This window comes from Pelodiscus sinensis, chromosome 16 (assembly GCF_052426305.1).
Source record: "Pelodiscus sinensis isolate ZL-2025 chromosome 16, ASM5242630v1, whole genome shotgun sequence".
In the NCBI taxonomy this organism is placed as follows: Eukaryota; Metazoa; Chordata; order Testudines; family Trionychidae; genus Pelodiscus; species Pelodiscus sinensis.
This window is the reverse complement of record NC_143067.1, coordinates 1,523,896-1,792,427: the sequence shown is the minus strand read 5'-3', so window position 1 is coordinate 1,792,427 and position 268,532 is coordinate 1,523,896. Positions and strand designations below refer to the sequence as shown.

At 66.3% G+C, this 268,532-nt stretch overlaps 13 protein-coding genes across 37 annotated transcripts; 7 read left to right on the top strand and 6 right to left on the bottom strand.

Moving 5' to 3' along the window:
* The first annotated feature begins 72 nt into the window (after positions 1-72).
* Positions 73-14,459, top strand: HRH2 (histamine receptor H2). Of its 5 annotated transcripts, none has more exons than XM_075900672.2 (4): positions 77-311; positions 7,448-8,989; positions 11,288-11,459; positions 12,375-12,511. In XM_075900672.2, exons 2-3 carry the CDS (start codon positions 7,952-7,954, stop codon positions 11,426-11,428), a joined length of 1,179 nt encoding a protein of 392 aa, XP_075756787.2. In that variant the 5' UTR covers positions 77-311; positions 7,448-7,951; the 3' UTR covers positions 11,429-11,459; positions 12,375-12,511. The 5 variants fall into 5 exon arrangements, with proteins under 5 accessions (XP_075756782.2, XP_075756787.2, XP_075756786.2 ...); XM_075900671.2 differs by having other exon boundaries at positions 79-311; positions 12,378-12,514; XM_075900667.2 differs by lacking the exon at positions 11,288-11,459 and having other exon boundaries at positions 73-311; positions 7,448-9,039; positions 12,375-14,459.
* Positions 14,460-44,850: 30,391 nt separating this feature from the next.
* On the top strand, positions 44,851-84,082 carry CPLX2 (complexin 2). 4 transcript variants are annotated; one of them, XM_075900676.2, is made up of 6 exons: positions 44,851-45,069; positions 51,974-52,037; positions 57,592-57,633; positions 78,223-78,336; positions 79,370-79,545; positions 80,903-84,082. In XM_075900676.2, exons 4-6 carry the CDS (start codon positions 78,306-78,308, stop codon positions 81,098-81,100), a joined length of 405 nt encoding a protein of 134 aa, XP_075756791.1. In that variant the 5' UTR covers positions 44,851-45,069; positions 51,974-52,037; positions 57,592-57,633; positions 78,223-78,305; the 3' UTR covers positions 81,101-84,082. The 4 variants fall into 4 exon arrangements, with proteins under 4 accessions (XP_075756791.1, XP_075756789.1, XP_089625561.1 ...); XM_075900674.2 differs by lacking the exon at positions 51,974-52,037; XM_089769435.1 differs by lacking the exons at positions 44,851-45,069; positions 51,974-52,037; positions 57,592-57,633 and adding an exon at positions 66,089-66,256.
* A 6,152-nt stretch (positions 84,083-90,234) lies between these two features.
* On the bottom strand, positions 90,235-96,481 carry THOC3 (THO complex subunit 3). 2 transcript variants are annotated; one of them, XM_075900680.2, is made up of 6 exons: positions 96,209-96,481; positions 95,289-95,445; positions 93,723-93,927; positions 91,598-91,759; positions 91,419-91,519; positions 90,235-90,927 (listed from the first exon to the last, which is right to left on the bottom strand). In XM_075900680.2, the coding sequence occupies exons 1-6, from the start codon at positions 96,428-96,430 to the stop codon at positions 90,764-90,766; spliced, it is 1,011 nt and encodes a 336-aa protein (XP_075756795.1). In that variant the 5' UTR covers positions 96,431-96,481; the 3' UTR covers positions 90,235-90,763. The 2 variants fall into 2 exon arrangements, with proteins under 2 accessions (XP_075756795.1, XP_075756796.1); XM_075900681.2 differs by having other exon boundaries at positions 96,248-96,477.
* A 15-nt stretch (positions 96,482-96,496) lies between these two features.
* On the top strand, positions 96,497-112,230 carry SIMC1 (SUMO interacting motifs containing 1). Its single transcript, XM_075900679.2, has 10 exons — positions 96,497-96,689; positions 99,079-99,726; positions 100,824-101,053; positions 101,638-101,707; positions 102,333-102,481; positions 102,761-102,961; positions 104,054-104,182; positions 104,804-104,960; positions 107,038-107,122; positions 107,905-112,230. The coding sequence occupies exons 1-10, from the start codon at positions 96,636-96,638 to the stop codon at positions 108,120-108,122; spliced, it is 1,941 nt and encodes a 646-aa protein (XP_075756794.2). The 5' UTR covers positions 96,497-96,635; the 3' UTR covers positions 108,123-112,230.
* A 1,015-nt stretch (positions 112,231-113,245) lies between these two features.
* On the bottom strand, positions 113,246-126,125 carry KIAA1191 (KIAA1191 ortholog). 2 transcript variants are annotated; one of them, XM_075900682.2, is made up of 8 exons: positions 125,969-126,125; positions 125,203-125,283; positions 122,731-122,921; positions 120,548-120,674; positions 118,319-118,443; positions 116,710-116,816; positions 116,180-116,319; positions 113,246-115,516 (listed from the first exon to the last, which is right to left on the bottom strand). In XM_075900682.2, the coding sequence occupies exons 2-8, from the start codon at positions 125,228-125,230 to the stop codon at positions 115,308-115,310; spliced, it is 927 nt and encodes a 308-aa protein (XP_075756797.1). In that variant the 5' UTR covers positions 125,231-125,283; positions 125,969-126,125; the 3' UTR covers positions 113,246-115,307. The 2 variants fall into 2 exon arrangements, with proteins under 2 accessions (XP_075756797.1, XP_075756798.1); XM_075900683.2 differs by lacking the exon at positions 125,203-125,283 and having other exon boundaries at positions 125,969-126,100.
* A 97-nt stretch (positions 126,126-126,222) lies between these two features.
* ARL10 (ARF like GTPase 10) lies at positions 126,223-130,226 on the top strand. Its single transcript, XM_075900691.2, has 4 exons — positions 126,223-126,487; positions 127,982-128,150; positions 128,489-128,664; positions 129,036-130,226. The coding sequence occupies exons 1-4, from the start codon at positions 126,284-126,286 to the stop codon at positions 129,210-129,212; spliced, it is 726 nt and encodes a 241-aa protein (XP_075756806.2). The 5' UTR covers positions 126,223-126,283; the 3' UTR covers positions 129,213-130,226.
* Positions 130,227-131,605: 1,379 nt separating this feature from the next.
* Positions 131,606-135,231, bottom strand: NOP16 (NOP16 nucleolar protein). Its single transcript, XM_075900692.2, has 5 exons — positions 135,098-135,231; positions 134,151-134,265; positions 133,393-133,462; positions 132,367-132,473; positions 131,606-132,022 (listed from the first exon to the last, which is right to left on the bottom strand). The coding sequence occupies exons 1-5, from the start codon at positions 135,202-135,204 to the stop codon at positions 131,879-131,881; spliced, it is 543 nt and encodes a 180-aa protein (XP_075756807.1). The 5' UTR covers positions 135,205-135,231; the 3' UTR covers positions 131,606-131,878.
* Positions 135,232-135,372: 141 nt separating this feature from the next.
* On the top strand, positions 135,373-137,220 carry HIGD2A (HIG1 hypoxia inducible domain family member 2A). The gene is made up of 2 exons (XM_075900693.2): positions 135,373-135,523; positions 136,869-137,220. Exons 1-2 carry the CDS (start codon positions 135,385-135,387, stop codon positions 137,033-137,035), a joined length of 306 nt encoding a protein of 101 aa, XP_075756808.2. The 5' UTR covers positions 135,373-135,384; the 3' UTR covers positions 137,036-137,220.
* A 2,024-nt stretch (positions 137,221-139,244) lies between these two features.
* On the bottom strand, positions 139,245-152,006 carry CLTB (clathrin light chain B). Of its 6 annotated transcripts, none has more exons than XM_075900686.2 (6): positions 151,316-152,001; positions 144,564-144,610; positions 143,209-143,326; positions 142,548-142,659; positions 142,065-142,118; positions 139,245-141,358 (listed from the first exon to the last, which is right to left on the bottom strand). In XM_075900686.2, exons 1-6 carry the CDS (start codon positions 151,530-151,532, stop codon positions 141,187-141,189), a joined length of 720 nt encoding a protein of 239 aa, XP_075756801.1. In that variant the 5' UTR covers positions 151,533-152,001; the 3' UTR covers positions 139,245-141,186. The 6 variants fall into 6 exon arrangements, with proteins under 6 accessions (XP_075756801.1, XP_075756803.1, XP_075756804.1 ...); XM_075900688.2 differs by having other exon boundaries at positions 151,343-151,998; XM_075900689.2 differs by having other exon boundaries at positions 151,370-151,998.
* A 1,003-nt stretch (positions 152,007-153,009) lies between these two features.
* FAF2 (Fas associated factor family member 2) lies at positions 153,010-177,438 on the top strand. Of its 4 annotated transcripts, none has more exons than XM_075900694.2 (11): positions 153,010-153,496; positions 165,931-165,999; positions 168,334-168,468; positions 169,766-169,842; positions 172,505-172,643; positions 174,118-174,203; positions 174,286-174,377; positions 175,093-175,270; positions 175,823-175,994; positions 176,139-176,282; positions 176,721-177,438. In XM_075900694.2, exons 1-11 carry the CDS (start codon positions 153,434-153,436, stop codon positions 176,901-176,903), a joined length of 1,338 nt encoding a protein of 445 aa, XP_075756809.2. In that variant the 5' UTR covers positions 153,010-153,433; the 3' UTR covers positions 176,904-177,438. The 4 variants fall into 4 exon arrangements, with proteins under 4 accessions (XP_075756809.2, XP_075756810.2, XP_075756812.2 ...); XM_075900695.2 differs by having other exon boundaries at positions 153,329-153,496; positions 168,334-168,411; XM_075900697.2 differs by lacking the exon at positions 153,010-153,496 and adding an exon at positions 165,073-165,632.
* Positions 177,439-182,030: 4,592 nt separating this feature from the next.
* On the bottom strand, positions 182,031-207,327 carry RNF44 (ring finger protein 44). 7 transcript variants are annotated; one of them, XM_075900699.2, is made up of 11 exons: positions 207,168-207,327; positions 189,839-190,003; positions 188,166-188,382; positions 187,372-187,536; positions 187,123-187,290; positions 186,763-186,924; positions 186,483-186,598; positions 185,250-185,337; positions 185,008-185,129; positions 184,840-184,939; positions 182,031-184,455 (listed from the first exon to the last, which is right to left on the bottom strand). In XM_075900699.2, the coding sequence occupies exons 2-11, from the start codon at positions 189,928-189,930 to the stop codon at positions 184,393-184,395; spliced, it is 1,293 nt and encodes a 430-aa protein (XP_075756814.1). In that variant the 5' UTR covers positions 189,931-190,003; positions 207,168-207,327; the 3' UTR covers positions 182,031-184,392. The 7 variants fall into 7 exon arrangements, with proteins under 7 accessions (XP_075756814.1, XP_075756815.1, XP_075756816.1 ...); XM_075900700.2 differs by lacking the exon at positions 207,168-207,327 and adding an exon at positions 195,398-195,556; XM_075900701.2 differs by lacking the exon at positions 207,168-207,327 and adding an exon at positions 193,315-194,068.
* Positions 207,328-211,957: 4,630 nt separating this feature from the next.
* CDHR2 (cadherin related family member 2) lies at positions 211,958-240,081 on the top strand. 2 transcript variants are annotated; one of them, XM_075900708.2, is made up of 32 exons: positions 211,958-212,080; positions 213,000-213,069; positions 213,302-213,367; positions 214,087-214,226; positions 215,263-215,316; positions 216,084-216,173; positions 216,913-217,002; positions 217,814-217,939; positions 218,019-218,162; positions 218,528-218,603; positions 219,171-219,277; positions 219,976-220,203; positions 220,398-220,553; positions 221,863-222,027; positions 222,128-222,189; positions 222,314-222,554; positions 222,838-223,077; positions 224,145-224,214; positions 224,897-225,508; positions 228,958-229,029; positions 229,447-229,496; positions 230,271-230,422; positions 231,255-231,357; positions 231,454-231,542; positions 232,887-232,961; positions 233,179-233,256; positions 235,611-235,671; positions 237,372-237,496; positions 237,576-237,689; positions 239,166-239,240; positions 239,384-239,453; positions 239,827-240,081. In XM_075900708.2, the coding sequence occupies exons 1-32, from the start codon at positions 211,973-211,975 to the stop codon at positions 239,983-239,985; spliced, it is 4,068 nt and encodes a 1,355-aa protein (XP_075756823.2). In that variant the 5' UTR covers positions 211,958-211,972; the 3' UTR covers positions 239,986-240,081. The 2 variants fall into 2 exon arrangements, with proteins under 2 accessions (XP_075756823.2, XP_075756822.2); XM_075900707.2 differs by having other exon boundaries at positions 232,887-232,970.
* A 139-nt stretch (positions 240,082-240,220) lies between these two features.
* On the bottom strand, positions 240,221-259,284 carry GPRIN1 (G protein regulated inducer of neurite outgrowth 1). Its single transcript, XM_075900709.2, has 2 exons — positions 258,999-259,284; positions 240,221-247,301 (listed from the first exon to the last, which is right to left on the bottom strand). The coding sequence occupies exon 2, from the start codon at positions 247,255-247,257 to the stop codon at positions 245,461-245,463; it is 1,797 nt and encodes a 598-aa protein (XP_075756824.2). The 5' UTR covers positions 247,258-247,301; positions 258,999-259,284; the 3' UTR covers positions 240,221-245,460.
* Between the last annotated feature and the right edge of the window lie 9,248 nt (positions 259,285-268,532).

Here is a 268,532-nt window from a genome sequence, read left to right as displayed (position 1 = left end):
CCCGCTCCCAGCAGTAGCAGGCTAGTATCCACGGGGGAAAGGGGGGGGCAGGGCCACGCCCCACGAGCCCAGCCCCCCAGCCCTGGGGAGGAGCGGCTCCCGCTCCCAGCAGTAGCAGGCTCGTATCCCCGGAGGGCGCACGGCCGGGCCGGGAGGGGCGGCTCGCCGCGGCGCTCGGAGCGCGACTGCCCGCCCCGGCCGGCCCCTCTCCCCCCACGTGGGCGGGGCAGGCGCCCGGCCCCCCGCGGCTCGCTGCGCTCACTCCCGGCCCGCGGCGCAGCAACCAGGCGGGCGGCTCCGCGCCTGGCCAGGTAGGGTCCGCGCGCGGCGGCTCGGGGCCCCGGCGGCTCATCCGCGCCCGGCAGCGGGAGCGGGGAGCGGGGAGCCGGGAGGAGGCGGCAGCTCGCCCGCCCGCCCGCGCTGCTGCCGCCGCCGCCTCCAGCCAACTTCTGGCCCGGGGCGGGGGCGCTGGGGCCGGCCGGGCTGCGCCCCGGGCACCGCTCTAGGGCAGCGCCGGCGACCGGAGACGGGCACCGCGGCCGGGGGGGGGTGAGACCCCGGCCCCGTCCCGCCCCCGCCCAAGCGCTGCCCAAGCGGCCGGGGGGGGGGGTGAGACCCCGGCCCCGTCCCGCCCCCGCCCAAGCGCTGCCCAAACGGCCGGGGGGGGGTTACGGGTCTGAGATTCCCCCCCCCCCCCGCGACACCCCCTTGGAGCTGGGGCTCCCCAGGGCACGGCCCGTGCAGCGCAGCCTGGGAGCTTTGCCCTTTTCATCCCAACTCTTTGGGCTCCGAGGGGGCCCCGGCCCCCCCTTCCAACTGGGCCCCGCAGCCCTGGAGCTTGGCGCCCACGCGCCCTGCCAGGCACCCGGCGAAGGGGACCCGCTGGGGGCTGGCACCGCCCCTCCCCTCCCCTCCCAGAAAACAGGGCAGAGTTTTGTTTCTGCTTTTCTGTGCGGGGCTGTGATTAGGAGCCCCCGCCCCGCCCTGGTCCTGGCTCCCTGGGGCGCAGGGGCTGCGCGTGGGCTCTCCCGGAGACGCGGCCCTTCGGGGCGGGGGCAGGGCCGGACCCAGACCCGCTGAGGCCCTGGGCCGGGGGGAGTAAGAGGCCGGAGCAGGAGCAGAACATGAAATGTAGAAATAGTTTCTATTTCGAGCCCTCCCCCCTCCCCCCATCTGAGACCCTAAAGTGCAGCTCGCGTAGCTGGGGTGTAAACCCAGCCGGGCACAGAAGTGATGGGAGGGGGCCGAGCAGGGCCATGTGGCGGGGGGGGGGGGCTGTGAGGGGTGGATTGCAGCTGTGCAGGTGCTCTGGGCAGGGGAGGGGTTCCAGATCCCCCCAACTCTCCTCCTCCTCTGTAATCTCCCCACCCACCACTGCTGACCAGCACGGGAGGGGGAGGGGCCAGTGGCAGGGGCGGGGCAGAAGGGAGCAGGGGCGGGGCTGGCCCATTGCGTGGGGGGCAGAAAGCTGCCGGGCGTCGTGCTGGCGAGACGTGGGCCGGCCACGGAAGGGAGGGGAGCTGGCGGATTTCTGCTCGTGGGGCAGGTGAGAGTGGAGCCTGGCTCGGACCGGCGGTGGCCCTGCGCCACGGGGCGGCAGCTGGAGGTGCGGTTTCTAGATCGGGCGCTTTCCCGGCATCCCGCCCTGGGCGTTGGCCCGTTCCAGCCTTGCTCGTGTCCGGCGGGTTTCCCAGGAAGCAGGGAGCATCGTGGCCAAAGGGTCCCTCAGTTCAGAAACCAAGAAACCCAGGCTCAGCCCCACTCCCCTCCCGGCACACAGCCCCCTGCCTTCGTGTGGGCCCGGGGGTGGGAAGCCAGGCCCGGCTGGCAGCCTCATGGCATTCGACTCTCAGCGACCCCCCTCCCAACGCCGCCTGTGTGCAGGGGTCAGCGAGCGTGTCGCGGGAGAGCTCGTGGGGCCAAGGGGGGCCGGGACAGCCCCGGGGTGATCACAGCAGGAGAAGAGACCCTCTGGCTTCCTCTCTGGGACGCACAGCTCCAACCGCCCCCCCCCCATGCCCTTGGAGCCGGCGCCACTGCCTGGCCTGTGCTGGGCCCTTTGATCGGAGGCGGTGACGGCCTGGCGCCAGCAGGGCAGCTTCCCGGGGCAAGCCCAGAGAGCAGTGGGGTTCTGCAGGGGTGCCGAGGAGGTTGAGAAGAGCGGGGCCAAACTCAGCCCAGACCCCCTGCTTCCTGGGCCACCAGCTGAGTTCCTGGGTCTCTCTTTGCTTGTCGCTGGCTCTGTGTTTCCCCGCAGGGTGGGGGTGGGAAATAGCCGAGCCCTGCCCGAGTGGAGACTCGCCTCGTTCTGAGCAGAGCCGCTGGCCGGGCGGGAGAGGCTCAGACACGCTGCAGGCCCCCTGTGCACAGCCCGGGGCTCCTGCCAGCGAGCGACGGGAGCTTGGCGGTGCACGAGGACCAGAGTCCGGAGAGCAGCACAGCTGCCCCTGCGCTCCGTGTGCACCGGCCCCAGCAGCTGTGCCTGGGAGAGGCGCTTCCCCCCCGGGTGCCCTGACGTGTTGCATGCTCCGTGGACACGCTGGCCCTTCGCTGCTCCCCCGTAGCACAGGGGCACTGGCTCCCCCGTAGCACAGGGGCACTGGCTCCCTCAAGGTGGAAGAGCCCCTGCCTGGCCAGGCTGCCAATGGGGCGTGCTGAGCCCAGCCCATCTAGTCTGCAGCCCCGGCTTAATGAGCAGAGCAGCCCCAGAAATGACCGTGGGGAGAGAGGCTCACGGCCAGGACGGTCGGAAGCTCCCCGGGGTCGGGTGGCTTGGAATGTGCGGGGTGGCAGGCCGGAGCGTGGCAGCGCCCGGCTCTCGCCGTGTGGTGTGCCGTCATCACGCCGCTCCCACCGGCCCCGCCTTAGGTGTGTGCGCCGTTAGCACCGGCAGGGAGACCGGCCCAGAGCCCAGCAGGATCCGGCAGCCCTGCGGGGGGCGCTCGCGGAGCGACTCGTGTCCGCCGGCCGCCCTCCCCGACCTGCGTCCCTGCGGCTGTGGCTGGCGGGTGGGTGGAGCTGACCCACAGCGGGGAAGGCGGAGGTGGCTCCATGCCAGCCTGCTCCAGGCTCCCCACACCGGGCTGAATTAGCCACGGTGCAGGCTCTTGGATGTTGCTGTTCCCTGTCGATTGTCTCCCTGGCACCGAGGCAGCGATGGCCTTGGCACAGGCCATCGGCAGGGCTTGGACCAGCCCCTCACACCCCGCCCGCTCCTGCTGGAGCTCAGGGAGTAACTCCCAGCTGCTGGTAGTAGTAGGGCGTTAACCTGCAGTGGGGCAGCTCCCAGCAGGCGGGGTGGTGCAGTCGGGCGTTACCCTGCAGTGGGGCAGCTCCCAGCAGGCGGGGTGGTGCAGTCGGGGGTCACCCTGCAGTGGGGCAGTTCCCAGCAGGCGGGGTGGTGCAGTCGGGCGTTACCCTGCAGTGGGGCAGCTCCCAGCAGGCGGGGTGGTGCAGTCGGGGGTTACCCTGCAGTGGGGCAGCTCCCAGCAGGCGGGGTGGTGCAGTCGGGCGTTACTCTGCAGTGGGGCGGCTCCCAGCAGGCGGGGTGGTGCAGTCGGGCGTTACTCTGCAGTGGGGCAGCTCCCAGCAGGCGGGGTGGTGCAGTCGGGCGTTACCCTGCAGTGGGGCGGCTCCCAGCAGGCGGGGTGGTGCAGTCGGGGGTCACCCTGCAGTGGGGCAGCTCCCAGCAGGCGGGGTGGTGCAGTCGGGGGTCACCCTGCAGTGGGGCAGCTCCCAGCAGGCGGGGTGGTGCAGTCGGGGGTTACCCTGCAGTGGGGCAGCTCCCAGCAGGCGGGGTGGTGCAGTCGGGGGTTACCCTGCAGTGGGGCAGCTCCCAGCAGGCGGGGTGGTGCAGTCGGGCGTTACCCTGCAGTGGGGCAGCTCCCAGCAGGCGGGGTGGTGCAGTCGGGCGTTACTCTGCAGTGGGGCGGCTCCCAGCAGGCGGGGTGGTGCAGTCGGGGGTCACCCTGCAGTGGGGCGGCTCCCAGCAGGCGGGGTGGTGCAGTCGGGGGTCACCCTGCAGTGGGGCAGCTCCCAGCCGGCGGGGTGGTGCTCACAGGCTGTGGCAGTGTGTTACACTGACTTGGCAGGCGGAAAAACAAGCCTTCCCCTTGGAAGCCCCTTTCTGTACGAACACGCTGCCCCTCCTCCCGCCGGGCAGCAGGTAGCTTGTTATATTCGTTCCTTGCTTCCTGCCTGAAACACATGGCCCCCGTTCCTATGTGCTGGTTCCCACCCAGAGAAGGCCGCTTTTGGGGGGCAAGAGAGGTAGTCGCCCTGTGCGTAGCAACAGCCTCAGGGGACCCCACAGATTGGCCGGGGCCCTGGGCAGGGCAGGGCCGGCTCCGCGCTCCCGGAAGGGGCAGGCTGGGCAGCCTACACCCAGCACTGCCCACCGCGGGCTCTGCAGCACAGGGCCCAGGGCCCGGTCGTCACCTTCGTGAACTTCTGCAGAATCTTCCGTTCCCATCTGCCCACAGCCAGCAAGGTCCCCGGGGTCCTGGGCCTGCGTCTGCCCCCGCCCCAAGCCCAGCGCTTCGGCTGCCTGTTTCCCATCACTCAGCACCAGGAAATCTGTGGATTATTTATTCATCTTCTCTCTGAGCCCGCTTGAGCCTGCCCCGGTCTGTCTGGCCGCGTGCCAGTGCTGTGAAGCATTGGCTCTGCAAGGGGCCCGTTTTCATCCCAGCCGGCTTGTGTTTTCCTGGCAGCGAGAGCGGATTCGAGCATAAAAACTGACTTTGCCCGTCTCCCTCCTCTGGTGCAAGAAACACCTGGAGCCTCTTCCCAAGGCTTCCCGGCAGCTGGAGGAGCAGGGGGCGCCTGGAGCCAGGTCTCTGTTCTCTCCGTGTGTGCACGAGCCTCTTCCCAGTGAAACTCGGTGGCTTCAGAGGAGTTCGGCAGACTGCTCAGCGGGCCCTCAGGCCGGCATCTCTCCGGGCCCCTGCTTGTTCCCAATAGGGATGTGAAGAGTTAACCAGCTACCTGGGAAGCATCACCCTTACCGGCGTGCTTACCAGGGGAGCGAGTTAACCGGCGGCCTGGCCAGGCCCCGCCCCCAGGATCCCAGCGAACCGGTTACGCGCTGTTTGACACCCTAGTTTCCGTATGGAGCGTGCCCGTGCCGGGGGAGAAGGAAGGAGGATGTATCCTCTGCAAAGCCATCAGGACAGGGGTCACTGGTCAGTGTGTTACATCCCAAGTTCGGGTACGCCCAGTTCTCTCGTGGGGTATGTCGGCGATTTGCCCAGCTCTCTCCGGCGTGGTGGTACCCCTGGACAGCGCTGCCCTGGTGCCGCACTGTTTCTACTCCGGTCCGTTTGGCTTGTTTTCCTGTGGTCGGCAGCGTTCCCGGGATTTCTGTGTCTCGCTCTGAGCAAGTCGTTTTGAAGGGAGGTGGAACCGGGGGGCACAGGCAGGACAGACCAGACTCCTCTAGTCTGGAAAATCGGCACGCCCCTGTCTGAACGCGTCAGCTCCAAAGAGTTTCCTGGCAGGGAGGTGAGCCCTAGTGCTGGGCTGCCGGAGGCCCTGAGTTCTAATCCTGCTTCGGACTCCCTGCGTGGCCTGGCCCACAGGGAAGCTGCTTTCTTGGGGCCTCTGTTTCCCCCTCGGGCCCAGGCTTATGGGTTACCTGTGTAAGCGGTTATCCCACTACGTCCGTTTCCTTTCCCTGGGACCGATGTCCCCGAGCTCCAGCAGGACACGTGAGGGGTTATTAATAAACCCTCTGCGCACCCGCGGAAACGCTCGCTCGCCCGCTGCTGCTCTGCCGTTTGCGTTTGAATCACAAAGGGAGACTCAACTCATTTTCCGGGCAGGATTTCACTAGCCCGCAGCACACGGTCACGTGACTCTTCTCGCCCGCCTCGAACGGCGTGCGGCTGCTGCGGCACGCACACGACGTGCAGGGGCTGGGGGAGGCCCCGGGGTAACTGCAGTGGAGTTGTTCCCTCTTTCCGCCCGGGGGACCTGGGGCAGACGCCAGCCTGCAGGGGGGCTGTCACTCTTGCCTGCCAGCCTAGGGCAGGGGGGAACGGGGTGCTTCGCCTTCGCTCAGGAGCCCCCCGAGCCAGCAGGCCAGGGGCACGTGCAGCCACCCCCGACAGCCCCGGCGGCTGGAATCGGGGATGGGGGAGCTGCGGCTTGCATTGCTGCCTGGCCGCTTCCTGCCCTGTGGCCTTGCAGCAAAGCCTGAAGACGTCACCCCTGCAGGCAGGAGGCCAGTAACAAGCCCCCCTGCCCTCCGCCCCAACTTCGCATTTTTAAGCCAACTTCAGGATTTTGGAGGATTCGCTTCTGATTGCCGGATGCTAGGCGCTGTCCGGGCTCGCCGGGGCCGGGGCCTGCGTGGGGCCCGGCTCTGCCTTTCCCGCTTCCCGCCTGCCACTGAGAAGCCAGCCCCTGGGTTCCCCGGCCCGTAATGGGAACAAGGGCAGCCTGTGCATGCAGCCGGGAGCCACCTGGGCACCCCGGGTCCCTTTGCTCAGGTTGAGTCCCCAGGGGGGAGCGTGTGGGGCCAGGCAGTGGGACTGGGGGTGGAGTTCAGACGGCCTGGGCCCTGCGGGGCAGGGACGGCTCGTTTCTCCCGTTAGAAGGGGCCCGGGCGGGGGAGCTGGCGCGGCCCAGGGAAGAGGCAAAGGGGCCGGACGCCGACGGGCCCGCGGAGGGAGGAGGGGCGCCGGAGGCTCGGCGGGGAGCAGCGGGGGGAGGGAGCGCCCCGCACAAATCGGCTGCCAGGGCATCCCGTGCGGGCCGAAGGGAGACTCGTGCCCAGTTCCAGAGGGCGGCTGGGCCGGGCGCGCTGGGGGGCCAGCTCGGGGCTGGGAGGAGAGTGGGCAGCCGGTGGGGGCTGATGGCCGCTGGGCGTGGTGAGGAGGAACGTCCCCGCCAGAGCAAGGAGCGGCCCACGGCAGCTAGCGCCCTGTAGGGGCGGGCTCCCGCTGGGGGCCTGGCTGTCCCCTGCCTTCGCCGAGTTGACCCAGTGGAGCTCCCTTGGCTTCCGAGCTCGACAGGTTTGATCCCAGCTGGCAGCCGCGCCGGCGCGGGCTCCGGGCCCCTCTCCCCAGGCGCCGGCGCGGGCTCCGGGCCCCTCTCCCCAGGCGCCGGCGCGGGCTCCGGGCCCCTCTCCCCAGGCGCCGGCGCGGGCTCCGGGCCCCTCTCCCCAGGCGCCGGCGCGGGCTCCGGGCCCCTCTCCCCAGGCGCCGGCGCGGGCTCCGGGCCCCTCTCCCCAGGCGCCGGCGCGGGCTCCGGGCCCCTCTCCCCAGGCGCCGGCGGCAGGGCGCAGGGCAGGCAGGTCTGGTTTCTGGCAGCCCCGCCTGCTCTAAGGGGCTGGGAACCTGGGCCGGGTCGGCTGCAGGGGCCGCCCATGGCTCAGCCAGTGATGATCCTGCAGTGGCTGTTCCCGCCCGGCCCCCCTGCCTGATCCCTGCCCTTGTCCTTCCAGGTTCCCAGCGGCGAGTGGAGGCTGCAGCCCGGCCAGGAGGGAGGATGTAGCAGGATCTCCTCCCCACCCCCCAGTCTGACCATGTGGGCGGAGCCAGGCACGCTTGAGACCCCGCGGGACTCCGCCCCTCTTAGCTCCTCCAAGGGGAAGAGGCGAAGAGCCAGGAAGCGGGAGCGACTGAGGCCCATGCGGCTGCCGGAGTGAGGCCGGGCGGCTGAGGAGCTGATCCCGGCGGGGGCTGAGACGCGGGAGGGGCCGGTGGGCGCGCCGGCGTAGAGCCCGCGCCCTCCCGTAGCCTTGCTCGCAGAGCCCCCGTCTGGCTCCTGGCCCTTTGCGGAGCCAAGCGAGCGCACAGACCTGTATGCCCGGCGTGCGGGGCCGGTGGGAGAAGGGCTCCGGGGACTTTCCTTGCGGGCTCCGGCAGGACCTTTTCCCCGCGGGCGCAGGAGCCAGGCCGTCATGGTGGCCCGGGCGGGGCAGGACTGATCGCCCGCGGCCCTGGGCATGGAGCCGTGCGTGAACAGCACGGCGGCTCCGGGCAGCCTGGCCTCCACCCTGAAAGTGGTGCTGGTGGGGACCCTGCTCACCGCGCTCATCGTGGTCACCATCTGTGGCAACGTGGTGGTGTGCTTGGCCGTCTCCTGCAGCCGCCGGCTCCGCAGCCTGACCAACTGCTTCATCGTCTCGCTGGCCCTCACCGACCTGCTGCTGGGCCTGCTGGTCCTCCCCTTCTCCGCCATCTATGAGCTCACCCAGGAGTGGCACTTCGGGTCCACCCTGTGCAACATCTACATCAGCCTGGACGTCATGCTGTGCACGGCCTCCATCCTCAACCTCTTCACCATCAGCCTGGACCGCTACTTCGCCATCACCACCCCGCTGCGCTACAGCCAGCGGGTCACCCCTCCCCGCGTGGCCGTGGCCATGTTCCTCATCTGGGCCGTCTCGCTCACCGTCTCCTTCCTGCCCATCCACCTGGGCTGGAACACCAACGACACCAGCGTGCAGAACACGGACCCGGCCCGGAGCACCCGCTGCAAGCTGGAGGTCAACTGCGCCTACGGGCTGGTGGACGCGCTGCTCACCTTCTACCTGCCCCTCGTGGCCATGTGCATCACCTACTACCGGGTCTTCCGCATCGCCCGCGAGCAGGCCCGGAGGATAAACCACGCCGCCTACTGCAAGGCCGCCCGCGCCGCGCTGCCCGCCGTGCGGGAGCACAAGGCCACCGTCACGCTGGCTGCCGTGCTGGGGGCCTTCGTCGTCTGCTGGTTCCCTTACTTCACGGTGTTCACCTACCGCGGGATGCAGGGGAAGGAGAAAGTGGTGGATGACACGACCCAGTCCATCGTCCTGTGGCTGGGCTACGCCAACTCGGCCCTCAACCCCATCCTGTACGCGGCTCTGAACAGGGACTTCCGGACAGCCTACCAGCGCCTGCTGCGCTGCCGGAGGGGCACGGCCCTCGCCCTTCCCCTCCCCAGGCGCAGAGCCTGCCGGCCAGCCCTGAACGCACAGGAAGGGAAGCCCCTGAGGATGCAGGTGAGGAACGGGAAGGAGAGCACGCCCAGTGGAGGAGCAGCCGCGGAAAGGTAACGTTGCTCCTTCGCGCTGGGGGGGCAGGGACGCCGCATGGCTTTGGCTGTGGGTCCAGATCCTCAGGGCCCACAGCAGGGCAAGAACTCCCTTCCCCTCGCTCTGCCAAGGGGACAGCCCCTCTGGCGAGTGCAGTATAGGGCCCTGGACACACTCACCAGGGGCAGTGCGGGTAGCCAGCCTGTTACACGAGCAAATGGGAAATTGTCCCTCCCCCCCGCCCCTTCAGCAGGCCAGGCCTGCCGGCAGGGGAGGGGACACAGGGAGCTGGCCCGGCTGGGTAATTCAAAGGACCTGGTGCACTGAGCCCTGTAGATCTCCGCCGGAGCCCCACGTGGTATGCTCCGGGGGCAGGGGCATGGTGCGCTCCTGGCAGCACTGAGGGCGGCAGGGATGTGCCACGCCGTGGTCTGGGTGGTGGGGAGGGCCGGCTGCCCCCAGCCCCGCCCCCCTTTGCCCAGGGCCCAAGTGCCGCTGCCTGTGTGCTGCCGGACTGGGGCCAGCCCGACCCCGCTGTGCCTGCCAGCGGCGCCAGGGAATCCCCCCGTCCGTGGGCAGGTTGGAACGCTCTGCCGGCCGCGCCAGGGAATCCCCCCGTCCGTGGGCAGGTTGGAACGCTCTGCCGGCGGCGCCAGGGAATCCCCCCGTCCGTGGCAGGTTGGAACGCTCTGCCGGCGGCGCCAGGGAATCCCCCTGTCCGTGGCAGGTTGGAACGCTCTGCCGGCGGCCCAGGGCCGGACCCTCACAGCCAGTGCCCCCTCCGATTTTTCCATCGGCGTGCGCAGTAAATGCGAGGTGCACCGAGGCAGGAGCGCGCGCGCACCACCCATAGACACACCTGCACCAGCCCTGGCTCCGTGGCCTGGGACCCGCACAGCGCCGAGCCGGCACCCCCTGCCGACGCAGTGCCCCAGCGCTCCGGGAGCCTGCAGCGGCTGCACACACCAGAATCAGGCGGCAGTGGCTTTCGTGGGCCGCTTGGCCTTGGCTGTGAGCCGCCACACCCCAGCACGTGCCCGGAGCCCGAACTGGCACCAGTGGTCTGAGCCAATGTCGCCAACAGCTTCCTGGCGCACCCCTGCCCCATGATGGACTCTGCCCGGGGGGGCGCGGGCAGGGCCAGGCAGGAGCTGAGTGGGACTCCCCTCCCCTCCCCGCTCCTGGCAGAGGCTGGCTCTGCTGCCCTCCTCCCCGGTGCACCCCCCAGAGTGGGGACATGAGTCGAACCAGCTGCCCCTCGGCTGGGTTCAGAGGCGCCGCGGGGGCTGCCGAGGGCACAGTGCGCAAATGGGCCGCTCTGACCTGAGGGGCGGCTGGTCTGCGCTCGGTTAGTGCCCCTCACCCCAGTCTCCCGCTGTCTGCTGGACTCAGCCGAGCGCTGGCCCAAGAGACCCCCAGCTGAGACCCTCTGTTAACCTCGGCCCCGCCCTCGATGGGCAGAGCAGCTTCGCCCCAGGGGCCGGCATCCCCACGCCTCCCCGTCGGCCCCTAACTCAGAGGCAGCGTCTCAGCGGAGCTGCCTGGCGCTGGGGGACTTGGAGGCTCGTGTGATCAGCCCGGGCCGAGGGGGATCCGAGCGCTCTGGACAGTCCGGCGCGGTTGGGCAGAGATGGAGAAGGGGACCCCGGCACAAACTTGCTGCTCCGTCCGCACACTGGGAGACGGGGTCGGGTCGCTAGCGCCCCGGAGAGGTTCCCCTGGGCGTGGCTAGTAGGGATGGACGGGTAACTGGTTAACCAGCTACCCGGTAGGCACTGCCTGACCGCCACGTGTCCCGCGGTGACCGGTAACGGCCGCGCTGCCCCCCCACTGCCCTCGGGACACCCCGCAATGAGAGGGAGCGAGCTGGAAAGGCTCGGAGGGACCCGGGTTTCTTTGGCAGGGCCCATCCCTCGCTGGAGCGCAGGGCGGCGGGGCCCTGCGGCTTGGCCGCTTCTCTAGCGCGTGGGGGCGTCCCCCGGGATCTGCGGAAGGGCACCCGGAGGCCAGCGGGCTAGGCCATGCACCGCCAGAGCCAGGCTCCTCCCTGCGGCAGGGCCGGCCGCGTGCTCCGGGAGACGGCAGCTCCCAGGGCCCGGGCCGGAGCCGCGTTGCCGGCCGCGGGTGAAGCTAGCGTCCCGGCCTGCTCCCTGGTCTCCTGCAGCCCGGAGAGGCAAAGCAGCCGCCGGGCCCCGTGCAGCGGAGAGCGCCCAGGCGCCCCAGACCGGCTGCCCCAGGGCCTGAGGGTCGGTGTCTTGTCTCTAGTTTAACCCCCTCCAGCTCGGGAGTGTCCCCTTGAGGCTTGGTCCTCCCGCCGCTGGCTCCGCGCTGGGATGCGCCCACAGCCTCTGGGTCCTGGCTGCCCCTCCAAGCTGGCGAGGACGCGCCTGGGACCGTCGCGGTTAGCGCTGCCTGAGGCTGCGGCGGGGGCTGCAGGGTGAGTACCGTGGGAGCTCGCCATTCGCCCCCGCCCTGCGTCTCGCCCGCTCCCTGCCGGGCACACGAGAGCCGGAGAGCGAGTCCCACTGGAGAGGGAGGAGCCAAGGTGGCTTGAGACTGGGGTGAGGGGCTCTGCTGCCTGCGGGGGAGCCTGAGGCCCTTCCTCGGGGAGTTCTGTCCCCGGCCCGGCGTGCTGTCCGGCAGCGGAGGGCGATCTCTTTGCAAGGGCACGGCTGCCGCTCGGCAAGTCCCAGCAGGGGGTTACTTTGCAGCCAGGCGAGTGCGCCTCAGCCGATGCCGCGAGCGGGCGCCCTCCACCCCAGAGGTGGCTGCATTCGACATGGTTTGGCTGCCTTGTCTGAGCCGGTGGCAGCTCCTAGGACCCGCCCCACGTGGGCACTGCTGGCCCTGCTCCCCGCTGCGGGGCTTGCGGCCGGCTCTGCGCCGCCGTGCCGTGGTGCGCCGGCCCGAGGCTGCAGCAGGAGACTTTCCCGCCAGGGCTCCGGTCGCAGTCACCTCTGCCGATAAGGACTGAGCCGGCGCAAACAGTGGGGTCACCTCTGCCGAGCCAGCATGCAGCCGGGCTGGTCCCGCGCCGGGCCCGGTCACCTTGGCGACAGCGCGCCCGGCCTCGGCCCAGACTCGCTCCCTGCGCGAGCGACGCTGGAAAGGGGCGAACCCGGCGGCTCTCGCCCAGGAGGGGGGACCCGTCCCCGGGGAACGCCCTGGCGCGCTCGGCTGGAGCAGCTTCCCGCCGGGGAGCTTGCTCCTAACCTCGGGCAGGCGGCAGAAGCAGCCCCCGGGAGGCCCGTTGCCACGCCACCCCCACAGCAGGGTCCCCCGAACCCTCCCTCCCTGCCCGGGATCTGAGCAGCCTGCAGGCCCCTGAGCACCACCCTTGTTCCCTCCCCAGCAGTCCTGCCCCGCCAGCTGGCTCGTCCTCCCGCATCACCGGCCCGGCCTGCTGGAGAGACCTCTGGCTCCGACTGGCGACCTTCCCCCGAGTGGCCCGTGGATCCCGGCGCGCGAGGAGCCGGCGACGGAGCAGCAGACGGTGCAGCGCCCTGCAGGCTGGCCTCCTGAGCCCGGCTGGGGTGCTGGCTGCCAGCCATACGGGCAAGGCCCGCTCTGGGCCCAGAGACACTGCTGAGACCTTGCCGGAGCGCGGGAGCCATGGGTCTGTAACATGAGCACCATACTGTGTCAGCATGGCTCTGGGGGTGCCCACACGTGTGTGCCCTGCGTGTGCGGGCATGGGCAAGCCTGTGCCCACCGGGGGGCATATGTTTGTAGTGCCACAGTGTGTGCGCACACAGGTCTGTGTGCGTGTTTGTGTATATGTGTACCCCTGTGTGGGCACAGGTGTGTGTGTGCGCGCGCACACGCGCACATAGATATTTGTGTGCACCCTGCGAGGGCACGGTTGTGTGTGTTCATGCACATGGGTATATGTATGTGGGCACAGCAGTGGGTGTGCATTCACAGGATGTGTGTGCATGGGCACGGCGGTGGGTGTGCATTCACTGGACGTGTGTATATGTGCATGATGTGGGCACGGCGGTGGGTGTGCATTCACGGGATGTATGCACGGCATGGGCATGGCAGTGGGTGTGCATTCATGGGATGTGTGTACGTGGGCACGGCGGTGGGTGTGCATTCACTGGACGTGTGTATGTGTGCATAGTGTGGGCACGGCGGTGGGTGTGCATTCATGGGATGTATGCACGGCGTGGACACGACAGTGGGTGTGCATTCACGGGATGTGTGTACGTGGGCACGGCGGTGGGTGTGCATTCACGGGATGTGTGTGTGTGTGCACGGCAGTGGGTGTGCATTCACGGGAGGTGGGCACGGCGTGGGCACGGCGGTGAGTGCGCACACACGTGCATGGCCGTGTGCTCACGTACAGCCCCTGGGCATTAGGGTGCAGGCGGAAGGAAGGACTCATGCCTGCTCCTCCCTGTGCAGCCTGGCTCTGACTGCTCGCTGTGTCTGGCTCCCACCCCAGTGTGGGGCAGAGTGGCGGGGGAGACCCAACCCCCTGAGCAGGCTCCGGGGGCTGGCCCAGGCTGCCCCGCCTGCCCCAGCGCTCTGCCCCCGTCACCCCGCCCCTCTGTAATCCCTTGTCTAATGTGAAGGTCCCGCGTTCCCACGCCCCCCTCCCCACGGCCTGGCCAGCTTCACCCCCCTCCCGGGGCCGGGCCGGGCTCCCGGCGGAGCAGGAGCGAGAGGCTCAGGGCGGGGGACCGGACAACGCGCTCTGCCCGTGGCTGGAAGCGTCGTGGGAACATTGGCCGAGGTGTCAGCTGGTGCTGACTGGGCCGGGCCCACTGGCCCTTTGCTCCCGGGCTGTCCCTGGCTCCGTTTCTGGCTCTGCCCCCCGTGGCCTGTGCGCAGGGAGCCGCCTCCTGGATTGGCTGTTAGCCACGCCCCCAGCCAGCTGTGCACAGAGCCCCGCGCTGTCACAGCGCCATCCTGTCATGGCGTGCCCCCCCAATCCAAACCCATCGCACGGGCCAGCCGGCGCCCCCAAGCCAGGCCCAGCGGAGACAACCCTGGTCTGACTCCGGCGGGGCTGGAGGAGGAAAGGCCTGGGGGGGGGCTTGTCCAGCTGCTTAGAAGGCGGGGAAGGGCGGGGCTCAGGGGGCTGGAGGAATGATTGACAGCTGTCACTGTGAAATAAATGAAATAAACAGAGGGAGAGAAAAATTCCCTTATTTACACCTGGGGAAACAGCCCACTTCCCAGAACCCCCCCCCCCACACACACACACACACGCTGTCAGTGTCCCCCGCCCCCGCACCGCGGCCAGGGCGGCTGGGAGCTGGCTGGGGCAGAGGCCGGGGGGCGCAGTGCGGGTGGTGCTGTGAGCTAGGAGAGCCGGGAGCAGCCGGGCGCTTGGGGCTGCCAGCTGGGCCGGACACCGTGTGCAGCAAGGCCGGCTGGGGGCAGCCCCGGGAGGGGTGTTTGAGCCTGGGCCCTGTGTCCCGTTGTCTAAGCGCCCCGGGGTCAGGCGCCCCCTTCCCTCGGCTCTGTGCCGGGGGTCCTGAGCATGGTTCCCTTGAGCCCTGGGGTCTGGGCGGCACCGTGGGCTCCAGCACCCCCGCCGAGGGCTTTCCAGCTCAGCCCCAGGGCGAGGGTGCCCTGAGGGGCTGCTAGTGCGGAGCCCGGTGGAGGGGGGGCCCCGCCCCTTGGTCTCCAGGGAGAAGGGTGACAGGCAGCCCCCTTCCTGCTCCCCACACGCGCCGGCCCCGGGGGCTGAGAGCTCTGCTTTGTGCCTGTGGCAGGCGGGGAGGCTGTTCCGCGGGCGGGCGCTACGGGCTGGGCCTGCAGGCCAGAGAGAGGCTGCCCAGGCTACCTGCAGTGAGGGCCCGTGTCCCATCCGTCCCCTGCTGTGGCCGGGGTCACCCCCGTGCTCAGGCACCCCAGGCCGGTGGGGTGTTGGGGGGTGCAGCCCAGGCCACGCAGGGCTCCCCGACTGGCGGGAGCGTCAGCCGTTCCCAGCCCGGGTCCCTGCCTCTCAGCCGCCTGTTTTCCTGCAAGGCCTGTGGGCGCCGGAGAAACGGGCTCAGGGCGCCTGGCAGTAGCTGGGTGCTCTCGCCGGGGGAGAAAGGGAGCCGTGGGCCCGTGGTGGAGCGGGGTGTCTGCGGGCTCCGGGCCGGGGGCCTGGGCACCACCCCGCACAAGTACACGCGCTCGCCCGGCGCTGCTGGAGGTGAGCAGGAGCCTCCCGGCAGCCCCTCCCCCTGCGTTCCCGGCCCGCGAGGGGCCTGTTCGGAAAGGCAGCTGCGCGCCAGGCGGGGCCCGTCGGCCGCGGGCCGGGGAGCGTCTCTCCCGGGGGGGCCGACACGGGCCCCTGGGCCGGCACCAGCGACTTGTCTCCGTGCGGGGCTCCCTGGAGGCTGGTTTCGGGAAGGCCCCGGCCCCAGCTGGCTCCTGTGGGGCAGAGGGGCTGAAGGTTCCCCAGGCAGAAGGGAATCTCTGGGTAGCAGGACGCTGGGGGGGGGATGCTGAACCCTGAGACCCCTGGGCCGATCTCCCTTCCCCCGCTGCCCAGACGTGCCACCTCGGGGGACCCGCTGATCCGCCCCCAGGCCCATTTCCAGCTGAACCTCACTGGGGTGCCTGACAGCTGCCCCCCCCCCCACGGCACCGGCCGCTGAAAGTGCTTAGCAAGGCAGAGCTGGTGGGGGGGTCCGGGCCCCACCTCGCACAGCGCCATCCCCAGTTCAGCGGGGCCCAGACACGGCCCCCAGGGGGCTGAGCGCGGGGGGCGGGCCCAGCCCGACAGTGAATGGGTAACCACGCAGCACCCCAGGGGTTTTCTAGTGGGGGGGGCGTCGCCCCATCTCTGGGCAACCCCAAAGAGAAGGGAACTGATGGCAAAGCTGCTGCCCAGCCCAGCGGAGAGGGAGCCGTGTAGCTGGGGTGCTGCCTCGGCTCCCCAGCAAAAGCTAGTCGTCCCCCCCCCACAGGCCCCGAAGGCAGAGGCTGATGCGAGAGTGCCACCTGCCTGCTGCCAGGAGACGGGCGTGCCAGGCCTCTGCCCCCCGGCTTGTCTGCCAGACCCACAGCTCCTGACCCTGCCCTCCTTCCATCCACCCCAGTGACCCCCCAAAACCCCTCCCCCACCCCCGGCTTGTCTGCCAGACCCACAGCTCCTGACCCTGCCCTCCTTCCATCCGCCCCAGTGACCCCCCAAAACCCCTCCCCCACCCCCGGCTTGTCTGCCAGACCCACAGCTCCTGACCCTGCCCTCCTTCCATCCACCCCAGTGACCCCCCAAAACCCCTCCCCCACCCCCGGCTTGTCTGCCAGACCCACAGCTCCTGACCCTGCCCTCCTTCCATCCACCCCAGTGACCCCAAAACCCCTCCCCCACCCCCGGCCTGTCTGCCAGACCCACAGCTCCTGACCCTGCCCTCCTTCCATCCGCCCCAGTGACCCCAAAACCCCACCCCCCGGCTTGTCTGCCAGACCCACAGCTCCTGACCCTGCCCTCCTTCCATCCGCCCCAGTGACCCCAAAACCCCTCCCCCACCCCCGGCTTGTCTGCCAGACCCACAGCTCCTGACCCTGCCCTCCTTCCATCCGCCCCAGTGACCCCAAAACCCCTCCCCCACGCCCGGCCTGTCTGCCAGACCCACAGCTCCTGACCCTGCCCTCCTTCCATCCGCCCCAGTGACCCCAAAACCCCTCCCCCACCCCCGGCCTGTCTGCCAGACCCACAGCTCCTGACCCTGCCCTCCTTCCATCCGCCCCAGTGACCCCAAAACCCCACCCCCCGGCTTGTCTGCCAGACCCACAGCTCCTGACCCTGCCCTCCTTCCATCCGCCCCAGTGACCCCCAAAACCCCTCCCCCACCCCCGGCTTATCTGCCAGACCCCGGCTCCTGACCCTGCCCTCCTTCCATCCCCCCCAGTGACCCCCAAAACCCCTCCCCCACCCCCGGCTTGTCTGCCAGACCCACAGCTCCTGACCCTGCCCTCCTTCCATCCGCCCCAGTGACCCCAAAACCCCTCCCCCACCCCCGGCTTGTCTGCCAGACCCCGGCTCCTGACCCTGCCCTCCTTCCATCCGCCCCAGTGACCCCCAAAACCCCTCCCCCACCCCCGGCTTGTCTGCCAGACCCACAGCTCCTGACCCTGCCCTCCTTCCATCCGCCCCAGTGACCCCCAAAACCCCTCCCCCACCCCCGGCTTGTCTGCCAGACCCACAGCTCCTGACCCTGCCCTCCTTCCATCCGCCCCAGTGACCCCAAAACCCCTCCCCCACCCCCGGCTTGTCTGCCAGACCCCGGCTCCTGACCCTGCCCTCCTTCCATCCGCCCCAGTGACCCCCAAAACCCCTCCCCCACCCCCGGCTTGTCTGCCAGACCCACAGCTCCTGACCCTGCCCTCCTTCCATCCGCCCCAGTGACCCCAAAAACCCCTCCCCCACCCCCGGCTTGTCTGCCAGACCCACAGCTCCTGACCCTGCCCTCCTTCCATCCGCCCCAGTGACCCCAAAACCCCTCCCCCACCCCCGGCCTGTCTGCCAGACCCACAGCTCCTGACCCTACCCTCCTTCCATCCGCCCCAGTGACCCCAAAACCCCTCCCCCACCCCCGGCTTGTCTGCCAGACCCACAGCTCCTGACCCTGCCCTCCTTGCACCGGCCCCAGTGACCCCAAAACCCCTCCCCCACCCCCGGCTTGTCTGCCAGACCCACAGCTCCTGACCCTGCCCTCCTTCCATCCGCCCCAGTGACCCCAAAACCCCTCCCCCACCCCCGGCTTGTCTGCCAGACCCACAGCTCCTGACCCTGCCCTCCTTCCATCCGCCCCAGTGACCCCAAAACCCCTCCCCCACCCCCGGCTTGTCTGCCAGACCCACAGCTCCTGACCCTGCCCTCCTTCCATCCACCCCAGTGACCCCAAAAACCCCTCCCCCACCCCTGGCTTGTCTGCCAGACCCACAGCTCCTGACCCTGCCCTCCTTCCATCCGCCCCAGTGACCCCAAAAACCCCTCCCCCACCCCTGGCTTGCTCAGAGTTCAGCGCTAAGCAGGCACCTTTCAGTTCTCAGCCAGGGCCTGGCAGCTTCCGAGAGCGCGTCCCCGAGGAAACGCGGAGACTCCCCGACCCACCCCAGGCCCAGCCGGCCCAAAGCCCCGCACACGCCGGAGCGAGCGCGCTGGGGAAAGCCCGGCCGGGTCGCGCTGGAGCTTTGTCTCCGCTTCGTTTCGGCTGGGGGCTTTGGGTTCACAAGAAGTCGCTTCCATCGCTAAGCCCCGGTTGGGTGGAGACCTCGCCCCCTCCCCCATTTTTCACTTCAGCCGTTTCCACCCATCTGCCCCCAAATGTTCCCCCTGGGAAACGTGTCGGAACCGACCATTCGGGCGCTGACAGAAGGGACTGCAAGGAATTTATCCCACAACCCCGAGCCGCTCTCCTGCCCTGTGGCCTGGCTCCGGGCCTGTGGCTCGCCCCCGGGCCCGTGATCCGCCTGGTGACTGGGGCCCGAGCACTGTGCTCCCCGCGAGGGGGAAGGGCACACGAGACGCACTGCCGGTGCAGGGGCCCAAAGTCGTGAAGCAGCCGGGCTCCCCCCAGACTCAGCCGCACTGGCAGTGCAAGCCGCCCGGCACGGTCTGAGTGCTGCAGCGCACCGGCCCCTTGTCCTCGCCCACCGGCCATTCCCACTCTGTGCTGGCCTGTCCAGACCAATGCAAGGGCCCGTCCCTGCCCCAGGGGCCTGGCCAGCAGGCGGAAGGGGCAGGGGCACGTTTGCCACACGTGGGAAGGGAGCTGGTGGTTACACCAGACGCCGCTGGCCCGAACCCTTTACCTGCCCAGGCGTTCGGCCTGGAGAGACGCGGGGGGCTCGGTGGGCACCGGGGGGAGACGTGATGGAAAAGCCACTGGGGCCCCAGCTGGGGTTTTGCTTCGTGCCGGGGGGGGAGGGCAGCTCGGGGCCATGCCAGGCTTGGGGGGGGCACCAGGCCAGGCTGGGAAGCCCAGTCTCTGGAGTGAACGCCCCCCTCCAGCCCTCTACACCCCCAGGAACGGGAGCCCCGGGCGGCGGCTGGTCTCTCCCGCACCCGGCGTGCAAACCCTGGGCCCTGGGCCAGCGGCACTGAACCACCAAGAGCTGCAAGTCCCCAAGAGCCGGCTCCCTGCCCCGGCACCGCCCTGGGACTGGGCCCCCGAGGAGCCAGAGCCCCAGTGTTTGAGCGGGTCTCCGCTCTCTGGGCGGGACCGGGCAGCCAGCCTGACTGCGGCCCTTGGAGACGAGCTCGCTGGTTCCAGTGCTAGGCAGGAGCTCAGCTGAGGCCATTGCTTGGCTCCGGCTCCGGCTCCGGCTCCGGCCTAGAACCCAGAACCCAAGCTCTGCTGGCCAGGCGTTTGTTGGCGTTGCTGACCCTCTGGCTGCTCTGGCAAAGCCCCCGTGAGCGCCGGTGCGCAGCCGAGCCAGAGCCGGCCACTGGGGGGCAGAGGTGTGCAAGAAACAGCCCTCGCACCATTCCTCCCCCCAGCCCGGGGACCCGGGGAGACCCCCCATGCTGATGTCTCCGGCGTGAGGCGCCTGCAGTGGGTTTCCCGCACGTGGCCCTGCGCTTATCATGGGCCCCACTTCCCCGAAGGGCCCGCCCTCCCTGAGGCACGGCCCAAAGCTGCAGCTGGGCATGGCGGCAGCACCCCCCAACCGGCGTGGGCCCAGCCGCGGGGGCAGAGGAGTAGGCTGCTGGTGGGGAGGACGCCCCAGCTGCCCCCCTGCTGTCAGCTGGGAAACTCTTCATGCCACCGGGGGAGCGGCCGCCACAGCCCCCCATGGGCAGAGCCACCACACGCTGGGCCCCTGGAATCAACCCGCCAGCCCTGACTCGGCACCGGACAGGCAGGGCAAAGGGGTCCCTACCCAGCGCTGCCCCGAGCCAGGGGAGCTGCCAGCCGGCGCCGTGGCTCTGCCCAGCCACAGGTGCACCGCGGCGGTACCACCGGGCAGCTCTGAGCATGGCACAACGCCGCCGTTCGGAGCCAAGCAGCTGCCCCACGCCACACCGCGCCGCGCACAGCCGGACTGCAGCTTGGCCCAGCAGCGCGGCTCCTGGCAGCACAGGGCACAGAGACAGGCCCAGCAGTGCAGCTTCCTGCACCTGCCTCTTGGCAGGGTATTGGCGATGGGCCAGGTGCCTGTGACCCTGCCCTCCACGGGCACGGCCGCCCACCTGTCCTTGCACGGGCAGCAGGGCGGGGGCTGGGAGGCGATTCCAGCGCTGTGCACGGTCAGCTAGAGAGGAGACTTGATTGCAGTGCGCTGGGCCCCTCCTGGCAGACCCCGAAGAGCCCCTGATCTGAGCAGGAAAAGGCGGCACAAGAACCGGGCGCTGGAAGAGGAAGCCAAACCAATTCCGCTCAGAAATGAGGCAGACGGTTTTCAGGGGGGGACAGACCTTAACTCTCCCTGGCACAGCAAGATCCGAAGTGCCGGGCTCTGAGCGCCAGGCCCAGGGGTGCCAGGACATGAACTGGCCAGCCCACAGGTGCCGGGGCCGGGCCAGGCAAATCCTGGCACAAATTAAGCCCTGGCCAGTTGCAGGGAAGTCCCAGGGCCGTGGTGGGTGCTCCGTGTCTGGCTGCCCGGCTGGGAGATGTCCCCGTCACACCAGGTCCTTTCGCGCCCCCTTCCCGCCCCGACTCTGCAGTCCTCCCGACCGCTGCCAGGCGCACTGCAGCCAGCGGTCCGGCCCGGGCCTTCCTCTCGCAGACCTGGGCCTGGGGGAACAGCTCCAAACCTCCACTTTGAAAAGCCCCTGTCCTGGCCGGGAACTTCACAGGCCTCCGTGGTGACGAGCGGGTGCCACAGGTGGCTTGTGCCACTTAGCAGGTGCACTGGGCTCTCCTGGGCGCCCGGCGCTCACACGCCAGGGGGCTGCATCCGGTATGGTGAGGCAAGTGGGACAGTCGAGTGGCGGGAAGCCGGCCCCAGCCTGGGCCCTGAGCTGATCCAGTCCCTGGCAGGGGGCTCCGAGCGGCTCCCTGCCAGCAAAGCCCCTTCCCCGTGTGACGGGCCGGGCCAAGTCTGGGCACCTCTCAGGGCGTCTGCTCAAAACCAGGGCTCCGTACAGCCCCAGTCTGGAGACCTTCCAAATAGGCCACACGCCAGTCCCGCCGAGCGCCCCAGCTGCCCATCCGGCCAGCGGGAACCTCACGAGCAAAACCCCTCAGACACCCCAGCTCTCCCTGCGCCCCAGTCAGCCCCGGGCCTAACACCTACCCCCAACGGGTCCTCCCGGTCCCAAAGAACCAGCCACAGATCCCTGGTCAATTTACACTCTGGATCTTCCCCACAAGAGCACGCTGGGCCAGTCCTTTCGAATCTAAACTCTACGGCTGTGTCTACACTGGCATGATTTTGCGCAAAGACTTTTAACGGAAACGTTTTTCCATTAAAAGTATTTGCGCAAGACAGCGTCTACACTGGCATGTGCCTTTGCGCAAGAGATGTGCTTTTGCACAAAAGTATCCGTGCCAGTGTAGACGCTGTCTTGCGCAAGAAAGCTCCGCCGGCCATTTTAGCCATCAAGCTTTCTGGCGCAAGAAATTAACGTGGCTGTCTACACTGGCCTCTTGCGCGGGAGGGCTTATCCCTGAGCGGGAGCGTCAGAGTTTGCAAGAAGCACAGATTTTGTACGTTACACAGTCAGTGTTCTTGTGCAAATACTCGTGGCCAGTGTAGACAGGGGGCAAGATTTTGTGCACAAGTGGCCACTTTTGCACAAAATCATGACAGTCTGGACGCAGCCTACAGGTTTATTAATGAAAGAAAGCAAAGGCTGAGAGTGAGGCTGTTAAGGGGAAGACGTTACATGCATCAGATCAAGTGCTTGCTGCAGGCTCTCAGCAGAGATGTTCCAAACTGCGAGCTTAGTCTCTGGTGTCCATCCTATGTCGGGCCGGGTCAGCCTCCTCCCCGGCTCGCTGACCCTCGCAAGGCTGCATCTGGGATCAGTAGCACAATTGAAGACCAGCTGGAATCCACCTCGTGGCACTTCTCTACCTCTCCTGGCCTCCCCGACCCAGAGCAGGTCGCATGGTGGAGTGACCTGTTTGTGTCACATGCCGGCAGCCATTCTGCCCTGGCTGGTTTGCAGGCCCCGTGAGAGCCAGTGTCCTTGGTGCGCTGCTAATTAGCATAGCCATTGACTGGACTGTCCTTCCTTGCAGCAGGCAGCGCAGAGCCCGTATCCGTCACTCCACACACAGACCTCGCACGGGCACACGGGTAGCACACACGGAATCAGTAGGGCACCAGCTTTCGTATGACCCCTCGCATGGCCCCCTTTGTACAGACTTCGGGGCAAACACCCCCCCCCCCCGTGGATTCAGCAATGATCGGGCTGCTCCCCTTAAATTCCAATAACGTGACGCCCGGCGGCGGCAGTGCTGTTGTCTCCGGCGGAGTGGCAGTCGCTCCAGGGCGACCGAGTGACGGGCTTCTCCAGTCAGGGACTTGCCACGTGCCAACCCAGAACCGGTGACGGTAGCGCTGCGGCACAGCCGCCTCCGGGCCCTCCCCGTGCTAACTGGCAAACATGCGGCAGCTCAGGCGCCTTCTCCCCCTGTACCGGGGTGGGGAGGGGAGGTGCCCCAGCCCAGGGCCACACAGCGAGTCGATGGCACAGCCAGGTTCACAACTCAGCCCCGGGCCTGCCCACCAGGGTCCACCCTGAAAGTGCAATGCAGCACGACACACTGAGCCTGTGGGACTCCCTGCCACTGGACGGCCCTGTGGCCAAGAACCCAGCCAGGCTCAAAGAAGGGCTGGCCCCGTGCATGGCTGACAAGGACATGAAGAGCTTCCGCTTGCTGCCAGGCTGAGGCGCAGGGGCTAGTGGGATGTGCCCCGGGAGCCCTAGCCGCACGTAGGGGGCTGGGGGGGTGCCCTGCACTGGCCCTTTAAGGGTTAAATGCAGCCCTGGAAGAGTCTGGAGCAGCAGAGCCCGCAGCTGGGGCAGATACAGCCAATTAGGGCCAGCTGGGGCTATGAATAAGGGCTCGGGGAGGGCGGGGAACAGACACGCTGGCTCTGGCTGGGGAGCAGGAGGGAGCTGGGTGCCGGGGGGGGGGGTGGCTTGCAGGGTGGGACCCAGGCAGGGGAGCTCCCAGGCTGCAGGGCCTGAGGCAAGGCTTGAGGGCCCTAAGGGACACAGCCCAGGCAGAAGGAGGCGGGTCCCCACCCCCTTGCTGATGCTGAGTAGCCATGACAGATGCAGGCTGCCCCAGGTGACACCTGGCCAGGGGTCACTGAGGCAAGGTGCGTCTAGAGCAGAGGTCGCCAAGCTGAGCCCGAGAAGGAGCCGGATTTATCAGTGTCCATAGCCCCCCCCCAGTAACAGTCGGCAGCCCCGTGGCAGGCAGGCGGCTCTGTGGGGGAAGGGGCAAGGGCATGCAGTCCCCTGTGCCAGAGCAAGGCTATCACTGATGATGCAGAGCACACCAGGAGGGATTATGGGAATCATGACAGGTGTGGAGAAAGTGAGTAAGGAAAAGTTATTTGCTTGGTCCCATAACACAGGAATTAGGGGTCACCAAATGAAATTAATAGGTAGCAGGTTTAAAACAAACAGAAGGAAATTTTTCTTCATGCAGCGCATAGTTAATCTGTGGAACTCCTTGCCAGAGGATGTTGTGAACACTGGGACTTTAACAGAGTACATAAAAAACTAGATAAATTCATGGAGGTTAGGCCCATCAATGGCTATTAGCCAGGATGGATAAGAAAGGTGGCCCTAGCCTCTGTGTGCCAGATGCTGGGAAGGGGTGACGGGAGGAATCAGGACGAATTGCTCAAAACCAGGGCTTCTTACAGCCCCGGACTGGAGACCTTCCCAAACAGGCCACACGCCAGTTATACCGAGCGCTTCAGCTGCCAGTCCGGCCAGCAGGAAGCCTCAGGAGCAAAACCCCTCAGACACCCCAGCTCTCCCTGCGCCCCAGTCAGCCCCGGGCCTAACACAGGTGAGGGGTGTTAGAACCTGATTTCACCTACCCCCAACGGGTCCTCCGGGTCCCAAAGAACCAGCCACAGATCTCTGGTCAATTTACCCTCTGGATCTTCCCCACAAGATCACGCTGGGCCCGTCCTTTCGAATCTACCGTCTAAAGGTTTATTAACAGAAGAGAAAAGGTGGAGAGTGAGGTTGCTGTGGCGAATACATCACATGCACCAACCACCTAGTTCTTGCTGCGGGTTCTCAGCAGAGATGTTACAGCTGCTGGCTTAGCAGTCTCTGGTGTGCATCTATGTCGGGACGGGTCAGCCTCCTTCCTGGCGCGCTGTCCCTCGCAAGGCTGCATCTGGGATCAGGACCACGACTGAAGACCAGATGGATTCCGTCTCCTGGTGCTGCTCTATCCCTGGGGCTGGTCACACATGGCAGTGAGCCATGAGATACTGACGGGTCTGCAGGTTTCCAGACGCATCCCTCAGGTGTGTGTGGGCCACCTGGAGAGCCGCTGTCCTTGGGGCCCTGCTAATTAGCACAGCCACTGACCGAACAACCCTTTACAGCAGGCGGCCCAGCGCCCGGCTCACTGCTCACCACTCACACAGACCTCGCACGGGCACACGGCTCTGTCTCGGGCAGAGAACGTCCCCAGCGCCAGCCCAGCGCCCGGCTCACCACTCACACAGACCTCGCACTGGCCCACGGCTCTGTCTCGGGCAGAGAACGTCCCCAGCGCCAGCCCAGCGCCCAGCTCACCACTCACACAGACCTCGCACGGGCACACGGCTCTGTCTCGGGCAGAGAACGTCCCCAGCGCCCGGCTCACCACTCACACAGACCTCGCACGGGCACACGCGTAGCACACACGGAATCAGCTTTCAGGTGCCCCCTCGCATGGCCCCCGTGTGCAGACTTTGTGGGCGCCGCAGTGAGCTGCTCCCCTTAAACTCCGGTGAGGTGACACTGGGCTAGGTGGCCCTTTGGCCTGGCCACTCCTGTGCTCTCCAGCCCCCAGAGGTTGCCGCTGCGTGAAAACTCTCCCCTGGGAAGGGAAGGTGGGAAGGGGGGACATTGGGGCGCCCCCCAACCTAGCCAGCACTCAGCTGAGGGAAGCCAACGCCTGCTCTCCCTTCCCCCGCCACGGGAGGCGGTAGATTGTCCCCTTTGCCTGAGGCGCCCCCCAGGACAGCCCCAAGCTGCACCCACAGGCGGAGCTGCACCTGGGCCATCGGGAGCTCAGGGCAGGAGTCTGCAACGGGAGCCCTACAGCCCGTCGGCCGCATTCCTGCCCTGCGAGGGGCCTCAGGGATGGTGCCCCCCCCCCCCGCAGGGCACACATGCAGCGTCAGGGCAGGGCAAACCGAGCCAGGTGAATGCGCCGCCCCGGCAGAAATCCTGCCTGGCAAGGGGCCAGGGCAGCTCCTTAGCCGCGAGGGAGCCTGCCGCCCTTGGCGAGGGGCTGGGGCAGGGAAGGAGAGGAGGGGGACACGGCAACTCCTCGTGTTTCCCAGGGGGGTAGCTAAGCAGCTGGCAGCTGCCTCCTCTCTGAGCCGGAGCGGGAAGCCCCCCTGTCCCCTCCCCCCGCCAAGAGAGCGGATTTTCTGGGCCGCGGCTCTGAGAAAGCGCCTGATGTATCCCAGCTGCCAGCCACCTCCGCTTCTCTCGGCCAGCGATCTGAGCCCCCAGCCCGCTGGGCACCCCCGGCCTGGCTCTCACGCTGCGGCCGCAGCCGAGGAAGGGTCCCCACAGCTGGGCAGGGAGGGGCCGGCGGCAGGGAGAGCTGCTCCCACGCACAGGCTGGGGGCAGGCTCCGGATGGGGCTACACTTGGAAGGGCTGAACCTCCACAGCTGCCCCCCGCGACGTCTCCTGCCGGGGGGAACGGACACCTGGCACCGTGCAGCCAGCGATCCTGGGGGTCTGGCTCCCTTCCCCGCCCCCCAGCGCCCGCTGCCGGGAAGGAGGGCCCCTGGCTTCTGCTTGGGAGAGGCAAGAGAAGAGACTGTTCCGCTGGGAGACGAGGGTTGCCAGATACGTTCACAACAAATCCCAAACTTAGCGGGGCGGCGGGGGGGGTGGGGGGGGACCAAAATTGTTCAGCAACAAAACAAAAAAACGGGAGACCAAACTTGTTGAGCAAAAGGAAATTTGTCCCTGCCGGCCTCCCGTCTGAGAAAAACGGAAAATAGACGGGCTACACATCCGGCGTTTTCTGGGGTTTCTCACTGGACAGGGGCCACGAATACCAGACTGTCCAGGCAAAAACCTGGCAACCCTGTGTGGGACAGACGGCCCTGGGCTAGTGGGACAGATGGCACCGGGCCTGCTGGACAGACGGCCCTGAGCTAGTGGGACAGACGGCTCCAGGCTTGCGGGACAGACGGCCCTGAGCTAGTGGGACAGGCGGCTCCAGGCTTGCGGGACAGACGGCCCTGAGCTAGTGGGACAGACGGCTCCAGGCTTGCGGGACAGACGGCCCTGGGCTAGTGGGACAGATGGCACCGGGCCTGCTGGACAGACGGCCCTGGGCTAGTGGGACAGATGGCTCCAGGCTTGCGGGACAGACGGCCCTGGAGCTAGTGGGACAGACGGCCCTGGAGCTTGTGGGACAGACGGCTCCAGGCTTGTGGGACAGACGGCCCTGAGCTAGTGGGACAGGTGGCTCCAGGCTTGCGGGACAGACGGCCCTGGAGCCTGTGGGACAGACGGGTCCAGGCTTGCGGGACAGACGGCCCTGGAGCCTGTGGGACAGACGGGTCCAGGCTTGCGGGACAGACGGCCCTGGAGCCTGTGGGACAGACGGCTCCAGGCTTGCGGGACAGACGGCCCTGGAGCTAGTGGGACAGACGGCCCTGGAGCTAGTGGGACAGACGGCTCCAGGCTTGCGGGACAGACGGCCCTGGAGCCTGTGGGACAGACGGCTCCAGGCTTGCGGGACAGACGGCCCTGGAGCTAGTGGGACAGACGGCCTTCGCCTGTGCCCTCTGTGCACAGCTCTGGTGCATAGTGGCTGCCCCACACTGTGGCTCATACACTCTGACTCTACTGAGAGCCAGTTATACCGTCCATTGTCACAGGGTCTGTCTCCGTCGGCCCGCCCCCTCCCCGCCGTGCTCCGTGGAGACCCCCGTTCCCTCCACCGGGCTCCCAAGGGCAGCTGGCTGATGCTGACTGTCCTTCGCGCCAGGGCTGCCTTTGAACAAGAGAGCCTCCGCAGGCAGCGCGCTGGTAGCGCCCTGAGCAGCCTGTCCCCGCACGGCTTCCATCGCTGCCCCCAGCCTGCCTGCGCGCGGCATGGGCGCCGGGGCTGGGCGGCTCCGAGGGAAGGCTCCAAGGGGCTTGTGCCAAAGGGGGTTTGTGCTGGAGTCTGCGGAGCCGGTCCAGAGGCCCCGGGGAGCGTCTATCCGTCTCTCTAGCGCCTGCGCATCAGAGCCCTGAGCCGTCCTGGAGCCGGCAGCCTTGCGCCCTGGCCCCCCCGCAGCACTGACCTGCTGGCTGAGCAGTGAGCCAGCCCAGAGGGCGGGGAGATAGTCTCCAGGGCCACGGAGCAGCCAGGATGCTCCCGGCCAACGTGCCACAGGCCGCAAGTTCCATGGTCCATGCGACCAGCCAATGCCCCATCCCTGTCCCTCTTCTTCCCTGCCTCCTTCCACCCCCACCCCTGAGCATAACCTGTCCCCTCTGCTCCCCTTGCGCCAGAGCCTCCTGCTGCAGGAGGGGTGGATCAGTGGGGCCTGCAGCCCCACTCACGGCTTGCAGACCCCTTGAGCCGGACATGGCTTGCAGACCCCCTGCCCCAGCCGCATGAATCCCAGGTGCTCAGTCTGCCAGGTGCAGACGGGCCGCTGGCCAGGAGGGGAAAGGGCCCGGGGAGCACACGCGCCCCCTTTCACTCGCGTGTAGCTGCAGTCGCAGGAAGCCAGGAGCAGTGCGGCTGCGGCGAGGGTGGCAGTGCCAGGCGGCCGGTCCCCAAAGGGAAGCAAGAGGGTGGGATCGCGCCTCGGCAGCGGGAGAAAGCCCCGCGAGCTGCAGTTCATGTGTCGAGAGGGCACAGTCAGAGCCCCAGCGGGCAGCCGGCCGGCAGAGAACGGGAGCATTCATGCCGTGTTACCACCCGCCCCGACTGCCCTGTGCCCGTCCAGGGCCCAGAAATGCTGCACCTCCCCCCGCGCCCCTGGCCTGCCCGTGCGCTGCCCCACCCCGAGGCCCCCGCCGTGCTGTGGCTATTATTAGCCTGGCCGCTGGTTGCCGGGCGCGGGGACCCTGGGGCAGGGATGGGGGGCAGCGTCTCCCTGCCGCTGGCCGGTGGATTTCGCATGCCAAGCACGCGGGCCGAGCGCTCCTGGAGCCTGCCCAATGGGGGGGATTTGCAGTGTCAATCACACCGCTCCAAATGTCACCCGGTTTGATCCGCTAAGCTGAATAAATGGAATTGATCAGGGTCACGGGGCCTCGCGGCTAAGCGCTAGCCTGGGTGTGTTGCACCAGGATCAGCCGGGAGGTGAGTAAACACCCGGTGCCCTTCTGCCGCTCGCCGGGCGCCCTGGCGGGCGGGGCAGGTGGCTGGGGCTCCGAGCGGAGGGATTAGGGCTTCCATGATTTCCAGGGTTTGTGCTGGGGGTGGGCCGGGAAGCTGGGGGCGGGGCCTGCAGCCTGCGGGGGGGTTAGTGCTTCAAACAGCGAGAAGGAGCAACCAGGCCGCGCTCGACGCCCGGCGGAGGAATCCCGGGTCATTACCAATGCAAGGGGAGAGGAACTCGCAGCATCAAACCCCCTAACAGTCTCAGCGGGGGCAGGGCGGCCCTGCCAGCCCCCAGAGGAGCCCGTGCCAAAGGGGATTCACACTCGCATGGTGGCGTTCCCCACGCCCATCCGAAATGCACACGCGCGTGCAGAGAACACCAGGGCCGGCCTTAGGACGTCTGGGGCCCTCCCTAGTGCTAGTAAACTGGTGCCCCAAAGCCCAACGGCAGCCGGGGGGAGGGGGGGCACTGCTCTTCAGAGCTGTGATTTTACCATCTGCAGCAGCGCGCCACTGACGTCGTTTTCAAACCAGTTTGAAACTCTGGACCTGCGAGTCCACAGGGCCTGCAGATTGTGAAATCACAGCTCTATTCGGAGACGGACAGTCTGCACTGGGCTGGGCCAGTGCCCGGTACACGGCTTCATTGCCCCCCGGGTGGCTCTGTCCCGGGGTCAGTGCGGCCTTGTCACTTGCCGGGTCTCTAGCTCCTCTCCGGAGGCGGCAGAGCCACAGAACTGGGGTAGGGAGAGGCGGGTGGGTGGCCATTATGCCCCAGATGTTCCGGGTGCCCTGCACAACTGATAATTCTGCATATGAGTAAGGTCGGCTCCGGAAAACCTTTGCCTACCTGGCCCTTGCCGTGTGCCGGTTGTGACGGCGCGTTGGGGTTTTCCCGTCTCCTGCACCCTTGTAGTGGCACAGACAGACTCCACCAGCCGGTAGAACAGAGGGAGTTTATTGCCTCTCCAGGATACAGCACAGCACAGATGGAATCTGGTTCCAGGGCAGGCCTAGGATGCCTCAGCCCCCTTGAGATGGGGGAGCCTGGGCCCCTAAGTCCCAGCCCGTTGCCTAGGCTGCTTCCTCCATGATACCAGCCAGAAACCTCCCTCCCTCACTTCCAGCCCTGCCCCCAGCCAGGGCTCCCCTCCCCTTCTTCCCATTGTTCCGCTCCCTGGGAGATCACTGGTCAGACAGGTTCGAAGCCCCCTTGCATAATGACTCATCCCCTGCCCTGCTGGGCCATGCTGCAGCCAGCAGCCAGCAGCCAGCAGCCAGCAGCCAGGGGGGGTCACTCACAGCTCACTGCCCAGCCTAGCAACCAGCAAGGTACCCCCACTACGTCACACCGGTGAAGACCAATGAAACCTGTCTCTAATGACGTGCCCGTGGCCAGCAATTCCCAGCCCGGCAGAATATTTGTCTCAGTTCATCCACTTGCGTGTGTTTGGTTTTTACTGGGGGAGGGGGAGTGCTGACTTGTGGCACAAATAACGAACCCCAGTCTCTGCAGAGCCGCCTCCGTGACTCTGGGACAAATGCTGTTTTGCTGTGAGCCGTGCCGTTCCGGATTCTGCCCCCCAAAAAAATCCTGTGAGGAGGTAGGGACTGTGTTCCTGCTTGTAGTCCCTGCGGTCACTCGGCTGGCTTTGCTGCACTGTGCGTGATTCTACTGGCCTGTGCTGTTCTGGAGTAGCTCTGTGTGTGTGCCTCAGTTTCCCTGGGCACTGCAGCACTATCTGGGTGAGGGCGGGAGGCTGGGCATGGCTCACTGGGGAAGTATAAAAACCCAACCAATGGTCCGGTAGCACTTTATAGACCAGGGGTGTCCAAACTTTTTTCAAAGAGGGCCAGATTTGAAGAAGTGAACATGCGTGAGGGCCGTCCCCGCACTCTCAGCCCCAAGGCGGAGGGCCTGTAGGGTCGGAGGCGGGCGGAGAGCGCAGGGCACGCTGGCCTCACGGCAGCCCGGGGGCAGGGCAAACCCGCAGCCGAGCGGGGGAGCGGGGCTGCGGACGTGCCCTACAGGGCAGGTTCTAGGACCGCGGAGGCCATGGGCGGCGGCGGCGCGGCCGGAAGCGGTGCGCTGGGCGCGCCAGTTCAAAAGAGCGCCGGGGAGCCAGGAGAGGGGGAGGAAGCGGGGGCCGTATTAAACCGGAACACGGGCCGCAATTGGCCCGCGGGCCGGACTTTGGACATGCCTGGTCTAGACCAACAAGACTTGTCGCTGGGATCCCCAGTGCTATTTACCAGAGGCCTCCTTTGGCTGGATGTGCAGCGGAGGGAGCTGTGTGAATCACACCTTTGTTCTGCTGGAGGGCTGGGGGGCTCGTGCCCGCAGGCGGCCGTCAGTCGAGTCTCAGCTGTCAGGCAGACAGGGGGTGCTTGCAGCATCAACCCATTCAAAGTGAGCTGCAGCTGGCTGTGCTCGGCATGGGGTGGCGCGCAGGACTCACCGGGCTCTGAGGCCAGTCGAGCCCTCTGGGCTACAAACGGGTTTCCTGTTGGGGAAAGTAACTCGGCTTTTTCCTCGCCCTCAGCCTGGGGCTGGTGCATTTCCAGGTGCAGGTCTGCTCCGACTGCCGGGCATCACCGGCTGGCCAGCGCCGAGACAGGCCTTGTGCACTGGGGGGGCCAAACGTGCAAACTCAGCTTCCCCCATGAGCACCCCTCCCGCTGCGGGTGGGCCCGACAGCAGGGAGCAATCGCCGGCCCGTGTGGGCTGATCGGAGCCACAAAAAGCTGGAGTGGGCGTCTCAGTTTGGCATCCAAGATGGAGAGCCGGGCCCACGGTCGAAGGCGGGAGTTCCAAGAGTGTGAGAAGCAGCCTCGGCAGTGCAGCTGTACATCTGTGCCAGAGCAATGAGTTAGAGTTGCCATGGAAATCTTAACTTTTGAGGCTCCAACTTTCCGAGAGAATGATTTGCAGGCACGATTCCTGGGCGGGCACGAGGAATCCCTGGGACTGCACGTGCACACAGGCAGCTGGGCGTGCAACTGACTGTTTGCACGTGCCATTGTGACTGCACACGTGACCTTGGGCAGCCTCATAAGAACATAAGAACGGCCGTCCTGGGTCAGACCAAAGGTCCATCTAGCCCAGTGTCCTGTCTGCCGACAGCAGCCAATGCCAGGTGCCCCAGAGGGGGTGGACTGAAGACAATGATCAAGCGATTTGTCTCCTGCCATCCATCGCCAACCTCTGACAAACAGAGGCCAGGGGCACCATTCCTACCCTCTGGCTAATAGCCTTTTATGGGCCTAACCTCCATGAAATTATCTAGCTTCTCTTTAAACTCTGTTCTAGTTCTAGCCTTCACAGCCTCCTGCAGCAAGGAGTTCCACAGGTTGACTAAGTACTGTGTGAAGAAGAACTTTTGCTTATTAGTTTTAAACCTGCTACCCATTAATTTCATTTGGTGTCCTCTAGTCCTTATACTGTGGGAACTATGATATCATGCTGCACGCACGGTTTTTGCACGCACAGCTCAGACGTTTCGGCCCTGCCCGTCATGCGTGTGTGACCGACCGGCCACGAGGCCGCGCTCTAGGGGAACCCGCAAAAGGCACCGCTAGTAACCGCAGGGCATGCACAGAGCCGTGGCTACACGTGCAGGGGCCTGATCTGACCCAGCGTTCCTGTCGGCCGGCTCAGCGGTGGGTTTTCTGGGAGCAAGACACACAGGTGCACCTGGCATCTGACCGGCAGCATGGCTCCTCGCATGGGCTGGGCCTGACGAGCCGGCAAAGTCCCCCTGGGGAAGCCTGAGCACAGGCGCATTCCTGCTGTGCAAAGGGGGCTGCGACCTTCTGGAGCAGAAATAATCCCTCGTGCAACGCACTGAGCTGCAGACACAATTAGCATCGTCCCTCGCCCATCTGCTCCGCTCGCCTGCTGGGAATATGAATCTGTTCCCTGCTCCCCGGCTCTTGAGCGCTCAGTGCTGAGACGGCGCCGCTGTGCCGACGGGAGAGCTTTGCCCAGCTGTCTGTGCCCGGGGCGAGGGGGCTCATTCCCCGGGCATGGCCGGCAGTGGGCAGGGCAGCCCTGGCCTTGGCTCCTGGAGGCCTTGCCGCAGGGCCAGTAGCGGAGCTTCGGGGCCTGCCATGGGACGGCGGGATGCTCCGGAGGGCCGCGGGAGTAAGGTGTGAGCAGCAGCCTTCCTGCTCCAGCTGTCCCCAGAGGCTGGCTGAGCCGGCCTGCCCCGTCGCCTTCCCTGCAGGGGAGGAGGATGCTTCGTCTGGCAGGCAGGCACCTGCTGGCGCGGCCGAAGGAGCCCAGGGGAAGGCAGGGGGGCGCAATGCAGGGTGCCGGTCTGGCGGGGTTACCGGGAGCCGTGGGCAGAGGAAGTGGCCGAAGGGGACCTGGCCGGACTGCGCCACGGCAGGGGGGGAGTAGCGCAGCCCAGCTCTGCTCGGGCAGCCCCCCACTGCCACCTGGGATACCCCCTTGCCTGCCCTGAGCCCCGGGGCCACCTCCCTGTCAGCCCAGCACTAATCAGTAGGCTTACCCGGCGACCAGCCGGGTCCAGCCTGCCACCCCTTGCCCCATCCCCGACACGCGCCCCCGGTCGCAGCAAGGGAGGAGCACGGCCGGGGCTGCCTGCCCCCGTGAAGGGGGGGGTTTAACGGCGGGGCAGGTTCCTCTGGCCTGGCCTTGCACAGGGGGGTAGGGGAAGGGCTGGGCCTGCCCAGGGCAGGGTCCCAGGGAATCGCTCTCTGGCTAGTGCCTGGGGCTGGGAGTCCTGGCCTGCAGGGATCTGTCCCGCACAGACGCTGCTAACAGCCACGGAGCCAGCCGGTCCCCTCCTGGCCTCGGCACTCGGCTTCCCTGCGATTGGAGACTCCTGCCCGGCCGCGGTTGGGCCCCCGTGTGCTGCCTGCGGACGGTACCAGTTCAACGGAGACAAAGAGCCTGGGACCTCAGCCGGCCGTCTGGAGCTCGGTGCAGGCTCGGGGCGGGGGCTCGGCACTGACGTGAACCCGGAGCCCGTCCGAGGGAGCCACGTGCCCGCGTTGATCTAGGGTGCCCGGTGCCCGGTTTTCAACCGGACAGTCCAGGATTTGAGCTTCCTGAACGGGAACCACATTGAGAAACTAGACCTGCCCGGCGTTCTCTAGCTCGGGGGGATGGCGACGGTGATGTCATGGCAAGTGTGTCCGGACTTTGGTTCATTCCGCCTGGCAGCCCTGCGCTGATCTGCACGGCTAACACACGACGTGTGTGGGAGGCACGAGCTCCCCGTCTGCGCCACGGCCCGGCGCGGAGCTGGCTGGCGTCCTGCAGCCGAGAGCGGAGGAGGAGGCGGGCCCAGCGCGGCAGGGGCCGGGCTCTGCAGTGTGGAGGCAGCTGCTGGCGCGGTGTTAGCGGGGGGAGCGTTGGGGCGGACTGAGGCCCGGTGGACCCGGCGGGGACAGCAGGATGGGCAGGGCGAGAGGGGGGCGGCCAGACTTTAGAGTCTCCCTGAGACCAGCCCGGAATCCGGCTTCGCTCGGCACCTCCTTGCGCTCGCTGTTCAGTCTAAGCTTGGCACAGGCGCCTGAGGGACCCGAGCAGGCCGGAGCCGGAGCCGGAGCCGGAGCCGGAGGAGGGAGCTCCCAGGGGGCTAATTGCAGTGATGAGGGCGGGTGCATTCCCCCTGCGCTGACAGCACCGGGGCTCAGGAGAGCTGGGTTGAATGCGGCCCCTCCACAGAGGCCTTGTGGTCCTGGAGCCTCCGCTGCCCGGCGGGACACTGCTGACGCGGGCGACCCCGGCTCTGTCCCAGGGAAGCGACGTGCCCGCGGCGCAGCCTGCGAAGCCCCGCTCGGGGCCTCAGCGCCGCTGGCAGGAGCTCAGGAAGGGGCTTCCGGCAGGGCTGGCCGGCGTCGCCGCGGTAGGGCTGGGACACAGGAAAGCGCTGACTCCCCAGCGGACTCTCGGCTGGTGTGAGGTGGTGTCAGCACCTTGCCGGTCACTGTGCGTGGGCTGGGGGTGACCCCTACTGGCCGGTGTCCGGAGCACTGCCCGGCAGGTGGGCTGCCTAAGACCCAACCGGTCTGACCGGTTGAGGGCAGCAGGGGAGCTAGGAAGTGAGTGTTGGGGGAAGGGCAGTCTGGGGCTGGATTCATGAAGGAACCAGTCTAAGGAGGGGGCTGGAATCGAGGGGCCCAGGGACCCATCTCAAGGGGGCTGAGGCATCCTGGCCCTGACTCCTGTAGCCACGTCCCGTCTGTGCTGGGCTGTGTCCTGGAGCAGCAATAACCCCCCGTTCTACCGGCTGGTGGGGTCTGTTCTTGCTGCTACGGGGTGAGGGTCGGAGGGACCCCGGGACGCTCCGGGTTTGCCTTCTCAGCAGCGAAGGGAAGGGTTTCTAGCGGAGGCTGGAACATGCAGCCAGCGCTGCCAGTGGAACACCCGCCCCCCTAGCAGCTGTTCATCCGGCCGGGGAGGGGTTCCTGGGCGCTGCTGACTGCGCCGCAGGATTCGAAGGGCCGGGCGATGCCTTGGGGCTGGGAAATCCACAGAGAGCCGTGTTCCTCTGGGGGGAAGGGCTCACGGGCCCTGAGCCCCCCTTCCCTGCTCTCAGTCTGCTCTCCTCACCCTGCCAGCCACTGATCCCTCAGTCCCCCGGCGGCCCTGCCCCTCACCTGTCCAGATTCCCCACCTAGCCCAGGGGTCAGGCGGCTGGGCCAGGGACCATCCCCCGCTGGGCCCTGCACAGACGCACACAGAGTCACTGCAGACCAGCATAGGGCTGTAGGATTTACACACAACACAACAGGCAACCAGTGAATGCAAAAGCAGAGTGGATCCAGGGCCACAAGAGTGGACAGGCCTCCCCCCCACCCCACTAGGTCACGCCTGGTTAAAGTCCCGGCCTTCAGCACATCCTCTGGCAAGGAGTTCCACAGGTCAACTGTGCACTGTGAAAAAAATACTCCCTGTGGGTTTTTTGGACCGGTTGCCTATGAATGTCATTGGGTGACCCCCTAGTTCTTCTGTTATGGGAGCAAGTAGAGACTTGGAGCTCAGTCTGGGGGTGCTTGGGTGCAATTACTGGCCCGTGAACCCATGGGGCCAGACCCAGAGGTAACTCTAATTGTCCCTTCTGGCCTTCACCACCACACAATGTACACAACCGTGCATGGGAGCTCTGGGTGTGTGTTGTGCCCACGTGAGAACCCGGCTGCACAGCCAACAAACCGCAGCCGAGCGTGAGCACCAGCGCCGGCTCCCCTGGGGAGGTTACCTGGCCCTGGGGGCACCGCGGCAGGTCCCAGCTCCGGCACCGGGAAGAGACACGGGAGAGATTGGAGCGCTGGGCAGCAGACTCGGGAGCTCTGCCTGTGAGGCTGAGCAAGGGAAGGCCGTGGGTGTCTCTGTGGGGAGCCTGGCGGGGGCCCTTCTCTCTGGCACAGCGCGATCCGCTGCCTGGACGGACGTGAGGCACACAGGGCACAGAGCTATAGCCCTGACTTGCAGCCACCCCCGACCAGCCGGCATGGCAGAGTCTCCCACGCCACCGGCTCCGGCCCACGCAGGACTTCCTTTGGGCCCCAGCCTTGCCGCAGGCCCACCAGGCCGACCCCCACGGCCGTCTGGCCTTAGAAGCCAGGAATCTGCAGGCTTGTCCTGTGCGGGAGGGGGTGCAGCCCCCATTCCCCTTCACCGCCTAGGGGCGAGGGACCCCCTGCGGGAACCTGCACACGCCCCTCCCCTCCCGTGTCTGCGCAGACAATACGTGGGCGGGCGCAGGGTCTGTCTCTTCAGTCTTGGCACCGTGTCCAGCACAAAGGGCTCTGGAGACACGACTCTGATACTAACAGCTGGGAACAGAGCCGTTCTCAGTCCAGGCTCAGGGCTGGCGAGGAGCCGGGCTCTCGATGCCGGGAATGGAGCCATTCTCAGCCCCGGCTCAGGGCTGGCAGGGAGCCGGGTTCTCCATGCTGGGAAAGGAGCCGTTCTCAGCCCCAGCTCAGGGCTGGCGGGGAGCCGGGTTCTCCATGCTGGGAAGGGAGCCGTTCTCAGCCCCGGCTCAGGGCTGGCGGGGAGCCGGGTTCTCCATGCTGGGAAGGGAGCCGTTCTCAGCCCCGGCTCAGGGCTGGCGGGGAGCCGGGTTCTCCATGCTGGGAAGGGAGCCGTTCTCAGCCCTGGCTCAGGGCTGGCAGGGAGCCGGGTTCTCCACGCTGGGAAGGGAGCCGTTCTCAGTCCCAGCTCAGGGCTGGCAAGGAGCCGGGTTCTCCATGCCGGGAAGGGAGCCGTTCTCAGCCCTGGCTCAGGGCTGGCGGGGAGCCGGGTTCTCCATGCCGGGAAGGGAGCCGTTCTCAGCCCCGGGTCAGGGCTGGCGGGGAGCCGGGTTCTCCATGCCGGGAAGGGAGCCGTTCTCAGCCCCGGGTCAGGGCTGGCGGGGAGCCGGGTTCTCCATGCCGGGAATGGAGCCGTTCTCAGCCCCGGCTCAGGGCTGGCGGGGAGCCGGGTTCTCCATGCTGGGAAGGGAGCTGTTCTCAGCCCCGGCTCAGGGCTGGCGGGGAGCCGGGTTCTCCATGCTGGGAATGGAGCCGTTCTCAGCCCCGGCTCAGGGGACTCAGCACTGAGCCCCTTTCTCAGCAACAGGGCAGGTGTGTAGCGGGGGTGGGTAGGGGCTCGTCTGCCCGGCCACAGAGACGGCTCCGGTTCCAGGCCTGGGCCTGGCGCTCAGATGCAGCCTGTGAATTGCTTCTGAGCCAAAGGGGGGGCTGCCTGAGACCAGGCCGGGGCGGGGGGCGAGGAAGTTTCATACCAGCGGTTCCGCCGGGGCGCAGGCGGGGGCCCTGGGCAGAGCTGTGCCTGGCACGGCCCCAGGCTCGTCAGGATAAGTGACTAATCGCCTCCCTTCCCCTTCATCCCATTACGGGATCGCAAAGCCGGGGGACTGGGAGGGATTATCGGGGATCACCAGCTCAGCCGCCGGGGCAGACCCGGCTGCGCACTCCCAGCCACGCTCCCCTGGGGCACCTCCCCGTGTGCAGACAGCGGGGGGCAGGTACTTGTCCCAGTCCTGAGGGTGCCGGAGCATAAAGGTCTCCAGCATCTGCTTCAGGGTCCCCTGGAACCTCCCCACCAGCCCGCTGGGCCGGGCGCCCTACGCTGGGGCCCAGGTGAGCCGGGCCCCGTGCGTCTCCCACAAGCACCGGAGCGGGGCCGACGTGAAGTGGATCCCTGGTCCGTGAGGACTCCTGGGGGACCCCCCCCTGCTGAAAAGGGCCAGCAGTGGGTCTGCCCCCGTGTCTGCTCGCTAGAGGGCAGGGCCAGGGCCCCGGGGCAGTGGGGAGCCGTATCCACGGCTACCAGGGTGTATTTGCTCCCCATTTGGGTGGCCCGGCCGACAGGCCCCGCTATCTCTAATGCTGCCTTCCAGAACCGCTCCTCTACGATGGGCCGGTGCCTCAAGGCAGCTTCCCCCATCTCGGGCTTCCCCCCCCCCCGGCAGGAGTCGCAGGCCCGGCCGTCCCACTGCACGGCCACAAATATCCCCGGCCAGTACGAGCCCTGAAGCAGCCTCAGCCGGGTGCTCCGGATCCCCTGGTGCCCCACGAAGGGGACGTCGTGGGCCAGATACAGCAGCCTGGGGCGATGCTTTTGGGGGACCACCAGCTGCTGCTGGACCCCCCATGCCCTCCCCTTCCCGGGGGAAGCCATTCCCGGAACAGGAATCCCCTCCCCCATGGGAATCTCTCCTGGCCACCCCCCCCCAGGGCTGAGCTGCACCGAGGCCAGTCCAGTCCCTCAGCCTCTGCCAGGAGGGATCCGCCTGCACCTCAGCCTGGAATTCAGCCGCTGGGGCAGGGATCGGGACCTGTTCCCCCCCCGCCTGGGGCCGGGGCTCTAGCCCTGCTGGGCCCCGTGTCTGCTGGGATGGGGCCCTGAGCCCCCAGCAGGGAGCCCTCCCCTGGGTCAGGGCCGCCAGCCCCTCGCTGCCTCTGGCTACGGGTGGTGACCAGGGCCCTGTGGGATCCATCTGGCCATTCCTCTAGTCACCCCCCATCAGCACCTCTGTGGGCAAGTGCCGGTGACCCCCACTTCCCTGGGGCCTCCTTGGCCCCCCATTCAGATGCATCCAGGCTACAGGCACCTTAAACAGGGTCCCGTCTGTGCCCCTCAGGGTCAGCTGAGTGTTAGGTACCATGTGGTCTGGGGCTACGACCTCGGGCCGGGCCAGCGTCACCTCCGCCCCCGTGTCCTAGTGGCCCATCACCTCCCTGCCATCCACCCCATCGGCCAGGTCGGGGCGACGGCCCCAGGCCCCGATGCTCCCTCTGATGTTTCCATCCGCGCAGAATGCAGCCAGTTCTGCCCACCAAGGGTGCACCACCCATAGACACACAGGCTGCTGGCTGTCCGCTCTGCCAAACCCAGTGCCCAGCTCACGGCCAGTGGAACCGGGGCTTACGGGGGCCTGGTGAGGGGTGGCAGGAGGAGGTGCCACCCCCGCACTCACCTCAGTGGGAGTCAGCGCAGCCCTGCAGCCTGCCCCCCCCCCCCCGCCACCCTCCCCTCTACAGTAGATTTTGAATCTCTTCTTCCTGGCGGTGCGTGTGACGGGGTGTCTGCCCTGCTCTGGCCCTTTAAGGGTTAAACCCAGCCCTGGGGGCGGGCTGAGAGAGCGGAGCCCACAGCTGGGGCAGATACAGCCAATGAGGGCCCTGCTGGGGCTGTATAAATAAGGGCTCTGGGGGGAAGGGAACAGACACGCTGGCTGGGGAGCAGGAGGGACCTGGCTGCCACAGGGGCTGAGGGCAGGGCAAGGCAAGGCAAGGCAGGGCAGGGCAGGGCAGGGCAGCTCTGACCTTACTCCCCGGTTGCAGGGCCTAAGGCGAGGCCTGAGAGTCCTAAGGGACACAGCCCGGGCAGGAGAAGGTGGCAGGTCCCACCCTCTTGCGGATGCTGAGTGGCCGTGGCAGATACAGGTTGCCCCTGGAACAGGGGCTAGGTGATGCCTGGCCTGGGTCACTGAGGCAAGGGGGTACAGGGGAGTTCCCTGGGAGGGGCAGACCCCAGAGTGCAGGGGCACCGACCTAGGGCAGTACTAGGAGCAAAGGCTGTCTGCACTGCATGCACGTTTTTGTGCAAGTAAAGCATCGGAACAGAGGGCTTCTTGTGCAAGAGTTATTCCTCTCCCCTTGTGCAAGAGGGCAGTGTGGATGGGTGTGACGTAGTGGGGGTACTTGCTGGGCTGTGGTGACCCCTGCTGTCTGGAGCAAGACCCAGCAGGGAAAACCTCGCTAGGCAGAGGTAAGGCCAAACTGGTTGAACCAGTGGCCAGACACCCCCCATGGAGAGGAACAAAGGAAGGTGGATGCGGCCCTGACTGGGGGGGGCAGGGCTGCAAAGGAAATTTAGTTAGTTACTGTCTGGGAGCATGGAGGAGAGCCTAGGAGAAGGGGCTGGAGTTTAGGGGCCCAGTCTCCCCCATCTCAAGGGGGCCTGAGGCATCCTAGCCCAGCTCTGGGACCAGACTACATCTGTGCTGTGCTGTATCCTGGAGAGGCAATAAACTTCCTCTATTCCACCAGCTGGTGAAGTCTGTTTGTGCCATTTCGGGGTGCAGGAGACGGGGAACCTCCAACGCGCCGTCACAATGGGCAACGGGGGTTTCTTGTGCAAGAAACCCCTATGGCTAAAATGGCCAGCAGAGCTTTCTTGCCCAAGAGAACGTCCACACCGCCATGGACGCTCTTGCACGAAAGCACATGGCCGTGTGGACGTGCTCTTGCACAAGAATTTTTGCACAGAAACTCTTGCGCAAAACAGTTCTTGCACAAGAAGCCTGCAGTGTAGATGTAGCCAAAGGGCACTGAGGCCAGCACCAGGGGCAGGATACGGGCCAGCAGAGGGCGCTCTGGGCCAGGGGGCTGATGCCCGGAGGGACCAGCAGGAGGCGCCGGGGTGAGTGCCCATCCCGTGGCAGTGCGCCGTTTGCAGGCCTGGCACGTCAGGGCCCCTCTGAAATGAGGGCGGCTGCGCTTCCTTCCTCCCGCCTTTGGCCTGTCTTGGCTGCTTAACTGTGAGCCTGCCCAGGCCAGGCCTGGCTCCCTGGGGCGTGGGCAGCACCTTGCCAGGGGGCTCGGAGCTGGGCCCTGTAACAGACCCTCGCAGCCAGGGGCAGGGCGAGTGCTGAGCCCACACAGCAGAGCCCCGGTCTGGCTCCGGCGCCGCCCCGGCTGGTCCGACCGAGGCCCTCGGTTTCCATGGTTAGAACGTTGGTCCCCAGGGCCGGCCTGGAGCAGCCCTCGGGGGCGCTGTGGTCACCAGCAGCCTAAGTGGCTCCTCTTCGCGCATGGCCGCTCTGCTCAGCCTGGGCTGGCAAGTGCCGCACTCTCCCTCCTGCGCTGCGCCGGGGCAGTGAGCAGCCGCTGGCCTGGGGCGTGCGAGCTGACGGCACCTTAGTCACTGATGCTGTGATGGGAACTGGCTGCGACATGAGCGGGACCACAGCCCGGAGCCAGGGAACCGCTGCCCTGCCACCACGGGCACGGACGGGAGGGTCTGGGCTCCGAGTGCTCCTCGCCAGAGCTCCGTCTGTCGGCGCGCTGGGTCGGACTCCGCCGCCCCTGGAGCTGGGCCTGGCTCCTGGAGCCGCCCCCGCCCTGCCAGGGGCTGTCACCGAGCACAGACCCCTCTGCAGGAGGCAGGCTGGCAGCAGCCGGGTTTTGGCAAAGCTTGGCAGCTCCCCTTGCCAGGCAGCTCAGAACCCAGCACTTCCAGTCAGAGTCTCTCCCCGCCCCCCCCTTCGCCACAGTGACCCTCTGAAGTCTTGTCCAAGGGGTCTCCGCTGGTTGCCAGGTGTCTGCTACCCTTGCTTACGCGGTGTCAGCATGGCCGGTCCCTCGCCGGTCCCTCCCACGCCCCGGGGAGCGGTGTCAGCACGGCCGGTCCCTCGCCGGTCCCTCCCACACCCCGGGGAGCGGTGTCAGCACGGCCGGTCCCTCGCCGGTCCCTCCCACGCCCCGGGGAGCGGTGTCAGCATGGCCGGTCCCTCGCCGGTCCCTCCCACACCCCGGGGAGCGGTGTCAGCACGGCCGGTCCCTCCCACGCCCCGGGGAGCGGTGTCAGCACGGCCAGTCCCTCGCCGGTCCCTCCCACACCCTGGGGAGCGGTGTCAGCACGGTCGGTCCCTCGCCGGTCCCTCCCACGCCCCGGGGAGCGGTGTCAGCACGGCCGGTCCCTCCCATGCCCCAGGGAGCGGTGTCAGCACGGCCGGTCCCTCGCCGGTCCCTCCCACGCCCCGGGGAGCGGTGTCAGCACGGCCGGTCCCTCCCACGCCCCGGGGAGCGGTGTCAGCACGGCCGGTCCCTCGCCGGTCCCTCCCACGCCCCGGGGAGCGGTGTCAGCACGGCCGGTCCCTCCCACGCCCCGGGGAGCGGTGTCAGCACGGCCGGGCCCTCGCCGGTCCCTCCCACACCCCGGGGAGCGGTGTCAGCACAGCCGGTCCCTCGCCGGTCCCTCCCACGCCCCGGGGAGCGGTGTCAGCATGGCCGGTCCCTCGCCGGTCCCTCCCACACCCCGGGGAGCGGTGTCAGCACGGCCAGTCCCTCGCCGGTCCCTCCCACACCCCGGGGAGCAGTGTCAGCACGGCCGGTCCCTCGCCGGTCCCTCCCACACCCCGGGGAGCGGTGTCAGCATGGCCGGTCCCTTGCCGGTCCCTCCCACGCCCCGGGGAGCGGTGTCAGCATGGACGGTCCCTCGCCGGTCCCTCCCACGCCCCGGGGAGCGGTGTCAGCATGGACGGTCCCTCGCCGGTCCCTCCCACACCCCGGGGAGCGGTGTCAGCACGGCCGGTCCCTCGCCGGTCCCTCCCACACCCCGGGGAGCGGTGTCAGCACGGCCGGTCCCTCGCCGGTCCCTCCCACGCCCCGGGGAGCGGTGTCAGCATGGCCGGTCCCTCGCCGGTCCCTCCCACACCCCGGGGAGCGGTGTCAGCATGGCCGGTCCCTTGCCGGTCCCTCCCACGCCCCGGGGAGCAGTGTCAGCACGGCCGGTCCCTCGCCGGTCCCTCCCACACCCCAGGGAGCGGTGTCAGCACGGCCGGTCCCTCCCACGCCCCGGGGAGTGGTGTCAGCATGGCCGGTCCCTCGCCAGTCCCTCCCATGCCCCGGAGAGCAGTGTCAGCACGGCCGGTCCCTCGCCGGTCCCTCCCACGCCCCAGGGAGCAGTGTCAGCACGGCCGGTCCCTCGCTGGTCCCTCCCACACCCCGGGGAGTGGTGTCAGCATGGACGGTCCCTTGCTGGTCCCTCCCACACCCCGGGGAGCGGTGTCAGCATGGCCGGTCCCTCGCCGGTCCCTCCCACACCCCGGGGAGCGGTGTCAGCATGGACGGTCCCTCGCCGGTCCCTCCCACATCCCGGGGAGCGGTGTCAGCATGGCCGGTCCCTCGCCGGTCCCTCCCACACCCCGGGGAGCAGTGTCAGCACGGCCGGTCCCTCCCACGCCCCAGGGAGCAGTGTCAGCATGGCCGGTCCCTCGCCGGTCCCTCCCACGCCCCGGGGAGCAGTGTCAGCATGGCCGGTCCCTCGCCGGTCCCTCCCACACCCCGGGGAGCAGTGTCAGCATGGCCGGTCCCTCGCCGCTCCCTCCCACGCCCCAGGGAGCAGTGTCAGCATGGCCGGTCCCTCGCCGCTCCCTCCCACGCCCCGGGGAGCAGTGTCAGTGTCCCACGCAGAGGACCCGAACTTCCCTAGGTCACGAGCGGAGTGACCCTGCTCAGTTCGCTCTCGGAGGGGGGAGAACTGTGACGTAGTGGGGGTACCTGGCTGGTTTCTATGCTGCTGGCTCTGGGGTAACCCCCACTGGCTGCCGTGGGTACCACGACCCAGCAAAACAGGATGAGTCACTATGCAAACCAGTATGGCCAGACACCCCCCATGGGGAGGGACAAAGGAAGGTGGATGCTGCCCTGGCTGGGGGGCAGGGCTGGAAGAGAGTTAGTTGGTTGCTGGCTGGGAGCAGGGAGGAGACAGCCTAGGGAAAGGGGCTGGAGTTTAGGGGCCCAGTCTCCCCCCATCTCAAGGGGGCCTGAGGCATCCTAGCCCAGCTCTGTGACCAGATTCCATCTGTGCTGTGCTGAATCCTGGAAGTTTAGGCAATAAACTTCCTCTATTCCACCGGCTGGTGCAGTCTGTTTGTGCCATTTCGGGATGCAGGAGACGGGGGACCCCCAACGCGCCGTCACACCTTCCAACAGCAGCTGGCCCGCCTTGCCCTGGGCCACACAGGGACCCATTATTTAAAGTAGGCCCCAGGCAACCCAGCCTCCCTGGTGTGCTCTGGGCTCCCTTCCGGGGCATGGGAGGGACCGGCCGTGCTGACACCGCTCCCCGGGGCGTGGGAGAGACTGGCGAGGAACCAGCCGTGCTGACACCGCTCCCCGGGGTGTGGGAGGGACCGGCGAGGGACCGGCCGTGCTGACACCGCTCCCCGGGGCGTGGGAGGGACCAGCGAGGGACCGGCCATGCTGACACCGCTCCCCGGGGCGTGGGAGGGACCGGCGAGGGACCGGCCGTGCTGACACCGCTCCCCGGGGCGTGGGAGGGACCGGCGAGGGACCGGCCGTGCTGACACCGCTCCCCGGGGCGTGGGAGGGACCTCTGGGCATGGCTGCCAGCCAAGCATCACCCCTGGCCAACGGCCCAGCCAGCCGGTACCCGGTACACCACCCCCTCTAGGCACGGCTGCCAGCCAAGCATCACCCCCCGGCCAACGGCCCAGCCAGCCGGTACCCGGTACACCACGCTCTCTGGGCACGGCTGCCAGCCAAGCATCACCCCCGGCCAATGGCCCAGCCAGCCGGTACCCGGTACACCACCCTCTCTGGGCACGGCTGCCAGCCAAGCATCGCCAACAGCAAAGGGGCAGGAATTAACCACCGGAGCCACTCCCAGGGCAGGGTGTAGTCGCCAGAGGGGATCCTTTGCACCCAGCTCTGCCCAGGCCAGGACTGGGGGCAGGTGCTGCCCAGGGGTCCCTGCTCTTCCCAGCTCCTCCCGGCTGCCGCCATCACCCTCCCTTCCCGAGTCTGCCCGCAGCTTCCTCCTTCCCTCGGGAGGAATGGGCCTGGCTGAGGCCTGGCTCCCAGCTTGCAGCCCAGCAACGCTCCCCCAGCCCCCAGCCCCCTCCCTACTCCGGCCGTGCCAGGGGAGCCGTGGAGAGGCTCCGTGCTCCCCAGCGCTTGGCCTGATCCGCCCGGGCAGGGAAGTGACCCCCCCTTCTCCCGCCAGCTGGCAGAGGGGGCGGGCTTTGGTGACGTGGGGGGCAGGAAAGACCCTGGGCAGAGCCCCCCCCCCCCCCGGCCGCCCGCTGTGGAAGGGAGGGGGCGGGTCTCGGCGCCCTGCCTGGCGGGGCCCAAACTTGAGCCAAGCGCAGCGCGCCCCGCCCTCGGGGCTGCCCCGCCCGCGCCGCTCCCGCCGCCTCTGCCTCCGCCCCCGCGCCGGGGAGCTGCCCCGCGGCCGCCCATGCCCCGCTGAGGGCGATTTCCACCGCCCCCCCTTGCCGGGCGGGGCGCGGGTGGCACCGACGCCGGCAGCGCGCAGGAGTCGCGGCCCGGCGCAGCCAGCGCAGCCTCCGGCGACCAGGTTGGTAGCGCTTTGTCCGCCCGCCTCGCCCCCCACCCCGGGCCCGGCCCCGCCGCCTTCAGCACCGCGGGCGCGGACAGCTCCCTGCGCCCTGGGCGCGCCGGCCTCCCAGCGGCGGGGCCGGGCCTGTGCGCTCGGCGGGCCCCGCTCCCCTCCCCTTGCCCGGCCGCCCTCCCACGGCAGCGAGACGCGGCAGCGCGCTGCAGGGCGTCCCCGGGCCGCTCCGCTCCTCTGCAGCCGGGCCCCGGGCCGCTGGGAGCCGCGCAGCCCGGGGGGAACCCGCCTCCCGCTCCCCGCAAAGGGGCCCGGGGCGATGGCGAGCTGCCAGGGAGGGTCCCGGGATCCCCACCCCCAGGCCGGGAGGGGCGGCTCCCTGCAGCAGAGCCGGGGGGAAGGGCCCAGGCGGGCCTGGCTCTGGCCTGTGGCTCGGGGGAAGCAGCTGCCGGGCCTGTTCCGGTGGGAGGGCGGCTGGCGAAGGCCCGTGAGAAGGGCTAGAGGGAGGCTGCTTCCACGCCACAGCCCGTGGCCTCGGGCGACTCCGGCCGCCCTCGCTGTGGTTGGCATTGGGCCCTTCCACGCTGGGCTGCCTGCACCCCGAGTCCCCAGAGCCAGGGCCCTCCTGGGCAGGAGACACAGGGCCGCCAGCCTGCCCCGTCTGCACGTGTTCTTAGCCCTAAGCCGGGCGCCTAGTTCCTGGGCCCAGCGCTGGTGGACCCCTGGCTCTGACCCTGGGAGATGGCTCCATGGCCCTTGATCCCAGGCAGTTCCCTGCTCTGCTGTTCCTCAGTTCACCCAGTTTCTCTAACGCCACCTCCCTGACCCCCCCCCCCCGAATTCCTCTCCCCCTCCTTTACCAGCCTCCGTGTCTCCGCCAGCCCCTCCACTCGCCGCCCGGCTGAGCTACGCCTCGGGAGCCGGTTACGCTTTGGAGCCTTATGCACCAGTCCATCCCCCCCAGCCGTTCCCAGGGCACGTCCCCAGGCCCCTGGGGAGCAGGGAGTGGGGCGGAGCTGGGGGAAGAGGGAGCCAAGCTCTGGTCTCAGAGGCGGGTAGTGTGACTGCAGATTGCCCCTCCATCGCCCCAGGCCGCCCTGTGGGACTTGGCTCTGGGTTCCCAATGGGTGGCGGGGATACTGGCTTGTCAGAGCCGCGTGCTGGGCGTAAGTGGCAGGGAGCAGGTAAAAGCAGCCAGCTGCCCAGTCCAGGAGAGGTGCCAGGGAGCAGGGTGCCTGCCGGCAGGGCTCAGCCCAGCTCCCCCTGCAGAGCCATGTGGGTCTGCCCCCTAGAAATCAGCCCCGTGCCATACGCCAGCAATGGAGCAGCGGCCTCGGAGCTAAGCGCTGGGCCAGGCCTGCCCCTGGGTGTGCTGAGAGCTTGCTCACAGGGGGCGTGCACTCACCTTCTTGTTGGGCCAGGGCTGGACTCAGGGCCATGGAGCCAGGGCAGGGGCACTTACCGGTCTGTCTCCAAACCCTCCTTGGTCCCAGCAGCGCTAGCCGTGAAATGGTCCCCCAGACACTGCTCTTAACACCTGCAGGTCACGCCCCGCTGGCTCCTGGTGCTGAGTGCGAGCCCTTGGCAGCTGCGCGACTGAGCCGAGCCAAAGCTCTTTGTCCGGGCTCTTGCCATGGGGAAGGAAAAGTTGTCCCAACTCCCAGCCACCAGACGCCTCCGCGGAGAGCAGGCTCCATGAGTTAGGGGCGGGCTGCAAAGCCAGACGGGCCAAAGTTCGCCGTTTAAATCGACAAAGGCAGGCGACAAATGGAGGTGAAGGGACGTGCCCAAGGCACGCAGCAGGGCAGTGGCAGGAGTAGAGGCCAGGCCCTCTGCTGCTCAGACTAGTACCTAACCACTAGGCAAGACTGCCTGCAGGGAAGTCTCTGTTCTTTAGAAAGGAGCAAAAAGTTCAGGGGGAGCCAAGCCCCTTGATTTCCCATAGGGAGTATCAGGTTGTGTTGCCGCCATGAACACCTTAAGTGTGTCCACCTTGACCTTGGTGCCGCACCCAGCGCGTCCAGCCCTCGGCTCCGCGGAATCAGAGGAAGGGGCAACTCAGGACGCGTAGCGGCCAAGATCACTTGGATAACACAAACCTCTGCAAGGCAGAAAGAGACCCCTGAGCTGGGCCTGGGGAGAGGAGCTGTCCGCACGGGTGGGGAGCCGGGCAAATGGAAGGCCAGCGCCCGGAAGCAGCCTGGGGACAGGAGCAGGGAGCGGCCAGGGTGTTGGTCTCCGCTGCGTTTGCACCACTCTTTTCTTGGTTTTCCAGAAGTGCGCCCTGCCCCCCCCCCCCCCAACTCTGCTCCCGTTGAACTCTGTGGCGCGGCACTGCCGTGGCAAGGCCCAGCCGGGCGGCGAGGCGACTCACGGCGCGGCCCCAGAGGTGGCTGCATTTGAGCGGTGCTGAGTGAGCCATGTTTAGATTGTGCTGTGCCGGGGCTGGCGCAATGGGACAGCGTGCAGGACCTGACGCGAGCCTCCCCCTAAGACCCGTCTGACACGCTCCGGCCTGCCCCGTTTCGTTCCTTGACACCAGTGCCCGGCCGTCCATGGAGGCGCGTTCCGGCCCAGAGGGACTGGCTGAGGGCGGGCGGGCGGGGTGTCTTCGTTGGAAGCTGTTTTACCTGCTCCGTGGCCCCCTTTCCCCACCCAAACTCTCCGGCTCCTGCAGAACGGGCGGCTGCTACCCCCGCGCAGGGAGCGCTCCCTTCTCCCCGGGGCCGCGTTCTGCGGAGCTGCGTGGCTGGAAAGGCCCCGTGCTCAGCTTTCCCGTCAGCGCGGCTCGCTCGCCTCCCTTCCGCCCTCACAGCTGCCTGAGCTGAAGTGGTTCTAAGCGCAGGGATCGTAAGAGGCCAACCCGCCCGGCTTGATGGAGCGCTTGCCCCGGGGGCGGGCGGAGGCGGCAGGTCCCCGGGGACAGTGAAAGGAGCCTGGGAGCGAGGTAGCATCTGCCGTGGCATGCGCAGGAACCGACCTGCGGATGGAAGCGGGGGGACTGCGGTGGAGTTCCTCAGCACCCACAGCCTGGCTGTGCCTGGTGTCGCCTGCCCGGGGCACCCGGCCTCTCCCTCCTCCCCACGGCAGCCAGCGCTCCGCCCCAGCAGCTTCAGGCGCCTTTCCCGCCGCACCCCCGGGCCACTGCTTCGCTGCCGTTTGCTGCCTCTCCCGTGGGGCGAGCACACTGGGTCCGTGCTGCAGGGGAATATTTCACTGCACGGGCCTGGCTAAGCCTGTGGAGACAGCGGCCTGCCCACCCACGCTGGTACTGCCCTTTTCATGGCCTCCTTCGGCCACGCTGCGTGGCTAAAAGCCAGCGTTGTGCCCTGGGAGAGCCCTCCGTGGCAGTCAGGGAACTAGCTGGCGGTGATGTCACAGTGCGTTGCCGCGGTAATGGCCGTGATGTTGCTAGGACACAGTGATGATGCAACAAAATGAAGGAAGAGAGGAGCCAGCTCCGGCTTGGTCCCGGAGTTCCCCAAACTCCTCCCCTTTTCCTTAAATATGACTGTAGTCCTGGCTGAAGGTGCCAGGTTTGCTTCTCCCCAGGTGCGTGCACACACACACGTACACACACAGAGACAGACACACGTACACACACACAGACACACACAGCCACGCACACACGTACACACACAGAGACACACACAGCCACGCACACACGTACACACACAGAGACAGACACACAGCCACGCACACACGTACACACACAGAGACAGACACTCAGCCACGCACACACACAGAGACAGACACACAGCCACGCACACACGTACACACACAGAGACAGACACTCAGCCACGCACACACACAGAGACAGACACACAGCCACGCACACACGTACACACACAGAGACAGACACACAGCCACGCACACATGTACACACACACACACAAACATACACATACACACACACCCCAGGAATCCCCTTGACTCTGCCCTGCGGAGACAGGTAATGGGGGTCTCCCTGACCCACTCGGTTCTTGGCATCTTGGCTGCCCGAGGGGAGCCAGCCAGTGGCCCCTGGAAACGCCACTTCTGTCCTGGGGTCCCCATCCGAGCCCCCCTCCCTCGTCCCATTCAGGGCTCCCTTCCCGGCCCAGGCCTCCCCCTGTGGTTCTCCCTGTCAGCCCTCCCCCACGCACCCCGCCCCTCCGGCCACAGCCTCGGTTCTCCTCGGGGAGTCCATTCCATTCCCAGCAGCCCCTGCTGTCCTGCCCCTCCCGCCCGAGACCCACCAGGAGATGCTCCCTCCTCGTAAGAGGCTGAGCGACCCTATCGGTGCCCCCAGCCCTGCCCCACCCCCGGGGCGTGTGAAAGCGACAGCCTCGGCCCCTTGGCGCCAAAACCCTTCCCCCGGGAGCTGCAGCCCTGCTGCTGTGAAGACCCCTACCACTGCGCTGGTGCTACACAGCCCGTCGGCTCCAGCAGGCGTGGACTCCGGCTCCGGCTCCGGCTCCAGCTCCAGCACTGGGCCGAGCAAAGGCTGCAGTGAGCCCGCAGCTCCCAGGGCCAAGCCGCTGCGCTGCCACTCAGCTCCCCCGCTCTGGGCCACCTGCACGCCAGCACCCGCTGCCCCATCCCTCCGTGGTAGGGCTGCACCACCCAGGGGTCAGAGCCTCAGACAGTGCTGAGCATCTGCCGTTGGGAAGCCAAGCCCCCGGAGTCTCACGTTGGAGCTGACCAGTGGAGCCCCCTGAAATCACGAGCCATTTGTGACTGCGTAGGCCGGGGCTCCTAGCACCATCCGCCATGCCTGGCTCAGCAGACGGCTCCTGTGGTGTCCTGCCCCACGCCAGGCCCCCCCTCGGCAGCCTCCCTGCGGAGAGCCCGGCCTTGCTGCTTAGCCTCAGCTCACAACAAACAGACACCAGATGTCTGCGCCTCTGAGCACTCCCGTTCCTGCTCGGAGCGGCTGCGGCTGTGCCAGCGGGAGGCCTTGCCAACAGGCTGAGATAGTCCATATGCCCCAGCCAGGATCTGTCTTCCTGCCCCGCATCCCTGCTAATTTTTTCCACCCCCATGTGCAGAATCCATTTTGTGTTGTGCACCAAGGCATGTGCAGATGTGCACCACAGTAGAAACACCTGGCACTGGCGGTGGGCAGCTGGGCGGCACCTGAACCTCTTTTGGGCGGCCGCCAGGTGCTCAGCTTACAGGGAAGCCTGTCGGCAGCCCAGAGAAATGACAGTGAAGACTCGTCCGTCTGGCCAACCCGCCCGCCACGCTGCCACGGACCCCCCTTCCCCCGGCAGACCATGGTGGGAGCAGTCCAGCCTCTTCCAAAACCTCCCTCTGCTCCCCTCCCCTCCCCTCCCCTCCCCTCCCCTCTGGAGGGGTGTGGACACTCCGGCCTCGCCTGTTGGTTGCCGGGCAGCGCCTTGCAGGTTTTCATTGTTCTTGGATTTTCCATTGTGCTGGGTGGGACTCAGCCAGTCCTGTAATGACCCTCCCGGACAATTAGTCATGCCCCTCCCCCGCCCGTCTCTTGCTCTCCCCTCCAGCAAACTCACAGCAGGGCTATCCGCAAAAGTTTGGTCCACCCAGCTCGGTTGCTGGGGTGTGAACCGCTGGTCGGTTTTGTTGATCTAAACGGTGCCACGTCAGCAGAGGTGGCGTGTTTCCACCCACAGGAGAGGGCTCGCTGGTGGACGTACCGGAGACTTACCCGGGAGACACACAGGAGAGCCCCAACGTTCCCACTGTGCCGCACCTGTCTCCCACGGCTTGTCACAGACACCGAAAGCCCTAAGGACATTCCCCACAAAAAGCTTCCTGCAATTGGCAGGAGAGTGGGAAGGACGTAGCGGTGACATACAGGGGGGTGGGGGGTTAAAAAAAGAACGATACATTCTTGGAATTAAAAAAAAAACTGACAAGAATGTGACATTGAAAACCTGCAATTAGACAGCCAGGAAAGTCAGGCTGATGTAAAACTTCCAAGAAAGTCAAGTGCTTGAAAGTCTGTAAACACCTGGTGAAGGCGCCCTCGGGGTGTGTCTCCACTGCGCCCCCATCTCGAAACACGCCCGGCGGTGGGAGCGCCGCAAGGCGTGCAGCTTCCTTCGGGTTCACTGCGAAATGGCGTATTGCCAAGCGGAGCGCTCTCCCAAAACGCCCCTCTCCTCCCGGAGCCAGGGCTCCCGGGCCGGCGGAACGGCGATTCGGAAAGAGCGGGATCGCGTCGGGCGACCGGACGTATCCCGAAATGGCGCCCAAAGCGGTTTAACCCTGCCCCGGGGAGCTCCCAAAACGGGGAGAGCCAAAGATCATTGCACCTCGTCGCGGGCGGTGCTGGATCCTTCCAAAGCCTGGCTCGGCCGCGTGGCCACCCGGAGCCGTACCCGCGCGTCCCCCACGCGATCGAACCTGAACTGGTAGTGACACAAACGCAGCTGGCGGCCCCGGCCCTGCAGAGAGCGTCCCCCGCAGGAGCAGAGCCGGCGCGGTGGTGCGGCGCCCCTTCTAGTGCTGGCCGGGGGGGGCGTCTGGGGTTGGGGAGAGCCCCGTTTGGGGCAGGCTGCCATGGGAGACGGGCAGCGGCCCTGGCCTGAAACTGGCCAAACGAATCCCAGGCGAAGCTGGGCACGCAGGAGCCTTCCTGGGCGGGGGTCCGTGTCTGGACGGGGGGCCCCTTCTCAGCACCCCACTTGCACGCTGCACCTTCCGCCCCCTGCTGGCCCGTGTGGCTCTCCAGGCTGTCGCTGGGCTGCACCGACAGGCCTTCTCCAGGCCCCCCCGTCTTCCCATGGGGCCTGGAGGGAGGCAGTGCTGGGGGGGCCCTCTGCACCCTGCAGCCTTCTGCTGCCGCCTTGCCCACAGGGCTCCGGCCCGGGGCTCCCTCTGAGCTGGGCGCAGGGAGACGGTGCAGAGCTCCCCTCAGCCTGTGCTCCCCTTCTCTCCTCTCCAGGGCGCCCGCGGCCCCTGACATGCTCTGCCCCGGGCAGACGCACGCTGGCTGGAGAGACGCAAAGGTAGGCCCGGCAGCTTCCCCAGGCCCCCCTGCGCTGCGCGTCCCTTGCGGCCCGGCACTGGCGCCTCACTCGCGCACCCTCAGGCGGAGGGACCAGCCAGCCCCGAGCCACCCTCCCTGGGAACAAGCCAGCAAGAGCAGCGCCGGGAGGCGCGGGGCCAGCGCAGTGCCCGGGGCGACTGGGACCCATGGAGGGGTTGCCTGCCCCCAGCGCTCAGCAGGACAAAGCAGGCGCCAGGCCAACATCAGTGCTGAGCCCCGGGCTCCTAGGGAACCGTGGCCCCGTCTCCGCTCCTGGCGCGGGGCAGCGGGTCTGGAGCGTCCCCCACGGCTGGAGAGCAGAACAAGGGTCTAGGCACACAGCACGGGGGCGGGGCGGGGGGCCCCCCCGAACTGTTTGGATTTTTAATGGAAAACCCCCAAACTGAAATATTCGGGGCCCAAAATAGCAGAAAACCAAAAACCAAACCGGGGGGGGGGGGAGTTTTCTGACAGGAACAGTCCGTGATTTTCAAGGCAAGGGACCCGTGGGGGAGGGGGGATGAGCCGTGTGCTTGGGCCCGGTTACCCAAGACCACGCGGCGGGGAGCAGGGAGCGATGGAGGGGTGGCTGGGCTGGGTCGGAGCCGGGCGTGTCGGCCTGGCAGCCCCCCAGCGCCTAGCCCAGCTACGACACCCGCCCAGCCCCTGGGGACGCCCTGCTCCCGCGTAAGGCTGCCGGCGAGCGGGTCGCTGCGAGACGCGCGCTGTTGTGCATTACGATGCTGGAGCAACAGGCAACCCCCTGGACCTTCCCGGCCCCCAGGAGCTTGGCGTGTACCTGCCTGCCCCTCCCCTCGTCCGGGGTGCCCCTTCTGCTCGGTATCTTGCTGGGCCCATCACCGGAGAGTCTGACCATCCTTCACTTGCCCCGCTAGTGCCTTTGGGAACGATATGTCCCCCCCGCCGCTGGTACACAGCCAGCCCCGTTCCCACGTGTCCGAGGGCGCGACCCGCAGCGTGTCCCTGGCCCCTCTTGTGCCCGATGGCACAGGCGCCAGGGTGAGACTGCGAACGTGCACTCGGGCATCCCCGCCAGCGCGGTGGCACCAGCCTCTGAGCGCCGGGTGCCCGTCCTCGGGGTGGAGCCGTACTGGGGACGTTCCCTGCAAGACGTGGCGCCTGGGGGCGTCAGAGCCAAAGGGAGCCCCGCCCCGAGGCCCAGCTGCCAGCATGTGGCTCAGCCACGCGGCTCCAGGGGCCCGGCTGGGGCTGGGGTGAGACGAGGGGGCCGGGCACTGACCACTCCTGGCAATTGGCTTCCTGCACCCGGCGCCTGGCTTACCGGTGCCTGCAGGTTCCCGCGGGGGGAGGCGGACGCTGGCCAGGGCAGGGCTCAAGGCATCTGGCATCCACCCCCAGCGTGGCCAGTCCTAGCCAGTCACCAGCAGCGTCCCTCCAATTCCCGGCCCCGTGTGGACTCACTTTTGCTGGGCGCACCGGGGCGGGGGCGGGGGCGTCGGACTCTCCAGGGTGGCGCCGCGCTCTCGGGGCAGGGAGCGCCGGGTGAGGAACAGCTCACAGCCTGCGGAGAGCCGCGCGTCCCAAGCAAGGCACAGACCCCACGAGGGCTGCGGAGCAGACAGCCCAGCGCTTCATCCCCGGCCCCTGGCGCCTGCCGATCTCAAAGCCTGGCTCCTGAGCTGGGCGGTGTGGGGAGGTCTCGGGGCCGGAGGGGTGGGCTGGGTGGCGGGAGAGGGGCCCTTGCTCGGACGCCGGGAGAGAACCAAGTGGCTGCTGGTATTCGGCTCACAGCTCCTTCCCCGGCGCTCCGCAGTGCACTGTGCCGCGTGCCTGCCATGCATACTGATGGGCCGGCCGCAGGGCACCGGTGCACTTCGCTCCCGCGGTAGCGATGGGAAAGCCACAGGGCCCTGCTGGGCGGGAGAGGCCCGGAGAAGCTGGGGCCCTGCTGAGAAGCCTGGGGCTGGCGCTGCCTGGGAATTGGAAAGCCATGGGGAGGGGGTCAGGAAGAGCCCTGGATGTTCAGAAACTCATTAAGAGCCTCCCCCGGCCCTGCGCGAGCCCAGCTGCACAGCCGGAGCGTGGCAGGGAGAGGAGAGAGACCTGGCTGCTCAAAGAGCTCGCTTCCTGCGCAGCAGAACCCCGGCAGGGAGGCGTGGAGGGGCTGCAGCAGCTGTTTAATAATGCATGGCGCAACCCGGCCAGGCGCACGCCGCTCTGCAGGAGCCCCGCTCGGCCTTCCAGAGAGTCGCTGGGACCCATGAAAGCAGCTTCCCCCAGCGGTTCTCGGTGCCGCCCCCCGCCCGGGGCAGGGCGAGAGCCGAGTGATGAACTGTGGCCCCCCCGGGGGCGGGATGCTGCCCCCCCCATTCCCTTGAGATGCTCGGGGCATCCTGCTGCCCACCAAGCGGTGACTCCCCAAAGGGCAGCCCTGGAGCATCCCCCTCTGGTCCCACCCGCAGCCTGGAAGTGGAGCCCAGCAGGAAATCACACAGCCCAGGCGGGGGGGCCAGGCCTGGGCAGAAGGGGCCCTGGCAGCTCCGGTCAGCGCCGCGCCGGGCCATTAACGGGTCGGTCAGTGGGGCTGCCGGGGCCAGTCAGTGGGGCTGCCGGGGCCGGTCAGTGGGGCTGTCGGGGCCGGTCAGTGGGGCTGCCGGGGCCGATCAGTGGGGCTGCCGGGGCCAGTCAGTGGGGCTGCTGGGGCCAGTCAGTGGGGCAGCTGGGCACGGGCAAGATCCCTGCCTGCCCTGGGTCTGGGTGGCTCCCGGGATGTGGCCGGCAGGGCCCTGCGGCGCCTGGGCACACGGGGGGAGAGGAGGTTCCATGCGCTGCCCCCGCCCTGAGCACTGGCTCCCCAGCTCCCATTGGCCAGGAAATGCAACCAATGGGAGTTGTGGGGGCGGGGCCTGTGCACACAGGCAGCGAGCGAAGCCTCCCTGATCCTCCGTGTGCCTTGAGCCCAGGGACCTGCTGGCCGCTTCCCAGGAGCCACCTGGACCCCGAACCCTTCCCGCACCCCACCCCCATCCCAACCCCCTTCCCGCACCCCACCCCCATCCCAACCCCCTTCCCGCACCCCACCCCCGTCCCAACCCCGCCGCCTTTCCGCACCCCACCCCCGAACCCTTCCCGCACCCCACCCCCATCCCAACCCCCTTCCCGCACCCCACCCCCGTCCCAACCCCGCCGCCTTTCCGCACCCCACCCCCGAACCCTTCCCGCACCCCACCCCCATCCCAACCCCCTTCCCGCACCCCACCCCCGTCCCAACCCCGCCGCCTTTCCGCACCCCACCCCTGAACCCTTCCCGCACCCCACCCCCATCCCAACCCCCTTCCCGCACCCCACCCCCATCCCAACCCCGCCGCCTTTCCGCACCCCACCCCCGAACCCTTCCCGCACCCCACCCCCATCCCAACCCCCTTCCCGCACCCCACCCCCGTCCCAACCCCGCCGCCTTTCCGCACCCCACCCCCGAACCCTTCCCGCACCCCACCCCCATCCCAACCCCGCCGCCTTTCCGCACCCCACCCCCGAACCCTTCCCGCACCCCACCCCCATCCCAACCCCCTTCCCGCACCCCACCCCCATCCCAACCCCGCCGCCTTTCCGCACCCCACCCCCGAACCCTTCCCGCACCCCACCCCCATCCCAACCCCCTTCCCGCACCCCACCCCCATCCCAACCCCGCCGCCTTTCCGCACCCCACCCCCGAACCCTTCCCGCACCCCACCCCCATCCCAACCCCCTTCCCGCACCCCACCCCCGTCCCAACCCCGCCGCCTTTCCGCACCCCACCCCTGAACCCTTCCCACACCCCACCCCGTCCCAACCCCGCCGCCTTCCCACACCCCACCCCCGAACCCTTTCCGCACCCCACCCCCATCACAACCCCCTTCCCGCACCCCACCCCCGTCCCAACTCCGCCGCCTTTCCGCACCCCACCCCCGTCCCAACCCCGCCGCCTTTCCACACCCCACCCCCGTCCCAACTCCGCCGCCTTTCCGCACCCCACCCCCGTCCCAACCCCGCCGCCTTTCCGCACCCCACCCCCATCCCAACCCCGCCGCCTTTCCACACCCCACCCTCGTCCCAACCCCGCCGCCTTCCCGCACCCCACCCCCAAACCCTTCCCTCACCCCACCCCCATCCCATCCCCCTTCCCACACCCCACCCCCGAACCCTTCCCGCACCCCACCCCCATCACAACCCCCTTCCCGCACCCCACCCCCGTCCCAAACCCGCCGCCTTCCCGCACCCCACCCCCGTCCCAACCCCGCCGCCTTTCCACACCCCACCCCCATCCCAACCCCGCCGCCTTTCCACACCCCACCCCCGTCCCAACCCCCTTCCCGCACCCCACCCCCTGACACACCTGTCGGGATGATCTGGAGGGTGCTGGGTCCTGCCGCAAGGGCAGGGGACTGGACTGGATGGCTCTCGAGGCCCCTCCCAGTCCTACGGGTCTGGGGTGAGATTCCTGGGTGCCCTGCTCTGCCCAGGGCTCACGTGGACTGGCCCAAGGCCCGGGGACATGGTGAGGGGCTCCAGGCGGGCGCGGGGGGGCAAGAGGCCTGGGCTGCTTGGATCGCCGGTTCCCGCCCTCGCAGCGGCTTTGCTAACCCTTCCCCACCCCGGCTCCAGGGCGGGGTCATGCTCCGGCACTGCGGGGGTTGCTGTGTGCTGCGGGGAGTGAACACTCGGAACGGGGCCCCGGGCAGCCGACTAGAAAGGGCCCATCTGCAGGAGCCAGTGGTGGCTGCCGGACGGGCTGCCCAGCGGCAGAGCTGCCTGGAGGGGGAACGCTCCTGCCTCCGCACAGCATGGGGCTACCCACGGGCGCAGCAGCCAGAGGCACCCGGGGCAGTGGGAACTTGTGGGACTCCTGCCTTTAAGCTCCCATGGACCCTGCGCAGCTGCTGCCGCTAAGCCAGTCCCTGGGGACCCCGCCAGGCACCCCCAGAGCAGAGGGGCGGGTGGAACAGGGGCCAGTGTGGCTCAGCAGGCCCCCTGTGCTGGGTGCAGCCCCCACCTCCCGGGGCCAGGGCGGGGGAGGGTAAAAGGCTCAGGGACTCTGGCGAAGGGCAGGGCTGGGCCCCTCCCGGGCTGTGCCAGGGGCTCCCCTCCTGCTGGCCTGGGGGGCTCACAGCTCAGGGCAGGCCACGCCCATGTGGAAGTGGGGGCTGGGGTCTCCCACTTTGCTCCGCCCTGTGCTGGACAGTGAAGGAGGAAGCTCATGAATATGCATTAGAGAGGTGACATCATTTTGCTCTTCCAGCCTGCCCTGCATCAGGCCCATCCCCCGGGTATCTGACCCCTCCCTCGTCCAGCCACTTTCCCTGCACTCGCCGGCTGGTGTGACGTCAGCTGAGAGCCAATTCCTAACCCGTGGGGAGTGGGAGGGGGCTTTGTGGGGGCTGATCCCCCCTTCCCCTGCAGCTCCCAGCCGGGCTCAGCCAGGCAGCCCTGTGGCCCGTGATCCCAACCCTCCTAGGAGCCCCAGAGCACAGAGCTCACCTTTGGATTTTCACTGGTTCCTGTTCTCTCCCCAGGGCCTGACTGCCTCCCGCTGCTACCCCAGGGTGGAGAGCAAGGTAAGCGCCACACTCCCCTTCTTGCTCGCCAGCGCCCGGGAGCAACCATCCCATGACGGCCCGTATCCCACCGCCAGCCAGTAGCCCCCAGCGAAAGAGACGGGCCTGCCTATCTCCTGTCACTGGCAGTGGTCCCTCTACTGGGCAGAATAAGTTTTGTTCTGTGCACTGAGGCATGTGCACCACCAGTAGCAACACATGCTGCCGCTGCGGGCTCTCGGCCAGTCGGCTGGGTGCCACCTGGTGTCCCCTGGGTGGCCGCCCAAGCGCTCAGCTTCCAGGGACCACTGATCACCAGGAATAATGCCAGTGTGCAGTGGCTGCTTGGGCCGAGTCCTGTCCCCCTGTGGCCAGCCCCTGCCCCCCAGGGACTCCCTGTGGTAGCTTCCCACCCTGCCCTGCGCTCTCCGCAGCCTGGTCCATCCTATGACCCGAAATCCGGTGGGTGGCCCTGCCGTGGCGAGAGCGTTTCGGGTCTGGGCAGAGCCCAGGAGGCAGAAGGGGAAGTGTCGCTGTTTGGTGGGGGCAGAGGCCGGGACGTGTCAAGCATAAAAGTGGCAAAGCAGCGATGACGGTGTTGCACCTGCTGGGCCTAGCAGGGGGCTGGGTGGAAGCAGAAATAAGTCGATCAACCAGCCTTTCCCTGGGAGCAGCCCAGGTCGGTCTGGCACAAGGCACGCATCGCCGTGGCGAGGGGGGCTGCTCAGCGTGGCGCGACGTCCGGCTCACGTGGCGGCAGCAGGGAGGCGCTGGGGCCTTGCTCGGCCGTGGCTCTATTGGCGGGCGTCGCCGTGGCGAGGGGGGCTGCTCAGCATGGCGTGACGTCCGGCTCACGTGGCGGCAGCAGGGAGGTGCTGGGGCCTTGTTCTGCCGTGGCTCTATTGGCGGGCGTGGCCGTGGCGGGGGGGCTGCTCGGCGTGGCGCGACGTCCGGCTCATGTGGCAGCAGCAGGGAGGCGCTGGGGCCTTGCTCGGCTGTGGCTCTATTGGCGGGCGTGGCCGTGGCGGGGGGGCTGCTCGGCGTGGCGTGACATCCAGCTGACGTGGCAGCAGCAGGGAGGCGCTGGGGCCTTGCTCGGCCGTGGCTCCATTGGCGGGCGTGGCCGTGGCGGGGGGGGCTGCTTGGCGTGGTGCGACATCCGGCTTATGTGGCGGCAGCAGGGAGGCGCTGGGGCCTTGCTCGGCCGTGGCTCCATTGGCGGGCGTGGCCGTGGTCACTGGCACTTTGCCAAAGGGGGGAGCTGGGGCTCAGCATGTCCCCTCTGCCCCAGCTCTTGTGCCACGTGCAGAATTTCACACCTGGAGCAGCCAGCGTGCGGGGAGACCCCCTCAGACGAGGGCCCCCCCGGGATGTGGGTCTGTACCCAGAATCCCCCACAACATGCTGCAAACCCTGAGCAGACTGGCTGGGGCGGCACTTCGCCCCCCTGCGGAAGGGAGGGAGCACGCCCGCCAGCGGGCAGCGAGGAAGCCGGGCAGCAGCCGTGACGGGCCTGTGCGGGGGGATCCGGGCTCAGTTCCTAACGCACCCGCCGTCTCCGGGCACTTTGGGCTCCCCAGACGGGGGCGCGTCCCGGGCACCGTGGGAACCCAGCTCCCGCCCAGAGTGCCGGGGCCTGAGGGGTGCTCACCAGCCAGCTGCACGCAGCATGTGGGGTGGAGCTGGCCAGCCCCAGTGGGATCAGACTGGGGAGACGGTCCAATGGCTCCTTGTGTAGACTCCTGTGTTAGCAACCTCCCCTCCCCCATTGACTTGGATCCTTATCTGCTTCATTTTAACTGGCCAGTCTTCTTGCCCACGACCCTTCTGCCTTCCTGGTTTTCCCTTTGGTTTTTTCATAACCTCTGCTCCTTGTTTCCTGCCCCCCCCCCTTTTTTTCTTCCCCCTTCTAGTCAGGCCTCAGCTGGAGTACTGTGTCCAGTTCTGGGCGCCACATTTCAAGAAAGATGTGGAGAAATTGGAAAGGGTCCAGAGAAGAGCGACAAGAATGATTAAAGGTTTAGAGAACATGACCTATGAAGCCAGGCTTCATGAACTGGGCTTGTTTAGTTTGGAAAAAAGAAGATTAAGGGGGGACATGATAGCGGTTTTCAAATATCTAAAAGGGTGTCACAAGGAGGAAGGAGAAAATTTGTTCCTCTTGGTTACTGAGGACAGGACAAGGAGCAATGGGCTTAAAGTGCAGCAGGGGAGGTTTAGATTGGACATTAGGAAAAAATTCCTAACTGTCAGGGTGGTCAAATATTGGAATAAATTGCCAAGGGAGGTGGTGGAATCTCCCTCTCTGGAGATATTTAAGAACAGGTTAGATAGACATCTGTCAGGGATGGTGTAGACGGAGCTTGGTCCTGCCTTGAGGGCGGGGGGCTGGACTCGATGACTCTCGAGGTCCCTTCCAGTCCTAGGATTCTAGGATTCTATGATTCTCCCCTATATATTTTGGGTCTGCTCACCCTAAACTCAGAACTCCGCTCAGCTGAAGCAGAGCCCGGTGCCCACGGAAGCTCTCGGTCCCAGCGACGTTTCGTTAGTCTGTAAAGTGCTACCAGACCGGTTTGGGTTTTTTAAGTTCAGCCTAATACAATAGGGGGGATCCAAAGAGGCTGGCGAGAGGCTGTTCTCAGTGGGGGCAGAACAAGGAGCAATGGGCTCAAGTTGTGGTGGGAGAGGTCCAGGTTGGATATTAGGACAAACTCTTTCCCTAGGAGGGTGGGGAAGCCCTGGGCTGGGTTACCTAGGGAAGTGGTGGAGTTTCCATCCCTACGGGTGTTTAAGTCTCGGCGTGACCAAGCCCTGGCCGGGTCGATTTAGTTGGGTTGGTCCTGCCTTGGGCAGGGGGCTGGACTTGATGCCTCCTGAGGTCTCTTCTAGCTCTGTGGTTCTAGGATTCTGTGAATAGGCAGCCATGTCTCCCCCACCGCCCGGCTGCTGCGGGATCCAGGCCTCAGCGCCAGGCCTCTGCACAGAGAGACTCGGTCGCACCGCCGTGGCCCCTCCAACCGCACGGCCGGGGGCTGGGAGAGCCGGGGGGCGGGGAGCCGGCGGCGGGGGTGATCCGCACCTTGGTCTGAGGCGACTGTGGAGGGCAGTGACGGTGCTGGGGGCCGGGAGGACCCAGGCCGGAGACAGGAGACGGGACTAGCCCAGCCTGGAGCGAGTGCCGGACCCCGGGCGCCCCCTCGGTTGCTTCCCACCATCCCAGGCAATGGCGGCAGGACTGGGGCCAAACTGGGCTGCAGCAGAGCCTGTCGCAGGGCAGCCCTGGCCCGGCAAGCCGTGGCGTTCGGCAGGGAAAGGAGAGGAGGGCTGGGGCCCAGCCAGGACAGACGAGAGCCATTTCCGGGGGCCTGACCTAGGCCCAGCCTGCCTGGGAGAGAGGGGCTTGTCCTTGGAGTGGTGGGTCCCCTTGCAACTGGCCAGGGGGAAATTCCCTTCTTCCCGTGTGTGACGGCGCGTTGGGGTTCCCCTGCCTCCTGCACCCCCGTAATGGCACGGACAGACTCCGCCAGCCGGTAGAACAGAGGGAGGTTATTGCTTCTCCAGGATACAGCCCAGCACAGATGGAATCTGGTTCCAGGGCAGGCCTAGGAGGCCTCAGCCCCCTTGAGATGGGGAGACTGGGCCCCGAAATCCCAGCCCCTTCCCTAGGCTGCTTCCTCCATGCTCCCAGACAGAAACTAACAAACCGTCCCTTCCAGCCCTGCCCCCCAGCCAGGCTCTGGTCTCCGCCTCCCTCCCTTTGTCTCTCCCTGGGCGCTGAGCCTGGGCGTCTGGGTTAATCCACGTTTGGGAGAGTCAGTGAGAATCCCCCCTCCCAGCGCAGGGCCCCGGTCACAGAGCAGACACCCCCCCCGCACCACACCGTGCTGCCCACGCGCTTGGCATTGGGGATTCCCTGCACAGGGCACTGCCCCCCCCCATGGCCGCAGCCCCTTTGCGTGAGGGGCAGTGGCTGCTCTGCTCTGGCACGTGGGCTGTGGCTGCTCTCTGCCCCCGCATGGCCACATGGCCAATCCCCACGTGGGCTGTGGCTGCTCTCTGCCCCCGCATGGCCACATGGCCGCTCCCCACATGGGCTGTGGCTGCTCTCTGCCCCCGCACGGCCACGTGGCCGCTCCCCACGTGGGCTGTGGCTGCTCTCTGCCCCTGCATGGCCACATGGCCACTCCCCACGTGGGCTGTGGCTGCTCTCTGCTCCTGCACGGCCACGTGGCCACTCCCCACGTGGGCTGTGGCTGCTCTCTGCCCCTGCACAGCCACGTGGCCACTCCCCACGTGGGCTGTGGCTGCTCTCTGCTCCCGCACGGCCACGTGGCCACTCCCCACGTGGGCTGTGGGTGCTCTCTGCCCCCGCATGGCCACATGGCCACTCCCCACGTGGGCTGTGGCTGCTCTCTGCCCCCGCATGGCCACATGGCCGCTCCCCACGTGGGCTGTGGCTGCTCTCTGCTCCCGCACAGCCACATGGCCGCTCACCACATGGGCTGTGGCTGCTCTCTGCCCCCGCACGGCCACGTGGCCACTCCCCACGTGGGCTGTGGCTGCTCTCTGGCCTGCATGGCCATGTGGCCGCTCCCCACATGGGCTGTGGCTGCTCTCTGCCCCCGCACGGCCACATGGCCGCTCCCCACGTGGGCTGTGGCTGCTCTCTGCCCCCGCACGGCCATGTGGCCGCTCCCCACGTGGGCTGTGGCTGCTCTCTGCCCCCGCACGGCCACATGGCCGCTCCCCACATGGGCTGTGGCTGCTCTCCCCGCGTGGCCTATAGTGGGATTCACTTCCCCCGGGGACTGTACTGGAAAGAGCGAACCCGTTCAAACAGATTCCTGGGAGGCGGCCGCCAGGTGCGTTTCCTGGTCGCAGGAGGGAGGTGCCACGTGAGCCGTGGGGGAGGGGAGAGGAGGGCGAACCCGTGGTGCCCTGCACCTGGCTGCCTCTTGGCAAGGAGCCACTCAGCCACCACGCAGGCTGCGCTGTCGCTGGGGGGGGCGATTTCACCGTGGGCTGCAGCCGGCACTAAGCAAGTGGCCGTCGGGCAGGCACGAGCCGCTCCCCCCGGGCCTTTGCGTGGCAACGCCTGAGCGCCAGGAGGCCGGGGCGGCTGCGTGCCCTGAGCCTCGCTCACCCTGGCTGCTCCTCTGCCTGCGTTTCCCCTGCACCTCTCCGGTCAGCCCGGCTGGGCTCTGGGGGGGTCCAGTCCCTGCCCCCCCGGCCCCGTCGGCCCCTTCCCTGCGAGGCAGAGCACGAGCTGGCCCCTCCGCGCCTCTCTCTTGCCAGGGATGCCCCCGGCCTGCCACCTCCAGCGCAGGTTACAGGCTGCTGCTAATCGCGCCCGTCTCCTCCGCCGTGTTCGCCCGGCTCTGCTGACACTGGCCGTCCATCACCCGGACACAAGCCTGGAAATCTCCAGGTGCCGTGGCCCAGGGCCTGCGAGACACACGGTGTGTGTCAGCCACAGTGTCATACACGCCCCCCCCCCCCGTCCCAGGCCCCCTCCCAGCCTCCCCAGAGACCTGCCCCCCCTCGTCCCAGGGACCTGCCCCACCTCGTCCCAGGCCCCCTCCCAGCCTCCCCAGAGACCTGCCCCCCCCTCGTCCCAGGCCCCTTCCCAGCCTCCCCAGAGACCTGCCCCCCCCTCGTCCCAGGCCCCCTCCCAGCCTCCCCAGAGACCTGCCCCCCCCTCGTCCCAGGCCCCCTCCCCGGGGACCTGCCCCCTCCTCGTCCCAGGCCCCCTCCCCAGGGACCTGCCCCCCCCTCGTCCCAGGCCCCCTCCCAACCTCCCCGGGGACCTGCCCCCCCCCGTCCCAGGCACCCTCCCAGCCTCCCCAGAGACCTGCCCCCCCTCGTCCCAGGCCCCCTCCCACCCTCCCCGGGGACCTGCCCCCTCCTCGTCCCAGGCCCCCTCCCAGCCTCCCCAGGGACCTGCCCCCCCTCGTCCCAGGCCCCCTCACAGCCTCCCCAGAGACCTGCCCCCCCCTCATCCCAGGCCCCCTCCCAACCTCCCTGGGGACCTGCCCCCCCCCGTCCCAGGCCCCCTCCCAGCCTCCCCAGGGACCTGCCCCCCCCGTCCCAGGCCCCCTCCCAGCCTCCCCAGAGACCTGCCCCTTCGTCCCAGGCCCCCTCCCAGAGACCTGCCCCCCCCTCGTCCCAGGCCTCCTCCCAGCCTCCCCAGAGACCTGCCCCCCCCTCATCCCAGGCTCCTCCCAACCTCCCCGGGGACCTGCCCCCCCCTTCCAGGCCCCTCCCACCTTCCCCGGGGACCTGCCCCCCCCCCCCGTTCCAGGCCCCCTCCCAGCCTCCCCGGGGACCTGCCCCCTCCTCGTCCCAGGCCCCCCCCCCCCCAGGGACCTGCCCCCCCTCGTCCCAGGCCCCCTCCCAACCTCCCCAGGGACCTGCCCCCCCCTCGTCCCAGGTCCCCTCCCCAGGGACCTGCCCCCCCCTCGTCCCAGGCCCCCTCCCAACCTCCCCGGGGACCTGCCCCCCCGTCCCAGGCCCCCTCCCAGCCTCCCCGGGGACCTGCCCCCTCCTCGTCCCAGGCCCCCCCCCCCAGGGACCTGCCCCCCCCTCGTCCCAGGCCCCCTCCCAACCTCCCCAGGGACCTGCCCCCCCCTCGTCCCAGGTCCCCTCCCCAGGGACCTGCCCCCCCTCGTCCCAGGCCCCCTCCCAACCTCCCCGGGGACCTGCCCCCCCCCGTCCCAGGCCCCCTCCCAGCCTCCCCGGGGACCTGCCCCCTCCTCGTCCCAGGCCCCCTCCCAGCCTCTCTGGGGACCTGCCCCCTCCTCGTCCCAGGCCCCCTCCCAGCCTCTCTGGGGACCTGCCCCCTCCTCGTCCCAGGCCCCCTCCCAGCCTCTCTGGGGACCTGCCCCCTCCTCGTCCCAGGCCCCCTCGCACTGTGTGCCTGGCCTGGGCGGAGACGGGGTCACAGCACCCATCCTGCGCCTGGCGGGGGGGCTCACTGGGCCAGCGAGGGGACTAGGTTCAGCGCCCCTTGCCAATGCCCCAACCCTGCACAGCACCGCCCGTTCCCCGGGCCCCGAGCCCAGCCCGGCAGACCCAGGTCTCACACCGGCCTGGGCCGTGCGGCTGGGAATGCAGCTGGCGCCTGCGCCGGGGGTCAGGCAGGACTGTGGGGGGCGGGGGGCAGGCTCCGCCCCGGCCGATGCTGCCCAGGTGCTGTACAGAGCGGGCCCCGGGAGTCGTCCCCTCGCACTGATCCCCTGGAGGCAGCAGGGTGCCCTGCGGGGGGTCCCCAAGCCTCAGGGCCTGCAGATCCAGGCTGCACAGCTCAAAATGGCACACGGGCACGGTGCTGGGGGGCCAGGAAGGGGCCGGCAGGTGGGGGAGGGGCAGCTGGCAGGCAGGTGTAGGGCAGGCGGGGGAGGAGGGGTTGGCCAGCAGGTGTACAGCAGGTGGGGGAGGGGTGGCTGGCCGGCAGGTGGGGGAGCAGGAAGGTGCTGGCAGGCAGGTACGCAGCAGGCGGGGGAGGGATGACTCGCAGGCAGGTGTAGGGCAGGTGGGGGAGGGGTGTCTGGCAGGTAGGCATAGGGCAGGTGAGGGGCAGGAAGGGGCTAGCAGACAGATGGGGGCAGGCTGGGGGGCAGGAAGGGGATAGCAGACAGGTGGGGGGCAGGAAGGGGTTGGCAGGCAGGTGGGGGCAGGCGAGGGGCAGGAAGGGGCTAGCAGACAGGTGGGGGGCAGGAAGGGGCTGGCAGGCAGGTGGGGGCTGGCAGGCAGGTGGGGGCAGGTGGGGGCAGGAAGGGGCTAGCAGACAGGTGGGGGCAGGTGGGGGCTGGCAGACAGGTGGGGGCTGGCAGGCAGGTGGGGGCAGGTGGGGGATGGCAGACAGGTGGGGGCAGGTGGGGGCAGGCAGGTGGGGGCAGGTGGGGGCTGGCAGGCAGGTGGGGGCAGGAAGAGTCTAGCAGACAGGTGGGGGCAGGTGGGGGCTGGCAGACAGGTGGGGGCTGGCAGGCAGGTGGGGGCAGGTGGGGGCTGGCAGGCAGGTGTACAGCAGGAGCCCTGCCTGCCAGGCCTTCCCCCTCACCCTCTGCGCTCCCCCCTGGTTCCCGTCTCTGCCTTCTGAGTCCGTACGTGCAGCACCAGGAGAGGGACGTGCAGGTCCCAGCCCAGACAGGCAGGGTGCGCAGCGGGGCGCCAGGCGTGCCCGGGAGGGGTGTCCAGGGGCAGGAGGCTCTGCGAGCAAGGGGGTGGGAGTGCATGGGGCATGGGGGGCTGCAGTGGGGTGAGTGGCTCAGGGGGGCAGCTGAAGGCCGGGCCGTGACTTCCCTGGCCTGGCTGGCCCCTGAGGGGCTCCGGAGCACGGCCTGTCCCTCCTCAGGGTCATTGGCCCTGCGGCCTGGGCCCGCCGTGCCCCTGGGCTCCGTGCGGATGAAGCCCTCGGGGGAGGCTCCGGCAGGGGCCATGTGGGGCAGGCCTGTGCCTCCGTCCCACTGCTAATGGTCCGTGCAGGGAACGGGGAGCAGCACGCGGGGCCCCCAGGGCCTGGGCATGGAGCCGTCTCTGGCGAGGTAGCTGGCGCTGGGCCGTGAGGAAGGCGGAGGATGGGACACACCTCGACTGTACCAAGGCTTTTGCTACGGCCTCCCCCAGGGTTCGTGCCAGCGAGGTAAGGGCGCTGTGCCGTGGCGGGGGCCGTCTGCCTTGTAATGCGGGTCCCTGGCTGCGCTGGGCTGTGCGATTCCCAGTCACTCACCCCATGTGAGTGGCCCAGACACCTCCTCCCAGCCTGAGCAGATAAGGCTGTTCCCAGAGGGAGGGGGGGGGGGGACGGCCACAGGCTGGAGGGGAGGGCCTGGGAGCTGGGACAGGCTCGGCTAGGCTGGGAGTGAGAAGGTTTTAGCCAAGGAAGGGGGTGAAGCCCCTCCCCCCAGGAGGACTCAGGCTCTGCCCTGGCCCCTGCGCTGCCGTGTCCCTGAGAAGCAGTAAACCCGTCCTCCAGTGGCCGGCGGGGAGCCGCGTCCGGCTGTGGCCGGGGTGCAGGGCCGGGGTCCCCGACGCGCCGGCGCAGGTGTCTCTGGCGGCCAAAGGGACTGTCGGGACAGAAAGCTGCCGGGCCCAGCGGCTCCATGTCTGGCTGCCGGTCGATGGCGAGTGGGGTCGGTTCTAGGGCCGGTTTTATCCAACATCGGCACTAATGCCCTGGAGGAGGCACCGCCAACCGGGCCCAGCAGCGGCCTGGCTCCACCGAGCGAGCTCGCAGCAGGTCCCGGGCGTCTGCGCCGCGGACTCGCTTCCCCGCTCCCTGCCTGGTTGTTCCCAGCCTCCGCTCTCGGCCTGGCCTGGACAGAGGGCCCCCGCTGGCCAGGGCAGGGGACTGGGATCAGACTCACTGTACAGTTGAGAAAAATTCCCTTCTTCGTGCCTCAGTTTCCTCCCTTGTCCAATCGGGGCAGTGACATCTACTGGCCCAGGGGGGTGCCTGGCCTCTCTGCCCATCACTGGGGCTCCGGGGGCAGCAAAGCAGAGGCAGCCTGGCAGGCTGGAGGGCCTGTGCCATATGGGCCCTGTCCTGCACCCTGGGGTGTCCCTGCCCTCCCCCGGCTGTGCGGGAGGGAGCTGAGCCGGACAAGGAGAGGCCGCGTGGGGAGAACAGGAATGATCAGAGTCAGCGCGCCTGGCCGGGGGCACCCTTGCTGGGGAGAGGGGCTGCCTGCCCCTTGCCCTGGGACAAGGCGGGCGGGGGGCAGCCCGAGGCCCCTCCGCGCAGAGGAAGGTGCTGGCATCCCCGAGGGGGGGTGGGAATAACGGGGCGGGAAGGGGGTCACGCCCTGAGCCAGAGTCCAGGGTCCGCAGGGGGATGGTGGCTGGGCCTGGTGTCCCCAGACAGGAGAGCCCCCCCCCGCCCTGCACCTGGGGCCGGGCCTCAGCCTGGTGCGGGGAAGGAGGCGCAGCCCAGGTGTTGGACTCTGGCTGAAGACGGAAGGTGCGCTAGGGCCGGGGGGGCACCGCCAGCAGGCCGCAGGGCACAGGGCACAGCCCCTCTCGTGGGCTCTGACCCAGCTACTCCATGCAGCCGGGCCTGGGCCGCACGGGCGAGCGCCGGGCCGGGTTCTCGGGCTGCGCTGGGCCGTAGCAGCCGCACCCACCCCTCACGCCTTGTCCCTGTCAGGCAGGAGCAAATTCCTGCTCACATGCAGTTGGGACATGTGACAATAGCCAGGGAATGTGGCTGCCTGATTGGCACAGCCGCTGGCCTGTGCTCCCCCCTGGGCCGGGCTGGCACAGCCGCTGGCCTGTCACCCCTCCCCCCCGTCCCGCTCATCCCCTGGGCACACCCCAGCCCGTGCGGGATGCAAAGCGCATCCACAGACTCTCCTGGCTCCTGCCCTGCCCACCCAGTGCCGGTGTCCTGGCCAGCAGCCGTCCGCTTCTCACCCCCGGGCCAGCGACACAGGGCAGGGGCTGGGGCGGGGGGGACAGTTTTCACCGGTTCTGGGCCTGAGCCAGCCCGCAGACTGGTCGTGCCAAGCCCCTGGCCCTGCCCCCGGCTTCTCTGCGGACACAGGCCCAGGCCCTCGGCCAGTCAGAGGCTACAGCTGCCAGCGCCTTGTTCTAAGCCTGCCTCCCGGAGTCTCCTCCAGGCTCCTGCGCAGCGGGACCCGGAGCGACTGAGCCTAGTCCAGCCTGTTGTTCCCGGGGTGCTCGGGCAGCCACGCGCCCCCAGGGAGACATCCCCCCCCCCGGCGGTGACCACAAGCAGCCTAGTCCCCCTGGCAGGGGGGTGCAGCTCTCCCCTCCCCAGCCCCACCCCTCCTGCCTGCACGATGCCAGCGCCCTGCCCCTCGGCTGGGGATGCGAGAGTGGAGGCGACTGACGGAGAAGCAAACGCCCATCGGTTAATGCGATAGACGACACGCATCCCCCCTCCCCCGCCAGTGCCTGCTTTAGCCGGCTGGCCAGCAATGGGCCCGGGCCCCACCCCGCTGCGGCTCTGCATTCAAAGCGCATTAGGAGCCGGGTGGGCAGGCAGCTCGTGCCGGGTCTGGGAGCTCAGAACCTCCCCGGACGGGGGCTGCTGCCGCCCTTCGCTGCTGCCTCTGGATCAGGGCGACGGGCAGCCGGAGGGCGAGGGGGCTGGTTTATAAACCGGCTCCCCTCGCGGACCAGCCCCCGCCTGGCGCCCCACGCAGGGGGGCATGGGACTCCCCGGGGGTGGGGCCAGAGCGCATCCCGCCAGCCTGCGCCCGGGCACTGCCAGCCCCAGCGCGCATCCCGCCAGCCCCAGCGCGCATCCCGCCAGCCCCAGAGCGCATCCCGCCAGCCCCAGAGCACATCCCGCCAGCCCCAGAGCGCATCCCGCCAGCCCCAGAGCACATCCCGCCAGCCCCAGCGCGCATCCCACCAGCCCCAGCGCGCATCCCACCAGCCCCAGAGCGCATCCCGCCAGCCCCAGAGCGCATCCCGCCAGCCCCAGAGCGCATCCCGCCAGCCCCAGCGCGCATCCCGCCAGCCCCAGAGCGCATCCCGCCAGCCCCAGCGCGCATCCCGCCAGCTCCCGGGGCCCGGCCTGTGGCGCAGCAAGTGGGCAAAGCGGCAGCCCAGGCACTGCAGCGAGGCCGGGCCGCTCCCCGGGGGGCAGCAACCTGGCGATTGGGCCCCCCCCCGTCGCCCGCGTGGCACAGGGCCGGGGGCAGGTGCTGCTTGGGCTGCTCCACTCCCCTGCCAGGGCTGCCAGGCTGGCCTTGAGAAACGCTTGTGAGTTCTTACAGTCTGGGGAATGCACAGGCACACACACTCACGCCTACACACACACACACACTCACACCTACACACACACACTCACGCCTACACACACACACACACTCACGCCTACACCTACACACACACTCACGCCTACACACACACACTCACGCACACCTACACACACACACACACACTCACGCCTACACACACACACTCACGCCTACACACACACTCACGCCTACACACACACACACTCACGCCTACACACACACACACACACTCACGCCTACACACACACTCACGCCTACACACACACACTCACGCACACCTACACACACACACACACTCACGCCTACACACACACACACACACTCACGCCTACACACACACACTCACACCTACACACACACACACACACTCACGCCTACACACACACACACACTCACGCCTACACACACACTCACACCTACACACACACACACACACGCCTACGCACACACTCACGCCTACACACACACTCACGCCTACACACACACACACACACTCACGCCTACACACACACTCACGCCTACACACACACACGCACGCCTACACACACACGCACGCCTACACACACACACACTCTCACTCACACTCCCGTACGCACACACTCACACACACACACACACTCACTCACACCCCCTGCACACACACACGCACACACACACACTCACTCACACCCCTGCACACACACACACACACCCTGAGCGCACACACACACACTCTCACACACACCCGTACGCACACATACATCCGCACACGCGCACACTCACTCACACCCCCTGCACACACACACACGCACACACACACACACCCTGAGCGCGCACACACACACTCACCCTGCACACACACACACTCACACCCCTGCACACATGCACACACCCTGCCCGCACCCACACACACTCACCCACACCCCCTGCACACACACACACACTCACACCCCCTGCACACACACACACACCCTGCACGCACGCACCCACACACACTCACCCACACCCCTTGCACGCACACACACACACACCCTGTGCGCACGCGCACCCCCTGCACACACACACACACCCTGCACACTCACTCACACCCCCTGCACACACACACACACACCCTGCACACTCACTCACACCCCCTGCACACACACACACACACCCTGCACATACACACACACTCACACCCCTGCACACACACACACTCACCCACACCCCCTGCACACACACACACTATGTGCACACACACACACTCACTCACACCCCCTGCACACACACACACACACACACACACCCTGCACATACACACACACCCTGCTCGCACCCACACACACTCACCCACACCCCCTGCACACACACACACTATGTGCACACACACACACTCACTCACACCCCCTGCACACACACACACACACCCTGCACATACACACACACCCTGCTCGCACCCACACACACTCACCCACACCCCCTGCACACACACACCCTGAGCGCACACACACTCTCACTCACACCCCGTACGCACACATACATCCGCACACGCGCACACTCACACCCCCTGCACACACACACCCGCACGCACACACACACTCACTCACACCCCCTGCACACACACACACTCTGTGCGCGCACACACACTCACTCACACCCCCTGCGCACGCGCACACACACACACACACTCACACTCCGCACACAGGCACATCGAGGAATCCGCTCAGGTGCGCACATACTCAGGAAGACGAGCATTGTAGCCATGTGCACTGGTGCTCACAAATAGCAAACAGAGAGAGAGACACGTGCCTCGTTACTCTGCGCACCCCCCTTCCTGCCCCCGCTGGCAGAGCCCCCCCCCCCCACAGGCACCACCCGCAGACCCAGGCACACACTCCCCCCCCACACACACACACACACGCCAGACCTGCCCCGGGAGCCCGGCTGCTCCCCTCTGGCCTCCTTTGGAAGCCCCGCCCGGCTGCAGGCCGGACGCCTTTGCGCCGCGGGGGGGCGTGCAGAGGAACCGGCCGGAGGAAGCGGCAGCGAGCGGCTGGGCCTTGCCCCGGCCCGCGGGCCGGTCACTAGTCACCGCACGTGGCAGGCGGGGGCTCTGCGGGGCCGGCTCCGGGCGGGTCCCGAGTAAAATGCCCGGCTCCCCGCAGGGGGGAGTCCCAGGGCGGGGCGGTCGCTGGCTCCGGTCCATTCGTGGCGGGGGCACTTTGCGCGCGGGGCGATCCGGAGCAGGACGCGCCCGGCCCGGGGGCAGGAGAAACAGACTCGCTCCCCTCCCCGGCCTGTTTCCAGGGCAGCCGGGCCCCTCCTGCCCTGGCCGGTCAGTGCGGTGCCGCCCACCCCCGGGGGCGCGGGGGCCGGGGAGGGGGCGCTGGCCAGGGTGCTGAGCTGCGGGCGGGCGCGGAGGAGGGCGCGGGCCCGGGGCCTGCCCACTCGCTTGGGGAGGGGCGGGGAGCGTCAGGCTGGGGGAGGCACCGGCAGGCTGCGGAGCGGAGGGGCGGGCTCTGCGCTCAGGCTGGGGCGCGCTCACTCCCCGCCGGCCACGGGCTGCTGGAGCGTCCCGGGTGAGTGGGGCCCGCGGGGAGCGGGGGGGCGGCCTGCTGGGAGACCGGGCTGCAGGGGGGCCGGCGCGTCCCGCAGCTCCCCGCCCCTGGGCGCTGCTGGCCGGAGACGGAACTTTTGCGCAGAGACCTCGCGGGTTCGCGTCCCGGCGCGGGGGCAAATCCAGGCGCGCAAAGCGCAAGGCTGCCCCGGCAGCCCGGTCTCGGGCTGGTCCGAGCGGCCGGGGCGGGTGGCGCGGCGCGGCGGGGGCGGGGTGCCGGGGTCCTTGCCTGTCCTCGGGGTGTGCACGGCGCTGGGCGCTGCCTTCCAGCGCAGGGACCCGGCGGCAGCCGCGGCAGCGAAGCGGCCCGGGATCCCACGGACCTCCCCGCCGCACCCGGGGCCACGCTGCGCTGGTGCAGTCCCCGCCTGCCTCCCAGCGGCTCAGCTCCGGCGCCGGCCCCTCACCGTCTCCTCGCGTCTGCGGCCGGCAGCCCCTCGGCAGCCGGGACGCATGCGAGGCGCGGGTCGAGCCGGGCCGCAGAGCTGGGGGGAGCCCTGGGCTGGCGGGGCCCCCCTCCCGCCCCCGCTGCAGCGGTCAGCGCGCCGGCCGCAATGCCAGGTAGACCGGGGGGATTGTCCCGCTAGCTCCGTCCGTGCCTCCCCCTCCCTCCCCCCCCCCCCCCCCCGGCGGCGGGAGCTGCAGAGCCGCTGGCCCCGGACCGCAGCCCGTCTCCTCCCTGCACAAGGCTGAATCAACGCGGCGGGGGGGGGGCTGCGCTGCGGGACTCGCCCACCCCCTTGCCCGGCTCCGTCTGGGGCACCCCCTCCGCTCTGCTCCCAGGCCAAAGTAGAGCCCCTGCACCCCACATCTCACCGGCAACCCATCCTCAGGGGCAGCAGCCCCCAATCGCACCTCCCATCCCATGGGGGGGGACACCCTGACCCAGCAAACACCCACCCACCCCCTCACCCATCCCGGGACCAGCTTGTACACCCCAGGCACGTTGTACATACCACCTCACACTGTACACCCCACTGCACATTGTACACCCCTGGTACATTGTGCATCCCAGGCACGCTGTACACCCCACATCTTGTATACCCCATGGCACCTTGTACTCTCATGTTTCTACACCCCTCTGCACATTGTACACCCCATGGTTTGTACACCCCATGCACACTGTACACCTCGTGGCACAGCACCTGCACACTGCCACCCATTGCACACCCTGGGCATCCCGAGGTTGTGGCATGTACACCCATGGCACATCGTGCACACCCTTGTGCAGCCATGGCACACGCCCCGTGGCAGACTGGACTCACCCCGCACCTCGTGCGCCACAGACCCCATGCCGTGACAGCCACATCCCCGCACTCTCGGTCCCCACATCCCACGCCCTGGGGACTGAGCTGCGCACTCACACACCAGTGTGTACACGCTGACCCACCAGCTGGACGCCGGGAGCCTGTTCTCAGGGCAGCCCTCAGGGGCCGAGCCGTGTGTCCATCCTGGTGGGGTCCCAGCTCCTCACCCCCAGCATCTGACAGTGACGGGCTCCTCTGGGCTAGGGGGAGGGGGGCTATGAGCCCAGCATGACCCTGTAACACTGGGGGGAGGGCTGTCTCTCATGGCTCAGCCCCCACCCCTGCACCTGGACCCGGCTCCCCATCCCTGCAGCCCCTCCTGCCAGGCACTGGCCGCAGGGAGAGCATGGCCATGCCGAACCCCTCGGGCCGGCGCAATGAGGCCGTGGCTGGCCACACTGGGCAGGGTCCCTGGTGACTTTTTGCTGGGGGTTGCATGGGGGCGGGGCTGGAGGGGGCAGCCCCATGGCTCTGGGCCCCCCTGCAATCCAGGGTCTGTCCCCATCCCAGGCCCCTTGGGATCCACTGAGGCCCCAGGCCCAGCCTGGGGGTGCGCATGGCAGCCCTGATCACACCCAGGGCGCCTGCAGCAGACGGGGAAGGGGTGTAACTTTCCTAGCCACAGGAACCACTCCCCAAGCGTCCTGGCCCCTCCCTGCCCAGCCGGGATGTTTCTAACAGCTCTGCGCTGGGCGTGGCGTGGGGCTGCCCCATACAGGTCGGACGGGCCAGGGCATGGGTGAGGCTGGCAGCCTGTCACCCAGCCTGCAGCGCTGCGGCGTGACCGGGCGGCTTAGGGTGCAAGAGTTCCTGCTGGGAGCGTGTCTCAGACCTTTCCCCCGGGCCGGCCCCAAGGGGCGCGGTGAGGCAGGGCGCCAGGTGAGATCTCCCGGCCCTGGGGAATCCCGTTCCTGTCCCCTCCCCAGCGCGGGCGCGGAGGGCGCTGTAGCTTGGCCGTGCTGGGAGGCAACAGAACCGTGTCCTGGGCGGAAGGCCTGGAGCCTGGGCCTTGGGCGCCTTGGGCGCCCTGCTCCAGCCTGCACTGGCAGAGAGGCTGCCTGGCGATGTCACGGCTCTCCCCATCCCCAGCAGCTGGGGCTCTGGGCTTCTCTGCCTCACGTGTCCAGCCCTCCGAACCGCCGGCTCCGAGAACGGCCCTCCCCAGCACCAGGCCCCCCAATCACGCCACTTGGGGGTCTGCTCCCTGGTCCCAGCTCCAAGGCCGGTTCACCGTGGGCGGGGGCGCCTGGCCCAGTGGTGGCTCCGTATCAACCACAGCTCCATCTTCCCGGAGCCTTCCGGAGCAGAGCATGAAATCAAAGATGAGGGGAGGATGCAACCTGACTGCAAATGCGGGGCCTGCGGGGGGTGGGAGGGGCTGAGAGCGAGCCGAGCGCCTGCTTGCATCCGGCTAGCAAGCCCTTATCGGCCCGGCCTCGGCCTGGAACTCCCTTATCAGGAAGGGACAGAGGCTCGTTCACAGGAGGCAGGGCCGGTCAGGCCGGGGGAGGCTGCCTGCTTCCCGGGAGCACGGCCCAGGGCCGGCAGGGCTTTGGGTCGCTGTGCTGGCTTTGAAGCAATGTGGGGCACGAGCCGCCCCTTGCGCCTGGCAGCCACAGGCCAGGGACCTGGGACGTGTGTGTCTCACTCGTGGCTGAGGATCCGGGGATGCAATGCGGCTGCAGGGAGCCAGCTCCCACCTCCACCCAGGCTGCGTCCCCTGGGAGCTGGCTGCAACTGAATGGGTTTAAGCCATCCCGAGGCAGTGCATCCATTTCCTTACCATCCCACCGGCTCCACGTGGCTCCCGGGAGCAGGGCCCGCTGGGTACCATCCCACTGGCTCCGCGTGGCTCCCGGGAGCAGGGCCCGCTGGGTACCAGCCCCACCAGCTCCGCGTGGCTCCCGGGAGCAGGGCCCGCTGGGTACCATCCCACCGGCTCCGCGTGGCTCCCGGGAGCAGGGCCCGCTGGGTACCATCCCACCGGCTCCGCGTGGCTCCCGGGAGCAGGGCCCGCTGGGTACCAGCCCCACCAGCTCCGCGTGGCTCCCGGGAGCAGGGCCCGCTGGGTACCATCCCACCGGCTCCGCGTGGCTCCCGGGAGCAGGGCCCGCTGGGTACCATCCCACTGGCTCCGCGTGGCTCCCGGGAGCAGGGCCCACTGGGTACCAGCCCCACCAGCTCCGCGTGGCTCCCGGGAGCAGGGCCCGCTGGGTACCATCCCACCGGCTCCGCGTGGCTCCCGGGAGCAGGGCCCGCTGGGTACCATCCCACCGGCTCCGCGTGGCTCCCGGGAGCAGGGCCCGCTGGGTACCATCCCACCGGCTCCGCGTGGCTCCCGGGAGCAGGGCCCGCTGGGTACCATCCCACCGGCTCCGCGTGGCTCCCGGGAGCAGGGCCCGCTGGGTACCATCCCACCGGCTCCGCGTGGCTCCCGGGAGCAGGGCCCGCTGGGTACCATCCCACCGGCTCCGCGTGGCTCCCGGGAGCAGGGCCCGCTGGGTACCATCCCACCGGCTCCGCGTGGCTCCCGGGAGCAGGGCCCGCTGGCAGACCATGTGGTAGCGGAGGGAGGGCGCAAGGAATGGTTTCCACTCTCAATTGCCAAGCGCGCTGCGAGGCCGGCAGGTGCCGTCCCGGGGCCAGGCCCCGAGGCCCCAGGCGCCAGGCCCCAGGCTAACATGCGAGTGCACAAACCTGTGGGAAGCCCCACCAGAGACAAACCTGCTTGCGTCCTCCCAAAGCTGCAGGCTTCACTGCCGCCTCAGGTGGTCTGGAGAACAGATTTGGGGTGGAAACGCCCCACCCAAAGCAGCCGGGCTCGTGAGCCGCCCTGCTAGCCCACCGCTGCAGCAGCAAGGGGTGGGTATGAGTCCGGGAAGGAGCCCCCTGCTCCCCGCAGGTGCTGGCCAGGGCCCGAGGAGCGCTCTGCCAGGCGAGCCGGAAGCACACGCCCGGCTAGACGGAGCCGCGCACGGAGAGGTCTCTGCCGGCAGGCGAGCGGGATGCACCAGCACACACCAAACAGGCCTAAGGATGCTCCTGTGGAAATAGCTTGAAGCACAGGATGGCCCCTTCTGGCTGTTTCCCAGCAGGGGTCTGAGAGGAGGGTGGCCTAGTGGTCAGGGCCCTGGCCAGCAACCTGGGCTCAATTCCCTGCCCTGCCACAGACTCCCCAAGTGACCTGGGGCAAGTCCCCTGGTGCCTCAGATCCTCGCCCATAGCAGGGCCCCGAGGGCACAGCCCTCCCTCACTGGGGCATGAGAGGCTCAGGTAGGGCCTGGGTCACAGCGCCCCAGCCAGCCAGAGGCAGACAGGTGGGAAGCTGCGGCTTTGCTAAGTGCTCGCTGAGCCTGTTGCATCTTCCCTGGCATCTCGGGACCCTGGACTAGGCCCGTTCTGCTCCGCCCTGCCCAGCCCCACCCAGTCCTGCCCCGCCCGCTGGCACAGAAACCACGGCAGCCACACACCGGCTGCTCCAGCCTCCTCATGCACCCTGAGGTGGCTAACGAGCCGCACTTCACCGGCCTTCGCCGCCACCTGGCGAGAGCTCAGCTCCACTGCGTACGGGGGGGGGGGGGCTTTTCTAGCATGCGTGGCCAGGAGCCAAGTGCCGGGCATCTGCTCCAGCCAGGGCAGGGCAAGCTGCCAAGAGGCTTTGTCCCCTCTGCGTGACAGGCAGGAGCCCTGGATCCATCTAGCAGATCAGAATCAGGATGCTTGTACGTCTGTCTGATGCTGCTGTGATGTAGAGTGCGTGTGTGCACGAGTCTGTGTGCGTGCGATCGCACAACGAGTGTGGCAGAGGCAGACAAGGTGTGACGGAGGTGCACGAGTCTGTGTGCGTACGCTCGCACAGCGCGTGTGGGAGAGGCAGACGAGATGTGCAGGAGGTGCACGAGTCTGTGTGCGTGCGATCGCACGGCGAGTGTGGCAGAGGCAGACAAGGTGTGACGGAGGTGCACGAGTCTGTGTGCGTACGCTCGCACAGCGCGTGTGGGAGAGGCAGACGAGATGTGCAGGAGGTGCACGAGTCTGTGTGCGTGCGATCGCACGGCGAGTGTGGCAGAGGCAGACAAGGTGTGACGGAGGTGCACGAGTCTGTGTGCGTACGCTTGCACAGCGCGTGTGGGAGAGGCAGACGAGATGTGCAGGAGGTGCACGAGTCTGTGTGCGTGCGATCACACGGCGAGTGTGGCAGAGGCAGACAAGGTGTGACAGAGGTGCACGAGTCTGTGTGCGTACGCTCGCACGGCGCGTGTGGGAAAGGCAGACGAGATGTGCAGAAGGTGCACGAGTCTGTGTGCGTGCGATCGCACGGCGAGTATGGCAGAGGCAGACAAGGTGTGACGGAGGTGCACGCGTCTGTGTGCGTACGCTCGCACGGCGAGTGTGGCAGAGACAGACAAGGTGTGATGGAGGTGCACGAGTCTGTGTGCGTGCGCTCGCACGGCGAGTGTGGCAGAGGCAGACGAGATGTGCAGGAGGTGCACGAGAGACAGAACGAGCTGCCTTGTATTATTACTGCCCTGAGTGGAGCAAAGGCAGCTGGGGAGCAGGGCCAGGAACCCCGCCCTGGGCTCCCACCTTGGTTCTGTGCGTGTTGGCCTGGCTCCACCTGGGTCACACTGGCGCCCCCCGAGCAGCCCCGGCCTCCGGCCCCCATCCCGACAGCCGTCTCCTGCCAGCCCCTCAGTGCGCCCCAGGCTGCGGCGGGGCCTGGCCGGGAGGTCATGGGCCCAATCCTGATTTATGCCACCGTGAGTGAGAGCAGCGTCTGGGCCAGGAGCCGCAGCTCACTAACGGCTTGCCCAGCCCGGCCGCTGGCGGCAGCGTGGTCCCTCCGGGCCCGGGCGTGCGGCCTCTGCAGGGCTGGGCCGGCTCTGGCTCCTGGCCCTGGGCTCACTGGCTTCTGGCTGACCCTCTGCCCGTCTCGCTCTCCCTCCTTCCCATGCAGGTGGCACCGGATCCCAGGCTCCCCGCCCCGGCACTGGATGAGACTTCGGCTGCCGCCTGGCGCGCACGGAGCAGGCCGGCACCATGGACTTTGTAATGAAGCAGGCGCTGGGGGGTACGTCTCTGCGTTCGCTCCATCGCCCCCCGCCGGCCCCCGCCCGGTGTCGGAGGAGCAGCCCCGCCGGGGCCAGGCCCTCCCTCCTGCACACGGCCTCCCCTGGGGGCCCTGCGGGCATCCCTGGCCAGGCGCCGAGGCTCCCTCGGTGACCGGCCCCCAACCAAACAGGCCACGCGTGGGGTTCCTCTGCCATCGGCTCCCCCGCTCCACTCCACCAAGGGCAGACCAGCGGGGGGGCTGGGAAGGGTCAGCCCCAGCCCCCCACCTTCACACAGCCCCCCCCCGCCCTCACATAGCTCCTCCCCTGCCCTCACACAGCCCCTCCACCTTCACACAGCCCCCCCGCCCTCACACAGCCCCCCTGCCCTCACATAGCTCCTCCCCTGGCCTTACATAGCTCCTCCCCCCCACATAGCTCCTCCTCCGCCCTTACATAGCTCCTCCCCCCTCACATAGCTCCTCCCCTGCCCTCACACAGCCCCTCCACCTTCACACAGCCCCCCCGCCCTCACACAGCCCCCCCCCCCGCCCTTACATAGCTCCTCCCCCCTCACATAGCTCCTCCCCCACCCTCACATAGCCCCCCCGCCCTCATATAGCCCAGCCCCCCTGCCTTCACACAGCCCCCCCGCCCTCACATAGCCCCTCCACCTTCACACAGCCCCTCCGCCCTCACATAGCTCCTCCCCCCTCACATAGCTCCTCCCCCACCTTCACACAGCCCCCCTGCCCTCACACAGCCGGGCATGCCGCCGCCGCGCGCCAGTCGCACGTGGCTCCGGGGACGATGGGTGCTGGGTGGCAGGCGCAGCGCGCCCGGGCACAATGAGCAAGCCTCGGTCCTGGCAGCCCCGCTGCGGGATGGGCACCGCGAGGCCGGCGAACCCATGGGAACGGCGGCCCAGGTGGGCGGGTGGGGACAAGGCGCCTCCAGGCCTCCGGGTGCATCTCCGTCCTCCACCGCGTCCCTGCCTCGCCCGTCTCTCTTGCGGGAGCCCCGGCTGAGCCTGGTGCCCTGTGTCCCGTGCAGGGGCCACCAAAGACATGGGCAAGATGCTGGGGGGGGAGGAGGAGAAGGACCCCGACGCGCAGAAGAAGGAGGAGGAGCGGCAGGAGGCCCTGCGCCAGCAGGAGGAGGAGCGGAAGGCCAAGCACGCCAGGATGGAGGCCGAGCGGGAGAAGGTCCGGCAACAGATCCGGGATAAGGTGGGCGAGGCGCTGGCGCAGGCGGGGGCAGGCGGGGAGCCCGGGGGGAGCCAGCTGGGCTGGGTTGTGCCCCGACAGGACGCCCTGCGCTGCCCATCCATACCCGCGGCTGCAGGTCGTCCCGGAGCTGGCTCAGCACCAGCCACCCCGCAGTGGTTCCCCCGGTGGGCAGGGAGCGTTATTCCTGCGGGTGGCCCATGTGTGTGGTGAGCGTGGTGGGTCTCAGCCTGGTACTTAGCCGGCCAGGGGTCCCTCATCCACGCTGGCTCTTCGCAGCAGCAGGAGCGGGCCGGGGGAGGGCAGACGGGGCCAGGCCTCGTGCCCTGGCTCCTCGTGCTCGGGGCCTTGCTCGCGGCGGCGGGCGCGTGCTGACCCCTCGCTTCGGGGCGAGGCAGAGCTGGGCGCCGGCAGCCCCAGGCGTGGCAGCCCTGCCCCCTCTGCGCTGGGGAGCCCCTGTTCCAGCCCCCGCAGAGGCGCCCCATGGCATGCCCCGTGTGCTCCCTCGCAGAGCAGCACAATGATCCCCCCCGGACCAGCAATGCCCGGACCATGCAACCCATCCTGCCAAGAGGGCCAGGCTCCCTCTGCGGCGCACACACAACCTGCCCGCCCCCAGCCCCGGCCCCGGCCCGCCCCTGGAGCACGGGCTGCCTTCCTTCTGCATTTGGACCCAACCGCTCCCACTGGCAGCAAGGCCTCGCTGGGGAGCAGCCGCCCGGAGATTTCTCCCCCTTTGCAGCATCTCTGCCCCCTCCCCCCGCTCTCCTCCTGCCGCACAGCCGGGATTAGCTGGGAAGGGGGCTGGGGGCGTCCTTATCTCCCCGCCTGCTGCAGGAGGCCGCCGGCAGCCTGGCGCTGCCTCTCCCTATCTGCCATCTTTAATAACCCGCCGAGCAGCCGATAGCGCGGCCGCGCCAGGCGCGGGGGGGCCTGGCTCTAATCACCGGCGCGCCAATATCCTGCCAGCCGAGCGCGATGGGAACAGGAGATTCCGGGGCCCAGGCAGGCGGGGCTCCCCGGCCGTGTCCTTGGGTCCAGGGCAGCGGGTGCCGGTGCGGGGGAGCCTGGCCCTCTTGGCGGGATGGGTTGCACAGTCCGGGCATTGCTGCTCACGGTAGCACCTGGATGCCCAGGTGAGGGGCACAGGAAACATGGGAGACCAAAGCCCAGCCCCCACCGGCCCTGGGCAGTTGCAGGGGAGAAAGACTGTGGCCCTGGCTGTGCCACCCCCAGTGCAGGGCTGTTTCTGCCGCGGGGCGGGGGCCAGTGCGCAGACCCACAGAGGGGCGGGCGTGGGACCCCAGTCTGTGCCATGGCGGCGCCAGCACTCGGAGCCCTGCCCATCTCCTCCCCACAGTACGGCCTGAAGAAGAAGGAGGAGAAGGAGGCGGAGGAGAAGGCGGCGATGGAGCAGCCGTGCGAGGGCAGCCTGACGCGCCCCAAGAAAGCCATCCCGGCGGGCTGCGGGGACGCGGAGGAGGAGGAGGAGGAGAGCATCCTGGACACGGTGCTCAAGTACCTGCCCGGGCCCCTCCAGGACATCTTCAAGAAGTAACCGCCCCCCCCCCCCGCCCCCGGGCCCGTTTCAGTTCTTTGGCCGCGTTGGAGTCGTGTTCCGTTCCGAAGGGAGGATCGCAGACGTGTCCCGGGGCCCTCGCTGCGCTGGGGGCGGACAGGGTGCCCGGACCAACCCCCCCGAGCTCCCGGGCCGGGGGCCAACTGGGACCAAATTCACTGCAGTAACCTCCCGGCCCGCGAAGGGTGGGGGGAGGGCGGCAGAGAAAAGCAGCCCCCGCCAGCCCCTTCGCTCACTTCAGACATTCCTCAGCCCCACACTGCCTGCTGCTGTGGGGCGGGGGCTGTGCCCGTGGCCTGCCAGAGCCGGGCCACTGCCGGGGGAGCCCCCGTCGGCCAGGCGGGCCAGTATCCTGCCTCCCCTCCCGGCCAGGGTTCAACCCCCGCCCCGTGGCAGCAGCGCCGGCAGCCTCAGCGCCCCCCAAACGCACCTTGCCCTGAGGGGCAGGCCCCCCGGCATGGCCGATGGGGGAGGGGCAGACCTGTGGGCTCTGCCCGCCAGCCTCTCGTAGGCCTTCTCCCGGGGTGCCTGCTGGGCCGGCTGGCCAGGCCTTGCTGACAGCGGGCAGCGCCTGCTGGGTGAGGCCCCAGGGGGCTGGCGCGGGGGGTCCCAGTGACGCTGCCCCACGGGCCCCCCCTCCCGCTGCCCAGTTCTGTCGTTTTTGGCCCGGGGTGGGAGGCTCTTGGGTCCAGCCCATCCCCTGGGCCGGGCAGCCCCGTGCGGAGGGAGGCGCTGCTTCCCCAGGGAACCCTGCCGGCCGGGGGCAGTGGGAAGGAAAGACAAAGCCCCAGCCCCTCCACACAGCCCAGGCCGGCGGGGGGGGGGGGGCTCGTCTCCACACAAAGCAAGCCCAGCGCCCCTCGGCCACATTCACGCTCCTGCCCGTCGGGGGGGTGGATTTATAAAAACCCAAGAGCCAGCCCTGGCCAAGCACCTGGGACCCCCCCCCCCCGCACTGCGGAGGGGGCGGCTCTGGGGGCCATCTGCTCCCCTTCTGCAGGGCTGCCAGCACCTGTCCCTCCCTGGTCTCCTGCCCAGCCCGTCCGCATTCCTGCCGGGGCCCATCACTGTGGTATCTGGGACCAGAGCTCCAGCACTGCCACCCTCCCGCACCCATGCCCATCGGGAGGAACTCGTCCTTAGGCAGCACTCGGCCCTGCTGCTGTCTGCCCCAGGGCCACCCCAACACCCAGGGTAGCCCCCTGCCTCTTCCCTGCCGACGGCAGCAGCAGCAGCGCCCAGCCCCGGGCTGCGAGCCAGCAAACTGCAGGGTGCTCTCTGCCAGCCGCGGCGGTGCCCAGCCAGGCAGCATGAGAGGGCTGAGAGCGGCCTGCCCCGAGTCCCTCCACCCTCCAGTGCTGGCTCCCTTCCAGCCCTGCTCCCAAGGGGTCCTGACGGCATCCCAGGTTCCCCATTTTCCAGGGGTTTTGCTTTTGGATTGAGTCTGAGAGAAGCCACGAAGTCCCCCTCCGCGTCTGTGTCCTTCTCCGATAGTTAAAGCCATATCAGTTAGACTGCAATACGTCCGCGCGGCCCCGTGCGCCGCGCCCGTGTAAAGGGGCTGAACCGGGCGGGACCGCCCGCCCGCCCCTCGTCCACGTCTCACGCCACCCGTTGGCCCGTGTGTGTCCGCATCCGTGTCCGTGTAACAGGGTAAACTCAGCGCGCCCCGTCCATCCTGTCTGCTAGTCACTGCACCAGATGGTCACCGCATGGTCCAAGGCCGCCCCGGGCTGGGCAGGCAAGGAGGGTGGCAGGGGCCCTGGCCCGGGAGGGGAGGAGATGGGAGGGCGCTGGGCCTGCGCGGCAGGGCGTAGCTGGCAGCACCTGGGGCCCTGCTGGCAAAGCGGCTGCTCAGGCGCGGGGCTGGCTGGCAGCTCACAGGTCTGTGAGCCAAAGGCCGCATCCCTGCTTCTCGGGTGGGTGGGGACACGCCCCCCCCCATGGCTGCACCACACGGGCTTTTCAACGGGGCTCCCGTCTCGCCATGCGCCTTCCCGCCCACGCTGGAACCGATGTGCACGAGGCGCCTGGCGGCCGGGTGTGTGGGACAGCGCGCGTGCCCGTGTGGGGGGAGTGTGCAGATACAGCTGTCTTGGCGCAGTGCTGCACGCCAGCCACTCCGTGCCAGCAAGCGGGCGCCCCCTAAACAGCTGCTGTTTGCACAGGAGCACGGGGACAGTTGGCATGTGCGCCTGCGAGATTACACGCCTGTGCACACAGCTGCATGTGTGAAAGTGCGTGACTGCACGCCCATGTGTGTGTGGGGTGCATGACTGCGTGCACGTCTGAGGTGCATGACCGCACGCCTGCGTGTGTGTAGCTGCACGAGTGAGGGGCGCGTGACCGCCTGCTTGCACACGCCGTGTGTTCCCGGCTGTTCGCCAGGTACCGGGCATGCCGGGGGAGCAGCGCCGCGCCGGAGCCCCCAGACACACCAGCTGGCCACGTGGCCCCCCAGGAGCTGCCTGTGGCCGTGGCTCTCACCTGCTGGCACCACTAGAAGGCCTGTGGCTGCTCCCTTCTCACCCGCTCTGCATGGGAAATTCCCAGCCCTGCACGTTAATCCATCAGCCTGCTCGCCCCCCTTCCCCGTCAGGCCACAGCTCACCCCTGCCCTGGGGCTGGCCTGCGACGGCGCAGGGGTCAGGCCCCCCAGTGGGGGAGGGCTCTGGGCCGGGGAAGGGCTTCTGCTGATGGCTGCTCGGGGAACCCAGCCATGGGCCTGGCCTGCAGCCCGGCAGTGACCCCCGGCCAAGGGAAGCTCCCTCCACGCCTGCCCCCGGCTCCAGCATCTCCGCAGAGCCCCAGCCCTCCCCTGCCCTGAGCTCACGGCGCTCGCGCCTGCCGGGACATCCCTGGGCCGGATGAGGCCAGGCCGGGCCCTTGCCAGCCATGCGGTGACCATCCCCCTCCAACTAGTCTTTGAAGAACTAATAAAATAAAGGAATTTGTACTTGGCCTGTGTCTGCTCCGAACATGCTGCAGCCCCCACCTGCGACAGCCCCCAGGCGGCCTGGCCCAGCCAGCACAGCCCCAGCCGGGGTACCAGGGCCCCCCGGCCCACAGGGAGCTGCCTGCCTGAGGCGGGGTGTGAAGCAGAGCTGGGGAGGGGCAGAGGCACTGCAACCTGAGGCCTGGCACACTCCTCACAAGGATGGGGACGGACATCCAGCCGGAGGCGGGTGGGCGGGCGTTGCAAAGGTTTCCCTGTTAACACAACCTGCTGTGTGGGAGCCATGGGGGTGTGGGTCCTGCAGGCCAGGGCTGATGACAGGCGCAGGCATCTCCTTTAACCTGCTGCCGTTGGAGCTGGGGGCTGCTGGCCACACCAGGGCAGGCAGCCAGCGACTCCGGAGCTCTGTGATCACCTCCCCCGTCACTCTGGGCAAGGCCCCGGGGGCCTGTCTGGCGCCGGCAGTGCCGCAGAGCGAGTCCAGGGTGCAGCCAACGGCCCACAGGACACCAAGCGCCAGGCTGGCGAGGGGTCAGAGCCCTGGCAGTGCAGGCCGAGCGCTGGCCCCAAGCTGGGCGGGCGAGCCCAGACCACGCGCCTGCCTGCACATGCAAACTGCCGCCTTCTCGGGAGCTGCAAATGCACCTCGGCACGCTGCCACTGGCTGCCGGGCAGGGTTTCAAAGCCGGGGGCCCATCCTTCGGACACCAGAACTGCTCCCGGCCCAGCCACACGCCCTCTCGGGCTGACCCAGCTGGTGGGACAGCTGCACTGGGACCAAAGCCTCGTGGCTCGGCTGCAGCTGGCCCGCGGCTGAACATTGCTGTGGACACTGGCGGGACCTGGGGTGCCCTGCTGCAGCACCTGGGAGGCGTGGGCAGGCTCAGGAGTGCCGTGGCACTCCCCTCACGGCAGCGCCGCCCCAGCATCACGCAGTTACCGGGTGTGACGGCGCGTCGGGGCCCCCTTTCCTGCACCCCCGTAGCAGCAAGAACAGGCTCCGCCAGCCAGTAGAACGGGGGGTTATTGCTGCTCCAGGACACAGCGCAGCACAGACGGGACGTGGCTACAGGAGTCAGGGCCAGGCTGCCTCAGCCCCCTTGCCATGGGCCCCTGGATTCCAGCCCAAGACTGGCCCTTCCCCCAACCCCAGTTCCTTTGTCCAGCCTCTTCCCTTAACTTGTGGAACTGGTTTTAGCCACCGCCCTGGAGCGGCAGGGCGCCCCCTGCTGGGCCGTGCTACAGACAGCTGCCGGGGGGGTCCCCCACAGCCCACGCATAGCGACCAGCAAGGAACGTCCAGCACGCCGCACCGGGCCCGCTAAGGAGCCAGCGAAGCGAGTGCTGCCTGTGAGCAGGTGCTGAGCGTGGCACCGCCCCAGGCCATCCGCCAGCTGTGCACCCAGGGGCCGGAGCTCCTCCTTTCTCTGTGGAGAGCACAAGGATCCGCCCTGGCCCCTCCTGTTCATGTAACCGCCACCTGGGACCTCTGGAGCTTAGTGTAGGAGCCTCTACAGCAGGGGAAGGAGGCTCCTTTGGGTCAAGGGCCACTGACCCACAGAAAAATCTGCCAGGGGTGCACAAAACTGAGAAGCAGAAACCCCCTCAGTGTGGCCCCCGAATGAGGAGAAAGACCCCCCCACACACATTCCCCTGCACAGCAGAGATGGGGGAGGGGGCGACAGCCTAGTAGATTGTCCACAGGGGAGCAGTGGGGCAACTAGAGCACCAGCACTGGCTCCCCAATGTTGGGGGGCTGGATCCAGCCCCCGAGCCTGAGGCTCCCCACCCCCGCTCTGCAGCTTAAGAACAAGGGCGCGCCAGGCCGTCTCGCGGGGAGCGGGCTCAGCGCTGCTCTGGGGGGCAGCGACCCACGAAGGCGCGGGGGCAGGGAGGGTGCAAACGGAGGCAGGCCAGCCTGGGGTGGCACACGGCCGGGAGCAGGTAGCGGTGGCAGAGGACGCGCCGCGTTGACAAAGTAAGGGCGCTGGCGAGCAGAACCCGGCCGTCCCTGAGGGAGGAGCTCTCCGTGTGCAGGTGGGAACCTCAGGAAGGGCTGGAGAACAAGGCCACGTAAGCCCAGGGGCGCCCGCTGCCTGCAGGTCCCCGTGCCCCACGGACAGGAAAAGCGGCCTGGAAGGGTGGGGCCACACAGCTTCGGCCAGAGGAGGGTTGGGGCTGCCCGGGCAGCAGAGCGCGCGGCAGGGCTGGAGGAAGTGGCATCTCCCCCTTCCCCAAGGCCCTGGGCTCAGGCAGGGAAGCACAGGCAGCCGGCAGCCCGGGGAAGTTGTTCTGCACACGCTGCCTGGCCAGCCTGGAACTCCTCGCTGGGCAGGATGGTGGGAGGCCCAGGGCTCACAGGGGAGCGGTCAGTGCCCAGGGCCGTCGGTGGCCACTGGCTGGGGCCACACCCCGCGCCCCAGGCTCCCCCACGCGCCGGCCCGCAGCCAGGAAAGGGATCACTTGGATTGCCCCATTCTGCTCATCCCGCAGGAGCGCCTGGCCTGGCCAGTCGGCCGACAGGACCTGGGACACCCAGCGCGGTTGTTCTCACGCTGTCGCCAGCGCACTCCGGCCTGCACTGCCAGACGGCGCACAGCCCCAGCAGGGGTGTCCGGACACCGCTCCGCCTGCAGCGCACTGCTCGGGGGGCGCTTACCCGGCCCCGTCACAGCCCAGCCTAGCCAGGGAAAACCTGGAGCCAACACTGGCAGGGAACAGGTGCCACTGGGGCCAGGTCTGGAGCCAGCAAGTGCACCTCCCTGTGTCCTCCCACGGGCAGGCCCTTTGCTCCGGAGTCCCGAGGCGCCAGCCAGAGCCAATGGCTGCTGATTGTTACAGCGAGGAGCCCAAGGTGGCAATTAGACGAGGTGGGGATAGCAGCTCTCCAGGCTGGGGGGCTTGGGCCTTTGCCGAATGAAATTAACATCATAGCCAGGATCAACAGCAGCAAACCCGCCTGGAGCCCAGGAGCTGGACCACAGCCCCTCTGGGAACTCCCTCCCCTCAGGGCCCTGGCCGAGTGTTGCTCTGTGGCAGCCCCCTAACCCCGCCCGTCTCAGCCCCTCCCTCTGCACTCTGCCATGTTACACATGAGCTGCATCCCCCTGCACTCTGCCATGTTACACACGAGCCGCATCCCCCCAGACTTGGCTGCATTTCAGAGGCAGGCAAAGGGCTGGCTCCCTGCTTGGACAGGGCTGGGGCCAGGCTGGCACTTCACCATACCCCTCCCTGCCATGCACCACCGGCTTGCAGTGCTTTGGGAGCATGGTCGGCTCAGGCAGGCTCAGCGCAGAGGGGCCAGGGCGGATGAGAAGTCCTAGCTGGCCACGGTTGCTCTGGTGGGCTGGGAGAGGTTTGCCTGCAAGCTGGGCACTGGTGCGGCTGTTCAGCAGAGCCCACAGGCAGGAACGTGTTTCGACTGGTGGTGCCCGTCAGCACAGGCCTCGGGGCACATAAACATTTACTCCGCACCAGAAACAGCCCCCTGTGGCCGGAGCAAAGGAGGGGACATCAGAGGGGAGGGAAAGAGAGATCACAGCAGTGCACCCCTGGGGCGACAGGAAGGCGAGACCAGCCTGGAGCTGGAGAAGGGGAGCTAGCCATGGCCTCTGCTGCAGGGCAGGGTGGGCCTAGCACCCAGCGCTTTGGCCTGACTGTTCCCCACCAGCCCTGGGACGGGGCCAACATGCTCGGCTGCCTCTGCCCTGCTGAGAGGTGCTGGGCTGGGGAGCCCGGGGGAGCCCACGCACAAGGGCTGGTGTGGGTTCCAGGAGGGCAGCGTGTTCGTGGTAGGCTGCAGGCGGGGGGGGCGGGGCGCCTGTCTGGCCTGTCCCTGGTGGGGGAGACCGCACACAGCTCTCCTCCCAAGGGAAGGAGGGGGTGAGGGAGACGTGGGGTACACCCCCAAACCTACCCGATCTTGGGGCACCGGGCAGAGCCCCCTTTCCAGGAGCCCCCATGGTGCGGGAAGGCAGGGGAGCATGTTCCCCACCCCGAAGAGCTGTCACTTTTACAGGGATTGGAGGCACCCTCAGCTTCCAGCCTCCAATGGGCTTCTCTGCCCAGCTGGCCTGACCGCGCCCTCAGCCCAGACCCAGCACCCCGGGCTGTTGACTTCCACAGGAAGCACCCAGGACTTAATGCTGTTCCCTGCTCCCTCACCAGCCCACAGTCCCTACCCCAAGCCCCCATCACCGCCTCCTGCCCCCCACCTCGGCCAGACGGGCTCACCTGCCCCCTTCTTTGCACCCCCTGATCCAGCACCCAGCCCTGCAGACAGCCTGGCCCTTCCCCCACCAAACAGCCTGAGGGGGAGGCCTGGCGCCCTGCTGGGTTCGTGCACTTGGCCCATCACCATGGTGTCTGGTCCCAGCACTCTCCAGACGAGCCCCTGCCTCTGGCCCTGGGCAAGTAGCTGCCTGGCCCTGCACCAATGCAGAGGGGGCAGTCCAGGGAACAGCAGAGGAAGGGTTCGCCCATTCCCATTGGACACGAGGCCCGGGACGGTCCCTAGCTGTTGGGCCAGGCTAGAATCCAAGACAGTTTCACCCAGCAGGGGGTGCTGTGGGGAGCAGGGCAGGAGAGCTGGTGGGACAGGGGCTCAGCCCCTCATTTCCCACTTGACTGGGGGGCAGCTGCTGCAAACGGTGCCTGCCAGGTCCTGGGGAGAAGGGCCCCCCAGCCAAGCTCACCGTTGGGGTGGAGGGCCAGAGACGAGCGGCTCCTGGGGAGCCATGGCAAGCAGACAGTGCTTGCTGCAAGACCCCGGGCGGGGTGGGCAGCGCAGTGTAGCTGGCAGCAGGTGCCTGCTGCTAGAGGGCAGTGTGGGGGGGCGGAGGAAGGCTGCTGGGCTCAGGGCCCGGGCCATTAGCACTTCGAGAGGTGCAGCTGCTGCCATGCCCGGCTTGGGCTGCGGCTCCACTGGCTAGGAGCGGCCACAGCCCCACTGGCTCTAGCTACAGGGGCCCCTGGGGCATCTAACCCCCAAGGCAGAGCAGTAGCGCCCTGCTCGTGGAAAGGGCTAGGGCACCCAGTGGGCTGCTGGGAGCTGGCCAGTGTCTGGGAATCCCCGGCACCCCCCACCAGCGCTCACCTGTTCACTGCAGTGGCCAGGGCTCCGGGGGGGGGGCAGGGCTAGGGCACCCAGTGGGCTGCTGGGAGCTGGCCAGTGTCTGGGAATCCCCGGCACCCCCCACCAGCGCTCAAGTGGGCCGGGGCTCCGGGGGGGCAGCAGGGAGCTGGAGGAACAGACCTACATGGCCCTAGAGCTGCTGTTTGCTGGGCCCTGGGGCAGCCGCCCTGCAGCTTGCGGCACAGGCAGCCAGAGGCTGGTGTCTGGCCCACCCGTCCAGGGCAGCCCCAGGCCCTCGGCGGGGGAGGGGGAAGAGGCCTGACCGGAGCCACCAGGCAGCCTGATCTGCTCCGGAAGCCCGGCTAGCAGCGCAGGACACAGCCACTTCTCCTCCCAGCTCTGCCACCAGCTCCAGCCGGTTAGGGTGTGAGCAGCCACCAGCCAGCCAGGCCCAAGTGGCAGCTCGGCTGCGGGCACACCGCCCTCTGGTGGAGACACTGCCCCCTCACAGGCCTGTGCCCAGCGCCAGCAAGCAGGCAGCCGGGTGCGAGCTCTTTGGGGAGGGGGCCCAGCCAAGGTGCTGGCAGCCAGCACCAGACCCAGACGCCGCAGGAAGGGACCTGCGAGCCAGGCTCCACACCCAGCCCGGGACAGGCCCTGGCCTCTCTCAATAGACGGGAGAACGTTGGCCTGGAGTCATGGCCACGCTGGAGCGCACCCCCGCCTGAGGGGCTCAGCCCCTCTGACCCGCAGGCCCCTGCTGTCCGTGAAGTGCTCAGAGACCCCCTGGGAGGCCACCTCACACACTTGCGGGGTCTCTGAAGAGCCACCCGGGCACTGTTTCCCGCACGCACAGGCAGGCTGCTTGCCCACGTGAGAAGGCGTGTGCAGGGCCGGAGGGCACTCGGCTCAGGAGGGGACGGCCCCTCCACTCTGAGGCCCGGGCTGGCAAGGAGCCAGGCTCGCCCCAGGTGCCGGAGTGCAGGACCCCACCTCTGCAGCCACGTCCCTGGGCAGAGGGCAGTCGCCCTGCACCCCGCCGGCTGACAGCAGCCTGCACACCATGCGCTACAGACTCCCTTGGCCAGGCCTCGCTTCTTTACTGAGCAGGACTTTGCACAGGTACAAAGAGCCCCACAAGTCACACCCCCTCCTGCCCCCACAGGCAGCAATGGGGCAAATAGCCACCAGCCTCTCCCAAAGGAGGGACGAGCCACAGCCTCCCGGGGATTCCCAGCCCGCAGAGAGTGGGGGCAGGGGAAGGAAGGGGAATGATCGGTCGTAGCAGCTGGGGGTTCAACAGTCACGGCTAGTTCAGTCCCACTGGGCTGGGCTCCTTCCCCCCAGAGAGGCCGAGCGTGGGCCTGCCCCAGACTGCTGAGCCGTGATGGCTCTGTGGCAGCCCGTGTTCTTGCTAGGCGGCTGCTGTGAACAAAGGTCCAGAGGGCAGGGCACCGGCGGCTGCACTGAGGGCCACAGCCATGCCAGGAGCCAGGCAGCCAAGCCCAGGGAGAAGCCGGCCTATCCCGAGGCAGAGGTCATGGCAGCGCAGAGCGGGGCTGGGGAGCAGCCCCACCTCTCTGCCCCTCCCAGGCCTGCTGGGTGCCCATCACGCGTCGTTGGGGAGGCCGAAGAGCTTGACGGTGCCGGCCTCCCGGCTGCTGTCGTACTTGCCGTCTTTGTCGTCACAGGCGAAGGCCAGCAAAGGCCTCTTGGGGTGCCAGGCCACTGTGAAGGTGGGGGATTCACACTGCACCTCCCACAGCTTCTCCCCTGCAGCGAGAAACAGCAGGGCGTGAGCCAGGAGCAGAGCCTGCCCCTCACCGGGGGAGGGAGAACCGCGCCCTCGTGCGCCTTGTCTTCAGCGAGACCAGGCGAGAGTCGCAATCGACACAACCCTCTCCGGCGACCTGCCCTGCCACTGCCCTGCCATGCAAACTCTCCGGTCGCCCGCCCCACATTCCCCCGCCACTGCCCTGCAAACCCTCCGATCGCCTGCCCTGCATTCCCCCGCCACTGCCCCATCGCTCCTGCCCCACCACTGCCCTGCTGTGCAAACCCACCGGTCGCCTGCCCCGCCGCTCCCACCCCGCCACTGCCCTGCAAACCCACCGGTCGCCTGCCCCGCCGCTCCCACCCCGCCACTGCCCTGCACACCCACCGGTCGCCTGACCCGCCGCTCCCGCCCCATCACTGCTGCCCCGCCACCGCCCTGCTGTGCAAACCCACCAGTCCTCAGAGACACCGGCCGCCTGCGCCGTTACCTGTCTCCACCTCGGCAATGTCGATGAAGTGATCCTCCGACGCCGACGCCAGCATCTTCCCATCGTGGCTAAAACTCAACGTTCTCACGGGCCAGTCCAGCCTGCAGCACAGGGTGGGTCAGAGGGATTTCCCCAGCACCAGGGGCGGAGGAGGAAAGACAACAGGCAGGGTCACCTACCTGGAGAAGCATCTCACGCACACCAGCTCATCCACATCCCACAGGCTGACCAGAGCATCTGCACTTCCCGTGGCAAAGTACTTCCCCATGGGGTCAAACTTGATGCAGATGCAGTTTGATGGGTGAGCGTTGATTGACTGGATGGGCTTCAGCTCTGGGTAGCTGTAGGTGCACAGGAGAGAGCAGAGTGAAATGAAAGAGCCCATCCCCAACACTGCAGGGCCCAAGTGCCCTCCACAGCAGGGCGCTGCGTGCCCGGCCCAACACCCAGGAAGCTGGGCTGCAGACCAAGCCAGAACCTCTCGCCCAGGAACCTGCCTTCCAACAGTGGCCAATGCCAGGTGCTTCAGAAGGATTAGCAAGTGACCCATCCCACTGGCCGCTCCCAGCTTCAGGCGCTCAATGGTTAGGGACACCAGAACACGGGTTTGCATCCCCGAGCAGCTTATCCACAGCCATTGGTGGACCGAGCTCCAGGGCCTTATCCGAGCTTTTTAACTCAGTTCTCATTTTGGCCGACTGTACTTCCTTTGGTTGTTTTAAACCTGCTGCCTGTTACTTTCATTCAATGACCCCTGGTTCTTGCGAACAGGTAAGTAACACTTCCTTATTCACCATCTCCGCTCCAGTCACGATCTTACAGTCTTCCATCATATCCCCCAAGCCATCTCTTTTGTAAGATTAGTCCCAGTCTTTCCCATCTCTGCTCACCCGGAAGCTGTTCCTTGCCTCAGATCATTTGTTGCCCTTCTCTGTACCTTTTCTTAGTCAAAAAAATGTTTTTGAGATGGGGCACCAGAGCCGCACCCAATATTCAAGATGTGGGCATACCACGGGTTTCTATAGCGACATCATGGTCTTTTCGGTCTTAACTCTGACAGCTCTTCGTTTCAAAATCCCCTACCACCTTTTCACGTTACAGTCCAGTGCCATTTTGGTTTAGGTGGAGCCCAGCCTTCCTGTATAGGTTCCTTTCCCAAAAGGTTGCCTAAATCTCTCCGGCCAACCCCATCATTTCACCCATGCATTGAAACCCTGAAGTTCTGCCTGTCTTCCCGGCTCTGTGCATGGAACTCGGAACATTTCAGAGAACACTACCATGGAGGTGCTAGACTTACTGAGCAGCCTAAATGGGACCTCCAGGTCCTCTGCCCCATGTCACTGGTACCTACCTGACCACTGGCTACTCCCCAGCACTGTGTCTATGTCTTGAGAGATCTGCAACCTTCACACCTGGCAGGCAATTCACCCAGCAGTTTTCCTGGTAATCACACACTGACTAGCTATATTTCTAATGACCAAATCCCCCATTACTGTTTACCTGTCTCTTAGTAAGTGGGCCCCAGAGGAGCACCATGACATCATCTGGAAGGGAGGTCCCAATTATGGGATTGCTCGAGCTTGATGTTATTCAAGACTTTCCTTCCCCTCAACAGCACAGAGGCTGTCAGATGGGGGGGGGGGGGGGGAGAGGGAAGGAGGGGGGACTGCTCTACTGTGACCCTGGAAGTCTCTGCAGTGTACCTCCCTCTCTTTTAGCTCCTCCAGTTCAGCCACCCTGGTCTCAAGAGCCCATACTTGGAATCTGAGGGCCATGAGTTGCCCACACCTGGTGCACCTAGCATAGAGGTGCAGGACCCTGAGGTTTTCTGGGGGTAGACCCAGTCCTTGCGCTGGGTCAGAGATGGGTGCAGCCTCATCGCTGAATCTGTGTCGCAGGGGATAACTTCACAGCGATCTCCCACCTCTGTGCACCCGGTGTCCTGTGCTTCCCAGTCTCGTGCTGGAGCCGTTACTAGGTACATCTGCCTCGCAAAACTCCCATTTCTTTTAACACCCTGTTCCCCTGAGATAGGCCCACCCCCTAAGGCCCACCCCCAGCAAGGAACCCTAAAGGGTTAGCGATCAAAGGACAGCAGACTAGAGCCCCATTGGGAACCTCTCAGCCTCGTCTACCAGCCAGCTTATGACAGCACACGCCCCCCAACCACACCACACTGTAGCCCTCAGCTATTGCCAAGGCAATCAGTCTACACAAGAGCCATGAGAAGGAAAGACAGCCCGAGGGAGCAGGGCAGGAGATGTAAGAGGGGGGCCCCGCACTAGAGACCATGCCGGGAAGTACCTGAGGATGTTGATGCAGCCGTTTCCGTTGGTGAGGAAGAACATGTTGTTATCATTGTTCCAGGAAATCTCATTCACCTCAAACTTAAACTGCTCCTCAGCCTTGGAGCGATGTGTTTTGGCATCAATGAAGGTGACCACATCATCCTTATTTCCCACAGCAATGGTCTGGCCATCGGGGCTCCAGCAGATATTAATGTTCTCTCCTGGAATGGAAGAGAGTGGGCAGGTCCTCCCGCACCACTAATGGGGGCAAGAGCCACTCATGTGTCATAGACAGACTCTTGTACGTTTAACCCAGGTCTGCCCCACAAACCTTCTGCCTTGAGTGGCAAAATGCAGACAGCACCAAGCTTAACATGTAACAGCCTAGCTTTGCCTGACTAGCTGCTCCACAACTACGAAAGCTTTAAGGGAAATTAACTGAACAGAACTGTGGCCTCAAAACAGAGAATCACGATTACTCCTGTTGCATGTCTCTTCCCTGTCTAAATCTCTCTGCACAGCCACTAAAATAAATTGCCAGGCTAAATAAATTGTGCAACAAATCTCTCATCTCAGAGGAGTAGCCACGTGAGTCTGTATCTATGGAAACGAGGTGCCCTGTGGCACCTTAAAGTCTACCAGATATATTTGGGCATTAGCTTTCGTGGGTAAAAACCATACATCTGACAAAGTGCTTTTTACCCCCGAAAGCTTATGCCCACATATGTCCGTTAATCTTTAAGGCGCCAGAGGACTCCTCCTTGTTTTTGAACAATTTTTTGACATAGTAGTGACTCAGGGGTGTTGGAACAATTTGCAGGGGTGCTGCTAATCCCAGCTGAGTTAGGGAGAGCAGGATTCACCTGCATAGCACCCTAGCACACATTTCCCGCACCTATATACCACCTATATACTGACTGGAATGAATATGTAACGAAACCTTGGAAGAAAAGGTGCTTAAAAAATAGAAATGGGAGGACTCAACGTTTTTTTCTAACTTCTAGCTATCCCTTCTCCCTAGAGCCACACACCAGAGAGATTTTGAGACAGTCTAACATCAGTGCACCTCCACCAATCCTAGCGCTAATGTAAACAGGTTCAGGTGTTTAACACTGTGTCAGAACATGGCTAATGCTGGGTACACACACAAATTCTCCCTGGAGATAGTGTAATGCAGGGGTTCCCAACCTGGGGAACAAGAAGCTTGTCAAGGAGGTACGGGAGCCAAAAAAGGTTGGGAACCCCTGGTGTAATGTATAGTTATAATTTGCTACTAAGAGCCAGAAAGATGCAATTGCCACACAATCATCATATACAGAGCTTGACAAATGGCAGTGAAAGCTGCTCGCCAGCCCCGCACTGAGCATGCGCATGCCACCGGTAAATGGGGTGTGCAGCTGAAATCTACTCGCCACGGGTGAGTAGATTCTATAGTTTGTCAAGCCCTGATCATATAGAGCTCTCAGGTTTCCTGAATTTACTGGCATCCATGTTGGGAGCAGGATGCATTTGCAAAAGAAGCAGTGTTTGTAGCTGTACTGAGATGTGCGGGTCCCTCTAACCTCCTCACATCAGCACCCACCTTTGGTGTTCACGGTAGCGATGCACTTCGTGGTGCGGACGTCCCAAATACGGATGGTTTTGTCTCCAGAGGCGGTAACAAAGAGGTCGGGGTTACTGGGGTGCCAGCACAGCTGATCCACACTATCCCCGTGGCCACGATAATTGTTCTCCTTCACCTACAGGAAGAGAATTGTTCTCCTTCACCCCCCGCCCCCGCCAGCCTCGAGCCCCTCGCCCTGCCCCACTGAGAAGAGCCTCTGGCCTCCCCGGGAGCCGCAGGCTGCTCTCAACCCCGCCCCCCCCCCCCCGCTCTTCTGTGGACTGAACGATCCCCAACCCCCCAAACACGTCGCGGGCTGCGGGCTCCAGCCCCCCCAGCCCCTCCCGCCCCGGCCGGAGCCCCCTAGCCCCGCCCCGCCCCCACAGCACCTCCCGCCCCGGCCAGAGCCCCCTACCCCCGCCCCGCCCCCACAGCACCTCCCGCCCCGGCCAGAGCCCCCTACCCCCGCCCCGCCCCCCCAGCACCTCCCACCCCAGGCTAAGCCCCCAGCCCCGCCCCCTAGCACCTCCCCCTCCCACCACCAGCCCCGCCCCCTAGCACCTCCCACCCCAGGCCAAGCCCCCCAGCCCCGCCCCCTAGCACCTCCCATCCCAGGCCAAGCCCCCCAGCCCCGCCCCCTCCCACCCCAGCCCCGCCCCCTAGCACCTCCCATCCCAGGCCAAGCCCCCCAGCCCCGCCCCCTAGCACCTCCCATCCCAGGCCAAGCCCCCCAGCCCCGCCCCCTCCCACCCCAGCCCCGCCCCCTAGCACCTCCCACCCCAGGCCAAGCCCCCCAGCCCCGCCCCCTCCCACCACCAGCCCCGCCCCCTAGCACCTCCCACCCCAGGCCAAGCCCCCCAGCCCCGCCCCCTCCCACCACCAGCCCCGCCCCCTAGCACCTCCCGCCCCGCCCGGAGCCCCGCCCCGGGGGGGCGCACCAGCCGGTCCTTCTCCAGCACGAAGACGCTGGCGGTCTTGTCGAAGGAGCCCGAGGCGAGGCGGCGGCCGCAGCAGCTCCAGGCCACCGAGTGCACCTTGGCGCCGTGCGCCGGGAACTCGCGGCTGCGCGTGTTGGCCCGGAACAGCTCCTGCATGGCCTGCACGTACGGCGAGAGCGCCATGGCAACCGCCGCCCGCGCTTCCGCTTCCGCTTCCGGCGCCAGGGGCGGGACGTCGCCCCTCCCCCCGCGCTGCAGCGCCCCCGCGCGGCCGGCCCGTGCACGGGTCACAGGCCCCGCCTGCAGCCGCGCGCGGACCCCTCGGGCCGCTCCCAGCCGCCTGCCCCCCCGGCCCCCGTGAGCGCCCCCGCGCGGCGCGGGGCGGGGCATGGCCGAGGGCGCCGCGCGCACCCGCCACTCGGGCTCGGAGCGGGGCCACGCGGTGAGTCCCGGCCCCGCCCCCCCGCGCCCCCAGTGCTGCCCCCACCCCCCATGTCCCTCTGGGCCCCCCCGCCCCGGCACCCGACTCCCGCCCCCCCACAGCCCCGTGCCCCCCCGCGCCCCCAGTGCTGCCCCCACCCCCCATGTCCCTCTGGGCCCCCCCCGCCCCGGCACCCGACTCCCGCCCCCCCACAGCCCCGTGCCCCCCCGCGCCCCTAGTGCTGCCCCCCACAGCTTCGCGCCACCCTGCACCTGCCTGGGCCCCCCCCACACACCCGCACCCCTCTGGGCCCCCCGCCCCGGCACCAGACTCCCGCCGCTTCCGCCCCCCACAGCCCCGTGCCCCCCCGCGCCCCCAGTGCTGCCCCCACCCCCCATGTCCCTCTGGGCCCCCCACTGTTCCCCCTGCACCGCTGGGCCCCCCAGTGCTGCCCCCACAGCTTCGCGCCACCCTGCACCTGCCTGGGCCCCCCCCACACACCCGCACCCCTCTGGGCCCCCCCGCGCCCCCAGTGCTGCCCCCACCCCCCATGTCCCTCTGGGCCCCCCCGCGCCCCCAGTGCTGCCCCCCCACAGCTTCGCGCCACCCTGCACCTGCCTGGGCCCCCCAGTGCTGCCCCCCACACACACCCGAACCCCTCTGGGCCCCCCGCCCCGGCACCAGACTCCCGCCCCGGCACCAGACTCCCGCCCCCCCCCCACAGCCCCGTGCCCCCCCGCGCCCGATGCCCCTCTGGGCCCCCCAGTTCTACCCGCACACACCCCCCATGTCCCTCTGGGCCCCCCACTGTTCCCCCTGCACCGCTGGGCCCCCCAGTGCTGCCCCCCATGCAGGGGCAGGTGCCCCTTTTGCGGGGCTCAGGGCAGTCCAATTTCGCGGGGCCCCCCTTTGCCACGGCGCATGCGCGGGGCCCAGGGCAGTCGCCCCTCTCGCCCTGCCCTATATCTGCCCCTGCCCCCATACTCCTCTGGGCCCCCCACTGTTCCCCTGCACCACTGGGCCCCCCCGCTGCCCCTCACACATACCTTGCGCTCCTCTGGGCCCCCCAGCGCTATGCCCCCCCACAACCCCTTGCACCCCTCTTGGCCCCCTGGTGCTGCCTCCCCATGCCCCTCTTGGCCCCCCGGTGCTGCCCCCACACACCGCCCCGTGCTGCTCCCCTGCATCCCCCTCGCTGCCCAACCCCAAAACCAAACTCTCATGCCCCACTGCTTTAGCCCCTGTGCACCACCATCCCTGGCTTCCCGCCGGGCGCCCCCCTGTGTGCACATGCACGCACTCACTATGCCTAACCAGACCTCCATGGGCCAGGCCTGATCCTCAGAGCCAGTCAGCTGGTGTGGCTGGCAGGGGTACCAGCACTTTGGCTGGCTCGGGGGCCAGACATGGCTCAGGTTTGCAGTGGCTGCCAATGCTTATCCTGTTGGCTGAGGCCCTGCGAGTTGAGAGGGGCTGTTCTCAGTCCAGTTCCTCGTGCCCCGGCAGCGGGGTGGAAGTGGGTGGGTACGGCGTGCCGGAGAGAAGTGGCTGCCCCTACCGTCCTGGGCACAGCCCATGAGGGGGTGAGCAAAAGTGGCAGCTGCCCCAGGGCCTGGTGGTTTAAAGGCCCTGGTTTGAAAGGCCGGCTGGGGGAAGCTGACCTCCACCCCTTCCCACTGGGGCCCCGGGAGCTGGGCTCCTGTACCAGCATGCTTTGTAAATTACTTTCACCATGACTAGTTGCCGTATTTCGACCTCTCGGCACTCTGGGTCAGCACTGGCTTGCATAAACCCCTCCGTGATTCTAAGGCTAGAAGAGGGCCGCTGTGCTCGCATCTGAGCAGCAGAACCGAAGGCGGCTCTGAATTTCTGGGCCAAATCCCGAGGCGCTGGCTGCGAAGAGCAGAGCATTTAGAAAAAACATCTGCTCTTTATTTCAGAATTGCCAGGGCTGGAGAATCCGCCCCGGCCCTTGGTAGGCTGGCCCGGGGCTAATTACCGTCACTCTTCCACATTGGCCTTATTTCTAGTCTAAATTAGTCTAGTTTCTGCTTCTGGCCATTGGATCGTGAGTCCTTGATACGTCGAAGCCCCACGTAGCTACACCCAGACTGTGCCCAAGTCTCCCCTTAGCCATCTCTTTGTCAAGCGAAATAGCTTGAGCTCCGGGGGTCTCTGACGTTTGTTCTTGAGTCTTTTAACCCTTCCTGTGACTCTGCCGGGAGCCCGCTCCCATCTTTCAACCCTCTTTCTTCACGGGTGAGCGTGGGGTCCCGGCAGGGCCTTCTGGGTGCTGATGCTGCCCGTGAGGAAGACTTTCATGTGGGCTGTTGAAGCTGAGCTCCGTCCTGGGGCCCCAAGGCTTGGGGGCGCCCCTGCCGGCAGCACTGACGGCTCTCTCTCCCCCCAGGAGGTCATTGATCTGACGGGCGAGGACTTGGCGGTGATTGACCTGACCGAGGGGGAGGGCTCCCCCGAGGTCGGCGCGGAGTGTGCGCTCCCTCCCCACGGCCCCCTGCTCCCCGCCGTAAAGCAGGAAAGCAAAGAGGAGGCCGAGCAAGGCTGCGGGGCCCCCTGGGACAGAGCCCACGCGGAGACAAAGGGCACCCACGGGGGAGGCTGTTTCTCCTCCGACTCCAGCAGCAGCAGCACCACCATTAACAGTGACCTGGGCTCCCTAGCCAGCCTCCAGCTGGACTCCGACGTGTTCTCCTTCTCCTCGGCCAGCAGCTGGAGGGCAGGCTCGGACTGCTCCGTCCCCGAACCTCTCAGTAGCTGCCAGCCAAGGGACGACCCGGACTGCGGGCCCCTGCCCCCGGCTCAGAGACTCTCTCCCGACCGCTCCAGCTGCCCCCCTGCAAGCGGCCGCGGGTCTCCAGAGCGGCCTTTGCTGGAGACTAGTCGCTGGGTGCTGGGTGCAGCGAAGCAGGAACCCCCCGAGCCAGGCAGGCGGAGGCTGGTCAACAAGGCCTGGCTGCATAAGCTGCGCTACTTCAGGAGGATGCCGGTGCACCACTTGTTCCTCCAGGGAGTGGTACAGGACGAGGAAACCCGCCAGGTAAGCACGTGGGGCCCCTGCCTCCCTCCCGGGGCCAGGTGGCGCCTCTCATATGGGGGGGCGATGCTTGGGCTGCGCCCCTGGCCTTTCCCGTCAGCCGGGCTCTGTGGCTCAACATCCCAGCCTGCAGCCAGCGCACTGCAAATTCGGGGGGGGGGGGGTTACCAATGACTTGGGGTTTGGCCACCTCCTCTGCAATGCGCCCGTCCTGGCCTCTGGCTGCCTTGTGCCCGCTCAGTACCGAGCAGCGCCCCAGCAAGGCAGAGCTCGAACAGCGGGTCGCGCCTGGTAAGGTCCCGCGGAGGGCAGGGGACAGCAGGTCTCCGCTTGCGTGCGCCAAGGGGAAAGGTGCGGTCTCTGCGCAGATGAGCCTGTGCCGATCCCCTCTGGGCAGCACTGCGCAGAGCTTACGTCACTGCTGGGCCGGCCTGTGAGCTCTGCCGTCCTGCTGGGGTTTGGTGCTGGGGAAATGCCCCGTTAGCAAAGGGCCCGGCGAGCCGGGAACCCGGCGGTGTCAGCATGGGCCAGCAACGGTCCATTGAGATGGGCTCCTGTGCTGGAGGCAGGCAAGCCCGCAGGCCAATCCGTGAGTGCCTGCACTGCCCGGGGCCTAGATGCATCTTCTCAGCTCCTAGAGGCGGATGCAGGGCGTTCTTGCTTCCTGGAGAGGGCCGGCCGGGTGACAGCACAGCTGCCTTTGGGTGACTGAGCCATCGCTCAAAGCCCCCCCGCGGGGCATGACACCCCCCAGCTGCACCAGTCGGTAGTCATGGTGCTGCACCTGGGGCTGGGTAGCCGTCCAAGCTAGCCCCACCTGGGTGACCGCAGCACGGCCCCCGGCTGCGTACCCTTCCCTTTCTCCTGCCCCAGGAGAGTTCCTGGGAAAGAGACCCCTTTTCCAGCCAGGGCTCTAGGCAGTGCCCAAATCGGCGAAAAGGGAGCTAAGGCACGTTTCCGTGCTGGGGCATTCCACCCCCGCCAGCCCCAGGGACGAAGCACAGCCAGGCAGGGGGTGAAACTGTGGTTAGTCCTGGCAGGCTGCACGGCGCCCCGTGTGACACGGCGCCTCGCACGGCTGACGCCTCACTGTCTGACAGAACGCCCGCCGGAAGGCCCAGCCCATCCCCAGCACAAAGCTGAGCATGGTGGTCACCACCATGGAGGAGAACTTCCCCCGGGGGACCCTGCAGTTCCTCACGGACTTCGTGTCCTGCCAGCATTACCCCCCGAAGGAGATCGTGTCCCACGTGACCAGGAACATCCTGCTGAGCTCGGAGGCCGGGCCTCTGCTGAAGGACGCCTACATGCTGCTGATGAAAATCCAAATGTAGGTGCTCTCTGCCCCGGCTCCGTGCTGCCTGGCCGGGAGCTTGCTCCCCGTATGGCGCTGGCCGCCAAACACTCCGGCAGGGAGGCCCCTTCCCAGCACGGTGGGTCCGAGGGCCTGGTGGAGGCTGGTGCCCGGCCGGGGTGGCACACACAGGTGGCCCGGCTGCAGCGGCCTGCGGGGGACTGGCTCTGCCTGCTAACAAGCCAGAGTTCCGGGGGTGCGGCCAGCCGTAGCGGGGGTGAAATGGGCTTTGGGGAAGCGGCCCCTTGGACGCTGGCTGGTCTGACGCGGGGCGGGCTTCGGCCCTGCTCACGGTGGAGAGGACCATGCAGGCCCTTCCCCCGAGCGCCGTGAGCGTGCCTTGCTCTGGAGCAGCCCTGCGAGGTCCTGAGCCTGTAGAATCTGCACCCGCCACGGGCAGGAGGCCGCGGTGCCGGGGTGAAACCCTGGGAGACGGGCTTCCGGCAAGTGACGGCTGCAGGGCTGCTGGTTCTCGGGGTTGCTTTGCCTGTCGCTCAGGCTCCTCGTCCCGACAATGGGGGAGCAGTTCTGGGGGCTCCTGCAAATCTCTCTTGTTTCAGGCTTCACCCAGCTACCACGGCTGTGCTGGGCTGGGACTGGGACCTGCTGCGGTACGTCCTGGAGGAGCAGGTACAGGCGATGGTTCTGGGGGGGAGGGGGTAGTTGCCCTGTATTTCCCTGTGCAGAAGGGGGTGAGCTGCTGGACAGCCTGTGGCGCTCAGCCCGACAGCAAGGCCTGTCGGAGAGACCAGGCCTCCGCCAGCCCCGCAGGAAGTCTAGCAGGAGGCTGGTGCACAGGGAGCCCCACGAGCCCTACCAACGCCACGCTGGCAGGGCTGCTCAGAGCTTGCCTTCAGTCACAGCGGAAGCCCAGTGCTCGGCCGCCTTCACTCCTTCATCGAGGCCCAGCCCCGCCCACTGGGGGTCCTGGCAAGGCTTCATACCCCCCCCCCCCCCACACCTGCTGCGGGCGCCTGCGCTCTGACGACCCACGGACCGGGCCTGGAGCAGTGCCGGAGCCCAGCCTCGCAGCGCCTCGGCTCAGCTCCGCCAGGCCCTCAGCAGTGGTGCGTGGGGAGCCCCAGCGAGGTGATGGACCCCAGGGAGCTGCCCCCTCAGCCAGCCAGGCAAGGCACTTCCTCCCCTGGCTGCCTTGCTGGAGCGTGTGCCATTGCCCCGTCCGTCTCCCCGCTGGCCTCTGCCCTCTCACCTCCGAGGGGCCTCGGGCTCCACCTTCCCACGCTCTGCCCCGCAGGAAGAGAAGCTCCCGGGCCGTGTCCTGTTCCTGCAGTACGTGGTGCAGACCCTGGAGGACGATTTCCAGCTGAACCTCCGGCTGCGCTGCCTGCAGAAATCCATCGCCAAGAAGGTGCTGTCCTGCGACCGGTGCTTCAGCAACGTCAAGTAAGGAGCCCTCCCCGGGGGCAGGGCACTGAGAACCCGGAGCCCTCGAGGCAGGGCCGCGGTGCGCAGTGCAGCTCTGTCCTTCCAGGAGGCTGGCGGCAGGAAATGCCTCGCGGTCAGAGCAGCCGGGGGGCCAGACGGCACGAGACCAGGAGGGCTGTGTGGCACCGCGCGTGGCTCTCCGCAGCCCCTCCCCCAGTGCGTGGCCCGGGACGTGGGTCCGAACGCGCCGCTGGAAGCCAGGCATCAGCCTGATTAACATTCACGTTCCCCTGCCAGGGAGGTGATCGAGTGGCTGGTCGCTGCGGTTACCGGACTTCGATTTTCCCCGCTCCAAGAGCAGCAGCACGAAGCATCCTGTCCCTCGCCGGACAGCTCCAGAGCCGGCAGCCACGCCCCCTTCCCCGGGCCAGACTCGGCAGAGGATGGCGATGAAGCTGGGGGATCAGAGGCTGCTCTCCCCGCTTCCCTGGCCCAGAAGTAAGGCCCGTGGCAAGAGGCTGTCCAGTAGGATGGAGATGTAGCCAGCCAGGGTCTCTAGTAGAGAAAGCCAAGCGGTGCCTGCAGCATGGTGCCTGCTTGCCAGAAGCCCAGCCTGGCCAGGGCAGATCCTGTTCTCTGACCAGAAGGGAGTGAGTGCCACAGGGAGCCTCTGACAGCCCCGCCCGGGGCTGGAGCACACAGGATGGCGTGAGCAGTGGCTGATGCCCTGGGCTGGAGCACACGGGGTGGCGTGAGCAGTGGCTGATGCCCGGGGCTGGAGCACACGGGATGGCGTGAGGAGTGGCTGATGCCCGGGGCTGGAGCACACGGGATGGCGTGAGGAGTGGCTGATGCCTGGGGCTGGAGCACACGGGATGGCGTGAGGAGTGGCTGATGCCTGGGGCTGGAGCACACGGGATGGCGTGAGGAGTGGCTGATGCCCGGGGCTGAAGCACACGGGATGGCGTGAGCAGTGGCTGATGCCCGGGGCTGGAGCACACGGGGTGGCGTGAGGAGTGGCTGATGCCCGGGGCTGGAGCACACGGGATGGCGTGAGCAGTGGCTGATGCCCGGGGCTGGAGCACACGGGGTGGCGTGAGCAGTGGCTGATGCCCTGGGCTGGAGCACACGGGGTGGCGTGAGCAGTGGCTGATGCCCGGGGCTGGAGCACACGGGGTGGCGTGAGCAGTGGCTGATGCCCTGGGCTGGAGCACACGGGGTGGCGTGAGCAGTGGCTGATGCCCGGGGCTGGAGCACACGGGGTGGCGTGAGCAGTGGCTGATGCCCGGGGCTGGAGCACACGGGATGGCGTGAGCAGTGGCTGATGCCCGGGGCTGGAGCACACGGGGTGGCGTGAGCAGTGGCTGATGCCCGGGGCTGGAGCACACGGGATGGCGTGAGCAGTGGCTGATGCCACGCGCCTCTCACCTGCCTGCAGGCCAGGCACTAGTCCGGGCGGTGCTTTTGTGCGAGGTAACCGCTGTCCCCTAGAAACTGGGCCGAGCCTTCCTCCTCGTGCCAGCTGGCAGGGCAGTTCTGAAGCAGGGTCCCAGGCAGCGCCGGCCGCCCCTAACGCTTGTTCCGGCCTAGGGAGGTGCTGCTCCTCCAGAGGATGCTGGCCGTGGCGGTGGAGGTGGACATGTCTCCCAACTGCAGCACCAACAAGATGGCTGAAGTGGTGTTTCCGTACGTGGTGAACATTCCTCTGCGGAGCCAAAGGTGAGACCCCCCCAGCGTGGCCCTTCTTGCTGGGAATGGCTTGAGCCCTCTGCTTACGCCCACCCGCAGCTCGGCTGTTGAGCAGCTAACGCGCCCTGCAGGGAGGGGAACAGCGCCCTCACGGGTGAGGCAGTGGGCCACAGGGGCCCTTGGGAAGTCTGAGAGCTGGCTTGGATGGTCACACCAAGGCTCTGATACATCCCCCCCGACGGGGGCCCTTCATCAGCAAGAGGCCCGAGCAGCAGCGGGGCTCAGGGCCAGGTCCCTGGGCAGTGGCAAGTAGGGGTGAGGCTGCCAGAAGTCACCAGGGCGGTGTCCCGACAGGAGTCTCGCTCTGATGCTGTGCACAAGTAGCCATGCAGCAGACGTCCCGGGCCCCAGGCCCGCTCTCTTGTAAACGCAGCCCAGGGGAGCTTCCCTGCGTCAGAGGCCCCCCGGTCGGCTAAGAGCGTGGGCCTGTGACAAGGGACTCGGCTCAGTCACTGACAGGCGTGCGCCAAGGCCTTGGGTAGGGAGGTCGGAGTGTTTGTGCCAACTTCTGGGAGCAGGGCAGCCGGACAGTTGCTCGTGGCACAGGGCTGCTGAGCGGTGCCTCCAGCTCAGCCCTGCCCCTTCTTCCAGGGAGGCCTTCTTAAACAGCATGGAGAGCCCCCTCCTGCGCTGTAAGGTGCTGGAGCTCCTGTTCCACCACAGCTGTGATGTGCCAGCCGCCCTGCAGTTGTCTCTGCCCAAGACCCTGTACTTCCTGGGCCACTCCTCCCTGCTGCTGCAGTACCAGGTATCCCGCCCCGCCCCTCGCGCCCAGAGCCGCCTGTACTTCCTGGGCCACTCCTCCCTGCTGCTGCAGTACCAGGTATCCCGCCCCGCCCCGCCCCTCGCGCCCAGAGCCGCCTGTACTTCCTGGGCCACTCCTCCCTGCTGCTGCAGTACCAGGTATCCCGCCCCGCCCCGCCCCTCGCGCCCAGAGCCGCCTGTACTTCCTGGGCCACTCCTCCCTGCTGCTGCAGTACCAGGTATCCTGCCCCGCCCCGCCCCTCGCGCCCAGAGCCGCCTGTACTTCCTGGGCCACTCCTCCCTGCTGCTGCAGTACCAGGTATCCCGCCCCGCCCCGCCCCTCGCGCCCAGAGCCGCCTGTACTTCCTGGGCCACTCCTCCCTGCTGCTGCAGTACCAGGTATCCCGCCCCGCCCCGCCCCTCGCGCCCAGAGCCGCCTGTACTTCCTGGGCCACTCCTCCCTGCTGCTGCAGTACCAGGTATCCCACCCCCGCCCCGCCCCGCCCCTCGCGCCCAGAGCCGCCTGTACTTCCTGGGCCACTCCTCCCTGCTGCTGCAGTACCAGGTATCCCGCCCCGCCCCGCCCCTCGCGCCCAGAGCCGCCTGTACTTCCTGGGTCACTCCTCCCTGCTGCTGCAGTACCAGGTATCCTGCCCCGCCCCGCCCCTCGCGCCCAGAGCCGCCTGTACTTCCTGGGTCACTCCTCCCTGCTGCTGCAGTACCAGGTATCCCGCCCCGCCCCGCCCCTCGCGCCCAGAGCCGCCTGTACTTCCTGGGTCACTCCTCCCTGCTGCTGCAGTACCAGGTATCCCGCCCCGCCCCGCCCTTCGCGCCCAGAGCCGCCTGTACTTCCTGGGCCACTCCTCCCTGCTGCTGCAGTACCAGGTATCCCGCCCCGCCCCGCCCCTCGCGCCCAGAGCCGCCTGTACTTCCTGGGCCACTCCTCCCTGCTGCTGCAGTACCAGGTATCCCGCCCCGCCCCGCCCCTCGCGCCCAGAGCCGCCTGTACTTCCTGGGCCACTCCTCCCTGCTGCTGCAGTACCAGGTATCCTGCCCCGCCCCGCCCCTCGCGCCCAGAGCCGCCTGTACTTCCTGGGCCACTCCTCCCTGCTGCTGCAGTACCAGGTATCCCGCCCCGCCCCGCCCCTCGCGCCCAGAGCCGCCTGTACTTCCTGGGCCACTCCTCCCTGCTGCTGCAGTACCAGGTATCCCGCCCCGCCCCGCCCTTCGCGCCCAGAGCCGCCTGTACTTCCTGGGCCACTCCTCCCTGCTGCTGCAGTACCAGGTATCCCGCCCCGCCCCGCCCCTCGCGCCCAGAGCCGCCTGTACTTCCTGGGCCACTCCTCCCTGCTGCTGCAGTACCAGGTATCCCGCCCCGCCCCGCCCCTCGCGCCCAGAGCCGCCTGTACTTCCTGGGCCACTCCTCCCTGCTGCTGCAGTACCAGGTATCCTGCCCCGCCCCGCCCCTCGCGCCCAGAGCCGCCTGTACTTCCTGGGCCACTCCTCCCTGCTGCTGCAGTACCAGGTATCCCGCCCCGCCCCGCCCCTCGCGCCCAGAGCCGCCTGTACTTCCTGGGCCACTCCTCCCTGCTGCTGCAGTACCAGGTATCCCGCCCCTCCCCCGCCCCGCCCCTCGCGCCCAGAGCCGCCTGTGCTTCCTGGGCCACTCCTCCCTGCTGCTGCAGTACCAGGTATCCCGCCCCGCCCCGCCCCTCGCGCCCAGAGCCGCCTGTACTTCCTGGGCCACTCCTCCCTGCTGCTGCAGTACCAGGTATCCCGCCCCGCCCCTCGCGCCCAGAGCCGCCTGTACTTCCTGGGCCACTCCTCCCTGCTGCTGCAGTACCAGGTATCCCGCCCCGCCCCGCCCCTCGCGCCCAGAGCCGCCTGTACTTCCTGGGCCACTCCTCCCTGCTGCTGCAGTACCAGGTATCCCACCCCCGCCCCGCCCCTCGCGCCCAGAGCCGCCTGTACTTCCTGGGCCACTCCTCCCTGCTGCTGCAGTACCAGGTATCCCACCCCCGCCCCGCCCCGCCCCTCGCACCCAGAGCCGCCTGCTCACCCCACCTCTGCTCTTGGCCTAGGACGAGGAAGTGACGTGGCAGCGCTGGGAGGAGATGCTTCAGCACTTGAATTTACTGCTGCTGAGTTATCACCACGTAGTGCTGGGTAAGCAGCCCCACCCGCGAGCTGGCTCAGCCTGTCGGAGCAAGCAAGAATCCGTCGGCCAGACCACCCAGGGCCCCTCACAGCCAGGCAGCTGGGTTCTCACCGTTCAGTCCAGAAAGCTGCTGGGAGCGGCTGTACATACAGGAGAACCTACACAGGGACAATCCTGCCCACGCCACCAGACTTCAGCCCCCAGGAATTAGCCTGTTCCCTAAAGCTGCATCTAGACTGGCAAGATTTTGCGCAAAAGCAAACGTTTTTAGGTAAAATCTTGCCCGTCTCCACTGGCCGCGAGTATTTGCGCAAGAACACTGACGTTGTAATGTACAAAATCAGGGCTTCTTGCGCAAATAGTCTGATGCTCCCGCTCAGGGATAAGCCCTCCTGCGCAAGTGTTCTTGTGCAAGAGGCCAGTGTAGACAGCAACATTAATTTCTTGCGCAAGAGAGCGTCCACACTGGCACGGATGCTTGTGTGCAAAAGAAGTCTTTTACGCAAAAGCATCCGTGCCAGTGTAGACGCTCTCTTGCGCAAATACTTTTAATGGATTTTCCATTAAAAGTATTTGCGCAAAATCTTGCCAGTCTAGACGCAGCCTAAGGGTTTGTGGTCCACTGTGCTGCTTGTTCCCTCGCTCAGCCGACAGCCTGGCCCGCTGGGGCCTTCCAGCTGCAGTTTGGTCGAGTGAAGTTGAAAATCAGCTCCCCCGCTGCAGTCATGGAAGGGGGGGGGTGCCTAGCTGCGCAGCCAACAGCCCCTCTCACCCCCATTTCCTCTGGCAGGGCACTTAAGAAGTTCTCTCAGCGAGCGGATGGATTTAATCATCGCCAATGCCAAACCCAAGGTGCAGGAGAGCGACAGGCTCATGCCCACGGATGTCGAGATGCACATCCAGGACTTCAGCAGCCGGCTGCAGCAGGTCCTGGGGCAGCCCCTCCCGCCGCAGCTCAAGGACAAGGTGTGCGTACTGCGGGAGCTGCTGCTCGCCACCACCGCCTGACAGAGCCTTCCAGCACGGGGGTAGGGCCAGCTTGGGGCCCGGTGGCTGCCTGCTCACAGCAGATGGCCGCGGTTTTGTTAAAAGCCAGGTGCCAGGCTGCCTGAGAAGCCACCTGAAACTGTGTGTACAGATCCTATTAAATTATTTTCCTGCTGGACCTGTCCTGCAGCTCCCAGTAACCTAACCTGGGCACGCGGAGGATGGTGCCACCGGAGAACGTGGGGGCTGGCCAGAGGGGAAGCCCTCGGGCAGTTTGTTAGCTGCTGGCCAGGCCAGGATAGAACTAGCATGAGACAGGTCGAAGTTGGCATGGGCTCTAGCCACGCGCTCAGGCAGTGCGTTCCCGGAGAGGAAGTGCTCCTACCCAGTCACATGCTGCCGTGGCCCTGGCTCGTGGCTGCACGTGACAGAGCAGCATCTCCCTAGCCAAGCTTTGCCTGTTAACCCAGCTCCTCTGGGCCACAGCAGGGCTCCCTGGGCCCCAGGCAGAGGAGCAAGCAGCTGGCCTCGAGGAACCTGGCTGTGGGCTGCAGGGCTCTGAACGAGAGCTGGCTGGTCTCCCTGCCCGAGGCTGAGCCTAGGGGTGTGGGGGCAGGCAGAGCGGAGGATGAAAGCGTCGGGTACAGCCCCTTGGCCGCTGCGCCCGCCTCTCGCTAAGCTCTGCTAGGAAGTGACGCTGCCACGGGAGAGCCCCCCGGTAGCCATGCTCCTTGCTCTGCTGCCACTGGGCCGGCCCGGGCCAGATCCGTGTTTCAGAACAATGCGGGCACCCCTCATGCGTATATGGCCCCGCTGGGACAGAAGGGGCCCAAGGGCAGTGCTGAGCCCTGCTGCAGATGCTTGGGGAAGGGGGGGCGGGGTGCAGAAGAATGCTGAGCCTAGCTGGGGGTGACAGTTTTCTTTCCTGTGACCAGGAGCAGAGGGGGTGGTAGGAAGCGACCCAGGGAAAGTACCAGAGGGTCCACTCCTCCCCCCGCCCTAGGATCATAGGGCAGAGATCAGTGACTGAGTGGGCCCAGGCTCCCTATCCCTAGCTAAGTGGACACTAACCACTAGGCCCCCGCCCCACCCCCCAGCCCGCCATGGACCTTATTGCAACTCCTGATGCCGTTTGCTTTTTAGGCTGCTGTCACAGACAGCATGAAGCCGTTGGAGGCTCTGTCACCCCCCCCCCCCCCCCGCCCACACACACTGGGTTTTACACACAGCTGTTCAGAGCTGTGGAAACAGCCCCGCCCAGAGACACTTGAGTGTGTCAGCACTAGAAGGTATTGGGGGGGGGGGAAGGAGGGGGTGCATTGCAGGATAATGTACTGAACAGCAGAAAGAGCCACAATAAGCACACACCTGCCCCTTCTCCAGAACTGGAAGCTGGCCCAGAGGGGAGCAGAGATGGCTCATCTTGTGAACAGGTGATTGCAGAGGGAGGACTCTTGAGGGAAGCGGGTGTGTGTTGTGTTTGGGGCTTTTTTGCTGTGTGCTGAGTTTGTGTTTGAGTGTGGGGTGGGGTTTTCTTCCCCCCCCCCTTTCCTTCTCCCCCCCCCCCCCCCCAACAAATGGAGCGTGTGCTGTGACTGGCAGCTGGAAACTGTTGGCTACTAATTAAAGTTTGAAATCTAGAAGCCTCTGCTGATTGGTAAATCTAGTGAGGAGGGCTTTAAACTAGGTTCATTGGGGGACAGTGACCAAAACCTTGAGGGGAGTGGAGAAGTCAGACACTGGGAAGAAATGCAAAGAGGAACAAGCAACAAAGGTGGACCCCTGATTCAAATGCAGAGGGTAGGAAGATCAACTGGTTATCTAAGGTGTTTGTACACCAATGCAAGAAGCCTGGGTAACAATCCGGAAGAATTCGAAGCCCTGGCCCAATCCAAGAACTACGATTTGATTGGGATAACACAGACGTGGTGAGATGACTCGCATGACTGGAGCGCTGTCATGGAAGGGTATAGACTGTTCAGGAAGAACAGGCAGGGGAGAAAAGGAGGAGGAGTTGCACTGTATATAAGAGAGCACTATGATTGCTCAGAACTCCAGTATATAGAGGGAGAAAAGCCCATTGAGAATCTATGGGTTAAGTTTAGAGGTGGAAGCAACAGAGGTGATGTTGCAGTTGGTGTCTGCTACCGGCTGCTGAATCAGGTGGGTGAGGTAGATGAGACTTTCTTCGGACAACTGAGAGAAGTTTCCAGATGGCAGGCCCTGGTTCTTGTGGGGGACTTTAATCACCCTGACATCTGTCGAGACACCAATACGGCAGTACACAGACAATCCAGGAAGTTTTTGGAGAATGTTGCGGATAACTTCCTGGGACACGTGCTGAAGGATCTGACCAGGGGCCGTGTGCAACTTGTCCTGCTGCACACAAACACGGAGGAACTAAAAGGGGAAGTAGAGGTGGGTGATAAGTGACAAGAAGCAGTGATCATGAGATGGTAGATTTCAGGATCCTGACCAAAGGAAGAAAAGTAGTAAACGCAACTTGGACTTCAGAAAAGCAGACTTCAACTCCCTCAGAGACCTGATGGGCAGAATCCCCTGGGATTCTAACATGAAGGGGGAAAGGAGTCCAGGACAGCTGGCAGTATTTTAAAGAAGCCTTACTGAAGGCACAGAAAGAAACCATCCCTATGCATAGCAAGAGAAGCAAACATGGTAGGAGACCGGACTGGCTTACAGGGGAAATCCCTGGTGAACTTAAGCACAAAAAGGGAGTTTACAGAAAGTGGAAACTTGGACAGATGACCAAGGAGAGCTATAAATATATAGCTCGAGAATGCAGGGGAGTTATCAGGAAGGCGAAAGTGCAATTGGAATTGTGACTCGCAAGGGATGTGAAGGATAACAAGAAAGGTTTCTACAGGCATGTTAGCAAGAAGGTGGTGATCAGAGAGGGGGTTGGCCCCTGCTGGATGAAGGAGGTAACCTAGTGACAGATGATGTGGGAAAAGCTGAAGTACTCAATGCTTTCTTTGCCTCTGTCTTCACGGACAAGGTCAGCTCCCAGACTAATGTGCTAAGTGACGCAAGATGGGATGAAGATGGACAACCCTTGGTGGGTAAAGAACAGGTTAGGAACTATTTTAAAAAGCTAAATGTACATAAATCCATAGGTCCAGACTTAATACATCCGAGGGTTCTGAGGGAGTTGGCAAATGTCACTGAGGAGCCTTTGGCCATTATCTCTGGAAAGTCGTGGAGATCAGGCAAGATCCCGGATGATTGCAAAAAAGCAAATGTAGTGCCCATCTTTAAGAAAGGGAAAAAGGATGATCCAGGGAACTATAGGCCGGTCAGTCTTACCTCAGTCCCTGAAAAAATCATGGAGGGGATCCTCAAGAAGTCCATTGTGAAGCACTTGGAAGAGGGGAAGGTGATCAGGAATAGTCAGCATGGATTCATGAAGGGCAAGTCATGCCTGACCAACCTGATTAGTTTCTATGCTGAGGTAACTGGCTCTGTGGATATGGGAAAGTCAGTGGATGTGATAGACCTTGACTTTAGCAAGGCTTTTGATACGCTCTCCCACAATATTCTTGCCAGCAAGTTAAGGGAATGTGGATTGGATAAATGGACAGTAAGATGGATAGAAAGCTGGCTGGAAGGTCGGGCCCAGCGGATAGCGATCAACAGCTCGATGTCAGGATGGCGGTCGGTTTCTAGCAGAGTGGCCCAAGGTTCAGTTCTGGGACCGGTTTTGTTCAATATCTTCATTAATGACCCGGATGAGGGGATGGATTACACCCTCAGCAAGTTTGCGGATGACACTAAGCTAGAGGGAGAGGTAGATATGCTCGATGGCAGGGATAGAGTCCAGAGTGACTTAGACAAATTGGAGGATTGAGCCACATGAAATCAGATGAGGTTCAACAAGGACAAGTGCAGAGTCCTGCCCTTGGGATGGAAGAAGCCCAAGCATTGTTAGACTAGGGACCAACTGGCTAAGCAGCAGTTCTGCAGAAAAGGACCTGGCAATTACAGTGGATGAGAAGATGGATAGGAGTCAACAGTGTGCCTTAGAGCTAAGAAGGCTAATGGCATATTATGGTGCATTAAGGGTACATCTAGACTACATGCCTCTGTCACCAGACACATGTAGATTAGGCTACCAGACATAGTAAAATGAAGTGGTGATTTAAATAATCGCAGCTTCATTTAAATTTACATGGCTGCCACGCTGAGCCGACAAACAGCTGATCAGCTGTTTGTCAGCTCAGCGCGATAGTCTGGACGCGCGGGTGTCGACATCAAAGGTATTTGTCGACCACCCAGGTAAACCTCATCCCAGCAGGCTTACCTGGGTGGTCGACAAATACCTTTGATGTCGACACCCGCGCGTCCAGACTATTGCGCTGAGCCAACAAATAGCTGTCGGCTCAGCGTGGCAGCCATGTAAATTTAAATGAAGCTGCGATTATTTAAATCACCACTTCATTTTACTATGTCTGATAGCCTAATCTACATGTGTCTGGCGACAGAGGCATGTAGTCTAGACGTACCCTAAGAGGAGCATTGACAGTAGATCCAGAGATGTGATTTTTCCCCTTTATTCGGCTCTGGTGAGGCCACATCTGCACCAGTTCTGGGGCCCCAATTACAGGAAGGATGTGGACGCATTGGAGAGGGTCCAGCAGAGGGTGATCAGAATGATTAGGGGGCTGGAGCATGAGACCTATGAGGAGAGGCTGAAGGAGCGCAGGGTCTATTTAGTCTACAGACGAGTGAGGGGGGTGTTGAGAGCAGCCTTCAACTTCCTGAAGGGAGGTTCCAAGCAGGCTGCAGAGAGGCTGTTCTCAACAGTGACAGGTGGCAGAACAAGGAGCAATGGTCTCAAGTTGTGGTGGGAGAGGTCCAGGTTGGATATTAGGAAAAACTATTTCACTAGGAGGGTGGGGAAGCACTGGGCTGGGTTCCCTAGGGAAGTGGTGGAGTTTCCATCCCTAGAGGGGTTTAAGCCTCAGCTTGACAAAACTCTGGCTGGGTTGATTTAATTGGGATTGGTCCTGCCTTGGGCAGGGGGCTGGACTTGATGGCTTTCTGAGGTCTCTTCCAGCTCTATGATCTCTTTGAGCATGACACAGCAGGAAGAAACCACTTTCTCTGCTCCCAAAGCTGGCTTGGGAATCCAGCAGCCATGCTACTGGGAGCAGAGTTCACCTGCGCAGGGGGAGTGAGCTATGGCAAAGGCTCTGCTGGAAGCCGGGCTGAGTTCATCTAGTTCTAGCACTTCAGTTACGTGCTGGAGAAGTGCAGCACTAAGGGGGCTCTGCACGCAGCCAGCTCCCCCTGCCGGGCAGGACAGGGCCCACACTCCAGCCCTGCCATTCCTTCGGAGCAGAAAAAGCACCCAGTCAAAGCTACAGCAGAGCATGAGGCCCCTAGCGTACCCCTCCCTGCTGCCCCACAAGCTGCGTTCCCATCTAGCACAGGGCATTCTGCATCTGCAGTCACTGGCCCACAGAGAAATCAGTCGGGGGCCACACACGAGTGACAAGCAAAGCCAAACAAGCTAGGGCTGCATCTGGCCCCAGGTCATAGGTTCCCCCCCTGCTCTAGTGTATTTCCCAGTAGGGCCCAGGAGCTGTGAGGGCCACGTTATTCTGCATGTCATGTCTCACCTGGCAGCTGCACATCTCAGTGCAGCGAGGGAGCAAACCCCCCCCAACTTTCCCCTGAACTCTAGCAGAATGGACACATCTGGTCGTTCAATCTGCTGCCGCACAGCCACCCTGGCAGCTAGCCCGAGTGCCGCTCTCCCTGTGCAGCGCGCCGGGCGGGGCATGCAAGGCCAAGCCCTGCTATGAGCGAATGCGTGCTCGCAGGCCACGGGCGCCAAGAGGCCTGTGGAGCTCAGGTTCAGCTCTGTCCCCTTCGGGCACTTCCCCAGCTGTGCTGCTGCAGAACCCACCACACGTTCCCATCCACGGGGGCTTTTATTCTCTTGGACCAAACAGTCAGGCTTGTCGGAAAGCAAAGACGGGAGCACAAAACCGCACAAATAAATAAAGTGAAGTCCGATGGCCACTGAGCAGTCCCGCTGCCAATCCATTGCTGGGGTGGGAGGCCGTGGTGCTAGCCATGCCACACGTGGGACGGGGGCTGGCCTTAGCAAGGAAGCGGTGCTGCAAGCCAGGCTTCTGCAAAGGGGCACATCACCTAGCCGCTGCAGGGACCGAGAGACTATTCCCACGGGCTGCCGCCCTGCCATCTGGCTGGCCAGTGACCACTGAGGAAAGGGAAGTCCTGTTCTCCATGGCAATGTATAAGTCTAGGCTAGGAGACATTAAGCCTTATGAGAGCACAGAAGGAATGTACGACTCAGTTCTCCCTTTGGTTCCCTCTACGCCCTACACGAGGGACCGGTCACATCTAGTTCTAGCTTTCTCTAATGGCTACCTCCCCCCACACCTGCACTTCCACTCAGCTCCCTGGTGAAGGCAGCAGAAGGGTGTCGCCATGCCAAGATGAGAGAAGAGAAGAGAAGAAAGGGGTTAGCCCAAGCTACACTAGTGCCCCTCCTCTCCACCGCTGGGCTCAGCAGGAAATGAAACCCGTTGGCAGGAGAAGGGAAGGTCCCGCCCATACAGGATTTAACACTAAGGACTGATGTGTAGAGCAGCCACTGCCCCCAGACCACACACCACATGTGAACTACTAGGAGCTGACAGTGCAGAGCCAGGGAGCTAGATGGTTATTCAAAGCAGTCTCGCGAGAACGTCAGTGAAGGCTCCAGTGTCTGACAGGCTTGGCTGGAGGGCTTTGGTCTCTGCTTCTCTCTCCAGGACAGACATCAGCATGGTGTCCTGGTCCCTTGGCCGGGCACTGAGCAGAAAGCCTGGGACGCAGGTGGGCAGGACAGCCAGCTGCCCGGGAAGAGGTCTCCCCACTAGGCAGGGCTTTCGGGTGCTAGAGGGGTGCGCACTCCCAGTGGAGCAGGACTACTGCTGATCCAGGAGGATGGACGTGGTGCTATTCCGGGAGCTTTCTATAAAAAGCGGGCGGTTCAGGCTTTGCTGCAGAAGCAGCGATGGCTGTTTTCCAGACTTCTTTCTAGCTCCTCGGTGCTCTGGCGTGAGAAAGCCTTTCCCAGGTGACTGCAGAGACAGGGATGGGGACGTGACCCGAAGCACCCTTTACTCCATTCCGAATACACCAAGGCCAGCCGGCCTCGGACGCAGCATCTTCCTAGAAGCCCGTGGGAGTGAGCACGTTTAGGTCCCGGGGTTGGAGGTTATGGGACCGTGCCGACTGCTTCTTCCCCTCCATAGCGGGAATGTCCATCCTGGGCGGTCTGAACGTGGCTGGGTCCTCTGCCATCCTGGTGGCCTGGGCACGGATCAGCTCCATTGGGGATGGCTTCTGGGCACCCTTGTAGGGCTGGATGGTAAAGGCCCCTAAGGGAAAATGTTGACAGCACATAAGGAGGGAGTCCGGTACCCAGTTTGCAGAGCAGGCACACTAGCAAGGCCTGCACCATAAGGAAGCTGCTCTTCGAGCTGAAGGGCTGAACGCTTGCCTTGACATGTGCAAAGGCACACAGATCTCACGCAGTTCTCCCCGCAGCGCCCCGGGGGTTGCTAGTGGCCTGCAGTGCCTGGCCCCACAGACCCCTGCAGAAGAGCTCCAAGCTGGGAAAGCAGCACAGGCAGGCAGGCAGCCGGACACGGCTCTCCCTGTTATGCAAGCGACCGAGACGGGATCGGTGCAGAGCTAGCCACTGACAGGCGAGAGGCCATATGTTTGGCAGGCTACTTCCACACGAAGGCTGGGAAGTGTCACTCCTGTTACCAAAGAGACCAGTGGCAGTGCCGGTGTTCTGTCTCCACCAGCAGGCCACAAGATGCTCTAGTTCGACACGGAGAAAAGCCTGGGCACCACAAGAGGCCGCTACAAACAGCGGCTGGAACAACACGGCCAAGTTCCTGTGAAATCTACTTGTGGCCACTGTGTGCTGCCTCTCACTGACCACTTAGACTGGGTGCACCCTCCCAAGTCAGCCCCTCCCGCTGCCTCGGCCAGCTTTTGAGAAGGCGTCTCCTCCTCCAGCAGGCACGTACCTGGGTCATTCGCAGATTTCTGGACAGCTTTGGGTCCAAACAGGCTCCATTTTTCAGAGGCTATTCTGTCTCTGTCCCCCCCATCGGAGTCCAGGTCTGGGCCAGTGATAGAAGTGGAGGATCCCTGACTAAACCAGCCCCTGGAAGAGAAGAATCATGTTGGAGCATTACCAACGGAAGGGAGAAGTGACAGTTTCGTCTGTGCCCCCATGGGCCCACCAGAAGCAGCCAGTCCCAAACAAGCAGTAATCGGCCTTTTGCTCTAAGGCCACGTCGCTTCATCCGCCACCCGATCCCAGAAGCGAGAACGTGCACCCCACAGAGTTCTAGGAGCTCTCACAGGACTCTAGTCCCTCTGAACAGCCAATGCTGACTCCTACAGAAACCCCTGGGAGGCGCTGAACCCCACCCACCAGTAGACCGCCGAGCTCTCGGGTACTGGGCAGGGAGGCTGTTGCACCTCTGGCTCTAGGGCCTGAAGGAAGCCAGGTCCCCCGGGAGGCATAGGGCTGTCCTGCGTGGGACTGTACCTGTGTTTCTGTTTGGGAGAGGAGTGAGGGGTGCTGCTTGGAGTGGACTGAGTGGAAGACGCCGGTTTGTCTTCTCTGGCCATCTCGCCACTTTGCATCTTTAACTTCTGTTAGAAGGGCAAGAGGAAAACAAAAGCAGCATGAGCACTGGGAGTAAGCGAGTGGGCTGCAGCTGTGTGTCACAAGGGCTGCGTGCCGGGTGCCTGTTCATCACACGTAGGGCGCCACGTCTCAGACGGCGTGTAGCTCCCAGAGCATTTCAGGAAGAAGGTCGAGTTACTCCGGCCTAAGGGAGCAGTTCACGCCGCGCTCTCGTTAGAGCCACACCGCCCTCTGCCAGGGTCTCAGTAGGATCCCCACTGCAGGGAAGCGAGTTTATCTGGCTCCTTGCTGTACTCGTCAATAGCACTGCCCTGGCTAGGTGCCACGTGGCCCACCGGCCTCTTGCTTCTAACTCAGCTGTCTAGCGACTGCCTCGCAAGGGAGCACCGCTGTACTATTTGGAAGCCATGCCCAGCATCAGGGCTCTCAAGGCTTTCCTGCCTCTGCAAACAGGACATCGGACAGGGACCTACTCCACGCCAACCCGGTCATTTCAAACCCTTCCTGATGGCACAATGCTAACGTCAATGGGAGTCATGGTCTGAAGAGGGACTCGGGAACTTCTCCCTCATCTGCTTCAGTGACAGCTTGCATGCCACAGACACACCGCTGCTGCTTTACTCTTATGAGCACCGCAGAGTAGGGATGTTGGCAAACATCTAGTTTTGTGAACATGTAACCTCGGAATTTCTCAGCGGTTACACGTTTACACACGGGGGGCAGGCGGGAGCCAGTGCTCACAGAGAGCCAGCCCTCATGCCAGCTCCCTGAGAGCACTGGCTCCTGCCGATACAGAAGCTGGTACATGCAGGGAGCCAGCTGCTTAGGGGAGAGGAGCCCACTGGCTTCTTTCCTGGAGGGGACGGGACGCAAGCACGCCGAGTGGTTAGGGCAGCTGCATTACCGCAGAGTGAGCGTGGCCCTGAGTTACTGGCCTCTTACATGCCCCAGAGAGCAGCAGCAATGAAAAATCTGTACAAAGGCTGGAGGCAGAACAGTTATTCAGGAAGGCCAGATGCTTTATTTGTGTATTTTAAGAACTATTAACACCCTTTGCAACGCATGCTGGGCCACGACAGGATGGCACGTCCAGCCTCAGACAGGTCCACGGGCCAGATTCACAATTTAAAGGGTAATTATCTTCAGGGTGGATCCCGCCCCCACTGACGGTGGCTGACTGTTTCCAGCAATACTGAAAGACTGAAAGTTACATGCCGAAGACTCGCCTACTAGAATCTGAGTGTTACATTTCGGGGAAGCACAGAGTGATCCTAGTCACAGCACAGCTAGTGAGGTGCAGGACTATGAAACAAAGGCACAACAGGCTATTTACACTGGCACTGTTACCAGCCGAGTTCTGCCGAGAGCTACAAACAGGAGGAGTAATCCCCAAACCAGTTCCATGAACCCTGGCTGCTCAAGGGCCAGTCAAGTGCCCGAGAAGCCGAGGTAAAGCAGCACACGAGCCACAAGGAAACCAAAGCAGAGTACAAGACGAGGGTCTTACATGGAGTGCCTCAGCCACACGGTGGTACTTTGTCTCCTCCGCGGTGAGGCCCTTGTGGGGAGTGTAGCCAGCATCCCTCAGCCCTGCCTGCCGTTCAAAGCGCTGAATGCTCTCCTGAGTCTGCTCTAGAATGGACGAGATGACACATTCATACAAGCAAAGGGAAAACGCAGGCAGCACGAGAAACAGGGCGTCCCTTCTCCAGGGGTTTGCAGCATGGGGAGTCAGCCCAGACAGAACGTGACAGACAGCTCAGAAAGGCCCGGGACTCAGGGGCTCTAAGGAAACTGACCAGCTTGGAACTGCGCAGGAAGGCGGCGCTCACATGCCCATCTCGGCCAGAGGGGGAAGCTCGTGTTGCTCCTGAATTAGAATGTTTCTAAGGCGCCAGGCAGTTAAAATAACCACTCAATCATCAGAATCTGGCCAAGCTCCAACACGCAAGGGATGGCCAGCGCTTTCCACCAGACTCGGGTGTGGTGAACGGCTAGAGCAGCAGCCTCTCAAACGTGTCACAATTGGTAGCTGCTTTTGAAGGTTTTCATTCTTACGTAAAAGCGGCGAGGAGTCCTGTGGCACCTAACAGTCTAAACGAAGTGTTGGAGCAAAGACCCACTTCATCAGATCACATGCATTTGACGAAGTGGGTCTTTGCCCACAAAAGCTTGTGCTCCAGCACTTCGGTTAGTCTATAAGGTGCCATAGGACTCCTCGCTGCTTTTGCAGATTCAGACTAACACGGCGACCCCTCTGATACTTAATTCTTATGTAGAACTCCTGGTAAAGTCTAGAGCAGTGTTTCACAACCACTGGCACAAGTACCCATAGGGGTACTCGAAATAAATCTGGGGGGTACGTCAACAACTGAAATTTGGAGAAAACCGAATTGAAGTTTTACAGCACTGTATTACTGGTGTACGTTTTACACCCAAAAATGTCACAGCCCGCCCAGCTACGATTAAGTTAGTTAAACAAATGTGTTGCAATGGCAGAAAAAAAAAGTGTGTGTGTGTCTGAAAACTGTAGGTCCTGGGGGTACTTATTTTTATTTTTTTAAGGGGTACTTTTTTTGTAAATAAAGGTTGAGAAACACTGGTCTAGAGTGATGCAAAACCTGCCTCGTTCAGGGACAGAGCTGGAAGCATCAGCATCTCAAACTTAAGGTCTCTGATTTTCGCTATTACAGCGAGAGACTGTCCTTAATGCTGCTCCCTTCCATTGTGTTACCAGCAGGGGGTTGTACGCTCCTGCCAGGGCTTTTCATTAGTGGACTGGCTATGGAATCTCAATGTCCAAGAAATTCGGGAGCTCGTGGGTCTATTACGAAGCAATGACATGGACACGCCAATGGGCTTGAAAACAGTTTCTGTAAGCTGGGGAAAAGCTAGGTCCAGGATTGCTTGGATTAGTGCTCTTTACACCAAGAGAACGTTTCCAGTGCAGGGCAGCTCTCCAGGGGACTTATGGCTTAGCATGCTGTAGGGAACCATCTTTGTGAGCTTCCCGGACATGGAGCTAAGAACCCAACTGGGCTGGAATTATTGCCTGAATATTAAGGTCTGAGCTTTAGATAGTCAGGCAGCAACAAAGTAAGAACTGGGGACCAAGTTACGCCCTAGTGGTTAGCATCTACCCTAAGGAGTGAGCAGATCTTGCAGCACTGCAAATCCAATCACATTGTAAAGCGTCCCTGTTACCACCCCGGCTAGACTGCTGACGAGGAACACACGAGTGCCAGGGAGTGACACTTAAGCACTCTGTATCAGCCTGATGGGTCAATCTTCCCTTTGCTCTGCTCCAATTGGAAATCATGCTTACTAGTTAAACAGAACAGCGAATAAGCAAACAAGTAACAGCTGGCAGCACCTGCTCTCATTATTCTTGTAACAAAAATAAGACTATTAATAAGTCGCTGCAGCAGACATGAATCATAGACGCCAATTTCTGCCCAGCCTCTCACCAACTCCGTTCCAAGGGAGAAAACGCTTGCAGAGTTCAGATGTAGTCATCCAGCACTCGATTGAAGGCAGAGTTTCCTGCACAGTTCCATTAGTGAATCTGCAAAGCTTGCGAGCCCCTGCTTTTTCCTACACACGTTCCATAGTTAGGTAGCTGAAAGAGCAGGCTAGGAAGTCTGGTTGCATGGACAACAGAGCTTTGGACGTGATCTCGGCACACACCCCATTCCTGGCACTATTAAGCAGCCTATGACAAAGACAGAGTCCTTACTTGTAATGAGCGAATTCATGATGATATGGGTGGCCTTGGCCTTCACCACTGGGACCTTGTTCACACTTTCAGTGGAAGATGAGGGGGTTATGACAGATGGATACACGCTAGCCTCCCCTTCCTCAACCTGTGCAGGGGAAGTGGGGTAGAGTTGAAGACAGAGGGGAGAAAGTTACCGTGTGAACATCACACACCTTCCCTGAAGTCTCATCACAAGAGACTTCACACACCCGGTGAAGCAAAAGTCAACTTGTGTCGCAGAGTCACAGCGGTATCGCCATGTCCCTAAGCAAATGGACGTTTGAGTCCTTCCAGGACAGGATGCTCCTGTTCTCCACTGACAGAACTCGTTCTCACATGGATTTGGAAAGCGCTGGGCTCAGCCAGCAGGGTGTTAGTCTGAGTGGCAAAGGTCACTAGGGAAGGAGATTAGAACCAGCCCCTTTCTCCTTCCACTCAGCCCAATCGGCCCAAAACACAGCAGGTCTTTCCCCACAAGAGAAGACGCTCTGGTAGCTGGCACTACAGTTGCTAGCCAGCATCCTGGTTAGAGAGAGTAGACCCACATATAAGCCAGGGCACTCCAAGCGTAACGGTGTTAGTCTAGGCCAGGGGTGGGCAAAATGTGGCCCAAATCCGGCCCACTGCCAACAGGAACCTCAGGCAAACTTCCTGCTTTCTACACCCACGCACACAGCTCGATGCAGCCAGCTGTTGGGGCCCTGTGCTCTGGGCACCTTGAGCCCCTGGGGTGGGCAGGCTTTGTGCACCCCAACCCCAGCAATTCTCGCACAACCACACGGACGTCAACCAATGGGAGCTGCCAGGGCTGTGTTTGCAGCACAGGTAGTGCATGATGCTCCCCTGCCCCTAGGCTCACAGTGCACAAAGCACATGGCCTCTGCAGCCAGCTACCTGGAGTAGTGGGCGGGGCATAGAAGGCAGGGAGTCGTCTCCCACCTGAACCTGGCACCCCACCCTCCCCTTTCTCCACCCCAGCCTTCTGCTTCCCCTCCTGCACCCTTACCCCATGTCACAACTCCAAGCCCCCTGCATCCCATCCCCGCCCCCATACTCCCTCCCAGACCCTGCACCCCCTTCTACATCCCTCCTCCAGATCAGAATCCTCTCCTGCGCCCATATCCACATCCCCTCCTGGCCTCTGCACCCCCGGTCACAACCCTCCGATCACCCATCCTCCCTCCCAGACCTTGTACCTCCTCTAGTAATATCGTGGAAGAGTGCGGCCCTCGAGCACTTACCAAATTCTTAGAGTGGCCATCAAAAGTTACTGCCCACCCCAGTACTTCATATTGGTGTAAAGCCATTCTAAGCTCAGTCAAGTAGCTCATACCCAAAGGTTTGCCACTCTTAACTAGACTCTGGGGATTGCCTGCTGGACTCGGAAGCGAGCGCCCCTTTCAAAGCGCTGCTCTAGTTGCAAGAGTTACTCCTCTTCTCACAGCTGGGCACTGGCTCTTTGACCATGCTCCAATCTAAGGCTCAGCGCCACAAGACGTTCTAGTGGTAGAATAAAAACCAGTTGGAGTGGACACAGTCCAAAAGACTGCATGGGCACATGGCTCAGTAGAGGGGGGACTTGCTTTAGTTGAACTAACCTGCCCTCGGAGCACTCTATGCTCACCAGACACTGCGTTTAAGTGACAAAATCACAAAGGACATACGCGTACTCTTCAAAGGTACCTTGAAAAATGTTTAACTGAACAATTAAACAACCGGAGTTATTCCTGTTTCTTTATGGTGAAAGAACCCCTGGAAAGTTCTTTCACTCCTGCCCAAAGGAAAGGGGAGGGGGCAGCAGGAATGTCTGGCTTTGGTCTTAGAAGTTTAAGGGGTAGGCTTTTCACAATTGGTAGTTTGAGGGTGGAGGTCTGGGTTAGTCCTTAGTGCTAAGTCAGTGTTGGCCAAGATTCGGTGTAGCTCTCTCACTAAAAGCCTCAGTTGTTTGGCTTCCACTTGCTACTCCTCCAGGCAGACTCAGGAGATACATTCCTAACGTTTAAGTCAATCAGGAAATTGTCCTTGATGAGAACACTCTCCGTTTTCATCTGCCTCTGCAGGACACCTTAAAGTACTAGTCACTTGCTGAGTCCAGAAAAGTTGCTGGTTTTCATCCCATTAGAATCCATCAGACATCTCCTCCCCCATTCTAGAGTGCCTACCTTTGAAAGTTCCTGGTACTTGCGCTCTGGGATGACTGGCTGTTTCCACAGGACATTGGAGTGCATATCTGAAGGGGGAGGGGTCATCGGCGCTGTATCCTCCAGGGCATCATCATAGCTGAATGCCCGACGATGCATTCCAATTGGCAGGGACATCTTTCCTAGAAGCCCTCCAGAGCCATGCTCAATAGCTAAGAACAAAGATGGCAGCTTTCACAGTGGGACCCAAACTGGATTATCTCTGTACTAATTAAGAGCACCAATTCTTGTTCTAGTTGCTTCAGGGACATAGTACAGATCACGCCACTAAAGCCTACTTTCAAAATGAGACAGGTAATTCCATAAGGAAGCAAGTGCTATGAAGCTTATCTCAGGGCTTGTCTCCATTATGCCGGGGACTGATGCTACAGCAATCGATCCACCAGCCGTCGATTTAGCACATCCGCTTAGATGCGATAAATCAATCTCCATGTGCTCTCCTGTCGATGCTGGTACGCCACCAGGATGAGAAGTGTATCGGGCATCAACCTTGCCACATGCAAGATGCCACAGTAAGTACATTGACTTCAGCTATGCTATTTGAGTAGCTGAAGCGACATAGATTAGGTTGACAGCAGAGGTTATTGGAGACAAGGCCTTAAGCAGCTTCCTAAAGGACCAGTAAAGTCTGGGCCTTTCTACAGGCAGTTACCGTGGGGATATTTTGATGTGGTTGCTAAAGAAGTTCACCCTTCGTACCAGTTTAACTGTTTTGAAAGAACAGGTTTCTACATGCAAAATTCTAGGAGCTTTTTTTTTTTTTTTTTTTTTTAAATGTTTTGCTAGCCTCACTCCAAACTATCAGATTAGATGGGACAAGTGAATCACAAACAAGTTATCCTATAACTACTGCTTCAAATCTGTCACAGTTAAAAGCAGTACTTCACGAAACACACCCTGAGTAGCAATCTATTATGCAACTGCACATATTGTGGGCTAAAACACCAAGTTCACCAACAACTAAATAAAATCTATGTGGTAAGGCTGCACTGAACAGGAGCACTAAGCCTGCTTTGGGAGAAAAAGCAGTGCTATTAACCTTAACCTTATACAGTATATGGCTGCTTTAGCCATAGTTCTGACATGATTCCACAGTTGGGAGTTTATCTGTACAATGCAAAAGCACTACGGAAATATAGGTTCTGATTTCATTTACATATTTGGAAGCTTGTTCTACCAAAACATTGCCTGCTACTAGCATGCATTCTTACAAGATCTATTTATGAGATCAGGTATTCCTATAATTTAGTGCCTAACAATCAAGCAGCTATTTTCAGACCCTTGGGTGAAGAGAAACATGCAAAACTTTGTCAAGTCTCAACAAATCTAATCACAAGTTTTCCCTAGTTAAACAGTGATGGGGAGAGGGCAGAACACAAACTTCAGTCTCTGGACAGCTTTAAGGGATAGGGCTGCTAGCATGGTCTAGGGAAAGCACTAGATACAAGTCCAATCAGCTGTGGGGTGAGAAGGAGGCTGCCTCAGACCCAGGTGCCCCAGCTTGGAAAGCCCAAAAGACACATGCTGTGGAGAGCCACACTTCTGAACACCTCCCACTTCTGCTATTCTGAAGAAGGTATGAAAAATGGAGTCTGGCCAATTTTCTAGATTCTGCTAATTGCCTTGTCAAATTAACAGCAGCCTACTTGACAAAAGCAGTCATGTGACTATCAGTAGTGTAATGACTGAGGCAACCACTAACAAGAACATGTTCAATCGATGGTTCTGAACCCACAGCTGCGACCATGTGACAGTCTCAAGCGCCCACTGGGTTAGATTCTAAGGTCTTCAGGATACAGTCTTTGCGTTGCAATATATTTGTACTGCACTCAGCATAGCGGGAGCGTGATACAACAAATTATTCACTGACAGGTATGGATACAATAGCACTATTAAAAGCTGCCACAGTAGCCTCAATTGCATACCAAAAGCCCTAACAAGGCTATAGCCCTGATCCAGACTAGGGATGTAATAGTGTAACCGATTAACTGATAAGCAAAATCTTATAGGTTAATGCTACAAGACTACACGCATTTCCCTCCCCTGCCCTCCCTTGAACAGGGGCTGCTGCCATCCTGTGCTGCTGCCTCTGTATCAGAGGCAGCAGCACCGGGCAACAGGCAGCAGAACCATGAAGGGAGCTGGTTTTAAAACTGGTTCTCCTCACAGACCAGCTCCTACCAGCCACCCTGCACAGAGTGGCAGGGGACTCCTTGGGGTATGGCCAGAGCACACTGGCTGCCAGCCCCGCACCCAGGAACTATAGAATAGTCGACTAACCGATAAGAATTCATGAGATTATTCAACTACTCAAATAACCCATATGTAACATCCCTAATCCAGACTTCAGGGCCCAAATAAAACCATGTCTTCCTACAATTTACAGTCACAGACGGGATTAGACTAATATTTACTGGAAAGAATTAGTTTTACCAGGAATATCTGGTTGCCTTGAAGCCATGATTGGAATCCAGATGTTTCGCTATCTGGAAATCCAGACCTGATTCCCGTTACCTGATAAAACAGAGAATGTGTTTTATCTGCAAGAGGCACTAAGGCTACAGTAAATAAAGACCTTGGGTCCATGAGCCGAGCCAGCCTTCGGGAGCAGGAGCTCCACGCGCCTGTGTAGCGGGCAGGGCGGCAAATGATCCGCCTAGACAGCTGCAAGGTGGCCCCCCCGGTGAGACTCGTGCCCAGCACTGCGCCTGCAGCCCTCCCCCCTTCGAAGCCACGGGAGCCCCCAGGCCCGGGCAGCGTCTCGCCGCAGCCGCGCAGGGCCCCGGGGCGCATCGCCCAGAGGCGGGAGCCAGCGGCGCCCCGGGAGCCTCCCCAAGGCCAGCGCGAGCCGCGGCCCCGTTCTGCGCGCGCCACCGGGAGCCCCCCCGCCCCGGCCCCCCCCCCGCCGGGAGCTCCCCCACACCGGCCCCCCCCGCCGGGAGCCCCCCCCCCGGCCCCTCCCCCGCCGGGAACCCCCGCCCCACACCGCCCCCCCCCCGCCGGGAGCTCCCCCACACCGGCCCCCCCCGCCGGGAGCCCCCCCACACCGCCGGGAGCCCCTCCCCCGCCGCGAACACCCCCCACACCGCCCCCCCGCCGGGAACCCCCCCCCACACCGGCCCCCGCCGGGAGCCCCCCTCCTCCTCTCCCCAGCCCGGCCCGGCCCCAACCGACCCCCTCTCTCCCCTGCGGCCCGTACCTGGCTCCGCCGCTAGCAGGCCGGAGGGGGCCGCCCGCGACGGGGCTCGAGTCCGGGCCGCTCGCAGGCGCCATGACGCGGGCCCGGCCCAGTCCCCTCGGCCCGGCCTTAGCAACGACAGCGGCTGGGCAGATCTCGCGATACGTGGTGACGCAGGGCACGCCGGGAAGTGTAGTCCGCCGCGCCGTGGCCGGAGAGCATGCGCAGCGAGTCCCGAGGCCGGCCCCGCTGGCTGAGGCGGGCGGAGCGACGCTCACCCCACCCCACGTGACCCCCCGCCCCGCACACACCCACTCACGCCACGGCGCGGGAGCCATGGCAACGCCCCCCCCCCAGCCGGTCGCGGCGCCGCACTCCCGGGAGCCGAGCGCCATGGCCCCCCCCGGCGCGCTGGGCCGCCTGAGCCTGGCGCTGGGCGCCGCCGTGGCCGCGCTGGGCTCGCTGCTCCTCGTCGCCTGGAGAGCCTGCAGCCCGAGCGCCGGCCGCTGGGGGGCGCGCTGGGACCCGCCCGCGGGGCAGGTAGGGGCCCGATCCGGGGCAGGTAGGGGCGGGGCCCGATCCGGGGGGCAGGTAGGGGCGGGGCCCGATCCGGGGCAGGTAGGGGCGGGGCCCGATCCGGGGGCAGGTAGGGGCCTGGGCCCGATCCGGGGGAGGTAGGGGCGGGGCCCGATCCGGGGGCAGGTAGGGGGCCTGGGCCCGATCCGGGGGCAGGTAGGGGCGGGGCCCGATCCGGGGCAGGTAGGGGCGGGGCCCGATCCGGGGGCAGGTAGGGCCTGGGCCCGATCCGGGGGCAGGTAGGGGGCCTGGTCCCGGGGGTCGCGCACGTGGCTGGAGACAGCCCCCTCCCCTCCGCCCGTTCCTTGCCGGGGCAGAGCGATGCTGGGGTGCCAGGGCCGGGGGGGGGGCCTCCCTTCTCCCCCAATGAGCCAGCAATGGGGCCCCCCAAACAGTTGCACTGCGGCATGGGGGGCCCCCACGAGCCACTTTATGGAGCCTAGTGGGCGCTGCATGTAGCTCCCTTCCCCCGGCAGGGCTGAGGCTGGGCAAGCCTGCAGCATAGTGGTGCCCCTGCCAGTTTCTGTCTGAATGGCACAGGGGCCCTGCCCGGCATTCCTTCTCAGCTGCACGCTTGGGCCGCCACCCAGGAGAGATTCCCATGCTGCCCAGCTGATTGGCAGAGCGCCCAGCAGCACGTGTTCCTACTGGTGGTGCCCATCTGCCCATGCCTTGTGCACACAACAAAGTTTATTCTGCACGTGGATGGGAAAAGTTAGAGGGAACATTGGTCAATTTTTTATTCGTTCCTCAATCCCACCAGGCTGGGTGGCGCCCTAAGGTGAGTCAGTGTGAAGGTGGCAGTCCCGCCCTCAGCCCTTTGCATGTCATCTCTGTTTCCACCCTGTTTTTTTGTCCCTGCTATGGCGCCGCATCCTGGTCCCGGCCCTGCCATTCAGAGCAGCTGGGGATAGCTCCCCTGCTGGAGGGCTGGGACTACTTCCTGGATGTTGTTCTAGATTGGCATCAGCCCCCCTCTGCCCTTGCCGTTGTGGAAACAGCAGAGCACCCCCGGTTGTGCCAGGTCAGGGTGAACCCACAATGCACGTACCAGGGCAGGGAGAGGACGGCACCTAATCTGGAGACGGGAGTTTGAAATTGCAGGATATCCCCCTTCACCATCCACCTCCAGTGAGGGGGCTGTGCCAGGAAGCCCCTTGCTAGACCACGGGCGTACAAGCAGCTTGTCCTGCCTCTGCCATAGCCTGAGATGGCCCAAGAGTCCTACCGTGCAGGGCTCCAACAGGCCAGTGGGCACCCCAGGCCCTGCATGGGGAGATGGGGTTTGGTGTGAACTGCAGTTCCTGCAGGGAACACAGGGCACCACGTGCTCACTTGCTTTGCTTGTGCTGGGCCCAGGCCTGCAGACTTCGTGGGAGACAGGCCCATCTCCTTGCCAGGCCCCTTGCATCAGCCCTTCGCTGCTCCCACTAATCCCAGCGCCTTGTGCTCCTGCAGCTGGATTTCTCCATGCGGCAGGTCCTGGTGCTGGGCCTGGATGGGGCTGGCAAGAGCAGCGTTCTCCACTACATGGCCAGCGAGGCCGCCAAGGACCGCACAGCGCCCACCGAGGGCTTCAACTCCGTCCAGCTGGACGCAGGCGGCTTCCAGATCGACCTGCTGGAGCGTAAGTGGCCCTGGCCTCCGTGGGGAACTTGTCAGCTTGCTCGCAGGGTTGGCCAGAGAATGCCAGCGCCGGGCTGCCGGCGGATGATCTGCCCGCACTTCAGGCCCATTGTGTGAGGGCTGCCTAGTGTGACTGGGGGTGCCGAGGCCCCTGGGCACCACTTCTCCCTGTGGCAGGAGCGAGTTCCGTCCCTTCCGCTGCCATTTCACGAAGCACCACGGCCCCCTCCCTTCCCCAGGTTAAGCCTGGGATGCAGGGCCCCAGAGGGAACCACCAGCCCCTCCGGTCCCTGTTGCTGGGCTGGCTGAGGACCTGACTTCTGGCTCTTTGTGTGTCAGTCGGCGGCAGCCAGAACCTGCGATTTTACTGGAACCAGTACCTGAGCCAGGCCCACGTGCTGGTGTTTGTAGTGGACTCTGCGGATGGGCCACGCCTCCCCACCGCTTGCCAGGAGCTGCACTGCCTGCTGGCTGAGGATCAGCGCTTGCCCTTGGTCGTCCTGGCCAATAAACAGGTGAGAAACTCAGCAGCTGGTCCTGCTGGGACCCGGTGAGGCTCCGGCTGCAAAGGCTTTTTAAAGCCCCAAGGCAGGGCTGCTTTGGCACAAAGAGGGGGGTGACGAGCAGCCTAAGAACCTGCCCAGACCGGAGTTTAGTTGAAGCAGAGAGTGAGACCTTGAGCTTTGCAGAAACGCAGTGGTAAGCGACATGAGAGAGCTGCAAGGACCGTGCCGGAGATGCCAGCAGCTGCATGCGTGCGTGGCCCCAGCTGAGCCAGGCCGCCTGTGGAAAGGGAGTGGCCCGGGTTAAGGTCCACAGTGACTTGGCAGGTAGGCTCAGGGCGGGGTGACACTGTTCAAACCCAGCCGGTGCTGGTTCCTCCTAGGACAAGAGCGACGCGCTGAGCGTGGCCGAGCTGCACCAGGAGCTGGCCCTGCACACGCTGAACGGTCAGAGGGAGTTCTTCCTGCTGCCCACGAGCGCCACCCACGCTGCGCTGGCCACCGCCACCGGGATCTGGCGCGTCAAGTCTCTGCTGGTGGAACTGCTCTCCCAGCTCTGACGTGCTCGTCGCGCCCGAGACGGGCCGGCTGGACGGACCCTGCTGCGCTCGTGTTTGCCTGGCCCAGAGGCGCTGGGCTGCAGACGGCTGGCTTTCTGCTGTCGGGCCAGAGCTGCTCTGCCTCCATCCCCTATCGGGAGATGCTGTGAAGTGGCACCCCCTTGGGCTCAGGCAGGCTGCCCTCAGCACCCAGAGGGCTGGCCCAGCCACGGACCTCAGGGAGATGGAAGAACAGCAGGGGCAGGTGGGCAGCACCCAGCATGGGGCACGGGATGCACCAGGCCCTACAGCGCCCCAGCCCAAACAGGCAGCTGCGCCGGTGGCTGGTGGCCTCTTGTGACACTGGGCTGGCCCCGTGGCCTGCAGACAGGCCACTCTCTGCATCTGGCACAGGGAGGGCAGGAGATGGAGCCATAGGGACATCTGCAGCGAGGCTCTAGGCAGGAATTGTCTGTCCTTGGCGTGAAGGGCTCCTTCCCTGGGGTTAATGGGCTGCTGCCTGCTTGCCGGTGCAGACACGACCGGCCGCCCTTTGCAGGGCTGCTGGGAACCGGCGTCAGGCGCTTTCAGTACCGACAAGGAGGCCAGCGGCACTTCAAAGACTAACCAGTTCAGCAGGGCATAAGCGATTAGTCTTTAGTCCACTGGCCGCCTTGCTGTTGCTGGGAACAGGCCCCTCAAGCCAATCTGGCCACACGGAGCCCATGTTCCAGGGTGGGAACAGCCCCTCTGCTGCCAGCACTGCCTGGGGGAGGAGGCATCTTGTCTCTCCTTGGAGCTGGATCGCCAGGGCAACTTCAGCCCATGGAGGGATGGGGAGGGGGAGCCCCTTTGGACAGCTTTTCCCTCCCCCCTCACAGGGACTCTTCACGTCCCCTAAAAGGCTTTGCAGGCAGGTGACTCCCCTGGCTGTGACAGGCACCCACAGGAGGGGCGGGTGCTACTGAGCCTGAGGAGAGGGACCGCCCCAGGCCTCTTTGGAGCATGCGATAATAAACCAGTGATTGAATGGTTTACCAGTCTGGTATTAACCACTCAGGACGCTTGTCCCATAGGAAGCATCAGCAGCTGATCAGATACCAGGTCAGGCCTGCTGTGAGAATTTCTCTCTCAAGCCTCAGGATTCCCCTGACTGCTGGGCCGTGGCCGCACGCTATGGCTACGTCTGCAGTGCAGGCTTTTTGCACAAGAATGTCCGTCCTTGCGCAAACACTCAGAGCGTCTACGCTGCAGGCGCGTTCTTGCACAAGTACATTCACAATGAAGTGTTGAACAGAGGGCTTCTTGCACAAGAGGGCAGTGTGGACGGGCAGCAGGAGTTTTACACAGGAAACCCCTGTGGCTAAAACAGCCATGGGAGCTTTCTTGTGCAAGGAAGCGTCCACACCGCCAGGGACGCTCTTGCACAAAAGCACATGCCCGTGTGGCTGTGCTCTTGCCAAGACGCCTACAGTGCAGACGCAGCCCATAGGTTGAGCCTCCCACACCCAGGACTCTGCTCCGGCACAGGCGTCACTGGCCCAAAGGGCCCCAGGAGCCAGCCAGGGTTTGCAGAGTCCCAGCAGCCACCAGGCAGGGGAACCTCACTGTCAGCGGGGCCAGGCGGCACTGGGGAGCCTCCTCCCCCCCAGGGAACCCTGATGTCACAGGGCTGGAGAGTCCCTAGAAGCAGGGCCAGTGCCAGCCAGGAAACCCTCAGCAGCAGAGGGCAGGGACACAGCAGTGGCCTGGGGCACGCCGAGGGACTGCCAGAGGTAGCAGGGCTGGTGGCAGCCAAGCAGCCCTTGCTGGGGAACCGTCTGTCCTTGGTGTGAAGGGAGCAGGGTCCTTGCAAGCAGGGCTCCCACCCTGGGGTTAATGGGCTCCTGCCAGAGCTAGCGGGGCTGGTGGCCCTTGCTGGGGAACCCCTAGGAACCCTGGCACAGCAGGGCAGGGAGTCTCGGCCAGACCAGTTAGCAGGGCAGGGAGCCATGACCTTCCCTGGTCCAGGATGGCCCAGGCCCCGAGGGTGCCAGACCAGGGAGGTCCAACCTGTAGCAAGCAAGTTTGCACAACTGGCTGGTCACTGGCTCCTGACCCACCAGGCCTGCGCATCCCTGGTAGGAGGGCGCCCGGCAGTGGACGTGCAGCACTGGGAACAGCAGCACCCTGCCAGCCTCGGCTCCCATGGCCGGGGCTAGTGTCCCATAGCAGCCAGCAGCGAAGCCCTGCGCACTCCTGCATGCAGACTGAAAACAACCCAGCCCCACCACTGCCCAGCCACGTGGCTTGTGCCCCCATGAAGAGCCAGAGCAGGCCCCAGGAACTGGCTGCCTTGGGTTAGTGCCAGGGGTCCCCTGAGCCCAGGCAGGAGCTGAAGGCCCGGAGCCAGCTGCAGGCAGGTATGTTCCTGCTGGTTTGGAAGAGTTTGATTTATTGCAAGTCACAGCTGCAGGACACGAGCCTCGTCCCTTCACCCCCAGCGTGCAGAGACAGCGGCCCTCTGCCCAGCGGCGCCGCCCCACGGAGCCCTTCTCGCATGCTCCCCCGTCCCAGAGGGTGGGCCCTTCCCACAAGCCACGTCTAGCTCAGTGCTCTGTTCACAGGCCCCAGGGCCCCCGCAGAGCAGAGGCAGTCTGCCCTTGCGTGCCCGGAGGTGGGGGGTCCCACAGGCCAGGGTGGGGCAGTCACTGGTGGTCCATCTTCTCCGGCTGCAGGGCTGCAGTGAAAGCCTGGAACTCCTGGGGGTAGAAGCGCTTGTACACACTGATCTTGCTCTTGATCTGCTTGGGCGTGTCCTGGTAGTAGTTCTTCTCATCCCGGGCCATCGCCTGGGGGCAAGGGGACAGTCAGGGAAGCTGCCTCGCTGGGGGGGATGGAGCGGACCTGCCGGAGACCTGCACAGCTCAAGGACGAGCGCCTCTGCAGCCGGCTCCACACAGCGTGGGGCTGGGACCAAGTTTCATGCAGCCCAAAGGGAGTCACATGCCAGCCAGGGGACTCAAAGAGCCACTTCCCTGACAGCAGGAGGCAGGCCCCAGGACACTGAACACCTGGCGGCCCAGGCCCCCCAGCCAGGGGCTAAGTTGCTGTGACTGCTCTCCCAGTGCAGAGGCCCCCCCAACATCTCCTCTGCACCCCCGCCCCTCCCCCCGTGAAGGCAGACCCCCCTCACCTTGTAGTTCTCGCCGTGGTTCCGTATCATGTGCTGCACGTAGTCAATCAGGTCTCTGGAGAGCGTCTCTGACTTCTTCTCCGGGAGGCTGGCCTCGTACTCCAGCTCTAGGCCGCCACGAGAGAGAGACCCAGTGACGCAAGGGGGCAAGAGGCAGAACCATGCACAGTTCTACTGGGGGTGTAATCGTCTAACCCTTTAAACGGGCAACCGAGAAGTCTGGGCTTAGCGGTTACCGAGCAAGGTTACACGCTCCTGGGGAGCCAGCTGCTATCTGCACTGCCGTGTGGGGGAGCAGGGCTGCAGACAGGAGCCCGTAAGGTTCCCAGTGTGCACTGGCTCCTGATGAGTCAGCGGCTCCTCCATCACCCGCTTTAACATCCCTAATTTCTACAAAGCCTTGGTATGTGTGGGCATCGCAGGGCCAGCTCCAGTGCTCAGGTGTGAGAGCAGGCAGGAGAGGGAGAGTCATGGGGAGCACTCAGGATGCACCCCGAGACGGCTATTCAATCCCTAGCCCGGCCCAGAAGCTGGCAGTGCAGAACAAGGGCCTTTGGCACTTGCCAGACGGACATGCGAAGGGCTTAGATGGAAACGTTCACGGGCTAATGAACCCTGTAACCCAGCAGGGCCAATGTTCAGCTCCCACAACAGCAGGAGACCGTCTCCCTAACCACCAGGCCCAACACGACACAGGCTGTTCCCCAGCTCGGCCGCACGCGGCTGGGAGCACACAAGGAGAGTGCTTCAGACAGCCATGAGCAGCAGCAGCGCTCCGGGAACACAGCCCGGCGTCATGGCACCGGGGGATCCGTAACCTGGGGCCGAGGGTGCACGTGGCACAGCAAACTCCCACACTTTGCCCAGCGGCGGGCACGTTACCGCCGCCCCCGGGGGCCTGAGAGCTGCCCCAGTTTGCGTGAAAGGGGCTCGGTGGCCCAGAGGCTGCATATCCCTACTCTGGTGGGCTGCAGTGGCCAGCAAAGCCTTTGAGCCAGCCTCAGAGCCAGAGGAGATGGTACCCACCAGCCAGGACGTAAGGCTTCTGCACGATTCTCTTCCCTTCCTCTTGGCCAGCCGCCTCCACTCCCATCACCTGCATCGAATGGGAGGCAGGACAGGTCAAGAAAACACCAGTCACCTGGGGCTCGTGCACTCAGACACCGGTTTGGGGGCTGCTCCTGCACCTCCCAGCCACTCCCCAGTGACTGGCTTAAATACATTTTCCAGGCCATGTAACCGCCATGAGGGGAGTTCAAAAAGCCGCCTTGACGGTCACTTCTCCCGCTGTGTGGCTGCCGTCGAGCCAGCGGCCACGTAGACAGCAACACCGTGGCTGCCGGCAGAGTCTTGATCACAAGCCTAGTGGGACGGTATTTGCTCTGCCGACTTTGGCCCCCAGCACGTGCTTTACCAAAGGGGCACCCCGCACTAGTCTCTGCCCGAGAGCCCCGTGGAGCGTCTCCATGCTGACCCCACTGCCCTGGGGAGCAAATTCCCGTCTCAAACTCCGCAGCGCCTGGCAGAATTGAGGCCTGGCAGACCTCGTGGGTCCACAGCCAGGGGCCAAGGCAGGCCATGTTTTCTAGCACCTCAGCCGATCTAGTAGGGCTCCGACTGCGACTGGGCATCCACGTGCCCTGGAGAATCGCCAGTGACCCAGCCGCACTGGGGAGTGTTGCCAGACAAGGGAAACCATAAAGCTGGGTGCTGGTTTTTCCATCCCTCCCTCCTTGCTTGGTGCGGTTCAGGCTCTTGGGAGAAATGGGCTGGTCTGGGCTTACCGGTAGCTGCCTCTTCCGGATGGGAACCGCCTTGTTGGGGTCTGCAGCCAGGCCCATTTCAGCCAGGTTCTGAGCCACGGATTTGGTGCTGTCCCAGGCATGTCTGATTTGGGAGCTGGCAAAGACCAGAGTGAGGAGAGTGGCCATTGCATGCCCCTCGGGGCACCAGCTGGGGCCCAGCCATGCAGCAAGAGGGCTGTTCCCACCGTATGCCAGAGCTCCCAGGGGCAGTGAGAATACGCCTGCCGGAAGCCTTTCCAGAGGGGCTCGCTCACACCCCTGCGCTGGAGCGTTCCTAAGGGCCCAGCCCCTCCCCACCTGCCGCCCACCTGCCACGCTCCACAGACCAGCTCTCTGGATTCCCTCCCCGCTGCTCCCCCCCGCCCGGCCCCCCCCCCCTCCCCCCCGCCCCCCCCCCTCCGCCCCCCTCCCCACGCACCCCCCCCCCTGCCCCCCCGCACCCCCTCCCCACTGCTCCCCCCCGCCCGGCCCCCCCCGCACCCCCTCCCCACTGCTCCCCCCCCCCGCCCGGCCCCTCCCGCACCCCCTCCCCACTGCTCCCCCCACCCCCTCCCCACTGCCCCCCCCACCCCCCGCCCCTCCCGCACCCCCCCCCGCCCCTCCCCCCCCCCCCCCTGCTCCCCCCCGCCCGGCCCGGCCCCCCCCCATCCCCCCCCCGGCCCCCCCCGCACCCCCTCCCCACTGCTCCCCTCCCCCCCGCCCGGCCCGGCCCCCCCCGCCCCCCCCCCTCTCCCCCCCCCGGCCCGGCCCCCCCCGCACCCCCTCCCCACTGCTCCCCCCCCGCCCCCCCCGGCCCGGCCCCCCCCCCCCGCACCCCCTCCCCACTGCTCCCCCCCGCCCGGCCCGGCCCCTCCCCCCGCTGCCCCCCCCCCCCCCCTCCCCCCCCGGCCCCCCCCACTGCTCCCCCCGCTGCTCCCCCCGCTCACCAGGCGATGCGGGGCGCGGCCCGTCTGCGCACGCGCCGGTGCAGCCGCTTGCGGTTGACGCTGTAGCCGAACGCCCGGCGCCGGCTCTTCCCCTTGGCCTTGGGCATCGCGGCGGGCCGGGTCACGCGGCCGGGGGGCGCACGCGGGGCGCGCTGGGAAATGGAGTCCCGCCGCGCGCTCCCGCGGGACTACCTCTCCCGGCAGGCCTTGCGCCGCCTTCCGCTTCCGACCCGCGTACGGTGGCCGGGGCGGGTCCGCGCCAGTCACCTTCCCGCGCGCCTGGGACCATGGCTCAGAGCCCCCCGCCGCCCTTTGACCCCAGCAGCCCCCCCCTCATCCAGGGCTTCGCCCCCACCCCCCTCTACCGCGAGGGCTTCCGGGAGAAGTTCGTGCGCAAGACTCGCGAGAACCCGCTCGTGCCCGTCGGTGAGCTGGGGGGCGGTGGGGGTGGGAGGGGCTGGGGGAGCTGTGGGGGTGGGGCTGGGGGTGGGAGGGGCTGGGGAGCTGTGGGGCTGGGGAGCTGTGGGAGGGGCTGAGGATGGGGGTGAGAGGGGCTGGTGGGAGCTGTGGGAGGGGCTGAGGATGGGGGTGGGGGGAGCTGGGGGGTGGGAGTGGCAGGGGCTGGGGGAGCTGTGGGAGGGGCTGAGGATGGGGGTGGGAGGGGCTGGGGGGAGGGGGGCTGAGGATGGGGGTGGGAGGGGCTGGGGAGCTGTGGGAGGGGCTGAGGATGGGGGTGGGAGGGGCTGGGGGGTGGGGGTGGGAGGGGCTGGGGGAGCTGTGGGAGGGGCTGGGGAGCTGGGGGGCTGGGAGTGGGAGGGGCTGGGGGAGCTGTGGGAGGGGCTGAGGATGGGGGTGGGAGGGGCTGGGGGAGCTGTGGGAGGGGCTGAGGATGGGGGTGGGAGGGGCTGGGGGAGCTGTGGGGGTGGGGCTGGGGGGGCTGGGGGAGCTGTGGGAGGGGCTGAGGATGGGGGTGGGAGGGGCTGGTGGGAGCTGTGGGAGGGGCTGAGGATGGGGGTGGGAGGGGCTGGGGGAGCTGTGGGGCTGGGGGTGGGAGGGGCTGGGGGAGCTGTGGGAGGGGCTGAGAATGGGGGTGGGAGGGGCTGGGGAGCTGGGGGGGGTGGGGGTGGGAGGGGCTGGGGAGCTGTGGGGCTGGGGGTGTGGGAGGGGCTGAGGATGGGGGTGGGAGGGGCTGTGGGAGCTGTGGGAGGGGCTGAGGATGGGGGTAGGAGGGGCTGGGGAGCTGTGGGAGGGGCTGAGGATGGGGGTGGGAGGGGCTGGGGGGGGTGGGAGGGGCTGAGGATGGGGGTAGGAGGGGCTGGGGAGCTGTGGGTGGGTTGCTGGACTGGGGGTGCGGATCCGAGGGTGCCGGGGGAGGTGTTTGGGAGAAGGGCAGATCCTGGGGGCACAGGGGGAGTTGTCGGCCTGGGAGCCTGGGGCCCAGAGTCAGAGGGGATGCAGGGAGCAACTGAGGCACGTTGGAGGCAGCGGAGCTGAGTGATGCCTCCCCGCTCCGTGCAGTGCTCAGGACATGGGGTATGACCTGTGGCCCCCTCTGCCTGGGGGTGTGGTTCAAGGCCTTCCAACCAGCGGCTGGGGACTGGAAGCTGAAGCAGGGGAGAAGAGGTGTGGAGAGAGGAGACATTTAGGTTTGAGGAGAGGGGTGGAGGGAGTGAGGGGTGGCAGCCCCCAGGGCCCTGAACCCTGCCCCACAGATCTCAGCCTAACATCCCCTAATAACCTCGCACTGTTGTTCCTCTGTCCTTCTCTGCAGGCTGCCTCGCCACTGCAGGGGCTCTGACCTATGGACTCATTTGCTTCCAGAAGGGGAACACCCACCAGTCTCAGATGATGATGCGAGCTCGGGTCCTGGCTCAGGGCTTCACCGTTGTTGCCCTCATGGTGGGGGTGGTGGTGACAGCAATGAAAACTCAGAAGTGAGGTCAGGCTGGTGATGCACTGCACCCCCCAGAGTGTGCTTTGCGTGTTAGAAATGGACCCCTTGGCCCTGGACAGAGAGCTCCTCTCGTCTGGCTGGGGGACCAGCTCAGTGGGGGTGGTCAGGATCTACTGGCTTCTGGAGTTTTGGAAATGCAGCGAATACACCTGAGTGATTCAACCTAAAACCCGACCTGTGAGATTTCTTGACTCCAGAGGTGCTCGTCCTTTCCTGGGAGGCCCAGAGACTGTCTGTGCAAGGCCTTCCCTCCCCTAAAAGGCTGTCTCCAGTCCCTGCATTAATGGCCATTGGAACCACTACCCTGGGGACTCCCATGTGGCATGGGCTGTGCTGATGCTTAGGCACAATCAAGTGATGCACCTTTCCAGGCAGAGAGTGGGAGCAAAATACTCGTGGCAGAGAGCAGTCCCTCTCTCTGTGGTTAGATCCTGTTTAGTGCAGTCACCCCGGGCTTGTCTGGAGAGCAGGCAAGATTTATTAGGCTACCAACCATAAGCCAACTACACCGATGTTTAGCAGAGGGAGACCTGTAGCGAGATTCTGATCAGGACACTGAATTCCAGAGCAGAGGAAACTGAAGGGTTCTCATGTACTATATGAGATACCTGTTCTCTTGCTGCTGTAGTGATGGAGAGTAGGACACAGGAAATGCAGCTCCCTGGCAGTTGGCTCAGATAAGGTCTGTGGACTTTTGAATATTATATTGGGTGGAGCTTAACAGCTGTGAAACTAATCTTTAAATCCTTCCGTCCCAGCTTGGCTTGTCTGACCTAGTAAGAGTAATGAGAGGGCAGGAAAAAGTCTGTTGGATCTAATAATCGTGTCTGCTGGGTGTAGCTCTTCCCACCCTGCTTAGTGCAGGACTCTGCTGGAGAAAGGCAGAAAGCGGAGGGTATTGACAGCGCCGGCCTGGCGGTGAGGGTCCAGCACAGAGCAGCTGGCAGAAGGAAGGCACTACACACAACAGGTGGGGTGAGCTATGCAGATTTGTTCCATGGGGGTTTCCAGGCCATTTGGGTCCAGGGATCACTAGGCGGGTCCTGCCTTGCCTCTCAGGTTCCAGGCGGTTTGCTGCCCTGTGCTTGGAAACAGCCAAGTGGCCTGGAGTCTCAGAGAGCTGGTGATTGTGGGAGCCTAGGAAAGGAACTGCTCTGAGTCGAATAAAGCCATTGAGAGGCAAGGCTGGACAGAAGAGAATCAGAAACCAAGCCCTCCTGCCGCTCCCCAGGGGTTATTCCAGCCTCCTGGGCAGAGGCGGTTTCTTTCAGACGAGGGCGTTGTGGCGTTAAATCTTAGCTGAGGAGGGATTGGTCTGGTTAGCGCCTTGTTCGTTTGAAATCCAGCCGGGTTCAGAGCACTGGGGTTTGCTCGCCTGGCTCTGCCAGGGGCTGCTTCACAACAGGCAAGTGGGGCGGGTATTTCATTTCAAGGCTATGGGACAGTTTCACTAGCCCAGGTCCTCTCGGGAAGGACAGCGTGGGCAGTAGCCAGCAGAGGCAGGCCGAGCGAGGGGAGCTGGTGCGGTCACATTACACCCTGGGCCTGCCATGCGGTCTGCAGGAGGCCAGCGCGTTCACAGGCCAAATGGGTTCTCTTCACTTGGGCGCAGGCCGCTGCTTAATGAACCTGCCTTTCTGTGACGAACCCACATCTCGGCTGTCGCTGACTCTAGCTCCAGCCAGAGAGCTCTGCATTGGACCCTGGGGCTGACTTGTGTCAGGCCAGGGGGCAGCTGCTTCTACCATCGGATCCATCCAGGCTCTCTGCAACCTCCCCAAGGGCCACAAGGCCCCATACCGGGGGGGGGGGGGTCGCTGCCTGTTAGTCTGCAGAATCAAGGCCACCCCCGCTGCTAAATCCGACAGTCAGTGTCTGCTCAGGGGGCTGTGGGGCCAGCAGCAGAGCTGGGTGTAGGACCAGTGCCAAAGCCGGACCCGATTAGCTCTCAGCTCCCTGGAGGGTCGGGATTCATCAGCCAGCCTGAGCTGAGCCCACACCTGCTGTCAACTCTGCACTCCTGCCTGACCTAGGTCCCTCCTGCTTTTCCTTTGGGGGGGCCTCCCTGGGGTCTCCCGTTGTCCCCTCGGCAGGCCAGGCCCCAGCTGGCAGGCTCAGCACACCAGTTGCGGTGGAACCCCCCAGTCAGCGAGACGCGTCAGCCTAGAAAGCAAGCGGCTGGCCCCTGCTGGGTCGAGTCGGTCAGTTTATTTGTAACAGGTGGTCGTACAAGGTCACAGACACCACAGCTGGGGGGATGCAGAACGGCCCCATGGGATGGAGAGCAACAGGAGCCAGCGGTGGCGCCCGCGAGGCCCCCCGGGTCCTGCTCCCTGCTGGGAACGAGGGGCGATGGCCAGGCCCTGCGCTGGCCGGTAGGTGTGCAAAGCAGGGACTCCCGAGGGCGGGCAGGCCGGCCCCTCGCCCGCTGGCAGTAACTGATCTGCCCAGCAAGGAAGCCGGGGGGCGGCCTGCACGACGGGAGGCCCCGCCGGTACCGGCACCCACCTCCATTCATGCAAGAGCCAGGGCCTCTTCCTGCTGCTGTCGGGCCGGGCGTCTCCGAGCAGCCACATCCTCCTGCCAAGGGCCGCAGCCCGAGCCTGCTGGGGCAGAGTCCGGCGCGGCCCCACGGCAGCCCTGTCCCATTAGCTAGACGGTTCCCCTGGCCGGGAAGGGCCCCTGGGCGAGGGCCGTGCCCATGGCTATAGGGACGTGGCACTGAGCTCCCTGCCAGTGTCCCCGGCACCAGGCTGCGTGCCCCTTGCGAGGCCCCTCCCCGCCGTGCTGCGAGACACCAGGCGGACGCAGGCCGGGCAGAGAGCACAAGGACACGGCGAGGTGGGCCCCTGGGCTCATGCGCTCGTGGGAAACGCAGCCCCTCTCCTGCGGCTGCCCTGGCCGTCGGCAGAGCAGAGGGAAGGTGCTTGGGGAGGAAGCTGAGCCCCCTCCTCCCAGGGCATCGCTCGGGGGCAGAGAGTGGAGTCCCTCCAGCTGGCAGGCCAGGGGGTGAGAGGGAGGAATGGGCAGCGAGAGAATGTGCAACCACTAGGCCAGGCTGCCCCAGCCCGCACCTGCCCCCAGGCTCTCCCCGGCTGCCCCAGCCAGTGCCTGTCTCCCCCAGGCTCTCCCCTTCCTGTTCCAGGGCCCAGGCTGTGCTCCGAGGCAGGCAGGGCGTTTTCCTCGGGGAGTATCTCCCGCAGCCAGGAGCAGCTCTGCTTGAGTTCAGCTTCCCTCCCAGCCGCCTTCCCTGCGAACCAGAGGACGTGCTGGAGCAACTCAGCCCAGGGCCCCTCTAGCCTGGTGTCCCGTCGTCAGCAGCAGATGCTCCAGAGGGAGAAACAAGAAGTTCCCTGGGGGAGTTGTGAGGCCGGACCTAGCCTGGTCAAACCCAGTGATGTGTCTCTAGCCTGCCGCCTGCCCAGGCCTGCGAGCGCTGTGCTGTCCTGTGGCAGAGAGTTCCACAGGGCAGGGTTAGCCACTGCCTCTCTGGTACGTCACTGCCAGACTCTCACACTGGAGGGGCGGGCGTTGTTACCCCACCTGGCGCTCAGCTCTGCCCCACCTGCATCACGTGCCTGGGAGTCTCCTTTTCCCTGGCAGCTGCTGCCCTCGGCTGACGTCACGGGTGGGCAACCAGGAGCCGACCCTGCCCCTCTGTCACAGCCCCCCCCTTAGAGGTGGGCACACAAGGCCGGGGGCCCACGAGGAGCTGGGATTAGAACCTGGCTCCCAGCCCCCTGCTAGGATGCTAGGCAACGCTGCTCCCCGGGCTGGGCTCAGCTCTCCGCTCTGCGGGGACACCGGCTGGCCTGGGGCAGTGGTGGGAGAGGCGGGGCCAGGAGAGCCCGGGATCTCTCGCAGTCAGAGGCCTGCGCCTGTCCTGCGTCGGGGGCCGCTGCCCAGGGAATCACCATGGCAATAAATACGTGTTGGAAGAGCCCAATGCACCCTTTAAGCAAAGGCAAGTCGGGGCAGGGTGACAAGCCGCGAGCCAGCAGGAGCAGGGGCGGGGAGCGGAGGCAGGGGCAGCAGTACCCCTCCTGGCATCCGAGCCAGCCTGCTGGGATTGTCCTGGCTGGCGGGGGGCTGCCAGTCGCCCCCCCTCGGCCCCCTGCGCGCTGGTGGGGAGCAGCTAGCGGGACAGGGGTGTCTGCTTGAGGGAGATGAGCACGGAGCGCATCCGCGACACGTCCTTGCACTGCTTGCTGCTCTTGGGGTTGAAATCGCACAGCTGGGCCACCTTCTCCCACTCCGTGCCGGGGTCTTCCTCCTCGCACTCCCTCAGGAAGGCTTCCTCCGAGGCCCTGGGGGGCAGGAAGGTGCGGGGCTCAGTCCCCAGGGGCTGGGGGAGTTGTGGTGCCAGCGGGCAGGACCCCAGGGCTGCCCGATTCACCCTGCACCTCCTCTCCTGTCCTGGCTGGGCCATCCCGGAGCAGGCGTGTGGGAGAGCTGGGCCCCAGGCAGCTGCTCCCAGCCCACTCGCCAGCCCTGTGTTTGGGGCGGGGGGAGACCTGGGTAGCCAGTGTCACAACCGGCATTGGGAACAGCCCGCCCAGGGCTGCACTCCTGCCCCAGAGCCGCTGGGCTCGGCCCGGCCAGCCCTGGCCAGAGAAACGGCTGCTCTCTGGGCTGGGGAACCCTGCACGCTGCCAGCCCAGGGTGCCAGCTCCCGAGCCCCTGGCTCCCACTGCGAGCGGAGCCGCCTGTCTCCCGTGAGCGCAGGCAGCCACGGCGCTGCCCCTCGCTGTGCTCCGGCCCGGGCCTGCGCTCGCCGGGGACGCTGCCCAGCCAGGTGCAGCAACCTCCCCCTGGGCGGGAGCCAGGCCCTCTCAGCATGGGGCCAGGGGCCTGATGGGACAGCAGCCCCCGTTCTCCCTGCCTGAGGGACGTGCAAGCCCCACTCGCCTCCTGGGAACATAGTGGGACGAGGCCAGCGGGGTGCCGGCGCCCCGGCTCGAGGGTCTGTGAGGTTCGGCCCCGGGGGGGACGCGGACAGCAAGAGGCACATACACGTAGCCGATCACGTCGGCGTCCGGCTGCTGGTAAAAGGCTTTGTCAGCAATCCTAGCGCGGCAGGAGGCAGGAGAGCGGAGGCGGGCGGCCAGGCAGCGAGGGGTCAGAGAGAGAGACGGGTTAGTGCCCTTCCCCAGCGCACCGGAGAACGGCCAGGCTCCGCCCGCAGGGCAGCGCCACAGAGCCCCCGGGCCAGGCAGGCCGTGCAGCCGGACGCACCCAGCGCTGAGAGCACCAGCACCTCGGAAACCAGCCCCGCGCATCCAGGGGAGGCCTCCCTGAGCAAGCATCTCCGGGGGGCACTTCCTGACAAGCCCCGCATCTGCTCAGCTGGGCTCCAGCCCAGAGGCGGCTGCACTGAGTTCTTAAGGCTGGCAAGGGGCTGCATGGCTCTGGCTTCAGGGCGCTGGGTGCACCGAGCCACAGCAGCTCCTCCTGCGCCGAGACGGGCTCCCTGCACCGGCCGCCCGCCCCACACACCTGTTGTTAACTCGGTTCTTCTCCATCTGCTCGGTCTGCCGCACGTGCCACTCCTCCAGGTCCCTCCTGGCCTTGTCGCGCCACTCCTGCTCCAGCACCTTGGACGCAGCATCTGGGCACAAGCGGGACAGTGGCAGGCGGCCGCCCAGCTCGCTCCCGGGGGGGGCCAGAACCAGCCAGGGCTGCCGGCGGCAGGGCCGGTCAGAGTGCCCGGGGAATCAGTGGGGAGATGCTCCTGTCACCAGAGCGCCCCGCTGCTCCGGCACAAGGGGGCAGGCGCTTCCCACCCTCCCAGCAGTCACAAGGCCAGGGGCTCGGCAGCCCACAAGGCCACTGCCCTGGCGGTCAGTGCCGGCGTGCAGCCCCCTCCCCCTCCCCGCGGGCAGCAGCTCCCCACCCCAGAAACCTGGGGGAGCGCCCACGAGTACGCTTCAGGGAGCCAGCTAGGACCTGGGGCACCCACCCCCACGTCCTGCCGGGGCCGCTGGGCCTTGGGCAGAGCCCAGCCGTGCTCAGGGAAGGAGCCGGGGGACCGGCTGGTGGGGAGGGGCAGGCCGTCTGCCCAGGAACCCTGGGCGCAGTTGGTCTGAGGCTGGAAGTGCCCGGGGACGGGGGCGGGCAGGGTCTCTGCGCTCCCTGGGGGGGCTCCTGCCCCACTTACCCAGCTCCTGCAACCGCTTCTTTTGCTCCTCCCGCCACTGGCGGATGCTCTCGGGCTCCTGGGTCAGCCTGTCGGCCCGGGCGACGGCCTCGTAGGCGTCCGTGGGGCCGTTGGGTTCCTGCGGGGGACAAGCACTTCCCCGTGGAAAGCAGCCCTCTGCGCCCCTTGTGTGACAGCATCAGCCCCGGCCCCCCCGCCCCCCAGCTCCCGCGGAGCAGCCCTCACCGGCACAGCCCTGGGGAACTTGCCATTCGCTACCAACACCGCTCGCATGGCCGCCACGCCTCGCCACGCCACGCCACGCCACGCCACGCCTCGCCACGCCTCGCCACGCCACGCCTCGCCACGCCACGCCTCGCCTCGCCTCGCCACGCCACGCCACGCCTCGCCACGCCACGCCTCGCCACGCCTCGCCTGCTCTGGGGAGGGGCCATGGGCTGCGCGCTTGTGACATCATCCTAACCAGTGACATCACAGGGCAGAACAGCCCACACGCCAGTGATGTCACAGTCATTCCCACGGGCACCGTCCTGCTGCTGGGAACCAGCCCCCTTCTCTGGGCCCAGACGGCAGCACTCCCTGGCCCCCTGGGGCGCTGGGGGCAAGCCCCCAGAGGATGCGAGGGGTCCAGGCCCCTAGGTGGGGCTGGCGCTGTGACCGGAGGCCTCTGGAGTCCAACAGCAGCGGAATCCGTGGCAGCGACGGGACCCCAGAGCCCGGCTGGGGCCCCTGGATCACGGGGGCCTGGCTCCCCCTCGCTGGGGCTGCCCTGACTCCGAAGCTGAAGCAGGAGGAGGAGCAGGCCAAGCACCGGCCGGGCTGCTCCAGCTCAGAGGGGAGGCGTCACACCGCACAGGCTAGAGGCCGGATGCCACTGCTGCCCCTTCCCTCCTCGCCCAGGGGCCTCTCTGGGTCTCCTGTCTCCCCATCCAGCTCCAGCAGGCTGCCCCCAGCTCCGGGCCGTTGGCTCGCCGCTGCTCCTCGACACCCCTCTAGCTGGCTTGGAGGGGGCCAGGCAGGGGCCCAGGGCCCTGGCTTTGCCCCCCCCATTCCGAAGATGCATTGTGCTGGCTGCTCCTGGCTCCTGTAACAAGTCTGCGCCACGCTGTGAGTCCCGCCGGGCTGCGGGTGGGGGTGCAGGGCCCGGTGACACCCCCAGCCAGATCGGTCCCTGCCCTGCGCCCTGGCACAGACGAGCTGGCAGGGAGCAGCCAGGGCCCCCTCGCTCAGACGCTGACATGGGGTGTGGTCGTGGGCATCACAGAGCACCAGGTGCCCAGGCAGGATGCCAGGGTCCGAGCACACCCGCTGGCTGCCGTCCCTACGGCAGGCCAGGCAAAGGGGCTGGCTCTCACCTGAAAGACATCGCCGTCGGCAGCCGCCCCCGTCTCCTCGAAACCAGCTGCATGGAGGCAAGAGAGAAACCTGTTACCCCGGCGGGCAGCTGGCCCGGCCCCGGTTGCTGGGCTCAGCTTGGCGCACGCTCCCGCGGCAATGCCGGGGGGTCAGACGGAACGGCCCGGGGAACCGGCGTGGGGGAGGGGGCAGTGAGTCGGCGGAACAGCGTGGGGGGGGCGATTCGGAGCCGCCACGTTGGGGTGCAGAGGGACCCCGGCTCCGGCTGCAGCAGAGCCTCCCTGCCTCACCGGCTGGTGGGAACCTGGAATCTTCAACCCCCTTTCCCTGGCGCTTTGTTTCCAGGGACTGGCGCAGTCGCAGGCTCTGCTCCCCCGCGCCTGGGCCGAGGGGGGTTTCACTGCAGACTGATTAGCAGCTGCAATAGGCCCCCTCAAACATTCCCACCAGGTGAGCGGTCACGGGCGCGTGTGATTGGTCGCTCACAGGGGCAATCAGCTGCATCCCCCCACTCAGCTCCTGGGAATCCCGGGCAGGGGCTGGGCCATTTGATCTTCAGGGAGGCAGGAAGGCCGGTGCTTGCAGGGGAGCGGTCCGAGAGCCTGCGAGGGGCTGCCAGCCAGCCAGGCCCGTGGGGAGTCGGCTGCTGCCAGCGGCTCCCAGCGGCTCCCAGAGCCACACCCGGGAAATGCTGCGGCAGGGCAGAGGCGGGAGGAGCGCGTTGCGTAAGGTCTGGGACTGGAAGCTCTTGGTCCTACTCGCCACACTGGTCCTTACGCCCTGTGACCGGGCAGGCCCCTCCCTCCGGGGCTCAGTGCACGGGCCGAAAGTCGCACACACCCGAGACCTGGCCGAGACAAGCATGCCGGGCGCGGAAGCCAGACCGGGCTCCCAGCTGCTCGGCTGGGCAGCACGTAAGAAAGTGAAGACTTAGAGTCCTTCTGCCGCGTGAAGCCAGGCCTTGCCTAGCTAGCAGGGCAGGGGCAGGCCTGGCGAATCCTGCGTCCCAAGGCCAGCGGGACTCAGGGAGGGAGGATGTCTGGTTACAAACTAATGAATGCCACGAGAGAGAGTTGCTACAAAGAAGGCCCCCGCTCAGGAAGGTGACTGCAGAAGGCTGGAAATTAGACAATCGACCCAAAAGGAGCCAACGGGACTGTCTCACCCCACCTTCCTGTGCCAGGCAAGGTGAAGCCAGGAGCCCGGAGAAAGCTGGGACAGCAGGAAGGAGGGGAGGGGAGGGGGGGGGAGGAAAGACCTTGGGGAGAGACTGTAAATCCCTCTGGTTTAGGTTTCAAAATTAGGGTGAAGAGTCCCCAGGCACCTGCTCACTAAAGTGGTGTTGTTTGGCAGTGGGCACATAACACCGGCCACACTGGGTCAGACCAATGGTCCATCCAGTCCAGCATCCTGTCTGCCGACAGACAATGCCAGGCGCCCCAGGGGGAGGGGACACAACAGGGAATCCTCATGTGATCCCTCCTCTGTCACCACTTGCAGAGAAACAGAGGCTAGGGACACATTCCTACCCATCCTGGCTAATAGCCAGTCATGGACCTATCCTCCAGGAATCTAGCTAGCTCTTTTTCGAACCCTGTCAAAGTCCTGGCCTTCACCACATCCTCTGGCAAGGAGTTCCACAGGTTGACTGTGCTCTGAGTGAAGAAAAACTTCCTTTGGTTTGTTTTAAACCTGCTGCCTATTAATTTCATTTGGTGGCCCCTAGTTCTTATATAGTGGGAATATGTAAATAACTTTTCCTTATTCACTTTCCCACACCAGTCATGATTTTATAGACCTCCGTCATATCCCCCCTAGTCTCCTCTTTTCTAAGCTGAAAAGTTCAAATCTTTTTAATCTCTCTTCATACAGGACCCGTTCCAAACCCCTCCTCATTTTTGTTGCCCTTTTTTGAACCTTTTCCAATGCTAATATAGCTTTTTGGAGATGAGGCGACCAAGTCTGTACCCAGTGTTCAAGATGCGGGCGTCCCATGGATTTATAGAGAGGCATTAAGATATTCTCTGTCTTATTCTCTACCCCTTTTTAAATGACTCCTAACGTTCTATTTGCTTTGTTGATGGCCGCTGCGCACTGAGTGGATGTTTTCAGAGAACTCTCCACAGCGACTCCAAGATCTCACTCTTGAGTGGTTGTTGCCAAATTAATCCCCATTACATTGTATGTCTAGTTGGGATTCTTTTTTCCAGTGTGCTTTACGTTTATGAACATTACATTTCATTTGCCATTCTGTTGCCCAGTCACTTAGTCTGGTGAGATCTTTGTGAAGCTCTTCACAGTCTGCTTTGGTCTTAACTATCTGGAGCAGTTTGGGATCATCTGCAAATTTTGCCACCTCCCTGTTTACCCCTTTCTCCAGATCATTTCTAAATCAATTGAACAGGATTGGTCCCAGGACAGACCCTTGCAGGACTCCACTAGTTACCTCTCTCCACTCTGAAAACTCACCATTTATTCCTACCCTTTGTTTCCTGCTTTTAACTGGTTCTCAGTCCCTGAGAGGACCTTCCCTCTTGTCTCATGACAACTTACTTTACTTAAGAGCCTTTGGCGAGGGACCCTGTCACAGGCTTTCTGGAAATCTAAGTATACTATAGCCACTGGATTCCCCTTGTCCAACTGTTTGTTGACCCCCCTCAAAGAAATCTAGCAGATTAGCAAGGCAGGATTTCCCTTTACAGAAACCATGTTGACTTTCCCTCAACAAATCTGTTCATTCACGTGTCTGACAATTTTATTCTTTACTATAGTTTCAACTAATTTGCCCAGTACTGACGTTAGACTTACCGGTCTGTAATTGCCAGGATCACCTCTAGAGCCCTTTTCAAATTGGTGTCAGATTAGCTATCTCCCAATCATTAGATATGGAAGCCGATTTAAAGGCGAGGTTACAAACCAGTTAATAGTTCCGCAATTTCCCATTTCAGTTCTTTTAGAACTCTTGGGTGAAGGCCAGCTGGGCTTGGTGACTTGTTAGTGTTAAGTTTATCAGTTTGTACCAAAACCTCCTCTAATGACACCTTAATCTGGGTCAGTTTCTTAGATTTGTCACCTAAAAAGACTGGCTCAGATTTGGGAATCTCCCCAATATCCTCAGCCGTGAAGACAGAAGCAAAGAATTCATTTAGTTTCTCCACTATGACTTTACCATCTCGGAGTGCTCCTTTAGCATCTCAGTCGTCCAAGGGCCCCACCGGTTGTTTAGCCGGCTTCCTGCTTTTGATGTACTTAAAAAACATTTTGCTATTACTTCTTGAGTTCCTGGCTAGCTGCTCTTCAAACCCCTTTCTGGCTTTTCTTATTATATTTTTACACTTAACTTGGCAAAGTTTATGCTCCTTTCTATTTCCCGCACTAGGATCTGATTTCCACCTTTTAAAAGATGCCTTTTTATTGGTCGCTACTTCTTTTACCTGGCTGTTAAGCCACAGTAGCACTCTTGCAGAGATTTTACTTTTGTCACTGGACCTTTTAATTTCTGTTTAACTATCTTCCTCATTTGTGTGTCGTTCCCCTTTCTGAAATACAATGGCACCATGTTGGGCTGCTGAGGGGTTTTTCCCACCACTGGGATGTTCACTTTTATTACCTTATGGTCACTATTGCCAAGCGGTGCAGTTCTATTTACCTCTTGAACCAGATCCTCTGTTCTCCTCAGGACTAAATCAAGACTAGCCTCGCCCCTTGTGGGTTCCAGACCCAGCTGCTCCAAGACGCAGTCAGTTACGGTATCAAGACACGCTATCTCTGCATCCCACCCTGAGGTGAGGTGTACCCAGCCACTACGGGGATAGTTGAAATCCCGCACTACTATTGTCGAGTTTTTTAAATTGATAGCCTCTCTCATCTCCCTTAGCATTTCATAGTCACTAGCACGGTCCTGAGCAGGGGGTCAGTAATATATCCCTACTGCTCTAGTCTTAGTATTGGAGCATGGAATTACTGGCCAGAGAGAGTCTATGGAACATTTTGGCTCATTTAAGATTTTTACTTCCTTTGATTCCACATTTTCCTTCACGTATAGTGCCCCTCCCCCACCAGCAGGACCTGTTCCGTCCTTCCGATATATTTTGGACCCTGGTATGACTGTGTCCCATTCACTGGCCTCATTCCACCAAGTTTCCAGGTTGCTTTTTATATCAATATCCTCCTTTAAACCTAGGCACTCTCGTTCACCCATTTTACCGTTTAGACTTCTAGCATTTGTGTATAAGCACTTTAAAAATGGGTCCTTATTTATCTATCTCCATTTCCTGATGTGTTCGACTTTTTCATTTGATTGTGTCTCATCTGATCCAACCCAGACGTCCATCCTCTCCTCCCGCCGAGAACACAGAGCATCTCTATTAATCGAACTTCCCCTAAGGGATGTCTCTGTCCAGTCCATGTGTCCTCCGCACCCATCGGCTTTCCCCCAGCCCTTAGTTTAAAGGCACAGAGAGTGATGAACCCGAGGGTGCCTTGTCAGACCCAGCCTCATCCTGCAGGAGCAGAGTCCGGTTCCCTAGGCTGGCCCATGTGTAGGTACCAAGGACGTGCTTGGGAGTACGCTGTGGTGGTCCCTGGTGCTTATGCCTGGTGGTCAGGCGCGCTGAGAGCAATGGCATAAAGCAGCGTGTGGCGCTGGGACTCCGGAAGGAACGCCTGGCTGCATTCGCCGTCTCCCACGTTCATTATTTCGGATGCCACTAATAATCCCAGCAGCGCTGAAGGCGATTTGGGGCGGAGGGGAGCCAGTTTCCAGCCAGTGGAACAGGCTTGGAGGGGTGATGGTGCACCCGAGAGAGGCCTCTGCCTCCATCTAGTGGGCTCTGGGCTCTCTTGGGTGACAGTCAGCCCGGAGAGACCCTGTGTCCTGGATTCATGCCGCCAGTGCAGCTGGGCATGGGTCAGACCACCCCTGGGGCTCCCAGCCTCCTTCCTGGGAACCCAGCCAGGCCACAGCCACAGCCCAGCTGAGCTCAGGACCCTAGGGGAGGCTACTGGGGAGGGGCAGCAGGACATGGGCACGGTGAGGACGCAGACTCCCATCTTGCCAGCTGCTCCAGCCCCAGCAGGGCCTTCCATCCCCTTGCTGCTTCCTGTCCCTGCACAGCCCCGGCCGCCCTTCTCCTCCCCCCGCACACTTGCTCACACCCCAAGTAGGCGGCTACACCCAGGCTCCTGGCTGCTGGATCCTGTCAGGCAGCATTTGCAGCTGCCACTCCTGGTGCCTCCCTGGGCCCGGCGTCAGGCTCTGCTGAGGACTCGGCTGCCGGATCCCTCGGCCAGGCTAGAGAGCCAGGCCTGCTGAGCTGGTGTCATGTGTGACGGGCAGCCCCAGCCAGCGTGTGGGGCCCGGTAGTTCCCCAGGGACTGAGCTGCCTCCCCATTGCAGAGGGCCAGTGGCAGGGCAGAGCTGGGGGACATCAGTCCAGGCCCACGGGGCAGGAGTGGAGGCCAGGGGATGGCTGCCTCCTGCTCTTTAGTAAGCTGTCCGGAGAGCGAGCAGCACCAGCCCCTCCCAGGGACTCAGGCCGGGGCAGCCTGGCACGCTGACCGCCGAGCTCCAGGGCAACAGAGCGCTGGGCCGAGGCCAGAGCGTCAAGTGCTGTACAGCCGGGGCCGGGGAACCCTGAGAGCCCTGCTCCCCGGCAGGCAAGCGACCCCCATGCGTGGCAGAGAGGGAACTGGAATGCCCACGCGCCCGGGGAGACCACGGCCCTGCGGCCCAAGGGACAGAGCAGCCGCTACCCGGCTCCCTCCAGGCGGCTGGGCTCTCTGAGCCTTCCCGGGGCCCCCTCCTCGCAGCTGGGCCAGCCAGCCAAGACCGGGGTGTGCTCCGGGGGGGGAGGTGTCTGCCTGTCAAGCCAAAGGCAGCCACCGTCACATCACCTACAGTCAGCAGAGGGGCAGAGAGCAAGTGTGCCCCGGGGGGCCATTGCCCACCCCCAGCAGGGACCCCAGGCCAGGACCAGCCGCCAGGGTGCCCATTCCCCACCCCAGGCCCCAGCCATGGGGGTCATTCCCCTCCCCCAGTAGAGGTTCCAGCTGGATACAGCGAGGGGGGCCCAAACCCGGCTCAGCACCGACGGGACCATTCCCCACCGGAGGGGGGGGGGGGGGCCCCGCGGGGGGGGGGGGGGGGGGGTCAGACCCGGCTCAGCCCCGACCGGACCATTCCCCACCGGGGGGGGGGGGGGGGGGGGGGGTCAGCCCCGGCTCAGCCCCGACCGGACCATTCCCCACCGGGGGGGGGGGTCAGCCCCGGCTCAGCCCCGACCGGACCATTCCCCACCGGGGGGGTCAGCCCCGGCTCAGCCCCGACGGGACCATTCCCCACGGGGGGGGGGCAAGACCCGGCCCAGCCCCGACGGGACCATTCCCCACCGGAGGGGGGGGGGTCAGACCCGGCTCAGCCCCGACGGGACCATTCCCCACGGGGGGGGGGCCCGGGGGACGGGGGGGGGGGGGGGCAGACCCCGCTCAGCCCCGACGGGACCATTCCCCACCGGGGGGGTCAGCCCCGGCTCAGCCCCGACGGGACCATTCCCCACGGGGGGGGGGCAAGACCCGGCTCAGCCCCGACGGGACCATTCCCCACGGGGGGGGGGCAAGACCCGGCTCAGCCCCGACGGGACCATTCCCCACGGGGGGGGGGCAAGACCCGGCTCAGCCCCGACGGGACCATTCCCCACGGGGGGGGGGCAGACCCGGCTCAGCCCCGAGGGGGGCATAGCCCGCCGGGGGCCCCAGGCCGCTCGCTCTCCGCTCTCACCCCAGGCCGCTCGCTCTCCGCTCTCACCCCCCGTCTCGGGGCTCTGCTCCGGGCCCCCGGCGGCCGCCCCGAAGCCCGGGTCGCTCTCGATGCCGGCGATCTCGCTCTCCTGCTGGGCCAGGAAGGCGGCGGCCGGGTCCTCCTCCGGGGCGCTCTCCGGCGGCGAGAAGCGGCCGCAGCTCTCGGCCATGCTGGCGCCGCGCACGGAGCCGAGCCGAGCCGGAGCGGGGCCCGGGCGCAGCTGTCACTGCGGCGGCGGGAGGAGCCTGGCGGGCCGGGGCGGGCCGGGAGGAGGGAGCGGGACGCCAGCGAAGGGCCGCGGAGCCAGTGCAGGGCGCGAGGCCCGGCGCTCTCCGCCCCCCGAGGGAGGGCTCGCCCCAAGCGGGACCGCAGCCCGGCCGCTCCGGCACGGGACACCTGCCCCCCCCCCGGCCTTTGGTGCGAGATGGGGGCAGATGGGGGTGTGCGGGGCGCGCTCTCGCCAACCAGCTGTCCCTGGCGAGGCTGCGGTCCCCGCGTCCTGCAGGTCCGGGCGCGCCCCGGGGACGGAAGGCCGGCTACTCTACCCAGCTCTCCCCCGAGGAAGGGCTCGGGAACGCGGGGTGCCCCCAGGAAGAAATTCCCGAGTGCGTCTTTCTGGGCGCCCAAGGGGGTTTTGCACTGGGGGGGGCAGTCCGGTGTACCAGGGAGTGCGGCACTGGGGAGCCGTTTTAAACAAGCCCCCCCCCCTTGTGCACGGGCAGAGCCGGAGTGGGGAGCAGCGGAGGGGGGGTGAATTCCGGAGTGGGGGAGCAGCCTGGGCCGGGGGGGGGGGATGAATTCCGGAGTGGGGGAGCAGCCTGGGCCGGGGGGGGGGATGAATTCCGGAGTGGGGGAGCAGCCTGGGCCGGGGGGTGAATTCCGGAGTGGGGGAGCAGCCTGGGCCGGAGAGGGTGAATTCCGGAGTGGGGGAGCAGTCTGGGCCGGGGGGGGGGGATGAATTCCGGAGTGGGGGAGCAGCCTGGGCCGGGGGGGTGAATTCCGGAGTGGGGGAGCAGCCTGGGCCGGGGGGGGGGATGAATTCCGGAGTGGGGGAGCAGCCTGGGCCGGGGGGGATGAATTCCGGAGTGGGGGAGCAGCCTGGGCCGGGGGGGGGGTGAATTCCGGAGTGGGGGAGCAGCCTGGGCCGGGGGGGGGGGATGAATTCCGGAGTGGGGGAGCAGCCTGGGCCGGGGGGGGGGATGAATTCCGGAGTGGGGGAGCAGCCTGGGCCGGGGGGGGCCGGGGCAGGGTGAATTCCGGAGTGGGGGAGCAGCCTGGGCCGGGGGGGGGGGTGAATTCCGGAGTGGGGGAGCAGCCTGGGCCGGGGGGGGGATGAATTCCGGAGTGGGGGAGCAGCCTGGGCCGGGGGGGGATGAATTCCGGAGTGGGGGAGCAGCCTGGGCCGGGGGGGGATGAATTCCGGAGTGGGGGAGCAGCCTGGGCCGGGGGGGGGTGAATTCCGGAGTGGGGGAGCAGCCTGGGCCGGGGGGGGGTGAATTCCGGAGTGGGGGAGCAGCCTGGGCCGGGGGGGGGGGTGAATTCCGGAGTGGGGGAGCAGCCTGGGCCGGGGGGGGGGTGAATTCCGGAGTGGGGGAGCAGCCTGGGCCGGGGGGGGGGGTGAATTTCCACGGGCACGAAGGAATCCGCTGGGGGGTAGGAAGTGTAGAAACATGCGGGTCCGTGGCGAGACGGGCAAGCCCGGAACACTGCGCAGGGACGCCCAGCCGCCTGGGGCAGGCTCGAACCAGGCTCCCGTGGAGCCAGGCGAAGGCCTGGGCGGGGGCAGCTTTCCCCCACGTGGGCCCGGCAGGGAGCCGGCAGCCGGTCTCGAACCCCCGGCTCCCAGGGCTCTCCGCAGAGCTGCGTCCCACGCTCGGGAGCCTCCGCCGGGAGGTCACGTGGAACCAGTGCCAGGTTCGGGCATCTCCGGATGCGCTCGGCCCTTTCCGGCCGGCCGTTGGCGTCGGCTCCTGCCCGCCGGAGGGGCGCGACGTAGGGGCGGAAGTGCGGGGCGGCGTGCGACGTCAGTTCCGGAGAGTGACGGAGCGGCGGGTCAGAGGCAGCGGCAAAATGGCGGCGCCTGAGGAGCGCGAGCTGACGGCGGAGCAGACCGAGAAGCTGCTGCAGTTCCAGGTGCGGGGGGGCGGCGGGTCGCTGGAGCGGGCCCCCCCCCGGCGGGCCCGCTTTGCGGGGGGGCTGCGGGGCCGGCTCCGGCCTCTGCGCGGGCCTGGGCTCGCGGCTTCCTCGCGGGCGGGGCCGAGTCAGTCGCTTCGCTGGCGCGTGGCGGGGCCTGGCGGGAGGGGCCCCGCGGGGATGCGGCCCGCCCGGGGACAGGGGCCGCGCGCCCCGGGCCGTGTCCGGAGCCTCCGCCTCGGTCAGGGCGGGCCCCTGGAGCGCGCTCCTCGCGGGGGGGCACCGGGCCGGTTCCACACACCGGGGGGGGGGGGCTGTCACGCCAGCTAGGGCCGTTCCATGCGGATGAATTGGCCGATCGGCGCCTCGTGCACTTGGCACAGGGCCAGGCCGCACTTCGTGCCCCGAAGCGCTGGGACTCCAGCCACCCCCCGCTGGCCCCGTGCCCCCGGCTGTGCACAGCACTCCAGGGTTCCACCGGGCGCTGCCACTTTGCAGCACCCTCACCTCTTCTCCCCTTCCCCCCACCTCTTTCTGATCGAGGCAGCAAGGGGGGGAAGCAACTAGCGTATCCCCTATCCAATGAGCATTTGCTTATCGGATAATTGACTAGTCAGTCACACCCCTTACCCAATTCATCTTCCAAGTACGATTACATAGATTTTGTCAGTCTGAGTCTACAGACAACTCCAGCACTACTTGTGCTGCTTCTGAATTTTATTCTTCAGTAAAATGGCTATCGAGAAACCAATTAATTTAATTGCAGCTATTCAGAAACCTGTTGCCAGCAACAAAGCTAAAGAGTTTGGCATTAATAGAAATTACAGTTTATTATATTTTCAGTTGGAGGCTGTTTTGTAAAGCCATAAACAGTCTAAGCACTGGGACTGTTATCCTGGATCATGTTGATGGTCTACTCTCCTGCTTTCCAAACTTTCATGTTCACCTTTAGCCAGTATTCTTCAGTTGATGCTTCAAACTCTACAGCTGCTTCACATTTCAGTAGCACCTTGCTACTGAAGAGCTTGATGGTTTGACTCTTAAGCAGGGGTGGGGAATAAGTGGCCCATGGACCAGACACAGTTCCCTACGGTTAGCCCTTGGTGGGTCACTGGTGCTTTATTAACCTGTGCCTCCACAGGTATGGCTGCTTTCAGCTCCTGTTGGCCGTGAATGGGCCATTCCTACCCAATGGGAGGCATGGGAAGCAGCGTGGACTGGGATGCCACTTCCCACAGCTCCCATTGGCCAGGAATGGTGATCTGCATCCAACAAGAGCTTCAAGCCGTCATGCCTGCAGACGTGTAGGTAAATAAATGGCTGATAAGCTGCCTCTGGCTTATTGCCCATCCCTGCTCTTAATTATCTCAGTTTACAAAAGGCAGATTAGTTAGTCCCATTTTATAAAGGCATAGTGACTTGCCCAATGCCACACAAGAAGTATGTGATTATGTCTGGTCCATGATTGGAGCTCCTGTGTACTACTGCAATACAAATAATAATAGTGAGAGTCAGAATAGGAAATAACTCCCGATCTTCAGGTTCACAATACTGTATTTTAACTACAAAGCTATCTCTGTCAGTTTGATGGTATTGGAAAAAGATATTAGGGATATAAAAGATTAAACCGTTCTCTAGTAAGCATTAGCCTTATTGGCGTGCTTACCAGTTAACTGGAGGATCCAGCCATTGAGAGAAGCAGGACCCTTGCTGCAGCAGGCTAGCAGGGTCAGAACAGCTCCCTCACCTGTGACCAGTAGTTAGCCGATTAAACAATTTGTTTAACCGGTTGGATGTTTTTCATTCCTGTTAGATACATAGGTAGGCATGGTTCAGTCACTTATCTGTAAATGCTATGCTCAAATGTTAAAGATATACATAAGTAACTATGGAGAGATTGTATGTTCAGGAGCTTCAGGGGGTAGCCAAGTTACTCTGTTACAGAAAAAAACAACAAATGGTCTGGTAGCACTTTAGAGACTAACAAAACATGTAGATAGTGTCATGAGCTTTTGTGGGCACAGTCCACTTCTTCTAACTCCAGTCATCTGAAGAAGTGGGCGGTGCCCACGAAAGCTCATGATACCATCGACATGTTTTGTTAGTCTCTAAAGTGCTACCAGACCATTTGTTGTGTTTTTATGGAGAGATTGGTATTCTGTTAAGCATTCTGAGTCCGCACCATTAACTTCACTAAAACTAGGCTGCTTGCCTGAAATTATACATTCCAGTATTCGTTTACAGTAGCATTGGCCAAGATGATTTGGCGATGCTGTGATTAAGAAAATGGGAAATCTCACTTTGGAAAAGTGTTTTCAAAATGGCTTATCTTACAAACAAAATCCATTTTATTCTAGTAGTCTTGTTGGAAAATGGTGACTAAGTAGAAGTGTCATTTTTTTAAGGCCAGATGGGGCCCTTTTGATGATGTAATCTGACCTAAATAACACAGGGCATTGAACGTCAGTTACCCAGAAGCTTTGTTTGTGAACGTTGACTATAATTATTCAGATGTTAATTGTGATTTTTCACATACATAATAAAATGTGCATGGTTAAAAAGCACATACTGAAGATGTGACCCCAAGAGAGTTTTGCAAAGCATGCATGGCCCAGATATAGGTGAACATGGCAGAGGGGGAGTGGAAGTCAAGAAACCACATTGGCAGATGATAAAGAGACAGTCACAATGGAGGCAGAAGGCCATCCCTGGGTGGTTTGCAAGGTCCACATGGACTTTAGTTATTGATCAGTTTTTAAATGATTATAGAAATCTAAATAAATTCTTAATAAAAAAAGAGATTTAACCTGGACTATTCATAAGGGAGGACGATGACTTAACTCCCCCCCTGAAAGGTTGGAATATAATATGGAGTCTTCCTCACTCTTCACAGCAGCCAAGTAACTCTGGGTCCGGGTGGAGGGGAGAAGAGACAAGACAGCTAATTCGTTAATGTAAGAGGGAGTTTCAAACTTGAGACATTTGCTAGCCAGAGGCTGATATGAAAGATGGAGTCCCCTAGCAGGCTTTGTGGCCAGAATAGTCTCCTGTCTCAGCAGCAGGTGGGACAGAGGGCTGGCTTTTCTCTAGGGTTGCCCCATGACCTAATGATGATGTCCCCACCCTCATCTTTCACATTTAAACCTACTAAGAAGTCTGGTCCTTTGTTTAGTGCCTGGTAACTTGTCAGCCCCCAGATTTATTTAATGCCGTTTGCCCCATATTGGAATATTTGGTAACAGTGGTAAGCTTATGCACCACTGCATAAATGTGTTGAATATGTTTTAAACATTCTTGCTACTTACAGTTTGGTAGATGTCCCAATGGATAAATTTCACAAACCACACAGCAGCCAGGTATGTGTGTTTCTGAATAGTCTGCACATGTAAACGTAAAGCAGGGGAAGTAATGTATACTGCACCATAGGTGTACAAGGCACATTATACCCACCCACTCTGCTGGCAATGGAAAGAAAACAAGATATAGCCCAGTATTAAGGAGAGACAGGACACTGTGGTAACTGACAGGTGGCCAGATGCTGTTTCAGGGACAGAATGAAAAAGGCATACAGCTAAGAGTGGGTGAAGGTGGATAATGGAGTTGGAAGCAGTAGGTTTGGATGTTCCGGAAAGAGATGCCATTCTGTTTGTTACCAGCTAGAACATAGTGAAGCTGCTTTTGTAGGATTTCATTATTGATTATAAAAACAACAAGCAGTCCTGTGCCACCTTAGAGACTAACAAATGTATTAAGTCATAAGCTTTCATGGTTCCAGTACATTTGATGAAGTGGGTTTTACCCACAAAAGCTAGTACATTTGTTAGTCTAAGGTGCCACAGGAGTAGGGATGTTAAAATGGGTTTAAGTAATCATGTAACTGGTTTCACCCAGAGGGCAGGGCTCCCCATGCATACCAGCTCCTGCCTGTCCTCCCCCTGTCTGTGTTGCTGCCTCTGTATCAGACAGCAGTGCAGGACACGTACTGGGATCCTGCTTGTAACCATATACACAGTTACGCTTTCCCATCTCTACAAGTTACAGACTCACACGGCTACCCCCCTGAGACATTATCAGTCCATGTTTGTGTGATATTGCTTTGCCTGATTCTCAAACTTCAGACTGTTCTAATATAATGATGGTTGAGCATTGGCTTTCCTCTGCAGACGCAGAATGGGATAGTTTCTGTTATGATGGAAAGAAATTTGCTTTCAAAACTGAATTGCCACTCAAAGGCAACAAACCTAATTAACAAAAGTAAAATAGTGGCAGTCAGGCTGAAAGGAGCCCAACATTTCTTTAGTTCGAGGCGTGTGGGGCTATGAACCTTGTTAGCAAACTGCCTCTGGTATTTGGAATATCCAGTGTTTTTATATTAACTGTGATGAACACACTTGTAAAGAAAGTCTCTTCTAAAAAGATTTAGAAAGGCTTTTGTATTGCTAGACGTCAGATGCTCTTCACCCTTGGAAACATAATTCTCTGGAATTTGGCAGTGGGTTGTGAATTAACAGTGGTTCCAGTTATGAGAGTATAAAGACTTGATCCTTTATATGATGTTTCAACAAATGGATCTACCAGAGAAACAGCAACTTCCTTGAAGTCTAATATATGAAACCCCCAATTTTATTCTTGCTAGGCCTAACCTCTTAAGCAAATATGCTACTGAAGCACTGAATTCCACTTCTCATGATTTTGATCTGAGTAGCTATCAAGTATTTTAATCTGCATCTCAAAACCAAAGGGAACGAACTGCCTCATAAAGCAGATTCAACCTTTTTTCCTTAGGATTCTGTACCTTGTATGAGAAGTTGTAGTAATATATGGGAGACAAATGTTGAACTTTCCAGATGCTTGTTTTTAATTGGGCTTTTGTGGTTCTTTTGTGGTAATTTAAGGGGTTTTTTTTTAGTTATACAATTCATTCAGCTTGTTTTGAGCTCCTGTTTTAAGTTGTCTTCTGCTTGTGAGCGCTAGTTTTCTGGGATTCGGGGTTTTTTTTGTTAACTCTTTATATTTATCTGATGGTGTAGTAAGAATTAAGTAAAAGGACAAGAATTAAGTGAAAGGCCTGTGAATTCAGAGTGATACAGTACGAACATACTCGAGTGATGGAAGGCATCTGCCTCACAGGAGCATCAGGGCTTTAGACCAGGTAGGAGTACTGGGGCTTGGAGCTTTAGCTACCGGGGGGGGGGAGGGGGAGGGAGCACTAGGACTGAAATAGGTGCTCCTCTCATAGCTAACGCCCTGGCATCCATGTAGGGCTATATGTCAGGAGTGGGGCTGAAGCCCTGAGCCCCAGTGCCCCGAGTTTCTGACTGACCCCCCCCCCCCCCAGCCCCCCTGCTGCATTCCCAGCTTCTGTGGCTGAAGCCATGAACTCCAGGGCTACAGCCCCACGGCGATACAATATTTGCTGTTTGTTTGGTGGGGTTTTTGTCTGTGTTGATGCCTGATTGACTGACTTCTGGTTCCAAAGGCAGTCCGGTAGGTCTGTGACTCTGGTGCTGACATAGTGGAGATTCTACTGTATAGCGATTAAGGATGTGAACAGTTAATCGGTTAACGGTGTTTACCGTTTCCAGTTAACCGGTAACCCATGGGGATTGGAGCAGCTCCATGCGTACCCCAGCCCTCCTAGGGGTCTGCCACAGACAGGGGCTGCTCTTGTTTGGAGCAGCCTCTGTCCACAGTGGGCCCTGCAGGGCTGGAACAGCCCCCTGTCCTGGGAGGTGGAGAGCTGCTCCAGCCCCTGTGGTCAACTGGAATTGGTAAGCATTACCCATTTAGGATAATGGTTTCCGGTTAACCAGTTAACCTTTCACATCCCTAATCTCTATTGGCCGTAACAATGATGGCAGTACTAAAGTGAAGTGGAGTTTAAATTAAAAAAAAAAACCCACACATACATAAGTGTTACCCAAACTCCATTAATTTTATAACTAATGGAACTGGGTAACAGAGAGGGGTGTAAGCGAGTAGTTGAGTTGACTACTCTCTCTCCCCACCCCCTACTGCTTCTGATAGAGGCATCAAGGGGGAAATGAGCCAGTTCCCCCCAGCACTGTGTCTGCCTTGTCACTTATCTCCCCCCCCCCCCCCCCTTCCCCCCGAGACAGTGGCGTGGGGTAGGGGAGGCTGCTGTTTGTGGCGGCCCAGACTGGCTGTGGGCAGGAGCTGCTGGACCTGATATGAGCTGGGACTGAGCAAGCCCGGCTCTGGCCTGGCTCGTGCTGGTCCAGGAGCTATCCCTGCAGCAACTCAGCAGTTTAAATGTAGTAGGAGCCTGTAGCGGGTGGCTCTCGTCGCCACGTCGCCCTTTAGGTCACTGCCCTCCGGCAGTGACAACCATAGCCTCTAAGCTGTCCCCTTCCGGGGGATGATGGGTTGGTGATAGGCCGGTAGGCCCTCAGGAGGCGGCTCCTCCGCCTTCAGCACAGTGGGGGCCGTGCCGGCCTTCCTTCAGGTCCGGGCTGGGCTCCCAGTCTAGTCCTGCCCCTGTTAGGGGTTCCGCCCGACGCACGGTCGGTCTCAGCCGCACCGTAGGTAAGCCCATGCCCTCGAGCAGGGCGGGCCACAAACACAGTCCATTAGGCCAGGCCCTCAAGCCGGGCAGCCCAACCAACCCCACATTCGTAGGGGCTCCTCATTCAGGAGCGGGCCCGGTAGGGCACTGGCCTTTGCGGTGAGGGGGAAGACTGCCACCCGGTTCGGGGTACCGGGGGGGGAGAAGGGGGCGCAGGCCCACCCACCTCACTGCGCCCCGGCCCAGGGGCCCTGAATGCAGCCAGGCAGCTGCGACTGGCTCAGCAGGGCTCCGGCCTGTAACTTGCTGGCCGCGGGCGCCTCCCTGCCCGGCTACCCCCGGGCCACTTCTCACCCCCCCCTTCCCCAGTACCTGTAGCTCCAGCAGGCCCGTCGGGGAGTCGAGGTCGGTGTTGTCCCAGCAGGGTCCAGGCGGCCCAATCCAGGGGTCGGAGCTCTGTAGCGTCCCGCAGGCTCGTCCGGCCCCGCGTTCCAGTACCCACCGGGGGTCCAGCCGGTCTAGTGGTTCGGGCCTGTCCTCGGGTTGTTCTGCTGGCTGGCGGGGCAAGGCCTTAGTAGTCTCAGCAGGGAAGCCTTGGCGGACCTCCAGGGAGGTGGCTGAGGACAGCCTAGCCCAGGTCTTAGCCTCCCAAGGCAGGAGCTCTGGGCCGGCCTCCGGTTCCCTCGGAGACTGGGCCCTGACTGAGCTCCCAGGCAGCCTTCTTATAGTCCTAGTCCCGCCCTTTGACTTCCGGTCAGGTGAGGGGGCGGGGCTAGGCTGGGCCCAAAATGGCTCCCAGAGGCGTTCCTCCACCTCCAGCTCAGTGGGTGGCCATTCCACTCCTCTACAGAGCCGGACTGCCTGCACACCTGGCTCCTATTACATTTAAACTGAAGAGCTGCCAGGGGGTAGCTCCTGGACTGGCACAAACTGGGACAGAGTGCCTTCCCTTGTCGACTCATTGTGTAGTTGGTACAAATTGTATCGACTGCACAGTTAGTCAGTTTCCTGCCTCTTTAACATCCTTAGTAACAAACTGATGTATATTTGCTTTTCATTCAGACTGCTATAGGTTGAACTTCTCTACTCTGGCATTCTGGGACCTTACCGATTGCAAAGCAGAGAATTCGCCGAACCACAGGAGGTCAATGTTATCTAGCAGTACCACCAACACTTCCAATGCTTACTGGGCTCTTAAATATATTTTGGGGTAAATTGGAGCTAAATATCAGCACAGAACCCTGAGAGCTGGGACTGGTGGCTGTAAATAAACTTCATGGGATGGTGGGAAACTTGGCCACACTGATATGTGGACATCCAGCTAACTTAAAATCATGCTGGGCCACGGATATACCTGACCAGAGTGCTGGATTAGAGAGATTCAACTATGCTATATTTTGCAAAACTTAAAAAGGAGAGAATGTTTTGTCAGGGCAGGCGGTCCTGTTAACATCAGGATTATTGCTAGGTGCTGTTAGCAACAGAGAGTCTTGTAAATAGGCAATCACTAGCAGCATTTCACGGTTATTAAGAGATGGTGATCAGGAACTTTACAGCATATGCTGTTCAAAGGCTTAGATGCAGCATTGTAAAAACTCAAATGCTTGAACAAATAGCAGATACAGGGATAAAGGATGTGCTTGTATCCAGTCAGGTCCAGTGCTTTGAAAAGGCATCCAGAATGTACATGCATTGACCTCTAAGCTACACTACAAAGTTGGGTCAACGTAAACTACCTTGTGACAGCCCAGTTGTGCACGTGTCTACATTTAAATGTCTCCTAGCTAGGTAAGCACGCTGGTAGAGTAATGCAGTAACGGTCAATGGACTGAGATCGGCACTGTACAAGTGAGGAAGCTACATTACCTGTGTTAACCCTAACAGGCACCCTGCAGCTGTCTCTCAGCTCAGCACCTGAAACAACCATTCTGGTTGCAGTTATGAATTCCACTGCTCAGGGGTCGCAGAGACCGTTGCCTTCCCCCTCCCGCAACCTGTTTCAGCTCTGTAGATTTTCAACATGCATTGGCCAGTTTGGCAAGCACATCTAGCAGCTCTCTATTGTTGTGCGCAGCTGCCTAGCTGAGCATGCCAGCTGCATACTCCAGATCAGAGGTCTCCAACCTTTTTACACCCAAGATCACTTTTTAAATGACAGACCAAGCCAAGATCTACCGCCCCACCCCTTCCTTGAAGCCCCGCCCTCTCTATTCTCCTCCTCTCCATCACTTGCTATCCCCGATCCTTATACTGCTACTTTTAAAAAAAAAATTCCCACCATTTCTCACAGCTACTCACCTGTGCTGTTGCTCGGTGAGTAGCTGCTCCTCAAATGAGGAAATCTAATGTAAATGTCCTGCGCAGGCGCGCAATTCAGAGAGGGCTCAAGAGCTACTCTTAGAGCCCCTGAGATCTACTGGTAGATCGCGATCTACTGGTTGGTGACCACGGCTCCAGATGCATTTTGGCTGGGAATAGACCAGAAGTATTGGTTTTCCTGGACCTGTGGGGAGAAGAGGACACCTGGGAACGGATTGCCTGGCAGTTGCAGAAGGGATACAAGAGAGAGCAGTGGCAGTACTGCATGAAAGCAAAGGAGCTGCAACGGGCATGTCAGGAGGCAAAGGATCCATCCAGTGCTGAACTGCAGACCTGCTGCTTTTACAGAGGGCTGCATGCCTACTTGGCAGAGATCCCGCTGCCACCGTGCACGCCACCATAGACACCTCCAAGAAGCCCATGTCTTTTTGGCTGGGAAAGAGAGAACCTGCTTGTAGCTTTCTTTAGAGTTGTGTTCTTGAGGCTTCAAGCATCCTGTGCCTTCCCTGACCAGTCAGTGTGGGTGTTGACGATTCAGTGCTTACGTAACCATAGCAAAGTAGCCCTTTCTGCTGACACATCCTGTGGCAAGGTGATCTGATGCCAAACTAGGGATAGCATGCTCTCTCTTGCTCCACTGCAGTCTGAGAACCCCATTGCAGATCCATCCACTGTGGCCTGCATGTTGCCAAGAGCAGTCCTGCCTAACTGGAGACAGTTAATGGCCCTGCACACTTGTAGGACAGTGGCTCCCAGACCGGATTTTGCAACTCTGAAATGACTTCCTACTGACTGGTAGCGACCCAGCATTTCAGATCACCACGGTGGGATTTACTCTGTTCTCCGCTGTCCGTGCAGCTTCCATTCTGGTGTCCCTGCGCTGGAGGGCTGGGGCAAGCTCAGCACCAGGATCCTGGACCGTGGCTCTGTGCATCCAAACGTTCTGCAGTTACTGCTCATCATCCTAAGTAGGGGCGTGACCAATTAACTGGGAGCTTCTCTGGGTCCACCACACCATGGGGGGGGGGGGGGAGCTGCTGTGGCCTGGAGGGGGGGGGGGGGTAGGTTAAGCAGTTAACTGGGATTTTACATCCCTAGTCCTAAACCTGCATGACGATTCATTCCCGCCAGTCAGTGCTCGTTTCTCAGGCCTAGAAGCAGCACTCCATTACATGCAGCTGCTTCATGAATGCCACCAACGATCTTGACTTGGTCCTCATTATGTCTCACTGCGATCTGCCCTCCAGCAAATCATCACATTCCCTGTGGCTCCTCCTGCAGCTTTGCTAACACTGGAGGATTGTGTGGCGTGTGCTTGCAGCACTTAGAATAGTAGTGCAGAGCTGTTCCGGCTCCATGGTTGTCTCCTGGAATGGAGACAGTTGTAAGCTGAGAAATTGACATCTTGCTCCCAGTCACCTCTGCGCAGCTAGTTTCTGCCCCACCATGCATTGCCAAAACTTCCCAAAAGACAGAGTGCTGGCTGTGCACTGGGATACCTCCCCATGGTGCCCTGCGCTATTCATTGGAACAGCCACTCCTGGTTAGTGTGCACAGCACAGATGCCGGGAGTCCAGTGTGAACTAGGGATATGAAAGTGTAACCAGGTACGCCTGGGTTTGTTGGTCAGCTTTTACGGTTACACACAGGCTCCCAGTACGCAGGGGGAGTTAGCTTATAAGCTGGTTCCCCATGTATCCTGGCTCCCAGAGAGCCAGCTGCCCCCTCCTCCCATACTCCTGCCTCTCTATCAGAGGCAGCAGTGTGGGGAGGGAGGTGCAAACTGGTGCGCACTGGGAGCCAGCTTAAAAGCCAGTCTGCCTGCCCACCATCCCTTCCCCACACCGCAGCCTCTGTATCAAGCTATAAAGGCTAGCTAAGCCAAGCTTTTTTTTCCCTAGCAACATCCAACATAGTAATCACAGTTGTACTAAAAGGCATCGAGAGTCTTGAAGATTGATGCATTGCAAGGTTGATCCACATTGTTCTCCAGACAAATCTACATGTTCATGCATATCATTTTGTCCAATAAGCAGTTTTCCTTGTTTCATTCTTACAGCTAGGCCCTGGATCATCTTGCACGAACACTTGACACGTTTTTGTTTTTGTTTTTTTACCCAAGGAACTAATGTCTTCAAACTATTTCTAGATAGACACTTTTACACCTAAAAATCATGACTGTTTTTCTGTGGCAAAAGTTTAGGGGAATATAGGAAACTCTGTGTGTGATGAATAATGTCTCCCCTTTGTCTTTCCAATCCACTGTCCTTTCTATGCTGGCTCCATCCTTTCCTATCCATTGTCTTACTGTCTTAACTAACTCTGCTGTGCTTGGGCCAGACCTGCCACCACAAGCTCAGAACCAGAACAATCAGATCCAGCTTGGGTCTGTCTGTGCACATGTCAGTCTGCTGAGAAACAAATTGAAAGCCCAGAACTTTCAAGAAGCAAAAGCTGGTTGTTTGGCTGGCCAGATTAGAGCCACGCTTTGAGTGTAGGTAAAGCATGTTCATCATAAGATTTAATACCTGTTGTTTTTAATGAGAAATGTAGTGTTTTATTTATAATTAAAAAAATTAGAAAATCCAATTTAAATTAAACTGCTTTTTTATTTTAAAAAATCAGATTTTTTTTTTATCCACCCTGCCTGGCAAGCTGCTCTAAAAGAGCTTAGTACAGGGCTAACAGAAGCACGTTTATGGTTTTCCATAAATCTATATATCTAGCCCCATACCATGTGATGGGCACAGTGGGTAGTTGGAGGGAGACATTTTTCTCTGGCACAATGACAGGAATGTTCACTTCAGTCAAAGATTTTTTCCTCATCCAGAAGTTATGCCATGTCAGATGGCCACATCCATGTGAGGTGTTGTGCAGAAGTTTTGATTAGCAAAGATTCAAATTGCGTTGAACACAGAGTGCCCCGGCGGCTATGTGGTCTGTGATTTATGGTTTTAGTGCAAGGTGACCTGAAACTCAGTACTTGTGCAATGTTTAGAGTGCTGTGTTTGTATAACACTTCCGCAAACAGTGCAAAGCTGAAAAATGCTCCATCTTCAATAATATCGCTCATTTCACCTGAATTGCCTTCTGGTTGCAATGGATTGTGGCTGAGAACAGGGTTGGAGGCTTGCCAGTGACTTCCCTCACTCCCTAGGGGAGGAGCTCTGGGGCTGATGTTTGTGCGCACTGACTTTTAGAAATAGCCGCCCATTCCTTCTGAAGTGGAGGGGAAGGCTCCCAGCAGTAAGGCCGATTGGATTTCTCAGTCTGGCTTGTAGCCGGGAACGGGTAAGAGATTTACCTGCCTTGCAGGACTGCTGAGGGTTACGTGCTATTGGGAGAATGGGAAGTCCTGCCCGAGAGCTCAGCGTTTCACAGCAGAAATAAGAATACCTACAGAAGCTGCAAGATTCTCGTGGGCAACCGCTGGAAGCATTCATGCTGAATTGGAGGGAAGTTCCCCCCCCAGGTTCTGGTTATTAATTTTGTATTATGGTAACACTCATCTGTTCAAATACAGCAGTGAGCTATAGAGAGATTACGCTTCCCTTGGCACTCATCCTTGGTTTGTTCCTTCCTTCTCCAGGACTTGACTGGCATAGAGTCTATGGACCACTGTCGTCATACCCTGGAGCAGCACAACTGGAACATAGAGGTACGAGTTAGAAGTATCGGAGGGGCACTTTTCTTTCAGTGATTTAAGATGAAGAGTCTGAATAACTGTGGGTCTCTGAAAGTAGAATTTCCTTTCTTAAAGGATCCTTATAGTGGTAGGAGTAACTATAGCCAAGGCCACGTTATCAAATCCTCATACTTACACGTCAGAAGTAATCTGCCCAGCTTCGAATGCCCCCGCCCCAGCAAGCTCGATTCCTTTGCTTATTGGTAAGACCCTGAGGTGGGCTCATTTCATTGTGGCTGTTCAATGAGCAACTCACTCTGAATGGAAATTGTGAACTGAGGTTGCACCCTCCCGTCTCTAACCTGCAGGTTTTGGTCTCCAGGTGGAAGTGGGAGACCATGTAGCGGGTACGTTCAGATCTCGCTAACGCTGGGGAGTGTGAGCAGGGTCTGAGCTGTGCTTCAGCTTGCAGCCTGTCCCTTGGAAGTGACCACGCTAGAGCGCCAGCCCCCGGGGCCCATGTGGTTATACGGGGGTAGGCCATGGACTCCGAAACTGGACCGTCAGGCATCAGCAATCCCTGTCCGTCTTCATGACTCCCTGCAGCAAATCCAGCCCAGCCAGGTTCCTGGGGGGCTTGTCCTGCCCCCCTTGGGGTGCAATAGCTACGGGAGTGTTTGCAGCTACCGAGGTGACCTTCTCCGAGAACAGTGGCCTGGCATACCAAAGCTGGATGGCCTGAGGCTTGCAGAGAGGGATGAAGGTTGAGAGGAGTTCAGCCTGACCACTCCCACGCCAGGGGCCCGATGCTGCTATCAAAGCCGTCTTGGCTTTCTCCCTGTCCCTGGGCCTTTGGCCTGCAGCCCAGGCAGGGTCCTGTCTCTCCAAGGGCCAGCTCTTAACCCAGCTGCATGATGTCTTTCTCCCCCAGCTAGAGGCTTTGCTCTGCTGGGGCACCTCTCCTTTGCTTGGCCCGAGCAGACGTGCGGGTGCTTGGGGTTCCTGTTCTTTCCACAGTCTCTCTTGCTATGGGTTGGTTTCAGCCACCCTGTGAGTATGAGTCACCCACCCCACGGCCCCTGCTCTCCACCAAGAGCTTTTTACCCCTTCACGCTCTGTACACACAGTGCAAAGCACAGAGCGTCACCCAGGCGTCTAGTGGAATCAGAAATATTCCCCGCATTCCCACCTCGCAACAGCTGGGAACCGAATTCAGCCCCGTCACACGTGCTGTGGAGCCTAGTACTGTTGCCACTTCGGTCCATGCCTCAGATCTCTGCTCCTCTGGCTCGCTTCCCGAGTACCCAGCTACACCGCTCTGTCTTCAGCCATGCCGTCCCCTGCCCCTCAACAAGCCGTCCAGCCAGCATGCACATGGCTCTGTCCTGCTCCTTAACACCCTCTGAGATCGGGACCCATAAGAATGGTCATACGGGGGCAGACCCTCTAGCCCAGCGTCCTCTCTTTCGACAGTGCTAACGAACAGAACATGGCAATTACGTGATCCATCCCGTCCCAGCTTCTGGCAGTCAGAGCTTAGGGACTCTTGGCTAATGGCCATTGCTGGACCTGGCCTATATCCCCTGCCTAGCTCTTTTAGGTACTGTTATACTTTTGGCCTTCGCTGCATCCCCTGGAAATGAGGTCCACAGACACTGTGGTGTGAAAAATACTTCCTTGTGGTGTTAAACCTTCTGCCTGTGAATTGCACTGGGTAGCTCCTGCCCTGCTGCTTGCGTTCCTGGAAGGAGTAAATAACACGTACATCCTTTCTCCACACCCGTCACGATTTTATAGACACATTCCCCTTCAGTAGTCTCTCTTTTCCGATGAGCAGACTTGTTTTTAACCTCTCCTCCTATGGAGTCTGTTTCAAGCCCCCGATCGTTATGTTGTCCTTTTTTGAAATTCAGTCTCTCTGTGGCTGAGAGCAGATGGACAGAATGGAATTCAACCTCCGCCTAGGGCTGTACCATGGTTTATGGCACTCGGTTTTCTCTCTTCCGATCCTTTTCCTAATGGTGGCTGACATTCCATTTCTGACCACCGGGCCATGTGCCTGCACTATCCCCGGTATTGCCACTTCAGGGGCCGAGACTGGTACTCAGGGCTGTGAACAGCTCTCCCGCTGGACAGCACCGTGTAAGCAGTTGTACAAATACAAGGCACCTTGGAAACACCTTATCTGGAAGCTGGCAGCAGCTGCTTGAGAGTGATTTTACATTGCACGTGCCCAGTGCCCTAGGCAGAGGGACAACTAAGCCCTACCACACACAGACTTCAGAATGGAGCCAGTGTATTTTCTCTTATCTGCATGTATCCGTTGCAATTCCTGATGAACCCCTTTTCCTGCTGCTTCTGTGACAGGCAGCTGTACAGGACCGGTTGAATGAGCAAGAGGGCGTCCCAAGTGTCTTCAATCCGCCGCCATCCCGGCCGTTGCAGGTTAATACAGCTGACCACAGGATCTACAGCTATGTTGTTTCAAGGCCACAACCAAGGGCAAGTTATATACTAGTTTGGGTTTGTCTCTTTGAGAATGGGTAAGATCTCTGAAGACTGAAAGGAATAAATCAACAGGGAAAGAAATTCTTTGTGTCCATATCAGATCTCTTTCTTGGTTCAAAGTGGGGTTTTTTTCTTGAAAGCTACCAACAGTGCAGCTGCCTAGGCAGAACGGTTCTTACCCTCTCCCTTATAGCTTGGGATGGTTTCCTTTCCTGTATTTTTCACTGTACACAGCAAACTCCTTCCTGCCCGTGAAGCTGGGAGTGAGGGCAGAGCAGAACCCCAACTCACGTGGCCCAATTCAGCTAGAATGAAAGTCTGTTCCTGCTGGAGGTTCTCTCTTTGTATGACGCTCTGCTGAAGTGATGCAGTCGATTTTGCTAGCAATTAGTCTGACTGCAGAGTTAACATATAGCAATTGCATAACACTCCAGTCTCCACAGAACTTATAAGATGAGTAAGAGCTTTATCCCTATTTCACAAGGTGGGAAAGTGAGATGGAAGATTAAAGCCTAATTTTTGGAAGTGGCCACTAGGGATGTAGTAGTGGAGTCGATTAACTGATACGCAGAAGCTGATAGGTTAATGCTATAGACTACACGCATTCTCTCCCCTGGCAAGTACATTTTTTAGCAGGCTGGCTAGCAGCCCGGCTGAGTCCTGGCTTGTGACAGGTCCAGGACACCCCCCCCCCCACCCCCCCCGTGGCTCTGCATTTAAAGTGTATTGGCTTGTGCCGGGTCTGGAAGCTCAGACACCACCACTGTGTCTTCTCCCCTCACCCCCGCAGCCGGGGGCTGCTGCTACCCTGCACTGCTCTGTCTGTATCAGAGGCAGTGGCACTGGGTGACAGGCAGCCTGTCCACAAGGGGAGCTGGTTTTTAAACTGGCTCCCCTTGTGGACCAGCTCCTGACTGGCGCCCCATGCTGCTGCCTTTGATACAGAGGCAGTAGCTCAGAGTGGGGCCATAGTGCGCTGGCTGCCGGCCCCGCCTCTGGGTACTATAGAATAGTCAAGTAACCGATAAGAATTCATGAGATTACTCAACTATTCAGTTAACCGATATTTAACATCCCTGTGCCACTGGCTTTCGGATGCCTAAATGTCTCAGGTTGTGCTCTCCAAGTGAGAAACCTGTTGGTGGCTGTTCGAAAATTTGGGTTGTCTGAATTCACAGCACTGGGCTACACAGTCTTTCACATGGTTGGCAGCGTGTTTGATGCTGGAGAGAGGAACGTTTGCATGAATGTGGGCAGGGATAAATACCTAACAATCTGTTTGTAATTTCAGGGCCTGTTAGGATGGGGTTACTATTTGATAATGCTTCCATTCCGATTTACCTATTACACATTACTTGATATATTTAGGTAAGTACTTTTCTGTGCTGGTTTATTGATTGTGGCAATACAAAATCTAACTCCAGTATGGCTGCACTGCTTTTGGATGGAATTTTCTGTTAAGCCTAATAAGACATCAGGTTTTCTAGTAATCAAATAGTTACTTACACATCCAAAGTTCTCGGTAGCGTTGCGTGGTTTCTGTGTCTTGGAGAGCTAGAATATAGTGGTTAGTAACATATGAATGTTCTATAGCAGAAAATGGAGGGCGGGTGAGGTCACAAGAGCCAGCGAAGGGGAACCCAGAGAATTATAGACCAGTTAACTTCAGTGCCTGGAAAGATACTGGAACAAATTCTGACACAATCGTTTTGTGAGCGCTAAGATAACAGGATAAGGAATAGCCTACATGGGTTTATCAAGAACAAATCACACCAAACCAACCTAGTTCATTCCTTCCGCAGGGTTACTGGCTTAGTGGATGGGGGAAAACAGTAGATATTATATGTCTTGATTTTAGTAAGGCTTTTGACAGTCGCACATGAGTCTCATACTACGCAAACTAGGAAAATGTGTCTTGATTTAAATGAGTACAAAGTGGGTGCATAACGGGTGGAAAAGCCGTACACAGAGTGACAGTGAACCTTTGTTAACTAAACTGAGGGGTTATCTAGCTGGATCCCAGTGGGGTCATTCCTGGATCTGATACTGTTCAATATTTTCATTCATGTTCATAGATAATGAAGTGGGAGAGTTTGTGTTTGACATGTGCAGATAAGTGTATGCTGGGAGGGGTTTCAAGTACTTAGGGAGGCGGGATTAGAGTGGAAAATGATCTTGGCAGATTGGAGAACTGGTCTGAGTTCAACGAGATGAAAGCCAGGAAAGGTAGCCTTTAGGGAGGAAAATGAGGAATAATTGTCTAGGTGCTGGCATTGCTGGAAAGTACATGGAGCTCTAGTGGATCACAAGTTGAAGATGAGTCAGCTGTGTGAAAGTTAACATTCTGGGCTGTAGTCACAGAAGTGTCCTACGGGCAGGTAACCGTCCCATTCTGCTCAGCTGGAGTCCTGTACCTGTTTGTGGGTGCCACGCTTCAGGAGCAAACTGCAGGCAAATTGGAGCAAGTCTAGAGGAGAGCAAGAGACACAATAGAAGGTTTAGAAAACCTGACCTGTGTGTAAGTTTTAAAACACTGGGCCTGTTCAGACTTGAGAAAAGAGTGGGACACCTGATAAGTCTTCATGCATGTTAACAGCTGTTATAAAGAAAGGAGGGGTCAATTGCTCCCCCACGTCCACTGAAGGTAGGACCACGAGTGTTGGGCTTAATTGGCAGCAAGGAAGATTCAGGTTAGAAATTAGGAAAACCTTTTTAACTCCAAGGGGGGTTAAATTCTGGAATAGGCGCTGGAGGTTTTTAAAAACAAGTTGGAAAAACTCTTGCCAGAGATGGTCCAGCCTGCTGTGCTGAGGTAGGATTTGGTGACTCCCGAGGCCCCTTTGAGTCCTACAGCTTTATGATTTTATTTCTACCAGTGTCTTATGAATCTGTGAAGGAAACACGGGTATTAACTCAGTCCGGCTGACACTTGCAGTTCCTAACAGTGGAGACCGAACAAAGAATGGACACACTTAGGAATGTCTCTTGAGGACAAGTGTGTAGGGCAATACTGTCCCTGCCTCCCAGCTGAGTCTCAAGAGCCGAGACACAGACAAGAGGCTGTAATTCTGTTCTTATCGCAGTGTTGGTTCCCTGGTATAATCGCCTCTTCCAGCAGCGCCCTAAAAAGGACAGTTGTGCCTTAGACCCTCTGGGCACCAGAACTGCGTTTCTGGAGAGACTGGTCCGACCAGCTCCCTGTGAATTGCCAGCCAGTCTAGGACGAATGATCCCTTAAATCTGGTATCTCGTCTCTGGCTGTGGCTTATCCGAGCGTTGACCCATCCACATGTGCTCACTCGCTACCTCTGGGCAGCGCTGTTTGCGGCGGGAGTGCAGGTGAGGAAATGCCCTGACCTCTGGCAATCAGCTCATGCCGCTGAGCATGGAACTTTACCTGCCTTCGATTTTTTTCTGGAGGGTGCTTCTGCAGTGGTCAGTGGGGTACTGGTGGGTTCAAAGAGCTCCTCCTGCGAGGGCAGATAGACACAGCACTGGGAGGGGCTACGTGCCCCTGCAGACGCCATGGCAGCGAGCATGTGGAAGTGACACGCTAGCCAGAGGCAGCGTTGGAGGCACGGTGAGTCGAGGAGGCAGCGTGCTTCCCGAAGCTCCCTGGGGCATAGCAAGTGAGCCTGTGGCACGGGAGAGTCATGGCTCACCTCCTTCCTGCTCCCTTCTGGCCGGCCAGCACTAGCAGGGAGTTAACTGTGCCCCCTCTCAGTGTCCTTCCCCTGCCTGGCCTTGGCATTTGGGGGAGAGAGTCTGTCGCTTTGGGCTCCTATGAATACTGGACGTGGCTGACGCGGTCTGTCTACAAGTCTCCTGTTTGCCAGCTCTGAGCAGCAGGAGGTAGAAGAGAGCAGTGTTCACAGCTCCGTGGTGCTAGGCTCTGTACAGACACAGGGGTTGGGCACTGCTTTCAGGTCGGGTGGTCAGGTGTGATACAGAGAGCTGGACGTGTTGGTCGAAGGGCGTTCTTCGGAAAGTCAATAAGCTGAATTTCCAGCGTCGTTTGCTTTTCTCCTAGGTTTGCTCTGAGTTTTATACGCGCTGACCCGCGCAGTAGGGTCACGGACCCAGTGCGTGATATTGTTTCGTTTATCCACGTGTTTGAGGAAAAGTATGGGCGGATACACCCTGTCTTCTACCGGGGGACGTACAGCCAGGTCAGTACGGCGTGTTGATGCAGAGGTACGTGGGAGAGTCGTGCTGCTCTTGCCTGGCGCACTGGCCCGAAGAGGAATGCCAAAGCCATTTTGCACGTGCAAAGTCCAGTACTAATGCTCAGACTCCGTGATGAGGAAATGGAGCCCGTGATTACAGAGTGCTAGGTCCGTCCCACGAAGGCATCTGCCCTGGTGGGGTCCCTGCCAGGCTCAGCCACATGCCGAACTGGAGCTGGGAAGGTGAAGCTGCTCTGGCCGTTCCTCGGCTGTCGCTGTGCTCTGGAAGCCCACGCCCCGTCTTTCATTCGGCTAGTGTTGGTTTACAGGCTGCCATGGGGCCGACGTCCGTCCTGAGGCGCAGCCCACTGGAGGTGCACGTCTGGGCAGGGTTTAGCCTTGTAACTTCAGAAACTCGGGGAAGGGGCTAAAAGGAGAGAACAGATCCAGCTTTGCTAGATTTGGTGCCCGTTCCTCCCGGAAGAGGAGAGGCTCCCTAGCATGTCTCCTTCCCCCACCCTCTGTGGCAGGCCATCGCTGCAGGCAGCAGAGTGTCAGAGAGCTCCACTGCCCCGGTTTCTCCCTCAGCAGTAGTCGGCCTGAGGTCATCTCTCCCGCAGAATCCAAGCCTAGCTTGCCAGGGCAGGGGGCTCTCAGCGACTCGGCCAGTCAGTCCCTCCGCCATGGCCGGGCTTGTGGTGGAATCAGGCAACTAGGGAAGCGAAGTGGTTCAGCTGAGAGGGGAGGGTCCTGGTGATGGATCAGCTCAGTAGCGTGTTTCAGTAGATGTGGCTGAAGGTTGGAGCTACATCATCCAGACTGGAAAATGGAGCTAAACGCCACCCGTGATTCTGGGCCGTGGGAGCCCTCCCAGGTCACTCGGGCTGTCTGCACTGCAGCGTTACTTCGGAATAACATCGTGCGCGTCTACACAGCAAGCCCGTTACTTTGCAATAGCGGGCTGCTCGCTCCGATTCCGTCACCCTAGTTGCATGAGGAGCAAGGGAGTCAGGGGAGGTTAGGTCCATACAAGGCGATTAGCCAGAGGGTAGGAATGGTGCCCCTGGCCTCTGTTAGTCCGAGGCTGGAGAGGGATGGCAGGAGACAAATCACTTGATCATTGTCTTCGGTCCACCCCCTCCGGGGCACCTGGCGCTGGCCACTGTGGGCAGACAGGCTGCTGGGCCAGATGGACCTTTGGTCTGCCCCAGTCTGGCCGTTCCTATGGGAGAGCGCGCTCTCGAAATAACTGCTGTGCACACGGCGCCAAAGGCCCAAACCGGCTGTTTGCGCTGAGCTACGCAATTGATGCCGCTCGGGTTGCGTAGCTTCTCCGGCTTGGCCCTGCTGTGTCGAGGTGCCTGAGGTGTGCTGTGCTTTGCCCTGCTGGGGCCCGGCCAGGCACCCCGGTGTGAGGGGCTCCGGTGTGTTAGAATGCCTGTGCCCCTCTAACTCCGCTTTCCCTGCCCCTCCCAAGGCGCTGAACGATGCCAAGCGGGAGCTGCGCTTCCTGTTGGTTTATCTTCACGGGGACGAGCACCAAGACTCAGACGAATTCTGTCGGTAGGTTGGCGAGAGTTCTCTCTGGTGACTGTCTGGGGGCGTGGGACGCCGCTCCATGCCTGTGCTCTCTTCTCTTCCTCAGCACCACCCTGTGCGCCCCAGAGGTGATCACCCTCATCAACACTCGGATGCTTTTCTGGGCATGCTCCACCAACAAGCCAGAGGGCTATAGAGGTGAGCGCCCCCTGCTGAGCCCACGGCGGGCACTGCAGACAGCGTGTTCTGTGCCGGGCGGAGGTGCTGGGCTGACAAGCCTGGGCCACCTTAGCGCGCTGCTCCCGGCCTCGTTCTGTAGCGCAGAGGCCCTGCCATCTCGGTGAGGAGCGTTGCAGCCCAGAGACCCCTCTCGTGCTGGCGGTTGCCGGTCGTGTCGGCAGAGCTAGCTGGCAACGCTGGCTCTCTGTAGAGGCCTTGTCAGGGGGCCTTGGGCCGAGTGGGGAAGCCGGTGCCTGGTGACAGTGGTTTGTGGTGTGCCCGGGGACAGAATGGCCACAGATGCTTTCTTTGGGGTTCTCCTCTCGTGCTAGTCCAGCGCCAGGCCTTGCAGCCTGCCACCTACAGGCACCTCCCGAGAAGTGGGGGCCCGCCCCTTGGGGTGCCTGCGAGGGGTGTGCTCAATGCATGTCTGCTCCCAGCGGCTGAGCAAGTGGCTCGTGTGGCAGCTCAGGCCCTTAGTGGCCCAGAGTGAGCGGCGGCGGCCCGGGAGGTGTCTCAGGAGGAACAGCTCTGTCTGGCCGAGAGTGGCTTAGCTTTGCTGGGTCGCACTAGTGGGCTGGCCCCCTGGTGTCTGAAGGACTGGCAGGAGAGCCGGAGCGAGGCGGTTCTGTTCCCGGGACCCCTTGGCCCCTCTCTTGGAGAGCCAGTGCCGATGGGTCTGTCGGTGCCCCAGTGTCCCAGGCACTGCGTGAGAACACCTACCCGTTCCTGGCCATGATCATGCTGAAAGATCGCAGGATGACGGTGGTGGGACGTCTAGAGGGCCTCATCCAGCCTGATGACCTCATCAATCAGCTGACCTTCCTCATGGATGCCAACCAGACGTACTTGGTGTCAGAGCGCATGGAGAGGTACTGGGCTGGGACGCGGGGCCCGCCACGCCGTGGAGCTGGGGGGGGCGAGCGGCAGGGCGTTCGGTGGCTAGTGCAGGTGCTGGCGTGGCTCAGGCCGCGCTGCATTCTGGGAATGGGGGACTCCCTGCTCAAAGCTGAGTAACGTGGGGCACTTCCAGGGAGCAGCTGGGCCTTGGATCTCCGCGTGGCTGGGCTGTGGAGTCCTGCTGGCGCCCCCCTGTCCCGGCACCGACGTGGGCCCAGCTGCGTCTCGCTCCCCGCCCCCGCGGCGCGGGCCCTTCAGCGCTCAGGCCTGTGGTAGGCGTTCTGTGCAGCGTGTGCCTGGCCCTGCCCACACTGCGGCCCTTTGTGCCTTCTGTTCAAGCCTTCAATCGCTGTCTGGGCTGGGATCCAGTCCTGTTGAGCCCAGCCCCCGCTTCAGGAGCGGGGCACCTTATGTGCCCCTCACTGGAGCAGGTGTCCGTGCGGCAGGCACTGCTGTGCTCCCCCTGGCCTGCCTACCTTCTGGGCATGCTGCTATTAACCAGCCCTCGTTCCCTGGCATTGCAGGGAAGAGAGGAACCAAACCCAGGTCCTGAGGCAGCAGCAGGACGAGGCGTACCTGGCTTCCCTGCGGGCGGACCAGGAAAAGGAGCGCAAGAAGAAGGAGGAGCGGGAGAGGAAGAAGAGGAGGGAAGAGGAGGTGCAGCAGCAAAAGCTAGCAGAGGAGAGACGGCGCCAGGTAAGACAGATGTGGCTGGCTGCCTCCCTCCATGACCCACCTGCCCGGTGCTTCCGTCAGGCACTGAGTTCGCATAGTCCTGCACCTGCCTCGTACGTCCCCCTCCGGGCTGGCCCCGGTGCTGAGCTCCTCCTTGCTCTCCAGACTCTGCAGGAGGAGAAGGTGCGCCGGTCGGAGTGCCTCCCCCCGGAGCCGCACCCCGACGACCCAGAGAGCGTGAAGATCATCTTCAAGCTGCCCAACGATTCCAGAGTGGAGAGGCGATTCCATTTCACCCAGTCGCTAACGGTGAGGGGCTGGCCCGCTGGGGAGTGGCCATGCTCAGGGCTGCCAGGCACCCTTGCTAGGCCTCAGGAGGCAGAGGGGATGTGCTTGCATGGGGGAGGGGCCGGCTGGCAGGGAAGCGAGAGAAGAGTCCTAGACCAGGTGGAAGGTGAAATCCTGCTAATCCCCTCCTAACCCTGGGCTTTCTGCTCCGTCCAGGGGCTGGGGGGCCTGTGCTCCGGATTCCCCAGCAGCGTGGAGACAAGCCTCTGGCATGCTTTAGGCAGGGTCTTGAGAAACCAACCAGCTGTCCCTAGTGGGCGGCCTGGTTCGGTGGCCTGTGCAGGATTCATGCTGTGGTTCTCTTGCTGACTGCTAAGAGACTAGCGGGGCCTTGGAGCAGCTCCCCTGAATCCCTGTGCGCTGTTTTCCATCCTCAAACGCCTCTGCCTTCCCTTCCAGGTGATCCACGACTTCCTGTTCTCCTTGAAAGAGAGCCCCGAGAAGTTCCAGATCGAGGCCAACTTCCCCCGCCGCGTCCTGCCCTGCCTCCCGACAGTGGAGTGGCCCAACCCCCCCACGCTGCAGGAGGCGGGACTCAGCCACACGGAAGTTCTCTTTGTTCAGGACCTCACGGACGATTGACACTTTCCCAGACCCGCTGGGAGGAGAAATGCAGATGAATCTAACACGATATTTTTTTTAAAGACTGCTGCGTACAAATGAGGGATCAGAGACGCGTCACTGCGCCAGTCACACTGTGTCTGCGCTGGCCACGGCTCACCCACTCCCAGTCATCCCCTACACTGGAGGGCAGAGGGGGCCCGTTACCCTCCGTGCTCCCTGGGCTGGGGCAGCAGTGGCTTCTCTCGGAAATACTAAAGGCCCAGGCCTGCCGTCTTGTGAAGATGTGATACTTTGCTGCTCCTGGCGGCCAAAGGGCACTGCACGTGTGCGGCTGTGTGGGGTGGGCAGGGACAGACGGAATTTCTTCAGCTTCCCACTGTGTATAAATCCCTCCCTTTGACTAGCTCTCTTGCTTTGTACCGACCAAAGGAGACTGGAGTTGACAATGGTGTTCAGTTTTTGATAAAGAGCTGGTTGGAGTTCTTACCGCCATGGGATCTTGCCCGGGGTTCTTAGCCTGCGTAGTGTAATAAACTCTGCCTCTAGCGTGCGAGCCCTGCGTGGTGTCCGTGCTTTCGCTGCCGCTCCCCATGCCGGCAGCCAAGCAGTGGGGTGGGTGGGGGCCGGCTGAGCTGCCTGCGTACAGCTGGAGCGCTGCTAATCTGAGGCTCCCTGGGGCAGTCACTCTGGATCCTGGGTTGTGGCATCCAGCCCCACCCTTGTCACCCTAGAATCGCAGAAGGCAGCTGAAAATGGCTCCAGCCCCTGCTGAGGGGCCCACAGAGCTGGCCCTCCGGGTGGGGTTGGCCATGGGGCGAGAGTCCAGACTAGGTCACCTGAGCTGGCCAGGTGCTGCCTGCAGAGGGGTCCAGTGCAGGGAGCCTCTGGGGGCAGCTCTGGCGCAGCCTGGCTGTGCTAGTGCCTGGGGCGGGGAGCCCTTCCGGGATCGTGCCAGCCCTCGAGAGGCTCCAGTCCGGCACCTTGCTCTACAGCCTCCCTCCAGTGAGCCCTGCGGTGTGGCCCCAAAGCTCCGGGGGAGCAGAATTCCCCCTTGCTGCTGCAGGTCTGCACTGCCCGAGGGGGGGCTGCGGGAGCCCATGCGGGACCATTTCTGTTCCCAGAGTCGTTCCCGCTGCGCCGTGCCCGTCGGCCATTGCTCCTGGGTTCCAAGTACAGATTTCAGCCCCACCCCGTCCTACTGGCAAAGCCAGAGACAGTACCTGTGTGTGCAGTAGCAGCTGGGGCCTCAGCAGGGACGCACCACCCCAGCCTGAGTTGCTCAGAGGCTGGACCCAGCATGTCCAGAGCTGCCCGTGCGCTGGGGCTCCAGCCTGCAGACGAGGGGTCTGTGCCAGGGAGGGGAGGGGAGTACTGAGGGGCGGGTGGGAGCAGAGCGCAGGAGCGTCAGTGGGCCTTGGAAGGAAGCCTAACTCCTGTCCTGTTGATTGCAGGGACTGCTGGCTGAGGGCCCTTCCTGCGGCCGCTGCTTTACCGGGTGGAGGAGCCGGAGGCCTGGAGCCCTGCATGAGCCTGGTCACGCCTGGTTCTTCAGCTGTCTCTCGGCTGCATCTTCCACGCTGGCCTTGCTGCAGAGCTGGGTCTGCTCTCCGGGCTGCTTCCCCCAGGCCCAGGCTCTCTGCCGCCGGAGGGGTCAGGCCTCACCACTGGGGCTTGCCCCCAGATTCCCGTCCCAAGTCCTCTGCCACAACAGTCCAGGTTGGGTGCTTCAGGCCCTTGTTCCTCATGTGAGCAGCCAGGCACTGCCCCCAAGGGAGCTAGCCACTGAGAGCTGGGCGCCTCCAGCAGCGGCTGCTTCCCCTGGGCACAGGCCGGGGCTGGCCCCTGGCGGGGGAGGAGGGGGCCTCTCCAGGCAGCCACTGGGAGCACTGGAAGCTCACGGAAGCTGTTTGTACCTGGGTGGGGCCTTGACTCCAGCAGAGGGGCGGCCGGGCTGCGGCGGGAAGGCGACTCCAGCGGAGGGGCGGCCGGGCTGCGGCGGGAAGGCGACTCCAGCGGAGGGGCGGCCGGGCTGCGGCGGGAAGGCGACTCCAGCGGAGGGGCGGCCGGGCTGCGGCGGGAAGGCGACTCCAGCAGAGGGGCGGCCGGGCTGCGGCGGGAAGGCGACTCCAGCGGAGGGGCGGCCGGGCTGCGGCGGGAAGGCGACTCCAGCGGAGGGGCGGCCGGGCTGCGGCGGGAAGGCGACTCCAGCGGAGGGGCGGCCGGGCTGCGGCGGGAAGGCGACTCCAGCGGAGGGGCGGCCGGGCTGCGGCGGGAAGGCGACTCCAGCGGAGGGGCGGCCAGGCTGCAGCGGGAAGGCGACTCCAGTGGAGGGGCGGCCGGGCTGCGGCGGGAAGGCGACTCCAGCTGAAGGGCTGAAGGCTGTGGTGGGAACGCGACTCCAGCGGAGGGGCGGCCGGGCTGCGGCGGGAAGGCGACTCCAGCAGAGGGGCGGCCAGGCTGCGGCGGGAAGGTGACTCCAGCTGAAGGGCTGAAGGCTGTGGTGGGAACGCGACTCCAGCGGAGGGGCGGCCGGGCTGCGGCGGGAAGGTGACTCCAGCTGAAGGGCTGAAGGCTGTGGTGGGAACGCGACTCCAGCAGAGGGGCGGCCGGGCTGCGGCGGGAAGGTGACTCCAGCTGAAGGGCTGAAGGCTGCGGTGGGAACGCGACTCCAGCAGAGGGGCGGCCGGGCTGCGGCGGGAACGCGACTCCAGCGGAGGGGCGGCCGGGCTGCGGCGGGAAGGCGACTCCAGCAGAGGGGCGGCCGGGCTGCGGCGGGAAGGCGACTCCAGCAGAGGGGCGGCCGGGCTGCGGCGGGAAGGCGACTCCAGCGGAGGGGCGGCCGGGCTGCGGCGGGAAGGCGACTCCAGCGGAGGGGCGGCCGGGCTGCGGCGGGAAGGCGACTCCAGCGGAGGGGCGGCCGGGCTGCGGCGGGAAGGCGACTCCAGCGGAGGGGCGGCCGGGCTGCGGCGGGAAGGCGACTCCAGCGGAGGGGCGGCCGGGCTGCGGCGGGAAGGCGACTCCAGCGGAGGGGCGGCCGGGCTGCGGCGGGAAGGCGACTCCAGCGGAGGGGCGGCCGGGCTGCGGCGGGAAGGCGACTCCAGCGGAGGGGCGGCCGGGCTGCGGCGGGAAGGCGACTCCAGCGGAGGGGCGGCCGGGCTGCGGCGGGAAGGCGACTCCAGCGGAGGGGCGGCCGGGCTGCGGCGGGAAGGCGACTCCAGCAGAGGGGCGGCCGGGCTGCGGCGGGAAGGCGACTCCAGCGGAGGGGCGGCCGGGCTGCGGCGGGAAGGTGACTCCAGCAGAGGGGCGGCCGGGCTGCGGCGGGAAGGTGACTCCAGCGGAGGGGCGGCCGGGCTGCGGCGGGAAGGTGACTCCAGCGGAGGGGCGGCCGGGCTGCGGCGGGAACGCGACTCCAGCAGAGGGGCGGCCGGGCTGCGGCGGGAAGGTGACTCCAGCTGAAGGGGTGAAGGCTGCGGCGGGAACGCGACTCCAGCGGAGGGGCGGCCGGGCTGCGGCGGGAAGGTGACTCCAGCTGAAGGGCTGAAGGCTGCGGCGGGAACGCGACTCCAGCAGAGGGGCGGCCGGGCTGCGGCCGGAAGGTGACTCCAGCAGAGAGGCGGCCGGGCTGCGGCGGGAAGGTGACTCCAGCAGAGGGGCGGCCGGGCTGCGGCGGGAAGGTGACTCCAGCTGAAGGGCTGAAGGCTGCGGCGGGAACGCGACTCCAGCAGAGGGGCGGCCGGGCTGCGGTGGGAAGGCGACTCCAGCAGGCTGAAGACCAGGGCGGTTACTGGTACGAGAACTGGCTCCAAAGTGGCCGTCGGGGCGCGGCTGGAAACGAGACCAAGGCTTTAGCTGCAGCGGAGGAAGCTCTGGCAGCCTGTGAAGGAGCCAGAACCACCCACCTGGCTACGCTCTGGCAGGGGAGGGGATGCCGGCATGGCCTGCACCAGCTCACCAGGGGCAGGACGGCAGCTGCAGGGGGCTCTGACTTACCTTCTGGCTGGCGGGTCGCACTCTGCTCCGGGCCAGCTGCTGCGCGTAGCTGCCGATTGTCACCTCCCCGCAGCCGGGGCGCTTGGGGGTTTAACCTTGTGCACAAGCTGCATTCTCTGAACTGGGAAGTCTCCACCCCCAGCCCAGTAGCTCAGCTGGTGGTTCTGGGCTCTTGGAGGGCTGTGCGGGGGGGGGGGCAGTTTCCGGGGCTCAGTAGCTGATCAGGATGGTCCCTGTGGCCTTAGAGCCACTGAGAGGTGGGAACAGGGCCAGGAAGGCAAGGCCCTGAGCCCACAGGGCAGCTCTGCAGTAGCAGCTGGAGCCTTGCTGGGTTGGGCAGGGCCGGGCGAGGAAAGCCCTGCTCCTGGCAGTACCCCCAGGCTTGTGCCCTGCAAACAGCCGCCTGGGCCACGGGGCGTAAGGCGTGAACAGGCCGGGGAGAGCACGAGTCTCCAAGGCAGAGGGGCCAGGGTGGGTGCAGCAGAGCAGGGAGTGGGGGGGCGAGCGACCATGGGCCCTGCCAGCTCCCCTGGCCCCACAGCTGTGGGGTGTAAAATGGGCAGGGCCTGTTGGAAAGCGCCACCTTGAGCTCAGTGTACTAAGCCCTGCCCGCGCAGGGAGGGCACCGCAGCCCAGGCCCTTGCTCCCCGCAGGGACTGACCAAGGCAGGTGGGGCCTGTTCTGACCTGGGGGACGAACAGGCCCAAGCAAGGCCCCGCCCACCAAGGGCCCATGGGGCACAGGCAGCAGCTGCGGAGGGGGCCTGCGAGCTCAAGCCAGCTGAATGGGCAGGTGCCAGAACCCAGAGATGTTTTGGGTCGTTACTGGATGCTGGGAGGGGCGGGCTCTCCCCAGGCCGAGCTCTGGCTGCAGCCAGGACACAGCTGCCACTCCTGCGGTGGGCAGGGACCATGGGAAGCTTGGCAAACTATAGGCCAGCTGCCCAGGAGGACGTGACCCCCTGGTTAAGGCGCTGGGGCGTCTGTGCCCCCAGGCGTGTTTTGTTGCCAGAAGGGGGTGCAGGAGGGGAGGATCCTGCAAGCTCCCAGCTTGCCGCTGGGCAGGCGGAGCCGGCGCTGAGCCCGGGGAGCGGAGCACAGAGCCCAGGGCCGGCGCTGCCCCCGGCAGCGAGAAGAGAGAGGCGCGGCCCGTGGGTACACATCAGACATTTATTAGTGAGTATCCCTCTCCAAATCAGCCACAACATTAAAAAAAATAATGATTGCACTACTTGATCAAGCCCAACTAGCAACTTTCATTTTAAAAAAAGTACAAATCTGTTAAAAATTTCAATCCGTATAATACACATGTATATAGTACAACATACTAGTGATGGCCGACGCTACAGCCCACGAGGAGGCCCAGGGATGGAGAAACAAACACGGTCGAGCTTTAAGAACCTCTGTCTATATATTAGCCTTTTTTCAAATACATACATGGGGAAATGAGGTAACTGTAAAATGTGCAAGTAACAGAGCAAAAAAACGTCTATATATAGTTATATACAGAGAGCCCCCTCCCTAATACAGCACACAGGCCCTAGCACCGTCCAGGGGGCCGCCTCGCTGTCCCTCTGGAGGGCCCGGGGACTGGACTAATAGAACAGACAGTCCACTACCCCCCACAGGAACGCACTGGGAACAGTGGTATCTACAGCGCACTCAGCAATCACAAACACCCTAAGGTAGGGGGCTGGCTCCACGCGAGCGGCTCGTTGCACTAAGCCCTGCAGCCCCCGAGCTACCATCAACAGAACCGTAAGGCTTTGCACGGGGCACCCTTGCGGGGCGGGGGCAGGCGCTGCCAGGCCGGCTATGTACAGAAGAGACCTTTGGTTAGTCGTGTCCGGGAACTAAAAACGGGAGAAGCTGGAGGGAGAGGGCCGGCGGGGGGGCCTGCTGGTGTCTGTGCAGTTACCTGCCCCCGCCCCCAGCCGTCCCTGAGAGCCGGAGCTGGTGCTGGCCTGGTGGGCAGGAGCCAGGGCAGGCGGCTGCAGGTGCCGCTGGGGAAGCCGCCAGGTAGCTGGTCCCAGCGGGAGGCCGCCACTCTATGGGCCGAGGGCCGGAAGGGCCTTGGCTTGGGCCAGCCTGAAGCTGCTGCTTGGCCGCCGTCCAGGCACACGGGGCACGAAGCACAGGGCTGGGCACCTCCCCGCTCTGCCTTGAGCCACGTTCAGGGGCCAGCTGCACCCCAGCCCCCTGCCTGGCACCCCCCTGCCCAAGGGACCCAGCCAGCCCCTCCCACCTCCCTGTACCATGGGGAGGGTATAAGCCTGTGGGATGCTGAGCGGGGGGAACTGCTCCACGTGCCCCCCCCGGCTGGGGGGATGTCAGTGCGTCTGGCTAAGCTGGCTCCCGCTGCCCTGAGCGCCTCCTGACTCGGTTTACCTGGGGGGGAAGGGGGATGTCCTGAAAGTCTTACGGTCCTCCTGAGGCGCTGGACGTGCAGTCCAGTGCATGGCAGTATGAGCTGAGCACAGAGCCGCCCCGCCGGCCAGCAGCCAGCGCCGCGGGCCAAGCCGGCAGACACGCATGCATATTGGGAACATCGACACAGGCTGGCCGCCTCCGGCCCCCGCGGCAGGGGGCTCCTCTCCGTACATCATGCAACACGACTTCCACGACACACATGGCGGGCCCGGGCGGGCTGGCGCGTCCTTCCTGCTCCGGGACGGAGGCAGCGGCCTCGGCCTCCCGTGGGCAGGGAAGACGAGTCGCTGGCCGTGCACGCAGCGTCTCCGTTCCACGGGGCCGGGGAAAGGAGGCCCCAGCTGGACGTCTCCATGATAGCAGCTGGGGCAGGGACCAGACTCAAATCAGTGCCCCCGCCAGCGCCCGGCGGGGGCACAGCGCAGTGATTCTCAGCGTGGATCGGATCTGGAAACGGGAGAAGGGGGCCGGCCCGCCGGGGGCTTTCCGCACCAGGGCACCTCTCCGCATGAGCCCCTGCAAAGGCAGGCGGGACCCTTGCCCGGGGCCTGCTCCTGCTTCCCGCCCGGGGGTGGCTGATGCCGAGGGGAGTGGCTGGCGGGCCCGGGGGAAGGGCAATGCAGAACATGCCTGGGCTCCAGCGGAAGGGGGGCAGCGCCAGGCCCAGCCCCGCCCGCTCTCCGTGGGAGGCTGGACTGGGGAGCAGGGAAGGCCCGGCGCGCCAATGGCCAATTTCTGCTGCTGGCCGCCAGGGCCCCGTCCGCCGCTCGGCCCCGCTCGGGCTGCTGGTGGGATCAAACCGCAGGGCTCCCTCGTCCGGCGCGGCCACGCAGCCACCACCAAACCACGAAGCCCAGAGCAGAGAGCGACGGCGCAACGCTGGCGTCTTTGGAGCGCGCCTCCGCCCGCGCCCAGCACCGCTCCGGCCCCACGGAGCGCAGCGAGCCCAGGCTGTGCCGGCCAGGGCTTGGATTGCTTCTAGTCTCCCCGCGGCCGAGGAGAGCCCGGGGCAAGCGCACGCCTGGGCCCGGGCCGGCTGGAGGCCCAAGTCCTCTTCCTTGGGCGAGTTGTGCAGCAGTCGGCGGGCCTCATTCGGCCTCCCGGTGCACCTCGGACGCGTCCGCCCGGCAGATCGGGCACGTGCGGTTCGCCTGGGTGGGAGGGGCGGAGAGTGAGTCCAAGCGGCCCCGCCCCTACCCAGCGCAGGGGAGCGGGGTGGGGCGGGAACCGTGCGCTGTGCCAGCCTCGCTCGGTCCTTCACGGGGCACCCGCCCGGGCACAGCCCCCGTGTGGCGCCCGTCGCGTTCCTCCCCTCCCCGGGCCACGGCCAGCCAGCTGGGATCAGTGTCCAGGATACTGCCCAGCCCAGCCCAGCCCAGCCCGCCGGGCACAGCCCCTCCTCCACCCTCAGCACCCAGCTCCCCACACCAGCCTGCCCCTCGAGCCGGGAGCCAGCAGGGCCAGGGCAGCCCAGCCTGCGCCAGGGGCTGTGGCTACGACCCAGGCAGCGTGCGCGGCCCCACCCCTCCTGGTACCTTCAGCCACTTGTCGACACACTTGGCGTGGAACTCGTGGTTGCAGGGCAGGACTCGGAGGAGCTGCCTGGCCTCGAAGTCGCTGAAGCACACGACACACCTGGGGAGAGGGAACCGTCAGCCCCTGCCAGAGCCCCGGGCGCCAGCGCGCCCCCCAGCGTCACTCACAGGCTCTGCTCCGACTGGTGGCTCTCAGGGTTGAAGCGGTAGGACGGCAGGTGCTCTATGTCGGCCTTGGTGAGGCCCCGCGGCTTGGCCTCGCCCAGCCGCTCAGCCAGGTTCAGCAGCGCCTGGGGACGAAGGGACGGCTCAGCTCCCGCCTTCGAGCCCCGGGCACTGCCCCACACCCCACGCCGACGGCAGGGCTCCTCCCCAGCCCGCGCCGCCTGGGCCCCCCGCGGCCAGCGCACCTCGTAGTTCTCCATCTCCACGTCGTCCACGTCCAGGTCCAGGCTGAGCGTGGGCCCCACGGCCGTCGGCGACACGGGCAGCATCGAGCTGGGGAGGGGACGGGGCCGTTACCCAAGGGCAGCGGGGCCCTGCAGGGGGATTTCGAGGGACCCTGCCCCAGCTGCGCCCCCACATACCCCCTGTGGCAGGCAACCCTGGTGAGGAGGGGCCTGACCCACCCTACTGCCCCGCCGACCGGCACCGCCCCAGACACGCCCCCCGCTCCCCTTCTGCCCCGCCGACCGGCACCGCCCCAGACACGCCCCCCGCCCCGCCGACCGGCACCGCCCCAGACACGCCCCGCGCCCCCCTTCTGCCCCGCCGACCTGCACCGCCCCAGACACGCCCCCCGCCCCGCCGACCGGCACCGCCCCAGACACGCCCCGCGCCCCCCTTCTGCCCTGCCGACCGGCACCGCCCCAGACACGCCGACTGGCACCGCCCCAGACACGCCCCCTGCCCCTCCTTCCACCCCGCCGACCGGCACCGCCCCAGACACGTCCCCCGCCCCTCCTTCCGCCCCGCCGACCTGCACCGCCCCAGACACGCCCCCCGCCCTGCCGACCGGCACCGCCCCAGACACGCCCCGCGCCCCCCTTCTGCCCCGCCGACCTGCACCGCCCCAGACACGCCCCCCGCCCTGCCGACCGGCACCGCCCCAGACACGCCCTGCGCCCCCCTTCTGCCCCGCCGACCTGCACCGCCCCAGACACGCCCCCCGCCCTGCCGACCGGCACCGCCCCAGACACGCCCCGCGCCCCCCTTCTGCCCCGCCGACCGGCACCACCCCAGACACGCCGACTGGCACCGCCCCAGACACGCCCCCTGCCCCTCCTTCCACCCCGCCGACCGGCACCGCCCCAGACACGTCCCCCGCCCCTCCTTCCGCCCCGCCGACTGGCACCGCCCCAGACACGCCCCCCGCCCCTCCTTCTGCCCCGCCGACCGGCACCGCCCCAGACACGCCGACCGGCGCTGCCCCAGACACGCCCTCCGCCCCTCCTTCTGCCCCGCCGACCGGCACCGCCCCAGACACGCCCCCCCGCCCCTCCTTCTGCCCCGCCGACCGGTGCTGCCACAGACACACCCCTTCTGCCCCAGACACGCCCCCCCCTTCTGCCGCGCCGATCAGCACGGCCCCAGACACGGCCCCCGCCCCGCTGACACGACCCTGTCTGGCCCCAGGTACTCACAGGAAGTAGGGCAGGAAGCTGGGGTAGTAGGGGGGCGGCGGCGGGGGGGGCGGCAGCGGCTGCTGCAGTCGGTAGCGCTGGGGATTCAGTCGCCGAGGCATCATGGGGGGGTATGGCTGCAGGGAGAGAGCCCAGGGCCTGGTCAGGGCCACAGGGGACCCCAGCCAGCCCCCACCCGCACAGCTGTCCTGGTGGCCCCCGAGGGTCACCCTCCCCCACCAGCAGGGCTCTCGGGGCGTGGCCACGTTTCCGCCCGCCCCCTCCCTGCGCAGGCACTTACCACGCCGAAGGGCAGCTCCTGGTGCAGCGGGTCGTGGGGGAGGTAGTGCAGCGGGACGGAGGGGGACAGCGCGGGGGCGTGGGGGGAGGGCGGGTACGCGAAGCCCCCCATGGGATGCTGCTCCCCTCGCAGCTCCACTTCATTGTCTAGCCGCTGCAGAGGCTGGGGGAGGAGAGCGCAGCGGTTACAGGGCCCTGCTGGCACCCGGGGGGAGGGGAGCTCTGCTGCTGGCTTTGCCGTGGGCCCACCCCCCGGTCCAGCAGCTCCCGACACGGCTCGGGGGGCCCTCGGCTCCCGGGACTGTCGCTCCCCCTGCCCGGCCGGCCTGGGGGGGTTGCGAGGCCCCCCAGCCCCACTCACCATGCGCGGGTGCTGGGCCTGCAGCGGCATGAACTGGCCCAGGGGGGCCATGTGCGGGGGCTGGTGCGGCGGCACGGGCGGGTGCAGGATGTAGTGCTCGCTGGACAGCAGGGGCGGGAAGGTCTGGTAGGACACGGGCAGCTGCTGCATGGCGCAGGCCTGGATGAGCTGGCAGAGACGGGAGAGCGCGTGGGTCAGCGGCCCCCCCGGCGGGCCGGCCGGGCCGGGCGGGGGCGGGGGGGCACTCACGGGGGGCGGGAGGCAGCACAGCGGGTAGTGCTGCCCGCTGAACATGACGGAGCATGCCGGGAGCTGCTGGGCGCTGCAGCCGGGGATGTGCTGGCCGGCGTGGAGCGGGAAGCCCTGCGTCACCGTCGTCACCGTGTAGGACAGCGGCAGCGGGCCCTGGTGCACCTGCGGAGACAGCGCCCGTGGGAGCGCCCCTCCCGCCGCCCCGGCCCGCCCGGCCCGCCCCTCCCGCCGCCCCCGGCCCGCCCCTTCCGCCGTCCCAGCCCGCCCCCCGGCCCGCCCCTTCCGCCGCCCCGGCCCCACCCCGCCCCACCCCGCCCGCCCCTCCCGCCGCCCCCGGCCCCACCCCCCCCAGCCCGCCCCCCCGGCCCGCCCCTCCCGCCGCCCCCGGCCCGCCCCTCCCGCCGCCCCCGGCCCGCCCCGGCCCGCCGCCCCCGGCGCCGCCCCGGCCCACCCCGGCCGCCGCCCCCGGCCCGCCCCTCCCGCCGCCCCCGGCCCACCCCGGCCCGCCCCCCGCCGCCCCGACCCGCCCCTCCCCCCGCCCCCGGCCCGCCCCCAGCCGCCCCTCCCGCCCGCCCCAGCCTGCCTGGCCCGCCCCCGGCCCCACCCCGGCCCGCCCCCGCCCACCCCACCCCTCCCCCGCCCCAGCCCTGCCCCCCTCCCTCCGCCCTGCCCCTGCCCAACCCCAGCCCCGCTCCTCCCGCCCCAGCCTGCCCTCGGGCCACCCACGGCCCCGCCCCTCCCGGTGCCACGCGCCGGCTGCAGAGACCAGCCCCGCCCCTGCCCGGCCCTACCTGCTCGTGGAGATCCACCATGAATGGGCTCTGGTGCGGCGGGTGAGCTGCCGGGTGAAGCATTCGTGGCGGCGTGCTGGCAAGAGCCAACGCTCGGGGCTCATCTACCGGGAGCTGCTGCTGCGGGGGGAAGGCAGGGGGCGGGTGGTTCTCATCCTGGGCCAGCAGGGCGCGCACCCCTCGCTCGCGTCGGCCCCACGCACGCCTGGAAGGGGGGCTGGGCCGCCACGGGGAAGGAACAGACCAGGAGTGAGCCGGGCCAGGCCGCGCTCCCGGTACAGCGCCACGGACCACGGGGACGTGGCCTGAGCTGGGGCCCAAGCTGCATGGCCCTGGGAGCGGGCTCGGAGCTCAGCAAGCGCTGCAAGGCCCAGCCGGCCCCCCAGGAATGGGCAGGGCTGTCGCTGGGAGCCAGGTCACCCTCCCCCCACACCCTGACTGGCTGCTGGTGGGCCCAGGGAGATCCTCTGGCCCCAGAGCTACCCAGCCCCACGGCAACTCTGTGGCTGCTCCAGCCCTGCCCCACTGCCCCGGAGCGACCCCGGCGAGCCTGCGGCTGCCCCAGCCCAACGGTCAAGCGCACTCCGTGGAGGAAGCTGAAGGAAAGGCCCTTCTGTGGTGGTCAGGAGCACGTGGTGGCGGGGCAGGCAATGCAGCACCACGCCGCATGCTGGGAGGTGCTGACGCAGCCCATGGCACAGCCATACCACGCCGCATGCTGGGAGGTGCTGACGCAGCCCGTGGCACAGCCATACCACGCCGCATGCTGGGAGGTGCTGACGCAGCCCGTGGCAGAGCCATACCACGCCGCATGCTGGGAGGTGCTGACGCAGCCCGTGGCAGAGCCATACCACGCCGCATGCTGGGAGGTGCTGACGCAGCCCGTGGCAGAGCCATACCACGCCCCATGCTGGGAGGTGCTGACGCAGCCCATGGCACAGCCATACCACGCCGCATGCTGGGAGGTGCTGACGCAGCCCATGGCACAGCCATACCACGCCCCATGCTGGGAGGTGCTGACGCAGCCCGTGGCAGAGCCATACCACGCCGCATGCTGGGAGGTGCTGACGCAGCCCGTGGCAGAGCCATACCACGCCGCATGCTGGGAGGTGCTGACGCAGCCCGTGGCAGAGCCATACCACGCCGCATGCTGGGAGGTGCTGACGCAGCCCGTGGCACAGCCATACCACGCCGCATGCTGGGAGGTGCTGACGCAGCCCGTGGCACAGCCATACCACGCCGCATGCTGGGAGGTGCTGACGCAGCCCGTGGCAGAGCCATACCACGCCCCATGCTGGGAGGTGCTGACGCAGCCCGTGGCAGAGCCATACCACGCCGCATGCTGGGAGGTGCTGACGCAGCCCGTGGCAGAGCCATACCACGCCGCATGCTGGGAGGTGCTGACGCAGCCTGTGGCAGAGCCATACCACGCCGCATGCTGGGAGGTGCTGACGCAGCCCGTGGCAGAGCCATACCACGCCCCATGCTGGGAGGTGCTGACGCAGCCCGTGGCAGAGCCATACCACGCCGCATGCTGGGAGGTGCTGACGCAGCCCGTGGCACAGCCATACCACGCCGCATGCTGGGAGGTGCTCTCCAGCCTGCACCCGGGTAGCAAGTGGGGGTGGCTCCGTGGTGCCCGGCTCCTCCCCCGGGCGAGGAAGGGGCAGTACCTGGGCCTGCTGCAGGGCCCCCCTGCGAAACGCCGCGGGTTGCAGGGGGCAGAGGGTGGCTGCCTATTGACTGCCAGGTCCCATGGTCGCATTGGTGATGTCGGAGGCGGGAGGACGTGCTGGGCCCCAGGCGCCGAGCGGGACGAGACACCAGCACCTCACGACCTGCCGAGAAGGAGAAGGCAGTGAACCCCCGGACAGCACCCACAGGCAACAGCCCCGGACCCCCCACCCCACCACGCCACCCCTCCCCCCCACACCCTCTGCCTGTCTCACTCCTCTCTCAGCCACGGGTCCGTGCCCAGCGCCCGCCCCAGGGCTGCGAGAACCCCACCCCACCTGCTTGCTGCTCCCCACGGGGGTCAGGGCAGAGGCTACAAGGGCCCCCCCATTGCAAAGCCGTCACTCCACCCCCTCCCCAGCAGTGGGACAAGAGGGCAGTGTCAGCCGTGCACTGACTGGCCACCCCGGCGAGTTTGGCCACGAGGGAGGGAGAAACAGGAGCTGACAAGATCGGGGGGGGGGTGACCCTCAGGCCCAGCCCACCCCCCTCCTGCGGGGCACAGGCCTGGGACGTAGCCTGCTCAGCGTGGCCCATCCTGCGGGTGCTCCCAGCTGTGGCATCGCCTGCCCCCTGCCAGGGGCTGGGCAGCCCTCACGCCAGGCCAGCAGCTAAGCCCCAGGATTTCCCACAATGCCCAGGGCCTGGCGAGGCTGGACACCCACCTTCCAGGGTCCCATCCAGCCCACACAGCCGCGAGTGCGCCTGGGGGACCAGCCCTGCAGCGGGGTGCCCTCTGTGCTGTGGGGCGAGCCGGGGACCCACGTTCCACACGGGGGGGCCCTTGGGCGTGAGAGCGGGACACACAATACACGTGACGGTGAGCCAGCCCAGCCAAGCGAGGGGGAGCAGGGCACCGCAAAGTCTGCAGACAGCAGGGCTGGGGCAGCGTGCTGACCCCCTCCCCACTCACAGCCTGGCACGCAGGACTAGGGCTGCCTGGGCCCCCGGCCAGCGCGTGCATTTCCCAATGCCGGCCCAGGGAGAAGTCAGACCCCTCGGAGGACTTCCACCTAAACCCACTGTCTGGGCCAGGCTGTGCCGGGACAGCCGGCCCCCGGCCTCGTGCGCCTCAGGCATGACGGGAGGCGGCTGGCCGCGGCCACGCACAGGGGCAGGAGGGGCTGACCCCTCGGCAGCCCAAGGAGGGAGCTTCACACGGGCGCACATGGGAAAGGAGGCGGCACTCACGCCTAGATAGCCAGGCTGCCATTCACGCACGGGGCAAGGGCAGCGCCCCCGGCAAGCTGAGATCCCCACGCCGCCCAGCTGATTGGCAGAGCGCCCACAGCCGGCAGCAGGTGTTCCTACTGGTGGTGCCCATCCACCCATGCCTCTGCGCACGGAACAAAACTGATTCTCACATGGACAGAAAAACCTAGCGGGACCACTGGTGGGACGGGGGGGTTCATTTGCTCGCACGTTTCCTTGGTTACAGAGGGCCCCCCCGCACACCATGTTCCCGACCCCACAGAGGAGTTCTAGAAACCGCGCGTCCCCACGAGACAAGGCACCGACACGCCGCTCTCCGAATGCCCCGAGCTTTAGGACGGGCAAGGAGCTACAAGCAGAGCCAGCTGCCCCAGGCAGCCCAGAACTGCCCCGGCCCGGCCATGGAGGGTCGCGAGCCAAAGGCGGCAGCGCTTCTGAGGGGCCACACGGGCGCAATATGGTCCCCCCCCCAGGACAGGGCTCCACCAACATGCTCTGCTCATCCCGCGGCGCGGCAGCAATGCAGAGGCAGGCTGGCCCAGTGGTTAGGGCTCGGCTCCTGCTCTGCCAAAGGCTTCCTGTTCCGCCCGAGCGAGTCAGTGACAGAGCGCAAGGCCAGACAGGACCCCGCTGTGCTGCCCCACCTCCTGTACATCCCGGGCCACCCCCACACCACGCCCAGCCCCTGGGAAAGCACCGACAGGGGGCCCAATGTCCCGGGCCCCGAGCCAATCCCAGCAAGCTCACGCTGCACAGGACCCCTCCTCCCCAAGATCCCTGCCAGTCTGTGGGGGGGAGCCCCCCCTCCCAGCAGTCAGTCAGACCCTGACCACGCGAGCACGATCCAGCCAGCGGCAGGCACCTGGTCCCATCGCAGAGCCCCCGACCTCGCCAGCCAGGGCTCCCAGCTTCCCAGGAGACCCGAAGCCAAACCCGGAATACACCAGCTGCAGGAGGGGGGTTCCCTGCGGTGACCTAGGGCCCTGTGGACGGGACCCCAAGGCTGCCGAGCCCTGCCCCCATCCCAGGCAACCCCACTGACATCTATGATCGCACTGGTCCTTCCCCCCTTCTGCTGCTCCAGAGCCACGCCCCACAGCTGGGTAGACCCTTCTCCCGAATGGGGCTGCTTTTCACCCCCTTGTCCTGGGGCCAGCGCTGACCTCCAGCTCCACTGGCTCTCCCCACCCCAGCCCCTGCTCGGCCAGGCCCCCATCGCCACGGCAGCCCGTCTCTGCAGCAGGGCCCCGTACCATGCGCTCACGCTCCTCTGAGCCGGAAAGGCAGCGCCTGGCCCAGGTGAGGCAGCCGGCGCCTCTCGCCTCCCGGTCGCACCAGCCGACAGGCCCGAGCCCCGAGCCCCAATCCTGCTCGCTAGCCCCCAAGAGGGGCCTCGCCCTGGGCACTTCATCCCTTTCCTACTTCTTCAGTCCTCAAGGTCACAGCACTCCTCCCGTGGAGCGCACCGACCCTCAGCAGCGCCGGCTAGAGCCACCGCTCCGGGAAGCGCCACGCGCAGAGACAGGCCTGTGGCAGTGGCTCTGGGCCTACAGCTCAGCAGCCAGGAACCCCCCCAACGCCGGAGCCAGTCAATGGGTACGAGCTCAAAGACGGCCCACGGGGGGGCGTCTGTTACAAGCACTGGCCAGATAAATCGGAGCCCCCGTCTCCCTTTCAGGGCCCACCCTGGGCCTCTCCGCAGCACAAGGCTCCCACCAGCCCGTCCCTCACGGGGGCTCGCCGAGGCAGTGCTGGGAGTGACTTGGGAGCCTACCAAAGGGCCTTGGCGAGCAGAGAACCGGCAGCAGGGACCAGCCACCCAGCGGAGGCCAGGCCTAGCCTGAGGTCAGCCTGGAGGAAAGGCTGGAGGAAGCCGAGTGATGGGGCCAATATCAGCAGGGGGCCTCCAAGCTGAAGCATCTGGGGGCAGCGCAAGGAGGAAGCTCTGGCCAGGTCTGAGCTTAGCTTGCAACCTCATCTCAGGAGCTGGGAACCCCCCTTCCCGCAGCAGCTTGCTCCTCCTGCGCTGGGACACACCCCTGGACCCAGGGCGGAGAGCTAAGTGGAGTTCATCCTCCGTCCCCACGCTCCGCCCCACTCCTTTCCCCTCCAGTCACTGGGGCGGCCTAGCAGGACTCAACAGGCCCAGTTTCTTCAACACTGAGCTGGAATCTGCTGCAATTCTTTTTAATATAGGCCCTACCTAAACAATGAGCAGCGGACAGCGGTAGTCACAGCAGCAACCTCAGGGCGATAGTGTGGGAGCTGGTGAGCGTTTGCCAGCAGGCTGCCACTGGCTTGCGATGCTCAGCGCTTTGGGGCTCCAGGGTGGCTACTTGCAGGGGAGGTGCAGGGAGCCCCGAGCCGTGCGTATCCAGCCACACTCCCAGAGGCCCTGCCGGAGCTACCTCCCCTGAGGGCAGGCACAGGAAAGAAAGCAAGGCAGGAGGCCAGGCCCAACGCTCGGGGCCGTCAGACGCTGGCTTTGCAGGGCCTTCCCACACCTCCATGCAGCCCCGGGAGCGCCGCTCCCTCGCATTCAGCCCCATGAAGGCTGCCCCCTTCCTTCCTCCTTGCCCCTCACTCAGAGGGCTCTGCTCTGCTCCCAGCGGGCGCACTCAGGGAGGCCTGGGACTCGCGCTCAGCCCTGCTCCTTGCCCCTCCAGTCATGCCGGTGCTGCCCTTCGCCCACTCGAGCTGCCCACACCCCCAGCACCTGGCTGGCAGGGCTGGCCCCCGGCCCGGCAGGATGCAAGCAGCTGTCTGCGAGCCAGGGGCCTCTAGTCCATTCTAACACCCCTCCTCCTGCCCGGCCAACTGAACCTCAGCCAAGGCCCCCACCCCCTGCCCGGCACTGGGCCGGCCAGGAGCATCCGCGCCCCCCCAGCCGGCAGCACAGACCCGCTCCCCAAGCCTCTTCCAGCACGTGTGTGTGCCCGGCTACAGGGTCCCCACAACCCCCCAAACCGTCCTGGCCCCTCTGCCCACAGCCCGCCAGCCCCCCCCGCTGCCCCTTCCCGCTCCGACCCCCCGTAACCCCCCCACCAGCCCCCTGCACTGACCCCCCCGTCCCCCCCGCTGCGCCTTCCTGCTCTGACCCCCTGTAACCTCCCCGCCAGCCCCCTGCACTGACCCCCTGTAACCCCCCCGCTGCGCCTTCCTGCTCTGACCCCCTGTAACCCCCCCGCCAGCCCCCTGCACTGACCCCCTGTAACCCCCCCGCTGCGCCTTCCTGCTCTGACCCCCTGTAACCCCCCCGCCAGCCCCCTGCACTGACCCCCCGTAACCCCCCTGCTGCGCCCCCTGCACTGACCCCCTGTAACCCCCCCCCGCTGCGCCTTCCTGCTCTGACCCCCGTAACCCTCCCCGCCAGCCCCCTGCACTGACCCCCTGTAACCCCCCCGCTCCCCCCCGCCCCTTCCCAGCCCCCTGCACTGACCCCCTGTAACCTCCCCGCCAGCCCCCTGCACTGACCCCCTGTAACCCCCCCGCTGCGCCTTCCTGCTTTGACCCCCTGTAACCCCCCCGCCAGCCCCCTGCACTGACCCCCCGTAACCTCCCCGCCAGCCCCCTGCACTGACCCCCTGTAACCCCCCCGCTGCCCCTTCCCGCTCCGACCCCCCGTCACCCCCCCGCCAGCCCCCTGCTCTGACCCCCTGTAACCCCCCCGCTGCGCCCCCTGCACTGACCCCCTGTAACCCCCCCGCCAGCCCCCTGGACTGACCCCCTGTAACCCCCCCGCTGCGCCTTCCTGCTCTGACCCACTGTAACCCCCCCGCTGCGCCTTCCTGCTCTGACCCCCTGTAACCCCCCCGCCAGCCCCCTGCACTGACCCCCTGTAACCCCCCCGCTGCGCCTTCCTGCTCTGACCCCCTGTAACCCCCCCGCTGCGCCTTCCTGCTCTGACCCCCTGTAACCCCCCCGCCAGCCCCCTGCACTGACCCCCGTAACCCCCCCGCCAGCCCCCTGCACTGACCCCCTGTAACCCCCCCGCCAGCCCCCTGCACTGACCCCCCGTCACCCCCGCCGGAGGTTGTCGGTCCAAGGTCCTGCTGGCGGGGCGGGCGCACAAGGGGGCGGGGCGGGGGGGGCCGGGGGGGGCCGGGGGGGGCGCGGCGGGCGGGGGGGGCGCCGGGGCCGCGGCGCCAGGCCACGTGCGCGGGCCGCACAAAAGCAACAACAAAGGGCGCGGAGGCAGCTCGCGCCCCGCCCCCCCGCGCGCCCCCCCGCGCCTGCAGCCCCCCCGCGCCGCACGTGCCGGCCCCCGCCCCCCCCCCCGGCCCTACCTGCCGGCGCGGCCCCGCCCCGCCTCTGGCCCTTTAAGACCCGGCGGCGGCGAGCGGCGGCCGGGGCGTTTGATTCACAACATTCGGGCCGGGCGCGCGCGGCGGGCGGGGGCGCGCTCCCGGGGGCACGTGACCGGGCGCGTCACACGCCACCGCCATCTTGCCCGCGGTGGGGGGAGGGGGCCCGGAGCCGCCTCCCCCCTCCCCGCGCGGGGCACCAGGGTTCGGCGTAACCAGGGGCAGCTGGTATCCTAGCAACTGTCGCCACGGAGCGCGGGCCAGGCCCTGTACCTGCGGGGGAGGGGCCGGGCCTGGCCCCCGAACGTCGCTCGGCCCGGGGCAGCCCCTCCCCCCGCCACCCCCCCCGGCCGCTCCCCCTCGCGCACAGGGACAAAGGCCAGCGGGGGGGCCCCACCCCCCGCGCGCGCACCCGCCAATCCCCCCCCGCACATAGGAATTGCCCCCCCCACACACAGAGGAACTCTCCCCCCCCCCGCACACAGAGGGACTGCCCCAAGCACAGTGAGGAACTGCCCCCCCCCGCACACACACAGAGGAACTGCCCCCCCCCCGCACACAGAGGGACTGCCCCAAGCACAGTGAGGAACTGCCCCCCCCCCGCACACACACAGAGGAACTGCCCCCCCCCGCACACAGAGGAACTGCCCCCCCCCCGCACACACACAGAGGAACTGCCCCCCCCCGCACACACACAGAGGAACTGCCCCCCCCCGCACACACACAGAGGAACTGCCCCCCCCCCGCACACAGAGGAACTGCCCCCCCCCGCACACAGAGGAAGCCAGGCGTGTGTCCAGGCCGGGAGCAGGCCCACAGGCCCTACCACTGACCCTGCAGACTCGGGGGGCTGCTCTCACCCCTACCCAGTTCGGGGCCAAACAAAGCCAGACGTGGTGTCCGACACCCGGCCCGGGCTCATCCCCGCGCCCTTAGCGACCCAGGGACAGTCCCGCAGACAGTCGCTCACAGCGGTGCTGTCAGGGCAGGCTACTCTCCAGGCACCAGCACGTCCCTTCAGTGGTAGCAAGACAAAGGCTGAATCCACACTGGCAAAACCTGGCCTCCTGTCTCCACGGCGGGGAGTTCAGCGCAAGAACCCGGGGCTCTACTGCGTGGAATCAGGGCTCCCTGCGTAAGAACTAGCATGCGCCCGCTCAGGGAAAAGCCCTCTTGCGCACGAGGCCAGTGTAGACAGGCAGCATGAGTGGCCAGCGGAGCTCTCTCGCGCAAGACAGCGTCTACACTGGCACGGATACTTTTCCGCAAAGGCACATGCCAGTGTAGACGCTCTCTTGCATTAAAAGTATTTGCGCAAAATCATGCCAGTGCAGACGTAGCCAAAGGGCTCATGGCACCAGTGACTGCAGAGTGCCATCTCGAACGCTCCACGCGGTTCCCACACTCTGGCCAGCCAGGAATGCAGGGTGGGCCGTGTGCTCCCACCATCCTCACCCATCGCTAGCCTGCCAGCCAGTACATACTCTACTGGTTCCAGTTCCTGAGCAAGGCACACTGAGGGCAAAGGCCACATCCCTGGGGTTCTGTTGAGCAGCATTAGGCTCTCTGCCATCAGGTCTCTGTCCAAGCACCCTGCCCACCACATGGCCCATTCACACCACGCGAACCCAGCCACAGCAAGAGCGGGGAAGGGGAGAGACAGCCCAAGTACCCGACAGCGGGCAGATCGGGACAACGGTAGCAAAGATGTAGCTGTTATTCTTGGGCGGGCACCCCCATGACCATACGCACAGTGGTCCCCTGCCAGCCATGCTGCCTTCCAATCAGCAGTTTCAGTCTAGATGTTCTCCTGCCAAGAAAACCCACAAACTGTTTGATTCAGGGCATGGGGATGGGGGAGAACAGTATGTTTGTGCATGAAATGTGGCCTATATTTATAGATCTAAATATGAGTGGGGAACCTAAGGCCTGGATCCGGCCCCTGGCTGGCGCTGCAGCCCCCTGGTATCCCCACACGGGACTGGAGCACACAAAATCTACTAGCCTGCCCCCCCCCCCCGGCGCTGGTGTGCGAGGGGAATGCAGGGAGGGTCTTGCTCTCAATTGGGGGCCACATCAATGAGGGGGTTTTTGCTTCTCCCTTGTGTGCGACCCCCGACTGATTTTTCTGTGGGTCAGCACCCACCCCGCTCTAAATTAACTGGAGTCTCCTTCTCCCCTTCCCTGCCAGACATCACTCACTTCAGCCTGCAGGCCTTTGGGGCAGAGACCAGGTCTTTGGGAAGGGTGATATAGGGCCCGTCAGTCACAGGGATCTCGTCCTGCAGGGTGCTCCTGGCCCTAAGCAGCGACTAACCACCCCGAGTCGGGACACTGCCGCTCTTCCCACGGCGGATGGGAACACGCACTGACCAGACTCAGCACCCGCCAGCCCTGCAGCTCTTGCTGCCCCAGACGCCAGACGGCTCTCTCAGCGCTTGAGTGACATGCTCCTAGTGCCCCACAAGCCTTCTGAGGTGCGACTGTCCCTTCCCCCGGCGCACGGTGCGGGGCACACCCTCGCTGCCCCACCCTCCGCAGGGAGCTCCTGACCGCAGCGAGCGGAGTGCGGAGGAGAGGCAGCTGCAGGGCACGAAGGCCTCTCGCTGAGCTCCTGGGCAGCACGTGCGAGCGTCACGCCCAGTCACCATGCCAGCGCACCCAGCCTGAGACGAGGGAGGCGGCCTCTGGGCTCCCATCCTCCCTGGGCCTCCGCGCCCAGGCTGCCAAGAAGTAGCAGCAACTGTGCAGCGTGGAGACCTGCGCGGCCCATTTCACCGCTGCCCGCGTGTGGTCAGAGGGCAGCAACTCTGGGTCGCTACTAGGGACGTCAAGGGTTCCCCGACGCGCATCCCCCACACCGGGGTAGCCGGGTAACTGGCAGCCTGGCCAGGCTGGGGTGGCCCCCGGCCCGGGATCTCGGTGAGACATTTAACGACTTTCACGTAACGTTAACCCAGGTACCTCTCTAAACGTTATTTCACATCCCTAGTCAGCACTAAGCTGAGCTAGGAGAAATTCCAGCCCCCGTCACCCGGTACCCCCCTGCCCCGCCCGTCGAGAGGACTTGCGGGACCCGTCAGCCACACGGCTGCGCCCGCCCAGCACGCCGCAGCCTTTGGGAGCTCCCCATGCAACTTCCACCAGGCTGCGGCCGTGCGCGCCAGCGCTTCCTTCCTCCAGAGGCATCACACGCGCTCCCGGGCGGCTTTCCAGCAGGAGTAAATACACAGCCCGGGCGCCTCACCCAAACCCCTCCGAGTCCAGCCTCAAGACACCATCTGCTGCGGCAGACGCGAGCTGCTTCTCGTGCCCCAGATGTAGGTCAGGGCTGGAGCGGGATTAGACCGGGTGGGTCTGCGTGGCTCAGCGCATCTCCCCTTCAGAATCCTCTTCCCTGATCCTCTCGGAAACCTCCCAGTTGCTACGCATTTGTCCTCGGCCTCATTGCAGTTTCGTCTCCACGAGTGGGGGGGGGGGAGCCTCAGGACCCCAAAGCCGGGCTCTGAAACTGCCCGCCCAGAAAGCAAACAAGGCGACCAGCTACCCAAGCCCATCGATCCCTCCAGGGACGCCTGCGCTGGCTGGCCCGAGTCACCTCTTGGGTGCTCCCGGAGTCCCTGAGCCAAGCGTCTGCACCACAGTGGGGCACCCCGTGCACCGAGGCCGAGCTGCGGGCTGGCCAGCGGTGCACGGGACAAAGATGCTCTTCCTAGCCCAAGACCTGCCACAAGTCTCGGGGGCTGCAGCCACCCAGCCGTGCGGAGCTCCCCCAGGACAAACCACTCCCCTGGGACTCACCACTCGGCTTGGGGCAGGGAACTTCCCCGACAGCTCAGGCCGCGTGCGGCTGTCCCTCATCTGACAGCACACCCATCAGAAGGCTGCAGCAGTGCGCTCATTGACACAAAGGAAACCCCCCCCACACACGCATGCACACAGGTGAGCACGCACACACGGGCACACACACAGGCACAGGTGAGCACGCACACACGGGCACAGAGGTACACACACAGGCACAGGCGTGCACGCACACACGGGCACACACAAGGGTACACACACAGGCACAGGCGTGCACGCACACACGGGCACACACAAGGGTACACACACATGGGCACAGGCGTGCACGCACACGGGCACACACACGGGTACACACACATGGGCACAGGCATGCACGCACACACGGGCGCAGGTGTCTATGCACACGAGTGTACACATCCTCTTTCGTCACTTGCCCAAGGTCACCGTATCCTGGGGGCCTGGCACTGTGTGTCCCCAGCAAGTCAGACTCTGCAGCTTTGACCTGGCCACTCACACGGCAGGGGAGCCCCTATTCCCCAAAGCTCCCCAGCTGAGTCTCAGAGGGCCCATGCCAGCAGGGCCACAGAGCCGGTCTGCCTGGGCCCACCGTTCTATCAGACGCGGAGGTTGCTCCAGCAAACAGCTCCCCTTCCCAGGGGCTGGGCAAGCTCCCCTCTCCCAGGCCAGGCCGTCCCATCCCAGCGACCCCCTTCCTAGGGAATTCCCACCCGGGCAGCCCTGGGCAGTTCTCACTGACACCAGCCTCTGAGACAGCCCGGCAGCTCCCAGGGTGGCCTGACACGCCCTGTGCAGCTAGAACGCTGTGCTCTCCGGCCTGGACAGGCCTCCGCCTGGGCGCCCAGCCCCCTTCGCAGCAGCGTGGCTGGCAGGCTCCCCGCCGAGGGGCGGTGCACATGGGCCAGGCTCTGGAAGGCGAGGCGCCCGCCTCGCTGCTGTATGGGCGCACGGCAGCCCGCTGGCGCAGGAGTTGCCACACGGGGAAGGACGAGGAGGCTGCGAGAAGCCAAGCGAGGCGGCTGGGCAGGGCTTTTCCCACGACCGGCCCTCGCAAGCCGCGGTCGGCAGCTTTGCAAAGCGCAGCACCGAGCGGCATCCCCGTCCAACCAGTGCTCGGCAGCGCGCCGCAGAGGGTGCCGTTCGCATGACTGGCAGCCGACATGGCGGTATTATTGGTAACTGACAGCTCCGACGAGACACTGCCCTCCGGACTTCAGCTGCTGGGGGAGCTGGAGTCAGGGTTGGGGGTACGAGGGGCAGGACTGTGGGGGTGGGAAGTAGAGTACGTGGGGGGGTCCCTGGGGCCAGGTTACCTTACTGCACCTGGGCAGTAGCAGCGGGACAAGGGGCCAGGCCAGGATCGCGGCCTCCTCTCCTACCCACGCTGCAGCAGGAGGGGGGCCGCTGCCAGCTCTTACTGCAGCCAGATGGGGGCCAGGCCATGGGGCCTGGCCCAGACTCGGGGTCAGGGACAGGACGCTGCGGCCAGATGAGGGCTGGATGCCAATTGGGGCATGTTGGCCAGCGCCCGAGCTGGGCCGCGTGGCCGGAGGGGGCAACTCAGGGTGTCAAGAGACTCTCCAGGTCAGACCTCCCCTTTCCCGGAGCTGCCGCCGGGGCGGAGAGAGCTGGTTTCCTTCCCGCCTCGCCCAGCCCGAGGCCAGAGCGGTCCCGTCGGCTCTCCCGGGGCCCCGCACTCCTCCAGCTGCAGCCACACTCGGCCCAGAGCAGCCCAGCAGGGCCAGGCACCTGCCGGCCAGACCCTCAGCCCAGCCTGGCTCTAGCAGGGCCACCTGCCAGGTCACTGCATTGCCTGTAACCTCTCGTCTGGGCTCCAGCCTGCTCAACTGCCCAGCCCGGGGCCCGAAGCCACCCCCCTGCGCAGATCAGTGGGGACTGGCACAGAATCTCCCCCCTTGTGCCGCAGGAAAGGGGGCCAGGGACCCCGCCAGCCAGAGAAAGTCTGAGTGCTCCGGGGACCAGCCACCCGCCGCTTCCTGAGCCAGCTGGAGCCATTCGCGCCCCGCGCTCGCTGTAGCCCACACCCAACCCGGGCCCGGGAAAGGCTCGTCCCACCAGGTGGCCAGTCTGGCTGGCACAGCCAGAGGCTGCTGAGAGCCCCACCCAGCCCAGGCGGGAGAGGAACAAGGCCCGGGGGGGGGGGGGGGCAGGCCAGGCGCCCGCCACTGCTCTAAGCTCCTTGTGCAAGAAGCGGAAGGTGCTCTGCTTGCAAACCTGCGAGCCCAGCCGCACGCTTCCTGCTGCTCCCCAGAGCTCTGCATCCGCCCCTGCGGACACCTGCTGCTCCAGCCACCAGCGCAGCCAGGGGCTGCACCTGGCACTCAGGGCTCCCCGCAGCGGAGTGCCCGGCTCCCGGAGCCTGCAGGGCCCAGGCCGTTGCGGATTTACCTGCCTGCAGGCTGGGTACAGCTCAGAGCCCCCAAGGGCGTCAGTGTCAAAGCTGGGCTGCAGGGTCCAGGCGCTGTCCAAGTCCCCAGTCCCGCCAGGCTGCTGCAAGCCACCTCCCCGGCACCCCGCACAGCAGGGCGGGCGAGAGAGGGGTGTTGCTGCACCACACTCGGTACCACCCTGCTGCAGACAGGCCTTCCCCCCGCCCAAAGCCACCCTGGCGGGCGCAACACCCCAGACAAGCCCTGCCGCCGCCCCCCACTTCCCACCCGCGGAGAGCAGGCCCCCTCCTGCGGCCCCCCCCACCAGCCGCCGTCGCAACGCGTCCGCAGGGGACGGCTGCTTGGCCCGGCCAGGCGTCGCCCCAAGGCTCCGGGGGAGGCGAGTGCCCCTCAGAACCCAGAGGGGCCACGTGCTCTGCGCAGGGATGGGCGACCCGGGGGGCGCTGGGGCGAGTTCTTGGGTGGGCTCTGCTCCGGCCACAGGCAGCACCTCCGGGGGGGAGGGGTACTTCAAAGTGCCAGTGACACACAGCTGGGCCAGGAGCAGCGGCTGCCCCTTCGAAACGCCGCCTCCGGGTTTCAACGGGGCAGCTGTGGCACACGGGGCGCTCCCCAGCCGGCCCCGGGGGGGGGGGCGCTCCCCAGCCGGCCCCGGGGGGGGGGCGCTCCCCAGCCGGCCCCGGGGGGGGCGCTCCCCAGCCGGCCCCGGGGGGGGGGCGCTCCCCAGCCGGCCCCGGGGGGGGGGCGCTCCCCAGCCGGCCCCGGGCTCCGTGGCGGTGAAACGCACTGGTCAAAGGAGGAATGCGCAAGTGCCTGTCGACTAGCTGATTAGCACCTTTCCACATCCCTAGTGGGACCGGCTGAGGAGCCAGCGCCCGGTGCGTAACCCCCACACCGCGCTGCAGGGGCACGAGACGCCCACTCGCCCTCCCTCGGCCAAGAGCCTGCAGCTCTCCCGGGGCGCAGCTGCCGAGCCCATCCCCCGGCAGGCGCCAGGCAGGGCGGCTCCATCGCTCCCCAGTGAGCCGGAGCCGGGCGGTGCCGGGAGCAGCACTAGCCTTTGGGGCAGCGCTTGTGGGCGCCCAGGAGCAGCGGGTGTGCAGGGCACCGTTATCACGGGGAGCCGTCGGGACAGGCCCCAGCAGGCGGCCCGGAGGCGCGGGCGAGAGGCTGAGAGGGGCCAAAAGCAATTGCAGCGGGCGGGTCGCCACCCTCGCTCCGGCGGCTGGAGACTCGGGCCGTGGTGCAGCGAGGCGCCGGGCGGGCAGCGCTGCCCATAGCGGAGGGGAAAGGCCAGAGCGGCTGGCAGGCACACCTGGCACGGCCGCGCTGGCGACCGCACTGGGCCAGCTCCACGTCCGCTCTAGAGAAGCAGCCAGAGCCATGCGCTGGGCCCGGCGCTGGAGCCCGCTGCTTATGTTTAACGAGAGCGGCAAGGCTGGGTCAGACGACGGGTCCTTCCAGCCCAGAGTCCTGTCTGCACACAGTGGCCAGGGCCAGGTGAACAGGGAATCATCAGTGATCCCTCCCGTCGCCCATTCCCAGCTCCTGACACACAGAGCCCGGAGACACCAGCCCTGCCCACCTGGCTAACAGCCACTGCTGGGTCTAATGTCCCTGAACGTATCTAGCTCTTTTGTGAGCCCTGCTAAAGTCCTGGTCTTCACAACATCCTCCGGCGAGGAGTTCCACAGGTTGACTGTGCGCCGAGTGAAGAAAAACTTCCTTTGGTTTGTGTTAAACCTGCTGCCTCTTCATTTCACTTGGTGACCCCTAGTTCTTGTGCTACGGGAACAGGTACATCACTTCTCCTTATTCCCCTTCTCCACACCTGTCAGGATGTTCTAGACCCCTACCCTATCTCCCCTTTGTCTCCTCTTCTCTCAGCTGAAAAGTCCCGTCTCGCTAACCTCTCCTCCTACGGCAGCTGTGCCAAACTGCTCCGCATTTTCGCCCTTTCCAGACCCTTTCCCAAAGCCAGAAGAGGAGGCGACCCCACCTGCACCAGTATTAGCATTTCCTGAGCTACGGAGCCAGACAGCACTTCGCCCCGCCCCCGGCCACGCGTCCCTCAGCGTGCAGAAAAGCCCAGAGCACAGCACACAAGGCATCCGAGACTGAAGGCACCTGCGGGCCCTGGCACGCTGGAGAACAACCGCCAGGCCACGTGCCTCTTGCCTCCGCAGACTGGCTTGTGAGCCTCCCTCTGGGCTACAGCCCGCCCCATCCCGCTGCCCTTCCAGCGGGCACCCCGCCTTTGAGCAGGGCTGCACATTGGGAACTGCAAGGGACAGCAAGCGCCCACGGCCTGGGCCGAGTGGCCGGCTGCCTGCTCCGGGGAGCTTGGGGTCTTCACGGCTGCACAAAGCGCCCCAGTTCCTTGGCGGGGAGCAGCTTGAAGACCCTCCCGCAGATGGGGACAAGGGTTCAAGGCCGGAGCCGAGGCGGGCAGGGGCAGCGGGACAGAACCGGCGTGCTAGGCAGGCGGCCCTGCGGCCCAGCCATTGCCCAAGCGGCCAGTGCCGGCTCGGCACCGCAGGATCTGTAACCGGAAACACAGCCCCACGCGCACGGGCCTCTCCCTGGCAGGGCCCCCTCCAGCGAAGCCAGCCAGGCAAGGTCCCCATGGGGACGTAAATCCCACGCCGCCAATTAACCGCTCAAAGGGGGGGGTTAACGTCCCCCGGGAAAGGAGACAGCTACTTGTTAACCAGCTAACCAGCCACATCCCTGGTTGGCAGGCGCTGCAAGGGACGCCGGAGCGCCCTTCCCCCGCACGTGGCTCAGGAGCTGACGTCATACCGGAGCCAACACAGGCCGACTTGGCTCTCCAGCGCTGCGCCGGCGTGGGCTGCGACTCCGTCCCCACGTGCAGCACAAGATGCCAGCCAGCCTCGGAGCACAGCTCTGTGCACTGGCTCTGGGGCCTGCACCCTCCCGCAGCAGCCGGCTCCGGCTCAGCTCGAGTGCCAGGCAACCTGCCAACACAGCTCCCGCTGGGCGATTTAGGAACCCCCCAAAACAGTGCATGCAGGGCAGCCTGGAGAGCCAGACGTGCTGACCTCCACTCGGGACCTCGCGGGAGCTGCCCCAATGCCACGGTGACGGGCAAAGCCCGAAGTCAGGACCCTCCCCAAGCTGCAGCCCTGATCAGCCCCCAAAGACTCATGAGTGAGGCCGGCGGCCCAGCCTCTGCAGAGACACAGTATCCGCAATGCAACCATACCCTGAAATGTACAAACCCCCCAGGGACCCCGGCCGCTTGACACCGCACCTCGATCTGCACAACCCCCCAGGGACCCCGGCCCCTTGGCACCGCACCTCGATCTGCACAACCCCCCAGGGACCCCGGCCCACGCCAGGCCAGCCCTGGGGTCAAGGGGCCCAGTGGGAGCATCGTTCCCCATGTCCCAGAGCACACAAAAAAGATAAACCCACTGATCGCCCCCCACCCCGCCAGGCTCTTCCTCTAACACTCTCCCTGCCCTCCACACCCACCACCTTGGGCTCTGCCTGACTCCCCCAGGCCCACACCGGGCTCCACCGGCATTTACCCCACCCCCGGTCCCACCACCCCCACACCAGGCTCTGCCAGCACCTACCCCCCCAGTCGCACCTCCCACACTGGGCTCCGCCTGCATCTACCCACCCCTGGTCCCCCATCCACCACCCCCCGCACCAGACTCCACCTGCTTCTATCCCCCCCGGGCCCCGGCCCCTCCTGTGCAGGGCTCTGCCCTCACTGCCCCCTCAACCCACCACCGGGCTCTGCCTGCACCTCCCCCACCCCGGCCCACCCCCCCTGCACCGGGCTCTGCCTGCACCTCCCCCCCGGCCCACCCCCCTGCACCGGGCCCTGCCTGCACCTCCCCCCCCCCGGCCCACACCCCCTGCACCGGGCCCTGCCTGCACCTCCCCCCCCCCCAGGGCCCACCCCCCCTGCACCGGGCTCTGCCTGCACCCCCCCCCCCCGGCCCACCCCCCCCCCAGCACCCGGGCTCTGCCTGCACCTCCCCCCCCCCGCCCACACCCCCTGCACCCCGGGCTCTGCCTGCACCTCCCCCCCGCCCACCCTCCCTGCACCGGGCCCTGCCTGCACCTCCCCCCCCCCAGCCCAACCCCCCTGCACCGGGCTCTGCCTGCACCTCCCCCCCCGGCCCACTCCCCTGCACAGCAGGCTCTGCCTGCACCTCCCCCCCCCACCCCCCCGGCCCACTCCCCCACCGGGCTCTGCCTGCACCTCCCCCCCCGGCCCACTCCCCTGCACCGGGCTCTGCCTGCACCTCCCCCCCCCCGGCCCACTCCCCACCACCGGGCTCTGCCTGCACCTCCCCCCCCCCCCCGGCCCACCCCCTGCACCGGGCCCTGCCTGCACCTCCCCCCCCCCGGCCCACTCCCCTGCACCGGGCTCTGCCTGCACCTCCCCCCCCCGGCCCACCCCCCTGCACCGGGCTCTGCCTGCACCTCCCCCCCCCGGCCCACTCCCCTGCACCGGGCTCTGCCTGCACCTCCCCCCCCCGGCCCACCCCCTGCACCGGGCTCTGCCTGCACCTCCCCCCCCCGGCCCACCCCCTGCACCGGGCTCTGCCTGCACCTCCCCCCCCCCCGGCCCACTCCCCTGCACCGGGCTCTGCCTGCACCTCCCCCCCCCGCCCACCCCCTGCACCGGGCTCTGCCTGCACCACCTCCCCCCCCCCACTCCCCTGCACCGGGCTCTGCCTGCACCACCTCCCCCCCCCGGCCCACTCCCCTGCACCGGGCTCTGCCTGCACCTCCCCCCCCGGCCCACCCCCTGCACCGGGCTCTGCCTGCACCTCCCCCCCCCCGGCCCACCCCCTGCACCGGGCTCTGCCTGCACCTCCCCCCCCCCCGGCCCACCTCCCTGCACCGGGCTCTGCCTGCACCTCCCCCCCCCCGGCCCACCCCCCTGCACCGGGCTCTGCCTGCACCTCCCCCCCCCGGCCCACCCCCCTGCACCGGGCTCTGCCTGCACCTCCCCCCCCCCCAGCCCACCCCCTTGCACCGGGCTCTGCCTGCACCTCCCCCCCCCGGCCCACCCCCCTGCACCGGGCTCTGCCTGCACCTCCCCCCCCCGGCCCACCCCCTTGCACCGGGCTCTGCCTGCACCTCCCCCCCGGCCCACCCCCTTGCACCGGGCTCTGCCTGCACCTCCCCCCCCCGGCCCACCCCCTGCACCGGGCTCTGCCTGCACCTCCCCCCCCGGCCCACCCCCTTGCACCGGGCTCTGCCTGCACCTCCCCCCCGGCCCACCCCCCTGCACCGGGCTCTGCCTGCACCTCCCCCCCCGGCCCACCCCCTTGCACCGGGCTCTGCCTGCACCTCCCCCCCCCCCGGCCCACCCCCTCCCGCACCGGGCTCTGCCTGCACCTCCCCCCCCCGGCCCACCCCCTGCACCGGGCTCTGCCTGCACCTCCCCCCCCGGCCCACCCCCTCCCGCACCGGGCCCTCCCCCCGAGTCCGCGGCCCCTGGCCAAGCCGCCCCACGGGCCTGGGGTCCCTACCTGCCGCCGCCGGCCGGGCTCGGCCCGGGCGCTGGAGCCCGCGGGCGCTGCAGCTGCCTGGCGCTGGCTCCTCGGGCCCGGCGCTCAGCCCCGCCCCATGGTACCGCCCCCCCCCCCGGCCGCCCAATGGAACCGGCCGCGCCGCACGCAGGAGCAGCCTCTCCCCGCGGCATGAATGGGCCGGCCCGCGGCGCGCTCCACTAGCGCAGCGACGGGGGACAGCTCGGGGCAAGCCAGGGCAGGGCCGTAGTGCGCCTAAAGGCTGCGCCTCTCAACCTCCCGAGGCCGGGGCCGTGACGTGCTTAAAGGCTGCGCCCCCCAAATCCTGCGTCCTTCTGCCCCACCCCCCGACCAAGCGCCGAGCAACCAGAGCGGGGTCCCAAACTGGCTGGGGGCAGGCGAAGGGCTACTAAAGGCTGCACCCCCCATCACAGCAGGGCTGGCAGTCCATCTACTGCTGCAACCCCTTGAGCCCTAAAGGGGGTTCCCAGCATGCCCAGCGCAAGGGCCCAGGCCCCCACTGCTTGGCCCTGTTAAGGCGGCACAGCTTCCAGTGGGTCCAGGGCAGGAGGGGACAGGCCCAAGGCACCAAAGCTGCCCGGGGTAGCACTGGCTCCGCCTGGAGATGTCTGGCACAGCCAGCGCGACCTGGCGGGCCCCTGGGGCCAGGTGGCAGGGAGGCCCATACCGTAAAGTGCCCGTAGCAATCTGTGTCCCAGCTGCTTCACTGCCCACCAGGCTATCTTAGCCTGCTGGGCAAAGCATGGCCGGTGGTCACCTTCCAGCCATGGATCTTGGGCTCAGCCCCAGATGGAGAAACTGAGGCACAGAGGGAGGGATGGCTGTCTCAGGTGCCCCCGTGAGCCGGTGGGCGAGGCCTGATTTCCAGCCACTCACACTCTGACCACAGACCAGACTCTGCTAAGACGCAAGGAAACGCTTTGCACAGTCAAATCCGGAGCAAGAGCAGTGGGGATTTTGCTCCCCTGGCTCAGTCCTGGGACCTGCCCTGGCGCTGCCCCAGCCAGGAGGAGGTGCCAGGCACGGGGCAGAGGGGAAGGGAGGGGCTCCTTGGAGGCCACGCACAGGGGCAGCACCTGCCAGGCCAGGTGGCACGGATGGGATTACCTAGTTAGGCCCCTCCCCTGTACAGGCCAAGCCAGGGGATTACCCGGCGGTAACGCCTTTCCCTGCCCCCAACGCTCGCCAACGCCCCCTCCCCCCCCGGACAGGACCCAGGTTCGCAGCTTCCCGCAAGCAAAGGGCCCAGGCCCCAGAGAGCAGCCTGCACCCCAGTGTTGCGGGGGAAGCGCCCTAGCCCCAGCAGAGGCCTGCCAGGGGATGCCAGGAGCTGGGGGGCCCTAGAGACACCTCCTCGGCCTGGCATTGTTTCCACAGGGCACGTTAGCCCACAGCCTGCCCTCCCCAGGGGCCAGCACAGCCCCCTCCAGTGCCAGGAGCCAGAGCCCGGCACGTGCCCCCGGCACTGCTTTGATTAACCCCCTCGGCCCAGAAAAGCAGAGCTCGTCACAGTCCCTGCTCCCCCCACCTGGCCACCCCCTCAGCACCCGGCCTGGCAGAGCTCAGACTGGTCTCTTCCCACGGCCCAGCCCCATGCCAGCCTGGGGTGAGTCAGAGCCCCGCCCGCACATGGACTGGAGCCCCACCCGGGATGGGAGGCTCCAGGCCCCGCAGAGCGGCTCCAGCGCCTGGCAGGGCAGCTCCAGCGCTCCAGGCCGGGCACGGCTGCGAGGTGCCAGGCTGGCCCAGCGCAGCATCTCCCTGCCAGGCCTTCTCACTCCGAGTCCCATGGGCGAACCTGGCAGCCCGTCTGCTGGCCCCTGGGCGGGGGTGCTGGCCAATGCGCCTTTCAGCACCACACGGGCAGCGCTGGGCCAGGGGAACCCTCTTGGCAGCTTGTTCCCGAGGTGGGGGAGCCCCTCCCCCGCAGCCAGCGGGGAGCACACGGGGGTTCTTGGCTCCCAGGGACCCGGCGCAGCGCTGGGGCCAGGAGCAGCCCGGCTTGGGGGGAGGGGCCGGAACCAGGGCCCTGCCCCTCCCTGCGTCCTAAGCCAAAGAGAGTCCCACCCAGCCCATCTCTGCCTGCCGCCAGCCCCACCTCTGGCCTTCGCCCGGCTTCCCCACCCAAGGGGTCCCCTGGTCCCCCCCAGGCTCGGGTTACAGAAGCAGCAGCCTGTGTGTGGTGGGAGGCTGTCACTGCGAAATTCCCGCCCGCGTGGGGGATTGGTGCAGTGCCCAGGGAAACTGAGGCACACACGGGGGCTGCTCCAGAACTCACGTGCGGCGTACCGAATCCGACACACGTGGCCCTCGCACGGGGCAGCTGTTCACACATTACGGGCCGCGAGGCCCAAGGAGCCTGGCCTGGCCAGGGCTCCCCACTCATGGTGCCGACCAGGCCAGCCAGGCACAGGCTGCAGCCCACAGCCACTGCCAGCCACCGCGGCCTGCCCCTCCTGGGGCAGCCTGTGGCCCAGGGTGGGGATGCCTTCCCCATGCCCTTTGGACGCCCGACGCCTTCCCCTGCTGCGTATTGATTGGCTGCTAGCTCCAAGCCACAGCCAGTGCGTCTGACAACAGCCGAGCGGGCGCCAGGCGGGTCCCTGCCCGGCCCTGCGAGCTGCCCGCCAAGGCCCTCTCGGGGCCTCCATCGGGTCCCAGCAGAGCTGGGCCCTGGGGGAACCGTGCTCCAGGTGCGGTGCCCACATGAGCACAGAACCTTGGGAGCCTGGCCCCGAATGCCCCTGGGGCCGTGCCCGCGATGCCCTGGGGCGCCGGCCCCCCACTGTCTGTGCCTCTGGCTGCCTTTGGGCCATGCACGCCGGGGTGCAATGATTCCCAGAGGCAGGACCCTGCTGCATGGGGCAACAGTCTCTTTAACTGATTCCATTCACGTGGGGAATCAGTTTTGTTCTGTGCACAAGGCAGGGGCAGATGGGCACCACCGGTAGCAACGCCTGCTGCCGGCTGTGGGCGCTCTGCCAGTCAGCTGGGCAGCAGCACTCGCTCCTGGGCGGCCGCCCAAGTGCTCAGCTTGCAGGGAGCCCTGGCGTGGGGCAGCGTCAGCGCCTGCCCGGGAGAACCCCTCCCAGCGCGGCCCTGCTCCAGCTGCCTGGCCTTTGGAGGGGGAAGGGGCCTGGGGAGCTACCCGGCCTGTTTCAGTCCCCGGCTTTGGCTCAGGGGCCATGGGTGCTGGCATACACTGGGGCGGGACTCGCCCACCCACACCTGCAGCACCTCTGGGGTCGCCCACACTCTGGCCTTCAGAAGGCTCTTGCACTGCCTGTGCCCTGCGAGGGGCTGGTCTGCAAGCCCCTCATGTGCTCGGGAAGTTGTCTGGGCACTGGAGGCTCTGGGTGTGGGGAGTGGGCTGTTGGGGAGGCAACCCCCAGGGAGACCCTCAACCGTTGCCAGGATGGGTCATCGTTAGGGTCCAGAGTGAACACTCTGTTGCCATAAAGGGGGCAGCTCCCTCCTCTCAGAGCCTTGCCCCCGGCTGGAGGCTTGCTTCCCTACTCCCCCCCCCCAATGGGCTAGCCTTGGGACTCAGGGCCCTGAGCAGAGCTCCCTAGCCCAGGAACAGGGCTGCTGCCGTGCCAGGGAAGCCGGCTGCCAGGCGCTGCCACCCCCAGAGGGACCCTGTGGATCTGGGGGCTCCCGGACTCTCGCATTCCCACACACCAGAGTGCCCCCCCCCCTGGCTGGGCAGCAGCACGGGGCTGTCTGTGTGCCCCTGCCCCCAGACAGCACTTGCCCACCAAGGGACTGGCCCCACAGCCAGGCCAGGGCCCCTCGCTCCCCCCTGCCTTCCCCCCAGCCCATCTTCTGCTTGAGAGGAGCCGCACAATCCCCCCTTGTCCCGGAGCCCTGCACGTAGGTCGCTGGGAATCCCCCCATTCAGCGCAGCAGTGCGCGGTGAGGAAGGGCTCTTCTGCTTGGGGAGGGGGCTCCTCACCCCTCCAAAGGGGGGGCAGGGGCCCCCGAGCTCAGCAGGGCTCCCGGACAACAGGATCCGGGGGTAAGGCACCGAACCGGGCCCAGAACTGCCCCTCACTCCTCCCCCACCCATCAGCTGCCTCCGGGAAACCCGCCTCCGTCCCTGGGGCCCACGCTGGGGCGGCTGCCCTGCCCTGCCCCGCCCCGCGGGGTAGCTGTGCCCGCAATGGACCGGATTCTCCATCCCATGCTGCACACGCGGAGGGGGAGGCAGGGACCCCGGCGTCCTGGCTCCCAGATGTCTGGCGCTGCCGTCCCATGATGCCTGGCGGGCGAGGCCGGAGGGGAGCAGAGATCTCGGCATCGACCCTCCGGGCGCTCCCAGGCCGTCCCGCAGCGCCAGCCTCCCTCCCAGCCGGACGCCTGGCTTCTGGGCCCGCTCAGTGCAGCTGCCCACGGCGACGCTCCCTCCTGGCCCAGCAGCCCCTGGGGAGCACAGGGTCCCCCCGTCCACTTGTGAGCAGGGCTTGATGGTGGTGCCAGGCTGCCCACCCCCCGGCAGACCTGGCCCTGCCGCCCAGCTCGGAGGGGCCCCAGGAGTCCACGCGGGGGGCAGGCGCCCGGCAGGACGGGCAGAGCGAGGGTGAGCGGAAGCGGATGCCCAACCCAGCGGGGGGAGCAGAGGGGGCTCCTGACGCCCCCGCCGTGCCCGGGAGCTCTGCACCACGGAGCCACCCGCTGCCCCTGGGAGCCGCGGGCCGGGACTGGCACCTGCCCCAGGCGGTGGGGAGGAGGGGCAGGGGAAGCAGGAAGGGGAGAGATGATTTCTGACCCGCCAATTGCAGTTAATGATTCATCAGCCCCATTATAGCAGGAGCCAAAGGTCTGTTGTGGTCAGAGAGCCGGGTGCCAAGCTGCCGGTGGGGCAGCATCCCGGAGCCGGCCCCAGGACGCAGGTAGGGGCACCGGGCAGGGCCCCGCTGGCCTGGGGGAGCCCAGGTGGCTGGGCCCGGCCGGGGGAAGCCGCGGCACGGAGCAGCATCCTGGCAAGGGGGGCACTGGGGGCGGGGGGGCACCGGGAGCGGGGTGGTCCCAGGATGCTGCCGGGCACCAGCGAGGCCCAAGCGATGCAGCGCCCAGGGGCCGGAAGAGAAAGTCCGGATCATCAGCGTCACTCGCCCTCCCTGGCAGCCCCTCCCGGCCAGCCCCCCCCCCCGCTCCCTGGCCAGCCCCTCCCGGCCAGCCCCCCCCCCGCTCCCTGGCCAGCCCCTCCCGGCCAGCCCCCCCCCGCTCCCCCAGGGCCAGCTCCCCCCCTCCCGGGCCAGCCCCCCCCCCGCTCCCGGGCCAGCCCCTCCCGGCCAGCCCCCCCCCGCTCCCGGGCCAGCCCCTCCCGGCCAGCCCCCCACCCCCCAGACCGGCTTCCCCCGCCCATCCCGGGCTGGCCCTCCACCAGGCCAGCCCCCCCCGCTCCCCCGGGCCAGCCCCTCCCATCCAGCCCCCCCACCCCCCAGACTGGCTTCCCCCGCCCATCCCGGGCTGGCCCCCCCATGCACCTGCCCTTCAGGCCGGTGGGGCCTGCTCCCTCCGGGGAACGGGCTCCCTGCCGCTGCGTCACCTGCAGCCCTGGAGCTGCCGGGTGTGCTGGGCGTGGGAGAGCCAGCTGCCTGGGGCGCCCCCAGGGCCCTGCCCTGCCCCCTCCAGGTGCCCCTCCCCTGGCCACACCCTGCCCTGCTAGCAGCACCGCCCAGGTGAGCCACCAGGGGCCCGGCTGGGCATGGGGGCCACACCCCAGCAGCTGGGGCCAGTGGAGGCGGCTGCAGGGGGAGGGACGTGCCCGGGGGGCTGGTGCCCTCACTGAAGCTCTGTTCCCCCCAGGTGCTGGCAGGACCCTGCGGCAGGATGGCCCGGTGCCTGCTGCTGCTGCTGCCCTTGCTCCTGGCGGCGGGTAAGGCGGGGGCATGGCCCGCGGGGCAAGGACGGGGTGGGGAGGCGCACTCGGGTCCCCAGAGCCCCTCTCCCGTCCGGCCCTGCAGCAGTGGGTGCTGCCCCCTGGAGCTGGGGTGCGAGGGGCCGGGGCAGGAGACCCAGCTGCCAGCTCTGGGGGCTGAGGGCAGGGCCCAGGCTGCCGTGCTCGGGGCTCTGCACAGGCTTAATGCCGGGCCAACGTCTCGTCGCAGTTTCCGGGAACACGGCCCCGACCTTCAACATGTCCATCGAGTACGTGGCCGAGGACCTGCCCGTGGGTGAGTGCGGCGCCGGGGGCCGGCCAGAGCCAGCGCAGGTGCCAGGGCTGGGGGACCCGGAGGGGCCGAGCTCCTGGCCCCCTTCCACCCGCCCCACCTTCTCCCCAAACGGCGCCTCCTGCAAGGAGCAAGGCAGGGCCAACAGCGGGGAGCCCCCAGAGCGTGCGGGCGCCTGCGGTTCCTCCAGGTGCCCCCGCCCCGCCCCGCCGCTCTGCCCAGCGAGACAGAGCCGGCACGGGGGCGTCTCGGTGCAGCCCAGCCTGGCCAGCGCAGAGCCCAGGGAGAGCCGGGCTCCCCCAGAACCAGCCCTGACCCCCCCGCTGGTCCCCAGCCTTTGCTCTGCAGCTGGGGGCTGCGCCAGCGCCCGCCACGAGGGACCCGTCTCCCCGGGCGCTGGCCGTGAGGGGCTGGGGCCGTTGCGGGGACTCGCCGCTGAGGTGGGTCAGACTCACCAGTGTTCGCCGGGCCCCGTCCCGGCGCAGGGAGCAGGGACATACCCCCCCTCCGGCCCAGCCTGCCTCAGGACACCCCTCTGCAGCCACGCACAGGGCAGGGGAAACCGAGGCACACAGGCTTCAGAAAGCCAGGGCACTTCACCGGTCTCCCTTCCCGCTGCTGGCTTGTGCCGGCCTCTCTCGGCTCCGTGCGGGAGGGCCTGGCAGGCGAGGCCCATCTCCCCACCAGGCCCGCCCCACCGGCACGGCTCCCCTCGCCCGCAGGAAGCACGGCCTTCTGGCTGAGGGCTGTGGACGCCGATGATGCCCGGTTGCTCTACAGCATGTCCGGGCAGGACGCCCCCTACTTCTCCGTCAACGCCTCCACGGGCCAGGTGCTGCTGGCCGCCTCGCTGGACCGGGAGGTGAGGGGGCTGGTGGGCGCGGTGCAGAGCGATGGGGACCGGGGCCCTCAGCCACTCTGGCACTTGTGCCGCCCGGCGGGCGCCCCGTTTGCTCCCTGCCACCTCCCTTGGCGGTGCCAGGCCGCAGCCATGAGACCCCCCCGAGGGGCCTGGCACTCGCAGATCCGGGGGAGGGGGCAGCCAAGCCTCTGCCTGCTGCGTGGGGTGCTGGAGGGCAGGGGCTGAGCGCGGGAGTGGATGCCCAGCCCGGCCAGTGAGGGGGGAAATCTCGCTCCCCTGGGGTACAGGGCCCCCAGAAGGGTCCGAGGCCGGAGGTCAAATCAGTGAGGCAGGAGAGAAACCTAGAAGGGAAACTTTATGCTGCCTGCAGGCTGGCACACCAAGAGAGAAGCAGCAGCCCTGACAGACAGATGCAGGGATCCTATACACAGGATGCTCAGACAGCCCAGTTGTGGATTGTTCTTTAACATCTCAAAGTCTGGGCAGAAGCACTGGGAGAGGTTTCTGTTCCCCCCAGGAGGGCTAGAAGTCAGTTTCACAGAACAAAGCCGTGAGAACGTGAGTGAGGAGTCTCCCAGGCAAACTGACAGAGACGAGGGTTACATGGCACATTGTGCCAGACTCGGAGGCTCCATGACCTTGAGCTAGGAGGCGTTGGAAGGGTCTTGGTTAGAGTTTAGTTCATTTCTCTCTGTTACAGGGAGAGGCCTGGAAAACTTGTAACCCTTCCAGCCGTTTTCTTTAGGGAGTTTTGATTCCTGCACAGTCCCCCTTAGACACAACTGGAGTTATTGGATTTTCCCCACAATAGCAAGGGGAGACTCGGGAGGCGTCCCAGGCTGGCAGTGAGGGGCCCCGCGGTTCCCTTGTCCCCTACAGGACACCCCCCCACCCCGTCAGGGGCAGCTCGCCTAGGCCCCACCAGGATCTGCTTTGGGAGGAGTCACCGTGACTCCTGGGGCGACTCGGGGCACGGGGGAGGGGGAGGGGCTGGGGTGTCCCCTGGGCAAATCACCCCCCTTGTGCTTCTGTCCAGGCGAAAACCAGACTCAGCGTCACCATCACAGTAACAGACCAGATCAACACCCCGGTGAGCGGCTGTGCAGGGGGGGTAGGGGCTGGCAGCGGCCGTGCCGGGGGGGTAGGGGCTGGCAGCAGCCGTGCTGGGGGGGTAGGGGCTGGCAGCGGCCGTGCCGGGGGGGTAGGGGCTGGCAGCAGCCGTGCTGGGGAGGGTAGGGGCTGGCAGCGGCCGTGCTGGGGGGGGGTAGGGGCTGGCAGCGGCCGTGCGGGGGGGCGGGGGGCTGGGGGGTAGGGGCTGGCAGCGGCCGTGCCGGGGGGGGTAGGGGCTGGCAGCGGCCGTGCCGGGGGGGGGGGTAGGGGCTGGCAGCGGCCGTGCCGGGGGGGGGGGTGGCAGGGGCTGGGGGGGGGCCAGCGGCCATGCTGGGGGGGGGGGTAGGGGCTGGCAGTGGCCGTGCGGGGGGGGGGGGGTAGGGGCTGGCAGTGGCCGTGCGGGGGGGGGGTAGGGGCTGGCAGCGGCCGTGCGGGGGGGGGGGCTGGGGGGTAGGGGCTGGCAGTGGCCGTGCGGGGTAGGTAGGGGCTGGCAGCGTCCGTGCCGGGGGGTCAGAGGCTGGCAGAGCAGCGGGGAGGGGCAGCAGCCGTGCATGTCGGTGCATGGGGAGTGGCCAGGTGAAGCCCCGTGGGCAGGGCTGGCAGCTCTTTGGGGTGGTAGTGGCAGCAGGTGGCCTGGCCGGGTCAAGTCCAGGCCTGGCGGAGCTGGTGAGTCCTGGCGCGGCTGCGGGGCCGGCTGGGCGGGGTCCGGAGCCGCCCGTCCCTGAGCCGGCGCCTCTGCTCTGGCAGGTGTCGAAGAAGCTGCCCATCATTGTAGAGGACCGGAACGACAACGCCCCCATTTTCCAGGGCCAGCCCTACGTCGCCAACGTCTCCGAGGTGCGCGCCCCGCCAGGCCCGCCCCGCTTCCCCCCGGCCGGCCCCTCCCCGGGCCGTGCAGCCGAGCCCGGCCCTGCTTCTCCTCAGCCCCCGGAGCCAGCATGCCCCCGCCGGGCCGGAACAGGACGGGCAGCCGCTGTCCTCCGCAGGCGCTGAGCCGGTCCCCGCGGGTGGCTTGGCACGGCCCCTGGGGGGCTGTGGAGCAGTGCACGTGGGACGGACCTGCAGGCCCTGTCCCCATGGCAGCCTCGGGGGGCTGTGAGGGGTCGCGGGGCTGTTGCGTACATGCAGATGTATATGCAAATGTATGCAAATCACTGCTTTCCCACGGCCAGGCACGAATACACAGATCAAGGCCAGAGCACACAGCACGCAGGCCCCCGTAACAAAATGCAGCACGGAGCCCTGTCCGTGAGCAGCGACCGTGCAGGCCCTGGGCTACAACCCTGCTAGGCCCACAAACACAGCGGCTGCTGGCCACGGGCCACGGGCCGCCCACAGGCCACGTGCGGAGTAGCCCTGCGCAGGGCGTAGCACGAGGGGCGGCGAGAGCCAGGAAGACGGGAGGGAGGAGTCAGAGCTGGTCAGCCGCCCCGCGCAGCCCCCCCCGGTTCCTCGTGCAGGCGGGTGGCGGGAGGGACAAGGCACCGGCCCAAGCCAAGCTCCCACCAGTCCGCAGCCCTCGGGGGGCTGCCCCTGGCACCTCCCCAGCCAGCGGGACCCACACCCTGTGTTCCAGGCCTGGCCCAGAGGCAGCGTCATCTACACGGTGCTGGCCAAGGACCCCGACCTGGGCAACGCCGCCAGAGTGCACTACGAGGTCGCGTCGGTGAGTGCGGGCAGCTGCCTTGGGGGGGGGGGCCGGTCACTTCTGTGGGGCGGGGGGCAGCCACCTCGGGGGGCAGGGTGGGGTGGAGCAGGGCAGGGGGGGTGAGCTGCCTTGGGGGGCAGCGTGGGACAGAGCAGGGCAAGGGGAGCTGCCTTGGGAGGAAGGGTGGGGTGGGGTGGGGTGGGGTGGAGGTGGGGGGGCAGGGGAAGCTGCCTTGGGGGTCAGGGTGGGGTGGGGTGGAGGGAGCTGCCTTGGGGGAGGGGGAGGCGGGGAGAGCCGCCCCACGCCGGCTGAGGGGCACGACGGCTCCCCAGCGGGTGGCGAGGCCGGGCCAGCACAGGCGGGTCTCTGGGAGCCTGGCGGGCGGGGGAGCGAGAGCCTGGCCCTGCAGGATGTGACAAGTCCCCCCCCCCAGCTGCCTGTCCATCCATCTGCCTCAAGCCACCGCCCGGCAGCCCCCCCCTCGGGGACTCCCCGGCTGGGCACAGCCACGTCCCCAGCAGCCGCCAGAGAGCAGCACTGCTCCACGCTGGCCGCCAGCGTCCCCCTGCCCTGGCTGTGAGGAGGGGACGCTGGGGGGAGGGCAGGGAGTGGGGGAGCCAGCTGGTGGCGGGGGGGGCTCTGGTCGCTGTGCCCCAGCCGGCGCTGGGGGCCAGGGCTGTGGGGGCCCATGCCTAGGAGGAGCACGGGCTGCGGGGGCCTGGCCGGCTGCTCCCCCGTGGCCCTGGGGCTCTCGGGGGTGGGGGCGAGGGTCCTGGGGGACAGGTCTGGCTCTGCACCCAGCTCGGGCTGCCCCCTCCTGGCCCCCCAGGTGACCCCCGACGATGCGAAGAACCACCTGCTGTTCTCCATGCTGCCCAACGGGACGCTGGTGCTGAACGGCTCCCTGAGCTACACCAGCCAGAGCACCTACTACCAGCTGCAGATCAAGGCCACGGTGCGTGGGGGGGGAACGGGGGGCGGGCGGGGGGGCCGGGGGGCTGCTGGCCGGGTCTCACGGGATCTCTGCTCCCCAGGACGGCGGGGGCCTGCTAAACAGCGCGCTCGTCCACCAGAGCTCGGTCGCCTACCTGTCCGTCAACGTGCTGGACGAGCCCGACCTGGCCCCGCAGTTCCTGGGCGAGCCCTACGTGGCCTCCGTGCCCGAGAACTGCCCCCTGGTAAGCGGCCCCGCCCCCGGCCAGACGCCCTGCTGCTGCCATGCCGCGGCCGCGATGTGGGGGGACCCTGCCCTCGGCTGGCATGGCCCATGGAGACCCCAGCTCCCAGCATGCCCTGGGCCAGGGCTGGCTGCGGGAGCCGGGGAGGCTGGGAGGGTCCCGCGCCCGCTCTGGGGGGCAGGAGCCAGTGGACCCCCTAAGAGCCGGGGGAAGGAGCTGCCGAGACCCCTTCCCCCGGGGCAAGCCAGCCCTGCGCCCCCGTCTGTGCCCGGGCAGTGGGGAGGGGTGAGCTGGGCCCAGGCGGGTGGGGGCAACGCGGGGGGGGGGGGAGGCCAGGTCCCCCCCTCACCAACTCCTGGTTCCAGGGCACCCCGGTGCTGAGCGTGTTGGCCGTGGACAGAGACAAGGGTGTGAACTACGCCGTCAACTACAGCCTCCTGGGTGAGTGCAGGCAGGGCTGGGGCTCCGCCAGCCCCCTTGGGGCCATGCCCCTTGGCGCAGGGGCCAGCGGGGGGGGCTCGGGTGCATGGGGCAGCTGGGGCAGTCACTGGGTGGATGTGTGGGGGCATGGGCCTCAGTCACACGGAGGCAGAGTTGGGGGGCCGGAGCAGGGGCCCAGCCCTGTGCAGTAGCTGGGGGGTCCCACAGCCCTTCGGCCCCACGCCTGGGGCAGGCCCTGGGGAGCAGCCGGGCGCCGTTACCCAGCCCACAGAGCAGCGCCCCAGGCAGGTGCGCGGGGAGGCCCTGGCGGGAGGGGCAGGAGATCGGGAGGCCCAGCACGCCTGCCCCCCAGCGGCACCCAGCCCACGTGGGCATGGCTCCCTGGCACGCGCGGAGCAGCGGTGCCATCCTGCCAGGGCAGCCCGGGGGCAGGAGCCGCCTGTGCGGGCCACGTGGGGCGGGGGCCGGGGCAGGCGTGATCCCCCCAGGGGACAGTCCCCCGGGGTTGTGCCCCCAGGGCCCTTGGGCTCTGCCCCCAGCCAGCCTCAGCCCCTCGCCCGTCCCCAGATGCCAGCGGGCCCTTCGCCATCAACCTCACCACGGGCACCATCACCCTGCACCGCGCCCTGGACAGGGAGCAGCTGCCCAGCGAGGAGGTGTTGCTGCACGTGCTGGTGAGTGAGGGGGGGGCAGCTGGGGGAGCCCTGCCCCCCCCTCATGCCTCCGCCCCCAGCTTCCAAGCCACGCCCCTCCCCACCCCAGCCCCTGGCCCATCCTCTCCAGTGACCCCGCCCCCAACCCCGCCCCCCCCTCCAGTGCTCTGGCCCCCCAGGACCCACCCCCTACCCTCCAGTGCCTCATCCCCTCCCCCAGTGCCCTGTCACGGCTCCCAGGTGGCACCACCCTTGGCCCCTCGGCTCCTGGGCGGACCCCCCCTCAGTGCTCCTTCTCGGGGAGCCCCCCCTCCAGCGACAGTGAGACAGCCCTTCCTCAGGGGGCCACTCCAGTGCAGCGACCCTCTCTGGGGGGCCCCTCTCACCTGGGAGGGTCGCCCCTCCACCTCCGGGACGGCGCCTCTCAGGGCCTCCAGCCGCCTTCCTCCGCCGTGAGCCCCTCGGGGGGTCCCCTCCCCCCCCCAGCGGGAATAGCGCCCCCGTTCTCCCGCCCAGAGCGACCCCCAGCCGCACCCAGCAGGAGGGGCTGTGGAGCTTTGAACAGCGAAGGATCCCTCTGGCCAGTAACTGCCGGGCACTGAGCCCCCCTGTATGTAACTCCCCCCCCGAGCCCCCAAAACTCCCCCCGTGCTCACCCCCCCGCCCGCCCCGGTGCCCTTCCCCCTTCTGCCCCAGCTGACTGGCCTGCCCTCGCCCAGGCGCAGGAGGAGAAGCTGGACATCTACGCCCAGGCGGCCCAGGCCAGCGCTACGGTGACCATCCAGGTGACCGACGTCAATGACAACAGCCCCCAGTTCTACCAGTGCGAGCTCCCCGCCTGCGACTTCGCCGCCCCCCAGACCCACTTCCAGGGCTCCATCGAGGAGCACGCCCCCGCCCGCGTGCCCGTGGGCAACCTGAGCATCGTTGCCCACGACCCAGACAAGGTGAGCGGTGCTGGGCCACCCCTGCCTCTGGGCCAGGCTAGGAGACCAGAGCTGGGGCAGGGCTGGGGCTGGGGCGGGGGCGGGGCCGGGGCCATCAGCAGGGTCAGGGCCAGGGCCAGGCCCGCTTGCTCCCCCGTAGGGTCCGGCCGGCCTGGGGCAGGCCCCCAGCTGTCTCTCTGCTCTCTCCTGGACAGGGCACCAACGGCACCTTCGAGCTGCGGCTGCAGGGCCAGGCTGCTGCCTCCTTCTCAGTCTCGCCCTCGCGGCTGACGGGCACCGGGGCGGTGCAGATCCTGGTGAAGGACCCCAGCATGGTGGATTACGAGCGGTTCCATCAGATGACCGTGGAGGTGAGAGCCACAGAGGGTGCAGGGGAGAGGACGGAGCGTGGGGGTCTCAGGAGGTGCTGCTGGGGGGGGGGAGGGGTCATCCGAGTGAATTGCTCAGGGGCTGGGCTCCTTCCCACCCAAGGCTGGTCCCCCGCCCGCCCGCCAGCCCCCTGTGCCTCCAGCAGCCGACTCCCGGCAGTCCCGCTTGCCTGGGAAGGGGCTGCCGATCCCAACGCCCCAGCCACGTCCCGGGCAATGTGTCGCTTAGCCCCCCAGAGCGGAGGGGGCCCGTCCTTGGGCCTGCAGCCTAGGGGCCGTGCGGGCCGCGGTGGGAGGGGGATGGCGTTGAAGGAATCAAACAGGCACCAACGGCAAAGCCCTGGGCTCCGGCTTGGAGCAGAGGCGGAGCCGGCGGCCGGTTCCAGCCAAGTCTCGGCTCCCTCCGCAGCCGGGAGGGGCCCTGGGCCCTTGCTCTGAGCAGAGCTCCTCTGGCAGGGAGAGCCGGCTTGGGGACCCAGTGCAGGGAGCCCCTGCTCTGCCGCGTCTGGAGTCCCCGGGCCAGGCTCCCGTGCGGGTCGGAGCGTGCCTGGGCCCATTGACCGGCGGGTGCGTCCATTCACAACGGGCTGGCCAAGCCTCCGGGGTTGTGAACAGCCGCCAGAGCAAGCCCCCAGCGCTTCCCGCACAGCCAGCGCCAGGGGCACACGCAGGCCCCCCCGGCCCTGGCCCAGGACTGGGTGCACCCCTAGAGCAGCAGTTGCAACGCTGCTCTGCTGTCCCGGGCACAGCTCAGCAGCGCCCCACTGGGCCCCGAGCCAGGCGAGCCCTGGGCCCAGCCAGCTGCTGGCCAGGGGGCCCTGCCCCCTCGCCCTGGGGCCAGCGCTGTGCTCTGCTGAGACCTGGCAGCGTGAGGCAGGCAGCGCGTCCGGCCCCAAATCCTTGGTGGCGCCCTCCTGGCAGCTCCCAGCTGGCTGCAGGGAGCCACATCCCATCGGGCTGGGCTGGTGGGGGGGGGGACCACCCTGCTCTCCGGGGGCTGCCCAAAGATCCTCCTTGGCGCCGTGCGACAGGTGCTGCCCAGCCTGCCCTCCACGTCGAGGGGCCCGGGCCCACGTCGCTGCAGGGGGGAGCTGGGCAGCAGCCCCCGCGGTCAGGGCAGCTCCAGCCGCGTGCCCCTGGCCTTGGCCACGGTCACAGGCAGCCCCACAGATAGCCCAGTGGGGCCAGCAGGGTGAAGATGGGGGGCTTGGCAGGTGTGGGTCAGACATTCCCTTCCCCGGGAGGGGGCTTGGTGGGTTTAGGGGTGACACGGCCCCTCCCCATCCTGCAGATCGTTGCCAACGACACCGGGAACCCTGGGAACTGCTGCTCCAGCGCCATGGTGACCATCCACGTGCTAGACGTCAACGACCACAGCCCCACGTTCGGGCAGGACGTCTACAGGCTGCAGGTGCTGGAGAACAGCCCGCCGGGCACCGTCGTCTCCAACGTCACGGTGAGGGAGCCTGCGGGGCAGCGCGCTCTGGGGCGCCCTGGGCAGGGGACCTTGGGGGTCCCACTGCCGCGGCACCAACGGGCTCTTCCGCCTTTTGCAGGCCACTGACCCGGACAGCGCCGACTGGGGCAGGATCACCTACAGGCTGCTGCCCGAGAGCATGTACGTCCCCTGCCTGCCCGCGGGCGCCCCAGGGGCCGGGCCGGCTGCGCCCTCACTGCCATGGGCGATGGGCCGGGCCCGGCGTGCTGGTGACGCAGGCGCTGTCTGTCCGTCCGTCCCACAGCCTGGACGTGTTCGCGGTGAACGCCAGCAGCGGGGAGGTGCTGGTGCACAACGGCAGCTGGCTGGACCGCGAGACCCGCTCGGTCTATTACGCCACCCTGCAGGCCGTGGACGGGGGCAACATGACCGGCTCCACCCTCCTCGAGATCTCGCTGCTGGACGCCAACGACAACCCCCCCGTGCTCAGCGGCTCCTACAACGTCTTCGTCAGCGAGGGGCAGAGCGTCAGTGTGCAGATCCAGGTGGGGCGGGGCCCGGGCACCTTCCAGGCCTGGCGCTGCCTCGGGAGCCTCCAGTGGGGGCGCTGGGGCCCTCCCGGGCTGTGGGGAGCCCCTGGACACCAAGCCTGGCCAGGGCCCCCAGTGGAGCCAGGGCGGAGTGGGCAGGGCGCTGGCAGGTGAGGCCGCATGGCACAGGGAGCACGGCCGGCCTGGTACCGCGGAGAGGGGCTCCCTGCCCCTGGGCCTGTGGGGAGAGCTCGGGGCTCTGTATCCCGCCCTGACGCTCCAGCGGCCTCCTTTCCAGGCCTTTGACAGTGACGAGCCGGGCACCAACAACAGCCGCCTGCGCTTCCAGCTGGAGCCTGGGCCCTACAGCACCAACTTCAGCCTGGACCCGGAGACCGGGCTGCTGCGCAGCGTGGGGCCGCTGGACTGCGAGGCCATCGACCCGGCGCTGCAGGGGAAGGTGGTGGTGACCGTGCGGGTGCACGACCTGGGTGTCCCATCGCTCAGCTCCCTCGTCAACGTCACCATCACTGTGGAGGTAAAGAGGCAAGGGATGGGGGGGCAGGCTGGGGTGGGCGGGGCCCTGCGCTTGCTGAGGGTGCCAGGCTGGGGTGGGCGGGGCCCTGCGCTTGCTGAGGGTGCCAGGCTGGGGTGGGCGGGGCCCTGCGCTTGCTGAGGGTGCCAGGCTGGGGTGGGCGGGGCCCTGGCCATGCTGTGGTGAGATATGGGGGCTCCCGAATCTCTCTGATGGGCAGAAGTATCTGTGACTGCCACGTCTGCCCCCTGCGTCCGTGTAACGAGTTTGGTCCTGTGTACACGCACCCCTTGGCGGCTGAAGGGGGGGGTCTCCCAATAGTTACTCACCTGGCTGCAGGCGAGTCAATGTCTAGTCTGTGGCCAGGGTTCAGGTCTCTTCTTTCACCCCCCTCCCCCCACTCAGGTGTGGTTTGCAGGGTGTGGGGGGAGGGCGGGGACCCAGGCCCACTCTCTCCTCGGGGACCCGGCCCAGGGACCCTATGCGTAGCCGTTACCTGCCAAGTTTCAAAGTCCATAGTTGTGGTCATGTCCATGGGCCACTTCATAGAATCACAGGACTGGAAGGGACCTCGAGAGGTCGAGTCCAGCCCCCCGCCCTCAGGGCAGGACCACTTCCCCGGGATGCCGTTCCATCCAGCCCTTCTCTAGGGCCCTGTTGCTGAATTGCCCTCGTCCGGGGTTCTGCAGAGCGGTCGCTGGCTAGCCTTTAGCCGCAGGATCTAGCGCCACTCACGTACGGGGCCCAGCTCCCCATTGGAGCTGTCCAGGGTTCTGGTGTTCCCCAGTCAGCCCAGAAGCCCCAGTTGAGCTCCAGGAAGGAACTGACAGGCCTTAGCTAGCAGCTCCTTATATAGCAGCCGGCCACGTCCTGATTGGCTGCAGCGAAGGCTGCCGCTCTACCCTGCTCGGAGGCCCTCTCCACTGCTCCTGCCACTGGCCAGGGTGCTGAAAGGCCTCCAGCGGGATGGTCGGGCTTTGTCTACCCCATCACAGTCTGCCTCTGCCGCGTCTGCCCCGGTCCAGCTGGGCACTGTGGGGCCCACTAAGGGCCTGTACTTCTCCCCTTAGGATGTTAATGACAACCCGCCCGTGTTCCTCAACGAGCCCTTTTTCTTCTCCGTGCGGGAGGGCCTGGCAGGTACGGGGGGCTGCACGGCGGGGTGGGGCATTGTGGGGCACTCTGAACCCCAGCAATGGGCCAATTGGGGGGCAGGGCTGACAGTGGGGAGGTGTGGGGCACTGTCAGTCCAGCAGCAGAGCGGGGACAGGGGCAGTGGGGACAGTCCAGGGGTGGGGCAGGGGCAGTGGGGACAGTCTGGGGGCAGGGCAGGGGCAGTGGGGACAGTCCGGGGGCAGGGCAGGGGCAGTGGGGACAGTCCGGGGGCAGGGCAGGGGCAGTGGGGACAGTCCAGGGGTGCGGCAGGGGCAGTGGGGACAGTCTGGGGGTGGGGCAGGGGCAGTGGGGACAGTCTGGGGGTGGGGCAGGGACAGTGGGGGACAGTCCGGGGGCACGGCAGGGGCAGTGGGGGACAGTCCAGGGGTAGGGCAGGGGCAGTGGGGACAGTCCGGGGGCACGGCAGGGGCAGTGGGGGACAGTCTGGGGCAGGGCAGGGGCAGTGGGGACAGTCTGGGGGTGGGGCAGGGGCAGTAGGGACAGTCCGGGGGCACGGCAGGGGCAGTGGGGGACAGTCTGGGGCAGGGCAGGGGCAGTGGGGACAGTCTGGGGGTGGGGCAGGGGCAGTGGGACAGTCCAGGGCAGGGGCAGTGGGGACAGTCCGGCAGCAGGGCAGGGATGGTGCTGACGGTTCCCCCACCCCCAGGCGCCTTCGTGGGCAGCGTGGAGGCGATGGACGCGGACCAAACCGAGGCCCATCACCGCATCTCCTTCCAGTTGGTCAGCGGCGGCGGGTCCAGCAGCTTCCTCCTGCGCTCCATCCGCCTGCGCCCAGGGCACTACCAGGGCAACCTGTCCCTGGACCCGGACGTGGCGCTGGACTACGACCGGCTGCACCCGGCGAACTTCACCCTGACGGTGCAGGCGGAGAACACGGGCACCGGCGATGTGCTCAACGTGGTGACCGCCGCGGTGCAGGTGCAGGTGCTGGACGTGAACGACGAGCCGCCCAGCCTGGTGCAGGCCTCGCTGAAGGCCGTGAGCGTGGCCGAGGGTGCCCCGCCCGGGCTGCTCACCACCCTGCAGGCCTCCGACCCCGACACCAACCACTCACTGCGCTTCCAGGAGCTGGCCACGGCCTGTCAGAAGGGTGCGGCTCCCGCGGGCCACGTGTGCCAGGGCTGGTTCTACCTGGCACCCAACGGCTCCGTGTTTGTGAACAGCTCGCAGATTGACTATGAGGCGTGCGACCGGGTGACCCTCACCCTGCGTGTGGAGGACACGCGCACCGAGAAGGGCAACCCCTACAGCAGCAATGGTGGGCTGGCCCCGCCCCGCGCGACACTGCTTGCACCAGCCACTCCCAGCAGGGGGCGCTGTGGGGGTGGGGCGCTGCCTGGGGGGATCCTGGATACTCCAGCCCCAGAGTCTCTCAGCAGGAGGGCGCTGTGGGGGGGGGGGCGCTGGCAGGGGGGTCCCTGGATACTCCAGCCCCAGAGTCTCCCAGCAGGGGGCGCTGTGGGGGGGGCGCTGGCTGGGGGGTTCCTGGATATTCCAGCCCCAGAGTCTCCCAGCAGGGGACGCTGTGGGGGGGGGCGCTGGCTGGGGGGTTCCTGGATACTCCAGCCCCAGAGTCTCCCAGCAGGGGGCGCTGTGGGGAGTGGGACACTGGCTGGGGGGGTCCCTGGATACTCTGGCCCCAGAGTCTCCCAGCAGGGGGCGCTGTGGGGAGTGGGACGCTGGCTGGGGGGGTCCCTGGATACTCTGGCCCCAGAGTCTCCCAGCAGGGGGCGCTGTGGGGGGGGGCGCTGGCTGGGGGGTTCCTGGATACTCCATCCCCAGAGTCTCCCAGCAGGGGGCGCTGTGGGGGGGTGGGGCGCTGGCAGGGGGGTCCCTGGATACTCCGGCCCCAGAGTCTCCCAGCAGGGGGCGCTGTGGGGAGTGGGACGCTGGCTGGGGGGGTCCCTGGATACTCTGGCCCCAGAGTCTCCCAGCAGGGGGCGCTGTGGGGGGGGGCGCTGGCTGGGGGGTTCCTGGATACTCCATCCCCAGAGTCTCCCAGCAGGGGGCGCTGTGGGGGGGCGCTGGCTGGGGGGTTCCTGGATACTCCATCCCCAGAGTCTCCCAGCAGGGGGCGCTGTGGGGGGGCGCTGGCAGGGGGGTCCCTGGATACTCCAGCCCCAGTCTCCCAGCAGGGGGCGCTGTGGGGGGGGGCGCTGGCAGGGGGGTCCCTGGATACTCCAGTCCCAGTCTCCCAGCAGGGGGCGCTGTGGGGGGGCGCTGGCAGGGGGGTCCCTGGATACTCCGGCCCCAGAGTCTCCCAGCAGGGGGCGCTGTGGGGGGGGCGCTGGCAGGGGGGTTCCTGGATACTCCGGCCCCAGAGTCTCCCAGCAGGGGGCGCTGTGGGGGGGCGCTGGCAGGGGGGTCCCTGGATACTCCGGCCCCAGTCTCCCAGCAGGGGGCGCTGTGGGGGGGGCGCTGGCAGGGGGGTCCCTGGATACTCCGGCCCCAGTCTCCCAGCAGGGGGCGCTGTGGGGGGGGCGCTGGCAGGGGGGTCCCTGGATACTCCGGCCCCAGAGTCTCCCAGCAGGGGGCGCTGTGGGGGGGCGCTGGCAGGGGGGGTCCCTGGATACTCCAGCCCCAGTCTCCCAGCAGGGGGCGCTGTGGGGGGGGCGCTGGCAGGGGGGTTCCTGGATACTCCGGCCCCAGAGTCTCCCAGCAGGGGGCGCTGTGGGGGGGCGCTGGCAGGGGGGTTCCTGGATACTCCGGCCCCAGAGTCTCCCAGCAGGGGGCGCTGTGGGGGGGGTGGGGCGCTGGCAGCGGGGTCCCTGGATACTCCGGCCCCAGTCTCCCAGCAGGGGGCGCTGTGGGGGGGGGCTCTGGCAGGGGGGTCCCTGGATACTCCAGCCCCAGTCTCCCAGCAGGGGGCGCTGTGGGGGGGGGCGCTGGCAGGGGGGTTCCTGGATACTCCGGCCCCAGAGTCTCCCAGCGGGGGGCGCTGTGGGGGGGGGCGCTGGCAGGGGGGTCCCTGGATACTCCAGCCCCAGTCTCCCAGCAGGGGGTGCTGTGGGGGGGGGGCGCTGGCTGGGGGGTTCCTGGATACTCCAGCCCCAGAGTCTCCCAGCAGGGGGCGCTGTGGGGGGGGCGCTGGCAGGGGGGTCCCTGGATACTCCAGCCCCAGAGTCTCCCAGCAGGGGGCGCTGTGGGGGGGCGCTGGCAGGGGGGTCCCTGGATACTCCAGCCCCAGAGTCTCCCAGCGGGGGGCGCTGTGGGGGGGGGCGCTGGCTGGGGGGTTCCTGGATACTCCAGCCCCAGTCTCCCAGCAGGGGGCGCTGTGGGGGGGCGCTGGCTGGGGGGTCCCTGGATACTCCAGCCCCAGTCTCCCAGCGGGGGGCGCTGTGGGGGGGGGTGGGGCGCTGGCTGGGGGGTCCCTGGATACTCCGGCCCCAGTCTCCCAGCAGGGGGCGCTGTGGGGGGGTGGGGCGCTGGCTGGGGGGTCCCTGGATACTCCGGCCCCAGTCTCCCAGCAGGGGGCGCTGTGGGGGGGGTGGGGCGCTGGCTGGGGGGTCCCTGGATACTCCGGCCCCAGTCTCCCAGCAGGGGGCGCTGTGGGGGGGCGCTGGCAGGGGGGTCCCTGGATACTCCAGCCCCAGTCTCCCAGCAGGGGGCGCTGTGGGGGGGCGCTGGCAGGGGGGTCCCTGGATACTCCGGCCCCAGTCTCCCAGCAGGGGGCGCTGTGGGGGGGCGCTGGCAGGGGGGTCCCTGGATACTCCAGCCCCAGAGTCTCCCAGCAGGGGGCGCTGTGGGGGGGCGCTGGCAGGGGGGTCCCTGGATACTCCAGCCCCAGAGTCTCCCAGCGGGGGGCGCTGTGGGGGGGGGCGCTGGCTGGGGGGTTCCTGGATACTCCAGCCCCAGTCTCCCAGCAGGGGGCGCTGTGGGGGGGCGCTGGCTGGGGGGTCCCTGGATACTCCAGCCCCAGTCTCCCAGCGGGGGGCGCTGTGGGGGGGGGTGGGGCGCTGGCTGGGGGGTCCCTGGATACTCCGGCCCCAGTCTCCCAGCAGGGGGCGCTGTGGGGGGGTGGGGCGCTGGCTGGGGGGTCCCTGGATACTCCGGCCCCAGTCTCCCAGCAGGGGGCGCTGTGGGGGGGCGCTGGCAGGGGGGTCCCTGGATACTCCAGCCCCAGTCTCCCAGCAGGGGGCGCTGTGGGGGGGCGCTGGCAGGGGGGTCCCTGGATACTCCGGCCCCAGTCTCCCAGCAGGGGGCGCTGTGGGGGGGTGGGGCGCTGGCTGGGGGGTCCCTGGATACTCCGGCCCCAGTCTCCCAGCAGGGGGCGCTGTGGGGGGGGTGGGGCGCTGGCTGGGGGGTCCCTGGATACTCCGGCCCCAGTCTCCCAGCAGGGGGCGCTGTGGGGGGGCGCTGGCAGGGGGGTCCCTGGATACTCCGGCCCCAGTCTCCCAGCAGGGGGCGCTGTGGGGGGGGGCGCTGGCAGGGGGGTTCCTGGATACTCCGGCCCCAGTCTCCCAGCAGGGGGCGCTGTGGGGGGGCGCTGGCAGGGGGGTCCCTGGATACTCCGGCCCCAGTCTCCCAGCGGGGGTGCTGGGGGCGCAGGGCTGGAGCCCCGGCTGGGGGCGTGATTCTGGCTAGCCTGGCCCACAGCAGGAGGAAGGGCCCATGGGGCGGGGGGCTGGAGACCTGCCTGATGCTGGGGCGGGGGGGCCGTGAGACCCGCGCTCTGTGACGGGGGCTCTGGCTTTGGCCCCTTCCCAGAGACGCTGACGATCCTGATCAGCGACGTGAACGACAACAGCCCCAGGTTCCAGCCCACGAACGAGACCTTCGGTGAGAGCCGGCCCGGGCACGGGGCCTGGGGGGCAGCTGGGCCCCGGGGCGGGGCGGGGAGCAGCTCGTGGGGCCTGGGGGGCGGGGCGGGGCGCAGCTCGTAGGGCCTGGGGGGCGGGGCGGGGAGCAGCTCGCGGGGCCTGGGGGGCAGGCTGGGGCGCAGCTCGTGGGGCCCTGCCCATCCCGGAGGAGCTAGGGACCCGGGGCCGAGACGCCGTTTCTCAGGCTTGTGCCCTCCCCAGCAGCGCCCGGACCCCCGCGGGGCAGCCCCGGCGCCAGGCCTGGCCTGAGATCCTGGGCCCTGCCGAGGGCAGCGGCACCTTCAGAGCCGGGAGGGGCCCCTGCGGCTGCAGGCCCCGGGCCCCGCCCTGGTGAGCCGAGCCGCACGCTGGGACTGAGCCTCTCTCTCCTTCTCAGTGGTGGTCCCTGAGGTGGCTCCCGTGGGCCTGCCGGTGGCTGTGGTCAAGGTGAGCCGGCCGCGTGTCTGTGCGGGGCCTGGAGCTGCGCTGGGGTACGGGTCAGCCGGGGGGGCTGCGCTGGGAGGTGGGGGCCACGCTGGGGGGCGGGGGTGCAGCCCGGGGGGGCCATGCTGAGGGGGTGGGGGTGCAGCCCGGGGGGGCCGCGCTGGGGGGCGGGGGTGCAGCCCGGGGGGGCCATGCTGAGGGGGTGGGGGTGCAGCCCAGGGGGGGCCGTGCTGGGGGGCGGGGGTGCAGCCCGGGGGGGGCCATGCTGAGGGGGTGGGGGTGCAGCCCGGGGGGGCCGCGCTGGGGGGCGGGGGTGCAGCCCGGGGGGGGCCATGCTGAGGGGGTGGGGGTGCAGCCCGGGGGGGCCGCGCTGGGGGGTGGGGGTGCAGCCCGGGGGGGGCCGCGCTGGGGGACGGGGGTGCAGCCCGGGGGGGCCACGCTGGGGGGCGGGGGTGCAGCCCGGGGGGGCCGCACTGGGGGGCCGGGGTGCAGCCCGGGGGGGCCACGCTGGGGGGCAGGGGTGCAGCCCGGGGGGGCCATGCTGAGGGGGCGGGGGTGCAGCAGGGGGGCCGTGCTGAGGGGGCGGGGGTGCAGCCCGGGGGGGCCACGCTGGGGGGCAGGGGTGCAGCCCGGGGGGGCCATGCTGAGGGGGCGGGGGTGCAGCCCGGGGGGGCCACGCTGGGGGGCGGGGGTGCAGCCCGGGGGGGCCGCGCTGGGGGGCGGGGGTGCAGCCCGGGGGCCGTGCTGGGCCGTGACAGCCCAGGTCTCCTGCCGCAGGCCAAAGACGCCGACTCGGGGCTGCAGGGAGCCGTCACCTTCAGCATCTCCAGGGAGCTGTTCCTGCAGGAGAACGGGCCCAACCGCACCCTCAGCAACGTCTTCACGGTGGCCACGGCGGCCGAGGGGGGCTTCTACGTCGGCAGCGTCCAGTAATGCGGGCGGGGGCAATGGGGCGCGGGGGGAGTGTGGCATAGGGAGGGCCGGGGGCAGTGGGGCATGGGGGGAGCGGGGCCCAGGGCAGGGGGAGCGGGGCCCAGGGAGGGGGAACAGGGGGTGCGGGGCCCAGGGAGGGGGAACAGGGGTGCGGGGCCCAGGGAGGGGGAACAGGGGGAGCCTGGGCCAGAGCAGGGGGAGCGGGGCCCAGGGCAGGGGGAGCAGGGGGAGCCTGGGCCAGAGCAGGGGGAACAGGGGTAGCGGGGCCCAGGGCAGGGAGAGCAGGGGGTGCCTGGGCCAGAGCAGGGGGAGCAGGGGGAGCGGGGCCCAGGGAGGGAGAACAGGGGGTGCAGGGCCCAGGGAGGGGGAACAGGGGGTGCGGGGCCCAGGGCAGGGGGAGCAGGGGGAGCGGGGCCCAGGGCAGGGGGAGCAGGGGGAGCCTGGGCCAGAGCAGGGGGAGCGGGGCCCAGGGAGGGGGAACAGGGGGTGCGAGGCCCAGGGAGAGGGAACAGGGGGTGCGAGGCCCAGGGAGAGGGAACAGGGGGTGCGGGGCCCAGGGAGAGGGAACAGGGGGTGCGAGGCCCAGGGAGGGGGAACAGGGGTGCGGGGCCCAGGGAGAGGGAACAGGGGGAGCGGGGCCCAGGGAGGGGGAACAGGGGGTGCGGGGCCCAGGGAGAGGGAACAGGGGGAGCGGGGCCCAGGGAGAGGGAACAGGGGGTGCGGGGCCCAGGGAGAGGGAGCAGGAGTGCGGGGCCCAGGGAGGGGGAACAGGGGTGCGGGGCCCAGGGAGGGGGAGCAGGCACAGCTTACACCCAGCCGTCCCGGCAGAGTTGCCAGCAGCCTGGACGGGTCGCTGAAGGGCCGGTACCAGGTGACGGTGGAGGCCAGGGACGGCGGGACCCCCTCGCTCAGCTCCTCGACCGTGCTGCTGGTGAGTGCGCTGCCGCCCACATGCCCAGCCAGCGCCGTGCCCGGCTCCGTGGCCACGCCCAGCCTGGCTCACCCACCCATGCCTCCCCACCCACAGATCTTCACCGTGGACCAGAGCTACCGGGTCCAGCTGGTGTTCTCCACCTCCGTGAACGAAGTGCAGGCGAACGTGGACAGGATCAAAGCGTGAGGGGCTGGGTGTGGGGCACGGCTGGGGGGCAGAGATGTCCCACCCTGAATCTGCACAGTCACCGGGGTGGCTTGCCAGGGCCTGGCCAGCCGTTCGCACCCACGTGTGCAGGCCTCGTGGCAGGGTTCACCTTTGGGACCCTGGGTGCCCAGGACATGTGGCAGGCTCAGGGCCCATCTCCCACCAAGCCCCCAGCCCACTATTCCCAGTTCTGCCTTCCCCTTGGCCTGGCACCTCCCCGCCCCCTTGTAGCATGGGCCAGGGAGCACCACGTGCCGAGCGGGGTCCTCCGCTCAGGACCAGCTCTGATGTGACTTTGGAGGGGAGAAGCTGCTGCCGCCATCTGGCTCTGGCCAGAGCATGAGACAGCCTTACACGGCACAGCCCCACGTGGCACAGCCCCACGTGACACAGCCTTACATGGCACAGCCCCACGTGGCACAGCCCTATGTGACACAGCCTTACACGGCACAGCCCCACGTGGCACAGCCCCATGTGACACAGCCTTACACGGCACAGCCCCACGTGACACAGCCTTACATGGCATAGCCCCACGTGACACAGCCCTACATGACACAGCCTTACACGGCACAGCCCCACGTGGCACAGCCCCACGTGACACAGCCTTACATGGCACAGCCCCACGTGACACAGCCCTACGTGGCACACAGTCCCACATTGCACATTCCTACGTGGCACAGACCCACGTGACACAGCCTTACATGGCACAGCCCTACGTGGCACAGCCCTATGTGACACAGCCTTACATGGCACAGCCCCGCGTGGCACAGCCCTATGTGACACAGCCTTACACGGCACAGCCCCGCGTGGCACAGCCCTATGTGACACAGCCTTACATGGCACAGCCCTACGTGGCATAGCCCTATGTGGCACAGCCTTACACGGCACAGCCCCACGTGGCACAGCCCTATGTGACACAGCCTTACATGGCACAGCCCCACATGGCACAGCCCTATGTGGCACAGCCCCACGTGACACAGCCTTACACGGCACAGCCCCACGTGGCACAGCCCTACATAGCACACAGTCCCACATTGCACATTCCTACGTGGCACAGCCCCACGTGACACAGCCTTACATGGCACAGCCCTACGTGGCACAGCCCTACGTGGAACACAGTCCCATATTGCACATTCCTACGTGGCACAGCCTTACGTGGCACAGCCCCACGTGGTACACAGTCCTACGTGACACACCGCCGTGGCACAGGGCTATGCCCCGTGACACAGCCTCACATGACATAGCCCTACCCACCTGCATCTGTGGGGGCTGAGGCAGTGAGCCCAGCCCATGTACCAGGCCCCCTTCTCTTGCTCCAGGGCTTTGACCATGGCGACGAGGACGACGGTCTATGTGGCAGCGATCCAGGCCGTGACGGAGGCCTCGCAGTCCAGGTCGGCCAGGTGCTGCGGCGTGGGGCGGGGGTGGGGGCCCAGGCTGTGGGGAGCTGTGGCTGGGCAGGTGGCAGCTGCTGGTCCTGGGCCGTGGGTCTGCAGGGAGCCGGGACGGGGTGTTGCCAGGCACTCATGGGTGCTAAAGCCAGGGCTGGGGTCACGGGGCAGGGCTGGCACCGAAGTGTCCCTGGGGGTGACGGCCTCGGGCATCCTGCAGGGCCCAGGTGAGGTCGGCGATGGAGGCGTACTTCGTGTACAGCAACGGGACGGCCCTGGAGCTCAGCGACCTCAGCATGTGAGTGGGGGAGCCAGGGGCAGAGGGCAACTGGTGGGGCGGTGTGGGGGGCACTGTGGGCAGCGGATCTGGGCAGCTGTCTGGGGGCACTGTGGGCGGAGGGGTGGGGGGCTGTCTGGGGGCACTGTGGGTGGAGGGGCGGGGGGCTGTGGGGGGCACTGTGGGCGGAGGGCGGGGGGCTGTCTAGGGGCACTGTGGGCGGAGGGGCGGGGGGCTGTGGGGGGCACTGTGGGCGGAGGGGCGGGGGGCTGTGGGGGGCACTGTGGGCGGGGGGGCAGGGGGCTGTCTGGGGGCACTGTGGGCGGAGGGGCGGGGGGCTGTGGGGGGCACTGTGGGCGGAGGGGCGGGGGGCTGTGGGGGGCACTGTGGGCGGGGGGGCAGGGGGCTGTCTGGGGGCACTGTGGGCGGAGGGCAGGGGGCTGTCTAGGGGCACTGTGGGCGGAGGGGCGGGGGGCTGTGGGGGGCACTGTGGGCGGGGGGGCAGGGGGCTGCCTGGGGGCACTGTGGGCGGGGGGCAGGGGGCTGTCTGGGGGCACTGTGGGCGGGGGGCAGGGGGCTGTCTGGGGGCACTGTGGGCGGAGGGGCAGAGGGCTGTGGGGGGCACTGTGGGTGGAGGGGCGGGAGGCTGTGGGGGGCACTGTGGGCGGAGGGGCGGGGGGCTGTGGGGGGCACTGTGGGCGGAGGGGCGGGGGGCTGTGGGGGGCACTGTGGGCAGAGGGACGGGGGGCTTTGGGGGGCACTGTGGGCAGAGGGGCGGGGGGCTGTGGGGGCAGAGGGCTGTCTAGGGGCACTGTGGGCGGAGGGGCGGGGGGTTGTGGGGGGCACTGTGGGCGGAGGGGCAGGGGGCTGTGGGGGGCACTGTGGGCGGAGGGTTGGGGGGCTGTGGGGGGCACTGTGGGCAGAGGGGTGGGGGGCTGTGGGGGGCAGAGGGCTGTCTAGGGGCACTGTGGGCGGAGGGGCGGGGGGTTGTGGGGGCACTGTGGGCGGAGGGGCGGGGGGCTGTGGGGGGCACTGTGGGCGGAGGGGCGGGGGGCTGTGGGGGGCACTGTGGGCGGGGGGCAGGGGGCTGTCTGGGGGCACTGTGGGCGGAGGGGCGGGGGGCTGTGGGGGGCACTGTGGGCGGAGGGGCGGGGGGCTGTGGGGGGCACTGTGGGCGGGGGGCAGGGGGCTGTCTGGGGGCACTGTGGGCGGAGGGGCAGAGGGCTGTGGGGGGCACTGTGGGTGGAGGGGCGGGGGGCTGTGGGGGGCACTGTGGGCGGAGGGGCAGAGGGCTGTGGGGGGCACTGTGGGCGGAGGGGCGGGGGGCTGTGGAGGGCACTGTGGGCGGAGGGGCAGGGGGCGGCAGGGGTGGGGGGCTGTGGGGGGCACTGTGGGCGGAGGGGCGGGGGGCTGTGGGGGGCACTGTGGGCGGAGGGGCGGGGGGCTGTGGGGGGCACTGTGGGCGGAGGGGTGGGGGGCTGTGGGGGTTGGGGGGCTGTGGGCGGAGGGCGGGGGCTGTGGGGGGCACTGTGGGCGGAGGGGCGGGGGGCTGTGGGGGGCACTGTGGGCGGAGAGGCGGGGGGCTGTCTGGGGGCACTGTGGGCGGGTGCTGGCCAGTGCTATCTGTGGGGGGCACTGTGGGCGGAGGGCGGGGGCTGTGGGCGGAGGGGCGGGGGGCTGTGGGGGGCACTGTGGGCGGAGGGGCGGGGGGCTGTGGGGGGCACTGTGGGCGGAGGGGCGGGGGCTGTGGGGGGCACTGTGGGTGGAGGGGCGGGGGGCTGTGGGGGGCACTGTGGGCGGAGGGGCGGGGGGCTGTGGGGGGCACTGTGGGCGGAGGGGCGGGGGCTGTGGGGGGCACTGTGGGCGGAGGGGCGGGGGGCTGTGGGGGGCACTGTGGGCGGAGGGGCGGGGGGCTGTGGGGGGCACTGTGGGCGGAGGGGCGGGGGGCTGTGGGGGGCACTGTGGGCGGAGGGGCGGGGGGCTGTGGGGGGCACTGTGGGCGGAGGGGCGGGGGGCTGTGGGGGGCACTGTGGGCGGAGGGGCGGGGGGCTGTGGGGGGCACTGTGGGCGGAGGGGCGGGGGCTGTGGGGGGCACTGTGGGCGGAGGGGTGGGGGGCTGTGGGGGGCACTGTGGGCGGAGGGGCGGGGGGCTGTCTGGGGGCACTGTGGGTGGAGGGGCGGGGGGCTGTGGGGGGCACTGTGGGCGGAGGGGCGGGGGGCTGTGGGGGGCACTGTGGGCGGAGGGGCGGGGGGCTGTCTGGGGGCACTGTGGGCGGGTGCTGGCCAGTGCTATCTGTGGGGCGCCAGGGCAGGGCCGAGACGGGCCGTCTGGGGCAGCACAAGGGGGCTTCCCATCCGTGTTGTGTCCTCGGCAGAATGGTCCAGAGCCACCCGCAGGCCCTGACGGAGCTGATCCAGCTGGGACTGACCATTATCGTGAGCTGTTTGGCTGCGACGCGCTGGGCAGGGCGGGGCAGGTCGGGCTGGGTGGGGTAGGATGGGGGCAGGGCAGGGTGGGGCAGATTGAGGCAGGATGGGAGGGTAAGGCTAGGCAGGGTAGGGCAGGTAGGGCTGGGTGGTGCAGAGTAGGATGGGGGGCAGGGTGGGGTGGGGCAGGTTGGGAGGGTAGGGCAGGGTGGGTTGAGCTGGGCGGGGTAGGATGGGGGCAGGGCAGGTTGGGAGGATAGGGCTAGGTAGGGCAGGGCAGGATGGGGGCAGGGCGGAGCGGGGCAGGATGGGGGGCGAGGCAGGGCAGGATGGGGGCAGGGCGGAGCGGGGCGGGACGGGGCAGGGCAGGATGGGGGGCAGGGTAGGGCAGGGCGAGGCAGGGCAGGATGGGGGCAGGGCGGGGCGGGACGGGGCAGGGCAGGATGGGGGCAGGGCAGGATGGGGGCAGGGCGGAGCGGGACGGGGCAGGGCAGGATGGGGGGCGGGGCAGGATGGGGGCAGGGCGGAGCGGGACGGGGCAGGGCAGGGCGGGGCAGGGCGGGACGGGGCAGGGCGGGACGGGGCGGGGCAGGATGGGGGCAGGGCAGGATGGGGGCAGGGCGGAGCAGGACGGGGCAGGGCAGGATGGGGGCAGGGTAGGGCGGGGCAGGATGGGGGCAGGGCGGAGCGGGCGGGGCAGGGCAGGATGGGGGCAGGGCGGAGCGGGACGGGGCGGGGCAGGATGGGGGCAGGGCGGAGCGGGGCGGGGCAGGGCAGGATGGGGGCAGGGCGGGGGGGCGGGACGGGGCAGGGCAGGATGGGGGCAGGGCAGGGCGGGGCGGGGCAGGATGGGGGCAGGGCGGAGCGGGGCGGGACGGGGCAGGGCAGGATGGGGGCAGGGCGGAGCGGGGCGGGACGGGGCGGGGCAGGATGGGGGCAGGGCGGGGCGGGGCAGGATGGGGGCAGGGCAGGAGGGGGGCGGGGCAGGATGGGGGCAGGGCAGGATGGGGGCAGGGCGGGGCGGGGCAGGATGGGGGCAGGGCAGGATGGGGGCAGGGCGGGGCGGGGCAGGATGGGGGCAGGGCAGGATGGGGGCAGGGCGGGGCGGGGCAGGATGGGGGCAGGGCAGGATGGGGGCGGGGGGGCGGGGCAGGATGGGGGGCAGGGCAGGATGGGGGCAGGGCGGGGCGGGACGGGGCAGGATGGGGGCAGGGCGGAGCGGGGCGGGGCAGGATGGGGGCAGGGCAGGATGGGGGCAGGGCGGGGCGGGACGGGGCGGGGCAGGATGGGGGCAGGGCAGGATGGGGGCAGGGCGGGGCGGGACGGGGCGGGGCAGGGCAGGATGGGGGCAGGGCAGGATGGGGGCGGGGCAGGGCGGAGCGGGACGGGGCAGGGCAGGGGGGGCGGGGCGGGGCGGGGCGGGACGGGGCAGGGCAGGATGGGGGCAGGGCGGGGCGGGACGGGGCGGGGCGGGGCAGGGCAGGATGGGGGCAGGATGGGGGCGGGGCAGGATGGGGGCAGGGCGGGGCGGGGGGCGGGGCAGGATGGGGGCGGGGCAGGATGGGGGCAGGGCGGGGCGGGGGGACGGGGCAGGATGGGGGCGGGGCAGGATGGGGGCAGGGCGGGGCGGGACGGGACGGGGCGGGGCAGGTGAGACCGCGCCCGGGGCGGCGCTGGAGCCGCTCAGGGTGACGCGTCCGTGCGCCCAGGGCCCCGGGGCGGTGGTGCCGCCCAGCAGGGAGCAGGAGCTGATCGGCATCATCGTGGGCCTGGCGAGCGGCCTGGCGCTGCTGCTGCTCATCATGACGCTGGCCCTGGTGGCCACCAGCAGGAGGTAGGAGCCCCCCCGCTCGGCCCCCCCGCCCGCCCTCGGCGCCAGCCCCTCGCTCACCCCCCGCTCTCCCCGCCCGCAGCCACCGCCGCAAGCTGAAGGCCATGACAGCGCTGAAGGCGGCGTCCACGCTGGTGGCCCACGCGGCCCAGCAGGGCCCGGCCATCCCCGGGACAAACAAGTACAACGCTGAGGGGTGAGCATGGGCCCCGCCGGCCACAGGGAGCGCGCCCCAGAGCCGCCCGCGCTGGGGGCTGGGCTGCAGCCCGGCAGGGGGGTACCGGGGGGCAGGGCCTTGGAGGAGGGGTGGTGAGCCCAGCTCTGGGCCCGCCAGAGGCTGCTGGGAAGCAGAGAGGGGGCGGCCGTGCCAGGGAGCGGCTGGATGTTTCTGGGCCCCAGGCTGCCGCTCCCCATGTGCTGCACCCGACGGCCACCGAGGGCAAAAGCTCCTTAGGTGGCCTCTGGCCCATGTGCCACCCAGCTGCAGGCACTGGCCCACTTCCCAGTGCAGCAGGGGTAGTGCGCCTTGCTGCCGTGGCTGTGCCAACTGTTGCTGTGGTGATTGTGGCTGTGCCGTGGCTGTGCCAACTGTTGCTGTGGTGATTGTGGCTGTGCTGGCTGCTGCTGTGATGTTTGTGGCTGTTGCTGTGGAGACTGTGGCTGTACCGGCTGTTGCTGTGGAGATTGTGGCTGTGCAATGGCTGTGCGGGCTGTTGCTGTGGTGATTGAGGCTGTGCTGGCTGTTGCTGTGGTGATCGTGGCTGTGCCGCCTGTTGCTGTGGTACTTGTGGCTATGCCATGGCTGTGCCGGCTGTTGCTGTGGTGATCGTGGCTGTGCCGGCTGTTGCTGTGCTGGCTGTTGCTGTGGTGATCGTGGCTGTGCCGGCTGCTGCTGTGGTGATCGTGGCTGTGCCGGCTGTTGCTGTGGTGATCGTGGCTGTGCCGGCTGTTGCTGTGCTGGCTGCTGCTGTGGTGATCGTGGCTGTGCCGGCTGTTGCTGCGGTGATCGTGGCTGTGCCGGCTGTTGCTGTGCTGGCTGTTGCTGTGGTGATCGTGGCTGTGCCGGCTGCTGCTGTGGTGATCGTGGCTGTGCCGGCTGTTGCTGTGGTGATCGTGGCTGTGCCGGCTGTTGCTGTGGTGATCGTGGCTGTGCCGGCTGTTGCTGTGCTGGCTGCTGCTGTGGTGATCGTGGCTGTGCCGGCTGTTGCTGCGGTGATCGTGGCTGTGCCGGCTGTTGCTGTGCTGGCTGTTGCTGTGGTGATCGTGGCTGTGCCGGCTGCTGCTGTGGTGATCGTGGCTGTGCCGGCTGTTGCTGTGGTGATCGTGGCTGTGCCGGCTGTTGCTGTGCTGGCTGCTGCTGTGGTGATCGTGGCTGTGCCGGCTGTTGCTGCGGTGATCGTGGCTGTGCCGGCTGTTGCTGCGGTGATTGTGGCTGTGCCGGCTGTTGCTGTGCTAGCTGTTGCTGTGGTGATCGTGGCTGTGCCGTGGCTGTGCCGCCTGTTGCTGTGGTACTTGTGGCTATGCCGTGGCTGTGCCGGCTGTTGCTGTGGTGATCGTGGCTGTGCCGGCTGTTGCTGTGGTGATCGTGGCTGTGCCGGCTGTTGCTGTGGTGATCGTGGCTGTGGTGATTTGCTGTGCTGTTGCGTTGCTCACCTGGCTGTTCTCTCCCCAGGGCCAACCCAGTGCTCAATCTCACCCTGGACACGCCCACGGACCTGGGCTTTGAGGAGGACTCCGACGCCGCTAGGTGGGCCAGGCACCAGCCCTTAGGGGGTTGGGCTGTGGTGCCCCAGACCCCAGGGGGACAAGCCAGGGCAACCCAGCTGGGCTCTCGGTGTCCCCTCCCCACCCTGGGGGTCCCTGGCTAACCTGTGCTGCTCCCTCCTGCAGCGTGAACTCGCTGGACGAGAACAGCGTGGAGAGCTCCGCGGAGGGCGGCCCCGGGCCCCGGGGGCTGCAGGTGAGCGAGCGGCCCCTGTGCCCACGGGATGCCCCCGCCCGATTGGCACGCGCCCCCCAGCAGCCCCGGCTCTGCTGCACCCCAGTGCCCGGCTGCAGGGTGGGCTGCTCCCAGGCTTTCATGCTCGGGCAGGTTCCTGGCTGGGCGGCCGTCACTGGGGGCTTGCCGGGCGTCTGGGGCGGTGGGGGTGGAAGGCCAGGGACAGCAGCTTGGGTGTGGGAGGCAGCCATGCTGGGGTAGCCCTGGGGGAGAGCACGTGCGGGCCCTTGGCTCCTGGCTCCCCACGGCTGGGTCATTGCTAGGGCCGTGGGGCAGGCCGTGGGGCGGGCACAGAGCTGTCCCATGGGCACTGCCTGTCACTCTCCTCCCCCAGCTGGGCCAGGAGGCGGCTCCAGCGCAGCCGGGCAGCTGGGAGGAACCCCTGACGGCCGCCCTGCAGGCCCACCACACCGACCCGGCCCGGCGACCCGGAGACCCCAACCAGACAGTCCTCACCTTCAGCAACCCCTGCCTGGACACCACAGACCTGTGAGCGCCCGGCCGGCGCGGGGCAGGACAGCCCTGGGGCAGCAGGACTCCAGACGCTCACGGCCCTGCCAATAAACCTGCCCACGTGCGGGCAACCAGACCTGGACCGAGTCCCTCAGCCGCACCGACCCCTCGCTGGCGTGGCCGGCAGCTCTGAGCCGGGCTGGGGGCCATGCGGGGCGGGGCCGAGTGCAGCACGGGCTGGGCGTGTGCAGCTACCCCTAGGGACAGTGCCCAGGTGGCAGTGTGGGGGACAAGGCAAAGGCCAGGGACTGCGGCCTGCTGCACCTGGTCCAGCCTCCTCCTAGGCTGCGATGCCGCAGGGAGGGACTGGGGTAGGGGGCAGGCCCTTCTCTCTGCACTTGGCCCAGGGGCTGGGGCGCAGCCTGGTACCCAGCCCAGGCCTGCATGGCTCCCGCTGGCTGGTGCCATGGCCCCCTGCCCTCAGACACGGCAGCTCACGCCCTCGTGTTCCCTTCCCCAACCCCTGGGCTGCCACGTGCACGGGGCGGGGGTGGTGCACGCTGTGACAGGGCCTGCAGTGTACAAAGGGATGCACATGGGTGGTGCATGGGGGCGGGTGCACGCTATGGCAGGGCCTGTGGTGCACAAGGGATACACACGGGCGGGTGCCGTGCACTAAGGGCTGGGCAGTGGGGTGCACGCTATGGTGGGGCCTGTGGTGCACAAGGGATACACATGGGCGGGGGCACGGAGAGGAAGGTGCACGCTATGGTGGGGCCTGTGGTGCACAAGGGATACACACGGGCGGGTGCACGGAGAGGAAGGTGCACGCTATGGTGGGGCCTGTGGTGCACAAGGGATACACATGGGCGGGGGCACGGAGAGGAAGGTGCACGCTATGGCGGGGCCTGTGGTGCACAAGGGATACACACGGGCGGGTGCACGGAGAGGAAGGTGCACGCTGTGGCGGGGCCTGTGGTGCACAAGGGATACACATGGGCGGGTGCACGGAGAGGAAGGTGCACGCTGTGGCGGGGCCTGTGGTGCACAAGGGATACACATGGGCGGGGGCACGGAGAGGAAGGTGCACGCTATGGCGGGGCCTGTGGTGCACAAGGGATACACATGGGCGGGTGCACGGAGAGGAAGGTGCACGCTGTGGCGGGGCCTGTGGTGCACAAGGGATACACATGGGCGGGTGCACGGAGAGGAAGGTGCACACTGTGGCAGGGCCTGTGGTGCACAAGGGATACACATGGGCGGGGGCACGGAGAGGAAGGTGCACGCTATGGCGGGGCCTGTGGTGCACAAGGGATACACACGGGCGGGTGCACGGAGAGGAAGGTGCACGCTGTGGCGGGGCCTGTGGTGCACAAGGGATACACACGGGCGGGGGCACGGAGAGGAAGGAGCACGCTGTGGCGGGGCCTGTGGTGCACAAGGGATACACACGGGCGGGGGCACGGAGAGGAAGGTGCACGCTGCGGCAGGACCTGCCGTGCACTGAGGCCTGGCCAGGGGATGCCCACAGGCCCGAGGCACTTGCAGACCTGGTTGATTTCCTGTGCCAAGGGCACCCAAGACAGCATCAGCCCAGCGACCTCTGGCTCTGTGCCGCGCCCCAGAGAGCCTCGGAGGGTGAGGCGACCCCAGCCAGGCTCTGCAGCCGGGGCCGCTGCCCAACCCCCATGGGAAGGAAGCCCCCCACAGCAAGTTTTCCAGGTTTTATTACCCAACATCCAAGTTCACAAGTTTTACCAAAACAAGGAGAAAGAAGAAAATGGCACATTCCCGGTGCCCGGCCCAGGCCTGTGGCCGATGGCTGCGGCAGAGCAGCGCCCCAGGAGCGGGGCCATGGCTCCAGTCAGCGCCTCAGGACCAGCAGGCAGCTTGTGGGGACCCCTCCCGGGAGCAGACGTGCCCCCTGCTAGCCAGGTGCCAGTCGCTGCCCTGTCCCCATGGCTGCAAGGCACTCGGGGCTCTGCTCACAGCGGGGCACAGGGCAGGCCCGGGGCTGGGGGCCAGAGCACACTCTGGGCTGGCTGAGGGAGCACGGAGCTGGTGCCCTTGGCAGCAGCCTTTTAACAGGAGTCAAGAGCTCCCCCCTCCCTTCCAGACCCCTGGGGCTGCCACTGGACACGAGATGAGCAGCACCAGGCCGTGGCAAAGACTGGAGGCAGAGGGCAGTGAGTGGGACCTGGGGGGCAGAGTCAGGGGCAGCTGGCTGGAGAGCAGGGCGGGGGGCAGCTGGCTGGAGAGCAGGGGGGTACAGCTGGCTGGAGAGCAGGGGGGGCAGCTGGCTGGAGAGGTGCTGGAGAGGGGCTGGAGAGCAGGGGGGTACAGCTGGCTGGAGAGCAGGGGGGACAGCTGGCTGGAGAGCAGGGGGGGCAGCTGGCTGGCGAGTGGGAGGGGCAGCTGGCTGGCGGCGGGGGGGCAGCTGGCTGGCGAGTGGGGGGGCAGCTGGCTGGCGAGTGGGGCAGGTGGCTGGAGAGCGGGGGGGCAGCTGGCTGGAGAGCGGGGCAGGTGGCTGGAGAGCGGGGAGGCAGCTGGCTGGAGAGCGGGGGGGGCAGGTGGCTGGTAAGTGGGGGGGGGGGCAGCTGTCTGGGGCATTTGCTTGTGTCCAGCGGCTTGGCCATCTGTCCACGCGCCCCGTGCTCTGCCGCCCTGGGGCCACGCCGGGCCTGCCCCCGCACTCGGGTCAGGGCGTGCACCAGCAGCCAGGCAGCCCCGCAGACACTGCCCCAGCGGCTGGGCCCTGTGGGGGCGAGTCTGGGGAGGGGGCCCTTTGGGGTCACACCTTGCCCAGCCACCTGGGCCAATGCTTCAGCCAATGGGAGCCAGAGTCTGCCTCTCTCCAGCCAATTGGCACCTTTCTGTGGGGAGCCACTGCATCCTCATCGGCCAATCAGCTCCCTGTGAACCCTGTGCACTGACTGGCTGAAAGGCTGTATGTCAAGTGTGATCCCTGTGTGGTGATTGGCTGTCTCCGGGGCGGGCTGGGTGCCCCCCCCAGTGCTGCCAGGCCCAGGTGGGCTGTTTGCATGAGACACACCCACCACCGGGGCAGGGGCGGGCCAGGGCATCCTGCAGGCCGATTGGCTGGGGAGTCGCATGATTGACACTTCGTTCCATCGCTACCATTTGGTTTGCAGCATGGCCTGGGAGGTGCAGACGTGGGCACCTGGGCACGGCCGGGAGCTAGGTAGAGCCCCCGACCCCCTGCCCCTTCGGCTGGCGGGGGCACACCCAGTGCCCTGGCGCGGCCCCCCAGGTCCACAGGGATCAAGCGGGGGCTGCCCTTGCTCACGCCCCCCCGGCAGGGCCTGATGGCTCAGCGGGGGAGGGCACCCAGGCACAGCCGCCGCCCACCCCCCAGCCCGTCCTGGCGGGGGCAGTGCCCTGCAGCCAAGCCCCTCTCCGGTGGGGAGCCGGCTCGGGGCTCTGGTCCTCACCATCCAGGGCTTCGGCTCCCTCGGCAGCGTGGCTCCACCGTGTTGCCGGGCGAGGCCATGCGGCCGGTGCGGGTGCAGGCACGGGGAGGGCTCGACACAGGAGCCACCGGCAGGCTCTGACCCCAGCCCCGGCCCCACTGCAGTGTGGGGTGAATGTCTGGAGCAGCAGCGAACGGGGCTGCCCCAGCTCCAGCCAGGACACATCATAGGAGCTGTGGCTCCTGGCCATGCCCAGCAGGGCCCAGCCTGCCAGCTGGTTCCCAAAGGCAACCCACAAGGGCCCCCCGGGACGGCTGGAGAGAGGACAGGACAGGACAGATGCACAAAAGGGTCTGGCTCCTCAGGCTGGCGGGCGATCGCAGCTCGGGGGAAACGGTGCCGGGCGAGTCCTTTACAAAGCCAGAAAATCAAACACGGTTCCATAACCCCCCAACCCCTGTGAAAAGTGCCCACGACCCCCTTTGGTGTGCGAAAAACACGGAGCTCGTGGGGCCCGGCCGCGCCCCCACGCCGGGACACGCCCCACTGGGACCCACCAGCACAGCACACCCATACGAGGACATACTCATGCAGGGACCTGCCAGCACGCCCGCGCCGGGACATGTCCAGACATGCTGAGACATGCTCTGCTGGGACCCAACCACGCCAGGACATGCCCACGCCGGGACCTGCCAGCACACCCATGCCAGGACATGCCCACGCCAGGACCTGCCAGCACACCCGCGCCAGGACATGTCCAGACATGCTGAGACATGCTCTGCTGGGACCCAACCACGCCAGGACATGCCCACGCCGGGACCTGCCAGCACACCCACACCAGGACACGCCCACGCCGGGACCTGCCAGCACACCCATGCCAGGACATGCCCACGCCGGGACCTGCCAGCACACCCACACCAGGACACGCCCACACTGGGACCCACCAGCACACCCACACCAGGACATGCCCACGCCGGGACCCACCAGCACGCCCACACCAGGACACGCCCACACTGGGACCCACCAGCACGCCCACACCAGGACACGCCCACACTGGGACCCACCAGCACGCCCATGCACAGACACAGGGCTGCCCAGACCATTACCAAAGGGGCAGGTTTGTGGCCAGACCGACACGGCGCTCTTGCCCTGTGGAACCCCCTCGTGCCCAGGGCTGGGGAGCAAGCACATGGTCAGAACCAGCTCAGATTCCAGGGCCTGACTGTCAGGTCACTGCTGAGGACAAACGCCAAGGCACCTCCCCACTGGACCCCGCCCCCCCCCCCCCATGCCTCCCCACCCCGCAGCACGCCCCCTGTGTGCCTCCCCACCCCCCTGTGCCTCCCCGCCCCCCCCAGCATGCCCCTCAGGCACCTGCCGGCCCCTGGGCCCCTGCCCTCCGGCACGCCCACTGGGCCCCTCCCTGCCCCCCAGCCTTCCCCCCACGGTGCCTGTGGAGCAGGCGGTGGTGGCCAGTGGCGGGGCGGGGGGGGGAAGCCAGGGAGGCTGCATAGCTGTTGAAGCTACAGCAGGGATTCAGCAAGCGGCAGTACCTGCCCCCAGGCTCCGGCGTGGGGGGGCCAGGGCCACTCAGGGACGAGGGAGGCCGAACCATCCCGGGACTCCCCCCAGGGCCCGGTCCGTCCCCCGGGGGCCTGGCACAGTGGCACTTGGCTCGGCAAGGGCACAGGCTGGCAGGAAGCTGGCACCTCCTGGGAACGCACAAGGGCCACGGGAGTGTCAGGCCCCGGTGGGGCGCTGCCAGGAGCCCCCCTGCAGGGCCCTGGGGAAAGGCAGGTGCTGCCCCCCGACACATGTCCAAGGGCTGCCCTGCAACACCCCCCCGTGACCCTGCCCCAGGGGTCCAGACACTGCCCAGCAGGAGGGGAGCTGCATAGGCTGCACCCCTGCCCCACCGTGGGCTATATCCAGCCACTGGCTCCCTGGCCGTGGGAGGAGACGTTGTGGGGGCGCAGGGCAGGCACCCAGCTCAGGGGTCTCTGGCCAGCGCCTGGGCTGGGCGGGCCGGGGGCTGAGAAGCCAGGCGGGGGGCTGTCCCCCCCAGCCCGCGGGGCGCGGCGGCCTCACTCCGCGGCGGGGCCGGCCCGGGAGCAGCAGCGGGGCCGGCGCAGGTTCTCCAGCAGCGCCCGGAACATGCTGGGCTGGCGCTTGGCTTCCCCCTTGACGGAGCTGGCCCGGGTGCTCTGCGGCGTCATCACTGTCTGCCGCCCGTGCTCCTCGATCTGCTTCTCCAGGTGCTTCTGGATGGCCATGCCCAGCACCTCCACCTCCATGGTGGCGCCGTACACCTCCCACGTCATCCCCTTCTCGTCCCAGCTCACCTCCCGGATGGGCTCGGGGGGCTCCTCCTGCGCCCCCTTCACCCGCACCTCGGGGTAGGAGGCCTGGGGAGACTTGGCCATCGGCGTCATGGGCCCCGTGGCCACCGACCGGGTCTCCACCGGGATGGACACCTGCATCTCCGCATCCTTCCTGGCAGGCTTCAGCCCCGGGCCAGGGCTCTTCAGCGGGCCCCGGCTGTGGAAGGTGAAGGCCGGGGCCCCGTCCGGGGGGTTGATGGGGCTGACGGCCACGGAGACCAGCGACACGCGGCTGCCGGCCTGCGTCCCGGCGTCCTGCGTCCCGGCGTCCTGCGTCCCGGCGTCCTGCGGGGGCGGAGTCAGCTCGAACGAGTAGGTCTTGGAGAGCAGCTCCGCAGTCCGGCCTTCCCGCGCAGCCTCCTCGCCAGGCTCCGGCGCGCTCTGCTGCTCCGGGGCTGGGCTCTGGGGCGGGCCGGACCCCTCTCCGGCCTCAGCTGGAGCCGCCCGGCTCTGCCCAGGCTTGCCCTGGCCTTTGAGACTGGGAGCGGCAGTGGGGGCCTCGGGCAGGGCTCCCGCACGCCGGGCCGCACTGGCTGGCTGGCTGGAGCCAGGGGCGGGGGGACCCGTCTCCTTGGCTCGTCCCAGCGGGCTCTGTCCTGCATCCGCCCTCGTTCCCAGGCCCGGCGCAGCTCCCGCTCCTGGTGCGCCGCCGGCGGGTTCTTTGGTGCCTTCCGGAGAAGGAAGTGCCGGGTCCCCTTTGACCCCTGCCCCTGGGGCAGCCGGGGATCCCAGCTGGGCCTCGGGCTCTGCCAGCAACGCAGGGGCCTTCCCTCCAGCGTCTGCGGGGCGCGCGCCCACGCCGCCAGGGGGCAAAGGCGCTGCCCCAGGGGCTCCCCTGTTCCCACAGGACAGGTCCCGCTCGGTGGCCCCGGGCTGCTCTTGGCTTCGCTCCTGTGGGCACGTGGGAGGCACCGGACCCTGCTCAGGACTGAGCACGGCGGCTCCGGCACCGTCTGGCTCGGGGCCCGTGTGGGCGGGTTCGAGAAACACCACGTGTTTGAGAGGTGCAGGCGCGTTCCCCGGGTCCTTGCTGCGCCCCTTGAGGCACGGCTCCGGCAGCAGGCGCGGACACGGTGCCCCAGCGCTGGCCACGGCCGGGCCCTCCCCCACTGGAGAGCCCGGGGGGGCGATGGAGCCATCGGGCAGCACCAACGGGCCCGGGCTCTGCTCACCATTCTGTCCTGAGCAGCTCACAGGCACCGGCTCTTCCCCCTTCTCCACCGGCCCCGCTCCGGCGGCCTGCTCCGCCTCGGCCCGCCCGCCGGGCCCTGGCTCCAGTGCGGCCGGCTGGGCCACGGCAGGGGCCTCGGCTCCGCTCTCTGCGCTGCCTCGGCCGCCGGGCTCCATGCTGCAGCGGTTCCGCATGGCCAGCGCGCCGGCCCCGCAGTGGGGCTTCGCGAGGCAGCTGCTGGGCTGCTGGCGGCAGGGGGAACAGGCGTCCTCGGCCACCGTCTCCTGGGCCAGCTGCGGCAGGCTCCCCGGCTCCTCAGCACTGCCCATGCCTCGGCCGGGGCTCGTCCATGCTACTGCCCTGCCGGCGCCGTCTGCAACAGAGAACCGGGGTTACGCTGCAGCGCCGGGCCTGGCCCGCGCCGCACCAGCCAGCCGCCCCCTCCCCCGCTCCGTACCGGCCCGGCCGCCCCCTCCCCCGCGCCCTACCGGCCCGGCCGCCCCCTCCCCCGCGCCTTACCGGCCCGGCCGCCCCCTCCCCCGCGCCCTTCCGGCCCGGCCGCCCCCTCCCCCGCGCCCTACCGGCCCGGCCGCCCCCTCCCCCGCGCCCTACCGGCCCCTCCCCCGCGCCCTACCGCCCCCTCCCCCGCGCCCTACCGGCCCGGCCGCCCCCTCCCCCGCGCCCTACCGGCCCGGCCGCCCCCTCCCCCGCGCCCTACCGGCCCGGCCGCCCCCTCCCCTGCGCCCTTCCGGCCCGGCCGCCCCCTCCCCCGCGCCCTACCGGCCCGGCCGCCCCCTCCCCCGCGCCCTACCGGCCCGGCCGCCCCCTCCCCCGCGCCCTACCGGCCCGGCCGCCCCCTCCCCCGCGCCCTACCGGCCCGGCCGCCCCCTCCCCCGCGCCCTACCGGCCCGGCCGCCCCCCCTCCCATTCCCTCCCCGGCCGCCCTCCAAAGGCAGCCGGCCCTGGGGCGCTGGTCCCCGCTAGAGAAGCAGGAGCCGCCCGTACCCAGCCAGGCCTGCACTCTGCTCCGGACAGACGGAAGAGGCAGGAGGGTGGCGGGGGAGCGTCCCCGTGGCGGAGCTCTGGCTGGCTGGGACCCCTGGGCCAACCCATGGGACCCACGGCGGCTGAGCCGAGGCCTCAGCGGCTGCCTAGGCAGCCAGAGCCCGGCCCGAGAGCCGGTGAGCGCAGCCAACAGGGGCGGCCCTAGACGAGCCCCCAGCGATCGGCGCCCCCCCAAACCCTCGTTTGGCGACCGCCTAGTTCGCCTCTATGGACGGGCCGCCCTGACCCAATGCTCTCCCAGCTCCGGGCGGCACAGTGCCCGGCCATGCTGCTGCAGCCCCCGCCGGATTGGCACCGGCAAACTGGGCGCACGCCTGTGCCAACGCACTGCCCTAGAGCCGCTGGGCGGAGCCAGGGCCCGGGACCCGAGTGTGGGCCAGCACCGAACGGCATGCGCCGGCCCCCCCGCCACCCAGGCCACACCTGCCCCGAGGGGGGGGGGATGGGTTATAACCTCTCCCCTGTGTGGGGGGGGCTGGGGGGCACAGGGAACACTGGGGTGTCTGAGGGGGAGTGGGGGATGGGTTATCACCTCTCCCCTGTGTAAGGGGGGGCTGGGGGGCACAGAGAGCACTGGGGTGTGTGAGGGGAGGTGGGGGATGGGTTAGAACCTCTCCCCTGTGTGAGGGGGGGCTGGGGGGCACAGGGAGCACTGGGGTGTGTGAGGGGAGGTGGGGGATGGGTTATAACCTCTCCCCTGTGTAAGGGGGACTGGGGGGCACAGAGAGCACTGGGGTGTCTGAGGGGAGGGGGGGATGGGTTAGAACCTCTCCCCTGTGTGAGGGGGGCTGGGGGGCACAGGGAGCACTGGGGTGAGTGAGGGGAGGTGGGGGATGGGTTATAACCTCTCCCCTGTGTAAGGGGGGGCTGGGGAGCACAGGGAGCACTGGGGTGTCTGAGGGGAGGTGGGGGATGGGTTATAACCTCTCCCCTGTGTAAGGGGGGGCTGGGGAGCACTGGGGTGTCTGAGGGGAGGTGGGGGATGGGTTATAACCTCTCCCCTGTGTAAGGGGGGGCTGGGGAGCACAGGGAGCACTGGGGTGTCTGAGGGGAGGTGGGGGATGGGTTATAACCTCTCCCCTGTGTAAGGGGGGGCTGGGGAGCACAGGGAGCACTGGGGTGTCTGAGGGGAGGTGGGGGATGGGTTATAACCTCTCCCCTGTGTAAGGGGGGGCTGGGGAGCACAGGGAGCACTGGGGTGTCTGAGGGGAGGTGGGGGATGGGTTATAACCTCTCCCCTGTGTAAGGGGGGCTGGGGGGCACAGGGAGCACTGGGGTGTCTGAGGGGAGGGGGGGATGGGTTAGAACCTCTCCCCTGTGTGAGGGGGGCTGGGGGGCACAGGGAGCACTGGGGTGTCTGAGGGGAGGTGGGGGATGGGTTAGAACCTCTCCCCTGTGTAAGGGGGGGCTGGGGAGCACAGGGAGCACTGGGGTGTCTGAGGGGAGGGGGGATGGGTTATAACCTCTCCCCTGTGTAAGGGGGGCTGGGGGGCACAGGGAACACTGGGGTGTCTGAGAGGAGGTGGGGGATGGGTTATAACCTCTCCCCTGTGTAAGGGGGGGCTGGGGGGCACAGGGAGCACTGGGGTGTCTGAGGGGAGGGGGGATGGGTTAGAACCTCTCCCCTGTGTAAGGGGGGCTGGGGGGCACAGGGAGCACTGGGGTGTGTGAGGGGAGGTGGGGGATGGGTTATAACCTCTCCCCTGTGTAAGGGGGGCTGGGGGGCACAGGGAGCACTGGGGTGTGTGAGGGGAGGTGGGGGATGGGTTATAACCTCTCCCCTGTGTAAGGGGGGCTGGGGGGCACAGGGAGCACTGGGGTGTGTGAGGGGAGGTGGGGGATGGGTTATAACCTCTCCCCTGTGTAAGGGGGGCTGGGGGGCACAGGGAGCACTGGGGTGTGTGAGGGGAGGTGGGGGATGGGTTATAACCTCTCCCCTGTGTAAGGGGGGCTGGGGGGCACAGAGAGCACTGGGGTGTCTGAGGGGAGGGGGGATGGGTTAGAACCTCTCCCCTGTGTGAGGGGGGCTGGAGGGGGGCACAGAGAGCACTGGGGTGTCTGAGGGGAGGGGGGGATGGGTTAGAACCTCTCCCCTGTGTGAGGGGGGCTGGGGGGCACAGGGAGCACTGGGGTGTCTGAGGGGAGGGGGGGATGGGTTATAACCTCTCCCCTGTGTGAGGGGGGCTGGGGGGCACAGGGAGCACTGGGGTGTCTGAGGGGAGGGGGGGATGGGTTAGAACCTCTCCCCTGTGTGAGGGGGGGCTGGGGGGCACAGGGAGCACTGGGGTGTCTGAGGGGAGGGGGGGATGGGTTATAACCTCTCCCCTGTGTGAGGGGGGCTGGGGGGCACAGGGAGCACTGGGGTGTCTGAGGGGAGGTGGGGGATGGGTTAGAACCTCTCCCCTGTGTGAGGGGGGCTGGGGGGCACAGGGAGCACTGGGCTGTCGGAGGGGGTAGCTCATGTGACTCCCTGCTGTCCAGAGCTGAGATGCTCGGGGTGGCTGGCTTGGTGCTGTACGGGGAGGACCCGGAGTCGGGCTGAGAGTGGCCCTGGCTCTAAGCCATCCGCCCTGGGCCCCCAGGAACCCCACCATACTACAGCAGGGACGCTGCTCCCGGTTTTCGCCCGGACAGTCTGGTATTTGTGGCCCTGCCCGGTAAAAATCCCAGAAACTCCCAGACTTTTCTTTCGTTTTTTTCTGCTCAACCAATGTTTTTCCCCACCACATTCAGGATTTTTTGTGAAATTCTCTGGCAACCCTACCGGGGGCAGCAGGTGGGGGAGGCGGAGGGACGTCTGGGCGGCGGGTAGCGCAGAAAGCGGGTGATTTGGAGCTGCTCTGCAGCTGGGGCGAGACAGCCCCGACCCCAGGCCAGGCCAAGGTGGCAAATGGGTCCTGCAGGCTGCCCCCAAGTCTGGGGTCTGACCCCCCCCCCCCCCCGTGCAGCCCAGCAGCGAAGCCCGTCCCCGCCGTGCGTCCCTGCTCTCACCTGCCGCCCCGGCCCCGCCCGAGCCCCTGCTAACCGCCGTCCTGCCGGGGCCTACCTCCAGCCAGCCCCCCTCCCCAGCCAGCCGGGTCACTGTGATGGCGCGTGGGGGGCCCCCGACCCTGCACCCCTGTCCCCAGCCAGTAGAACGGGGAGGTTTATTGCTTCTCAGAGATACAGCCCGGCCTGGGCTCCATGAGGACATAGGGGTCGGGGCCGGCGGGGTGCTCAGGCCCCTGAACCCCAGCACTCAGCTCAGTCTGTTCTCTTCACGTTTGCCCAGGCAAGACTAAACAGAAACCCCAGCCACTGGCCCCTGCCCCCCAGGCAGCTCCGCCTCCCGCACTGTCCTGCTCCCAGGGCCAAGGGGAATCTTTAGCACCTGGACCCCAGGAGGGGGACTCCGACACACTCCCCCAGGGAGTCCTGCCTGCCCTCCCCCCATGCAGAGAGAGCTGCAAAGGGGGAAACTGAGGCACACCCCCCCACACTGCAGCACACGGGGCTATTCAGTGCCAGCACCCCCCTTCTCGCCTGCTCCAGGGGCCAACGCACCCCCACAAGCCAGCGGATTTACACCAGGTACTGATGTGGCCCCACACCCCAAAATCCCCCAACGAGCAGGCCGGTCTCTGTGCCTCTGAGCAACTTCCGCAGGCCAGGCTAGGCCAGCAGGCCCTGGCTCCCCACCGTGCCACGCGGCTCCTCTGGGCTTCCAGGCGCACGCTGAGGGGGATGGGGGCTGGCGGGCACAGAGCTGTGCTGCACTGCCCAAGGTGCCATGCGGGGAGGGGAGGGCGGAGGCTTTGAACCCCTGGATTTCCCACTCGAGGCTGCTTAAAGCCGAGGCCCTGGCTTCAGAGGCAGCTCTTAACCGCCATGGGGTCTGGGCTGCCTGCAGCCCTGCCTTGGGGCGGGGAGCTGGTTATAGACCGGAGGCAGGGGGTTACGAACAAGGGCCGGGCAGTGCCCTCGTAGGCAGATCCTCGGGTCAGCAGGAAAGCATGGCCGGCTCCTTGGGAGCCTTGTGCAAGGAGCCCTGTGCGGCTGGGACTGGCGTGGGGACCAGGCCTGCTCCACGTACAAAGGTTCTTGAATCGAAGGGGAGCAGGGAGGTGGCAAAGTTTGCAGCTGATACAAAGTGACTCCAAAGAGCTGAGTCCAGAGCGGACTGCAAAGAGCTGCACAGGGACCTCACTGGGCAGCACCAGGCAGGGGGAGGCCAGGCGTAAGTGCAAAGTGGTGCCCACGCGAAAATCGAATGCCACCTGGGGAATGCATGGATGAGGGACACGCAGTGCCGTGGGGGGGGCATGCACTGCAGTGTGTGTGTGGATGGGGGACACGCAGTGCCGTGGGGGGGCATGCACTGCAGTGTGTGTGTGGATGGGGGACACGCAGTGCCGTGGGGGGGCATGCACTGCAGTGTGTGTGTGGATGGGGGACACGCAGTGCCGTGGGGGGGCATGCACTGCAGTGTGTGCGTGTATGGGGGACACGCAGTGCCGTGGGGGGGCATGCACTGCAGTGTGTGCGTGGATGGGGGACACGCAGTGCCGTGGGGGGGCCTGCACTGCAGTGTGTGCGTGGATGGGGGACACGCAGTGCCGTGGGAGGGGGCATGCACTGCAGTGTGCGCGTGATGCGGGACACGCAGTGCCGTGGGAGGGGGCATGCACTGCAGTGTGTGCGTGGATGGGGGACACACAGTGCCGTGGGGGGGGCATGCACTGCAGTGTGTGCGTGGATGGGGGACACGCAGTGCCGTGGGGGGGGCATGTACTGCAGTGTGTGCGTGGATGGGGGACACGCAGTGCCGTGGGGGGGGCATGTACTGCAGTGTGTGTGTGGATGGGGGACACGCAGTGCCGTGGGGGGGCATGTACTGCAGTGTGTGTGTGGATGGGGGACACGCAGTGCCGTGGGGGGGGGCATGTACTGCAGTGTGTGTGTGGATGGGGTGACACGCAGTGCCATGGGGGGGCATGCACTGCAGTGTGTGTGTGGATGGGGGGACACGCAGTGCCGTGGGGGGGCATGCACTGCAGTGTGTGCGTGGATGGGGGACACGCAGTGCCGTGGGGGGGCATGCACTGCAGTGTGTGTGTGGATGGGGGACACGCAGTGCCGTGGGGGGGGCATGCACTGCAGTGTGTGCGTGGATGGGGGACACGCAGTGTCGTGGGGGGGGCATGCACTGCAGTGTGTGCGTGGATGGGGGACACGCAGTGCCGTGGGGGGGCATGCACTGCAGTGTGTGCGTGGATGGGGGACACGCAGTGCCGTGGGGGGGCATGCACTGCAGTGTGTGTGTGGATGGGGGACACGCAGTGCCGTGGGGGGGCATGCACTGCAGTGTGTGCGTGGATGGGGCGACACGCAGTGCCGTGGGGGGGCATGCACTGCAGTGTGTGCGTGGATGGGGGACACGCAGTGCCGTGGGCGGGCATGCACTGCAGTGTGTGCGTGGATGGGGGGACACGCAGTGCCGTGGGGGGGCATGTACTGCAGTGTGTGCGTGGATGGGGGACACGCAGTGCCGTGGGGGGGCATGCACTGCAGTGTGTGTGTGGATGGGGGACACGCAGTGCCGTGGGGGGGCATGCACTGCAGTGTGTGTGTGGATGGGGGACACGCAGTGCCGTGGGGGGGCATGCACTGCAGTGTGTGCGTGGATGGGGGACACGCAGTGCCGTGGGGGGACATGCACTGCAGTGTGTGCGTGGATGGGGGATACGCAGTGCCGTGGGGGGGCATGCACTGCAGTGTGTGCGTGGATGGGGGACACGCAGTGCCGTGGGGGGGCATGCACTGCAGTGTGTGTGTGGATGGGGGACACGCAGTGCCGTGGGGGGGCATGCACTGCAGTGTGTGTGTGGATGGGGGACACGCAGTGCCGTGGGGGGGCATGCACTGCAGTGTATGCGTGGATGGGGGACACGCAGTGCCGTGGGCGGGCATGCACTGCAGTGTGTGCGTGGATGGGGGACACGCAGTGCCGTGGGGGGGGCATGCACTGCAGTGTGTGCGTGGATGGGGGACACGCAGTGCCGTGGGCGGGCATGCACTGCAGTGTGTGCGTGGATGGGGGACACGCAGTGCCGTGGGGGGGGGCATGCACTGCAGTGTGTGCGTGGATGGGGGACACGCAGTGCCGTGGGGGGGCATGCACTGCAGTGTGTGCGTGGATGGGGGACACGCAGTGCCGTGGGCGGGCATGCACTGCAGTGTGTGTGTGGATGGGGGACACGCAGTGCCGTGGGGGGGCATGCACTGCAGTGTGTGCGTAGATGGGGCGACATGCACTGCCGTATCCATGGATGGGGTGACATGCAGTGCCGTGAGGGGGGCATGGCTGGGGCAGGGGCGGGTGGCAGGTATAGGACTCTGCACTGAGCCTCTGTAAGCTCTGTTCTGGCAGGGGGCTGGGTCAGGGCAGGGAGCATGGGGGCCAGGGGACCAGGTACAGCACTCTGGGGCAGGGAGACGTGGAGTCGGGCTGGCAGGGCTGGTGGGTATAGGGACCTGGGACGGGAGGCAGATTTGGAGGCAGATATGGGGTCCGGGTAAAGGGGTCTGAGTTGGGGGGCGGGCATGGGGCTGGGTCGGAGGTGCAGGGGCAGGCAGAGATCTGAGTTGGGGGGCGGGCGTGGGGCTGGGTCGGGGGTGCAGGGGCAGGCAGGGATCTGAGTTGGGGGGCGAGCGTGGGGCTGGGTCGGGGGTGCAGGGGCATGCAGGGATCTGAGTTGGGGGGCGGGCGTGGGGTTGGGTCAGGGGTGCAGGGGCAGGCAGGGATCTGAGTTGGGGGCGGGCGTGGGGCTGGGTCGGGGGTGCAGGGGCAGGCAGGGATCTGAGTTGGGGGGCGGGCGTGGGGCTGGGTCAGGGGTGCAGGGGCAAGCAGGGATCTGAGTTGGGGGGCGGGCGTGGGGCTGGGTCGGGGGTGCAGGGGCAGGCAGGGATCTGAGTTGGGGGCGGGCGTGGGGCTGGGTCGGGGGTGCAGGGGCAGGCAGGGATCTGAGTTGGGGGCGGGCGTGGGGCTGGGTCGGGGGTGCAGGGGCAGGCAGGGATCTGAGTTGGGGGCGGGCGTGGGGCTGGCTCGGGGGTGCAGGGGCAGGCAGGGATCTGAGTTGGGGGGCGGGCGTGGGGCTGGGTCGGGGGTGCAGGGGCATGCAGGGATCTGAGTTGGGGGGCGGGCGTGGGGCTGGGTCGGGGGTGCAGGGGCAGGCAGGGATCTGAGTTGGGGGGCGGGCGTGGGGCTGGGTCGGGGGTGCAGGGGCATGCAGGGATCTGAGTTGGGGGGCGGGCGTGGGGCTGGGTCGGGGGTGCAGGGGCAGGCAGGGATCTGAGTTGGGGGGCGGGCGTGGGGCTGGGTCGGGGGTGCAGGGGCATGCAGGGATCTGAGTTGGGGGGCGGGCGTGGGGCTGGGTCGGGGGTGCAGGGGCAGGCAGGGATCTGAGTTGGGGGGCGGGCGTGGGGCTGGGTCGGGGGTGCAGGGGCAGGCAGGGATCTGAGTTGGGGGCGGGCGTGGGGCTGGGTCGGGGGTGCAGGGGCAGGCAGGGATCTGAGTTGGGGGGCGGGCGTGGGGCTGGGTCGGGGGTGCAGGGGCAGGCAGGGATCTGAGTTGGGGGGCGGGCGTGGGGCTGGGTCGGGGGTTGGGGGTGCAGGGGCAGGCAGGGATCTGAGTTGGGGGGCGGGCGTGGGGCTGGGTCGGGGGTGCAGGGGCAGGCAGGGATCTGAGTTGGGGGGCGGGCGTGGGGCTGGGTCAGGGGTGCAGGGGCAGGCAGGGATCTGAGTTGGGGGGCGGGCGTGGGGCTGGGTCAGGGGTTGGGGGTGCAGGGGCAGGCAGGGATCTGAGTTGGGGGGCGGGCGTGGGGCTGGGTCGGGGGTTGGGGGTGCAGGGATCTGAGTTGGGGGGCGGGCGTGGGGCTGGGTCAGGGGTTGGGGGTGCAGGGATCTGAGTTGGGGGGCGGGCGTGGGGCTGGGTCAGGGGTTGGGGGTGCAGGGATCTGAGTTGGGGGGCGGGCGTGGGGCTGGGTCGGGGGTGCAGGGATCTGAGTTGGGGGGCGGGCGTGGGGCTGGGTTGGGGGTGCAGGGATCTGAGTTGGGGGGCGGGCGTGGGGCTGGGTCAGGGGTTGGGGGTGCAGGGGCAGGCAGGGATCTGAGTTGCCCCTCGACGTTCGGCTGCACCTTCACCCCCCAACTGCCGGCTGCTGCCGTCTGGCTCCCTGTCGCCCCGAGGCTGTAACCCCTGCTGGGAACTCCCGGCCGCGCCATCCCGCCAGGCCGCTCCTCGCCCACTGACCCGGCGCCAGAGCAGACCCAGCCCCGCTCTGCAGCGCGGGCCTGGCCTCCTCTTACGCCAGCACTTTGGCCCAGCATGGGCTTGGGCTGGGCATGGGCATGGGCTGGGGCATGGGCTGGGCATGGGCTGGGCTTGGGCTGGGCTTGGGCTTGGCATGGGCTGGGCTTGGGCTGGGCATGGGCTGGGCTTGGGCATAGGCTGGGCTTGGGCTTGGGCATGGGCTGGGCATGGGCTGGGCATGGGCTGGGCTTGGGCATGGGCTGGGCATAGGCTGGGCTTGGGCATAGGCTGGGCATGGGCTGGGCATAGGCTGGGCTTGGGCATAGGCTGGGCTTGGGCTGGGCTTGGCATGGGCTGGGCTTGGCATGGGCTGGGCATGGGCTGGGCTTGGGCTGCTGCCTCCGCCGGCCAGAGGAGCCGCCCAGCGTGGTGCCGCTGGTAGAAGCCCCGGCCCGGCCGGCACAGGCTGATCCCCGCACTGCGCACCCCACGGCAGGGCACAACCACGGCGGCGGCACAGCCCCGAGCTCACAGCCGGGGCGGGTCTGGGGCACTGGGCTGGCCTCGCGCCTGGGTCCCTGTGTCCCCTCCCGGAGCCAGGGTCCTTCGCCCAGCCGGCCGCCCTCCGGGAGCTGCCTCCCACCCCTCCAGCCCCGGAGCTGCGCCACACGCCGGGCGCAGCCTCCCCGCGGGGCTGTCAGACAGCTGCGGGCCCCCAGTGCCAGCGGTGGCGGCTGTGTCACGCACAGCTGGAGTCCTCCCACGGGAGCGCCGGCTGCCTCTCCCAGCACTGAGGAGCTACGAATGCATGGCGCCCTGCATGGGGAAAAGGACAGGGGAGGGGGCAGCACGAGGGGGGGGGAGGGGGCAGGTCAGGTGAGGAGGCAGCCACGAGACGCCCTATAACACGATGCCCAGCCCGGGGGGGGGGCGCGATCCCTGCTCCCCGTGCCAGCCCGCTCTGGGCAGTGCCCGCTGTGCCACACAGGCAGCGGTGGCCACGTTTGTGGGGCTTGGGGCAGCTTCCAGCTCAGACCCTGGCTCCTGCTGCCTGCACCCAGGAGCCGTGCGGGCAGCCAGGCCCTGCTCTAAGGTGCTGCCCGGCGACTGTGCCAGCCTTGCTGCTGAATGCGAGGGCACAACAGGGTGCGCCGGGATGGCCTGTGCCGGGGGCCACGTCCGTCCGGCTGCGCGGGGGTCACCCGGCTCCGACAAGACACTGCCTCTCCCGCCCAGCGCCATGCAGAACTTACCCCTGTGCAAGCAGGACCCTGCCCCCGAGCGGCCTGTCCCCCGGGGGCTGTGACACCTGCGGAGTGGTGGGTGGGGGCGCAGGGAATCCGCCTGCCAGCGGCCGTGGGGACAGGCCCCCCGGAAAGCTGTTCCCAGAGGGGCAAGCGCTGGTGGGAGACAGCAGGACCGGCGGAGCGTCATGCTCGCCCCTAGGGCCGGGGCCTGCGGCGCTCCTTCGGCACCGGGCAGATCCGCACCAACGGCAGCTCCGGCCCCGCCCTCCGCAGGGCAGAGCCGGCCGCAGCGCCCAGCTCCCTGGTCCCCTGCCCGCGGGACAGGCCGGTTCCGTCCCTCGGCGGTGACCGTCTGCCAGGGTCAGACACCCCAGGGCAGGTTGCAGCCGCTTTGCTGGGGCCCCCACAGGCCAGGCTGGGCGGTTCTGGGGCTCCGGGTCCTCTCCAGGGCCAGGCTGCCGGGGGAGAGGGATGGGCCCAGCACAGACCAGTGGCTACGCTGGAGCGGCAGCACCCGGTGCCACGTGAGCCTGGCACCGTCCCGGCTCAGGCCCAGCAGCCCCCTGGACTGGGAGCTCCTCCGCACAGGGACCTGCTGCCCCACGGCCCTTTCCGGGCCCCCTCCCAGCGATGCCAAGGGGCCTTACAGGCAGCAGATTTCAGCAGCCCCAGCTGGTGGAACAGCCCGTCCCCCGTCCCAGGCCCCGAGCCCCCCACGCTCTGTTGCCAGGGGCCGCCTGAGTGTCCTTCGGAGCAGCCCCAAGGCTGCTCTAACGCGCTGCCCAGGCAGCAGGCCCCAGCCCCGCCTGCAACGCCAGGGATGCCAAGTGCTGCCCCGCCGCCCGGGCTCAGGATCAGGCCCCTCCCCGGCGTGCTCCCTGCCCGGGGCTGAGCAGGGACGGGCATTCAGCTTCCCCTGGGGCGGGGCCCAGCCACGTGGGCAAAGCGGCCGCCCGCAGAGCCCAGCGTGGGCCGCTGGAAGGGGGCACAGTGGGACGGGACGTGCCCCAGCCAGCAGGGTCTGGCTTGGCTCAGTGGCCCCCACCCAGGGGCCCGACCGCCCCTCTCTGCACAGCCCCGCACCCAGCAGCCCCTGGCCCCAGGCTGGCCGTGGAGCGGGTGGAAGGGCTGAGCCACGGGGCCTGGCACTGCCCAGCTCGGGCCGTGGGGCTGCTGAAGCGCTCGCCAGGGACAGCCTGCCAGGTAGGCGGGACCCCCCGGGGGAGGAATCTGGGTTCAGCCACGTCCCCCCCGGCTCGGAGCAGCCCCCTGCAGGCAGGGCAGCAATAGGCGGGGGCGGCGGGGAACACGGGGCAGGAATCAGACCGCGCATCGCCGGCGCCCCCGCGCTGGGACTGGACCCGACTCCGGAGCACGCGCCTGCCCGTGTAGACACGACCCCCCCCCCCCGTGCGGGCTCTGCCCCGCCACCGGTCCCCCGGCTCGGCGCCCCGCGCCCGGCTCTCACCTGCGGGAGCCCGGCCGCTCCGGCTCGGGAGACGCGCCCCGCACCGCCGCTCCAGGCGCTGCCGGCGAGTGCGGCTGGGAGCATGCGTGAGGAGGCGGCTGGGCTGCGGGAGAGGAGGCGGCGCCGGCGCCCAGCGAGCGGCCCCGGGGCGGGCGGGCAGGGCAGCTGCGCTGGGGCTGCGGCGCCCGGGGGTGGCGGACGGAGGCAGGGGCCGGGCTCCCGGGGCAGCGAGAGGGCCCCATGGCACGTGGGGTGGGGCTGCGCCGCGCAGCGAGCCGGGCCCCCTGCCCTGGCCCTGCCCCTGGGGGCTCTGGGGCGGGAGTTGGGGATGCCGGGCCCCCTGCCCTGGCCCTGCCCCTGGGGGCTCTGGGGCGGGAGTTGGGGATGCCGGGCCCCCTGCCCTGGCCCTGCCCCTGGGGGCTCTGGGGCGGGAGTTGGGGATGCCGGGCCCCCTGCCCTGGCCCTGCCCCTGGGGGCTCTGGGGCGGGAGTTGGGGATGCCGGGCCCCCTGCCCTGGCCCTGCCCCTGGGGGCTCTGGGGCGGGAGTTGGGGATGCCGGGCCCCCTGCCCTGGCCCTGCCCCTGGGGGCTCTGGGGCGGGAGTTGGGGATGCCGGGCCCCCTGCCCTGGCCCTGCCCCTGGGGGCTCTGGGGCCGGGAGTTGGGGATGCCGGGCCCCCTGCCCTGGCCCTGCCCCTGGGGGCTCTGGGGCGGGAGTTGGGGATGCCGGGCCCCCTGCCCTGGCCCTGCCCCTGGGGGCTCTGGGGCGGGAGTTGGGGATGCCGGGCCCCCTGCCCTGGCCCTGCCCCTGGGGGCTCTGGGGCGGGAGTTGGGGATGCCGGGCCCCCTGCCCTGGCCCTGCCCCTGGGGGCTCTGGGGCGGGAGTTGGGGATGCCGGGCCCCCTGCCCTGGCCCTGCCCCTGGGGGCTCTGGGGCGGGAGTTGGGGATGCCGGGCCCCCTGCCCTGGCCCTGCCCCTGGGGGCTACGGGGCGGGAGTTGGGGATGCCGGGCCCCCTGCCCTGGCCCTGCCCCTGGGGGCTCTGGGGCGGGAGTTGGGGATGCCGGGCCCCCTGCCCTGGCCCTGCCCCTGGGGCTCTGGGGCGGGAGTTGGGGATGCCGGGCCCCCTGCCCTGGCCCTGCCCCTGGGGGCTCTGGGGGCGGGAGTTGGGGATGCCGGGCCCCCTGCCCTGGCCCTGCCCCTGGGGGCTCTGGGGGCGGGAGTTGGGGATGCCGGGCCCCCTGCCCTGGCCCTGCCCCTGGGGGCTCTGGGGCGGGAGTTGGGGATGCCGGGGCCCCTGCCCTGGCCCTGCCCCTGGGGGCTCTGGGGCGGGAGTTGGGGATGCCGGGCCCCCTGCCCTGGCCCTGCCCCTGGGGGCTCTGGGCCGGGAGTTGGGGATGCCGGGCCCCCTGCCCTGGCCCTGCCCCTGGGGGCTCTGGGGCGGGAGTTGGGGATGCCGGGCCCCCTGCCCTGGCCCTGCCCCTGGGGGCTCTGGGGGCGGGAGTTGGGGATGCCGGGCCCCCTGCCCTGGCCCTGCCCCTGGGGGCTCTGGGGCGGGAGTTGGGGATGCCGGGCCCCCTGCCCCTGCCCTGCCCCTGGGGGCTCTGGGGGCGGGAGTTGGGGATGCCGGGCCCCCTGCCCTGGCCCTGCCCCTGGGGGCTCTGGGGCGGGAGTTGGGGATGCCGGGCCCCCTGCCCTGGCCCTGCCCCTGGGGGCTCTGGGGCGGGAGTTGGGGATGCCGGGCCCCCTGCCCTGGCCCTGCCCCTGGGGGCTCTGGGGGCGGGAGTTGGGGATGCCGGGCCCCCTGCCCTGGCCCTGCCCCTGGGGGCTCTGGGGCGGGAGTTGGGGATGCCGGGCCCCTGCCCTGGCCCTGCCCCTGGCCCCCTGCCCTGGCCCTGCCCCTGGGGGCTCTGGGGCGGGAGTTGGGGATGCCGGGCCCCCTGCCCTGCCCTGCCCCTGGGGGCTCTGGGGGCGGGAGTTGGGGATGCCGGGCCCCCTGCCCTGGCGCTGCCCCTGGGGGCTCTGGGGCGGGAGTTGGGGATGCCGGGCCCCCTGCCCTGGCCCTGCCCCTGGGGGCTCTGGGGCGGGAGTTGGGGATGCCGGGCCCCCTGCCCCGGCCCTGCCCCTGGGGGCTCTGGGGCGGGAGTTGGGGATGCCGGGCCCCCTGCCCTGGCCCTGCCCCTGGGGGCTCTGGGGCGGGAGTTGGGGATGCCGGGCCCCCTGCCCTGGCCCTGCCCCTGGGGGCTCTGGGGGCGGGAGTTGGGGATGCCGGGCCCCCTGCCCTGGCCCTGCCCCTGGGGGCTCTGGGGCGGGAGTTGGGGATGCCGGGCCCCCTGCCCTGGCCCTGCCCCTGGGGGCTCTGGGGGCGGGAGTTGGGGATGCCGGGCCCCCTGCCCTGGCCCTGCCCCTGGGGGCTCTGGGGCGGGAGTTGGGGATGCCGGGCCCCCTGCCCTGGCCCTGCCCCTGGGGCTCTGGGGCGGGAGTTGGGGATGCCGGGCCCCCTGCCCTGGCCCTGCCCCTGGGGGCTCTGGGGGCGGGAGTTGGGGATGCCGGGCCCCCTGCCCTGGCCCTGCCCCTGGGGGCTCTGGGGCGGGAGTTGGGGATGCCGGGCCCCCTGCCCTGGCCCTGCCCCTGGGGGCTCTGGGGCGGGAGTTGGGGATGCCGGGCCCCCTGTCCTGGCCCTGCCCCTGGGGGCTCTGGGGCGGGAGTTGGGGATGCCGGGCCCCCTGCCCTGGCCCTGCCCCTGGGGCTCTGGGGGCGGGAGTTGGGGATGCCGGGCCCCCTGCCCTGGCCCTGCCCCTGGGGGCTCTGGGGCGGGAGTTGGGGATGCCGGGCCCCCTGCCCTGGCCCTGCCCCTGGGGGCTCTGGGGCGGGAGTTGGGGATGCCGGGCCCCCTGCCCTGGCCCTGCCCCTGGGGGCTCTGGGGCGGGAGTTGGGGATGCCGGGCCCCCTGCCCTGGCCCTGCCCCTGGGGGCTCTGGGGCGGGAGTTGGGGATGCCGGGCCCCCTGCCCTGGCCCTGCCCCTGGGGGCTCTGGGGCGGGAGTTGGGGATGCCGGGCCCCCTGCCCTGGCCCTGCCCCTGGGGGCTCTGGGGCGGGAGTTGGGGATGCCGGGCCCCCTGCCCTGGCCCTGCCCCTGGGGGCTCTGGGGCGGGAGTTGGGGATGCCGGGCCCCCTGCCCTGGCCCTGCCCCTGGGGGCTCTGGGGGCGGGAGTTGGGGATGCCGGGCCCCCTGCCCTGGCCCTGCCCCTGGGGGCTCTGGGGCGGGAGTTGGGGATGCCGGGCCCCCTGCCCCGGCCCTGCCCCTGGGGGCTCTGGGGCGGGAGTTGGGGATGCCGGGCCCCCTGCCCTGGCCCTGCCCCTGGGGGCTCTGGGGCGGGAGTTGGGGATGCCGGGCCCCCTGCCCTGGCCCTGCCCCTGGGGGCTCTGGGGGCGGGAGTTGGGGATGCCGGGCCCCCTGCCCTGGCCCTGCCCCTGGGGGCTCTGGGGCGGGAGTTGGGGATGCCGGGCCCCCTGCCCTGGCCCTGCCCCTGGGGGCTCTGGGGCGGGAGTTGGGGATGCCGGGCCCCCTGCCCTGGCCCTGCCCCTGGGGGCTCTGGGGGCGGGAGTTGGGGATGCCGGGCCCCCTGCCCGGGCCCCCCCTGCCCCCCCTGGCCCTGCCCCTGGGGGCTCTGGGGGCGGGAGTTGGGGATGCCGGGCCCCCTGCCCTGGCCCTGCCCCTGGGGGCTCTGGGGGCGGGAGTTGGGGATGCCGGGCCCCCTGCCCTGGCCCTGCCCCTGGGGGCTCTGGGGGCGGGAGTTGGGGATGCCGGGCCCCCTGCCCTGGCCCTGCCCCTGGGGGCTCTGGGGCGGGAGTTGGGGATGCCGGGCCCCCTGCCCTGGCCCTGCCCCTGGGGGCTCTGGGGCGGGAGTTGGGGATGCCGGGCCCCCTGCCCTGGCCCTGCCCCTGGGGGCTCTGGGGCGGGAGTTGGGGATGCCGGGCCCCCTGCCCTGGCCCTGCCCCTGGGGGCTCTGGGGGGGGGAGTTGGGGATGCCGGGCCCCCTGCCCTGGCCCTGCCCCTGGGGGCTCTGGGGCGGGAGTTGGGGATGCCGGGCCCCCTGCCCTGGCCCTGCCCCTGGGGGCTCTGGGGCGGGAGTTGGGGATGCCGGGCCCCCTGCCCTGGCCCTGCCCCTGGGGGCTCTGGGGCGGGAGTTGGGGATGCCGGGCCCCCTGCCCTGGCCCTGCCCCTGGGGGCTCTGGGGCGGGAGTTGGGGATGCCGGGCCCCCTGCCCTGGCCCTGCCCCTGGGGGCTCTGGGGCGGGAGTTGGGGATGCCGGGCCCCCTGCCCTGGCCCTGCCCCTGGGGGCTCTGGGGGCGGGAGTTGGGGATGCCGGGCCCCCTGCCCTGGCCCTGCCCCTGGGGGCTCTGGGGCGGGAGTTGGGGATGCCGGGCCCCCTGCCCTGGCCCTGCCCCTGGGGGCTCTGGGGGCGGGAGTTGGGGATGCCGGGCCCCCTGCCCTGGCCCTGCCCCTGGGGGCTCTGGGGCGGGAGTTGGGGATGCCGGGCCCCCTGCCCCGGCCCTGCCCCTGGGGGCTCTGGGGCGGGAGTTGGGGATGCCGGGCCCCCTGCCCTGGCCCTGCCCCTGGGGGCTACGGGGCGGGAGTTGGGGATGCCGGGCCCCCTGCCCTGGCCCTGCCCCTGGGGGCTCTGGGGCGGGAGTTGGGGATGCCGGGCCCCCTGCCCTGGCCCTGCCCCTGGGGGCTCTGGGGCGGGAGTTGGGGATGCCGGGCCCCCTGCCCTGGCCCTGCCCCTGGGGGCTCTGGGGGCGGGAGTTGGGGATGCCGGGCCCCCTGCCCTGGCCCTGCCCCTGGGGGCTCTGGGGGCGGGAGTTGGGGATGCCGGGCCCCCTGCCCTGCCCCTGGGGGCTCTGGGGGCGGGAGTTGGGGATGCCGGGCCCCCTGCCCTGGCCCTGCCCCTGGGGGCTCTGGGGCGGGAGTTGGGGATGCCGGGCCCCCTGCCCTGGCCCTGCCCCTGGGGGCTCTGGGGCGGGAGTTGGGGATGCCGGGCCCCCTGCCCTGGCCCTGCCCCTGGGGGCTCTGGGGCGGGAGTTGGGGATGCCGGGCCCCCTGCCCTGGCCCTGCCCCTGGGGGCTCTGGGGCCCGGGGTGGTTCCCAGCCCCCGAGGGTCACCCCCAAGGAGGCGGGGGGGTGCGGTGCCAGCCTGGCGCACAGACTCCGCTGCTCCCCCGTGGGCACGGCCGGCTGCCCGGCTTGAGCCTGCCGCCAGATGTGCCCATTCGGCAGCTCTGGAGATCAGAGGCTCCAGCCAAGCAGGGCTCAGCGCCGGATACCCCCAGCCTGGGGAGGGGGAACGGCTCCACTCTGGGTCCTCACTGCCCGGGCGTCCCGGCCACATGCCCGCACGGGGGGGGGGCTGAGCTGCCCGGGTTCGCACCCCTCCCCCGAGGCTGGGCCCTGCAGGGGCACCATGTTGCTCACCCTGGTGATTTCTCCCCTCGGGGCAGCAGTAGGCTCTCGCCGTCCCCTGCGTGCTGGGCCTGGGCTGCCGCCCCTCTGCCTTCTGGGGCAGCCCCTGCAGTCGAACCCTCGAGCCCCCCACCCCTGGCCTGGAGCAGCTGGGACCTGGGACGGTGGGGAGGGGCAGGCCCCTGCCCTCGCCATCCCGTCCCTGGATGCCCCCAGCTAAGTTGGGAGCGGCGGGGGGCCAGGCCTGGTCCCTGCCATGCTGCCCTAACCAGGGACTCCACACACGGGCCAGCGTGGCTCTCCAGCCTTTGCCCCCTTCTGCTGCGCTGCCTGGGGGTGAGGATCCCCTCTCTCCGCAGGCTGCAGGTCTCTGCATCCCCGTCCCCTCTCCCTTTGCCGGGGGATCCCCGTCTCTCCCCCACCTGCCAGCTCCGCCTTGGACCGGCCGCTCCCTGTGCTCAGGGCAGAATGGGGCCGGTGCCCTAGCACAGCCAGGCCAACGCCTGCACTTGTGGGGTGCTCTGGCTGCGGGCACTGGCCGCCCGCACTCCCCTGCGAGCCCAGAGCTGGGATCATCACCACGTCCCCCCCGCCGTGGTGTCGCCCGAGTGAGCCCGGGCTCCCCTCCCCAGTCTGGCAGCTGGCCGTGCCCCCGGCGGGAACACCAGTGACCTCTGCTAACCACGCTGCAAGAGCAAGTGGGCGGGGCTCACCCGCTGGGCACCAGGGCTCCGCCCACTGGCTGGGCAGTCCGCCCACTGTCCCTCACTGTGAGCACCAGGGCAGGGCCCCCCCCCGCCGTGCAGCCGGGCCCGCCGGGGGAGGGCGGTGCAGGGTTCCCTGCCCTGTCATTCCCTCCTTGCCACCTCTGCTCTGTGGCGGTGACTCATGCATGAATCACCCTCCCCTTGCTAATTTGCACCAGAACAAGGCTCCCTTCTCTGCCGCAGGGGCTGGGGGCAGCTGCAGGAGCGACCCTGCTGGGCCTGGCCCCAGCAATGGGCACCCTGCACCTTGCGCTCTGCCCACGTCCTGGCAGGGCCCGGGCCGCGCTGTTCCTGGGGCGTGACCCACGTTCAGCCACCCTGGGCACTGTGGCCAGGGAGCTCGGGCCCCGCTGGCGGAAGGGACCAGCTGGCGGCTCCCTCGGGGCCGGGGCGAGTCCCACAGCCGTTCTGCGGGGAAGCGCGAGCGCCTAGGAGGGCAGGGGTCTCACGCCGGCTCTGCTGGGCACCGCGAGGCTGGTGCAGGTGTGGCGTTGGCGGGCGGGCGGTGCTAAGGCCGGGCAGGCCGGGCCCCTGCCCTCTCGCGCCCTGTGTGACGTCCGGGGGTCTGCCTGCCCTGTACCCCAGCGCTCGCTCCTGGCCGCTGGCTTGACTCACCCACGTGGGGATCGGCCAGACACCCGGTCCCAGCCCGAGCAGGTAACAAGGCTCTCCCCAAGGAGACAAGGCAGGGAGGGGGAGACGGCCCCTGGCTGGGGGCAGGGCTGGGAGCTGAGTCTGGGCTTGGCTGGGGGAAGCATGAAGAGAGCAGACTAAGTCCAGCACAGGAGGTTCAGGGGCCTGTGAGCCCCTCCCCCACAAGAGGACTAAGCCCTGGCTTCTATGGCAGCACCGGGGGCACTGGCCTGAGTCCCCAGCCAAACCACAGGGAGGGACGTGGGGACACGGGCTGCAGCTCCAGCCTGTCTGGTGCCAGGGACAAGACAGGCTGCTCCACTGTGCACTGGGGGTAGGGTCCAACCCTGGTCTTGCTCCCTGGGGCCCCTTTCTGCCCCCAAAGCGGCGTGGCAGGTCAGCCTTCCGAAGGGCCTGGACGGAGGGAGAGCTGGATTCCCGCCCCCCCGGCTGGGCTGGAGCTCAGCTCTCTGTGCCGCCCTGCCCCCCCAGACTGCAGGGGCCACGCTGGGGTGCTCCGTGCCGGGAGGGGGCTCAGGAGGCCTAGGCCGCCAGTTTGGGAGCGCGGGCGCCTGGGGCTTTCGGCCATGTCGAGGCGGACGCGGCGCCGCTCTTGTACGTTCCGGAGCGGACGCGCCGCAGGGAGCCTGGGGTCAGCGGGGGGCTCCCGCTGGAGGGCCTGGCTCCCCGCAGCGTTTCCATCACTGGAGTGCCTCTGCCGGGGCGCACGCTAGTCCGTCTCGATTAATCGAGTAGTCGATGGAAATCCCACCGACTATTCGATTAGCTAATCGATATTTAACATCCCTACTCCCCAGGGGCTTGCCCCCCCACTCGGAGGCGCCTGGGGCCCTTCGTCTGGTTGAGCCTCAGCACGGGTGGAGCCGGAGCAGGGCAGGGGCAGCAGATCGTGGAGAGGCTGGTCTGGACCGTGGGTTAGCCAGGCAGCCCTGCCCAGCCCACTGCGACCCACTGCCCCCTGCTGGCCCTCCTCCGCAGCCCGGGGCCCCAGAGGGGCCGGGTGTGTGGGGGGCGTCACCAGACTTCCAGGGTTCATTCAGCTGCTGGAGCCAATCAGCATGAGCCATGCACCTGGTTGCTTGGCAACATGGAGCTGTAGGCAGCAAAAACGGTAAACAGCAATATTGGAACAAAAACCCCAATGCTAAAAATAGGGGAAAGGACTTAAAAATAAATTGGCTAATGCCAGCACCGGATGGGGCAGGACAGGTCCTTGCGTGGCACCAGGCCAGCGCCCACCATCCCCCAGTGCCTGTGTAGTGTGTGTGGGCGACTGCCACGCTGCGTGTGCATGCGCAGATCCATGGCTATGGCTGTTGTGGCAGGCTTGTGCACGTGCATGTGTGGCTGGGCACATGACCGCGTGCAGACATGTGAGTGTGATGACATTAGTGTGCGTGTGTGCCTGAGTGTGGGGAAGCACTAGCCTTGCACGAGTTTTGTGTTCACCCTTCACAGCATCTTCTGGCAGGGAGTTCCAAAGGTTGACTGCGCAGTGCGTGAAGATAAACCTCCCTGTGTTTGTGTTTGTGTTAAACCTGTTGCCTATTAATTTCATTTGGATCTTGTGTTAGGAGAAGGAGTAAATAGCACTTCCTTATTCACTCTCTCCACACCTGTCATGCTCACAGCTCTCTAGCCTCCCCTCCTTAGTCGTCCCCTCTCCTCTGCCAGTCCCAGCCTTGCCCAGCTCTCCTCGTCCGGCAGCTGTGCCAAGCCCTTCCTTTGTGTTGCCCTTTCCTGACCCTTCTCCAATGCCAAGAGATGTGTGAGGAGATGAGCGACCCCACCTGCCCCAGTGTCCAAGCTGTGGATTGACAGGCGGTAAGAGCGGCCTGTCTGCTCTGGCCGGGACCAGCCCGGGCTCCCAAACAGCCCAGGTGTGCCCTACACGCCCCTCGTCTTCCTCAGCCACGCCTGCCCCCGCCCCAGCCACACACTCCCCCTCCCCTGCCCCTGCCCCAAGCACACCCTCCCCTGCCCCCCAGCCACACACTCCCCCTCCCCTGCCCCTGCCCCAAGCACACCCTCCCCTGCCCCCCAGCCACACACTCCCCCTCCCCTGCCCCTGCCCCAAGCACACCCTCCCCTGCCCCCCAGCCACACACTCCCCCTTCCCTGCCCCAACCACACCCTCCCCTGCCCCCCAGCCACACACTCCCCCTTCCCTGCCCCAACCACACCCTCCCCTGCCCCCCAGCCACACACTCCCCCTTCCCCCTCCCCTGCCCCCCCAGCCACACACAGCCAAGCAGCCAAGATCCCACAGCAACCCCATTGATATCCTGCAGTCGCCATGGCAACTGCTTCTTACCCAAGATGCAAACTCAGAGGCTGCCAATGGCTGGGGCCTGGATCCAGCGCTGCCCCCCCCCAAGGGCCAGCATCCTGCGGTGCCACTGGCTGGAGGGAGATGGGCCGGGTCCCAACCCCCCCAGTGTCCCCGCCCGGCCCCAAGAGGGCACTGCCAGGGGCGGGCGGGAGAGTCGGCCGTGCTGGCGTGGCCTTTGGGCTCGGCCCCGTGCCCGGCGTGGCGAGATGTGGCCCCCCGACGCAGACGCCAAGGCCCCACCGGACGTGGAGAGCGAAGGGGCGAAATCTTGCCTTGCCCCGGCCCGCCTGCTCCCCCCGCCTTGGGCAGCGAGGGAGCACC

Excerpts from the sequence above, each read along its gene's own strand:
- FAF2 (XM_075900694.2), top strand. The coding sequence starts at position 153,434 with ATGGCGGCGCCTGAGGAGCGCGAGCTGACGGCGGAGCAGACCGAGAAG. Across the intron at positions 172,644-174,117 it reads ACCGGGGGACGTACAGCCAG|GCGCTGAACGATGCCAAGCG; the intron begins GTCAGTACGGCG and ends GCCCCTCCCAAG. Across the intron at positions 176,283-176,720 it reads ATTTCACCCAGTCGCTAACG|GTGATCCACGACTTCCTGTT; the intron begins GTGAGGGGCTGG and ends CTTCCCTTCCAG.
- HRH2 (XM_075900667.2), top strand. The coding sequence starts at position 7,952 with ATGGAGCCGTGCGTGAACAGCACGGCGGCTCCGGGCAGCCTGGCCTCC. Across the intron at positions 9,040-12,374 it reads GGAGGAGCAGCCGCGGAAAG|CAGTCCTGCCCCGCCAGCTG; the intron begins GTAACGTTGCTC and ends TTCCCTCCCCAG.
- NOP16 (XM_075900692.2), bottom strand. The coding sequence starts at position 135,204 with ATGCCCAAGGCCAAGGGGAAGAGCCGGCGCCGGGCGTTCGGCTACAGC. Across the intron at positions 133,463-134,150 it reads TCCGGAAGAGGCAGCTACCG|GTGATGGGAGTGGAGGCGGC; the intron begins GTAAGCCCAGAC and ends CATTCGATGCAG. Across the intron at positions 132,023-132,366 it reads ACCACGGCGAGAACTACAAG|GCGATGGCCCGGGATGAGAA; the intron begins GTGAGGGGGGTC and ends CCTTGCCCCCAG.
- RNF44 (XM_075900699.2), bottom strand. The coding sequence starts at position 189,930 with ATGCGACCATGGGACCTGGCAGTCAATAGGCAGCCACCCTCTGCCCCC. Across the intron at positions 188,383-189,838 it reads GGGCCCTGCAGCAGGCCCAG|CCCCCCTTCCAGGCGTGCGT; the intron begins GTACTGCCCCTT and ends GTGGCGGCCCAG. Across the intron at positions 186,599-186,762 it reads AGGAGCTGCCCTTCGGCGTG|CCATACCCCCCCATGATGCC; the intron begins GTAAGTGCCTGC and ends CTCTCCCTGCAG.
- GPRIN1 (XM_075900709.2), bottom strand. The coding sequence starts at position 247,257 with ATGGGCAGTGCTGAGGAGCCGGGGAGCCTGCCGCAGCTGGCCCAGGAG.
- CLTB (XM_075900686.2), bottom strand. The coding sequence starts at position 151,532 with ATGGCCGAGAGCTGCGGCCGCTTCTCGCCGCCGGAGAGCGCCCCGGAG. Across the intron at positions 144,611-151,315 it reads CGGAGAGCGAGCGGCCTGGG|CTGGTTTCGAGGAGACGGGG; the intron begins GCCCCCGGCGGG and ends GCCTCCATGCAG. Across the intron at positions 141,359-142,064 it reads GCCGACGTGATCGGCTACGT|GGCCTCGGAGGAAGCCTTCC; the intron begins GTATGTGCCTCT and ends CCTGCCCCCCAG.
- SIMC1 (XM_075900679.2), top strand. The coding sequence starts at position 96,636 with ATGGCCGAGGGCGCCGCGCGCACCCGCCACTCGGGCTCGGAGCGGGGC. Across the intron at positions 104,183-104,803 it reads ATTCCTCTGCGGAGCCAAAG|GGAGGCCTTCTTAAACAGCA; the intron begins GTGAGACCCCCC and ends CCCTTCTTCCAG. Across the intron at positions 104,961-107,037 it reads CCCTGCTGCTGCAGTACCAG|GACGAGGAAGTGACGTGGCA; the intron begins GTATCCCGCCCC and ends CTCTTGGCCTAG.
- THOC3 (XM_075900680.2), bottom strand. The coding sequence starts at position 96,430 with ATGGCGCTCTCGCCGTACGTGCAGGCCATGCAGGAGCTGTTCCGGGCC. Across the intron at positions 95,446-96,208 it reads GGCTCCGGGCGGGGCGGGAG|GTGAAGGAGAACAATTATCG; the intron begins GTGCTAGGGGGC and ends CTCTTCCTGTAG. Across the intron at positions 91,520-91,597 it reads TGCGTGAGATGCTTCTCCAG|GCTGGACTGGCCCGTGAGAA; the intron begins GTAGGTGACCCT and ends CCTGTGCTGCAG.
- HIGD2A (XM_075900693.2), top strand. The coding sequence starts at position 135,385 with ATGGCTCAGAGCCCCCCGCCGCCCTTTGACCCCAGCAGCCCCCCCCTC. Across the intron at positions 135,524-136,868 it reads GAACCCGCTCGTGCCCGTCG|GCTGCCTCGCCACTGCAGGG; the intron begins GTGAGCTGGGGG and ends CCTTCTCTGCAG.
- ARL10 (XM_075900691.2), top strand. The coding sequence starts at position 126,284 with ATGGCAACGCCCCCCCCCCAGCCGGTCGCGGCGCCGCACTCCCGGGAG. Across the intron at positions 128,151-128,488 it reads CCAGATCGACCTGCTGGAGC|TCGGCGGCAGCCAGAACCTG; the intron begins GTAAGTGGCCCT and ends TTTGTGTGTCAG. Across the intron at positions 128,665-129,035 it reads TCGTCCTGGCCAATAAACAG|GACAAGAGCGACGCGCTGAG; the intron begins GTGAGAAACTCA and ends GGTTCCTCCTAG.
- CPLX2 (XM_075900674.2), top strand. The coding sequence starts at position 78,306 with ATGGACTTTGTAATGAAGCAGGCGCTGGGGG. Across the intron at positions 78,337-79,369 it reads AATGAAGCAGGCGCTGGGGG|GGGCCACCAAAGACATGGGC; the intron begins GTACGTCTCTGC and ends TGTCCCGTGCAG. Across the intron at positions 79,546-80,902 it reads GGCAACAGATCCGGGATAAG|TACGGCCTGAAGAAGAAGGA; the intron begins GTGGGCGAGGCG and ends TCCTCCCCACAG.
- KIAA1191 (XM_075900682.2), bottom strand. The coding sequence starts at position 125,230 with ATGGCTTCAAGGCAACCAGATATTCCTG. Across the intron at positions 122,922-125,202 it reads AAGGCAACCAGATATTCCTG|CTATTGAGCATGGCTCTGGA; the intron begins GTAAAACTAATT and ends CTTTGTTCTTAG. Across the intron at positions 115,517-116,179 it reads GAAATCTGCGAATGACCCAG|GGGCCTTTACCATCCAGCCC; the intron begins GTACGTGCCTGC and ends ATTTTCCCTTAG.
- CDHR2 (XM_075900707.2), top strand. The coding sequence starts at position 211,973 with ATGATTCATCAGCCCCATTATAGCAGGAGCCAAAGGTCTGTTGTGGTC. Across the intron at positions 214,227-215,262 it reads CCGCCTCGCTGGACCGGGAG|GCGAAAACCAGACTCAGCGT; the intron begins GTGAGGGGGCTG and ends GCTTCTGTCCAG. Across the intron at positions 237,497-237,575 it reads CTGGTGGCCACCAGCAGGAG|CCACCGCCGCAAGCTGAAGG; the intron begins GTAGGAGCCCCC and ends CCCCGCCCGCAG.